The following is a 243793-nucleotide window of genomic DNA, read 5'->3' on the forward strand; positions in this document are numbered from 1 at the left end:
AAACTCTTCATCAACCAAAATAGATGTTTGCACCTGGCAACATGGGAAGAGCTCTGATCAAATTAGTACATGCCAAATTTGGAACAGTTGTGCATAGTAACCAATTTATTTAGTCCTGGGTTCATATTGCCTTATGTGCTCATGCTGAGATTTAATTTCCTTATATCACTGCTCCTATACAACTGGAATCTACAAAGATTTTTATTGTCTAAAAGCCATAATGCAATATAAAACATGTTTAAAGGGCTTCCCCGGGCTTTTTACAAAACCCATCCTTGTCTTCCTGTTCAGCAGCATTTCGTATTTTACATCCGGTTAGGACCCAAGTGGAAGAGCCCACAGCCTGTGTGAGTACTGCAGACACGGTGGTATTTGTGGCGCAACAGACGATTAACTATTAACCAAACTATTTTAAACAAGGCAGAAGAAAGGACAGGGTTTGTGTAAAAAAAAAAAAAAGCCCAGAGAACCCCAAATATCTCCACAAAGAGCCCAAATAAATCAGAGTTTACATCATCAGAGTTCATCGCAACATCTCACAGCCCTCAAATAATAGCGCTACACACTGGTCAAATAATGTAACAACAAAATACACTCCTCTTGACAAAATAATTCTGCAATAAAGTACTCAAATACTATTATACTACGCCCTTATAATACTAGCTACATTGCTCTAATGATACCTTCATACTATGCCCAACTAATACCCCTCTACATTGCTCAAATACTAGGAGCCTTAGGTCGCTTAGGACATTTTCAGCAATGCAGAGCAAGTGGCTGGCCTACTGTCACATTGTCACCTAATGGTATTCACATTTCTCAGATGATATATGGCGGAATGTTTAGTAAATCTGTCATGCTACATGCAGATGTAAGGTCAAAAACTGCTTTTCCTCACACAAATTTGAAAAAGTGGTTTGTGACAGGAAAGGTGGCCAGAAATCCACATGTTGCTACTAAACACATTTTGCACCAATATACTTGTTTATATGCACTAATACATGACTTGCATTATACATGCATCTGTACAGTCACCACATACACACATATGGGCAGAACTAGTACATGCACACAAATATTCTGGTCATTATACACTCCCACACCATCACAGACACTCACATCCAAAAATCTCTGCATACAAGCACTCACATGCTCAGTACATACATAGTAACATAGTACATACGGCCGAAAAAAGACATTTGTCCATCCAGTTCGGCCTGTCATCCTGCAAGTTGATCCAGAGGAAGGCAAAAAAAAAAACTGTGAGGTAGAAGCCAATTTTCCTCACTTTAGGGGACTAAAAAAATTCCTTCCAGACTCCAATCAGGCAATCAGACTAACTCCCTGGATCAACAACACCTCTCTAGTAGCTATAGCCTGTAATATTATTACCCTCCAGAAATACATCCAGGCCCCTCTTGAATTCCTTTATTGTACTCACCATCACCCCCTCCTCAGGCAGAGAGTTCCATAGTCTCACTGCTCTTACCGTAAAGATCCTCTTCTATGTTTGTGTACAAACCTTCTTTCCTCCAGACGCAGAGGATGTCCCCTCGTCACAGTCACCGTCCTGGGAATGAATAGATGATGGGATAGATCTCTGTACTGACCCCTGATATATTTATACATAGTAATTAGATCTCCTCTCAGTCGTCTTTTTTCTAAAGTGAATAACCCTAATTTTGATAATCTTTCAGGGTACTGTAGTTGCCCCATTCCAGTTATTACTTTAGTTGCCCTCCTCTGGACCTTCTCCAGCTCTGCTATGTCTGCTTTGTTCACTGGAGCCCAGAACTGTACACAGTACTCCATGTGTGGTCTGACTAGCGATTTGTAAAGTGGTAGGACTATGTTCTCATCACGGGCATCTATGCCCCTTTTGATGCAACCCATTATCTTATTGGCCTTGGCAGCAGCTGCCTGACACTGGTTTTTGCAGCTTAGCTTGCTGTTTATTAAAATTCCTAGATCCTTTTCCATGTCAGTGTTACAGAGTGTTTTACCATTTAATAAGTACGGGTGACTTGCATTATTCCGTCCCATGTGCATAACCTTACATTTGTCAGTGTAAACCTCATCTGCCACTTATCTGCCCAAGCCTCCAATCTGTCCAGATCGCTCTGTAGTAGTATACTGTCCTCTTCAGTGTTAATTACTTTACACAGTTTAGTGTCATCTGCGAAAATTGATATTTTACTATGCAAGCCTTCTACAAGATCATTAATGAATATATTAAAGAGAATAGGGCCCAATACTGACCCCTGAGGTACCCCACTAGTGACAGTGACCCAATCTGAGTGTGTACCGTTAATAACCCCCCTCTGTTTTCTATCATTGAGCCAGTTACTTACCCACATACAGATGTTTTCTCCCAGTCTGAGCATTCTCATTTTATATACTAACCTTTTATGTGGTACAGTGTCAAATGCTTTGGAGAAGTCCAGATATACGACATCCATTGATTCGCCGCTGTCAAGTCTAGAACTTGCCTCCTCATAGAAACTGATTAAATTAGTTTGACATGATCGATCCCTCACGAAGCCATGCTGATATGGCGTTATTTGCTTATTTCCGTTAAGATGCTCTAACATAGCATCTCTCAGAAAACCTTCAAACAGTTTACCCACAACAGATGTTAAACTTACCGGCCTATAGTTTCCAGGCTCTGTTTTTGGACCCTTTTTGAATATTGGCACCACATTTGCCATTCGCCAATCCTGTGGGACATTCCCTGTCAGTATAGAATCTGCAAATATCAGAAATAAGGGTCTGGCTATGACATTACTTAATTCCCTTAGGATACGGGGGTGTATGCCATCAGGTCCTGGCGATTTGTCTATTTTGATCTTTTTAAGTCGCTGTTGTACTTCTTCCTGGGTCAGACAGGACACTTTTAATGGGGAATTTATTTCAACATTCGGCATGTCATCTGACAGTTTATTTTTCTCAGTGAATACATTGGAGAAAAAAATATTTAACAGCTTTGCTTTCTCCTCATCGCTCTCTGCGACTCCCCCCTCATTACTCTTTAACGGGCCGACACCTTCAGATTTATACTTTTTAACATTTATATAATTGAAGAACATTTTAGGGTTAGTTTTACTCTCTTTGGCAATTAATCTCTCGGTCTCTAGTTTGGCCGCTTTTATTTGTTTTTTTACATGTTCTATTTTTTTCCTTATAGTTTTTCAGTGCTTCCGTGCTACCTTCCTGTTTTAGTGTTTTATATGCTTTCTTTTTGTGATTTATTGCTTTCTTTACAGTTTTGTTTATCCACATTGGTTTCTTTTTGTTCCTTAACCTTTTATTCCCATACGGTATGTACCTCTCACAATGAGATTTTAGGATGCTTTTAAAGATATCCCATTTTGTGGCTGTATTTTTATTTGTGAGGACTTTATCCCATTTAGTTAGGCCTATGGCCTCTTTTAGTTGGCTAAATTTAGCTTTTTTGAAGTTTGGTATTTTTGTTCCTCCCTGTAGAAACGCTCTCTTGAATGATAATTGGAAGGTTATTACTTTGTGGTCACTATTTCCCAGGTGTCCCCTAACCTGCACATCTGTTGTTCTGTCAGGCCTATTGGTTAATACTAAGTCCAGTATGGCCGTCCCTCTAGTCGGGTCCTGAACCAGTTGGGAGAGGTAATTGTCTTTGGTTATTGCCAAGAAGCTATTTCCCTTATGAGATATACAAGTTTCAGTTTCCCAGTCTATATCGGGTAGTTGAAGTCCCCCATAATAACCACCTCATTATGATTTGCCGCCTCGTCTATCTCGTTTAGTAATAGATTTTCTGTGGACTCTGGTATATTAGATAGTTTACAGTAAACTCCTATTAGTAATTTATCATTGTTTTTAGCGCCATGTATCTCTACCCACAGTGACTCCACATGTTCATGTCCCTCACTTATATCTTCACGGAGTGTGGGCTTTAGACAGGACTTTACATAAAGGCAGACCCTCCCCCTCTCCGGTTTTGACGATCCTTTCTAAACAGGTTGTAACCCTGTACATTAACTGCCCAGTCATAGCTATCATCCAGCCATGTCTCAGTTATTCCCACTATGTCATAGTCCTCCTTACACATCACTAATTCCAGTTCACCAGTTTTATTAGTCAGGCTTCTGGCATTAGTATACATACATTTGAGAGGCTTCTGTATATTTTTTACCCTACATGCAGACTAAATTCATATACGCACAAAGACATAGGAGCTCACATATATTCATGACTGAACATACATGCACACACACAACCTCCACATCAGCTGCTGTCTGATTTGTAATCCATTGTCCTGCTTAGTCAGTATTAAAAAAATGTGTTTGCTTTTTTATATTTTTGTGTAAAGCCTCATTCACATGTTCGTGCTCAAATCCGTAAGTAGGTGGTCAGTGATGCATCCGTGAAGGATCCGTGTTGGGTCCGTGTGTCCGTTTTTTGCTGTCCATGTTTCACTGACACTGAACAGCTGAAAAATAATTTTCAAAGAATCTCTTCTTAGTGATCCGTGAAACACGGATGCAATGCGTGGTTTTTACGGACCCATAGACTATAATGGGCGTGATGGATCCATGAACACAGACAAAATAGAGCATACATCTGTGCTAAAAAAAAAACGGACCCACGAACCATGCTAAAACACTGATGTGTGAATACACACATTAAAATGAATAGGGACGTGTGCTGTCCGTCGAGAACATGTACAGCACACGTACGTGAATGAGGCTTAATTCTTGAAAAATAAAAAAAGTAATAAAATTTAAGACAAAAATTTTAAATGAATAAAAAAAATTGGATGCCCACTGACATAAATGAGGCCCTGTCCACATGGTATCTTTTTACAGTGCAGAATAATATTGCCATACTGTGCCCCAATAAAATCACCATAAAATAATATTGCCAAATAATGCATTAAAAACATTGCCATAAAGTACATTAAGGCCACCACTGTGCAGTGTCTGCATGTTTCCTCCTTTGAGTTCACAAATTAGAAAACAACAATTGCATTTACTTCACCTGTCACAGCACTGGAGTTGTTTGATCAAGCATGCATGTGTAGCTGCAATTACCGTACAAGCAATTTTACTGTTAAGGCGACGATCACGGTATTGCATAATGGTACTACAGGGACAGTTTTTTTACACACAGGAAAAAATCTAAGATTAGTATTGTATATGCGAATCTTAATAAGAGGTACGCTAAGATGCACCAAATTTATGTCACATCTTCTAATAGTCCATGCACCAGAAAATTAAAACTCTGCCCTCTATGAGCTGGCATAGATTTATACTATAATTTACAACAGTTTATTTTGTATATTATAATAAATAAGCCACCAAGCTATGCCCAGTTTTTCCAAAAGTGTCACGATAGTGTAAAGTAGAAAAGAGGCCAACATTTTTGTGCATCCTTGTGACTGTTGTACATCAGAAAAGTGGTGTGATGCCACCATGGATCAGAAGCAATTATTTTTCATTTTTATTATGTTGCCCATCTCTGTAACGCACCTTTGTTTTTATGCTGCCAGGGCCTGCTGCTCCCCTTTCACAGACACTGGCCTTTTTACAGCTGCCTGTGTGCCCTTCTATTTTGAGTAAAGTACTACTGTAATTACTCACTGTCTTTACACACAACACAGATCTGCTACTGACAAACTGTTCTCCTGTTCTGTTACTCACTGGAATCAGCATGCTGCCCAGCATGTGAAACACCATCCCTCCTGAGACAAGGAGGAAGAGAGGAGAGCCAGGAAGCAGTGGAGATATCAAGGAGGAAAGAAGACAGGATGTGTGATGTCCCGTGTTTCAGGCAGGGGGTGATAACCACATGTTCGGAGTACAGAATGCCACACAAGCAGGAGATAAACACCAGGTCATGTGACTGCATGTGAAACTGACTTACATAGGCTTCTCAGCTACAGACAGTACATTAGTAAGTGACAGATCTCACTGCATGTAAACCATTTGCACATAGTTGTTAATGGAGTGTCCTAGATAAAGAAGAACCCAAAGCCAGGATTTATGTTAAAATAAGAAATAAAGCTATATTAACCAATTTAATCCCCAGGCACATCCAGCACTGACACTCCTTATCTTCTGATGTTCATATAACCCACATCACCGCTGCGGCCAATCACAGTCATCAGCAGTATATGACACACAACTGTTCAAGCCGGTGATTGGTTGCAACAGTCAGGTGGGGTATGGTATGTGGCCATGTCACTGCTGCAGCCATGCCTGGCGGGAGGACTGAAGCTTTGACTTTAGATGAGGCTGGGGATTAAATAAACGAATATAATTTCTTACTTCAACATAAATCCTGTTTTGCATAATCTCAGGCAACCCATTTTAAGATTGGTAAACCCCTTTGAATGTTTATTTTACATTGTTTTCCATTTTTACTATCCACCTCTAGTTTTGGCTTAAAACAATGAATGAAAAATACATACAGACGTGGACAAAATTGTTGGTACCCTTTGGTCAATGAAAGAAAAAGTCACAATGGTCACAGAAATAACTTTAATCTGACAAAAGTAATAATAAATTAAAATTCTATAAATGTTAACCAATTAAAGTCAGACATTGTTTTTCAACCATGCTTCAACAGAATTATGTAAAAAAATAAACTCATGAAACAGGCATGGACAAAAATGATGGTACCCCTAACTTAATATTTTGTTGCGCAACCTTTTGAGGCAATCACTGCAATCAAACGCTTCCTGTAACTGTCAATGAGACATCTGCACCTCTCAGCAGGTATTTTGGCCCACTCCTCATGAGCAAACTGCTCCAGTTGTGTCCGGTTTGAAGGGTGCCTTTTCCAGACTGCATGTTTCAGCTCCTTCCAAAGATGCTCAATAGGATTGAGGTCAGGGCTCATAGAAGGCCACTTTAGAATAGTCCAATTTTTTCCTCTTAGCCATTCTTGGGTGTTTTTAGCGGTGTGTTTTGGGTCATTGTCCTGTTGCAAGACCCATGACCTGCGACTGAGACCAAGCTTTCTGACACTGGCTAGTACATTTCTCTCTAGAATTCCTTGATAGTCTTGAGATTTCATTGTACCCTGCACAGATTCAAGACACCCTGTGCCAGACGCAGCAAAGCAGCCCCAGAACATAACAGAGCCTCCTCCATGTTTCACAGTAGGGACAGTGTTCTTTTCTTGATATGCTTCATTTTTTCGTCTGTGAACATACAGCTGATGTGCCTTGGCAAAAACTTCGATTTTTGTCTCATCTGTCCACAGGACATTCTCCCAGAAGCTTTGTGGCTTGTCAACATGTAGTTTGGCATATTCCAGTCTTGCTTTTTTATGATTCGTTTTCAACAATGGTGTCCTCCTTGGTCGTCTCCCATGTAGTCCACTTTGGCTCAAACAACGACGGATGGTGCGATCTGACACTGATGTTCCTTGAGCATGAAGTTCACCTTGAATCTCTTTAGAAGTCTTTCTAGGCTCTTTTGTTACCATTCGGATTATCCGTCTCTTAGATTTGTCATCAATTTTCCTCCTGCGGCCACGTCCAGGGAGGTTGGCTACAGTCCCATGGATCTTAAACTTATGAATAATATGTGCAACTGTACTCACAGGAACATCTAGTTGCTTGGAGATGGTCTTATAGCCTTTACCTTTAACATGCTTGTCTATAATTTTCTTTCTGATCTCTTGAGACAGCTCTTTCCTTTGCTTCCTCTGGTCCATGTCGAGTGTGGTACACACCATATCACCAAACAACACAGTGATTACCTGGAGCCATATATATAGGCCCAATGGCTGATTACAAGGTTGTAGACACCTGTGATGCTAATTAGTGGACACACCTTGAATTAACATGTCCCTTTGGTCACATTATGTTCTGTGTTTTCTAGGGGTACCATCATTTTTGTCCATGCCTGTTTCATGAGTTTATTTTTTTACATAATTCTGTTGAAGCATGGTTGAAAAACAATGTCTGACTTTCATTGGTTAACATTTATAGAATTTTAATTTATTATTACTTTTGTCAGATTAAAGTTATTTCTGTGACCATTGTGACTTTTTCTTTCATTGACCAAAGGGTACCAACAATTTTGTCCACGTCTGTAGTAAAGTGTATATGAAACCTTAAAGGGGTATTCCCATCACAGACAATTGGGACATATCTCTAGGATATGTCCCTATTGTCTGATACATACGGGTCCCAAAGGACCGAGAACAGAGCAGGGAAGGTGGCGAAGGGCACACTGCGCATGCACGGCCACCCTCCATCCATTTCTATTTCATTTCTATAAGGGCCACCGAAAATAGCCCAGCACTGGCTCGGCTATTTCCATCGGCCCCATAGAAATGAATGAGAGTGGTGGCCGCGCAAGTGCGGTGCGCTCCTATTCACTTGAATGGGGAGAGCGTTTAGCGGTGGCCGGACCCCGGGAAACCCCCAGGGGTGCTCCAGCCACCCCTCTCCGTTGTCAGACCCGCACCTATCAGACACTGTCTGTGATGGGAATGCCCCTTTAAGGCTACTTTCACACAGCATTATTTGGTCAGTATTTTCAGTCAGTATTTGCAAGAGAAAGTCCAAGACACAGGAGACCTGCAAATCTTTCCAGTATACTTTTTCCCTGGTTAGTTTCCAATCCTGGTTTTGGCTTGCCAAAATACTGCCAAGTGAAAGTTACCTTAAAGGGGTATTCCACTTTCAGCATATGTTATTTCCTGCATAAGCAAAAGTTATACAATTTTTTTATATATTTCCTATATGAATTCCTCATGGTTTTAAGATCTCTGCTTGCTGTTATTCTATAGGAAACGTTATTCTTTACTCCCAGTGGCTAAAAATATGTCCTGGTTATGCGATGGTCGCAGAGGAATGAGGCTCATTACAAGACACATCTCTGGTAACTGCACTGCAATGAGCGATGCATCCGTGTGTCCTCATCATATCGCCAGGACGGATTTTAGCCACTGAAAGTGAAGAAACGTTCACATTGGATGAGAGCTTGCAGGGATACTGAAAACCGTGAGGAGTTGATGCAGAATGTATATTGGAAATTGTATAACTTTTCATTACAGAAAGAAGAACGTTTGTTTACTGCAGCTGGAATACCCCTTTAAGTCAATCACTTTGAGTATCACAAATTATACACATACATTTCAAATAGTTGTACAACATGAAATGAACATAGAACACTGTGCAGGATCTATATGATGGGTCTAATAGAAAGAAACACCTCCTGTGACCTCTGATGTACAAATGCAAAATATGCAGCAAGTTGGATTTATTTAAGAACAAAATTCAATTATACAGATGTTTTTTCCTTTAGAACAAATCGAGTTCTCTGTTTTGTACACAAGTTGGCGGATTTCTCCTTTAAAGTGCTGTTATTACATCATCCAAAATACAAAAGATGGTGAAATCAAAGAAATATAGAAAATAATTTAAATAACTTAAAAAAATACTGCTTTAATAAGAATCACAGTACATAGATATCCATTGCACATGGCCACTCTACCACCAATAACCCCTAGTGTAACACTTCTGGTGCCAGGAGGTTCTACGGAGGTTTAGTGGAACCATACGGAATATGAAATCAATCGTAAAACAATTAATACATTGAACTTTTTTGAAAGAGCTGTTCATATATATATATATATATTTATATATATTTATATTATATATAGGTGTTGGTTATTCACAAAAACCTTATAATACACGGTCGATCTGTGGATCATTCCTGGCTCAGATTCCTCAGTTGCTCATATTACAATATGTACAAGTCCGCCTATTGTCTCGAGGGAAAACTCCAAAATGGAGGGTCCTCCTTGTCCTTCTTTTCCACTGGAAACAGGGACTGGCTTGATTTCTTCAGAAACTATTCCCTGTGTTTCTCTCAGGGGGCTGGAGGGTACATCAGTTTCCTTGGAGCCCAGATATAGCTAAGGGGTGCGGGATTTGAAGTCTGAAGGAACAGTTCTCTGTGCAAAGTCTTGGTGTCAGCATCTTATAAAAAAAAAATATATATATATATATTACATATAAAATGTCAACATGTACTATATAACATGAACAGAGGTCACGTATGTTCAAAAAAGTAACAAATTAACCCTTTTGTGTACAAACTTTCATAAGAAAAAACTACTAATATACTAAATAACTTTCAGAACTTTCAGACACATTGCTAAGGCAGGCTACAACATTAATGAGGTAATCTACCTCTCACTTTGGCATGTTTTTTGATCCACTGCCTATGTGAACAAAGTCTTAAACGAACGGCAACAGTGAACCTCAATAGACCTTAATTGGGGCTGCTCATCAGTATTTTATGGGTTGCATATTCTTGCTATCAGTAATACCAGAAGGGCGATAGGGGTTCTGAACACTAATGTAAAATGAGCTTTATCTGTACAAAAGCATGACTGTAAAAGTCTGTCAACAGAATACAGACTGCTTCTTACAAGTGTTCATTCTGCCTAGGATCCAGGCTTCCATAAAATAGCATTTGCATGATGATAGGCTACAGAACTTTGCTCCTCTACCAGAAGGGGATACGTATATTTGGGTATTCTATTTGTAATATATACTAGGAGCAGAATGATCCATCATTCTCATTCCTCATCATCCCAGGACAGAAGAGCCTTGTTCTCCCACCATTGCCTTTCTAATTCTTGTAGGACAGCATGACCCCATGGACACCCCCCCCCCCCCCCCCCCGCCCCAAATTATTTGATAACATTGCTATGATAGAAAAGATGGGGGCCATTTGCAAGTCCTCTTACAACCTGGGACCATTCTTCTATGCTATATACAAGTTTTTATACTTTCGAAACTGCTCTTTTTTGTGGTCTCTAGTTCCTCCCATTGCACAACATGTACGCTCAGTACCACTCTTGTTCTGTCTATATGCACAGTTTTTATGCAGTTGAAATTGCTCCGTGACACACTTTTCTCTGGTCTCCTTTGCTAATACCTTTTAATTTCTGCTGGATGGCATAGCGTGCTTTCCTCTCTTGATCCAGTTCATTACACAAGGTGTCTGGGGAAAGAAAGGAGACTTTAGCTTCTCATGCTCAATGACAGGCTCTTCTCCAAATGCTCAACCCATTCCTTGCCAGTGAGGATGTTCTCTACATCTGCCAGTCCGATTAAAGCTAATACAGCAACATCTTTAATGGGTGCACTGAGCACCTTCACGGCTGACCCATCACAATGGGATCACAGCTGAATGGGAGTTTATATTTCCATATATGTTACACTATAATAATACCATATTTATGGTCATGTAATTATTCTCTACATGATCAATAAGACTACTCTCCATGCTCACTGTATATATATATATATATATATATAATACTATATTTTGACTATAATGCAGCACAAAATGCACATGTTCAGCACTGCATAAGTGGTGGAAGCCACCAGTAAAGACAAGACTGGGTTAAAAGCAGAGCAGTTTGTTAGAAGTGAGTTACAGTAAGGACACTGCCTGTGATTTTGCGCTGGGAGGCAGATGGATACGAGTAGAATTAAACACAATCGCAGGCATTAACACGCAGGTAATTTTACGCCTCGATTTTTAATTTAGAAACCCATGCAAATTAGTGTGCAGAGGAGTTCAATCACTGTTTGGTAATGGTGCCTGCAAGGCCCGAGCGAGGCTTGTTTGCTATGTTCAGGCTAATCAGAGGATATTAAATAAGAAAAAATAATTGTTAAATTACCTTGCATTTAAACCTAGGCGACTGAGCCGATTGTACACGGCGTCAGATTGTACACAGAGTCAGACGACGGCAGAACTGCAGGAGTGCTTACCTCTTACAATCTGCAGCTGCTGGACCATCTCTTCTCGGTATGCCAACTCCCTCTTCATCTGGTCCTGGAAATTGTCTGGAAAATAAATAGAGGGAAATTAAACAAACACATATTTCCCACTAAAAACAAGCACAGGTATATTAGTGGAATGAATACAACATCCCCATGCCAGTACAGAGCAGTAAGCCACCTGACGCTCCTAAGCTGTTCCAGGCCATCAAGCCTCTACCTTCTAGGAGGCATAAAACCATAAGGTCACATTGTAAAGGCGCTAATCACGGCTTTCGGCTCATCTTGTCTATATTATTACCCGAGGAGGTGTACATGCTCAGATGTCTCAATTAAACTCTCCCAAGTTGACTTCTTAAGTCGGGTTTTGCATTTTAGATGGCTCAGTGGCAGTACAAGGCGCATGGCCATGATGTCAGAGAAGATAACTGTTAAAGGAGCCTCCATTAGAACGTTCTCCCACTATGATGCCAATAGGACTGGCTACCTAACAGTTTCTAAACCATTAAGAGTACTAAAGTGCCCACAACAAGAAATAATTGCTAAATGTAATGGTTTTGTACACCTTAACAGCCATTTAAAAAAAAAATATTATTCTGATGCACTTTAAGTGAAAAAGTAAAGTAAGGATGTGTTAATCTTTATTAAAAATGTCTTGCAATTTTGTTGCTGCAGCTCTGGTGAAGGGCTCCATGGTGACAGACTACAAACACACTCTGTGTAGTCTGACCCTGCAGTCATACAGCCTATTTGTCTTCTGCTTCTTGCTGACATACATATAGAAGGTTACCACCTTAAAGGTGATGTCTCACTTCAGCAAGTGGCATTTATCATGTAGAGAAATTTAATACAAGGCACTTACTAAAGTATTGTTATTATCCATATTGCTTACTTTGCTGGTTAGACCAATTTTTCCATCACATTATATACTTCTCGTTTCCATGGTTACGACCACCCTGCAATCCAGCACCGGTGGCTGTGCGTACACACTACAGAAAAAAGCGCCAGTCTCTCAGGTGGCCGGGACCATAGGAGCGTACACAGGCCAGTGCTTTTTCCCACCAATGCTGGATTGAAGGGTGGTCGTAACCATGGAAACGAGCAGTGTACAATGTGATGGAAAAATGAGTCCAGCCAGCAAAGGAAGCAATATGGATAATCACAATACATTAGTAAGTGGCTTGTATTAACTTTGTCTAGATGATAAATGCCACTTGCTGAAGAGAGACAACCCCTTTAACAGCCATTTTTTATATTGTTCCAATGCACTTTAAGTGAAAAAGGAACGCAAAGTTGCAATAATCTTGTTTAAAAATTTCCTGCAATTTTGTTTCTGCAGTTGCAGTGAGGGCTCCATGGTGACAGGCTACAAGCAAACTGTAGTCTGATCCTGCAGTCATACTTCCTATTTGTCTTCTAAGGCTACTTTCACACTCGCGTTTGGTGCGGATCCGTCATGGATCTGCACAAATGCATCCGTTCAGATAATACAACCACATGCATCCGTTCAGAACGGATCCGTTTGTATTATCTTTAACATAGCCAAGACGGATCAGTCTTGAACACCATTGAAAGTCAAAGGAGGACGGATCAGTTTTCTATTGTGCCAGATTGTGTCATAGAAAACGGATCCGTACCCATTGACTTACATTGTGAGCCGTTTGGCTCAGTTTCGTCAGACGGTCACCAAAATGCTGCAAGCAGCGTTTTGGTGTCCGCCTCCACAGCGGCATGGAACCAAACGTCTGCATTCTGAGCGGATCCTTATCCATTCAGAATGCATTAAGGGCAAAACTGATCCGTTTTTGACGCTTGCGAGATCCCTGAACGAATCTCACATACAGGAAACCAAAACGCCAGAAATTTACCAAGACAAAAGAAGGCAGACAGAAGAGAGTACGAATGTAGGATCAGACTACACAGAGTCTACAGTTTACAGTGAGGGACCATGGATTATGTGACGTTGACAAATCCTGTCTTACAGCCGCATGCTGTACTGTATACTTTACAATCTAATCACTATTACCGCCACTATTTGCCTGTTTCTAAGTGATCGTAATGATAATTGACCAGGATATATGCAAAAAAAGAGCAATGCTAAAACTCATTTATTGTTGTGCCACCATAAAAATCATTGTTATTGGCAGCACATTCTGTGCATTACTGGTAAGCCCATGGCTCTCATAAGAACCATTACTTGCTAACAATGGCTCTCCTCACTTGGCTGAAGGGACTCTGCTGCCAAAAAAAGCCGAGATATTGGTGCTAGCCACTTCTGCATCCCAGTTATAATGGAAAGATTGCATCTTCTGTTATAGTAAAAGATTACTTAGAATAAATGGGAGTAATGAGCATTCACTGTGCGACCTGAATAGAGCCCACATAGCGTATACCTAGATTTACAGGTCTCAGTGGACACATTGACTGCTTGAATTTTACACTGCGGCATAGGCATTAAAGGAAGAGCCCTGTAGTTTAATAAAAATATGCCATAAAATGGCGAGTTCTGCGTGCCAGAAATACGGTAATGTCATTCAAGAGGAGGGACATCTCAAGCAAGGGATCCCTGATTTATGAAGAACATACTTGGGGTGAAACTTGCAGTTTGGAAACCTGTGTAAGAACAGTAATTGTTATTATGTTGCAAGGATGGGGTACTTTCCTGTTTGAGAAATATTGTCTTGCACATGAATTTTCCCATTGAAGGTGATGATGGGAGGTTTTCTCATATTGCCATAACAGCTTAAAAAATTTTCAATATAAATGGTGAAAATAGGAGTTATTTGGGTGGTATCATACCCTGCGTTTTTTGAAAACACATAACAGTTTTTGTAGCAGTTTGTCTTTTTTAGCCAAAGCCAGAAGTGGTCCAGAAGGAATGGGGAATATAAATGGAGGATTGCCAACGGAGGTGTAAAACCACTGTAAGAACAGAACAGGAATACAAATCACAATGGTGGTTAACTTACCTTTCAGGCTTTGAAATTCCCTTTCCAGCTTTTTTCTCAAATCCATCTGTTCCACTAACAATTTCTGCAGCTCATCTGTAGGAAAACAGTTAGAGAAAAGTGTTGGTCCTACAACAAACGAGCAATGGACTGAAGTCCTAGAATTAACACCAACTCCCTACTTTATACATAGATTGTACAAACTCCCTCTCTCCTGCATGGCATATGGGTGAGAGAGGACGCTACTTTCTGAGATGGGGCATTGATGGGGCCCACTTATTACACTGAACAAAAATATAAACGCAACACTTTCGGTTTTGCTCCCATTTTGCATGAGTTGAACTCAAAGATCTGAAACATTTTCTACATACACAAAAGACCCATTACTCTCAAACGTTGTTCACAAATCTGTGTTAGTGAGCACTTCTCCTTTGCCGAGATAATCCATCCCACCTCACAGGTGTGGCATATCAAGGTGCTGATTAGACAGCATGAATATTGCACAGGTGTGCCTTAGACTGCCCACAATAAAAGACCACTCTGAAATGTGCACAGTTTTACCTTACTGGGGTGGGATGGGTCAGTATCTGGTGTGGCCACCATTTGCCTCACGCAGTGCAACACATCTCCGTCGCATAGAGTTGATCAGGTGGTTGATTGTGGCCTGTGGAATGTTGGTCCACGCCTCTTCAATAGCTGTGCGAAGTTGCAGAATATTGTCAGGAACTGGAACACACATCGCATACGCCGATCCAGAGCATCCCAAACATGCTCAATGGGTGACATGTCCGGTGAGTATGCTGGTCATGCAAGAAATGTTTTCAGCTTCCAGGAATTGTATACAGATCCTTGTAATATGGGGCCGTGCATTATGGTTGTCGTGGATGAATGGCACAACAATTTGCCTCAGGATCTCGTCACGGTATCTCTGTGCATTCAAAATGCCATCAATAAAATGCACCTCTGTTTGTTGTCCATAACATACCTACCATAACCCCACCGCCACCATGGGCCGCTCGATCCACAACGTTAACGTCACCAAACCGCTCACCCACACTTTCGTGTATGTAGAAAATGTTTCAGATCTTTGAGTTCAGCTCATGCAAAATGGAAGCAAATCCGAAAGTGTTGCGTTTATATTTTTGTTCAGTGTATACAGGTGTAGGAATGCAGGGAGTTGGGTGCATACTTGAAAGGGGTCCTGGAAACTTAAAGGAATGTGTCATCAGAAAATGACCTATTGTTTAAATCAACTTGTTGGTTATTTCCAATTTCCATGTCACTATTTAAAAAAAAAAATCCTAAAATCTTGCCGTTTTCGTACTGGCCACTAATTCTAAGCTTAGTAAAAGGTGCCAATTCTTGGTCTGTACAGATCAATTTTCAGCAGTCATCTCATTATCATCACAGGCAGGATTGCAGTGACAGATATCACCTTTATATACCGTATATAAATAACACAGCAGCCATCATTCATAGCAGGTTATATCAATGCTCATCTACTCCCTGCTAACATCTGCAGAGGTCACAGAGCATACCTATAAAAATCTCTAATAGAAGTCAATGAGTCCCCTCCAATCTACTCTATTTATGGTGCATGGTGGCTGCTGTAAAGCATATCTCTAAGTGCTGTTAACAACGGCTCAGGAAAGATGGCCGTCCCCATAAACATGTACAGAAAATACAATTTTTAAAATCTATAAATCAGGAAATAAAGAAAAATTAGCTCAAAGGATGTCACTATCTGGTTTTAACTGGCAGAAAAAAAGAATGATAGGTGACACATTCCCTTTAAGAATGTGTTTGCAGTACACCTTACAGCTGATCCCAAAATATGTCTGTTAGGTATCCTGGGTGATAGGGATCTGGAAAATGTCTGTTCCATCAGGGTTTTAGAGAATGTGATACCAAGTGTGACACAGTAAAGGGAGTTGTATAGGGAGGCAGGTATTTTCCTCCCAGTGTGTGCTGCTGGATTGATTAGCGGCCAGGTGGGGTCAAACACCGGACTGGATTCATGTGCCGGTCCGGATTTTGACGACACCTAGCTGCCTTTAAAAGACAGCTGGGTTCAGCAGAAAGGATCTCTGTATTGGGATCTGAGGCTTGTGCTGGGCTTGGAGGTCTGAGACCTGTGTGAGGGGAAACAGGCCGCCTAAAGTCTGCTCATGGACTCTTTGAGGCAGAACTGCCAGCTGGGTGTAAACTAACACCAAAACCAAAAGGTGACTTTTTGTGTTGAATGTGACTTTTTGCTTTTGAACCTGAATAAACACTGAACTGTTTGATTTAAGAACTGGTTGGTGCCTCAATACTGCGTCCGCTTATCCCGTCTATCAGAGCGAATCCGCACACAAGCAATGAAAGGAATAGCAGCTCCCCCTCCGACTCTGCAGGACTACATCTCCAGGATGAATAGTATCTTAGACTACAAAGGGGTGGCTACTTGAAGCAAAACTGTATTTTGAAGTTTGAAGCTATCTGGGGAAGATGGCTCAATTGTCCTGGTCTGCTGACCCAAGGTTTGGTCAACTCTAGCCTCCCTGAACATTATGGGTGGACGACTAATGGAATGTGTTTTCTTTGTAAAACTGCGTCTGTCTCCCAAGAGGTCTCATATTTACATGAATACAGTCTCTGTACAGTGTCTCTGTCATACACATCACACCTGAAGTTATATAACTTGGTTGCAAAGTAGAGGGTTAATAAGATGAGCGGCAGCAAGAACTGCACTAACCTTTTGCCATGTTCTCAATGTCTTTTTCTACAAACTGGGTCCCAGTGACATCGATTGGACTGTCTTCCCCTGTTTGTGATAAGCAAGAACAGTAAGACTAATGCATACTATAAAAATCACCTTTATGATCCACATAATATTACATGGAAGGGAAGAACAAATGTAATTGCATCCTGCAGCATACAATAAAACACCATATTCCCTCTTCACTTCTTCCAGTGCATATTAAGTGGAAACTATGGCAACTTAAAATAACTGCCTGAACTGATTAACAGTGATATGAATAGGGATTTGTCCCAGACCCCGGATATGATATACATAATAAACAGCAATACTTAATAATACGCGTTATCGTTTGTATTTACATAGAAATATAATAATGCTGAATAGAGAAGTAGTGGCAACATGTCTCACATAAGTTCCTGTCCTCAGTGGGGCTTGCAGTCTACTTCCACCATGTTGGGGTCAATTAATTGGAAGCTGTTTATGGCAGTGGGTTAACCAACCGTGTTAACCAACAGATTTGACTTGGAGCCAATCCTTAGGGCGTTATACTGGCACTCTGCTTTCACACCTATACAAGGATCTGGACATTGCTGCAAGAGAACCGAACCACCAGACCTCTAACTCCGGAAGTAGTATCTGTGTGGTTAACATCTGACCTATAGGGGTCAGAGACACCAATGCAGGGCTCCAAGGGATCATATAAAATTGGGACAGACCAAGATCACGGCTGGCAGAGTACATGCTATGCAGTTAACAGTCAGAAGTAAGAGCAGGCAGCAAAGGGTCAATACGGAGGTCAGGCACAGGTCAGGTTAGGCAGCAGAAAAGGGCAGAATACAGTAAATGGGCAAAGCTGAATTCATATGCAGATAACAGAATAGAGAATACCTTTGCAGGAATTTAGCAAGCTTAAGGAACCTATTGCTCTTGCACCCTCTCATTAGGGAAGGTGCCTTAAGTATCTACAAGTAACTAACTATTGGCTAGTGTGAACTAGGGCCCTTTAAGAGTCGGGGAGCACGTGCATGCACCCTACAGGCTGCGAAAGACAGGCAGTGGGATGCACTGGGAAGAATAGAGCGGGAGGTGGGTCTGCACTGCCGGGGAGCAGAGCAGCTTGACGGGAGACCGCTGTAACACTGGGTTTAGGAAGAATCCAGGGAAACCCATGCAAACACAGGAATTACATCAAATTTATTGTCCACTCCCAAAAATATCAAACTATATTGTTACCATATTGCCCTACCATTAGTAGGAACCACTTTATTGGGGACCTGGCACCTGAGCACAGCAAATAGTGTTCGGTGAAGTAGATATTCTAAGCCAAAGACACAACATATCTTCAGCATATTCATATCTTATGCTAGGATATCTAAATCTGGCCACACACTTTAAATGATTGTTTGCTGAACCCACCGACAGGACAGCCCGAGAATCTTATGTGTATGGCATTGTCCTAATTTTTCCCTGATGGTAGGTGTCTGGGGAAAGAAGGATCAAGCTGTTGGATTTCAACACACCAGATCCTTTTGTTCTCAGGATGACAAGTCACTTTCAGAGGTGTCTGGCAGCAGTTTACTCCATTCTTTCTATTCAGATCAAATGCAAGCTTGGCTGAGCCGAGTGTACATGTGCATTGAGAAGTTACGAGGAATAACAAGCATTCAACCTACAGCTGTCTGAAGTGTATGCCCAATTTAAGCAGTAAAGCAGAGGAGTCAGTACAGTAGCAGAAAAACATTAGCATGCTTGTCAGGAAGGTGGCTTACAGAAAAATATATTTCCCAAAGGAAATTAATTTGATAAATATATAATTGTTCAGATCGTTTTGGAGAATTGCTAGGTCTATGGCCAGATTATGACTAGGTCACTGGTTTCCTACCGATGATGTCATGATTACTTCCTGATATCGACATGAAATCCTTATTCCACAGTCTGATATCATGATGTGTTTTTTTCCACAAAAAGTCACGACTTTTCTTAAAGCAGAAGTAAAACAGTAAAAATCCCATACAAATTACATCGATGAAATACACAACCATGGACTGCTACATACAAGTCTAGTGAAAATACTCCTTTGCACCCTTTAAATTAAAAACATTCCTTCAATCCAGTTGCTAAAATAAAATTAACTAAACTGAAACACCCCTAAATGTCATAAATTAGCTTTAAGATGCATAATTAACAGCAATATTATTCTAAAATCTAAAAAGATCAAGAAATCTGCTACTTTCTTTGCCTTATTAAAGTGGGCACCAATAAGGCGATGTGATAGCCAAGATTTGGTTAGGTTGCAAATTCCAAAATTCCTGGCTCATGAAAACTTCCAAATATCTTCTAATATAGCCCAAAAACTATTTACAAACTGCAAATGATCTCACTGTAAAGACTGATAAAAAAAATAGACATGGAAGATAATATTAGTATTTGTTTTCATTTTATTACATGAATACATTACAGTGGATGAGGGATTAGACAGTCGGTGCTGCTGTTCCATCTGCTTTGCTCAGAATAAACGTGCTATAGACGGAGCCAATAGAGAACACAGTGAAATGAGACTGTACGTGTTTTCATCAGTCTTTTCTGCTTCTTTACTTAAAATTTTTAATACCGAATCGAAGAGAACTGGCTCGGGTAGACTCCCCGGTCTAGACCGAGTATATTACTATAAGCAAAGTCCAACAGTTTGGGTGCAGAAATGTCTCGGAGAAAGCTGCATGCTTGAGTACGATCCATATTCCCAGGAAAGGTTATTCTTTAAACAATTGAGTCAGTTATTTAAATATTTATCGGGTGAAAGCTGGAGGGGACAGGCTGTTTTACTGCTGATTTAAATCTCCTTCTATCGATTGCGAATAAGAAGTGCCAAAGATGTATTATTAATGTGGGCATTAACCAGGAAGATGGGGTAATGCGCAGGTTTTATGGGATTGGTAGGTACCGCACAAACTGCTCATTTATTCGACAAGTGGGAAAGGAACATTCGCAATGTGTGAGGACGTTACATTAGCAAGATATACTGCACGGGGCCAGAGATAGCACCTACCTCTGTCAGTGTGTACGGGACTCGTGTGAGATATATGACTCCTTTGGTCTTGGAATGACTTCCTGCTTTCCAGGTCCTCAGCCGTGGATCGACTGTCTTCTGAATCTTGCTCTTAAAAAGCAATAAACAAGGTTTCAACTGTAGACGAGCAGACAATATGTAGCACTGTAACAAAGTTTTAGGCAGATGTGGAAAAAATGCTGCAAAGTAAAAATGCTTTTAGAAATAGAAGCGTTAATAGTTTAAATGTTTATTTATTCTGAAGCATGAAAACAAAGCCAAACATACAACCAATGGCTATCCTTAGTGTGAGGAAGAACAAGGAGTCCTGGAAGTGATGATGAGGCCCCCCACAGAGCCCTGATCTCAACATCATCCAGTCTGTTCCGGGATTACATGAAGAGATAGAAGGATATGAGCAAGCCTACATCCACAGAAGATCTGTGATTGGTTCTTCAAGATGTCTGGAATAACCTCCCTTCTGAGTTCCTTCAAAAACTAGAAGATCTCTCTTGTGTTCATTCACTCTGGATTTTGTTAATTGATCAAAAATAAACTATTAACACTTCTCTCTCTGAAAGCATTCTTACTTTGCAGCATTTTTCCCACACCTGCCTAAAACATTTGCACGGCAATGTACATCTGACCTATGTTAAATACTGCAGTGCCTATCCCTGGAATATATAGTGTTAAACCAAAGACATATTCAAAAATGACCTAAATCTCTATTATAAGGCAATGGGATCCATCAGGATTTGTTTGAAATGGATCCTTCATCGCGGGTATAGCGCCGGCAGCCATGACGCTAGTATGAACAGAGCCTTAACGACAGAAATGATGAGGCCTCATGGAGATTAAACTATGAAAGATTGTTATCGGATTCTAAAGAAATGCGAGGACTGTTTCGCAATATTACACTTTAAAGACAAGAAACTATTCACTGTGACAAATATAATGATAGACGATATTTGATGGCGGGGGGGTTACTTGGCACAGCACTATATATCGTATCTCAGGGCTACTTTAAAATTCTCCACCTTATTATTATTAGGGAACCGTTTAGATAGAACAATGTTATTTGCTCTGATGTGAACAATTCTGTATGGAGAAAATGATTTGCATAGTGGAAGATACTTCTAGCATTCTGACAATAGCGAAAAAACATCAGATGGTGGGGGAGTCTTCAAAACTGACTTTAATAAAACTTTCCCTGGGGTTGATTCTACTGGAAATCTGAGAAAAAAATTGATCCCTGCAACTCAAGCAGATATGGCTACCCACAGTTATAAATATGATTATACTAATGTGTGACCTGCCATAATTTGATGTTAAGCCTCCATTATAAATAGAAGCCATGACGCTAGTGTGAACACAGCCTTAACGACAGACACCATGAGGTTACATTACTGGAAATGTTTTAGATAGTTGTGTGGACCATCTATTCATCGGTGTGTAAGGTAAAATGTAGTGTTAGGTCAAGATTGGAAGATAACGAAGCTGTGCCCCACCACCACCACCCACCCTCCAAAGCAATTCACTAGGCAACGAAAAAAAAACTTCAATTAATTTAGTAAATTAAACTATTACTCTTACCATTTGGGTCTAGGCTGCAGAGATAAGATGATGGGAGGGCTTGATGTGGAGCATTTGCCTTCAGCGTCTGAGGAACCTCTGCCATCTGCTTTGTGTAAACCTGAAGAATAGAAGACAATAGAAATTTTTGATTATTGACCATATGATACTCTAAGGGCTGAATCGCAAGATCGCCCTTGGACCAGGAAACATGGTCTGTTTGTCAATCGCATCTACTCCGACCACGGCTCCCCTGACCTGAACTGACTGCATCATAGTGATTTCTGATACAGTCAGCTCCTATCTGATCTTGGGTCTATTGTACTGTACTCACATCACGTGATGATAGACCCGCAATCAGACAGGAACTGACTGTACCATAAATCACTGGAAGATGCGGTCAGATGTTTCCCGGATCAAGCGCACTTGTGTTAATCAGCAATCTAACAAGATCCTATAACCTCTTCCCACTAGCATTTATCAAGGAAGGAAGGTAAGGGACCTTAAAAGGGGTTCTCTGGAAATTAGGAAAATGAAAATACTTAAAATATTACTTTATTATAAATATATTCCAAAATACCTTACATTAGTTATAATGGCCAGTTTTGTCTGTGGAGTAATCATCAGGAGAAATAAAATGTCCGCTGTCCTATTAGTGCACACAAAACCTGTCCTAATCACACAGGAGGACAAGTTACTTCACAACACTGACCTATAGAGCTGCCTCATCCTCATCTATGATCCTGAGCACAGTGTAATATGATCTTCAGTTAAATCTCTGTGGAAATTGAGTTTATGAGGAGGCATAAGGTACAGAAAGGAGGTGGGGATGTGACTAATGAGCAGCAGCTCTTGTATGCAGTCTCCATTACCACAGGCTGTCCTGTCCGTCCTCTCTGTACTTCATGTCTCCTCATGAACTCCCTTCCCACAGAGATTCATCATATTAAACTGTATCCAGGATCATAATCTCTGACAAGTAGGAGAGGAGGATGAGGCAGCTCATTACCTCAGGGCTCAGAAGTAACTTGTCCTCCTGTATGATTAGGACAGGTTTTGTGTGTATTAATAGGATGGCTGCCATTTTGTTTCTCCTAATGATTGCTCCCTAAACAAAATGAGCCATTATAAATAAAGAAAGGTATTTGGGAATATATGGTATTTACAATGAAGTAATATTTAAGTATTTTCATTTTCAAAATTTCCCGGAGAACCCCGTTAATAGCCTTTGTAGCTTGCCACTAGAGCTGCCACCTATGTGCATTTCTCATATTGATTATGACAGGTGACACATTTTAAGTTGCAGTGTTATCTGTGAGCAAAGAAAATTCATGATAAGATTAGCAAAGTGATTCTTTTTTATAAAAAAACCTGCACTGCTGAAATTAAAATTACATCTATGATTTGTGTCTCCATAGGATGTAGGGCATGTGCTCGCTGGGGATCCTGTATCAGAACTTGTCTGGAGCAGCGGCAGATCTAGGATGCTAAATATTGCAATTACTTAGCCATGCCGACTATGAAACAGAAGACCTTGTGAGCTGCTCGCAACTGACTGGAGATGGGCATACCAGCAGTAATGACATGGGCAGTTCATTCTCCGCGTTCCTTATGCTCCATTATACCAGAAGTAATGATATGGACAGTTCCTTATGCTCTATTTTCCCGGAGCAGGAATACTCATACACTCTTTATTGTATGGCTGTGGTAGCAACCAGGAGTCGGCCTTGAGATACTGTGAAGGGGAAGTTTCACACATTTTTTTGTAGGAAGAAGCCATTTTTGAGTCAAATCCAGAAGTGCCTTTACAATGAATAGCACATGTAAAAGAAGGACTTCTACATCTCCCTTGTTCTGGATCCACTTCTGGCTTCGGTTCCAAAAACTGCATCAAAACCTGCAGTGGCATTTTTAAAAAATATGTGTGAAGCCATAAGGCTACCTTTTTTTAGGGTTTTTTTTGCAGTAAAAACACTAGCTCCAGATGTTAGCAGACGGTCTTGGGAAATATGAAATGCAGGACACCCAAGTGTTTTTTTGCTCCTGGCGTTTTTGTTCATTAGGTAGTATTTTTGTCTTTCTTGCTTCTTTAAAAAAAAAAAAAACAGCATGCTGGAGCTCTGGGTATTTTTTCAGGCATTTCCACGTAACACCATGAAAAGAATGCTAGTGGTAAGACATACTACCAAAAAAAGTGACAAAAAAAGCAGGTGGCAAAAAAAAAAAAACGGAAGCTCCAAGATATTTTGCCCCAGCAGATCCCTAAAGGGTGCATCCAGTTTCCTTTAGTCATATTAAGTGGGTATTAAGGGCCGGGTTACACTTTAGGATACATCATAACCTTCTTGGATCGAGAAAGTTTTGCCCATTGCCGACAAGCCCCACAACTGCAGCCAGCACATAAAAGGCTGGCTGCGGCGCCCTCCGGTGCTCTGGCATATCAGGCAGCTTTGTTAGATGATCACGTAGATGTAAATAATACAAGATCTTAAAGGACAAGCATTTTATTATATATAATTATAGTGCTTCCGAGAAAATTGCCCGCATTAGAAGAGGGCCAATATGCACCGACTCTTCAAAGGGCTGCCCTAGTACGCCGCATCCTCCGAGCATGAAAGGACTTTCTCTAATCAGGATAATTAACTCTATGTTAATGTGCTTACATGGAACCTTACAGGTGTTCTCAGTCTACGGGGGGAGCGGGCAACACAAAGCAGGATTAAACTCCAGGGGTCTTGCTGTGTATTTCCAAGGTAAATGTTATGGTCTGTAATTATCCCCTCTTCAGGACTGAACAGACACAAAGACACAATATCTCCGTGATGAAAAAGCAATAACGATGAATGCAGAGTATATGATGGTAGTATTAGGTAAATGACATGCACAATGTGGTCTCTGCAGCATCAATTGTACGGGGGGGGGGGGGGGGGGGCTGCACAGAACACCATCATACATGATACTTCCTAATTGCCCAATCACTGCTACCATTTACTGTAATACAGCGATACAAAAAGCGCCATCTGCACACTACTGGAGCCTACTGGATACCCGCACTAATCACAACATGTTCTCATATACCACTGACCACTGTACACACCGCATATACCGGAGAGAAACCGCTGCCCCCTGCTGATGGGGTACATACCAATCACAGCATATAGAATTGAAGCTACGTTCACATTCTGCCACTCCCAAATCTTTGTGCCTGCCGCCAAAACAACGCCGTTCAGATAATTGGGAGTGATCTGAAGCCACAGACATCAGCAACAAAACCTGCTGCGTGTGAAAGGCAAATGCTCTAATCGCAGAAAATAAAATACTGCCCCCTACTGGCGTGTTATATACTAGTCATCGCATCCTCAATACTGGGAAAAGAAAACAAAAGGAAATGGAAAAAAAAAAAAGAATGACGTTAGAATCAGTGGGTGACATGGCGCTATGACCGAATATTTTTACAGTCCAGTTCTCTGATACATATTATATATATATATATATATATATATATATACACACACATACACACATCTTTACCCACAGAGTCCTTTGCCAGTTGTTGAACACTATGGCGGGGAATTTATCATGAGGGAAAATGCAGTCTGTTTTGCTTTCAGTCTGTATTACCAGAATTTGCACAAACCTTATCGAATGTCTCGCGTTGCATGATACATTTGACATCTCTGTAAACTTAATACTTTGGTCTAAAGATGTTACTGTGGTGGTTTTATTTACAAAATTCACTATTACACCTGACTTGCCCTTAATAAATATAGCTGTCTGTGCCCACTTTTCCACAGTGCCGAGAGCAGCGCAAAATCATGGGAAGTTGCAAAATGTTTACGCAACACTAGCATGCCCCAAAATTTGGGACTTTTTCTGCCAGAGTTCTGGCACCAAGGGTATGATCATTTCCCCCATGATTCTGGATTTAATGGCTAAAAACCAGGTCTGATAAGTTTATTCTCAGCATTGAAACCCCAATCATCACTCCACTATCTATACAGCCATGGCACTGGCAGGGCTCTAGTCTGTGGACACGTCAAGCATCACCAGCCGGTAAGTACTGGACACCGGGAAATCAATCCGGGATAGCTATAGCAGGTACATAAGTGGCAGCAGAATGGGAGGTGCACTTCTCACACCGCTTCTCTGTGCCCCGTATACAGTACTAAACTAACGTGTTAGGCAGAAAAATACTGCAAAGTAAGAATGCTTTCAGAAATAGAAGAGTTAATAGTCTACATGCAGGACAACAGCAGCAGGACAACAACTCCAAACATCCAACCAATGTCAATAAGAACTATCTTCAGCGCAAAGAAGAACAAGGAGTCCTGGAAGTGATGATGAGGCCCCCACATAGTTCTGATCTTAACATCATCCAGTCTGTCCAGGATTACATAAAAAGACAGAATGATGGGACCAAGCCTACATCTACAGAAGATCTGTGGTTAGCTCTCCAAGATGTTTGGAACAACCTACTTGACAAGTTCCTTTAAAAACTGTAAGTATTCCTAGAAGAACTGCCACACAGTGCTATAAAGGGCCCGATTTGGGACTCACAGCTTCAAGTTGCACCCCTGTGACCGATCTGCTAAACACCAAGATAGATCCTGACAAGACTCCCTATGTGCAGGGGAAAAGATGGCGGCATACAGTTCATCCGTCACATCCCAATATGAGAGATCAGGTAGAGAATTGTGTCAGTGTAGAAGCAACCACCATAAACTGCTGACTTCCAGGTGGCACAAATGTGCCCTGCCATCTGCCAGCAGTGAGAAGATCCAAGAGGATAAGGATGCACTGCTGGTCAGCTGTCCCATATGTAGTGACCATGGAAATAACAACACATTCCATACATGTATGAGCAGCCATGAGCGGCTGCAGCGGATGTAGTACTGCCTGCGCTACGGACGGCTGCTGATGCTTTCCCTATCAAGACAGTATGGGAGTGATCAGTTTACTATATATAAGGGATCATGCACACGACCGTATGTATTTTGCAGTCCGCAAAAAACGGATCTGTAAAATATACGGATGATGTCCGTGTGCATTCCGTATTTTGCGGAACGGAACAGCTGGCCCCTAATAGAATACTATTATCCTTGTCCGTGATGTGGACAATAGTAGGACGTTCTATTTTTTTGCGGAACAGAAATATAGACATACGGAAACGGAATCCACACGGAGTACCTAGTGTGCACGAGCCCTAATACACGTCAAACTGCCCTGTGTGCACACGTGTATGACAAGGGTTTGTAGTATGTGCTCTACATGTATGGTACGTGAACTGTATATGCATACCTCTCCAGGATTGCTGAGTGTTGATGATATGTTGGTTAAAGGTGTATTTGTGCCTTACATGTATGTTTATTACATCTGGAAGTTGCATGTGGATTATATGTACACATTACCTGTGTGTGCAGGGTTTATTTGTATGTTAAGTGTGCACATCTTTTCCATGTTTATTACATGTAAATGTATGTTTATGTTGTTTACTTTATATGCATGTCCGATGTGGTCTGCACATGTGTGATCTGCATGAATCCTGTGTGCACTACACGTTTTATAGGTGAATGTCCTATGTGCTCTGTATGTATAATCTATGCTCGCTACATGTATGTTATATACCTAGGGTATGTGTTCTTAACATGTATATTGTATTTGTAAGTTCTATGAGTTTGATTCTATGTGTATATTCTACTTGTATCTTCTATGTGTGCATTATATAAACTCTAAATGCATGTTGTGTGTGTATTTTACATTTGTTTCCCAACATGTATGCTTGCATGTGTACATGTGATGTGCCCAAGATGTATGTTCTGTCAGGTTTCCTGGTGCAGTTTTGGAAGTCAAAGCCAGGAGTGAATTCAAAAAGAGAAGTCCTATCTGTCCTTTACTTTCTCTCCTTTTACTCCTGATTTTGGCTTCCAAAACTGCATCAGGAAACCTGGGCGTGAGGACGTCCCCTTATATTCTATCTGCTCTACAGCATGTTCACTGTGCATATTCTGTGCTCTACTTGTATGTTTATATATAACGTACACGTGTGTTTATGTGTACAGTACACGTGTGTTTTTATATGTACAGTACATGTATGTTTATATATAAAGTACACGTGTGTTTATATATACAGTACACATGCATTTATATGTACACGTGTGTTTTTTAGGTACAGTACATGTCAGTGAATGTACAGCGCATGTGTTTATATACAGTACATGTTTATATGTACAATTTGCGTGTTTATATACAGTACACGTGTGTTTATATAGAGTACACCTGTATTTATATATACAGTACATGTGTATTTATATGTACAGTACACTTGTTTATATATGCACAGCACATGTCAGTGTATATCTCGATGCTGTACACTTGTGTATATACAGTACATGTCAGTGTATATCTGTGTACAGTACATGTCAGTGTATATCTGGGTGCTGCACACCTGTATTTATATATACAGCACATGTCAATGTATATCTGGGTGCTGCACACCTGTTATATACATACATGTCAGTGTATATCTGTAGTACATGTCAGTGTATATCTGTAGTACATGTCAGTGTATATCTGGGTGGTGCACACCTGTTTACATATACTGTACACGTCAGTGTATACCTGTAGTACACGTCAGTGTATACCTGTAGTACACGGCAGTGTATACCTGTAGTACACGTCAGTGTATACCTGTAGTACACGGCAGTGTATACCTGTAGTACATGGCAGTGTATATCTGTGTACAGTACATGGCAGTGTATATCTGTAGTACATGGCAGTGTATATCTGTGTACAGTACATGGCAGTGTATACCTGTAGTACACGGCAGTGTATACCTGTAGTACACGGCAGTGTATACCTGTAGTACACGGCAGTGTATACCTGTAGTACACGGCAGTGTATACCTGTAGTACATGGCAGTGTATATCTGTGTACAGTACATGGCAGTGTATACCTGTAGTATATGGCAGTGTATACCTGTAGTACATGGCAGTGTATATCTGTGTACAGTACATGGCAGTGTATACCTGTAGTACATGTCAGTGTATACCTGTAGTACATATCAGTGTATACCTGTGTACAGTACATGGCAGTGTATATCTGTGTACAGTACATGGCAGTGTATATCTGTAGTACATGGCAGTGTATATCTGTGTACAGTACATGGCAGTGTATACCTGTAGTACACGGCAGTGTATACCTGTAGTACACGGCAGTGTATACCTGTAGTACACGGCAGTGTATACCTGTAGTACACGGCAGTGTATACCTGTAGTACACGGCAGTGTATACCTGTAGTACACGGCAGTGTATATCTGTGTACAGTACATGGCAGTGTATATCTGTGTACAGTACATGGCAGTGTATATCTGTGTACAGTACATGGCAGTGTATATCTGTGTACAGTACATGGCAGTGTATATCTGTGTACAGTACATGGCAGTGTATACCTGTAGTACATGGCAGTGTATATCTGTGTACAGTACATGGCAGTGTATACCTGTAGTACATGGCAGTGTATATCTGTGTACAGTACATGGCAGTGTATACCTGTAGTACATGTCAGTGTATACCTGTAGTACATGTCAGTGTATACCTGTGTACAGTACATGGCAGTGTATATCTGTGTACAGTACATGGCAGTGTATACCTGTAGTACATGTCAGTGTATACCTGTGTACAGTACATGGCAGTGTATATCTGTGTACAGTACATGGCAGTGTATACCTGTAGTACATGTCAGTGTATACCTGTAGTACATGTCTCACCTCATAGCCGCCTGTGCTCCGCGGGCTGTCCCCCGGGCTGTGCTCTCTCCTGTCCTCGGTGTCCCGGGCAGATGCGGGGGAGGAGGCGCTGGAGCAGGGCCCCGGTACTACGCTGGGCCCCCGGTCCTCCTCTGGGAAGCGGCTGGACTCCACGTCCACGTCCGGCTCGTCTGCAGTGTCGGGCCCCGGAGATACGGAGCGGTAGCTGGAGGTGTCGCTCAGGAGGTCCGGGGAGCTGTAGCCCGGCGGCCGGCTGGGCCCGTACACCTCCCGGCTCCCGTATAGCTTGGCCAGACTCTCCGCGGCCTTCACCACCGGCCGGAAGGCGGAGATGTAGCGGAGCTTTCTGGGCGTCAGCGGCTCCCCGGGCCTCCCCTCATCCCCGGACCTCTCTTCCTCCCGACTCGGCGGCTGCTCCTCCTGGGCGTCTCCGCTGCTCTCCGGCTCGTCCGCCTCCCCCGCGGTCTTGGCTCCTGCCTGCTGCTGGGACAAGCCTGGGTACGGGGGCACGGGGAGCGCCCCGGCTGCAGGCCAGAAGACCGGGAAGGGCGGGTACACCGAGTCCTTTGGAGGTGGGGGCCGCGGGCCAGAAGACGCCGGGCAGGGCACCCTTCTCCCCCAGGCCGCCATCGTCCTTTTTGGCGCACAGCCCGAAGGCCGGGAAGCCGTATGGGGGTGGCGGGAAGAGCGGAGGCGTCATCTTGTGCAGCACCCCGGAGAAGCTCTTGCTGGGCACCGGGATGAGCGGGAAGCTGCGGGCCGCCTGCTCCTCGTCCCCCCGCAGGCTCTTGGCCGGGGGCGGCGGAGGCGGCGGCGGGAGCTCCAGGTGCTGGCGGGCCGAGCTGCTGCCGGAGGCGGCCGGGGAGCTGAAGGCTCTCTTGCGGGTGCCGCCGTTGAACATGGCCTTGACGTCCTCCCAGGAGTGCGCCAGCTCGTCGGAGGCGGTGGCGTCGCTGAGCCGCAGGTGCCGCCTCCAGCTGTTGAAGTTGGCGGCGTCGGGCTGCGTGTACTTGGAGTCGGGGGCGCGGTGCGAGTGGAAGATGAACTTGTTGGGGGAGAAGTAGAGGCCGCAGTAGCCGCACTTGATGCACTTGGCCCGGGAGCTGTTGTAGCGGGCGGGGATGAAGCTGCCCCGGCAGCCCCAGGCGCACTCGTGCACCACGTCGAAGGCGAAGTTCTCGGGCAGCTTCGGCGGGCGGTGCTCGCCCAGGAACGACTTGCACAGGCGCTCGGCCTCCCTCTTGGTGATCATTCCGCAGCGGCGGGACGAGATGGGCATGGCCCCGGCCCTGCGCAGGATCTCCAGCTGTACCGGGGTGCACTGCACGCAGGTGATGCCCAGCGCCACCCGCCGGTTGTGGATCTCGTTGTAGCTGTAGCTCTTCAGCAGGGTGTTGGAGATCTGCGCCAGGCACAGGCGCTCCTGGCCGTCTATCACCAGGGACACGATGGGCACCCCGTACAGAGACGTCTCCCCCACCTGGTTGGGCTTCAGGTGCCCGGACGAGAAGGGCTGGTTGTCCTGGCCAGGGGGCTTAGTGCTGGGCGAGGAGCCGGGCTCTCTCTGGGCGCTCATCCCCTCCATAGTGTCTCCCCTGCAAGAAGACAATAGTATCAGCCACCAACATACATACTTGGATACACACACCTGTAATATACATTATAATATCCAGACACATTATATACCTGTGTATTATAACAACCAGACACATTATATAAGTATAATAACCAGACACATTATATACCTGTAATATACATTATCATATCCAGACACATTATATAAGTATAATAAACAGACACATTATATACCTGTGATATACATTATTATATCCAGACACATTATATACCTGTGTATTATAATAACCAGACACATTATTTACCTGTGTATTATAATAGACACATTATATACCTGTAATATACATTATTATATCCATACACATTATATACCTGTGTATTATAATAGAACAGACACATTTTATACCTGTATTATACATTGTGATAACTAGACATGTAATAAATAGATAGGTATAGTTTGACACATAGATGGAAATTATACGTATTTAAAATACAGTAATATGGAAGAGTGCGGTCTTGAGCAAGGCAGGATTCATCTAATGTCCTTATCTAAATACATGAATACATTATATTATATCACCAGGACTGATCACTATATATATAAATATATATACATATATATATATATATATATATATATAATCAGTCCCGGGAATAGGCCACTGTTGTGGGTCACTATATAGATCATAGCTGTTCCCATCCTGTAATAGAATAGAATTCCTTGTATATAAAAGATGTAGAAGACTGAGGGGAAACATTGTGGCTAATTGACAGGAGAACAAAGATTGTATTAATATTAGTAGTAGTAGTATGGTGAGGATTAATACTGTCTTTATGACTATTATTATAGTGTTGATGTTTTACAGAGCAGAGGATTTCGTTTAATGACAGTTTTCAGTGGGATGTAATATTTCCGCATATTGTATTGTAAGAATTTACCCTTCTGTACTGTTATCCTCCTGGATCTCCATGACCTGTATGCACTAGTTTAGGGTTTATATCTATCTATAGATTATACCTCAAATGCACCAAATGTATCATAACAATGGGTGGATAGACAGGTATATAAATATGTAGATGGTATATAATAGATCGATAGATATAGATTTGAATAGATAGCTATTAGAAAACAGATACATAGATATGAGATAGGTAGAGATTAGAAAGAGATTACATTATTTAGAAGCAATCACATCGGTGTCCAAAAGAAACAGTTAATGACAGTCAGCTCCACTACATAAGTTTCGTCGACTATACATATGATACTGTTGTTGAGACTGTGCACTTCTTTATAATTGGAGTCGTAATCATCACCTGTGACCTACTGTAGAGTGTAAGCTCATAGGGCCAGCTCCTCTCACCAATCCTAATATTAACCGGAGGATTTATAGTGGTATTTCCTATACTAATAATAAAGGACTGGAGGAGCTAGCACAGACATGTGATCGGTCTTATAATGTATGGAGGAGATAGCACAGACATGTGTAATCACTGCTTTATAATGTATGGGGGGCTGAGGGACATCCATAGTGTAATCAACACACAAAGGGTCCAACAGTTCCAGAAGGCTGGAGAACCCAGACACATGGACCTGATCTAGTCACCACTGATGGTTTGTGCAGTGGATCTCCTCCACAGTGGTCAGAAAGACCCCCAGAGACAGCTATGGGAGCAGATATGTCATCATTTCACTCTACCATTTTTGTAGGAGAAACGATAAGCGGGAACAGCCCAAAAAATCCAGTGTCAAAAGTTCCTGTTTGTTGTCTTCAGAAAAAGAATGCACCTATCTCTGTAATCTGTGTCCTAGAAATCCGTGTATGTAAATGTATGTGACCTGTATGTTGAACAGCTTCATGTTTGTTGTGTGTCCTGGTAGTTTCGTAAATTAAGTTTATATTGCATGTAAGATAAGCTCCTTTATGTAATGCTGTGTCATATATGTTAAGGCTAATAATTGCATGTATGTTGGATATGCATATAGAATACAGTGGATTTAAAAACTCTTGTGCTTGTAAAAAGTAAATAGCGTGTGTATATAAAGTCATGTATGTTGTGTGTATGAAAAATGAGCTCACATACCTTGTGTGTATACAAAAAAGTCCTATATGTTGTTTTCTATAAGTATTTCATATAACACATGTATCAGGTAATTTATGCTGTGTATAAATAATTATTTCGTATGCTATCAGATCATGTATGTTCTGCATATATCATTAATTCATCTATTATCAGGTCATATATGTTGTGTATATAATTTCATCTATTATTAGGTCATGTATATTTTGTGTGTGTGTGTATAATTATTTCTTCTATTATCAGGTCATATATGTTGTGACAATATAATTATTTTATATGTTATCAGGTCATGTATGTTGTGTAAATAAATATTTCATCTATTATCAGGTCATGTATGTTGTGTGTATAATTGTTTCTTCTAGTATCAGGTCATGTATGTTGTGTGTATATAAATATTTCATCTATTATCAGGTCATGTATGTTGTGTATATAATTGTTTCTTCTAGTATCAGGTCATGTATGTTGTGTGTATATAAATATTTCAACTAGTATCAGGTCATGTATGTTGTGTATATAATTGTTTAATCTAGTATTCTGTATGTTGTGTGTGTATATAACACTTTCATGATTAGAGGGCCATGAAGTTGTGTGCCTTTTTTTGGTATGTGTAGGTTCTATCAAAGCAGACAGCGGCTCTTCTAGTTCTCGGAGTTCTGATGTTAAGGCTCCATCCACACCTTGATTTTTTTTTTTACAATATTTTCATCAAGACTGTAAACATTCTTTGAACGCTCCTTTTTATTTCTATGGTATGCGAACTGCAATGTAACATTATATTAACTTTGTATCAGTTCAGACAGAATCCCCCCAAAATACAAGAGGACCATTGTAAGGTCCTGTAAACACAACCTATCTATCCATAGCATGCCTTGTCCAATTAGTGTGGATCAACCGCACAAGAGAAAATGAAAACTAGTGTGAACCTGATCTGCTATGAATCAGGTAGGACCACAGTAAAGTCCTGACCTGTCCCTGCACTAGAGCCTCCTGCTCCATTGTGTCCCAGCGCTGAATGATGGAAGCCCTGCTCTCTGTCCTCCTGGGCAGCACACAAGTCCAGCTTCCCCCAGGACAGAGGCCAATCACACAACCTACGACCGACTGATCCCTGCTCCAGAACTACACCCTATATCTGCTCTAAAATAAATATCTATCTCATCTTTCTATCTATCTACATATATAATCTCTCTATCCATTTTATATCTATCTATTATCAATCTAATATATATATCTGTCTATTATCTATGTAATCTAGATCTGTCTATCTATCCAATATTTATATTCTATCTCTCTGTGTCGCACAATATTAGTCCATATAAATTCCCTTATTTCTGTATAGTTCTGCATATGCTATATCCATTTTGTGTGTTGTCAGCTTTGTGATTTCTCATTCAAAAGTTTTATTGTTTTTCTTACAATGTAACAATACAAAAGTAACAGAATAATAAAAATAAATAAACAATGCATGAATCAAACCAGTGCAATAAAATCACCTTAGATTCTGATATGCATTGTCAGCTTTTTAATTGAACAGTTGACTATTATTTGTTGCATTGTGTTGTATTATATGTAAGAAAATAACCAATTTTCGACAAAGGTAAATAACTATAATATTAACGGCAGTGGGGCATTTGGTGTGGATCCTCATTCCCCCTCCATGTATTTATTCTCTATCTCCTAATAATCCTTTTTTGTGATTTTCCTAATCCAGCTCTTGGTCTTTGGGTAAAGTCCTGACATGGGATAATCCTGGAGCAGATTAGTTTATTTAACTGTACCAATTGTACAAGTCGTGTACAGGGAGCCTCGGAAAGCGGCTTATCCTAAAGAGATCACCTAATGAAGGGGATTGCATGGTAATTACACAAAATAAGAAGGTGGGGGGCAGAAAATAGGGGTGTCCTCTGCCTACCCTGCCAGGAGTGTGTGAATAGCGGGCAAAATCACCAAGGCATGGAAACATACATTCAAGAGAAACTAGATGATGTCTAGACCTAGACTAGGCTATAGATAGATATTCTAAAATGGATTAGATAGATAATAGATACATCCGTAGATAGAAATTAGATAGATAATAAATAGATAGTTATTAGATAGATGTGAGAAATAGATAGATATAGTGTATATAGAAAAAGAACGAGATTATATTATAGATAGATGATAGAGTGTAGATAAGGAGAGATATTATACTGTAGATAGATAATACTGTGGGGATCACTTACCCTTGTGGACGGTGGGTTGCTGCTATCTCCTCCAGTTTAGGAGTATGCTCTTCTACTGCTTATGGGCTCAGAGGGTGGCAGGACATGGAGGCTGAGGCTGGCACCATGGGCTTGGGGTCCACACAAGTACTGAGGATGTGGCTGATCTGAGTGCTCCCAGTGATCCAGTGACAGCTACAATAATAGGGAGGCGACTCCACTTAGCACTGACATGTTCCTATTAACCCCTTGTGTGCAGCACAGCTCTGGCTGGTGTGCTCCTTCCTCGCAGAGGGTGAGTTGCGCAGAAGATAGGAGAGGTAAGTGGGGGGACTACTCTTCACCTGTGAGTGTTTATTGTTATTACTACTAGCAGATACCACCCTCATCCTCCTCCCCTCTCCTCCCACCTCCTCCTCTCTGTTCTGTGGTGGTGGTGGTGGGGGGGGGGGGGGGGGGCCTTTAAATCTGATGTGTGAGAAAAGTGTAATCATGAAGATGATAATTATTACTAATTAATTGCTGGATAAACATAAGAGGATTCGATCCATTTCCCAGGATCTCTCCCAGAGTTTAGCAGAGAGGGAAATGAGTTTCATATTTAAGAGTGGCAGCTTGAAAGTGGAGCCTGGTGGCACATTGTAACAGTGCTGCAGCTATAAAGCATCGTGTACTGGCTGCAAGTGCTGCGGTGTTAAGGGGCTGCTGTTAGGAGTTGTAATCCACATACACTCACAGCATATTATGTGTATGCGTGTCCCCAGCAGGATCATACATGTGTAGTGCAGGCAAGAATCATACATGAGTAGTGCAGGCAGGATCATACATGTGTAGTGGAGGCAGGATCATACATACAGGATCATACATGCGTAGTGGAGGCAGTATCATACATACAGGATCATACATGTGTAGTGCAGACAGGATCATGCATGTGTAGTGCTGCAGATTCATACATACAGGATCATACATGTGTAATGGAGGCAGGATCATACATACAGGATCATACATGAGTAGTGGAGGCAGGATCATACATGAGTAGTGGAGGCAGGATTATACATACATGATCATACATGTGTAGTGGAGGATCATACATGAGTAGTGGAGGCAGGATCATACATACAGGATCATACATGTGTAGTGGAGGATCATACATGAGTAGTGGAGGCAGGATCATACATGTGTAGTGGAGGCAGGATCCTAAATACATGATCATACATGTGTAGTGCTGCATATTCATACATACAGGCTCATACATGTGTAGTGGAGGTAAGATCATACATACAGGATCATAAATACATGATCATACATGTGTAGTGCAGGCATAATCATACATACATGATCATACATGTGTAGTGGAGGCAGGATCATACATGTGTAGTGCAGGCATAATCATACATACATGATCATACATGTGTAGTGGAGGCAGGATCATAAATACAGGATCATACATGTGTAGTGGAGGATCATACATACAGGATCATACATGTGTAGTGGAGGATCATACATGCACAATATCCTCTCATTTCCTTTCCTAGTCCCGTCTACAATTATACAAGTAACCTCATGTGCTGTGCTACATACAATACTCCAGAGAGAAGGGCGTGCTCCATACTGAATGTATGTACAGTATATATTACATGGTCACATTCATCCATATATTACCTAATATGTAGATCCGTCATGGCCCTCTAATTGTTATTTATCCGTTATCCATCTATCTAATCTTTCCTTCCATCTAATATTTATCTGTCTGTCACATATCTATGCAATCTATTATTTATCTGTATATCATCTATCTATATATCTAACTATTGTCATCTTATTTCTATTATCTAATTTTTATGTAGCTGTTTCTCTATCTCACATCTATTTAGCTGCCAATGTCCTTACAGGGTTGTGATCTGTATGATACACATATCATTTCCCTCTATACCCGGCAGATATTTGCTCTCCTAGCCTCGTGTTATGTACGATTTCCCCCAGTCATCATGTCTGTCCAGCTTGAGGTTTCACACAGTTGCCCCCAGGCGTTTTATACAACACTGTGGCATTAACAGCTCTTAATGGACACCTTAATTAAACTGTAATTAATCATACTGTCCGGAGTAAATGCGAACAATTACACTAATCAAACACAAGTTAATATCGGTCACAGCATCGCCCGGGGCAGCACTTCTGTTACCTCCAGCCCCAGCAGAGGAAGAGCGGAGCCCCAAACCAGTATACAGCATAGTACATGTATGTATGTATGTATGCTATAGTGTGTATGTATGTATGTATGCTATAGTGTGTATGTATGTATGTATGCTATAGTGTGTATGTATGTATGTATGTATGCTATAGTGTGTATGTATGTATGCTATAGTATGTATGTATGATATAGTGTCTATGTATGCTATAGTGTGTGTATGTATGCTATAGTGTGTGTATGTATGTATGCTATAGTGTGTATGTATGATATAGTGTGTATGTATGATATAGTGTGTATGTATGTATGCTATAGTGTGTATGTATGATATAGTGTGTATGTATGATATAGTGTGTGTATGTATGCTATAGTATATATGTATGATATAGTGTGTATGCTATAGTGTGTGTGTGTATGTATGCTATAGTATGTATGTATGATATAGTGTCTATGTATGCTATAGTGTGTGTATGTATGCTATAGTATGTATGTATGATATAGTGTGTATGCTATAGTGTGTGTGTGTGTGTATGTATGCTATAGTATCTATGTATGATATAGTGTCTATGTATGCTATAGTGTGTATATGTATGCTATAGTGTGTGTGTATGTATGATACAGTATGTATGTATGATATAGTGTGTATGTATGATATATTATGTATGTATGATATAGTGTGTATGTATGTTATAGCGTGTGTATGTATGCTATAGTGTGTGTGTATGTATGATATATGTATGATATAGTATGTATGTATGATATGTTGCGTATGTATGATATAGTATGTATGATATAGTATGTATGTATGTTATAGTGTGTATGTATGATATAGTGTGTGTGTATGTATGATATAGTGTGTATGTATGTATGATATAGTGTGTATGTATGTATGATATAGTGTGTATGTATGGAACATTATTTTTTTATATATATATTCTATCTTACATCTAATTATCTATCTATCTATCTATCTATCTATCTATCTATCTATCTATCTATCTATCGTCTAGTATAAGAGGACAGTACTTCTGGCTGATATTCCCTTACTCTCCATGTGATGACAGGCATTATGCACTGTAGTTATTATTGTAGTGTGTAGGTTTACAGTATAGCATTATGATAGCTCAGCCAATATGGGGAGGAAGGGAGGAAGGGGTCACAGGAGGGGCCATGTCCTCTGCAGACTGTCACCTACACCCAACGCCGAATGCAACATTTATAGGGAGGATAATGGTGAACCTGATAGTGATCCAGTGATCGGGTTCCAGCAGCCGACCGGCACCCTCCATCCTTATTACAATGTTATTCTGTAATTATGCCGGAGCCCTGAATTATTCAGGACTGTGAGGGCTTGTGTCAGGCTGGTGACAGGAGGCTGGAGCCTCAGCCCTGCTCCTCACACCTCACATGTCTGTAATTAGACTTCAGTCTCCTCTCTCTCCACTTTCCCCTGTGTCACCTGTCTGTGCCCTGTTACTCCACCATACAGCTCAGTGTACTCATCCAGACCTCCACCATACAGCTCAGTGTACTCACACAGACCTCCATCATACAGCTCAGTGTACTCATCCAGACCTCCACCATACAGCTCAGTGTACTCACCCAGACCTCCATCATACAGCTCAGTGTACTCATCCAGACCTCCACCAAACAGCTCAGTGTACTCACCCAGACCTCCATCATACAGCTCAGTGTACTCACCCAGACCTCCACCATACAGCTCAGTGTACTCACCCAGACCTCCACCATACAGCTCAGTGTACTCACCCAGACCTCCACCATACAGCTCAGTGTACTCATCCAGACCTCCACCATACAGCTCAGTGTACTCACCCAGACCTCCATCATACAGCTCAGTGTACTCATCCAGACCTCCACCATACAGCTCCGTGTACTGATCCAGACCTCCATCATACAGCTCAGTGTACTCATCCAGTCCTTCACCATACAGCTCAGTGTGCTCACCCAGACCTCCACCATCCAGAGGCCTGGATGAGTACACTGAGCTGTATAATGGAGGTCTGGATGAGTACACTGAACTGTATGATGGAGGTGTGGATGAGTACACTAAGCTGTATGATGGAGGTCTGGATGAGTACACTGAGCTGTAGGGCAGAGGCCTGTAAGAGTACTTTGAGCTGTATGGTAGAGGTCTGAAAGAGTACACTGAGCTGTATGGTGGAGATCTGGATGAGTACACTGAGTTGTATAATGGAGGTCTGGCTCTGGATGAGTACACTGAGCTCAGTATACTCTTCCAGGCATCCACCATACAGCTCAGTGTACTAATCCAGACCTCCACTACACAGCTTAGTGTACTCTTCCAGGCCTCCACCATGCAGCTCAATGTACTCATCCAGGCCTCTGATACCATGCAGCTCAGTGTACTTATCCAGACCTCCACCACATAGCTCAGTGTACTCATCTAGGCCTCTACCATACTGATTAGTGTACTCATCCAGACCTCCACCGTGACACCATGCAGCTCAGTGTACTCATCCAGGCCTCTACCATGACACCATGCAGCTTAGTGTACTCATCCAGACCTCCATCATACAGCTCAGTGTACTCATCCAGACCTCCACCCTGACACCACACAGCACAGTGTACTCTTCCAGGCCTCTACCATACAGCTCAATGTACTCTTTCAGGCTCTCACCATACAGCTCAGTGTACTCATCCAGACCTCCATCATATACCTAAGCGTACTCTTCCAGGCCTCCACCATACATCTCAGTGTACTCTTCCAGGCTCCCACCATACAGCTCAGTGTACTCATCCAGACCTCCACAAAAAAGCTCAGTGTACTTATCCAGACCTCCATCATACAGCTCAGCATACTCTCCCAGGCCTCCACCATACATCTCAGTGTACTCTCCCAGGCTTTCACCATACAGCTCAGTGTACTCTTCCAGGCCTCCACCATATAGATCAGTCAGGGGCGGACTGGGAACTTAAAGTGGCCCTGGAAAAAATACTAAAAGTGGCCCCGTTTTGTAGTCGGGTCCAAATTGATGGAAGGCAGGGCTAGAAATACCATATTGTGGCACATTATACTGCCCCAAAAGAGCCAAATACCACAGTCCATCACAAAATACTGCCAGCAGCACAAAATACATCCCCAAAAACTTTCACTGACTGGCCTGAGCTCAGTGTACTCCAACTTGCAGCTCAGTCTACTCATCCAGGCTCAGTGTTCTCATCCATTATGCAACACTAATGGTGAAAACTGCACAACGCATCATAGGGACTCCACTACCTGCTATTGAGGATGTTCACAAGAAGAGATGTCTACGTTGGGCACTCATCATTCTTAGGGACTCCTCTCATCCTGCCAATAAACTCTTTCAGCTCCTTCCTTACAGGACCCTTCAGACTAAAACCAGCAAGTTTAGGAAGAGTTTCTTCCCCACAGCTGTCACCCTACTGAACTCAGTCCCTCGCTGAACCCTTTCATCCACACTCACTTAACCCTTTACACTCCTCCTCCCCTCCATTATTGCCAATGATCATGATCATGACTGTCATTCATTCTTAACATTCACAGTATGTTCACATTGGTTACTGCTATAGTTGGGACACTGTCATAGCATAGTCTCTGCTATAGTACGTACTTATACTTACTCTGTTCACTATTATAGTCTGTTCATAGCGCTACTCTTCCACTTCTGGAGCTACAGTTGCAAGAAAAAGTATGTGAACCCTTTGGAATGATATGGATTTCTGCACAAATTGGTCATAAAATGTGATCTGATCTTCAGTCACAACAATAGACAATCACAGTCTGCTTAAACTAATAACACACAAAGAATTAAATGTTACCATGTTTTTATTAAACACACCATATAAACATTCACAGTGCAGGTGGAAAAAGTATGTGAACCCCTAGACTAATGACATCTCCAAGAGCTAATTGGAGTGAGGTGTCAGCTAACTGGAGTCCAATCAATGAGATGAGATTGGAGGTGTTGGTTACAGCTGCCTTGCCCTATAAAAAACACACACCAGTTCTGGGTTTTCTTTTCACAAGAAGCATTGCCTGATGTGAATGATGCCTCGCACAAAAGACCTCTCAGAAGACCTACGATTAAGAATTGTTGACTTGCATAAAGCTGGAAAGGGTTATAAAAGTATCTCCAAAAGCCTTGTTGTTCATCAGTCCACGGTAAGACAAATTGTCTATAAATGGAGAAAGTTCAGCCCTGCTGATACTCTCCCTAGGAGTGGTGTCCTGTAAAGATGACTGCAAGAGCACAGCGCAGACTGCTCAATGAGGTGAAGAAGAAGAATCCTAGAGCGTCAGCTAAAGACTTACAAAAGTCTCTGGTATATGCTAACATCCCTGTTAGCGAATCTACGATACATAAAACACTAAACAAAAATGGATTTCATGGGAGGATACCACAGAGGAAGCCACTGGTGTCCAAAAAAAACATTGCTGCACGTTTACAGTTTGTACAAGAGCACCTGGATATTCCACAGCAGTACTGGCAAAATATTCTGTGGACAGATGAAACCAAAGTTGAGTTGCTTGGAAGAAACACACAACACTATGAGTGGAGAAAAAGAGGCACAGCACACCAACATCAAAATCTCATCCCAACTGTGAAGTATGGTGGTGGGGGCATCATGGTTTGGGGCTGCTTTGCTGCATCAGGGCCTGGACGGATTGCTATCATCGAAGGAAAAATGAATTCCCAAGTTTATCAAGACATTTTGCAGGAGAACTTAAGGCCATCTGTCCACCAGCTGAAGCTCAACAGAAGATGGGTGTTGCAACAGGACAACGACCCAAAGCATAGAAGTAAATCAACAACAGAATGGCTTAAACAGAAGAAAATACACCTTCTGGAGTGGCCCAGTCAGAGTCCTGACCTCAACCTGATTGAGATGCTGTGGCATGACCTCAAGAAAGCGATTTGCACCAGACATCCCAAGAATATTGCTGAACTGAAACAGTTCTGTAAAGAGGAATGGTCAAGAATTACTCCTGACCGTTGTGCACGTCTGATCTGCAACTACAGGAAACATTTGGTTGAAGTTAATGCTGCCAAAGAAGGTTCAACCAGTTATTAAATCCAAGGGTTCACATACTTTTCCCACCTACACTGTGAATGTTTACATGGTGTGGTCAATAAAAACATGGTAACATTTAATTATTTGTGTGTTATTAGATTAAGCAGACTGTGATTGTCTATTGTTGTGACTTAGATGAAGATCAGATCACATTTTATGACCAATTTGTGCAGAAATCCATATCATTCCAAAGGGTTCACATACTTTTTCTTGCAACTGTATATTCATAGCATTCTGCAGATCTGTTTACTATACATCTTCAAACTTGTATATACGTCACACACCTGTATACTTGTTCATAGTACATCTGTATATTTGCCATCTGTATAGCAATATAGAAACAGTTCATCTGTACATCTGCATATCTGTATATATGTATACATCAGCACATCTGCATATCTGTATATATGTATACATCAGTACATCTGTGTATTTGCTCTCTATATAGCAATATAAACACCTGTATACTTAATTCATCTGTACATAACTATTCCTACTTTGTACACTATCCTTATCTGTATATAACTTGTTTTTATTGCACTTCTGATTGGATGCAAACTGTATTTCGTTACCCTGTATTATACATGTGTAATGACAATAAAGTTGAATAAAATAAATAAATAAAAACATCCTGACATAATATAATTTAGGCCACATGGTCTGTATTCTACATCAGTATATGTGAGGCTACTTTCACACTGAGGTTTTGGCTTTCCGTTTGGGAGATCCGTTCAGGGCTCTTACAAGCGGTCCAAAACGGATCAGTTTTGCCCTAATGCATTCTGAATGGAAAAGGATCCGCTCAGAAAGCATCAGTTTGCCTCCGATTCAGTCTCCATTCTGATCTGGAGACGAAACTGAGCCAAACGGATCCGTCCTGGCACACAATGTAAGTCAATGGGGAAGGATACGTTTTCTCTGAGACAATCTGGCACAATAGAAAACGGATCCGTCTCCTATTAACTTTCAGTGGAGTTCATGACGGATCCGTCTTGGCTATGTACAGATAATACAAACGGATCCGTTCCTGATGAAAGCATGCGGTTCTATTATTGTAATGGATCTGTTTTTGCAGATCCATGACAGATCCGCCTAAAACGCAAGTGTGAAAGTAGCCGAAGTCTAAACCAGTGGTGGAACCTATAGAGAAATATAAAAAGGGAAGATTTGTACTTCTTCTGTGTTTTAAGCCTACCGCTGGTTTTGGCTAGGCTCTGTATATTAGAGATCATGAGCACAAACGTATTTTTTTCTCACATTTTGTGCGGGATGGATGCAAACCCATTCACTTCAATCAGGCGGCAAAAGATGTTGATAGCACACTGTATGCTTTCTTAATTCGTATGTCCATTCTGTGGTCCTGCAAAAAAAAAAAAAAAAAAAAAAAAGAACATGTCCTATTCTTGTTCTTTTTATAGTTCTATAGAGGCCAGGATGTTCCGTTCCACAAAATGTGTAACACACATGGCCGGTATGCGTATTTTTCAAATTCTCAATTTGTGGACTGCAAAGCAGGCTATGCTCGTGTGCATGAGCCCTAAGGAGGTTCTCAAAACTGGGAGTATGAGAGTCACTCCACACCTGAAATGGCTGATAACAGTGATGAGTAGACAGCTTTCAAGATGTCAGCATAGGTAGTATGCAAATACGCACATTAGGGGTCATTTACAAAGACTGGCGTTTGTTGCCCCTTTTGCACTGGCTTTGCTGGCGGAAGATGAACCTAGTTAATGGTGAGACCTGGCATACCCATGACACTCCTGTGTCAAATGCACCACAAAGACCCCATGTGACAAAATATTGTTGCATGGACATTAAAAAAAACTTGCGAAATGGGTCGTGCTACATTTTTTACTAAAAAAACTGGCGTAAAAATGTTCTTAAATGACCACCATTGTTTAAACCATCATGTGTACAATCTCATATGTCCTCAGATTTCAATGTGAGAGCTGGGGGGGGGAGGACATCTATTGCAGAACTTTAGTTCCCTCATTTCCCCCTGGAGACTTATCACTCACACAGCCCTGAAGTCCTCAGCCCTGTCCCCAGACCTCACACATATGGCTTCAGGGTCTGAGCAGCACCTGGTGTGGTCATGGCTGCTGCAATGCTGGATAATGACTGCAGGTTCTGTATGAGGAGCTGATCCTCATATTGGTGATCATTACTCTAGGAGTCAAGTTGTACCCATCCAACTGGAGACAGGACCTTCATACAGAAACAATTAAACTGCACAGCAGAATATATTAGAAATATTCAAATATGCTGCATATAGCAGCCACCTACATTCTACTTTATGTAATGTATTTACTTTGATGATGATGATGCCACTAGTGTAATTCACTGATTGTCCTTGGTTTTCATCCTGGTCCCAGTACCACTAATATCAATGAAGGAGAAAACTTCTCCCCAGCACCTATGGTTTTATTCTCCACATGTATTGGTGTAGTCTGCCCCCCAGGAGAATACATCACCGCCTGCAAGTCCAGTTGTATCTGATATCCAGGAACTCCTGATGACAGGATCAACTAATGGCAGTCAGAGCCAAAACACGTTAACAGGACAAAATCAACATAAATTATCTATTGTTTGTCTTTTTTATTTTTAGAATATGTATGTTTAGAATTGTGTCTTATCTTTACTGTATATTTATTATGGTGATGGTTATTTTATTGTGGCTTTTATTCTTATATAATTATCATTATTTTTATTTGACATGTTCGTCTTTTTTATATTATATTTTTTGTATTTATTGCATTCTGTTATTATTGCTGTTTGCACTCTCTAGCTATTTAGCGCATGTAAAAAAAAATCAGAATACCAAAAGGATGATGGGGTATTTCTTCTTATTTTGATGGCGAGGCCAGTGTCAGGTCTAGCTGGTGCTGACAGAGCCCTGGTGCTGGGCATCACCCCCTGGCACACACCTGTATGAGGAGAGGGCTGTATCTGTGGCTGGCAGTAGTCTCCTTCTCCTAGCAGTGGAATGAAGTGGAGTGTGCTCCTCGTCTGATAATTAGCTTTCATTTACATAATTAGTACAGTATAAAGAGTAGTGGGGATAATCACAAGGTAAAGACGGATTTTGCTTACTGTGTAAACACGAAGTCTGAATGAAAAAGCAGATGTAATTACAACATTGCCTTGTGTTAAGACAGGGCCGTAATTGTAATGAATTTCTAATTAACATTCAATGATTAGTACAGGCATCAGGCTGTAAATGTGTGGATGTATATGTCTGCACCACAGACTGGAGAATACAGACTGCTGCCACCCAGGAGCCTCTCTTCTCTGTGCGACAATACAGGCTGTACTCATTGTAGTCATCTGTCTGTTCTGGTCTAGGCATTTCTATCTATCCGTGAATGTCTATCTATCTAATATCTATCTATCTATCTATCTATCTATCTATCTACTATCTATCTTTCTAATCTACATAACTATCTTTCTATCTATCTATCTATCTATCTATCTATCTATCTATCTATCTAATCTACATATCTATCTATCTATCTATCTATCTATCTATCTAATATCTATCTTTTTAATCTACATAACTATCTTTCTATCTATCTATCTATCTATCTATCTATCTAATACATATCTATCTATCTATCTATCTATCTATCTATCTATCTATCTAATCTACATATCTATCTATCTATCTAATATCTATCTAATCTACATATCTAATTATCTAATTATCTATCTAATATCTATCTATCTAATCTGTATATCTAATTATCTCTCTCTCTCTCTCTCTCTCTCTCTCTCTCTCTATATATATATTCTACATATCTAATTATATATCATTATCTATATCGATCTATCTATTTATATCTATCTATCTAAACTACCTGGATGGACACATGTGCAGTATGTGTACGGTTTGGTGGCAGAAGGCAGCTGTGTGTGCCCAATAGACTTCGCTTTGTGTAGGTGTCAAGGTAGATGTGTGTATTATTTATATTGTAGGCAGTAGATGTTATTTTAATTCCTGACTTTTATTTGTTACAAACACTTCTGTTTAATTACATTTCTAGTTCAACGGAAATAAACTATTTTAACTTTGTATTTCCTTAACCCCCAACCCACTAGGCGGGTATGTGTGCCCTGCAGATGGCACCGTGTGTATACCAAGCGGCTGTATTCCTGAATATACAATATCAAATCACATCCCTGGTTGGTGTTTTCAAGCTGCATTTTTTTATAGATAAAATGGGAAATAAAAATGAAAAAAATAATAATAATTATAATGAAATAGTGAGAACACTACAAAATGATCCAGTATAAACACATACAAAACATGTATCTATCGAGGGTAAATTAAGTGCAGATCAATATCTATCTATCTAAAAACAAACAAAAAAATATATAAAAATAAATAAATATGGGAGAACAGTATAACAATTACAAAGCGTTGTGCCAGTGGCTGGGCTGTGAGCAAAATGTAGACAAACAATTCTGCTGCACTTCTAAAAGTGTTCAATAGTGATGATCTAAAAGAACATTCTATCGATATCTATCTATCTATCTATCTATCTCACATATTACAGGAAGGGCCATGGATTTCTCCTTTCTGACACCCAGACATTTAGGTGGTCTGGGTGTAGAGGGGTTAATTCTGCAGTCTCCCGTTGATATTGCTCCTGAACTACAAACTATCCATCTCTGCCAGAGCTTATCCCGGGGACATACTGGGAGATGCTGGGATACACTGGGAGCTCTGGGAGCCGCCTTTGACCTTCCTTTTGTCACAGAATGGGAGATTAGCGGCAGAAATCGCCATTTAATAATTCAGGAGAAGGAATTATTTATCTGCCCGGTGTCAGGGGTCAAGCACATAGGCAGCACCCTCCTTCCAGTAGTGCCACCTCTGATTTACTGCACTCAATATAATGAAGAGGAAGGAGCCTGGACATAGAGGAGCGGCGGGGAACTCACCACACAGCCTGCCTTCCCGGTATTATTCCTCCAATTCCCAGGGTCTTTTAAAATCAATAAAAATCACCCACAATTTTCAAACCATCAGATTCCATATCTGTTAAGTTGGTTACAAACGATGTAATTAGTTATACTGTATATCTATCACTGGGAAAGCTGAGTGACGCCCAGTATAGCTGTGGTTACATTCCTCACATTTATCCTCACACTGCTTTCCCAGATTCCCCAATAACACATATCAGGCTCTCCTATGGCCTCATACATCCCAGGCTCTCCTATGACCTCATACATCCCAAGCTCTCCTATAATTTCATATATCCCAGGCTCTCTGACCTCCCACATTCTGGACTCTCCTATGACCTCACACAACAGGCTCTCCTATGACCTCACACATCCCAGGCTCTCCTATGACCTCATACATCTCAGGCTCTCCTATGACCTCACACAACAGGCTCTCCTATGACCTCATACATCCCAGGCTCTCCTATGACCTCACACAACAGGCTCTCCTATGACCTCATACATCCCAGGCTCTCCTATGACCTCACACAACAGGCTCTCCTATGACCTCACACAACAGGCTCTCCTATGACCTCACACATCCCAGGCTCTCCTATGACCTCATACATCTCAGGCTCTCCTATGACCTCACACAACAGGCTCTCCTATGACCTCATACATCCCAGGCTCTCCTATGACCTCACACAACAGGCTCTCCTATGACCTCACACAACAGGCTCTCCTATGACCTCACACAACAGGCTCTCCTATGACCTCATACATCCCAGGATCTCCTATGACCTCACACATACCAGGCTCTCCTATGACCTCATACATCTCAGGCTCTCTGACCTCACACATTCTGGACTCTCCTATGACCTCACACATCCCAGGATCTCCTATGACCTCATACACCCCAAGCTCTCCTATATGGCAGACCTTTTCAGGGTCCAATCAGCAGAATGATTTTAATTAATTATCACTGGGTCTGAGAGGGTGGGAAGGAATAACTGCTTGTCCTTTTATTATATTCCACTCCCTGCCTTTGTAAAGAGACTGTCACTCAGTAGACATCTTTATATGATGGCGGTTGTATAACATCTATCGGGATAGTAGTTGGTACCATTTTCTTATGGCATCCATTAAATGAGGTCTGAAAGTGGTGAATATACAAAATGCTGAAGAGTATAAACAAAATTGTGCCCACCTCCTCAGTTATCAGGAAGCAGACCCCACATGGAGTGACTTCTGTAACTCCAAAGAAACTTCTTTCTTTGCAGTGTCACCACAGGTTGCTCATATAAGTCCACACATAAGGCATGTTATGTTAATAAAGCTTGTAAATTGAAATGTTCTGCATCTGCATAGTTCTTTCAATTTCTCTGATTTGAAGATCTCTGTTTGATGTCAGTGAACGGGAAAAAGAAAAAAAAATGATTAATGTCCAAAGTTGGAGAAGGTATAGACTCTAGACCTGCTCTCCTCTGAAGATGGACACAATTGTATCCAGTGCAGACAATTCTTTTTGTCCAATAAACATTTTGTTTGCACAGATGGATACATTTTATCTACAGTGATACCAATAGAAAAATAGGTTGGAACTGGGTGATTTGTGCCTTTGATTTATTTATCACACTTGTGAAGAGATACATCAATCAGACACATTGACACATATATTCCGATCTATCCCCCAGGGGGGGGGGGGGGGGGGGGGGGGGGCACAGTCACTATGCCAAACATTTATATCCAGCATTAAAAACACAATCTACAGTTCTCCTTTCTGAGTCTCAATGGATGACATTATGTATGGGTACTTTCACACTAGCGTTTTTCTTTTCCAGCATTGAGTTCCGTCCTAGGGGCTCAATACCGGAAAACAGCTGATCAGTTTTATCCCCATGCATTCTGAATGGAGAGCAATCTGTTCAGGATGCATCAGGATGTCTTCAGTTCAGTCTTTTTGCCTTTACCGGACGGAGATAATACCATAGCATGCTGCGGTTTTAGCTCCGTCCAAAATTCCGGAACACCTGCCGGAATGCCGGTATCAGCATTTTTTCCCGGCAAAACGGATCAATTTTTGCGGTCTGCACATGCTCAGACCGCAAAAAATGTGAAAAAAATAAATGCTGCATCCGTTTTTCCGGATGACACCGAGAGAGACGGATCCGGCATTTCAATGCATTTGTCATACGGATCATGATTCTGACCCGTCTGACAAATGCCATCAGTTTGCATACGTTTTGACAGAGACGGTAGGTAGTTCCGGCGATGGAACTGCCTTCTGGAATCCTCTTCCGCGAGTGTGAAAGTACCCTTAGGCGGGGTGCACATTCATCAGTTTTGTTCGGCCATTTTTTTATTTTCTTTTTGCAGAGTTGTACACAACTGATACTTTATATATGTGGCACAGAACCGGCTTCCATACACATAGCGCTGGACTAAAAAGCTCAGCATGCAGCGTTTTTCTGTGTGATGTGGCATCCAGTATCTGACATTTTCTGCACAATGCCAGTGCAGAGGAGGGGACATACAGCATGACGCTGCTGCCACCATGCTTCACTGTAGGGATGGTATTTGGCAGGTGATTAGCAATGTCTGGTTTTCTCCAGACATGACACTTACATTTGAGATCTAAAAGTTTAGTCTTGATTTATCAGACCAGAGAATCTTGCATCTGACACTCTGAGAGTCCTCTAGGTGCTTTCTTGCAAACTTCAGACCGACTTTTATGGTCTTTTACAGAGTAGGTGCTTCTTTCTGGCCACTCTGCCATGAAGCCCAGATTGGTGGAGCGCTGCTGTGATTGTCGACCTTGTGGAAGTTTCTCCCATCTGCACACAGGATCCTTGGAGATCGGCCAGAGTGACGATTGGGTTCTTGGTCACCTCTCTTACCAAGGCCCATTTCTCCTGATTACCCCATTTGATGAGGCGGCCAGTTGTAGAAGCATTTCTTTCAGAAAGCATTGTAGTCAGTCTAGACTTAGGGGATAATGTATGAAATGCACTGCGACAGAAAAGTGATTTTACTTATTTTGTCAATGGAGTACGCAAGTGTTTGCACCCTTTGGGTTGAGCTACATTTTTAGCCTAATTTACCATTGCAACTTTTAGTTAAAAAAAAGTTGCACAAAAAGTCACAAGTTACTCCAAACTGATAGAACCTTTGTAATACATAAAGATTCATTGGTATTCTATGTGACAATTGTAATAAATGCCGTGTGACAATTTGTTGAAAAAAAATTACTTCAAACAAAGCAGATGCTCAAAAAAGTGCAAAAAGGTACATTTTAATACTTTTCCCCCTTAGAATAGACAGAATAAAGATGTGCCAGATTTTTCACAGTGGCTGGTGCTAGTTCAAGCTGCATATAAAGGGCTTCTGTCATCAGGAACATGGTTATTACACTGGCTGACCGTAGACATGTGCTAATCTTCTTTCCATGTGCCTCTGTTTTTGTGAAATATGAACTGCTATTTTATGCAAATGAGCCTCTAGGAGCAATGGGGGTGTTGCCCCTAGCCCCCTACTCCTAGAGCAGGGATGGCCAACCTGAGGCTCTCCAGCTGTTGCAAAACTACAACTCCCAGCATGCCCAGACTGCCTACAGCAGGGCATGGTGGCAGTTGTAGTTTTACAACAGCTGGGGAACCGCAGGTTGGCCATGCCTGTCCTAGAGAGGATCAGTTCTCCCTCCTCTGGCCACACCCTCATCATGTTGATTGACAGGGCTGGCCACAGGCAGGATGATGTGAACACTCAATCAGCATAATGAGGGCGTGGCCAGGGGAGGGAGAACAGAGTCTATAGGAGTAGGGGTAACACCCCCATTGATCCTAGCAGCTCATTTGCATAATATCAAAGTTCATTTTTCACAAAAACAGAGGCACATAAAAAGAACGGACAAAGACTGTTAGCTTCAGCTGATATTAGCACATGGCTGAAGTCAGCTAGTTTAATAACCATGTTGCTGGTGACAGAAGTCCTTTAAGACACACATATCAAGCCACACCCCTTTCCCATAAAGCCACACCCACTACTTTCAAATTCAGGCAGAAAAAGCGTCAAGACAATAAATGTGGGAGGATTCTGGTTCATTTTTCAGTAATAAATCGGTCCCATTGTATCCTGTAGTTAGAACCTTGCTGTCTGATTGCTTCCTTATCTTGCATTGATGATGGCTAACAGGCCTGGAACAAGTTGGAGTAAATGGCCTTATAGATTCAGCCAGTATCTGTGCACCAATAATTGTAGATGAACGGCAGTGATATTGGAGAAAAGAATTCTTTGCATGGCTCTACCTTCTTCCTTAGGCACATATCATTTATTTGCTTTAAGACAGTAACACTGTACCTTGTACTTTTTAAAGTAGTGATAAATCTATACACAAGCTGTCAATTTAGCATATAATCAATTCTAGGTATTATATTACAATGGCAGGTAATTTACACATCTTGTTAAACATTTGACTTGATTGATTGACTTATTGATAAGGAGAAAAATAATATGATAGTTATTTCCTTCTGCCAAACCCAAGGATACAGCATACTTTCTTGGTGCCCCAGACAGGGGTAGCAGGGCGCACCTAACAATTCACTCATGATTGCTGTCCTATAATCATTAGTTTAATCGCAACTGTTGAACTCCAGGTATTTACGTCATTCTGTATCCTTAACACAAGCTGATATTTGTCTTTATCGCCTGATCTTTATGGGCAATGATGTGACTAAAATCTGTGGTTTTCCAGATAGCACTAAATATTTATGCTCAGTGGTGGATTACAATAGGGACATTCGGGTCAGCAGCCCCGGGCCCAGCACCACTGCAGCGGGGAACGGGAGCGCATAGTGTGGTAGTGAAATCCCGGCGCTGGCGGGCGTGATGACGTCATTGCGCACCTGTGCCAGGATGCAGCACTGTGATGCGTGCGCGCCTGCCTCATTCTGCCTTCCTCTGCGAGAAAGCGCCTGGCCCTGGACATAGGTGAGTATTTAGCTTTTAATTTTCTTTTCATTTTTTTTATTATTTTTATTTCATGTGCCTACTTTGGGGGACATGTGGGGTAGGGACACACAGGAGGACATATTAAGAGACATCTAGTACATCGGGGGTAAATTACTATGTGGGGGAAGATTATTATGGAAGGATTACTATGTGGGGGAAAATTACTACATGGGGGTAGTGTGGGGGAAATTACTGTGTGTGGGAAATTACTGTGTGGGGTACTGTGGGGGAAATTACTGTGTAGGGGCAGTGTGGGGGCAAATTACTATGTGGGGGCAGTGTGGGGGAAAGTGCAGTGTGGGGTAAATTACTGTGTGTGGGCAGTGTGGGGGATATTACTGTGTAGGGGCAGTGTAGGGGAAATTACTATGTGGGGGAATTACTGTGTGAGGCAGTTTGGGGGCAATTACTATGTGGTGGCAGTGTGGGCGAAATTACTACGTAGGGGCAGTGTGGGGCAAATTACTATGTGGGGGAAATTACTGTGTGGGGACAGTGTGGGGGAAATTGCTATGTGTGGGCAAATTACTATATGGGGCAGTGTGGGGGAAATTACTGTGTGCGGGAAGTTTGGGGGAAATTACTGTGTGGGGGAAATTACTGTGTGGGGGAAATTACTATGGGGTGATTACTATGTGGGGACAGTATGGGGGAAATTACTATATGGGGGTGTTGCTATTGGGGAAGCACTGTAGGGGCAATTGTATTATTTCTGGGGACACTATACAGGGATTATTGCCCGCAGCACACTATAGGGTGTTATTATTACTGGGGGCACTCTAGGGGACATTATAGCTGCTGTGGACACTATAGGGACATTTGGGGTAATTTATCAAACTGGTGTAAACTAGAACTGGCTTAGTTGCCCATAGCAGCCAATCAGGTTCCACCTTTCATATTTGACAGCCCTTTTGGAAATCCAGTTCTACTTTACACCAGTTTGATAAATGACCCCAATTATGTCTATTAGGGTCACTATTTTGTCAGCAGTATAGTACCTAGTACATTGGGGAGCACAACGGGCACAGTATTGGCAGTGGCAGCAGGATGACACTGTGGGGACACCAGGATGGGGAGGTTGATGGAAAAATTTAGAAATCTAACGTGTCTGTATTACTAAAACTGAGTAGAGACGAGATGTGGCTGAAAGAATCTGCAATGTCGGTCTAGGTCAAATGGAGGAGAAGATGAAAGAGAAGGTCTACATGACAGGAGATGTCACTGGATGTAAGAGGTATGTGGTCAAGTATTCTCCTCTATGTCTTTTTTATTATAATTATATGTATTTTAAATTTGGCGACCACATTTTTTAGTTTAGGACCCAATTTGGGGTAATTTGGGGTATTTTTTTAGTCTGAAGATGTCATATGGCCTAGGAAGAGAGTGTGGAGCTGACGAAGCACCGTGGCCTCTTCATACAAAAAAAACAAAACTAAAATGGAGGGGCCCAAGTTGAGTAGACAGCCCCGGGCTTATCATGCACTTAATCTGCCCCTGTTTATGCGTATATGCGATTGTGTTCCTTGGTGTTGTACAACCATATATGTGTATGTCTAATTATGTCCACATAGGACTGTATTAATTTTTGTCCTTGTATTAATATATGTCTATGTTTTACTCTTTTTTTTTCTTTTTAAATATACTCTTTTGTATTTATACATTTTCAATTACAATACCCTTATGTTACAATGGGTACATATGGTTTTTACAATCGTCGAAGAGTATTAACATTGACCATTTTATAAGAATTCCCATGAACTTTCCTTTCCTACCCTTCCCTATATACTCTCAATGTCTGACCAAGTGTTCTATCATTTACTAGTCTATCAGAAGTCTTCCTAAATCCTTTGCTATGTTTTACTCTTTATATGACTGTCTTAGTATGACTATGTCTGGTTCTTTATAAATGCATCTCATTATGATCATACAGTTGTAAGAAAAAGTATGTGAACCCTTTGGAATGATATGGATTTCTGCACAAATTGGTCATAAAATGTGATCTGATCTTCATCTAAGTCACAACAATAGACAATCACAGTCTGCTTAAACTAATAACACACAAATAATTGAATGTTACCATGTTTTTATTGAACACACCATGTAAACATTCACAGTACAGGTGGAAAAAGTATGTGAACCCTTGGATTTAATAACTGGCAATAACTTCAACCAAACATTTCCTGTAGTTGCAGATCAGACGTGCACAACGGTCAGAAGTAATTCTTGACCATTCCTCTTTACAGAACTGTTTCAGTTCAGCAATATTCTTGGGATGTCTTGAGGTCATGCCACAGCATCTCAATCGGGTTGAGGTCAGGACTCTGGGCCACTCCAGAAGGTGTATTTTCTTCTGTTTAAGCCATTCTGTTGTTGATTTACTTCTATGCTTTGGGTCGTTGTCCTGTTGCAACACGCATCTTCTGTTGAGCTTCAGCTGGTGGACAGATGGCCTTAATTTATCCTGCAAAATGTCTTGATAAACTTAGTAATTAATTTTTCCTTCGATGATAGCAATCCGTCCATGCCCTGACGCAGCAAAGCAGCCCCAAACAATGATGCCCCCCACCACCATACAATATAAAAACTCCAGCAAATAGCGTTGCAAAAAGGAATCTTTTAATAGACATATGCGGCTGTGTAAAATTCATGACGTTTCGGCCATACATTAGCCTTCATCAGACTACAGCAAAAAAAGGAAAAGAAAAAGAAAATAATATAAACACATCATATATATACATATTTATATAGTGTGCCATGGCAAGTGACATAGAATGTGGCACATAGGTATAAAGCAGTGATTCAAGTTTAAAGCAATAATTAAAGTCCAGAGAATTCTGTAATTTTGTCCAACAATCGATCAGTGATCAGACATATCCTTGGTGCAGGTAATGTATTCCGGTCCCATCTCCAATGAGAACATGTTAAGGAATATAGTGTGAACAGAAGTCCATAGAATGCTTACAAGTCCTTCTCCTTTCCCTCCCATCTATTCATGGATCCACTGCCAATTCACTTTATCCAGGTTAGATCTTTATACTGGTATTCCATTTCAGCATAGGGATATTCTATTCTAGTCCTGTTGAAATCATTTTTTATCATGACAACATCTATTCTCCATTCCTATAACGCTGCTGATGCCCAGGGACTTGTAAGCATTCTATGGACTTCTGTTCACACTATATTCCTTAACATGTTCTCATTGGAGATGGGACCGGAATACATTACCTGCACCAAGGATATGTCTGATCACTGATCGATTGTTGGACAAAATTACAGAATTCTCTGGACTTTAATTATTGCTTTAAACTTGAATCACTGCTTTATACCTATGTGCCACATTCTATGTCACTTGCCATGGCACACTATATAAATATGTATATATAAGATGTGTTTATATTATTTTCTTTTTCTTTTCCTTTTTTTGCTGTAGTCTGATGAAGGCTAATGTATGGCCGAAACGTCATGAATTTTACACAGCCGCATATGTCTATTAAAAGATTCCTTTTTACAACGCTATTTGCTGGAGTTTTTATATTGTTATTGAAACGGGGTGGGAACCCGACTTCCAGCGGCAAACGGACGGCAGAGTGCCACGAAGTTTTGCTTATACATATACCCCACCACCATACTTCACATTTGGAATGAGGTTTTGATGGTTTCATCTTAATCCATTTGTGTCCTTCTGACTGATCTTCTTGGTCAGCCTGTGTCTATGTGAATAATCTTTCTGGTCTTCCTGTGTCCACGTGACTGATCTTCTTAATCTACCTATGTCCATGTGACTTAATCTTCTTGGGCTACCTATGCCCATGTGACTTATTTTCTTGGTCAGCCTGTGTCTATGTAACTGATCTTCTTGGTCTTCCTGTGTCCATGTGACTGATCTTCTTGGCCTACTTGTGTCCATGTCACTGATCTTTTTGGCCTACTTTGTCCATGTGACCGATTGTCTTGGCCTACCTGTCTCTATGTGACTGATCTTCTTAATCCATTTGTGTTCTTGTGACTGATCTTCTTGGTCTACCTGTGTCCATATGACTAATCTACTTGGGCAACCTATGTCCATGTGACTAATCTTATTGGTCAGCCTGTGTCTATGTAACTGATCTTCTTGGTCTGCCTGTGTCCATGTGACTGATCCTCTTGGCCTACCTGTGTCCATGTCACTGATCTTCTTGGCCTACCTCTCTCTATGTGACTGATCTTCTTAATCCAGTTGTGCCCTTGTGACTGATCTTCTTGGTCTACCTGTGTCCATGTGACTAATCTTCTTGGTCTACCTGTGTCCATGTGACTAATCTTCTTGGTCTGACTGTGTCCATGTGACTAATCTTCTTGGTCTGACTGTGTCCATATAAATAATCTTTTTGGTCTGCCTGTGTCCATGTGACTGATCTTCCTGGTCTACCTATGTCCATGTGACTAATCTTCTTGGCCTACCTGTGTCCATGTGACTGATCTTCTTGGCCTACCTGTGTCCATGTCACTGTTCTTCTTGGCCTACCTGTGTCCATGTCACTGATCTTCTTGGACTACCTGTCTCTATGTGACTGATCTTCTTAATCCATTTGTGTCCTTGTGACTGATCTTCTTGGTCTACCTGTGTCCATGTGACTAATCTTCTTGGTCTGACTGTGTCCATGTGACTAATCTTCTTGTTCTGCCTGTGTCCATATGAATAATCTTTCTGGTCTGCCTGTGTCCATGTGACTGATCTTCCTGGTCTACCTATGTCCATGTGACTAATCTTCTTGGTCTGCCTGTGTCTATGTAACTGATCTTCTTGGTTTGCCTGTGTCCATGTGACTGATCTTCTTGGCCTTCCTGTGTCTATGTCACTGATCTTCTTGGCCAACCTGTGTCCATGTGACTGATTGTCTTGACCTACCTGTCTCTATGTGACTGATCTTTTTAATCCATTTGTGTCCTTATGACTGATCTTCTTAGTCTACCTGTGTCCATGCATCTGATCTTCTTGGTCTACCTATGTCCATGTGACTAATCTTCTTGGGCTACCTATTCCGATGTGACTAATCTTCTTAGTAAGCCTGTGTCTATGTAACTGATCTTCTTGGTCTGCCTGTGTCCAGGTGACTGATCTTCTTGGCCTACCTGTGTTCATGTCACTGATCTTCTTGGCCTACCTGTGTCCATGTGACTGATTGTCTTTGTCTACCTGTCTCTATGTGACTGATCTTCTTAAACCATTTGTGTCCTTGTGGCTGATCTACTTGGTCTACTTGTGTCTATGTGACTAATCTTCTTGGTCTGACTGTGTCCATGTGAATGATCTTCCTTGTCTGCCTGTGCCCATGTGTCATGTAGTGATGTGGGAGGTAACACCACACTGACAACACGAGGGAAGGGTAAAGGAACTAGGCCTCAAAGCTAGGGAAAGGACACCCCCATCAGGGTAGGAATGTTCATACACTGGAACCTGAGACCCTGGAAACCCTGAATTTCCCCGGGCTTGAGAAGACCTGTTCCTTCCAACATGAAAGCATAAGTGTCTCCCTGAGGCCTATTAACAAAAGACAGAGGGAAAACAACAAAATATTAAAGGGAAGTAACACTTAACTTCTGAAGTAAATGGACGAGCAGGAACTCAGGGGAGGACCACACTCCAGCACTTCCAATACCAAACTGAAGCTATCAACCACATAGCATGATGGGTGAAGCCAGACTAAATAGGGGAGTTGGAATGAGCACTAAGCTACACCTGAGACAAGAGGTGTGGTCATTACCAGCAACCACACTGAAACCAGTGAAACCAAAGAAGCAGTCAGATTACGTCATGTGCAGCCAGTTTCTTAAATCTTCTGACACCTGTCACGTCAGAGACCGTGACACCATGTGACTGATCTTCTTGGCCTACCTATGTCCATGTTACTGATCTTCTTGATCTACCTGTATTCATATGTCTGTTTTAGGGCATTTCTATAAGGTCCTTAGGGTCTTCAGTATTATGAGTGATTGCATCTCTTTATATGTCATGTAGGGTTGGATTCCTAATTGTTTATATCTTTATACCTCTGTGGTACCATTACTAGAGGTCTCCGTGTGTGGTTATCTTTACATACGGTATTCCTTTGTGATTAATATTTCTGGGTGTTCTTCTGCGGCTGTACTTCCCAGTTTGTATGTAAGGTACTGTGCTATGGAACTGAATGTGTAGACCTTCATGTAATGTGTTGGATCACCATGTGTGTAGGTGTATGTGTAAGGCTGTATATCTTGGTCTCCATGTGTGATTGCATCTTATCATATTTCTAACTGGCTGATTCTTAGTGTGCCTGTAGGTCTACATGTCTGGGTCCCCATGTCTCCATGCAGTCATGTTTCAGAGTATCCCTTTGTAAATGTGTGTTTAGAAGAGACTGATTTAACAGCATCATCTTTCTGATGTGCACCTCTGCTTCTCCAGCAGAGACATAAAGTATGTGTAAGTGGCTTTATTTCTGTAGGGGACGGATAAAACCGCAGTGTGTGGAAAAAAAAAGATTGAATTTCCAGCGTCTATTTTCCAAACATTTGGGCCCCCAGAAAAAAAAAAAAATCTGCAGTTTTCTCTTGAACCAGACTATAGAGTCATTTTTCGGTTAAAACCTACAGATCCGTGTCCTATAAAATGAGAACCTTCTCCTCCCGGGGAGATTGCCCTATAAATCACCACAGACTAATTCAGTGCAAGTTTAATAAACGCTCCTATTGAAAATGAATGTTCTCCATTTAACAGTTGTATCAGCACCATATAAAAGCATGACCCCAATAAATCCCTCTTTACAGGCAGATCAATCCCTCCTCCCTATTGATCTGCAGTCACAGCCTCTGTCTGCAACATTTTCTGGATAGAAATAGCATTTCGATTAGATCCTTTATTAGGAAAAGATTGTTCCAAGAGGATCAGTGCGGAAGACAATTAAACGGTGACATTTTAATTACTGGATACTGATAAAGGAATGGAAAGCAGATAGTTTGATGCCGTGTGATGGGAGGATAGGCACTGGGGGGAATGAGGCGTCTCACCTAATCTGCTGACCCAGTGATGGCACTATAGCGTCTATACTACATAGGGTTATATACAGCTAGGATATCCACTGATGACACAATGCACACAATTGGCCCCATGCGCTCAAGCAGTTGAGTTTACTGCAGGATGGACATCATAATCTCCCAGGTTAAACACACTAGTAATACATTTAAAAGTGTCAATACATAACGGGGCAGAAAGTGGTGTGAGTTAAAGCTTGAATCTATGCAAGTCCCAATTGAATTTGATTAAGACTAGAGTTTGAAATGCCAGTCTTAGTGAATCTGGCCCTATGTGTATACTTTGCTTGACTTATGTTGCATCAGAATTCTGCTAAAAAGTTTTGCACAATGTTGGCAAATCTTAAACAGCACCCCTTATCAAGAAGCCACGTCCATCTTCGGCAAAGTCATGTCCCCTTGTCGTACTAGCTAAAAAAAAAATGTGTCTAAAACACAAAATAAATGTAGTGCAAAGCATGTTCAACTTTTTTGTGGTGCATATATCACCAGAATTAGGACGCATTTTTATTACTAAATCTCAGCCAATATCTTTGTTTTAATATTCCAGTTGCAAGTTTCTATTTATGTCATATGAAACATCAATAGTTTTATTCAATGGTGAGATCAGGATGTACTTCAGCACTATAGCCTGCTCAAACGCAAAATTAAGACATTATCTCCACAGCCAGCACTCTCTGGTGAGCTCAAGGTACACACATCAGCATCATGTACAGCTCTATCTCTGATGGGATCAAGCAATAAACCTCAGCACCAAGAACTACTCTGTCACTAATGGGATGAAGGCTTTAGACCTCAGCACCATGGACAGCTCTATCTCTGATGAGATCAAAGTATAGACCTCAGTAGCACCATGAGCAGGTCCTTCTCTAATGGGGTCAACCTACACACCTCAGCACCTTGGACAGCTCTAGCTCTGATTAGCTCAAGATATAGGACTCAGCACCATGGACAGCTCTATGTCTGATAAACTCAAGGTACAGACCTCAGCGCCATGAACAGCTCTATCTCTGATGGGATCAAGCAATAAACCTCAGCACCAAGAACTTCTCTGTCACTAATGGGATGAAGGCTTTAGACCTCAGCACCATGGACATCTCTAAAAGGATCAAAGTACTGAATAGACCTCAGCGACTTGGACGGCAAGGAGGGATCATCACCAGGGACAGCTGTTGAGATCATGGTGTAGATACCAAGCATTATGTAAAGCTTGGTCTTGAGATAGAAGTGTAGACTACACCAGACAGCAATATCTCTTTAGAGATCAATGGCTGAAATTTACTAATGTGAGTGCCCCGCAGGGTGTTGTAAACTATGCCAATATGTGATGCAGTGTTGTGCAATTTTCGCATCTAGTTTTAGATGAATCCTCTGCATCTAGTTCATCAAGGGTTGATTAGTATGTCCTACCTGGAAAGGCGTACAACCTAGATTGCAAAATTTTAGCACCAAAACTACTTCACAACTCATGCCTAAAATGTAATTTTCAAACTAAGCCAAACAATAGTATAAAGTTAGATAAGTGTCTAGCCATGCACAATTAAATAATACTTCTAATGAAATTAAAGGGGTTGCCTGCTTTTTACTATTGATGACCTATCCTCAGTGTAGGTCATCAATATAAGATCAGCAGGGGGTCCGACACCCAGCACTCCTACCGATCAGCTGTTTGAAGAGAAGGCAGTGCACATACAGTATGTTGGCGTCCCATTCACTTCTATGGGACAGATCCGTCCTATTTACTTGAACAGATGGGAGCTGTCCCCATAGAAGTGAATGGGGATGCCATACTTGTAATTACACTGCTTGCTGCTGCTATCGCAACAGTGAGCAGGTAAACAGAGCAGAGAAGGCAGAGCTTGCGTGGTGTCGGCCCCCTGCCAATCTGATATTGATGAGTTTATCAATAGTAAAAAGTGGATAACCCCATTAAAGTATTGACCTTAGTACCAGGGACAGTTCTAAATCTGTTGAGATTATGTCCCCATGCACACTGCAGATCCTCAAAACGGACATCGGCATGCCACCATAATTTTTTTTTAATCTCCTGTGGAAATGTCCTATTCTTGTCTGCAAAACGGACAAGAATAGGACATGTTCTATTTTTTGCACCACCACATATGGATGCAGGCAGCAGACAGTGCACTGCATTTTTGAGGACCCATTGAAATAAATGGATCTGCATCCAAACCATAAAAAATGTGGTGTAGGCTTCAATAACAAAGAAAGCTTTATTTCTGCTTGGATCTGGGAATGGAGTTCATCTGCAATCTCTTCTGACATTCTGTATAATAACTTGTCATCAAATATTTGTTAAAATACAATAACACAAATCTGTAGTTTAAGTGGAAACTTTTAAAGCTTGTTTTCAATCTTGATTGATCAATTGACTAACTAGGAATTAATATTGTTGTATTCAACTGATGGAATGACTATTTTTTGCACCCACCACTCAAATATAGCCCATACGTTTAGCAATTGAACTTTAATATAACCAAGCAAATCAATCTTCAAGAGGAATTATGTCAATTGCCACCTAACACAAAGAATCCATTCACAAGCTAGTATAATGCTTCTCTGGGGATTCTGTCCTCTTCCTTCTATTAGAAGATATAAGAGGTTTTCCCAGAGAGATTTTTCTTTAAGTTCTCCAACTAATGCAAGTGGTTTGGGGGTGCTTTGGGGTTCAGACACAACCACTATCATATATAAATGAAGAGAAGGCTACAAATCTAGACCATTAAATTAAAATATGGCAAGTGAAAGTTAAAGCTGTATTCTAGTTTAGTGTAAATAATGTTTATGATGAAAAGTTCTTCAACGTTCTAATATATTACAGAAACAGAAGAATGACAGCAGAAGAAGACCTCATGGCCCACCAGTCTCCCCTTATATTATATCCTTTTCGTCTTTCTCTTAGGAGAAACATGTCTATTTCTGGTATGGATAAATTCACTTACTGCAGATTTCCCTACCACATCTGCTGGAAGTTTGTTCCAAGAATCTACAACTCTTTCAATGTAATAATTTCTGACATAATTTCTGATCTTCCCTTTAAACTAATTTCAGATTGTGCCCCATTTCTTGTGTTCAGCATAGACCTGCTCCACTTTTTTCATCAGGGGAACATAGGGTAGATGAGTATTCAAATTAGAGGCAATATGGAGGATCGCTCTGTGTGAGGGACATCATATTGTATGGGGGGCACTTAAGGGGGCAACATCCTGTTGTGAAGGGAACTTAAGGAACACCCTAAGTCGGGGGGGGGGGCACTTAGGGACAAGAAAGTCTTTGGGGGGGCACTTAGGAGGCATCATAAGGAGTGGAGGGCCTTAAGGGGTCATCATATTGTCTCAGAAGGCATTAAGGGGGAATAATACTGTGTGTGGGGGCACTATGCAGTTTCATTTCTGTCTAAGGGGCACTAAAGAGACATTCTTACATGCTTTGGGGCACTAAAGGATCATCCTTACTGTGTGAAGAGGCACTAACAACATTACTATGTGGGGCCAAAAAAGGGATTTGGTAACATTAGAGTTGTGGCTTATCGTAAAAAAATGCTGCATTGCACTACATGCTACTGTTGTTTTACCTCTCATTTTTTTCATCTCGGATGTTCACCCAACGAAAGACCCAGCTATGTGGACCTTTACAAAAAGTACTCGAGTATGCCTGATCTAGACCATAGAAATCTAAGGGTTTGTCTTGCCTAGGAGCTAACAACCCCAATGTTAATAACCTGTGGGCAAGTAAAAAAAACAAAACAATGAACAAACAAAAAATAACTCACCTGTCTGCGGTTCTGCCATTTTTGGTTCTGTTGCCTTGTTCTGGTTTGCCCTGGACTGGAAGTGGCTTATTCTTGTGACCACTGCAGCCAATAATGGCCTCAGTGGTCATAGGTACATAAGTCACGTCATGCAGATGTGCCAGCGACTAGCTGGGTCATGGGTCCAAACCACTTTGTTTGTCGGGGACTGGAATTGGCTGGGAGTGGGTTAGTGGTGCAAGAGTTTTCTTTTTACTTTACTACAGGTTACTACTGTTAGGTCTTGTCCCCATTGATTTAAGATATTAAAAAATTGTGAAATGGGGATTGTCCTTATCATCCGAGTCAAACAGGTTTTGTTAAGTCTATGAATTTTTATTTTATTTTACACGTATTTTAGAATATTTAAATTCTGTAAAAATGTATGTTGTTTTCTTTAACATAGTTGTTATATACCCATAACATCCAAAATATTTGGACTAATTCTCATATAAAATGAGGAATGTAAAAAATGTGAATTTAAGGCAATTGCTTGATGCCTAGCATGACACAAATGACAAAGTTTAGTACTCTGTGCACCACAACTTGTTCTCCCTGCGGCAGGGAGACCTCCAGGGTCACAGCTGATGCCAAGGGACACAAGACTATTCCCATAGGAAACTATGGGTGCCAGTTGTCATCATTTACCCTCCAACGATTCGGTATTATGATGAAGGGAATCATAACAAGGGAGCTGGACATATGTAAAGAGGGCCAAGGAATGATAATGTGGTAGGACCCTAAAATGTGGTTAAGATTTAATCAACTGGATCTCAATTGTATAATCTGAATATGGTAAATGGGAGTAAATATCATGCAAAGTCTGGCTAGAAGAATTAAGAGTCTGCAACAATCTTAAAAAAAAAAGTTTTTAAAGAATTCACCCACAGGAAAGGGAACCATCTTCCTCTGGTCACATTGATTGCGCTGCTTATGTATGTTGCTACATAATTTGTAGTTATAAAATATTTTTTATTTTTTTGCACTTAAACGAATGTGTAATTAACAGAAAATAAAACATCTAAAAGAACGTATTGGACATGTACAGAAAAAGACATCCATGGGTTGTGCTTGAGGCCACAAAGTCATGGTTTGGTGTTTATACTACAGATGGTGCTAACATGTATCTTACACATATTGAATGTAAGAATTGTCTCTAAGGATTGGGATCCTTAATGGATCTGGGTTTCAATGACCCCTTATAGATGGCACGCGCCCTTTCTTTACCTTAATAAAGAAAACCTATTCTACTCTTCAATGCTCTTCTGAATCTGCCTAATTTCTATCAATTGTGAAGCTGTTTGCTGGTAAGTGATGTTGCAAAATGAAATTTACACAATCAATAGACAAGACTTTATTGATTAGGTTAAAACGCCTCTTAGAAAGACAGAGAAAATGAGTCAAGAGGAGCAATTAAGTCGCCCAGTTAGCTGGGACATTAAAGAGACTAAATGTGGGTTAGATGACAGTAGGGGATAGACGAAGTGAAGAACTGGGGGGTGGGGGATCAGATAGAGAGATCAAGAGAAATATATGGTCAGCTGGGCCCGGAATGTGTGACTGGTGAAAGGTTATGCTCAATTACATTTCCTCACCCTGTGCATTGGAATAAAGGGGCTTAGTGACATCCAGTTGGACCAAGATGTGACACTTGTCACATTGTTTCATTCCTTCTCATGTCCCCAGACACAGATTTCTATTAAAAAACATCTTAGGTTAGACAGGATTATAAACCTTGAACTTAGAGGCGGCTGTGTGGACGGCCTGTGAATGGCAGAGGGGGAAGCATCATGTATCCAGTAAAGTGACCCCCATAAATCGCTGCTTTAGTGCTCTCTCAATCATCTCTCAGTAAATGGACTGTGAGCTTGGAGCTCAGGGACAGGCCAGCCTCAGGTCTGCAGGTTTATGGCCCATTTGACTCCAGCTCTGATATTTCATATAATTACCATTTATAAGACAAGCATCATTGTCTCCCAAGTTTAATGCAAGTCTCAGGGCTGTGCAGACTGCTGAATCATGGTCTGTATACCCAGGTACAGCTGGGAGTTATGTGCAGACTGCATAAGGCCCCTCAAGTCTTCCTTCCTTACTAGGGGAAGAATGTGCCTGGAAAGAAGATAATTGTGGCACTACTATAGGTCATGATGTCTGCTCAGTCATGTTGTCTCTGGTCAGCTGAACTAGTTAAAGTAAGACTGGCCATTCACTTCAGTGGGAGTTCTGCTACGTTAAAGGGGTGTTCCAAGTTTCTGATATTGATGACCTAACCTATATCAGATTGAAAGAGGTCCGACACCCGGGACCCCTGAACTCCTGCTATTTGAAGAGGCCCTGGCACTACCGGGAGCACTGCTTCCTCTTCCTATGCCAGGATAGGTCATCAATATCAGAATCTTGGAGAACCCCTTTAGGATGTGGCTACATGGCGACACTGATCATGTGATAGCTGTGGCAGCCAGGATCACGTTTCACCCCCCAAAATGAATGGCGTCACAGTGCAAGTTACACGTGTGCCGCTTCTGCGACCCATGTATCGCAAGAAAATCCATCTCATTTCTATGGGACCACCGCAACATTGCATTTCCGCTGGCTGCCCCGGCTGTCGTGTGACCAGTGTTGCCCTACCCTTATTCCTGCACGGCCATTACACAGTGGATGGAGATTTCTGCTTCCAGCTATGGTCTGTGCTAGTTGTGGTGCTGGCGGGTGCTGAAAACAGAAGATTTTTTAGGGTGTCAGAACCCCACTGATCTGATATCAATATCTATAACCTGAGAAGCTGAAAACCTGCTAGCAGCTATTGGATTATGATCATTTCTGGTTACTGCCAAATGCTAAAACTAACAGAGATCTAGTCCTTCTCAGAGGTGAGCGTTTGCTACACATTTCACAGTCTAGCCAATTCTCAATAAAAGTTTTCTACAATGCATCACTACAACTAAGAACTCTGAAAAGGGAGGTGTACTGCTGCCGGAGCTAAATCACGGACAATTACCTGCACCGCTGTATCAAACCTACGGTTATAAGATGTATTGGGCCGGATTCCATTTACTCAGAACAAGTGGAGATCTCAAAACTGTACATTGAGGAAAGTGAAAACGTAAAAGGGCAGATTTACTACTGAAAATGTGCCATGTTTTGCACTGTATTTATAAAGTGTTTTAGACACTTTTCTAACCTTTTTACACCTTGTTCGATGGACGTGGTTTACCGGAAATGGTGTATGACTTCTTGTGAAAGGGTGTGACTTACATGTGCATCTTTGCACCAAAACTGAGCCAACTTATAGGTGGAGTATAGAAACTACACTGACAGATTTATCATTCAGAATCAGCCACTATGATGAATCTGGTGCAGTTTGAGGGGACCTGCACATGAGCGCAAATGAACATGCAGAAGAGTCGCACAAATTTCCATTTAGATTTCTCTTTCAGAACCCAATTCCTAATTGTGATTTCTGGTGTGGATTTGCAGCAGATCGAATCCTTCATTAAAAAAAATGTGAAATCTGCAACTAAAACTGCAAACATAATTCACATGTTGTGGATGTGAAAATCCGCACGGCAGGTCAGATTCCATGCAGAAAAAGCGTACATGAGATTTGTTTAATCTCATTCACTTTGCGGGTACTGTACTTTGCTGTATTTTTTAACACTGAATCAGTTTGGAAAAACAGATGGACTGCACTGATTCAGATTTTTTTTTTTTCAGAAAAGGATTGAGAATATACTGTAATCACTTGCCTTACTGTAAATCATAGTGGTCATAGTGCTTTTAAACAAAAAAAAAAAAGTGTACAAAAATGTCATAAAAATGCTACAGAAAAATGCTGTGTATGAAACTGGACTAAGTGTAATTAGAGGTTTTCCTTTTCCCACTTGTCGGAATCTGTTTCCATCTTTGATATGAAACATAGTGAAGTTGACAAATAAAATCAATCTACTGAGAAACATTAGTAACATTGTAAATACATTGCTTTATTTATCTTGTACTGGTCATCAGTTACAACCTGTCTTATACTCCAGAGCTGCGCTCTCAATTCAGCTGACCTCAGAGCCCAAATCTCCCATTTTTGTTAGCTGTCTCAGTGTCTATAATTTGTGGCACTGCACTATAATGTGAGCCAAGTAAAATGAACTGCCCTATGGCATTATAGAAGGATTAGACAGTGAGCCTTCCTTTAGAACAGCGACTAATAATTTGTGCACAGCGCTGCAAAATATATTATATACACTGCAAGGGAGGACTACTTTTAAAATTTTTGATTTATACAGCTATGAGCCTAGTTAACCCTATAGAATGGCTTCCAGCAAAGAATACAGTATTGTATGTCCATGTTTCACATAGGCAGGTTTATTTTTTGGACTAATTTGTCATTTTATCCGCTATATCATTGTCATTAAGTTAGGGAGAACGCCTTTATAAAATCTCTTCCTCAATGGCACAATTTTCTCAACAAACTCTAGATATCAGTCTGTATTAAAGATATTCTGTAATTAAACTGTGTCGATCTAACCCACAGTAATCAAAATATTGGTGCTGAGTACATTACCCTAAAACTCCACGCTGACAGCTTTAAGACACAAGTAATATTAGTCCTATAAATTAAATGGCTTTTCCCCTGAAGGATTGAATGAGGTTATCGATTTATCAATTGTTCTTTAGTATCCCGGTGTCCTCATGTATTTGCCATGCACAATTTACACTTTTTTACAGTTTAACCTTTGTTATATTTCATGTTGAGCTTCAAAGCCTTTGTTCATAAACATTTTATTTCCACTGGAATATATAGATTATTAAAGTGTACTTACCTACACAGGAGACATTGAATTTTGGAGTAGTAAATGGGAGCACAGATGTAGATATGCACACACTGTCAGACTGGAAACCCAGGCCCACGATAGGAAAATATTCTAAGAGCTCAACCTCCATCTATACATATGATATGTACGTTTAATGTAATTTCTTCATAATCATACGTCAGGTAATACATGTCATCAATAAGGTCCAATAGCTTATTTGTGAATGAGCCTGTAAGAAATAGTCTCTTGTGATAAGTGATTGGCTCCAAAATAATTTCCAAACTCAGTTGTCTTCTGCTGGACCTTTGCGGCCATATTGCATTACGAGTACATTTTTGTGCCATAACCTGGGCCCATCAGAGAATCCCTTGGTAAACTGGTCAAACCCCAAGTACACTGTAGTTTAACACTTTGTTGAAGACTTGCAGGGCTGTGATGTTGGATTGAAATGTACAGACTCAAACTTAAAGAAGACCTACAAATGCAATGCAATCCAAAAACACCATGTTATAGAGCAGGAGAAGCAGAGCAGATTGAGATATTGTTTTGTGTAATTTATACATTTATTTATTTGCTTTTTCGAACTCATGTGAACGGCATTGGTACAGAAGGGAGGAGTTATCCATGATTGATAGCATTGTGTGTATACAGAGATAGCTGTCATCACTGATAACCAGGGGTGTAGCGAGTGGGGCAGGCAGGGCAGGTGCTCCCCCCTCAGGCCACACATCGCGCTGCTGGCTGTGGGAGGAGTGCTGAAAGCCCGGGAATCGGCCTCCTGCACAGCCAGCAGCGCGATATGTGTGTGGGAGCATGTCGTACATATGATTTTTTTGATTGCTTGATATTATCCTTTTTGTGAGGCAAGGTAATAAACATTTTTTTTACGGTGTTCACTTGACAGGATATATCATGTAATATATTTATAAAGCAGGATGTTACGGAACGCAGCAATACCAAGTATGTCTATTTGGTTTTGTGTCGCCATTTTCTGAAAGCCATATTTTTTTTCTGTCAATAGTCTTGTATGGTGGCTTGCTTTTTTGAGGGAAGAGTTGATGTTTTTATTGGTACCATTTTGGAATACATATGATTTTTTGATTGCTCGATATTACACTTTAAGGTGACAAAAAAATTCCTGATTTAGCACAGTTATTTTTTTTTACAGCGTTCACCTGATGGGATAGATCATGTGATATTTTTATAGAGCTGGTCATTACAGATGTGGCGATGCCAAATATTTTTAAATAAAAAATGGCTTGATGAAGGGAAAGGGGCACTTTTTTTTGTCCCTGTATGGGACTTCAATTTTTGAGTCTCTGATTGCTGTATTGTAATACATTGAAACAGTCAGTTTCACATTGACAGTGTGACTATGAGACCTAGCCTGGGGGCTTGGCCTCATAGGCTTCCGTATACGTCAGACCCCAAGATCTTTGTGAAGCCTGGGGTTGCCATGCAGCCACCTGCTCCCTATCACTGCAGCGCTGGGGGCTGATGGAGAAACAGTGGGGGCCCCTTCCCTCTCTGAACCTCATATTGCCACAGTCAACATTGATTGTGTTATTTAAGGGATTAATACAGCAGGGCCTCAGCAGTCAGTCACTGCAAGGCCCCTTCACTGATCGGATGCGCACAGCTCCTGTGACACTCACTAGTACGTTGATTTATTGGAAGTCATTTACTGCTATGAAGTACTACTACATCAAATGTTGGGAAGGGGTTAATAACCTGTGGAATCCCCTTTAGAAAAAAATCACCTCCACTAAATGTGTATTGCAGCTTGAAATATGATTTGCACAATGTAGAGGAGGAATTTTCGACCATTCCTTCCTGCAAATGTTTTTCACTTCAACAAATATGTCTGGGATGCCATGAATGCAGAGCCCTCTTCAGGACATGCCATAGCATTTCGATAGGGTCAAGACTGTGACTCGGTCATTTCAAAACACAATTTCTTTTTCAGCCATTATCTGATTTACTTGTATGCTTTGGGACCCTTGAGATCGTAGATTGCTGCCATTACATTCTCCTGTAAAATGCTTTCATACATACTAGATTTCATTGTTCCCTCACAGATTGCAAAACGTCCAGGCCATGAGATTGCAAAGCAGCCCCAAACCAGAATACCCCTTTTACCATGCTTAATAGTTGGGTTGAGGATTAGGTTGGGGGGGGGTGGGGGGGGGGGGTCATGGGCCCCAGCACATTTATCATTATTTTATATGCCCCTGGCATAAATTATGACTGAAATCTATGCGAGGTACGAGACTGAATAAAGTTAAGCCGGGTGCACAGACTGCCACAAGAGTGTTATGACCAGGCCTGCTCCTTTTTTCATTATGATAAATCAGTGCCATAGTGTTGTGCATCTCTGCTTAAAAGTTCCACTTTTGTCTCATTTGTCTATAGAACATTCTGGACAAAATCATTGTGGAGCACTGAGGTGGTCTCAGGCAATCTTGAGACGGACTACAATATTTTATTTGGACAGCAACACCTTCCTTCATGATGTCATCCCACCAACACCATTCTCATTCAGTGGTTTGCAATAATGGACATATGAACAGAGGTTTTTTTGCAGTTTATAGAGTCTTCTGTAGAATTTTTGCTGTGAACCCTGGGTTCTTTCTCACCTCATTTAGAATTGTATGTTGTATTTGTGGAGTCATCGTAACAGGACACCCATTGCCAAGGGAGAGTCCTGAATTTTATTTATTTGTAGACAATTTGTGAATTGATGCACGACAGGAATGTTCTGTAGGATTTATGAAATCTTTTTGCCTTGAGGAGCGGTTCACAATAATCAGTATTACTTCAGAAGAACAGATTTGTCAGTAACCAGGCTTTGTGTGCCTTTATTTAATGGTCAAAAAAATACTTCCAATCTCATCTCTGTAAGGTTTGCTTACTTGTTCCCCCTGCTCTGTGGATGTTATATGTTACAACTGTGTTTGTCTAGAATTCTGACTTGGATAGCAAATGACACCATATTTTATTAGTAGTCAATGCAGAAATCCAGGTAATATAAAAAGTTTCACTTTTTCTTGCACCTGCATTACGTAGGGGAAGTAACACAGCTTTTTTTTTAGCATATGAAAGCAACTTATTATACAATTTTGAAAAAATAAATGGGGATCCCCTGAAATATCTCATTACTCACAGTGGAAGGCAGCTACAAAGCCATTTCTTGGTGGGGAGGGCTCAGCTTGTCTGTGCATTACACTTTGAATTAGAGCCATTTAATGCTTAAAGGGAGCCTGTCACCGGGATTTTGGGTATAGAGCTGAGGACATGGGTTGCTAGATCGCCACTAGCACGTCTGCAATACCCAGTCCCCATATCTCTGTGTGCTTTTATTGTGTAAAAAAAACCAACTATTTGATACATATGCAAATTAACATAAAAGAGTCATATCTTACTTGTGTGACCAGAGAAGAGTCATATTTTTAAGCTCTGACTCATCTCCAGTTAATTTGCATATGTATCAAATCGGTTTTTATACACAATAAAAGCACACAGAGCTATGGGGACTGGGTATTGCGGATGTGCTAGTGGCCATCTAGCAGCCCATGTCCTCAGCTCTATACACAAAATCCCGGTGACAGGTTCCCTTTAAAGGGGTTATCCAACTATTTAAAACTAATGACATATCCACTGGATAGTTCATCAGTAGTGTTGAGCGAATGGAGCTTCAGATCAGAGATCCGAAGTCGATTCGTTCAAATATTTCGGTCGTGCAAGACTTCGGTGAATGAATTCGGTAATTACTTCTGCGTCTTTAAAAACATTTTAAAATAGAATCCAAAGTCGGGTTTGGTACCGAGGTACCAGCTGGTTCCAAACCAGTCTTAGGATTGCCATTTTAAAATATTTTTTAAGACGCAGAAGTGATTACCGTATTAATTCACTCACAACTTCAGATTAAACGAATTTTGCCTTCACGGAGGCAATACATTTTAATGCTGTACAGCATTAAAACTGAAATGTTTGAACGAATCAACTCTGATCCGAAGCTTGATTCGCTCATTACTAGTCATCAGCATCTGATCGGTGATCGCCGCAGCTTTCTCACTGCTTATCTTAGGCCAGTGATGTCACAACCATTAGGCACGTGGCCTGGGCGCAGCTCAGCCCCATTTACAGGACACCCTGTGATCAGCCCACTGCATTACATCCTGGTGGTCCATTTCATAGAACAATATTTTCTTTGAATTCGATCTCACAGCGGGCAGGTCTACTGTGAACAGCAGCAGTGCAAGTGAACTGTAATAGGGTTTAAAAGTCATTGAAATCAACAACAAAACATGATGACAATTTTATAGGGCCCGACGCATGAAACGTAAGAAAGAAAGCATAAACATCTGTAAAAAAGTTTATTAGACAGAAAAAAAAAAAATCAGGTATGTGCAAGACAATAATATATTACTGAGGAGTGCATGGTGGCACCAGAGTCACTGCAATAAGATTACACTTGTCACCTACAACCTGTCATTGTCATATGTTCAAGCAAAGAAGATACTCCTGAGGCCTGTATTCATATGGCACTTTTTGTAGTAAGTCCTGGAAGACGCAGTAATAAACAACAAGTGAAGCTGCTTTTCATCTATAGATAAGTCCCAATCTTCTTACCCGCCCTGCTTACAATGCATTGGATATTTCAAGAGCTACCTAGCTGCAATGATTAACACTGTTGGTCTGTATTTCCACGGTCCTGAGCCGTCTTCTTCAGGCACTCGATGCATGTGGAATATATTACTAGCCGGCCACACTGAACCCACCCTGTATACTGCATGACGGGTTGTTCAGCAAAGAACAGGTTCCTGCTCACAGTGTATATGACACTAGCTCTGCTGAGCTAGTCCACGTGTATGGTCTGACTTGCTCCATCCTGGTGAGGCCTTCTCACTCCTGGTTGTTCTGTGCCCGTCTCTCTTCTAACGCCCTACAAACCCACATCGACACCACCTCCGTGTTGCCATCATCAAACTGAACGATGAACGGATGACCCTGCCAGAGAGAGATAAGACCATTATATCCTGAATCTCCACGCTGCATTACTCCCAACAGCTGTATTGCTCAGCGCTCATTGCTCTAGTCATCTTTAATATGTAAGAACTATAATAGGACTGCTTGTCACTCATGAATAGAAGTGTAATTTCCAACCACAACATTCCTGAGCTTTTGTTTATAGGATGCAAGCAATTTACACTCGAAATATAGATTTTACATGTTTGCAGTTCCTTTTTTGATACATTGTATGAAAAGCTTTATCCAGGGTTGTTCCATATTTTAAGAAAGATGCCTTAGAGCAGGAAACTGTATAAAACAGGAAAAAAAACATTAGTCAACCATTAAATCCCCTGCTACTTTAGTGCCACCAGTCCAGTGGTCCCCACCAATCCAGCAGTGGTCCAATCACTGGCTACAGAGGTCATGTGACATGGAAGCATCAACGCTGAGACCAGTGGCTGGCTGCAGAGGTCACGTAAATGATGTATGTGACGTCATCAATGCACTGCCGCCAAAAATATGACATAACGTCTGCCAATCCTGACATTTTCAGCAGAAGTGGCCCACCATCTAATGTGTATGGGGACCCAATGCTTTAGTTCCTGGGAAGAAAAGCAAGTGCCAAAAGGTGTCCGACAGTGGCTTTCTCCACTCTACCCTTCCAGGAGACATGGATGCTCAGTTGAGCATGCAAGTGTATGGAAGTATCACAAGAGATAGTGGTTTAATTTGTAGAGCCAGTTATCTAGTGTGTCAGGCAACATACCCAAAATCCTGGACAACCATTTAAGAATCTTTTAAACAAGTTTCTTTATATAAAGATATGATAAGACAAATGCTACTGGAATAATACATATGGAAGCTACTAAAGGCAATAGCAAATAAGCAGTGTGCAATTCAAGCTAACCATTGTAGATTTTACAGATTTTTTATTCCCCTTGAACAACTTTTCCACATATTTTCACATTACACCCACAAACATAAGTGTATTTTATTGTTATTTTATGTGATAGACCAACATGTGTGAAGTGAAAAGTAAATGATACCTAGCACTTACTATCACCGAAGTACGACTACCTAAAAATTAACCTTTATTATGGTCATCTAAAAATGAAAATTCCCTAAGGAAGGGAACACAAATGGTGCAAAAAACAAACAACAAAAACACAAAACAATTTACACGCAAAAGAGCAGGATCGGACAGGCGGATCAATTTGAGGAGGATGAAGGGGAGGAACGCATCAAGGCAACCTGTGCCATATCCGTATCTGTCCCTATGATATCCCTTTTTAACTCCTCAGCCCGGAGATGTGTCTTAATGGTAGGCACACTCCGTCCACGTACCTATGCTGTCTATCCTTATAGTGCCCTTTATACACTAGCCCATATGGATATCTGGGTACTAGTATATATATTAGATATCGGTTGTACAATCACGTGTCCCGACGCGTTTCCCCCCTTGCTCTCATTGAAGGGGTTCATCAGGGGACAGAAAGCAAATGTCAATCAAACACACCAAGTGTTCAACAGATATCCGTAAAGATGGATTATTGAACTGAAGGCCACAACCAAGACGTATTCACTAGATACAAAAAGAATCCGCGCACGGTTATTTTATAATAAACCACCTCCCCAATAGTCCGAGATGTACTTAGCTGGTAGTCTAGAGGGGGATCCAGATCAACTGTCCAGGGTGAATGTCTTGGAAAGGGCCTCCAGGGGGCAAAATATGATGTAGCTCCAACTTGTTTGAAGTTCCCACCTTCCCTAAATAGCCAGATGGGGCCGTCCCAACTACATGGGACCAATCAGGGATGCTGATACATGTCATGTGATTCTGCTGCAAAATTGGCTGGCTAGGGTAACAATTATATTTTACCCCTTAATATAGTAAGGGGACAACACCAGATTATAAAAAACCCTGTAAGGGGACAGCATCCGATTATATATAAACCCTGTCCGATGTCTTCCTCTTATAAATTATGGCAAACCTCAGGCTTGGTTGTCCTACTATCAGTGGAACGCACGCCGACAGGCAAGATGGCTGTGCGTTCCACCTCCAGCCAATAGGGGCAGGCCGTACGTGTCATCCGTCTTGCTAAACCGGAAGTAAGCAGCTGGAACGCACGTCACCCAAAGATGGCCGTGCGCTCCATCTACAACCAATGAGGACACACCACTACATCGTCAGAAGGAGGCTGGGGATCACCGATATGCTCCCTCGTTCCGTAGGCTGTCCCAACATAGAAACAGTCCACGCCTCCACTCGAGAATGTATGTGCCCATTCCCCTCGCTGGTAAACAACAATTAAGAAATAAGTGGTGGTGGACATCATAAGTGTAGTGGGAGAAGTCCGGTTGCCGAAAATCATGTCCACCCATAAGAATGGGCATGCGCTCAGTTAACCCTTTATTGCATAGATATGGGGGACGAGCAAAGAAGCATAGGATGGTTATAACCTGGGTTTACTCATAAGTACATTCGATGACTGATCACCATAATGACATAGTGGTGCCAGATTAATTTATCCTACACCAGCCATTTAACAGTTTAGCAGGACATCTTTATTGGTGGAATACAACACCTTCTTGGATAGAGGTGTATTGTCGGTCAGTGCCGTGTTAGTAATGCAGAACAGATATTCAATTAGATATATAAGATGATACCTAGTTCTCAAAACGTTTAATAGATACAAATCTGGAAAGTGTGACGTGTATTTGCATTCATTCCCTTCCCTGTACTCGGATACTCCTAAATAAAATCCAGTGTGACCAATTGCCTTCAGAAGTCGCCCAATTAGTAAATATAGTCCACCTGTGTGTCATTTATTCTAAGTATAACTACAATGATTCTGTGAAGACCTCAGAGGTTTGTTAGTGAAGATTAGTGATGAAACAGCTTCAAGAAAACTAAGGAACACACCAAACAGGTCAGGGATAAAGTTGTAGAGAATGTAAAGCAGGTTTAGGTTCAAAAAAATATCCCAAGCTCTCAACATCTCACGGAGCACTGTTTAATCTATCACCCGAAAATGGAAGGAGTATGGCACAAATGAAAACCTACCAAGACATGGCTGTCCACCTAAAATGACAGCCCAGGCAAGGAGAGCACTAATGAGAGAAGCAGCCAAAATGTCACTCTGAAGGAGCTGCAGAGATCTACAGCTCAGGTGGGAGAATCTGTCCACAGGACAACTATTAGTCGTGTACACCAGAAATCTGGTCTTTATGGAAGAGTGGCAAGAAGAAACATGAAAAATGGTGGTCAGAGCTGATAAGAAGATGGAGGTTCACCTTCCAGCAGGACAACAACCCTAAACATACAGCCAGAGCTACAATGGAAAGGTTTAGATCAAAGCATATTCATTTGTGACAAGACTTGAAAACTGCTCTTCACAGACGCCCCTACGTCCAATCTGATTGAGCTTGAGCTAATTTGCAAAAAAAATATAATGGGCAAAGATTTCAGCCTCTACATGTGCAGAGTTGGTAGAGACATATCCTAAAAGCAGTAATTGCAGTGAATGGTGGTCCTACAAAAAGTATTGCCTCAGGGGGGCTGAATACAAATGCATGCCACACTTTCCAGATTTTGAAAACCATGTATCATTTTCTTTTCTCTTCACACATACTTGCTACTTTGTGTTGGTCCTTCACATAAAATCCAAATAAAATACATTTAAGTTTGTGGGTGTAATGTGGAAAATTGTCCAAGGGGTATGAATACTTTTGCAAGGCAATGTACATGAGCCATTAACCTCTTGAGGAGATAAAGTGATTTTTTTTCACCCCCACTTTTTATTTACCTATGGACTGACTGAGTCATGTCAGGAGGCTTCAAAGCCCATAAGCCGTCTTGGCAAGGATCAGTAGATGCTTCTCACCTCTGGCAAGTGGTACAATTCTAGGGTCAGCAAGTGGCATTTCTGAAGCTCTTACTGAAATGCTGTGCGCATTAATCATTCTGCCGCCCGCTCAGCCAGGCCCACCTGACTGCTACAAATCAGCCACCACACTGCCCCTGGGACTCCCTGCACAATCTTAATTGTTTCTAGGCCTTGATGGTCTTTTAATCCAAGATTAATTTATGCATTTTTAAATAACTCTTCTTATGATTAATAAGCTTGAAAATTAAAAGGAGTTGGAAGCAATTATAATAAGCGGTTGGTCATAACCTCATTAAGAGGAGGAGAGTGGTTACTTAAAATACACAGCGCAAGTTTCCACAATTCTGCAGATTGAGACAATACTTTGACTGAAAGGTCAGAAAATCTTTTGGCGACATGATGACAGGGTTATGTGATGGGCTGCCAGGCACTGTTCTCCAACTCGTCCTGATCATTCATGCATTAAAGGGGCAGCGCCAGAACATTTCCTGTCATCCACTGCTAATAGAAATGGTAGAACACAATGTAAAGGGTTTAATTACAGACGTCATATGTTACTGCTCTGATACCATGGCACTCCTCTTCAGTAGGCTGTGATGGCTCTTCTCGTAGTCTCATAAGGCAATGTATTAGCAGTGGGTGAAGGTTACATCCACTACTCTTGGTTACGTTAAATTGTCCAGCATTAGGTTCTTCATGCATCTGACCCCAGGGAGTATCAGTGAGCGGAGACGGACTGGGAACTTAACAGGTCCTGGAAAAAAACCTAAAAGTGGCCCCATTTTGTAGGCAGGTCCAAATTGACAAAAGACAGGCCAACACAAGTAGACATGGCCAAAAGAAGTAGGTGGGGTCTACAATAAGTACCTGATGCTCCTAAATTAATTAGTGTTGAGAGTATCAGATTATTATGTACGGCAGCAATGAGGAAGGCTCAGGTGACCCCCTGTGCATCGGCCCACAGGGAAATTTCACTGTTGGGTCTATGGCCAATCCGCACCTCTCAGTGAGCAATGTAGAAAAAATTGCTTTTTTAGTCATTTTCCTAGGATATTTCCAGAAATGTTCTCTTTTGAACAAAATCAATTTCGGGTAAGAAAAAGGAAGAACAGGCCGGCTGTCATAGAATTATCAGAGGAAATATAGTGTGAATCTTCTAAAAGTACTAGCGGATGTGAGCTTCCCTGACTTATGAAGCAGGAGATATCAAGGTACTGTCCATCAAGGGCCTTCCTCCTCATTAACATCACAAGAGAACCACATTGTTGAAAATGGGGATATAGGTCCCTGCAGACGGCTTAATTCAGCAGGGGGTTGTGAGGAAGGAAGCGTTCCTTTTTGACAATCATCTGCTCGTCAGTGGAGGCGACAGCAGCATTTACATGCAGTGATCTCCTCCACAGTATGGGGAGGAACGATCACTAATGCCATTGCTCGTCCCCATACAGGCTCGTTGTTTGCCAGCAGCAGAGCATGACAGCACGATCTGCTGCCGGCAAGCGATTATTTAGATACCTACACAAACGACAAAGAGTTTCACTTGTTCATGGGGTAATTGGTGGCACCTTTACACCGCCAGATAATGGCTAACGAGCGTTCCTATGAATGCTGTGCGATTATATGTTTCCCTATCCACCTCAGGAAGACATCCAGTGGCTAAAGTGATATCACTGAACACTATGGGATCAGTTTTCTCTCTGGCGTTTTTATACTAGGTTGGATGGTGAGAAGATTGTTGGCCTGGATCTATGTGACGATCTTTTGTTTAATGTAAATTCACTTCTGTTTTGTGATATGGACAATATGGAGCTTATTTCCTAGTTTTACAATGGGGACGCTCCTCGTACAATGGGGACGCTCTGTGGTCACACCAACGCCCCATGCAATGCAAAGTACCGGGTGACGTGGCCGGTGGAGGAAGTTGATCTCTGCTCCAGAGTCAAACTCTCTTACTTATTGTAATGGACTGAACTGAATGGAAAGTGGAACCATATATAAAAATATATAATTAATAAATACAACAGCAATTGACATCTTGTAGCTTTACTAGACCATCCGTCTCACTATGTACAAGGCAGTCTGAAGATGAACAGTAAAATGTACTGTATGAAGGCGCATGGCAGTGTTATGTACAGTTGTGTTAAAAATAATAGCAGTCAGACATCACTAACCTGATCAATCACTGTTTTTGGTAGAAATTATATTTCTACATGGCAAATAATTTACTAGCAGGTGTAGTAGAGTAATAGAAACCCAACAGTCATGACATGCATGCTGCTGATTCTGTGTAATTCAATCACCTTTTGAAAGGGGTATGTTCAAAATAATAGCAGTGTGGAGTTCAATGAGTGACGTCATTCATTCTTTAAAAAACAGGTGGCAATTATTGCCCTTATTTAAGAAAGGAAGGCAGCAAATGTACATGCTGGTTACAGTGCATTTTTCTCTGAAATTCTGAGGAATATGGGTCGTTCCAGACATTGTTCAGAAGAACAGCGTACCTTGATTAAAAAATTGATTGGAGAGGTGAAAACATATAAAGAAGTACAGAAGATGATAGGCTGCTCAGCTAAAATAATCGCAAATGCTTTAAAATGGCAACCAAAACCTGAAAAATGTGGAAGAAAGTGAAAAACTACCATTCAAATGGATAGAAGAATAGCCAAAATGGCAAGGACTCAGCCAACAATCAGCTCCAGGAAGATCAAAGTAGGTCTAAAGTTACCTGTGAGAACTGTTACAATTAGAAGACGCCTATGTGAAGCCAAGCTATCTGCAAGAAGCCCCCGCAAAGTCCCACTGTTGAAAAAAAGACATGTGCTGAAGAGGTTACAATTTGCCAAAGAGCACATTGACGGCCTAAAGAGACATTTTGTGGACTGATGAAAGTAAGATTCTTCTTTTTGGGTCTAGTGACCGCAGACAGTTTGTCAGACGAACCCCAAACACTGAATTCAAGCCACAGTGCACTGTGAAGACGGTGAAGCATGGTGGCACAAGCATCATGATATGGGGATGTTTCTCATACCACGGTGTTGGGCCTATTTATCGGTTTGAATACATCAGAATACATGAAGAGGTCATGCTGCCTTATACTGAAGAGGAAATGCCCTTGAAATAGGTGTTCCAACAAGACAACGACCCCAAACACACCAGTAAACGTGCAACATCTTGGTTCCAGACCAACAAGATTGACGTTATGGAGTGGCCAGCCCAGTCCCCGGATCTTAATCCAATAGAAAACTTTTTGGCTGACATCAAAAATGCAGTGTCTTAGGCAAAACCAAGAAATAGAGAAGAGCTGTAGAATGTAGTCCAATCATCCTGGGCTGGAAACCTGTTGTTGTTGACTCCATGCAACACAGATGTCCAGCAGTTCTCAGAAACAGTGGTCATACAACTAAATATTAGTTAAGCGATTCAAAGGAAAGCAAAATCATCAAACATTTTTCAGTTTATATAGTGAATGTTTGAGTTTGTAAAGAAGAATACAAACACTGCTATTTTTTTGAACAGTCTAATCACTTTTCTTAAATTTTGTTAGAGGAACAACACAAATTTGATATATTTTTCTTCATGTGTTGATTTGGAATAGAATGTGTAGTGTTCCCAATGCATCTATGTGTATGGAAATAAAAGCTATTAGAAGGAATTTGAGCTTTATTCACTTTTTCAAACACACTGCTATTATTTTGAACACAACTGTACATACTAATGGAATGATACAAAGATAAACCTCATGAGTGGCTGCTTCTCATCTATTGCCAGCGCCCTCCCTTTCCATCACATAGTAATAATATCAATACACAATTCATCACTTTAGAGAGCAGACAAATGTTTTCCTAGACTTCTTGTGAAATGAGTGAATTAGGCCCCTGGAGGGCTCAGTGTTAAGCGCTATAGATAAGTTCAATACAAGAATTTGCAATTACCGCCCCTCTCTCTTCTCTCATACAGAACCCTCGGCAGGACTGCAGACAGACCTGCTGTCACAGCGGAGCCCGCCTGTCACAAAGGAGTCACAGAGAAGGTGCTAAAAGGGTCTTTATCATTTTCTCTTTCCAGCAATGGACAAAACATATTGAGAGGAGGAGTACGGTATGTGGAAGCGGCTCAGAGTCAAGGCAGTGCTACAAAATGTATGCAAAGGGGATTATTTTTTTTATAGGATTTATTTTCATCCTACATACTGCACTTTATCAAAAGGTCACAAGACTTTCATGTATTTGTCACATAAAGCAAAGGTCATATGGCGGCATTGTTTGTATTAAAAGGATCCAAAATATATTAGGAAATACAGAGATCCTTGAGTGGTGTGGAATCTTTTTAGATTATATTCAGACATTTAACAGCATTATCTTGGTTTCGCAGGTTGTGAAAAGCAGCCATTACAGTGCCCATAGGGGTTGTCACACACTTGTCACCATTGTCCTGACAGTTCCAGATACAGTACATGGGAAACATGGGAGAACACCGTACAAATGGGGTCAATCATACGTAGTGGGTGGTTGCAATGTATGGACTGCCTCTTGCTTCACACTAAGGCATCATGTACGCGACCATGTGCCAGCCGGGCCTGTGCTGCGGACCGCACATTGTGGTCTGCAATGCACGGGCACCGACCGCGGGGCTGCCGCATTCGGATCACGGACCCATTCACTTGAATGGGGTCCACGATCTGAATCCGACCGTCCGCACCGCAAAAAAGTAGTGCATGCACTACTTTTTCGCGGTGTGGAGGAACGGACAGAAAACCCACGTAAGAACTCAGTAGTGCTTCCGTGGGCCTCCGCTCCGTGCCTCCGTTAAAGTGAATGGGTCCGCATCTGTCATGCGGGGTGCACACGGACGGTGCCCGTGTACGGGCACGGCCGTGTGCATGAGCCCTAAGGCATTTACACAACCGTATTTTAGTTCGTTTCAATAAATAAAAATAATAGAATATGTCCTAAGAGTAGTCATTTCTAACTCGCGCATAGCCGGTATCCGCAATTTGCAGACCGCAAAACTGATATCGCTGTGTCAATCCCCCTAAAACTGATAGTGGGCAAACAACATTTTCCATCCTACATACTTCACATACATGAACTGGATAATTATTTTGGGGCGCACACACACAAATGTCGGACATGTCTTATCACACGTGCATGGTCTTACCATTAACTCTTCTGGAGCGGGTCTCTCTTTTGGTAGTTTCCGCATACTATGAAACAGAGAACATGTTGGAGATTAGAACAGCCCCAATGGATGAACACAGAGAACAACATGGGAAAACACTAGTAGTGCGTGTGCATGTGTGTGCCCCTCAGGATATCCTTATGTCCTAGTCTAATATAAAGTCAGCAGGAATAGGTATAGCCAAATGTGTAACTTCCAGCTCCTGGGACTCATAGGTCCTTTATATTTATGTAGCAGATGAACCCTTTAGCCCTCCTAAGGCCGCCTACACGGGAAAACCCTCCGATCATACCGTACCAGATTAGATACATCTCTTGTACATTTAGCTTTTTCATGCAGAAACTGACCTGCGGTGCGGATCTACCAATTGTTTGTGTGGATTTCACACTTTGCAATGCAAAAGGAGGAATTGGGGCAAGACCGCATCAAATCCACAACAAAAATCACATGTAACACATGCGGATATTGGGTCCGTATTTGTGCGGAAATACAGAGAAATCTGCGTGAAAATCCATGCAGAATTTCTGTTCTGGAACCTGCACCCTTAGGCTCCAGGGTCCGATTCCCCATTCACCTGCTGGATACATACACATTATAGCGAGCGGAACTACGGCTGGCGTGTGTCAATATTTCCCGGACAAATGTTATTGTGCAATGAATCCGGGGAATGCCCTTACACTGCATATCATCTACATGGATGAGGTCTACAGATGAACGTGAGGAAAAAAATAAAATAAATAAAAAGATGAGAAGGAAGTACAAGTCATCCTACATCACAATAGGAACACACATGTAATATTCTTACCACTGAGTTATGAAATGGATAAATGGCTCAGAAAATTCTCCCACAGGAAGAACTGGAGAATCCTGAAAGAATCCAAATACACTGCTAGTCATTTAAAGGGGTTGTCCCACAAATAATACAGTTTTCAAACCAGCCCTTGGCTCTGAATACTTTGGTAATTGCATTTAATAAAAAATGTATTATAGTTACTGAGTTATTCAATGAAATCTATCTGTATAGCGCCACCTGCTGTTTGCTCTTTTTCTAATTTCTCCGTCCTGCTCACTAAGATGGAAGCACACGCTCAGTTCTATTCTTTAACTGCCACCATCTGCACCAGAAAGGACACCCTCCCCCGAGAAAAGACACACCCCTGAGTTGCCCGCTTGAAATAAATCTAGCAGAACTATTGGAACAATGAATGGGGAGATCTTTGGATCCATGTGAGGTACAGGGCAGGTTCTAGATTTGTTAGAAAAAGGTTGTCATGTACTGGACTATGCATGATTTTACACTAACCATTGGATAGCCATTTTAAGAGCATACACGGGATATAGAAGACCAGGATTTTCTACAAAATAAAAATACAGAGGCCTCTTTGTGCTGCTGGTGAGCCCAAAGGCAATTCATGTGCCATATGGATACAGCAATGTGACCAGAGCAGAATCATACTTGGAAACATGTAATAATATTTTTAGAAGAAGAACAGAATGGAGATTTATCAAAATGGGTGCAAAGTAAAGGGGCAGCAGTCGCCTATAGCATTCATTTTCTAAAAGGCCTCTGAAAAATAAGATCTGGAATATAACCGGTTGCTATTCCTTTACTCCTGAAGAACCTCTTTCAGTGTATGGCCCATTGCTAAAAAATATTATTCATGTGCTGTTCATTTTCACTTTCACTTTTTGGTCTATAAATTTAGAACAAAAATAAAGGCGATTTTGGCGTCTTTTAAAAGTCTGTGTCAAGAAGGTTAGTGTTTCATCTGTGAAGGGCTGAAAAAAGGCTTTCCAGAGCATCTCCTACCAATGGTCAGTGAGAATCACTGACAGAACATGGATGGCACGGTCAGTGATTTTCACGGACACGCAGACTTCAATGGATGTGTTTGGTCCACATCATTCATGTCTCCTTTGTTTTTCCACTGACCCACGATCAGTGGAAAAACAAAGATGTGTGAATAAGGCTTCATGCACATGGCTGTTGGGCGGCCGTGGCCGTATTGCGGTCCGCAAACAGCGGGTGGGCAATCCACGGCCGCTGGCCGTGTGCACCCCGCATCACGGACCCATTCACTTGAATGGGTCTGCAATTCTGGAGATGCGTAACGGAGTCACGGAACGGAACACCGGATGCACTACGGAGTGCTTCTGTGGTGTTTCTTTGCGTTGTTTCGCAAAGCTAATTAATATGACATGTCATATTTTTTAGCGGTGGGGACAGACCACGGACCCATTCAAGTTGAATGGGTCCGGCCCGCTGCACAGATGTTGCCCGTGCATTGGGGGACCGCAATTGCAGTCCCCAATGCACCGAACGGCCGCACAACGGCCGTGTGCATGAGGCCTAAACATATTAAAGTCAATGGCTATGTGGGGACACCACGGCCAGCTCACATCTGCGATATACTGGTGCAAGAAATAAGCCTTACAGTTATGGCTGACAATATCTTCTCCCAGCATACCAGGTCAGCTGACTATATGTATCACAATTTACTCCAGATCTATTCAGGGTTCTGAGTTGCAATACCAGTCACAGTCCAACAAAAAGAGTGGCGCTGTGTTTGGAAATACAGTGCCTTGAACTTTTTCATGTTACACCCACAAAACCTAAATGTATTTTATTGGGATTTTATGCGACAGACAAACACAAAGTAACAAGTATGGTATGTGTGAAGTGAAAAGAAAATGATACCTGGTTTTCAAAATCTTTCATAAATAAAAATCTGGAAAGTATAGCATGCATTTGTATTCAGCCCCGAGGCAATACTTTGTAGGACCACATTTAGCTGCAATTACTGCTGCAAGTCTTTTGGGGTTTGTCTTTACCAGCTTTGCACATCTAGAGGCTGACATTTTTGCCCATTTCTCTTTGCAGAATAGCTCAAGCTAAGTCAGATTGGATGGAGAGCGTCTGTGAACAGCAATTTTCAAGTCTTGCCACAGATTCTCAATAGAATTTAGAATGGCCCAGTCAAAGTCCAGACCTATCACCTGAATATGCTTTCATCTAAACCATTCTATTGTAGCTCTGGCTGTATGTTTAGGGTCGTTGTCCTGCTGGAAGGTGAACCTCCGCCCCGGTCTCAAGTTTTTTGCAGCATCTACCAGGTTTTCCTCCAGGATTACCCTGTATCCATCCATCTTCCCATCAACTCTGACCAGCTTCCCTGTCCCAGCTGAAGAAAAGCATCCACACAGCATGATGCCGCTACCATCAAATTTCATGTTTACTCTCTTCACTCTTCAAAAAAGATCAGATTTGTGTAGGGTACGACTAATAGTTGTCCTGTGGACAGATTCTCCCATCTGAGCTGTGGATCTCTGCAGCTCCTCCAGAGTGACCGTGAGCCTCTAGGCTGCTTCTCTAATTAGTGCTCTCCTTGCCTGGACTGTCAGTTTAGGTGGATGGCCATGTCTTGGTAGGTTTGCAGTTGTGCCATACTCCTTCAATTTTCGGATGATGGATTGAACAGTGCTCCATGAGATGTTGAGAGCTTGGGATATTTTTTTAAAACCTAACCCTGCTTTATACTTCTCCACAAGTTCATCCCTGACCTGTCTGGTGTGTTCCTTGGTTTTCATGATAATGCTTGATTACTAGAGTTCACTAACAAACCTCTGAGGCCTTCACAAAACAGCTGCAGTTATACTGAGAATAAATGACACACAGGTGGACTCTACTTACTTTAAAGGGGTTCTCCGGGAATTAGGAAAATGAAAATACTTAAATATTACTTTATTAGAAATATATTTCTAAATACCTTTCATTAGTTATAATGGCTCGTTTTGTCTGGTGAGCAATCATTAGGAAAAATAAAATGGCCGCCATCCTATTAGTGCACACAAACCCTGTCCTAATCACACAGGAGTACTTCAGAGCAGTGAGACAAAGAGCTGCATCATCTTCTTCTATGATCCTGAATACAGTGTAATATGATCTTCAGCTAAATCACTGTCGAAATGGAGTTCATGTGGATAATGAGCAGCAGCTCTGGTATGCAGTCTCCATTACCACAGTCTGTCCTGTCAGTCCTCTCTGTACTTCATGTCTCCTCATGAACTCCATTCCCACAAAGATTCAGTTAAAAGTTCTTATAATCTGTATTCAGGATCATAATCCCTGAAAAGTAGGAGAGGAGGATGAGGCAGCTCATTACCTCAGGACTCGGACGTTACTTGTCCTCTTGTGTGATTAGGACAAGTTTTGTGAGTAGTAATAGGACGTCGGCCATTTTGTTTCTCCTAATGATTGCTCCCTAAACAAAATAAGCCATTATAAATAATGAAAGGTATTGGGGAATATACAGTACAGACCAAAAGTTTGGACACACCTTCTCATTCTAAGAGTTTTCTTTATTTTCATGATTATGAAAATTGTAGATTCACACTGAAGGCATCAAAACTATGAATTAACACATGTGGAATTATATGCATAACAAAAAAGTGTGAAACAACTGAAAATATGTCATATTCTAGGTTCTTCAAAGTAGCCACCTTTTGCTTTGATTACTGCTTTGCACACTCTTGGCATTCTCTTGATGAGCTTCAAGAGGTAGTCACCTGAAATGGTCTTCCAACAGTCTTGAAGGAGTTCCCAGAGATGCTTAGCCCTTTTGCCTTATCTCTGCTGTCCAGCTGACCCCAAACCATCTCGATTGGGTTCAGGTCCGGTGACTGTGAAGGCCAGGTCATCTGGCGCAGCACCCCATCACTCTCCTTCATGGTCAAATAGCCCTTACACAGCCTGGAGGTGTGTTTGGGGTCATTGTCCTGTTGAAAAATAAATGAAAACGCAAACCGTATGGAATAGCATGCCGCTGCAAGATGCTGTGGTAGCCATGCTGGTTCAGTATGCCTTCCATTTTGAATAAATCCCCAACAGTGTCACCAGCAAAAGAACCCCCACACCATCACACCTCCTCCTCCATGCTTCACGGTGGGAACCAGGCATGTAGAGTCCATCCGTTCACCTTTTCTGTGTCGCACAAAGACACAGTGGTTGGAACCAAAGATCTCAAATTTGGACTCATCAGACCAAAGCACAGATTTCCACTGGTCTAATGTCCATTCCTTGTGTTCTTTAGCCCAAACAAGTCTCTTCTGCTTGTTGCCTGTCCTTAGCAGTGGTTTCCTAGCAGATATTCTACCATGAAGGCCTAATTCACACAGTCTCCTCTTAACAGTTATTCTAGAGATGTGTCTGCTGCTAGAACTCTGTGTGGCATTGACCTGGTCTCTAATCACAGCTGCTGTTAACCTGCGATTTCTGAGGCTGGTGACTCGGATAAACCTTCATTTCTTAAAGTAATGATGGCCATTAGTTTTTCTTTACTTAGCTGCTTTTTTCTTGCCATAATACAAATTCTAACAGTCTACTCAGTAGGACTATCAGCTGTGTATCCACCTCACTTCTCCACAACGCAACTGATGTTCCCAACCCCATTTATAAGGCAAGAAATCCCACTTATTAAACCTGACAGGGCACACCTGTGAAGTGAAAACCATTTCAGGTGACTACCTCTTGAAGCTCATCAAGAGAATGCCAAGAGTGTGCAAAGCAGTAATCAAAGCAAAAGGTGGCTACTTTGAAGAACCTAGAATATGACATGTTTTCAGTTGCTTCACACTTTTTTGTTATGTATATAATTCCACATGTGTTAATTCATAGTTTTGATGCCTTCAGTGTGAATCTACAATTTTCATAGTCATAAAAATAAAGAAAACTCTTTGAATGAGAAGGTGTGTCCAAACTTTTGGTCTGTACTGTATTTACAATAAAGTAATATTTAAGTATTTCCATTTTCTAAATTCCTGGAGAACCCCTTTAAGTTTGTGGGTCTAACATGAAAAAATGTGGAAAAGTTCAAGGGGTATGAATACATTTTCAAGGCACTGTAAGAGGCCCTTGCTGCAAGAAAATGGTCATAATGATGTTAAAATCAACCCAGCTACATTTTATGTCCCAGCATAAGAGAATAATCTTGGCCGCAGTCACAGCATTGTCTTATATTCAAATGGCTTGTGCTTTGCTTCCTAAGTAAAAGGAATGGTCTCTACAATGGTGCTTTCAGCGACGTGGGACATCTGTGAGCAACAAAATAGCAGATCAGATATACACCAGTGGAAGCAAGACCTTTCACAAATGGAAACTGTGGGTATTTTTTGTCATATTGTAGGGGAAAAAACTGCTAAGTGTCCAGTGGCACTAAATGCACCATATATGAGATGTCTCTGGATGCATATAATACCCTGCAAAGAAAGAGACCACTGCACTTGATACAGACACCCCCAGGGTGCCTATGTTTTAGAAGTGACCATACACTCCTTTGTAAAACAAGACAGCACCAAGCATATGCCAATCACTAGGGCGGCATCACACTGCCATCTGATTGCTAACCATACAGATAATTACTGTGGCCCAATTATCAGTGAAACAAGTGCTGTAATTACAAGAGGGACAATTAGTGGGAGCCCTGATTAAGGGTTTCGATTCCCATATTAACAGAACATGGTTCATCCAGCACAGTCAGGAAACAATACAACCCACAATCTGCTCCTGCACAAATTAAATGCGGAACACACCAGATATGTGCGCCAATTCCAGCCCACAATAAATGTAACATATGGGCTAGAAAATCTGAGCAATGTTTAGTCGACAAGGGCCAATATGGCCAGTACATTGTGCAGGATGCTAATCACCCTGAGCTACGCTATGCTACCCCATTTACATTGCTTAGAGAGCAATAGGGTTTGTGTAACCGGGTCCAACAGCGATGAATCGAGGTGACTGGACACCAATTTACATTGGGCACGCAGATCTACTAAATCTATATCTTTATCTAGATAAATATACATATCTATGCACTCCTGCGCCAATACCTAATCTATGCCTCATTCAATTACTCTACCTCCACATGGAGATCCTCTTCTCTATATAACTCCAGCAGTCCGGGCTGAGCCCCGATTAATATTCTCCAGCCCTGTCCAGGGGGCCTGGTATAACAGATAGGATCAGTCTGCGGGGGGCTCTCAAAGAGATAGAAATAGGGAAGGTTGGGGGGAAGGGGGGGGGGGGGAGAACATAGGCCAAGCCATGTTAAACAGCTCCGAGCCTTGCCAATGAACTCTCTCAGAGGGTGTCGTCCATTGTGCTTCATTAGGAAACAAAATATAAGCTTTCCACTCCATTAGGAATGACTTTAGGAGCGAAAGCACATAAGTCGGAGACTCACCTCATCAACAATGCATTGCAATATCTGGAACGGCTGCGGAGAGAGAGAGAGACAAGTATTAACCTATATGCAATATCTCTACAGTATAGTCATAAGAGACACAAAAAAAACACCATTAATGCAATAAAAATAGCAAGATTAATCAACAGCAGAGAGCTCTTATAAAAACATTGATGCCGGAGCATTGCTATTATTTCTAATGGTACCTAATCTAATACAGGCAGTTAAATGTTTGCTTTTTCTTCAAAATGCAATTTGCAAAGTTTAAAACAAGGCAGTGGAGCATGCAGGAAGAATCAGCCATCAGGAAAAAAAAAAAAAAAAGAGAGAAAAGTGAATTTTTTTTCTTACACCCCCCTCCCCTGCTTTCAGATTTCCCTACCGCCAACCCCCACGCCTGGGCTCATAACACTCACCATTAAAGAGCCATGGTTTTTCTGAATCTGGGGAGGTAAAGAGATGAAAAATATTACATAAAAATATAATAAATAAGAACGCACACAAAAGAGTGAAAGGATAGAAAAGCGAGAGCAGAGGGGAAAAAGGCAATATGTAATTAGCATGTCATAATCAAAACATCTCACTAGGACACATTATGATCACTGGGAGAAAATGATTGTCTTGCTGGTGGCAATTTGTGGGCATGTGTTAACACAATTTACATAATGAAAATACACAAGTGTTAATAGCTCTTCTCTCATTTATGGGTGAAAGTCGGCAGAATGCTAATTTACCACAAACACTTTTTAGTATCCTCCAGGTTATATTAGAAGAGGGAGGGAAAAAAAAAAAAAAAACATAATCCATTTCAGAGGCAGAGCCGTTTCCGCTCCGTGTATAAATAATGTTTTATGCGGCTCCATCGTGAGCGCAGAGCTTAATGTGGCAATCATCGCTAATGTGAGGAAACTCGCTCTTTTTAAATTAAAAAACGATTTATTTAAAATTGAAATTAAATCATCGTCAGAAATTAGAATTCCTGGCCGCCTGCCAGGGCTGGCCTGGCGTGTCACCCCTGCCTAATTTCTGGCTGGGAGACACAAACTTTAATTATATCTCTGTAATGGGACAGGGAGCCTGTGTGCGTGGAGAGAACGTCCGGAGCTGCCAGAGAGGGCCGCTCTGTGCATAGGACAAATCTGAAGTAGGGGAATGAGGGGGCCAGTGGGCGATGAGGGATTTTAGAAGCATAAAGTGAGTCGCCCCAAAAATCACTTACCCCAACTAATCTGAACAGGAAAAACAAAGGCTCGAATCCCATTGGTAGCAACACTAACGCATTTATGGTGGACATACACATTAGATCAACAACAACTGAACCTGCCAATTTTGGCCGGACCAACTGGTCACTGTGTATGGAGCTGTCCCCGGTACCACCCCCTGCAGCTCCCTGGGGAAAGAAGGAGAGGGCTGGTTGGAGTTCCCTGATCCGATTAGATTGTTGTCTGGGGGAGGTAAGCCAGAGATGTATGGGAATGGCTTATTCCCCTTTCAGAACACATGCATGCTCAGCCGTACACAGTTTGCATCTATATAGGGGGTCGATAGAAATCGTTTTTGGCCAAATGAATGTTCGTCAATGGCTATACAGTGCTATATGACCGTCACAACAGGAAAGTGGACTATCAATGTAAAACAGGCATGATAATCTTGTTAAATGGCAAATTCCTCTAAATTAAATGGTCTTCTAAGGTGGGATATGGGTGTGCAGAATTCTTTCTACATCTACTAATCACTATAATGCAGCATGGCTGCCTCTAAGATTGGTGCAGGATTGCACTCTACATGGCCAAATGTTGTTAGACATCCAACAAGGGCAGATATCATTGCACGGACTAAACTACCAACAAGAATAACGCATTAGATGTTCTCTAGCAAAATGAAGACCTTAATTAGGATAATATGTTTATATGGAATTAATCATTTAATCCTAGTCCAACACTTTTTACTGTTAGAACTGGCCATAATCACACCACTTTTGGGGGATTCGTCTATCCAATTACAACAGTTTCTGCTGAAAATCTTATCTTTATGGAAACACTCCTCTTTCTCTTGATGTCTCCGACTGAGGAAAACAGGTATTGGTCTGGTTCTTTCGGTCCTACTGTGTTCCCTGAGATATGTGATGCTAGAGGCAAGGGGGTATAACTATAGCTAGCTTAAACGATGACTCTAATCATGGGAGTGGTGACACCACCAAAGAACACCAAAGAGAATCCAGAGCAAGGAGTGCATTCAAAAGGAATGGAAAACATAAAGGAAAGACAACTTCTCCTTCCTGTTGGATCCACTTCTGGCTTTGGCGCAAAAAACTCCAGTTCCCCTTTTTTTTTTTTAAACAAACACCACCTTACCCAGTGTATCAGTTGTGAACTACAAGACAGTGTATTGGGATTCACATCTTTGCGAAAAATTCCCATTCTGCAACTGGAGAGACTTTCCCAGTTTCCCTACAGAGTTGGGATCATCCAAATCCACCCATGTTCAAAGTCAAAGACCTCAGATAAAGTGGATAAATCATTCTGAATCTACATAGGTTATCTTTTTTCTAGCATTTTTTATGGCTGAATGTTATACAAGATGTAGACATATCTCTACCCCCATTTCCATGTCACTGTCTCTTTTCATCTTGTGATCTTTCTTCTTCCCACTGAGCTCTCTTATCTGTCTCTTCTATCTTGTTCATCAGATAATCTTCCATTCTCCCCCCTGACACAATGCACGCCAGCATTTTATTCAAATAATTCTTAAAAACAGCTTAAAAAGCCGTTTGGAATAACAGAGAGCATCTCCATCAATCAGTGCGGGGGAGGGCGAGGATTTCCGCTGGTAAGTGTATAAACAGCAGATCAGCTCTTCAGAAGCAGTCATAAAAAACTCCATTAACTTCTGACAAAGAATGCAAATTAATCACAACATGGGGCAGGGTTGGAATTAGTGCGTCTTCTGATCAGAGGCTATGCCTACAGAAACCTCCCCCAAGCCTCCACCAGAGTGAAAGAGTACCCTTGAGGAACCCTGGAGAATTAGAAGTGGTGGAAACTAAACCCAGAAGTAGGCTGACCATTTATGGTTCAATGCTTCATGGGGGTTGAGGAAGATTCAGACATCAATAGCCGCTAACTCAAAATTAAAGAGGACCTATCATCAGTTCAGAAAAGTGAGATATTTGTATATCCTAGTTGGCCACGCTTCCCATGATTATGCACGCCTCCGTTCTTGTTAACAAGTCCTCTTTAACACTGATGGCTTCCAACCCATTGAAACATGAAATAAACTGAATCTGTAATATAATATAACTTTTTTCATTTTACATCTAAATTAACTTCTCTGAATGCTGGCTATTCTTATGTTATAAAGCAGGGATGCTCAACCTGCGGCCCTCTAGCTGTTGCAAAACTACAACTCCCAGCAATCCCTAAAAGCTGTAGGCTGCCCAAACATGCTGGGAGTTGTAGTTTTGCAACAGCTGGAGGGCCGCAGGTTGTGCATCCCTGTTATAGAGAATATCTGTATGTTTTTTTTTGCCTTCCTCTGGATCACAGGCCGAACTGGATGGACAAATGTATTTTTTCGGCCTTATGTACTATGTTACTATAAGCACCACTGGGTCCAATGTCAGGACAATCTATGGTTTCACACAATATACAATCTATGTACAGTGGTATTGTGGCGCTCAGGCTTTGCTGGAAAAATGCACAATCTGCTCCGTCCGGTGCACCATCTTCAGATGCTCATGGCTGTAGTATGGTTCCATATTGTATGTTTCTGTAATACGGCAACAATAGAGGCGCATGAGCCCTCTACTGCATATGGAGGATATAGCATTCTTTATTCAGATAAATTCTATATTAATCTGATAGAACAACACTGTAACATGCTCTATTGCTGTGTCCCTAACTGTCTTATCAGTGCACCCTACTGACAAGGGGAATAGTACAGACCAGTCATACAGACCAATGGTTCAATGCAGAATTGTTACTACATGGGTAATACAAGTATTTACTAAAACAGCTGACAGATCCTCTAAAAGGAGCTTTGCAATCTTTAACAATTATGAGTAAAGGGTTCACATGCAGTAAAATGTATAATTTAGCCATGTACTCTCTGTTGCCAAGATGCCAGGCTCACATGAAATTACACGGCTATGGGGTTTATTTCTTGCTTGTGTGACGCCTTGTACTCTGACTGTGTGATTGTCCACCCCTCTGTAGCATGGAACATCACACATTACATGCCTCTTATGTCTACTGTCTCAGAAAAGATGGTGTCTCTTATGGTGGGCAGCAGTGCAGTGTCCAGGGAGTACTACTAGAAGAGCAGAGCTGTGTCTCACTAGCAGATTTATGTTGTGTGTGAAGACCGTGAGTAATCACAATGCTACGTTACACTTCATAATAGAAGGGCATACAGGTAGCTGTAAAAAGAGGCAATGTCTGTAAGAGAAGGGATGAATCATAGGAACTGTAGTTTTGTTTATTAGTTATTATCATGCCCACAGAAAGCCCTGGCAGCATCAAAACAAAAGTGTAGCACAGAACTGGGCAAGGTAATGAAAATTAACAACTTCTGATCACTTGTGTTATCACCTGGTGAATATTCAACACAAGTAAGTACTATTCCATATTTTTATAAGATTGGAAAACCCGTTCCTAAAAGTTAGGATGCTGTGCAAGTTGTAAAAAACAGAATGCAATGATTTGGCAAATATCACAGACCCATATTTTATTCACAATAGAACATAAATGTTGAAAGCGAGACATTTTATCATTTCATGAACAAAAATGTACTCATTTAGAATTTGATGGCAGCAACGCACCTCAAAAAAGTTGGGACAGGTCCATATCTACCAATGTGTAGCATCCCCTCTTTTACCAACAGTCTGTAAATGTCTGGGAAGTGAGAAGACCAATTGCTGGTCCCAAGTTTTGGGAATGTTGTCCCATTATTGTCTGATATTGGATTCTAGATGCTCAACAGTTTTGGTGAAAGGTCTGGATGCAGTTCAGAATCTGGTCTATTCCTCTGCGAAGCGATGCTGTTGTGATGGATGCAGTATGTGGTTTAGCATTGTTTACTGAAAGGGATTCTGTCAGCCAGATTTTCGATACAGAGCTGTTCATATCATATCAGTCTCCTTTATCTAAATAAAAATATACCAATCTTAACCCCACCTGTCCTTTCATTTTTGATAAAAATCGCTTTTATTTATATGCTAATTACCTTCATAAGGTGCCCAAGGGGCTGTCCGTCTGGCTGTTGGAGCGCAGTGCTGCCCCACTGTTAATTATTCACTCCTCTCCTCGGCCTAATTCCCCCCCCCCCCCAGTGTACTGTAATCTCGTGCATGCGCCCTTGAGGGCCCGTGCGGTGTCTTGGCAGCAGCCTCATCCAGGGGAATCGCGCATGCGCCAGCTGTCTGTGCACTCCGCTCTTCCTTTCAGCCGAAGTACTGTGCTCGGACAATAAACTGGATGGTCCCTCTTCTCTTGAATCCATAGAAAACGGATTCTGAATTTTGATTCATCTGACCACAGAACAGTTTTCCACTTTGCCTCTGTCTATTTTAAATGACATTTGGCCCAGAGAAAACAGAGGTGTTTCTGGATTGTGTTGACATATGGCTTCTTCTTTGCACAATACAGTTTTAACTTGCATTTGTGGATTGTATGGCGAAATGTGTTTACAATGTTTCTGAGCCCATGCAGTGACTTCCAGTATAGAATCATGTCTGTTTTTAATACATTGCCACCTAAGGGTGCGTAGATCACGGGCATCCAATATTGACGGCCTTGTCCTTTGTGCACATGGATATCTCCAGATCCTCTTTAGATGATATCATATTCAAAGTCTTCACAATTTTTCTGAAATTGTTCCACAGTTTTTAGATGCAATTTTTCACTGATTGGTGAATCTCTGCCAGTCTTTGCTTCTGAGAGATTCTGCCTCTTTCTATACCCAGTCTTGAGACTTGGGACTTTCCAGCATTTTGTTGCCCCGTCCCAACTTTTTTGAGATGCGCTGCTGCTATCAAGTTCTAAATGAGTTAATTTTATTCATGAAATGGGAACATCTCTCACTTTCACCATCTGACATGTATTCTATGATATATTGTGAATAAAATATGGGTCTATGAAATTTGCAAATCATTGCATTCTGGTTTTATTTACCATTTTACAAGCACCCCAACATTTTTGGAATTGGGGTTGTATAATATTTAGGAGGGCATTATACCTCTGTGTTGAGAATAGAAATAGGAATAGTTGGGACTATGAAATTTCTACTTTTTTAAATATTGATGATTGATGAATATCAGATCGTCGGGGAACGGATTCTCGGCAGCCCTGCCGATCAGCTGTTTAAAAAGAAAGTAGCGCTCGTACAAGCAGGTGTAATTACAACTAAGACGTCCCATTCACTTCAATGGGATGGTTTTATAGTATTCACTTACATAGGAAGGAGCCGTCCCATTGAAGTGAATGGGACGGCTTAGTTGTAATTACACCTGCTGACTGCTGCAATTGCGACAACGAGCTGCTCCCCCGCCGAGCAGATATTGATGACCTAGCCTGAGGATAGGTCATCAATATAAAAAAAAAAAAGAAGACAACCCCTTTAAGTGTTCATCTTCGCTCCCCATTCCTGGGAAGGGATCCTCTTTATTTTCCGGCTGTCCCACAGATCTGTGCTTGCTGCTGGCCGAGCAGTCCCATCATTCCCCTTAAGCTTGATAAGTAAAGAAGACTAACTATGCAAAAAGTGTACATGCTATGTGTTTAAAACACAAGTCTCACATCTTCCTTGGGGTATATGTATGCCAGCAATGAGGTGGCAAAGGAAGAGAAAATGGTCTGGTGAGTTCAGAAGAATTTATCATGTGCCATTTCTGCACACCCTACAACACTAGTGATAAATCTCCCCTGCAGTCTTTGGAAAGAACTTGATTGCTGTAGAAGTTCATATCACTTTTTGGCTTCCACTTTATCACCTCCTGTCCTCAAGCCTGGTAAGAGTTCATCAATGACTACCTCCAGCCTATACACTGATATAGCAGTCTGAGCATGGCTCTTCCCGATGCCTTAACGACCTTACAATCAGTGTTTGGAAATCAAGAGGCGCACAATAAATACACTTTACGGGAGGCTTGTAGATGCATCCAATTTGTTATTTGTACTCTGCCACTGAGGGCGCCTGGCACACACGGGCATCGGAAACCTGATCTCACAGCTCTGGCCTGAGGCCGTGCAGCAGAATCTCATTCAGCCTGCAGGTGAAAGCTCTGTTACTCCATATGGAGTCAGGAAAATTAACAGCGCAGAGAAGACTGAGGCAGCAGCAGGGGGCAGGTAGGAAAGAGGAGGGGGCACCATTCTTTTTTGAAAAGGGGATAGGAGAAAAAAAAAATGAAAAAAGAAAAATGAAATTTGGAGATGAAAGGATGGAAGTAATGAATTAATGGGGTGTGAAAACACAGGCAGCTCGGCTGTAACAGACAATATCCGCTCACATATCTGATCAGCTCCTCTCTGGGGTATATTCATTCCATTTACTGGACTATTTCTACAACTGGAGCCAAAATGCAGCTCTTGTTCTTAGAAAAACATTTCCTTGATGTTCTTTAAATAACAATAGGTTCCTAATATATGACCTGCGTTCACTGTGCTCTATGTCTGGGCTTTAAACGTTCACATTTTATGTCCATGCTATGAAACCAAAGAATAAAACGACTCAGAGGAGTTTACAGCGCAGTCATGTCGACGTCCATTTACAAAACCGGATAAAACAACATCCAAGCCTCAACATGTGCAATAAGAAATGTGAAGATTTGTAGGGACCAGTAATACACTCAAAGTTGCTAGGGGGTAAAGGAGAAGGATAGAACGGGCATATTTCTGTACAATGTTATTACGGGGACTTCATTGGGGATTGGATCCTTTACTAAACTGCATAAGCTCAACTGGTTACTCCAGGAACCATTTTTTTACATGGGTCTGATCAAAAACTGGATAGATCACTGTCTATTTTTTATCATTTATGCCAATGGACAACTGATGCAATAAAAGATACCCATCCACAAGGCAAAAACATTAATATAATAAAAGTATTATCAATGGCCACACTGACGCTCTCTTCTATCTCCTGAACTCTCTGCCTACATGATGTCCCTATTGATAACATGCCAAGTATCTGTGATGGTCAACTGACATTTCACTGTGGAAACATTCAGCATTTTAGGTCCTAGAAAACCTCTGAGTATGACCAAATAAAACCCAAACAAAAAGTTGGTTAAATCCATTTTAAAAATCAGTGATCAATTTGGACTTATTATTTTATAGTTTTGTTCTTGTTGACCCTCATACAGTCCTGATCAAAAGTTTAAGACCACTTGAAAAATGGCAAACAATCATATTTAGCATAGCTGGATCTTAACAAGGTTCCAAGTAGAGCTTCAACATGCAACAAGAAGAAATGGGAGTGAGACAAAACATTTTTTGAGCAAAAGTTTAGGACCACATGCCTTTAAAAAGGCCAAATCTGTGCAAAGATGTGGATTCATTGTCAGTTTCTGCCAGGTAGTCACACGTTGTGATGGCAAAGGCAAAAAAACTCTCCCTTTTTGAACGTGGTCGGGTTGATGAAATGCATAAGCAGGGTCTCTCACAGCGCGCCATCGCTGCTGAGGTGGGACGCAGTAAGACAGTCATTTGGAATTTCTTAAATGATCCTGAGGGTTATGGAACAAAAAAGTCAAGTGGAAGACCCAAAAAAATTTCACCAGCACTGAGCCTAAGGATCCAATTAGCTGTTCGTCAAGACACTGGACGATCCTCGACCCAAATTAAGGCCCTTACTGGTGCTGACTGCAGCCCCATAACCATCAGATGGCATCTGAGACTGAAGGGCTTCAAAAACAAAAAAAGTCTTCAAAGACCTCGTCTCCTTGAACGCCACAGAACTGCTCGTTTGGACTTTGCAAGAGAGCACCAAACATGGGACATTCAAAAGGTGGAAGAAAGTTTTATTCTCTGATGAGAAAATATTTAAACTTGATAGTCCTGATGGTTTCCAACGTTACTGGCATGACAAGCAGATCCCACCTGAGATGTTTTCTACGCGCCACAGTGGAGGGGGCGCCATAATGGTCTGGGGTGCTTTTTCCTTCAGTGGAACAATGGAGCTTCAGGAAGTGCAGGGGCGTCAAACGGCCGCTGGCTATGTCCAGATGTTGCAGAGAGCATTCCTCATGACTGAGGGCCCTCGTGGTAACGGCTGGGTTTTTCAACAGGACAACGCTACAGTACACAATGCCCGCAGGACAAGGGACTTCTTCCAGGAGAATACCATCACTCTTTTGGCCCATCCTGCGTGTTCCCCTGATCTAAATCCAATTGAGAACCTTTGGGGATGGATGGCAAGTGAAGTTTACAAAAATGGACAACAGTTCCAGACAGTAGATGTCCTTTGTGCGGCCATCTTCACCACTTGGAGAAATGTTCCCACTCACCTCATGGAAACGCTTGCATCAAGCATGCCGAAACTTCATTTTTGAAGTAATCAACAATAACGGCGGAGCTACTCATTACTGAGTTCATGTTTGGAAGTTGGATTTCTGTTTTGGGGGGTTTCGTTTTTTTTTGGGAGGTGTGGTCCTAAACTTTTGATCAGCTGAAAAACAGCCTGTTTCAGTTTATTCATTGTTTTCATAAAATTGAATGCTCAAAAAATGTTTTGTCTCACTCCCATTTCTTCTTGTTGCATGTTGACGCTCTACTTGGAACCTTGTTAGGAACCAGCTATGCTAAATATGATTTTTTGCAATTTTTCAAGTGGTCTTAAACTTTTGATCAGGACTGTACATTGGAAATCATGAAGGAAATCAGATCTTATTCAGCAAAGTCAACCAAGTTTGTGATAATAAATAACACTTAATAGCGGAAATTTAGACTTTTATGAAGATATAACAACTTTTTCATCTAATAAACTAATCCTACAAAATGAAATAGAAAAGACATTCCAAGCATTTACTTTCACTAATGTGTGATGTGGATCACAGGCTCATATGTGGAAGAGTTAAAGGGAGTATGTCATCAGAAAATTCACAGTCCTAGTACTTGCTGGAATTTCTTGGGCGTCCTGAAGCCTTCTTCACAGCAACTGAAGCAATAATTTGATAAATGGTTTGTCTTACAAGCTGCAATGATTTTGCCTGTGAAGCTCTTTTGGTACTGATAACTACACATGCTTCCTTAATAGGTGACCATAGTTCACAGAAGAAGACAATGATTTCAAGCGCCACCACCTCTCTTTTAAAGCAACCAGTTTTCTCTTCCAATTACATCAGCATGACAAAGTGATATCAGCTGCCTTGTCCTTGTTAACACTTTCTCCTGAGCCAACAAGAAGATCACTGAAATGTTGTTAGCAGGTCATTTTGTGGCAGGCTGAAATGCACTAGAAGTTACGTTTTGGGAATGGTACTTTCACACTAGCGTTATTCTTTTCAGGAATTGAAATCCGGTAATGGGTCTCAATACCAGAAAAAAAAAAACATCCGTTTTGTCCCAATGCATTCTGAATGGAAAGGAATCCGTTCAGTATGCATCAGGATGTCTTCCGTTCCGTCCCTTGTACGGTATTTGACCGGACAAAATACCGCAGCATGCAACAGTTTTTTTTTCCGGCCAAAATCCCAGAACACTACCGCACTTGCCGGATCTGGCATTCATTTCCATTGAAATGGTACCGGATTTGGCATTAATATAAGTGTTCCAGAAATTACTGCATCACTGGATCCGGTTTTCCGGTGTGCGCATGCGCAGTACTTTCTAGTTGTGAAAATAAATAAATACCGGATCCGGTTTTCCGGATGATACCGGAAAGACGGAACGGGTATTTCAATGACTAAGTACACCGGATCCATATCCGGAAAAAAAAAGATGTCCGTTTGCATACGGATTTCCGGATTCTTCTAACGATAGTGTAAAAGTACCCCAAGTTACTTTTTCTGACAAGTAATGACTTAGGAACTGATTGCAATTCATCTGATCACTCTTCATAACAATCTACAGTTAATACAAATTTCCACCATAAAAATTGTAGTAGCAAACTTAGTGAAAAATCAAAATTTGTGTCAGTCTCAAAACTTTTGGCCACAACTGTATATGCTTTGATCAAAGTTCATGGTCTCAATCACCACGTCACAGTGGCCTCTTTCAAGTAGGTCCCTACACTAATTTGATATAGCAACACATGGAGACGACTGCCACAACACAGCACCAGCAGGCAGCGAGATCCAGCAGCCCAACAGCACTCCTAAGAGCTCGGATGACGTTTGGCTAAGCTAGCTCGATAAGGCCTTGTATACTGGTTTATGATGAAATTCCTGGTGACAGACTCCTTATATACTGGATGAAGGATGGAGTAAATACAATGACTATGTAGGAGGAGAAAGTGTGTCCTTGGATATGGAGATGATGGAGAGGTGAACTTGCTTCTACTCCTGACATGATATAAGCACCTTTGTAATATACAATAGTACTGCACTTTACACAGTTACTGTATTAAATGAATGGATACCAAGGATTGAGCTTGGCTCGTAATAGGAAACATTGCAGGAAGAAATCATGGACAATGGTCGGGTCTGTAGATCCGATGACGTTACAATATTTAGCAAGACAAGTGACTATATTCTTCAGTGGACACTCACGGCACTATAACAGCAGCAATAAAAAAATGCATGAATACATCTCATCACAATGCTTATAGGCCAATACACAGGCCAAGATGTTATTCTAATAATGTTCCAGGGTGAGATCCCTCGATTAGCATTATAATAGTCTGTTAATAGCTGCCTGAAGAGATCCGTCAGTCCCCTCCTATAAATAACCAAGCAGAGCCCGAGGCGTGGACCAGACGCTGGTGTCTTCACTCACCAACAGCATGTGATTTTCCCAGGGTGTGGGATCCTCAGCCAGCCAAGTGTCCAGCCTTTCGTATGGTGCTTCATGAAGGCCAGTGTCAGAAGACAACCAGATGCAAGTTCACAGGCCCCGGTGCAAACACCATTAACTCATTCCTTATCACAAATATCACATACATTGCATCATGTAGAGTTACTAACCTGCTGACTGCTCTAAAGGCTCAATGAAGTCATATAGTGATGGAGCTCATTCTAGGCTATGTCTTGAATTTACGAGGATGGTAACATATCAAGGAATTATGGAAATTGCAAAATAATAAGGTTTCCTCTCTGAATATGCAACACATAATGGCATTTTCATGAAGTTTAGTTCAAGGTATTTTGAACAAAGTCAGTGAGAAGGCTTACTACTCACTCACAGGCCTACAAAGATCCAGACTCTGAATTATTTTGTAGTCCTAAAGGTTTTTGGGAAAATAACATTATGGGAACAAACAATATTCATACTATTGTACTAATTATGTTCCCTTGTATTGTACAACTAAATTTACCATGCAGACATATTTAAGTTAAACTGATTTTCTATTCTATCATAGGAGCAGAAGACACAAAGGAAAGCCACATCCACCACATGATGAACACAAGTGGTGCTTGACAAACCCCAGTGACTTTTTATGGGGTCTGTTGGATTCTGTCATGGTGTAAGTAATGGCTGCTTCACAGAACAAGATTTGTGAAAAAAGGGGTTCTCTGGATTACAGATATTGATGGTCTATCGTCCAGATAGGTCAGCAATATCAGACTGGATACCAATATCAGATCAGTAGTGGTCTGACACCCGGAACACCCACCGATCAGCTGTTTTGTGCTGCCAGAGTGCTAGAGACCATACAGCCTTCTTCAGTTCACCCTGGCATGCTGTATATCTGGGCCAAATCTTGACTGATGGCAACTCATTCTTGCTTAAAATCAAAGCTTAGAGTTTATAACCATTTCTATGTTTTTGTTTGTCCACCTGCTTTTTGAGAACTGACCATGTCGCTACACAAGCATCTTAGTACGCTATGTAGTGACCAGGCAGAGGTTCTCCAGCTCAGTTCTCCGTCAAGAAATTGGGAACTGAGCTTTAGAATGCCAGCGGCAGCCAAAACTACATCATCAGCGCAGGTGTGGGGTGTTCGATCCCCACCTGAGGATAGTAAATCAATGTTTGTATCCTGCAGGCATACCTAGAAAATGTGACACCTATCGCAGACAATCAATATATTCCATATTTAATTGCCCACTGCAGGATAATTAGAGAATGACGGTCTATTGTACTGCTGGAGACGAGATAGGCAGGATAACACAACAGATTATGGGAAAGGACGGTGCGCGCACACACTCTGGTTCATTTTGCTTTGACGCCAAGAAACATGGCTTTGTGCATCTCCCCCTGACATTTCCTGAAGATACAGGGTTGTGGGGTATTCCATTCAACACCTCCATTCACTGCTGCTAATGCAAAACATAATTATCACTGAAGGTGCTCCACCTTTAGGCAGGGGTAGTGTCAAGGATTACATCAGGATCCCCCCCCCCCCCCCCTTGTCCTGACTTCACCTCTTTTATATATAGACTTTTCAAGCCCTCGGTCTCCAAACTAAGTTTTTGCATCCTTTTTCCTTTTGGATTATACTATCTTGGATATGACCAAAATAAGGCTTTGCCTATTTATCTGGCACAGTGTGTTATTATATGTTTTATACAGACGTGGACAAAATTGTTGGTACCCTTTGGTCAATGAAAGAAAAAGTCACAATGGTCACAGAAATAACTTTAATCTGACAAAAGTAATAATAAATTAAAATTCTATAAATGTTAACCAATGAAAGTCAGACATTGTTTTTCAACCATGCTTCAACAGAATTATGTAAAAAAATAAACTCATGAAACAGGCATGGACAAAAATGATGGTACCCCTAACTTAATATTTTGTTGCGCAACCTTTTGAGGCAATCACTGCAATCAAACGCTTCCTGTAACTGTCAATGAGACATCTGCACCTCTCAGCAGGTATTTTGGCCCACTCCTCATGAGCAAACTGCTCCAGTTGTGTCCGGTTTGAAGGGTGCCTTTTCCAGACTGCATGTTTCAGCTCCTTCCAAAGATGCTCAATAGGATTGAGGTCAGGGCTCATAGAAGGCCACTTTAGAATAGTCCAATTTTTTCCTCTTAGCCATTCTTGGGTGTTTTTAGCGGTGTGTTTTGGGTCATTGTCCTGTTGCAAGACCCATGACCTGCGACTGAGACCAAGCTTTCTGACACTGGCTAGTACATTTCTCTCTAGAATTCCTTGATAGTCTTGAGATTTCATTGTACCCTGCACAGATTCAAGACACCCTGTGCCAGACGCAGCAAAGCAGCCCCAGAACATAACAGAGCCTCCTCCATGTTTCACAGTAGGGACAGTGTTCTTTTCTTGATATGCTTCATTTTTTCGTCTGTGAACATACAGCTGATGTGCCTTGGCAAAAACTTCGATTTTTGTCTCATCTGTCCACAGGACATTCTCCCAGAAGCTTTGTGGCTTGTCAACATGTAGTTTGGCATATTCCAGTCTTGCTTTTTTATGATTCGTTTTCAACAATGGTGTCCTCCTTGGTCGTCTCCCATGTAGTCCACTTTGGCTCAAACAACGACGGATGGTGCGATCTGACACTGATGTTCCTTGAGCATGAAGTTCACCTTGAATCTCTTTAGAAGTCTTTCTAGGCTCTTTTGTTACCATTCGGATTATCCGTCTCTTAGATTTGTCATCAATTTTCCTCCTGCGGCCACGTCCAGGGAGGTTGGCTACAGTCCCATGGATCTTAAACTTATGAATAATATGTGCAACTGTACTCACAGGAACATCTAGTTGCTTGGAGATGGTCTTATAGCCTTTACCTTTAACATGCTTGTCTATAATTTTCTTTCTGATCTCTTGAGACAGCTCTTTCCTTTGCTTCCTCTGGTCCATGTCGAGTGTGGTACACACCATATCACCAAACAACACAGTGATTACCTGGAGCCATATATATAGGCCCAATGGCTGATTACAAGGTTGTAGACACCTGTGATGCTAATTAGTGGACACACCTTGAATTAACATGTCCCTTTGGTCACATTATGTTCTGTGTTTTCTAGGGGTACCATCATTTTTGTCCATGCCTGTTTCATGAGTTTATTTTTTTACATAATTCTGTTGAAGCATGGTTGAAAAACAATGTCTGACTTTCATTGGTTAACATTTATAGAATTTTAATTTATTATTACTTTTGTCAGATTAAAGTTATTTCTGTGACCATTGTGACTTTTTCTTTCATTGACCAAAGGGTACCAACAATTTTGTCCACGTCTGTATATATGGGGTAGTATTTTAATATCAATAAGTAAAAGTTAAGTTTTATATGGAAAGTCATTTGATATGTAACACAAAACATATACATTTTATAAACGGTGTAAACAGGACGCAGCATAAGGCTTCATTCTCGCGTCCGTGTGTGTTTTGCGGATCCACGGATCCGCAAAACACGGACATCGCCAGCACTTAATAGAAAATGCCTAATCTTGTCTGCAATTGTGGACAAGAATAGGACATGTTCTATTTTTTTCGGGAACGGAATTGCGGACCGGAAGACCGATAGAAATTGCGGACGTAAGAATAATTACTGAAGACTGCTTACAGGACAAAAAACCAAAACATGTAACGCCAACACTGGTGGATATGTAATTTTTATTTTCAGGTGACACAAATGCAACTTACCTGAGGATACGGGAATCTCCCAAGTGCGAGCTGCAGAAAGATAAGAAAAGATATATAAAATTTACTTCCGAGAGATGTTAGTATGGAGCATTATTAGAGATGGGCAAATCAATTTGTACATCAAGCTGAGTTCTACACCTGTATCGAGGTGTCCCTGACCCATAGGATGTTCCCCCTGACACAGTCGGACATCTCGGCCAGCCCTGATGTTCTCAAGCTTGCGCTGCTGTACTGAGTAGTGGCGCAAGCGCAGAGGTTCTGCTTCTGCTGCTGGAGCAAGGACTGTGCATGGTCCGCTACAATGATCATCATTATTAATCAACTGGAATTTGCTTTCCTTCACACATGAATCTACTGTGGATAGGTTGTTTACCATAAAAATCTATACGTTCACACGTAGCAGGTACACTGCAAAATGGTTGAGATTTTAAGAAATCTCATCCACCCCCTGCAAAAAGAAAAAAAATCTGTAAAGTTATCTGCGGTACGGAATTTGCATCCGCAGCATGTGAATTTATTTTGCAAGGCATAAGGTGAAAGCCGTGGCAAATCTGCAGTTAAATTTCCTCTGCGGAAATGCATTTTATTGCACTGAACATAATAGATGCGGCCTAAGCAAAAAAAAAAAAATTTGAAAAAGAAAAGTTGTTAATAACCTCCCATTTCCCATCTACATCTAGATTCTTCTTAATTATTAGTTCTCCCAAGTGTTAATGGCTGAAGTATTGGGAAGGAGGGTCTGCGGAGAGCATGGCACAAGGTTCAGACACAGCCTGCAGACATTGCAGTGTATAAAATGTGCTTCAGATTTAATGAAGCCTTTATGGCCTTCTTAATTCTGCCTGTGTGTTTCAGGGAGGGTCACCCAGACAGGAGGGGTATTTTATTGCTGGGCAGAGAGAGCAGGGGAAGAAAGTGATGTGCTCATGAACTGCAAAGGATTTTCTTAATTAAGTACGGACTTAAAGGCTGGAGGCCGAGCACAATGGTAGACTGAGCGGGTTCACCGCATAACACATGGGCTCTTACATACTGTATATAGCGCTGGTGGCGTCAGGAAGTCACCACGTTTGTACGCATAGCCTGCTCCTTGTGAGGAAAGGGGTTAATCATGCTACTTGCCGGGCAGGTAACTCATGTGGGTGCCTCCCATGGAGCTGCAACAGTTCACCGAGTGAGCGATTACAGGGGCAGCGGTACGGCGACTGTGAATGAGGCCGAGAGAGCAAGTGAAGGAATTACAAATGAATGTAATCTGATGTGTACAGGCTGCAAATGCACAGTGTGTCTGGGGGTTTAGAACAAAGCTTGAACAGCGAGGGGGCAAGGAAGCGCCATGTTTAATGTATAACACTATTAGCTGGCAGCGAGCAGAGGCTCTGACCCCTGTGGAGGGGCACCAGAGCCCGGAACACAGACGGATGGAGGGGACAACGGCCTGACCTGTAGCAGGGCACCGCGTGTGACTAGTGACCGAACATGGGAGCCTGGCGGGTCAGGACAGGATGGAGGACATACAGCAGCTGAAGGGAGGAGGCTGGAAGAAAAGTGGAAGTAAAAGGGAAGGAGGCTGACAGAACGGAGTGTGATGAGGCTTAGGGGTAGGGAAGGACTGGAGAAAAGGATATACCCTCCTTCTGTCTTACTTACAACCATTTACAACCAGTGAATAGCACTGGTTATCTCATGACAATGGCGCCGCTCAAGAAGTGGAATATATTGGGGTGGACTCACAGGAGAAATCATTTTACACCATGAACACATTCGACAAAAAAATTGTCATGTCTTAAATATGCATTTTGATATGTATTTGCCGTGGAACATATGCTGATTTTGCAGTTTGCATGAAATGAGGAAATCCCCAACAATTAGATGAAAAGCGGAATCAAAATTCTCAAGGATTTTATTGTACACTTGTCCATGGTGTAAAACTGATGCCATGTGTGAATCCACCCTTAGGGCTCATGCACACGAACGTGTGCGGCCCGTGTTGCAGACCTTAAATAGCGCCAATAATGCAGACTGCACCGGCCATTTGTGGATACGGACCTATTCACTTGAATGGGTCCGCGAACTGCAATATTCAGTCCCCACTGCTGATTTCTGTGGTGCAGATTTATGGATCGAAATTCTATGTAAAGCGCTCCGTAGTGCTTTTGTGTGCTTCCGCTCCGTGCCACTCCGTATCTTGTGGATTGCAGACCCATTCATGTAAATGGGTCTGCATCAGTGATACGGAGCGCACACGGGCTGGTGTCAATATATTACGGACCGGCTGTTTGAGAGCTGCAATGCGGGCACGGGCCGTATGTGTTCGTGTGCCTAAGCCCTAGGGCAGCAAGAAAACAGTAAACATGGTCAAGCGTAAGGAACTGAGGAACTCTGACAAGGGGAAATTGTATTCGCTAGATGACTGGATTATAGCATTACAGCTGCTTTTGTGTGGTGTTTCTGGTATGCTGTGGTCAATACCCACTAAACGTGGTCCGTGGAAGGACAATCAGTGAACAGGTGACAGGACCATGAGCTGAGCCTGAACCCTGCATTACACTGCCCGGTTTTTCACCAGATAAATCACTAACGAGCACTCGCATGAATGCTGGTTAGCGATCATCTGGCAGTGTAATACTGTTGCTGTTAGTGCGATGAACAAGATCGATCGTCGGGCAATCCAAATCTTTTGACATGTTTAAAAATTATCGTTTGCAGGCGGAAGATTGTGGTGTCTAACAACAATCTGCCGCAGGCAAACCACTAGACAGCGCGGGGACAAGGGATGGCATAGTGATCGCTCCTCCTCATGCTGCGGAGGAGATCGCTGCATGTAACAGCAGCGGGCTCCTCCGCTAGCGAGCAAGTGATGGGCAGGAGGGAACACTTCCCTCCTGATAATCGTCTGTCACATCGGGCAGAGTAATACAGCCTTAAGACTCATTGATGCATGTGGGTGAAGGCTAACCTAATAATTGGATGAGAAAGTTACTGCTGAATGTGACAGAAAGTGGTCAGTACACACAGGGCATCACAGCTTTCTGACCATGGAAGTTAGTGGCCAGGTGTGCTGTCCTCATTTTTTTGCAGCCCCGTTGAAATAAATAGATCCTCAAAAATGTGGATCGGGTGCGGAACAAAAATAGGGCCGAATGAATGGGGCCTAAGTAGTATAGCCTGCTATTCTATTCAGTAAAAAATTGAAAATCGACCAATCCATTAGAAGTCCATTAGTCAAGCCAATATAAAAATAAATAAAAAAAAAGTTTCATTTCGTAATGTCGCCACCTGGATTTAACTAAGCAAATAGTTATGAGCCTCCTATTGGATAATTGCTGCATGGGCGATTATCTTTCAGCTGGCAACAAGTTATTTAACCCCAACTGGTCCAATGAGTTGCTTCTCATTTCTTAAACAACCATGTCGAAAGACACATCTCGTGGTCGTGGAAAAGATGTTAGTCTGTTTGAGAAGGGTCAAATCATTGGCATGCATCAAGCAGAGAAAACATCTAAGGAGATTGCAGAAACGACTAAAACTGGGTTAAGAACTGTCCAACGCATTATTAAAACCTGGAAGGATAATGGGGACCCATCGTATTCGAGGAAGAAATGTGGCAGGGGAAAAATTATGAATGATCAATTTGCTAGGGAGCATAAAGATTGGACTCTGGAGCAATGGAAGAAGGTCATGTGGTCTGATGAGTCCAGATTTACCCTGTTGCAGAGTGATGGACGCATCAGGGTAAGAAGAGAGGCAGATGACGTGATGCCCCATCATGCCTAGTGCCTACTGTACCAGCCTGAGGGGGCAGTGCTATGATCTGGGGTTGCTGCAGTTGGTCAGGTCTAGGTTCAGCCACAGTATGTGCTCCAAGAATGAGGTCAGCTGACTACCTGAACCTACTGAATGACCAGGTTATTCCATCAATGGATTTTTTCTTCCCTGATGGCACGGGCATATTCCAAGATGACAATGCCAGGATTCAAATTGTGAAAGAATGGTTCAGGGAGCATGAGACATAATTTTCACACATGGATTGGCCACCACAAGAGTCCAGACCTTAACCCCATTGAGAATCTTTGGGATGTGCTGGAGAAGGCTTTGCGCAGCGGTCAGACTCCACCATCATCAACGCAAGACCTTGGTGAAGAATGAATGCAACACTGGATGGAAATAAATCTTGTGACATTGCAGAAGCTTATCGAAACACAGCGAATGCGTGCCGTAATCAAATCTAAAGGCGGTCTAACAAAATATTTGAGTGTGTGACCGTTTTTTTTTAGTGGCGACTTTTTTTGGGACAGGCAGTGTATAATAAATCCATCACCTACATTACAGATCTTGTAATAAAAAAGAAGCCATGTCATGAATGCTGCCATCAGTCCCAAAAAGGTCTCACATTTGCTAAATATGGCGAATGTTATCTGCATATGCTTTCAGGAGCCCTAGTTTTACACAATCTGCACCTCTTTGTATAGCGAGAATCCAATTCTGAAAACTGCACAATAAAAAACAAATAAACCCGACATCTAAAAAAAAGGAAATGTAACATCTAATATCAGTTCGGCTGTCTGACGCAGCTTCTGAATAACCTATTAAAATTGGGAAATCCTTTGCACACAGCATATCATTCTCTGTGCATCCAAAGTGTACAGTTCTTGTTTAAAAGCCTTGCTCCGCTCTGCCCACCCCGCTGGACGGAGACCAGCTCCCATTCACACTGTAACCTAACGGAGCCGCTATAATTGCCTTATTTATCTTATGGCTCACACACAAGCTGCATTGGCTGCCTGAGTTTGATGCATGGAAGTCCCAGTCGGGCCTGAGTGAACCTTCGCTTACACTTCACAGACGTCCTGCAGCCCCCCGCTCCATGTCCCTGCGCAGCCGCTGGATAAATCATCTCAGAGTTTTACTCCAGCAAAGTTTGTCCGCGGCTCGAGCGCCAGCTTCTGAGTCGCTGGAGCACAGGGCCATAACATTCGCTAATTATGGAAGTTCTGGTCAGTGAGTGATGGATAGCCCTCCTCAAGGCAGCCACAGCGTTCTCAGCATTGGTGACAGAAGAGGAGGGGGGATATTCTGCAAGCAACTATTAATTCACAGCCAGAGGTGCTGCCAGTTAATTGTGCACCTAAATTGCCCCCAAAATCAACACCTAGTGAGGTCAGCGAGTGTCACCGAGCCCCCTGGCCCCTGAGTGGCTGGCTGCACTGTGCTTAGTATTGTACATCACAAGGATAACGTGCAATAGTCTTAGTCACTGCCTTACCATACTTTAATTAAGATGTAAATGTCCTAATTTAACACTTGGCTGATTAAATACAACTTAGAGAAACCAGCGACTCTTTACTGGGCGAATATTTACTGGGTAAGAAACAAGTAGAACCATTCAGAGCAAATGGCGATTTAGTAACCATTAAAGGTACCTGCCCGGGATGTAGATTTTTTTCTGCACAGATTGCCATACCGTGTAATATATTTTACCAGCAAAGTGAATGGGATTTGACAAAACTCATGTACGCGGTGCGTATTTTGTATGCACGGAAAAAGACCTACCAGGCGAATTTTAACATTTCCAGCATGCCAATTGTTTGTGCGGCTCCGCAGCTGATATACTGCACTTTCCCCATAGACTTCAATGGGGTTTTCAAAATACAAGGGATATGATAAATATATACAAAGTATTACTCACCTATTACTCTGGTGCTACCTCCGCTCTAGCTGTCAAGCAGGGATGACATTGCGACCACCTGCACATGACCACTGCAACCATGTCCAGTGATTGACTGCAGTGGTCAGAAAGTCATCAATTCAGGCCATGTAAAAAGATCAGTGGGAGCCCCAGAGTGGAAGGTTTTTCCAGGCAAGTATCATTTATTTTGTTATTTTTATCACCTTCCCTCTCTTTTCCAGGATTTTTAAATGCCTGGAAAGCTCCTTTCAAGGGGTTGTCAGTCTTTTTTATTTTTTAAATTTGCACCTCACCCAGCTGTGCCGGTGGAAAAATCCATGCCCGCCTACTTCGCACCATTTCAGCTCTCTTTACTGGTTTTCTGATCCCCATCTGTCACACTCTGCATGGGCGGGGTGACATGCAGCGCTGTAGCCAATGACATGCCTCATGACCTGGCAAAGATGTGAAACTTGAGAAAAAGTCACTGCTGAGGCTAACCATTGGCTGCAGTGGTACGCGTGACCTTGTCCATGTAGAAACAGACAGGGACTGAAAAACCAGTGAGGGGAGCCAGGAAACAAATGGAATGGCGGGGAGTATGGATTTGCCAACAGGAGTTGGCTAAGAATGAAAAAAAATTTTTTAAAAATGGACGACCCCTTTAAGGACAACTCATTTTGGTTTATTTTTTTTACCCTTGAACAATTAGAGCTTTTTGAGAAACAATGTAAAAATCTTCATGGGATACATTAAATGTATGTAATATATTGTAACGTGTTGCTGCTATGGGGTTAACAAATATGTATACGTGTAACCTTCACACAGATTGATGAAATTCATTCTTTTGTTTTTGTTTAAATACGAGCCAGAAACGGTGTAAAAAGCTATGGGTTATTCCTGTCCACTCATTGCCAGGTCTCTCTCTACATACAAGTAAAGTGAGACCTGTCAATGAAGCACAGTCTATCGGTATTTTATGCTGCCTAGGATTCAAATCTCATTCATTAGAAAATCCTTCAAAGGGGTTGTCCAAGTATACTGGTGACCTATCCCCAGAATAGGTCATCAGTATTTGATCACTGGGGTCTGACACCCCTGCAATCAGCTGTTTGAAGAGGGTGCGGTGCTCCAATGAGTTGGACCCGCACCAATAACAAGGATAGGTCATTAGTTTTAAACACTCGGACAACCCCTTTAAATGTGAAAGTTTATAATGGAGGGTGTGGGGGACAGAAGACCCAAGATACATCAGCCCATTTTGGAATGTGAACTGCCACTTTTTCCATGTTTATGGACAAATAAAAACAGGGTACTTTATTTGCTCAGAAGATATGAAAAAATAAAATAAAAACACTCTATGCCAACTGATAGCATTTGTAAGACTGATCAGGATCCTGATCAGTCTGAAAAATACCTGATCAGTCTTACAAATGCATTGCAAATGCATTGAAATGCGGGATCCGTCTTTCTGGTGTCATCCGGAAAAATGGATCCGGCATCTATTATTTTTTACCTTCTTTTCGGTCTGTGCATGCGAAGGACGGATCCGGCATTCTGGTATTTTGAATGTCGGATCCGGCACTAATACATTCCTATGGAAAAAAATGCAAGTGTTCAGTTTTTTGGGCCGGAGATAAAACCGTAGCATGCTGCGGTTTTATCTTTTGCCTGATCAGTCAAAAAGACTGAACTGAAGACATCCTGATGCATCCTGAACAGATTACTCTCCATTCAGAATGCATTAGGATATAACTTATCAGTTCTTTTCCGGTATAGAGCCCCTAGGACGGAACTCTATGCCGGAAAAGAAAAACGCTAGTGTGAAAGTACCCTTACATGTTTCGGGCATATGCCCTTACTCATAGCATAACAAGTATAAAATAATAAAAGTATATATACCATGTTTCCCTATAATTTTACTCCAGTGCTAACAAAGTACATTTCCAGACGTGGATTAGTTTCTCTACACTGAAGATATATGTTAAAGGATATGTACACCTACGGAGGCCATTTTTTTTTTAGCATTGCATTTTACACATTTTTGGCTAAATATTTTTTTTCAATTCCTCTTTATTAAAAATATTGAGCCATTCTGTCACAGAGGGTTAATTGTTTGTCTAAAACTGTGTGAATGCACTTTTTACTCTCACTTTGTGCTGTCATCTAATAACCCTTACTAAGAGGTTATAAACAATTATTTAAGCCACATTCTTATCAGTAAGATAAGAACTGAGATATAATGAGCATTTATAAGGTCAGAGAACAGATATAAGGAGCCCATCAGATTAAACAGCTGGCTGACGGAGCAGAGAGAAAATTCAGATCCCTTTATTAGAGCATCTCAACCCTGTACAGAAATCGGGGCTCCATATTTGCAATAAAGACCCATTTAAAAAAAAAAATGTTTAGCTCAAAATGAGTATAATGCAATAATAAAAAAATTGCCCTCAAAAGGTGTATATAGCCTTTAAGAACAGACCGGAGGAAGGATTATAGGCAGCACTAGGAGCAGGATTACTGAGACTAACTTGCATTTAATATAATCGTTAAAAAAACAAAAAACAAAAAAAAACACATAAAGTTAATTAAGTATTCTACGTCAAAACTAGGATCCATTCACACGTCCGCAGTATATTGCGGATCGGCAATACACCCGGCCGGCACCCCCATAGAACTGCCTATTCTTGTCCGCAATTGTGGACAAGAATAGGACATGCTCTAGATTCTGCGGAACGGATGCGGGCCCATTCCACAGACCTGTGAATGGACCCCAAGTCTGAGAAGCTTTACTAGCCAGCCATAATGGTCGTCATCCAGCTTTCCTAGAAACAGAACCGAGAAGCAGCTTAAAAATAGTCCTCAATGGACTTTGACAGATTTAGAGCTCTTCTCAGATTAATGCTACTTCTACTGGTGAATAAAACACAGAAAATTTAAAAGATCATCGCCAACAAGCGTTCATGGTAACACTCTTTAGCCATGATTGGGCGGTGTAAATGCACCGCCGATTACCCGATAAACGAGTGAAACACTCTTTCATCAGGTAATTGGATCATTATTGCAGCACAAAAACGCTCATTTCCTGGTGGCAGATTGTGCTGTGTGAGTTTACTTTCACACGCGCGTTTTGGCTTTCCATTTGTGAGATCCGTTCAGGGCTCTCACAAGCGGTCTAAAACGGATCAGTTTGCATTCTAATGCATTCTGAATGGAAAAGGATCCGCTCAGAATGCATCAGTTCGCATCAGATCAGTCTCCATTCCGCTTTGGAGGCGGGCACTAAAACGCTGCTTGCAGTGTGTTGGTGTCCGTCTGATGAAACCGAGCCAAACGGATCCGTCCTGGCACACATTGTTAGTCAATGGGGATGGATCAATTTTCACTGACACAATCGAAAACGGATCTGTCCTCCATTGACTTTCAATGGTGTTCAAGACGGATCCGTCTTGGCTATGTTAAAGATAATACAAATGGATCCGTTCTGAACAGATGCAGACGGTTGTATTATCTGAACAGATCCGTCCATGACGGATCCACACAAAACGCGAGTGTGAAAGTAGCCTAAACCTGATATCTTGCCAGGTAACAACAAGTCTGTATGGGGAAGAGTGATGGAATTAGCACCGGTCCCCATCGCTAGCGACCAGCAGATTGTCAGGAAGGAAAGCTTCCTTCCTGACCATATGCTTGCACATTGTCCAGTGTAAAGGGACCTTTAATGTTTTTTTCAGGCTAGGTTCACATCTGCTTTCAGAAATTCAACAAGCTTTTCCGGCAGAGCAGCACCCTGCTGGCATTCACTGTATCCGGCATAACCAGATAATGCAGTGACCACCAGATCCCCATCGCTTCCAAATCACTACAGCCAAGGGAGAATTGCTGGAATCATTCAATCGCTGGAGATAAAATTGCTGCAGACAAGGGAGCAGCTAGCTATTATTTTTAACTGCTACAGGCAGGGCCGTCTATAATATAGATGGGACCCTGGACAAGAATTTACTTGGGCCCCCTGGATCCCGCCTTGCCGCACCCTTGCATGCAATCACGCCCTCCACCACAACACACACACAAAAAAATCCACATCATTCCTCATCTTCTCCTTTCAGACCAGACCACCATTTTTTAGCCATTTCTCGTGTCTGCAGTTTGACAAACAAAATCTTAGTTTACTACTTTTCCATCATCCTCCCCTCTTCTGGACAAATCATCCTACCACCCCCAATACTGTGCGCTGTGCTCCCCAATACTATACTGCAGAAACAGATAAAGCCCCTGATAGTAGTACCATGCAGATAGTGCCCTTCAATAATTATTGGCACACAGTGCCCTAAAATATTTGCGCCCAGCAAATAGTGCCTCTGACACTAATAGTGTAAACATAACATCCCCCAAAATTAATTGTGGTAAGCTGATACTGTGCCAAGGTTCCCCCCACAGCTCCCAAAAGTCCCACCAATAGGAATAATTCTCTGCTAGAGCACACATGGTAGTAATAGTTCTCCTACAGTGCCCCCAACCTGTCCCCACTGTGCCCCAGAAGTAATAATGCTCCCATAGTGCCCATGCTAGTAATCATGTTCCCTATAGACTCCCAGTAGTAATAAAGCCCATCATAATGCTCCTTAGTAGTAATAATTATCCTTATAATGTGCCAGTGCAAAAAATACCCCCTTTTAATGCCCCCAGTTTAGCTAATGTCCCCATAGTGCCCCCATAATATGGCGGTATAAAATACCCCTATATAGTGTCCCCAGTAAATGCCCCCATAGTGCCCCTCTCCCCTTCTTCCTAGTGCCCCCATAATGTACCAGTATAAAATGCCCCATATATAGTGCCCCAATAGATGCCCTCAGTGTCCCCCATAATTTGCAAGTATAAAATACCCCTTCTTAGTGCCCCCCCATAGATGAGCACATAGTACTCCTCTCTCCCCTTCCCCATGGTACCCACCATAATGTGCCCCAGTATAAAATGCCCCTATACAGAGCCCCCCATATAAAATACCCCTTCTTTGTGGCCTCAGTAGAAGCCCCCATAGTGTTCCTCTCCCCCCTTCTCCCATAAAATACCCCTTCTTTGTGGCCTCAGTAGATGCCCCCATAGTTCCTCCAATAATGTGCCAGTAAGAAGTGCCCCCATACTGCCACCCAATAATGTGCCAGTAAAAAGTGCCACCAATAATGTGCCAGTAAGAAGTGCCCCCATAGATGCCCCCGCAGTGCCCCCCAATAATGTGCCAGTAAGATTTTCCCCCATAGATGCCCCCCTAATAATGTGCTAAGTGCCTGCATAGTTGCCCCCCAATCATGTGCCAGTAACAAGCACTCCCATAGATGCCCCCAATCATGTGCCAGTAACAAGTACCCCCATAGATGCCCCAATCATGTGCCAGTAACAAGTGCCCCATAGATGCCCCCCAATCATGTGCCAGTAACAAGTATCCTCATAGATGCCCCCAATCATGTGCCAGTAACAAGCACTCCCATAGATGCCCCCCAATCATGTGCCAGTAACAAGTACCCCCATAGATGCCCCAATCATGTGCCAGTAACAAGTGCCCCCATAGATGCCCCCCAATCATGTGCCAGTAACAAGTATCCTCATAGATGCCCCCAATCATGTGCCAGTAACAAGCACTCCCATAGATGCCCCCAATCATGTACCAGTAACAAGTACCCCCATAGATGCCCCCCAATCATGTGCCAGTAACAAGTACCCCCATAGATGCCCCCCCAATCATGTGCTAGTAACAAGTGCCCCATAGATGCCCCCCAATCATGTGCCAGTAAGTAGTACCATATAATAACATAAACACTTATACTTACCACCATCAGGCTGGCAGCAATACGATGCAGGCCTCTTCCGGCCAGTGTCACGCGCTGTACGGCTCAGGTGGCGCAATGATGTCATCGCGCCGGCTGCATCGGCTTCTGATCGGCAATGGAAGCACTCATCTCCCTGTGCCCTGCTGCCGCTCCCCACTTGTCACCAGGGCTACGCCGCCTGGGGGCATCCACCTCACTTTGCCTAATTGGCGGTGCGACACTGCTACCGCCCCCTGGAATTTTGCTCCCGGGCAACAGCCCCCCCGGCCCTCCCACGCTACGCCACTGGCCAGTGGGGCTCAAGAGGCATCTGCCTTGGGCCCCCTAGAAGCAACTGGGCCCAGGCATCTGCCCATTTTGCCCCGCATTAAAGACGCCCCTGATTCAGAAAGATTTCCAAGCTACTCATGGTCTACAGTCAGCAATTTCACAGTGATTTTTTCTGATGTGAAAAAGTCTAGGACTAGGTGAAGCACACTCTTAGGCTGGATTCAATTTCTTTGTGGCATTTTCATACTTTTAGGGGGAAAAAAACTAAAGCTCCAGATGTTAGCGTCACAGACGTTCCCGTGGCAGGTACCAGGAGATCGGAGAGACTGGCAACTCGTGGGTTAAATTGACACATTCACTGTGGATCTTATTGTGTCTGTGTTTTGGTGAATGCCACACCCCTTGCTTTAGGTGTTGCTACTCTGTGGTGCTTCTGGAGTTGCCAGTTTTCTACTTTCAGATAGGTCTTGTCTTTTCTTATTGTTTTGTGTTTATTCCCTGTTGTTTGTATCTGGGCCTGAGACAGACTTTCATTCGTCTATTTGGAGAGGAATGGGTTGTCTCTGGTCCTAACCTCATTCCACTGCCTTATAGGGATATAAGGGCCTAAGTATCCAGCATATGAATATTCCTACCTTCAAGGTCTATTCATATTGATAGGTAGTTAGGGCGCGGATTAGGGTTGTTTAGGAGGTGACCTGTTCCTTCCCTAGTTTCCAGGGCCAGTTACTGTTCCCCTTCCCTCCTGCGTTTAGTGTGGAATTTTTTCCCACACACTGATCGTGACAGCTAAAAGTCAGATGAAATGCAGAGTGTAAAAGTAAATTTCCCATTAAAAGGGGCCTGCCTGACCCAGGAAGAAGTGCAGCAGTGTTTTAAAAAAATTAAAATAGGCAAATCACCGGAACCAGATGGCATACACCCCTGTATCCTAAGAGAATTAAGTAATGTTATAGACAAACCCTTATTTCTGATATTTAAGGACTATTTTGACAGGGAGTGTTCAACAGGATTTGCGCTTAGCAAATATGGTGCCAATATTAAAAAAGGGGTCAAGAACAAAGCCTGAAACCTATTCTCTGGTAAGTCTAACATCTTCTAACAGTTTGAAGGTTTTCTAAGAGATGCCACTTGAAGCACCTCAATGATAATATAACACTGTATCAGCATAGCTTCATGAGGGATCGGTCATGTCAAACTAATTTAATTAGTTTCTATGAGGAGGTAAGTTTTAGACTTGGCCGGGGTAAGTCAATGGATGTCATATATCTTGACTTCTCCAAAACATTTGATACTGTGCCACATACAAGGTTAGTATATAAAATGAAAATGCTTGGACTGAGAGAAAATGTCTGTATGTGGGTAAATAACTGGCTCAGTGATAGAAAACAGAGGGTGGTTACTAACTGTACATTAGATTGGGTCACCAATGGGGTACCTCAGGGGTCAGTATTGGCCCCTTTTTCTCTTCAATATATTTAGTCATGATCTTGTAGAAGGCTTTTGCCGTAAAATATAAATTTTTGCAGATGACACTAAACTGTGTAAAGGAATTAACATGAAAGATGACAGTATACTACTACAGATGGATCTGGATAGATTAGAGGCTTGGGCAGAGAAGTGGCAGATGAGGTTTAACACTGACAAATGTGAGGCTATGCACATAGGAAGGAATAATGCAAGTCACCAGTACATACTAAAGGGTAAAACACTGGGTAACACTGACATGGAAAAGGACCTAGGAATTTTTGTGAACAGCAAACTAAGGCTACTTTCACACTGGCGTTTCTGGGTCCGCTTGTGAGATCCGTATAAGGGCTCTTACAAGGGTCCCAAAACGGATCAGTTAAGCCCCAATGCATTCTGAATGGATAAGGATCCGTTTAGAATGCATCAATTTGGCTCTGTTGCGTTTTTTAGACTGTCACTAAAACGCAGCTTGCAGTGTTTTGGTGACCGTCTGACTATGTGGAGCCAAACAGATCCGTCTTGACTTACAATGTAAGTCAATAAGAAGGGATCCGTTTTTCACGGACACAATTTAGTGCAATTGAAAACGGATCCGTCCCGTTTTTTTGAATGAATAATGCAAACGGATCCATTATGAACGGATATAAGCGTTTGCATTATTGGTGCGGATCCGTCTGTGCAGATACAAGACAGATCCGCACCAAACGCAAGTGTGAGAGTAGCCTAAGCTGTAAAAACCAGTGTCAGGCAGCTGCTGCAAAGGCCAATAAGATAATGGGTTGCACCAAAAAGGGGAATAGATGCCCGTGATGAGAACATAGTCCTACCACTTTACAAATCGCTAGTCAGACCACACATGGAGTACTGTGTACAGTTCTGGGCTCCTGTAAACAAGGCCGACATAGCAGAGCTGGAGAGTGTCCAGAGGAGGGCAACTAAAGTAATAACTGGAATGGGTGGACTACAGCACCCAAAAAGATTAACAAAATTTGTTTTTTTTAGTTTATAAAAAAGACTGAGGAGGGATCTAATAACTATGTATAAATATCAGGAGTCAGTACAGGGATCTCTCCCATAATCTATTTATACCTAGGACTGTGACGAGGGGACATCCTCTGCGTCTGGAGGAAAGAAGGTTTGTACACAAACATAGAAGAGGATTCTTTACTGTAAGAGCAGTGAGACTATGGAACTCTCTGCCTGAGGAGGAGGTGATGGTGAATTCACAAAAAGAGTTCAAGAGGGGCCTGGATGTATTTCTTAAAAGTAATAATATTACAGGTTATAGCAATTATATTTCTGGAGAAGGGTATTTAAAGCAGAAGCATGCAATGCAAATCAGTAGATGCAGGTGGTAGGATATAACTGCAATATCCTAACCACACATTTCTGAATTGCTACTTAGAGGTTGTCCCACGAAAAATAGTCTACAGTTTTCAGACCAGCACCTGAATCAGAATATTCATGTAATTAAAAATGTAGCATAGACGCTGCATTATTAAATAAAAATGTATCTATATAGCGCCACCTGCTGTTTTTTTTTTTCTTATTTCTCTGTCCAGCTCTCTGAGATGGCCGCACATGCTCAGTTTTATCCTTCAACTGCCTCCTGAGCTGTGATAGGGAGAGCTGATATTTTCCCCAACACCGCATAGGGGTAGGAGTTTAATAACTGTACCCTATATACTAGACACGTCATTCAAAGGGTTCCCTGCTGTGAGTAGAACAAATTGCACTCCAATATCGTCAGTATCATGGCATGCAGCAGCCCCAAGTTCTTATGTGCAGCTCGCTGTCCTGTAATCACTTGTACCTGTACATAGCCAGAAAACCTGTCCCAGACTCATCAGTGCTCCGAGCATGCGGTGATTGCGGAGGGCTGAGGCTTGGATACAGGGACACACTGCGCGACCGTGCGCCAATCCACAGAAATTGTATTCCTGTGCTTGACTTCTGATTATTTAAAATGTCACCTTTATACTGTGTTAATGATGCGCCTGGCTCCCATAGGGAACCAAGCTGTATATAAATGGACTTATTATTATAACCATCACTGTCAGTGCTCGGGGGATCGGCTTCAAAATACGTGAAATTATTAAATCTATAACAAACTGGAACACTGTCCATTCCCTCCACAGGACGTGCCTTCCATTTATAAAATCTGTACTACACTCATACTGGGAAGAGCTATAAAACAGCAATGAAAATACAATACCCTGCACATTAAACTGTGTCCACTGTGTCCAAACACATATATATCTATATGCACATGGCGTTCTCACCTCCATAAAGGAGATTCCCAAGCTCCAAACATCAGAGTGAATTCCATATTGTTCTCCAGCAATCCGCTCCGGCTAGAGGGAGGAGGAAAAAACGAAAAACAAACTAATGAACTTATTCTGTAGAGTAAAAGAACAATCCAGATAGGCAATGTTATAATGGACATCATTAATACAGCCACATATCACATAACTGTAAGGCTACACTCACACGACCGTATCCGTTTTGCGGTCTGCAAACCGTGGATCCAGAAAATACAGATACCTTCCATGTGCAAGCCGCATTTTCCTCAGTCCCAGTCATAGAAATGGCTATTCTTGATGGCCTATTATCAGTATAGGCCGGGGGTAGGCAACCTCTGGCCCTCCAGGTGTTGTGAAACTACAACTCCCAGCATGCATAAATGCTCTGCTCTTCTCAGAGAAATGAATGAAGCACGCAGGGAATTGTAGTTTCACAACAGCTGGAGTGTCGAAGGTTGCTGACCCCTGGTATAGGCTATCAACATCATATAGGTAGGGGACGACGCCCCCAGCAGCCCGGCCGATCAGTTCTCCGAGTGCTCTGTCCATAGTGTAGCGGAGGGAGCTGGTTCTTCAGCGCTGCTTCGGCACCAGGCTAGTTCCAAACAACTGATCAGCGGGATGCAGGGTGTCAGAACCCCGCTGATAGGATAATGATGAGCAATTTTGGATAGGTGACAACACCAAGTGCTGCCATATTGGTTGTCCACTTGGTAACTTTGTTATTGCCTTAAAGGAAATGTGTCACTATCTGATTTTATCTACCAGTTTAAATCAAATATCACATCTCCTTTTTATCTAATCTCTTTTTATTTTCTGACACAATTGTCAGGAGGGGACCTCATTGACTTCTAGACATGTTCTGTGACCTGTGAAGAAGTCATTGTACAAGGAAAGAATAGATAAGATGTGACAATCACCTATTGTGAATGGTGGATCCTGTCTTATCTATACACAGAGGTGATATCAGTACAGGCAGGATTAGAATGAGGTAACTGCAGTAAAGTGATCAGTACAGACCAAGAAGTGGGGCCAATTATTAGGGTACTTTCACACTAGCGTTTTTCTGATCAGTTTCATCCCCATGCATTCTGAATGGAGAGAAATCCGTTCAGGATGCATCAGAATGTCTCCAGTTCAGTCACTGAACGGCGTTTTGGACGGAGGAAATACAGCAGCATGCTGCGGTATTATCTCCGTCCAAAATTCCGGATCAGTTGCCAGAATGCTGGATCCGGCATTAATTTACATTGAAATGCATTAGTGCCGATACCGCAATGCCGGATCCGTCCTATGTGCAGACCGGTAAAAATGTGAAGAAAATATATAACTGATCCTTTTCTCCGGATGACATTCAGAGAGACGGATTCTTTCTTGCAATGCATTTGTAAGACTGATCCGCATCTGAATCCGTCTACAAATGCTGTCTGTTTGCATGCAGATTGCCGACGGAACTGCTTGCCGGATCACTCTGCCGCAAGTGTGAAAGTAGCCTTAGACATAGTGATAATCAAATAACTTGGGTCGCTCTCCTGGAATTGTTTGTACTGGAGCACTGCCTGCCTTTACCAGTAGCGTTAATAGTAATAAATATACCCAAACATATGGCTAGCTCACAGTGCAATCAGCTGTGTTTATTCCACATTTATATAAATAAAACATTCCTATATGTCCATATACATACAAAGAATAAAAATCAGTGTCCTTATAATTGAGTAGGTGTTGCAATCTCGGTCCTATTGTTTTGCATGTGGAGCTCACATGCAATCAGTGTTTGTGGCGGCTGCTGTATTGGATCTCTTTATATTAGAATTACTATTGGTAGAGGTTTGTCTGCACTTTCAAGCCTCTTGCTGATAGTCTAACCAGACTTATTTGCATTGGAAATATACCTCGGATCAGGGAATAAATCAAGTATTTTCTGCCATTTTCAAAACGCAAATAAGTTTGGTTAGTGTGATTTTTATTCTTTGTATGTATATGGACATATAGGAATGTTTTATTTATATAAATGTGGAATAAACACTGCGGATTGTACTGTGAGCTAGCCATATGTTTGGGTATATTTATTAGACACCAGTGCAAAAACTGCAGGATCTTTGGTTTTAGTTTAAATATAAAAAGTGATGTGGAAAATGAAAAATAACCATTAAAAATATGTTAAACACAAAAGTGATTTAAACAGCAGGTCATTTTCTGATGACTCAAACAGCTCAGGCAAGATGGCCGCCCCCATAATCATGTTCAGAAAATAGAATAAATAAATAAAAAATCTATAATCGGAAAATAAAAACAGATTAGAAAAAAAGGATATGTGCTGCTATCGGACTTTAACTTGCAGATAAAAATTTTGGCGACACATTTCCTGTAATGTGCAGTATACCACAACGTCTTCTGCTGCCCATGTAATAATACTGTACATACACAATTAAAACGGTTCTCCTATAAATGGTGGTCAAGGTCTGGGTTCATTTTGAGTCCCTTTCTGTGTGTCAAGGTCAGAGGAGTGGAGGAGTGAAGAGAGGCGCACTCCCAAGACACTGATTCGTGCTGCGCTCCTAATGCACCTGGCTGCCTGACACCTTCTCTCACAGCCTCATAACCCCGGGGCCTCCATACAAGGAGACAAACTCAGAAATTAGTGCCAGCCGAGTGTGTTCTGTGTGGTTATCCAGGTCAGTGCTTGTGAGAGCGAGGAACAGTAAATAAGAGTCACAACCTGGGCCCCTAATGTGCTGAATCTCCCAGCCTTCCCTTTTGCTGGCTCTGGCCTGGGATTTGTGGAGGGTTCTTACTCACAACCTTGGTTCGGTAGCTGGAAAAATCTAAGCTTTTTACTCAGTCAGTAATAAAGGGACACTAAACGGAGAAATGGCGAAATCAAGAAGGCGAACATGCCTATTTATAAGAATTTTCTGAAAGCTCTGGAAACGAATAGTCTTGCAGAAATCTGATGTGGGTTCATCTGCATTCAGCCACCCCCAACTGCCATCTTTAGCTGGGGACTGAGGACTCTTTCACACGGGCGTCGCGTGTGAGGGACGGATAGGATGCGGGTGCGTCGCGGGAAAATGTGTGATTTTTTTTCCACACGAGTGCAAAGCATTTTAATGCGTTTTGCACGCACGTGAGAAAAATCGGCATGTTTAGTACCCAAACTTCTTTTCAGAAGTTCGGGTTAGGGGTTCCTTATAACATGGTTATAACAGAAAATAGTAGGATTCTCAATACAGAATGCTTAGTAAAATAGGGATGGAGGGGTTAAAAAAAATAATGGATCATGTGATGGACCATGTGATGAGCGCAGTGACATCACCAAAGGTCCTTTTCCTCCCAGGTCATCAAAGACGACAGAACAGAAGCCGGGCAGCGCGAACAAGTGGATTAGGTGAGTTTAATTACGGTAATATATTTTTTATTTTATTTTTTAACCCCTCCATCCCTATTTTACTAAGCATTCTGTATTCAGAATGCTATTATTTTCCCTTATAACCATGTTATAAGGGAAAAAAATAATGATCGGGTCCCCATCCCGATAGTCTCCTAGCAACCATGTGTGAAAATCGCACCGCATCCGCACTTGCTTGCGATTTTCACGCAGCCCCATTCACTTCTATGGGGCCTGCGTTGTGTTAAAAAACGCACAATATAGAACATGCTGCGATTTTTTACGTAACGCACAAGTGATGCGTGAAAATCACCGCTCATGTGCACAGCCCCATAGAAATGAATGGTTCCGGATTCAGTGAGGGCACACATCTTAAATTAGAAAAAGCAGAGACAAATTTTACTGCATTTTGCGGCCACAGGTCCTCTATAAATGTAGGCGACTGACAAAACCTCTACAGAACATGGATGGCTATGTCCTGTCTGTTAATCCCCTTTCCAATCAGCAGATGGATGTCCCCTTCATTTGCCAATCAGTACAATACCCACCTGGGATCTCCTTTCATGTCATCAAAAGGACCCTCAATTTAATTACTGTCCCACTAAGTACGTGGCTTAGATCTGGTACATTTAACCTCTTATGGGACACAGGTGCGCTACGTGCTGGGCAGATTAACCGCCCTATACAAGCTACACGATCGATCTAGGAAATCCAGGACAATCCCGCATTTCTAACTGACTTTACAATCCGAGTCACAGAGATATTGAACCAGCGATGCCAAGGGCACACGTGCGGGCTGCAAGGAAAGAAGTGACCCCCAATAAAAGTACGTCCAACTTACCGCCATATAAGCGTTTGTGCCCACATAGGTCTTGGCGATAGAATTCACCAACTAGAACAGAAAGGGAATGATGGTGTTAAACTGACAACAGCATAAAACGGACAATTATTTCTCATTTAATCCACCCATCAAACAAAAGGAGAAGGAAATAGAGTGATGACATAAAAGACAGAATAAAAAATATATAGAGTGCTTTTATCTGCAGGCATTAAACAGAACGTGATTACACTTATTGCTTCCACTCCCACATGTAAACCAAGCGATTGGCAGTGGCGCTGAAGCTCCCATTTAGACAAAGCCCTGGCCCGCGGTACGCATCAGCATTCTGGGAGCCATAATGGACAAAGCATCATTTACAAGAACATACACAAGTGCTTACGACGCCAAGATGAGATCTACAACCGTTATTTACAAATGTGGCATTTACTTTACCTGCTACCATTTCGGTACAGAAACTTGGGTAAAGGAGAAGTCGGAGGAATGGAATATTATAATGTCTAATCATAGCCTGGAGTGATCATAAGGGAAACGGAGATGTGTGAGCAGAATGACGCACCAGACAATGCCATATGCAAAATGACTTGAAAAGCACTGTCTGCCTTAATAAGGTATAAAGAGGTAAAAGAAAGGGTGCTCTAAATAGTCAGCAAATAGAGGGGCGATCTCCGTCTGGAGGACCATGCCCACCTGTAGCCTGTGTCGCCCATCACTGAGGGCAGCAGGAAGTAGTGGCAGATACCCCGATATCAGCAGTCACTTCTCTGCTACTGTAAAGTGGTGTCCGAAAACCTACTGTAAAATGTGGCAGCGCGTATCGGAGAAGTCAGACTTGTTCATAAGCTTCTGCTCTTCCTGCCGCTGATTGACAGGTTTCTTCTATGGAAAGGCTGCACACTAAAGGGGTTTTCCAAGTTTTAACTGATGACCTATGATCCTCTGGATAGGTCGTCAGTATCTGATCGGTGGAGGTCTGACACCCGGGACTCCTGCCGATCAGCTGTTTGAGAAGGCAGTGGCGCTCGCAGTAGTGCCGCGGCCTTCTCTCAGCTCATCAAGCACAGTGCTGTACACTGTATAGTGGCCGTCCTCGGTATTGCAGCTCAGCCCCATTCACTTGTGCCTAGGCCATGTGACTGATGGACGCGACTTTCCTAGGGAAAGCTGTGACAAGGACACGCTGCTACTTTAAGTACCGATTGTTTCTCAAACAGCTGATCAGTCCCAGGTGTTGGACTCCCACTGATCAGATACTAATGACCTATCCAGAGGATAGGTCATTGTTTAAAATATCTTGTAAAACCCCTTTAACCACTTCAGCCCCGCTAGCTGAAACCCCCTTCATGACCAGAGCACTTTTTACACTTCGGCACTACACTACTTTCACCGTTTATCGCTCGGTCATGCAACTTACCACCCAAATGAATTTTACCTCCTTTTCTTCTCACTAATAGAGCTTTCATTGGGTGGTATTTTATTGCTGCTGACATTTTTACTTTTTTTGTTATTAATCAAAATGTAACGATTTTTTTGAAAAAATAAGACATTTTTCGCTTTCAGCTGTAAAATTTTGCAAAAAAAACGACATCCATATATAAATTTTTCGCTAACTTTATAGTTCTACATGTCTTTGATAAAAAAAAAAATGTTTGGGCAAAAAAAAAAATGGTTTGGGTAAAAGTTATAGCGTTTACAAACTATGGTACAAAAATGTGAATTTCCGCTTTTTGAAGCAGCTCTGACTTTCTGAGCACCTGTCATGTTTCCTGAGGTTCTACAATGCCCAGACAGTAGAAAAACCCCACAAATGACCCAATTTCGGAAAGTAGACACCCTAAGGTATTCGCTGATGGGCATAGTGAGTTCATAGAACTTTTTATTTTTTGTCACAAGTTAGCGGAAAATGATGATGATTTTTTATTTTTATTTTTTTCTTACAAAGTCTCATATTCCACTAACTTGCGACAAAAAATAAAAAATTCTAGGAACTCGCCATGCCCCTCACGGAATACTTTGGGGTGTCTTCTTTCCAAAATGGGGTCACTTGTGGGGTAGTTATACTGCCCTGACAATTTAGGAGCCCAAATGTGTGAGAAGAACTTTGCAATCAAAATGTGTAAAAAATGACCGGTGAAATCCGAAAGGTGCACTTTGGAATATGCGCCCTTTGCCCACCTTGGCAGCAAAAAAGTGTTACACATCTGGTATCGCCGTACTCAGGAGAAGTTGGGGAATGTGTTTTGGGGTGTCATTTTACATATACCCATGCTGGGTGAGAAAAATATCTTGGTCAAATGCCAACTTTGTATAAAAAAATTGGAAAAGTTGTCTTTTGCCAAGATATTTCTCTCACCCAGCATGGGTATATGTAAAATGACACCCCAAAACACATTCCCCAACTTCTCCTGAGTACGGCCATACCAGATGTGTGACACTTTTTTGCTGCCAAGGTGGGCAAAGGAGCGCATATTCCAAAGTGCACCTTTCGGATTTCACCGGTCATTTTTTACACATTTCGATTGCAAAGTTCTTCTCACACATTTGGGCCCCTAAATTGCCAGGGCAGTATAACTACCCCACAAGTGACCCCATTTTGGAAAGAAGACACCCCAAGGTATTCCGTGAGGGGCACGGCGAGTTCCTAGAATTTTTTATTTTTTGTCGCAAGTTAGTGGAAAATGAGACTTTGTAAGGAAAAAAAGAAAAAAAAAGAAAAATCATCATTTTCCGCTAACTTGTGACAAAAAATAAAAAATTCTAGGAACTCGCCGTGCCCCTCACGGAATACCTTGGGGTGTCTTCTTTCCAAAATGGGGTCACTTGTGGCGTAGTTATACTGCCCTGGCAATTTAGGGGCCCAAATGTGTAAGAAGTACCTTGCAATCAAAATCTGTAAAAAATGGCCTGTGAAATCCGAAAGGTGCACTTTGGAATATGTGCCCCTTTGCCCACCTTGGCTGCAAAAAAGTGTCACACATCTGGTATCGCCGTACTCAGGAGAAGTTGGGGAATGTGTTTTGGAGTGCCATTTTACATATAACCATGCTGGGTGAGAGAAATATCTTGGCAAAAGATAACTTTTCCCATTTTTTTATACAAAGTTGGCATTTGACCAAGATATTTTTCTCACCCAGCATGGGTATATGTAAAATGAGACACCAAAACACATTCCCCAACTTCTCCTGAGTACGGCGATACCAGATGTGTGACACTTTTTTGCAGCCTAGATGCGCAAAGGGGCCCAAATTCCTTTTAGGAGGGCATTTTTAGACATTTGGATCCCAGACTTCTTCTCACACTTTCGGGCCCCTAAAAAGCCAGGGCAGTATAAATACCCTACATGTGACCCCACTTTGGAAATAAGACACCCCAAGGTATTCAATGAGGGGCCTGGCGAGTTCCTAGAATTTTTTTTTTTTTGCATAAGTTAGCGGATATTGATTTTTTTTGTTTTTTTCTCACAAAGTCTCACTTTCCGCTAACTTAGGACAAAAATTTCAATCTTTCATGGACTCAATATGCCCCTCACGGAATACCTTGGGGTGTCTTCTTTCCGAAATGGGGTCACATGTGGGGTATTTATACTGCCCTGACTTTTTAGGGGCCCTAAAGCGTGAGAAGAAGTCTGGAATATAAATGTCTAAAAATGTTTACGCATTTGGATTCCGTGAGGGGTATGGTGAGTTCATGTGAGATTTTATTTTTTGACACAAGTTAGTGGAATATGAGACTTAGTAAGAAAAAACAAAAACAAACAAAAAATTTCCGCTAACTTGGGCCAAAAAAATGTCTGAATGGAGCCTTACAGGGGGGGTGATCAATGACAGGGGGGTGATCAATGACAGGGGGGTGATCACCCATATAGACTCCCTGATCACCCCCCTGTCATGGCTCCATTCAGACGTCCGTATAATTTTTACGGATCCATGGATCGGATCCGCAAAACACATGCGGACGTCTGAATGGAGCCTTACAGGGGGGTGATCAATGACAGGGGGGTGATCAATGACAGGGGGGTGATCACCCATATAGACTCCCTGATCACCCCCTGTCACTGATCACCCCCCCTGTAAGGCTCCATTCAGACGTCCGCATGATTTTTACGGATCCATGGATACATGGATCGGATCCACAAAACACATGCGGACGTCTGAATGGAGCCTTACAGGGGGGTGATCAATGGCAGGGGGTGATCAGGGTGATCACCCCCCTATCACTGATCACCCCCCCTGTAAGGCTCCATTCAGATGTCCGCATGATTTTTACGGATCCATGGATACATGGATCGGATCCACAAAACACATGCGGACGTCTGAATGGAGCCTTACAGGGGGGTTATCAATGACAGGGGGTGATCAGGGTGATCACCCCCCTGTCACTGATCACCCCCCCCTGTAAGGCTCCATTCAGATGTCCGCATGATTTTTACGGATCCATGGATCCATGGATCGGATCCACAAAACACATGCGGACGTCTGAATGGAGCCTTACAGGGGGGTGATCAATGACAGGGGGGTGATCAGGGAGTGTATATGGGTGATCACCCGCCTGTCATTGATCACCCCCCTGTAAGGCTCCATTCAGATGTCCGTATGCGTTTTGCGGATCCGATCCATGTATCCGTGGATCCGTAAAAATCATACGGACGTCTGAACGGAGCCTGACAGTGGGGTGATCAATGACAGGGGGGTGATCAAGGAGTTTATATGGGGTGATCATGGGTGATCAGGGGTTCATAAAGGGTTAATAAGTGACGGGGGGGGGGGGGTGTAGTGTAGTGTAGTGTTTGGTGCGACTTTACTGACCTACCTGTGTCCTCTGGTGGTCGATCCTAACAAAAGGGACCACCAGAGGACCAGGTAGGAGGTATATTAGACGCTGTTATGAAAACAGCGTCTAATATACCTGTTAGGGGTTAAAAAATTCGGATCTCCAGCCTGCCAGCGAGCGATCGCCGCTGGCAGGCTGGAGATCCACTCGCTTACCTTCCGTTCCTGTGAGCGCGCACGCCTGTGTGCGCGCGTTCACAGGAAATCTCGCGTCTCGCGAGATGACGCGTATATGCGTCCAGGAGGAGTAAAGCAACCACCTCCCGGACGCATATCTGCGTTAGGCGGTCGGGAGGTGGTTAAGGGCAGCATAAAGTGGATGACCGGTGACCTTTAACTTTTCAAAATGCACTGTGTGATGCTGATTTTTGGTGCTGGCAAACCGGGCAATGGCCTAGGCCCCCGAGGAGCAAACTAAAACCATCCAGTGTTATTTAGCGAGGTATGGTAGTAGTATTGAGAATTGAAACGCGATGTTATGTGGGAACTATGTGACAGTATTTTATGGGCGCTGCATGGCTGTATTCCTTATCCTGAAATTATTAGAAAAAATTACTAAAATGTTAAGCAGTGGGGCTACTATCCTTCTGTCCCAAGGCTTCATTTTCTCCTGTGCAAGGGCACAACAGCGTCACTAAAGGGTGTATTACACCTGCCGATTTTTCGGCAGATGATTGCTAACAAGTGTTCGTGGTAACGCTCGTTAGCGGTCATCTGCAGTCTAATACTGCAGTCGATTGCCCGATGAACGGGCAATCCAAATCTTTAAAATAAATCATCGTTGCAGGCGGCAGATCATGGTGACTAATAGCGATCTGCTGCCGGCAAAAAATGATTCAGTATAGGGAAAAGCAATGGTATAACGATCGCTCCTCCCTATACTGTGGAGGAGATCGCTGCATGTAATGGCAGCGGTCTCCTCCGCTAGCGAGCAGGCGACTGCTGGAAAGGAACGCTTCTTTCCCGACAACTGCCTGTTAAATTGGGCTGTCTGATAAACCCTTGACACTCTACATAAAAGTGAACGATACATGTTTTTTGCAGAAGTGTTGCTGTAACTTTCAGTTTTCCAGGAAATATTCTCAGACTACCTGCTATCATTGCGTTTCAATTCACCTGCATTTATTTTATTTTTTTCTAACAAGTCAGAGGAGGAAAATAGGGAAAATAATCCCTAACTGCCTTGTGAATGGTACATTTTATTCATTACTGGGTGAAAACGTGTAGAAACACATGGACCTACTCTAAGCTTAGACTACAACCACTTTCATACATGTGTGGAAAGTCGTCGTCCATCACTGACTCCCCTAGAACAGTTACAATAACCATGATTTGATAGCGGCCGGTGCTCTTGGTCACTATCCCCTATGGACACTATTGATCTCCGACCACTCTTTGTGCCGTCACAGCTGATGACTATATTTTTCCCCCAATGTTAAAAGGGATGGAATAGATAATGGGGTTGTTTAAAATTATGGTCTACATTCTGTGAGGAATCCAGGGTTCTGATCTTGTGAATTCCTACAGGTGTTATCTTTCATAGGACCCGTGAGGCTACATATTTAGGCAGATTTGCCCTTTAAGGCTACATGCACACGACCGTATGTGTTTTACCGTCCGCAAATTGTGGATCCGCCCAAAAATAAAAATAAAAAAATGACATCCGTATGCCATCCGTTTTTTTTATTGCGGATCCATTGTAACAATGCCTAAAACGTACAAGAAAAGGACATGTTCTATATTTTTTTTTTTTATAGGGGCCACGGAACGGACATACTGATACGGATAGCACACAGTGAAATTAATGGGTCCGCATCCTATCCGCAATGAAAAAAATATAAAACGGAACACACACGGAAACAAACAAGGTTCGTGTGCATGTAGCCTAACTCTGTGATTCCTAAATGTCAGCCAGTAGCGATGCACAAAGAGGAGTCAGAATGCTCCGAATACACAATGCGCAGAAGACAAGACAGAGACTGCTAGAAGCACACAATACCACAGCCTGTATGAGTGAGGCTGGCAGTGCAGCAGGTGGGGCCAAACAGAATAGCTACCGGCCCCCTGAGTCCTGTGGTCTCTAGCCGAGTAAGGGGGGAGTGAAGGGGCCTATTCAAAGTGACATGACAGCAAGGTCAGGGGTCAACCTGATGGGTGCTCTCTGGGGAGGTTGAGAGATGGAAATTAATTACAATTTGGGAGGAGGGTCTTGCCCAGACCTCACCGTCTTTGTTTTGCTCAACATTCATTTTTATTAATTATTATTATTTTTGATAACAGTCTCCCCTGGAAGCCTCCCCCCCACCTCATTCTTTTGTGCGGACAGAACCGATCTTCTCCTAACTCCCCAGAACGCATATTAATGAGGCCGCAATCCCATTAGTAATTACCACATCATCTGTTACCAACTTTAACCCCTCACCCGCTGGAGAGACCCGCAATGTCCAGTGGCATATGAAACCACGTGGGCACTAAGTGACGAGATGTCATCACCTTGTGGAGTGAAGCAGGGCGGATGTCTCGGGTCACTTACCTGTATACTAACTCCAAAGTCACATAGCTTCACTTGGCCACGGGTGTTTACCAGCATATTGGATGGTTTCACATCTAAAATGCAGAATGTATGTTTTATGAGTAACTACATTAAATAAAACAGACTTCTGTTCTTAAGAGTAATCCTATCTAAACTAGTGACCCGTACACCTATGTAGACAATATAAAGCTGGCCGTACACATTACTTTACTTTCAGATCAGCGCAGCAATTTCAGGGCTAGTCTAGACCATCAAAGTCTGATAGGTGCTCATCCCACCTGTAGGACCTGCTCCTATCCCCGGAATAAGTGAACTGAGAGCACACCGTGCATGCGTGGCCACCCTCCGCTGTGGGACTTAGAGAAATAGCCAAACTGTGAAAAAAGAGCAAGCCATGTGTGCACCCCCTGTTCACTTCAGGGCCCTGTTGTGGGACCAGCACCTGACATTGGTGGCATAGCCTAACAATATGCTAGAAATGTCTGACATGGGAATACCCCTTTAAAGCAGTTGTATTTGTGCTCTATACGGTATTACAAGGGCTGTATGTATGTGGCAGTACCATTGTGCGACAATGTATAGAAAATACTTCGTAAAGTGAGTCTGTCACCAACCTGGCCGGTTTTAAACCAATCACATAGTTCAGTGGGACACATAGACATGACACAGACGTCACCTTTAGACGAACCAATATTTGTCCAGATTATCGGGAACGACTCGTTCCAGATAATCTGGCCATCTAAATGTGCCGCCAATCACCCAAAGAATGAGCAAAACTTTAAAATTTATCGGGTGATCCTGCTGTTCATGCAGGCATCCCCAATCATAGTTCCTGGGCAGCAGATCGTGTGGTCTAAACAGCAATCTGCTGCTCAGGAACCATGAATCTGTATGAGGAAGAGTGATCGCAATAGTCCATCCCTCGTCCTCCTACAGTGAAGGAGATCGCTGCATGTAAATGTGCAGTCTCCTTCACTGAACAAGCAGCCGACTGTCAGGAAGGAACAATTCATTCCCGACAATCGGTGCCTCCATCAGCCCGTCTGAACCTGCCTTTTGTTTCGTTTTTCAGATCCTCCAAATCGCCAGAAAAGTAGTTTTTATCATATGCTAATGAGCCATGGCCTGATTTGCGCCTAACTCTGCCCCTTAGTGTTCTCTGACCAGCGCTGTGTCTGTGTGACATCATATTTCCCTGTAGCTCCTTCGCACATCACCACCAGGTCTGGGCTTGCGTGGTGCTCTGCCCACAGTGGGCAGAGGGACTGAGATATGCAGTGCGCATGCTCCTTCGTGGCTACCTTTATGTAAAAGAGTGAGCAAGCATTATCACCTATTCTTTTAGTCTTGCCACCAGAACCCTTGGCTTGTAGGACGGTGGTCAGGGGACCCCCATTCTCCAGATAAGTGGTTACCAGATAGGCAAAGATTTGACACGTGTGTAAAGTTTTAAACATGACTCTGCCACCTGCTTGCTAATTGTTGGGACATGGTGGCCATCCACCAACCATCCACTACTCCATCCACGGTTGCACGGCACTCATGAGTACTGGTTAGGTGTCGCCGAATAAAAGGTCTATGCACAACTGCAAGCCTCTGGAGGATCCTACACCTTGAGGTTCGGGGGACTTCAGAGGAACCAGCAGCTTCAAATACCTGTTAGCAGCTTTGTAATGGCATTTTAGCAGCTGCTCTCTTAAACCGATAAATTTGTCTGGCAGAAACCTTCCTCATTATCCCTTTATCTGCATAAACACGTCTGTGCTCTGAATCAGCCACAAATCTCCTCACAGTACGATGATCACGCTTAAGTTTTCAAGAAATATCTAATGTTTTTATACCATGTCCAAGGCATTGCACTATTTGTTGCTTTTAGTCAGCAGAGACCCTTTTTCTTTCCCATATTGCTTGAAACCTGTGGCCTGTTTAAAGGGGTTCTCCGGGAAATAAGAAAATAAAAATACTTAAAAGGGGTTGTCCGGGTTCAGAGCTGAACCCGGACATACCCATATTTTCCCCCAGGCAGCACCCCCTGATGTTAGCATCGGAGCATGAACTGCTCCGATGCTCAAGTCAGGGGGGCTGCCTGGGTGAAAATGGAGGTATGTCCCAGTTCAGCTCTGAACCTGGACAACCCCTTTATTAATTTATTATAAATATATTCCCAAATACCTTTAATTAGTTATAATGGCTAGTTTTGTCAGGGGAGCAGTCTTTAGGAAAAATGGCCACCATCCTACTAGTCCACACAAAACCTGTCCGAATCACACAGGAGGACAAGTTAAAGAGCTGCGCCATCTTCCTCTCTTATTATTCAGGGATTAAAATCCTGAATACAGTTTAATGTGATCTTCCAATGAATCTCTGTAGGAATGGAGATCATTAGGAGACATGAAGTACAGAGAGGATAGTGGGGGGTGTAGATACTGAGCAGCAGCACTTGTATGCAGTCTCCATTATCACAGACCCACATTACCAGAGTCTGTCCTATCCGTCCTCTCTGTACTTCAGCTGAATCTCTGTATGGAATGGAGTTCCTGAGGAGAAAGGAAGATCTTATCTGTATTTAGGATCATAATCCTAGACAAGCAGAGAGGAGGATGAAGCAGCTCTTTAGCTCAGTGCTGTGAAGTAACTTCTCCTCCTGTGTGATTAGGACAGGTTTGTTTGTGCTAATAGGACGGCGGCCATTTTATTTCTCCTAATTTCTCCCTAGACAAAATGAATCATAACTAATGAAAGGTATTTGGGAATATATTTATACTAAAGTAATATTTTAAGTATTTTCATTTTCTTAATTCCCGGAGAACCCCTTCAAGGGTCCATTCGCACGTCCGCAAAATGGGTCCGCATCAGTTCCGAAATTTTGCGGAACGGGTGCGGACCCATTAATTTTTAATGGGGCCGCAAAAGATGCGGACAGCACACAGTGTGCTGTCCGCCTCTGCACTTCTGATCCACGGCCCCGCAAAAAATAGAACAAGTCCTATTCTTGTCCGCAGCCACGGACAACAAAAGGCATTTCTATCATAATGCCGGCCATGTGCGGTCCACAAAATGCGGAACACACATGTCCACAAAACAGTTGTGGACATGTGAATGGACCCTAATAATGTGGAACGTCCTATTTAAGTACTTTTCCTTTCGTTGGGCTCAACTGACAATCTAATTATCACAGGTGATTATCACAGGTGTTTGAGATTGATTTAAGTGATCCAAAGAGCCCTGAGACTCAATACCATCCATGGGTTTAATTGAAAAAACAAAAAAATTACATCTTTATTACACTTAAATCCAGTTTGCATAATAATTTGGCACGCGGTGTAAGAAAATTGCTTTACGGCAGCCACACGGTCCATAGAAACAATGGACTGGAGGGGACCTTATTGACTTCTATGGGAGAATTTTCTAGGCATGATCAGTGACCTGTGCAGGGTGGGAATATATAATTTTGAAATTCACAGATTGTGAATGGAGGATCATGTGTTATCTATACACAAAGGTGATATCATTATAGGCAGGATTAGAATGACAGATAAGCAGATAACTGCAGTAAAGTGATCTGTACAGACCAAGAAGTGGCGCCTATTATTAGGCTTAGTGACCAGAGCGAAAACTGCAGGATTTTATGGTTCTTGTTTAAATATAGATATTGACATGGAAAATTAAAAACAACATCACCAAAAAATTCTTTGAAAATATATTAAACATAAAACCGTGATTTCTTATGACACATTTCCTTTAATGAGAACGGTTTTCAAACGTGCATGAGACCATTTTAATTATTATAAATGAACAGTAAGATATTTCATTGTTCTTCATTACTAGTTTTGATGCTATTTGAGGAGCAATTATCATCATGAATGTTCATAATTGTTCAGAACTTAAGGATAATTGCTTCCTTAACCTGGAACCTAGAGAATGATTACTTAAATATAACAGCACGTTATTCTATGGCTACACCCCATGTAATAGTACAACTGCTATATGGTATGACACATTACAGTAATTAAATCTCATTACAGAGAAGCCACTACTTATAGGTATGTAGCACTGCTATAAAGACTTCATGCAAACGTCTGGTTGGAACACGATTCCAGCAAAGCGGTGATCTATGTCAGTAATGTCATGCGGAGACCTGTTCCCCTTATGACTATGGTAAACTGACACCAGAGATTGACCTACATATGCCAATGCTGCATGGTCCCACTACATACCCTATACGTTTGTCTACATATCCATATCATCTCAGGATGCCATTATTGACGTATTTGTATAAAGGTAACACCCGGGAAGCCTTCCCTTTTCCAGGAGTAGCCGTGACCACCCAGTCAACCACGGCCATAAATAATAGATTCTATACAGTGAAATGAAAGGGGAGAGGATGCTCACCTCTGTGTAAAATCTTTAAGCTCCAGAGGTAGGTCAGTCCTTTCAACACCTGGAGAAAGTGCAAGCTATTAATATTATAAAGCATTTGATAAAAGTGTAATTACAGAACGGCAGGATAAAGAGAAGACACATCATCCAGTGGCTAGCGTAATAATCTGGCGGCCCATCATTATTAACACGCTAACGTTTCCAGAAATGATCACTGAATCGTTCACGTAAATATCATTTCTGATGTTGTGAACAATGGGGGGAACTTGTCATCCTCTGTACATCAGAAACCTGGGGTCAAAAAGTTGCAAAAAGTGGTGAAAAACCTTGTGAGTTTAGTTTTTTTAAGACTTGTTTGCCACTTTTGTAAAAAGAGGATGGAGCAGGGTGGGGAGTGGGCGCTATGGGGCGGTGTATAATATTCAATATATTCTATGCTAGGAATCCAATGCTTGACATATACACCAGCTCACTTCCTGTCGTAGATTTCAGTTCTGGAACACGGACCTTCAGAAATGTGGGAAAATTATGAATCGCCATTTTCCTGTGAACCTCAGCGGCAGTGTTGGCTTTCATAGAATTACTGGTGGGCCATACCGGCCAGTGGCAAAGGCAGAGGCAACATTTTTTTTAAACCCTGTATCGCAAACAGTGGGCACAAAAAAACTACATTCCCTAATAAACCAATGTTTTCCTCCGATAGGGTTTATTCACACTTTGCAGTATTATTGTGTTTATTCTTACGGCAATTTTACAAAAATTGCAGCAAAATCCAAGTTATGGGCACAACGTGTGAATAAAACCTTGGCCTCTGTTCACATCACATTTGTATCTTCCCTCATAGAGACATAGGTTGGGAGTATTCCCCGGTGTTACCACCAACGTATACCACAGAGTCCACTGCACATTACTATACAGTAAAAAAAAATAATGGTATGCAGACAAATACCCCCATGATGGAGGCCATAAGGACAGGGTAAATGAGGTCCTACGAAAACTAGAATGCGTGAATAACCTCATCCTTAAAGGGATTGTGCAGGAATTTGATATTGAGGGCCTTTACCCAGGGTAGGTCCTCCATATCTGATCAGTGGGGGTCGGACTACCAGCGCCCCCCACTGGTTAGCTGTGGCTGCAGCTCTCTGGTGGGCACTGACGCCTCCTCTCAGCTCACCAAGCACAGGGCAGTATATTGTTCAATGACTGTGCTTGGAATCACTTGAATAGTACTGAGCTCTGCCTAGGCCATGTGACCGATGAAAGTGACGTCACAAGGCCTAGGAAGAGGCCGAAGCATCAGTTAATCAGTGGGGGTGACCCTGTGCGTAGGTCATTAATATCAAAATCTCAGACAACCCCTGTTAATAAGTGGATGGTGCACAATCACGCAATCTGTGCATTCAAGTATGTAGAGAGTCTGCCACCATGTTTCTGGACTATTATCTAGAACAACCAAATGCCTAGTACTGTGGATAATGAGTCCAGATGAGTCTGGACTGCTGAGCTCACACTCATGAGTCCTCTCCTATCTATGCACGACTTCAGCAGTCCGGACAACGTAACAGGGGCAGTAAGAAAAGAAAAAAAAAATGATCTGTACTCATTATCTGCAGTACTAATTACGTAATACTGCAGAGAATAGTCCAGAACAATGGTGACAGACTCTCTATAAACTTGAATGCACAGATAGCGTGATCCTGCACCATCTACATATTTAAATGGGTTGTCTGAGATTGTGATATTAATGACCTACCCACGGGGAACATCTTTTGGAAGAAGTGGCACCATAGCACTATCATGAAGCAAAGCAGCTCCTTGTCACGGCTGAGGATGGGGAAAACCCTCAGCCGTGCGATGCCAGAAGATGGATGGTCGATGCAAGGCCAGGACAGGAATCGGGGAGGAGGTCACCTCCTATCAACCCCTAATTCTGACCCTGTCTGCTAGCCGTATGAGCCGACCCTGATGGTAGGAGGGCTCATACTCCGGAACCTAATATTCCTACTAGCCCTCAGGGTGGCCCTGGACTAGGAGCAGAGTAAGACGACCTGTTCCTCCTAGGCACGGAGGAACAGGAGTCTCACTGGCCAAGCAGCAAGGAGAAGGGGTACATATACAGACATATGGATATGGCAGGTGAACTACTCTAGTTCCAAACCTACCTGACACAGCCTTGCTGACTGGATCCCATGCTCACAAGCTGATGTCCACACCATACATAAATGGACACAGCCTACACACACACACACACACACACACACACACACACACACACACACAGGAACCCAGATACATAGCTGCATTAAACATGAAAAGGAAAACAACATCAACTTAACATCACATATAAACATCTATGACCACAAGGGTGGCCCTCACTGGCAGATGGTAAAAGACCCGGAGGGTGACTCCAGCTTACAAACAAGGCTGGAGTACCCCTCAGACTTCTGATCTAAACTGAGGCTAAATAGCCCATGTAGTCACACCCACACACAGACACACCCAGTGTTCACACAAAGAAGGGAGTTAACCCTTCCTGCACCAGGCAAGGGAAGACAGCCACTTAAAGGGGAAGTGTACAAATACATAAATCCTGTGCATACCAAAACGACAAAGTGCACACCTACAAAGACAGGTTGCCAGGTGCAACAGCATGCACTTTACAGCAAGCTGCCTAGCACCAGCTCAGGCTGCTATGCTGCCACATACATTATGTTGCCAGTGGCAACCACAGGTGAGGCAACATACTACAGCCCTCACCTGTGATTGACAACAAGACAAGACCGCAGGCAACTGCCTGCGGTTCCAGGAGTCACTGCCATGACCATGGTTGTGACACTCCTATGTCATGCTCTCCCTAGAAGTTGCACTTAATTTTTTCGCTTTTAAAAAGAAAAGGACATTTGGCTTTAGTACTTGGGGTACTTTCACACTAGCGTTATTCTTTTCCGGCATAGAGTTCCGTCACAGGGGCTCCATACCGGAAAAGAACTGATCAGGTTTATCCCCATGCATTCTGAATGGAGAGTAATCCGTTCAGGATGCATCAAGATGTCTTCAGTTCAGTCGTTTTGACTGATCAGGCAAAAGATAAAACCGCAGCATGCTACGGTTTTCTCTCCGGCGAAAAAAAACTGAACACTTGCCCGATCCGGCATTTTCCCCCATAGGAATGTATTAGTGGCCGGATCCAGCATTCAAAATACCGGAATGCCGGTTCCGTCCTTCCGGCCTGCGCTTGAGCAGACCGGTAAAACTGTGAAAAAAGATACAAGACGGATCAGTCTGTCCGCATGAAAAGTAGAGAGACTGATCCGTTCTTGCAATACATTTGCGAGACAGATCCGCATCCGGATACGTCTCACAAATGCTTTCGGTCACATCCAGATTGGCGGATCCGGCGGGCAGTTCCGACGACTTAACTGCCCACCGAATCACGCTGCCGCAAGTGTGAAAATAGCCTTAGAAGAGGATATGTAGCTTTACATAAATGAGAACTCACAGCAACAGAAATCCTTCCTAGAACTTGTTCTGGAATCTTTCTGTATACATCTAGGGATCCACCTGTGTAACGAGGAAGGAAAACACATCTTTAGACACATAGGACATTGTTTTTTGCTACTATTCACAGGTAGCTGAGAGATAATGGTGTAATATGTTCCATGGCTATTTCATACTAATACATCCAAGTCATATCATACAGTACAAAACTACACCGGGTCCACAGTAATGGAAACGGTTTTTGCTGAACCCTGCCGGATCCAGCAAAAACGCTAGTGTGAAAGTAGCCTTAGCCGCCTGCTATACCCTGTCTAGCGGCCACAGCATTTTAAATGGGGTCTGTGGCAGCGTGCCCCTGGCAACCAGTCGGCACAGGAGCAGCAGAGGTAAAGGTTGTAGGCGGCTTTGCTCTGCCACGTTTTGTCATTTTTATTGTATTACTAGTTCTGCTCCTCAGAATGCCCACAGAACAGCAGAAAGTTCTAGGATGCTCAAATATTGTCAAATTATTACTGATCCTTACTCACCATCCATAAATTCCGTACAGATAGAAATTCGATTCTCTGCAAAAAATGTCCCATAAAAGCCGATTATGTATGGAGAGTCGCACTGTAAAGAAAGATAGCGATGTCAGCCGGCTCCACGTTGTTTGTGACAACAATTCCCCAAACATAGACGCCACGCTCACGCACCTTGTACAGAATCTCCAGCTCTGACATAATCTGTCTCTGCAGCTCCACAGTAATGTCTAATGGGATGACCTACGGAGAAAAGACACAAAACACTTGTCACTGATTGATACTGCGCGTTCGGCCTGCCACAGATAGCAGCGGCAGGCTCCGTCTCCAGACCATGTCTGGTGCTCCCACACTGGCACGAGGGCACAGTTCCCCATGTGCTGATGACTGCAGTTGTCAAATATATTATACTTGTGTCAGCTTTAGCCCGCTGACACAAAACGCGCAAGCTTTAGACACATTCGGACACGGAGGTGACAGCTATTGTAGTGATATGTATGAGGCTTATTAGACGTGTGTACTGTAATGTACCCAGGAGCATACGTGTGCGGCAGCCGCGCTGGCATCAGAAGCGATGCGGGTGCAGTGGAGCAAGGTAAGTACAACCTCTATGGCGGAGCATTATAGATCTTGGATAACCCCATTACACCACTCTTGTGGTATAAAAGTCGTACATTATAGCGCATGCCATATGTGCACCATAATTTGCGACTTTTTAGGCTTCTCGCCACTTTTCTGAAATGGCATGAAAAAAAGAGCGGGGCGTAGCGAAAGGGACATAGACTTCGGTTTGTGTTGCAGGGCAGAGATGCGCCTGCTTTGTTAAGAGGCATCGGCCTCTTAATAAATTAGGCGCATCTCAAGCCTGTGCAGGGAGAACAAGACTGGTGTATGGATGCGTCAGTCTTGATAAATGTCCCCCGATGTCTTGTAGGGCTAGCTCATCAGAATGTAATGATACCTTTCACATAGTGATCCGTTGCTTCGTTCTAGAGAAAATGTACTTTCCATCCATAGGCAAATGAGTAGTTAAGTGCACTGAGGGCGGGCCCAAGCCTTCTGGTCCTCCTGCTTTCTCTGCCAGCCCCTCCATCTTTTTCATGATTGACGGGGTCCGGTTCCTGCCTAGTGTCACTTAAACCTTACTCATGGCCGCCGGCTGGGAACATAATCATCTGCTGCTCTTAGCATTAGGCTTCTTGCACACAAAGTTTTTTTTTTTTTTTTCCTGTTTCCGTTCCATTTTTAAGGATTCCGTTTGCGGAACCATTCATTTCAATGGTTCCGCAAAAACAACGGAATGTACTCCGCGTGCATTACGTTTTCGTATTTTCATGCCGTTCAAAGATAGTACATATCCTATAATTGCCCGCAAATCACATTCCGTGGCTTCATTCAAGTCAATGGTTCCGCAAGAAAAACTGAATGCATCCGCATGTCTTCCGTATCCGTTCCGTTTTTGCAGAACCATCTATTAAAAATGTTATGCCCAGCCCAATTTTTTTATGTACTTACTGTTTAAACATTATTGTATGCTTCTGTTTCCGATCCGCAATAAACGGATCACAAACTGAAACCGAACGGAAGCGGAACTGAAACAAAAAAACTGATCAGTTTAAAACGGACCACAAAACCATACGGTCGTGGGCAAGAGGCCTTAATTAATGCTAGGAGCTTCAAGTACTTGGCTGGCGGTCGCAGATGCCCTCCTGTATAAAACTTTTTGTGCTGCACTGTGGTATTTAGCTCTGCTGGGGCGGTATTTTGCTGGCCCTGCCTACTTGTGTTGCCTGGCCTTCTGTCGAGTTGGACCCGCCTACAACATGCGCCCACTTTTAGTTTTATTTTTTCCAGGTCCACTTTAAGTTCCCCGTCCGCCCCTCATCTGCGGATCGCTAAGTGAAAGGTATCATTAGCTAGCCCTAATTTCTGTGACTGATGTGACATCATCCATATAGTTTTTTCACCCTACTTGCCAAGAAACTGATATAAATGGGGAAAAAAAGGGTAAAACTCAAAGATTTGCTTTACCCAATACCTTTTCTTTCATTCTAAAGGGGTAATGTTCCGTAATTATTCCCTTTCTTAATCTATTGATGGCCATGTATGAGTTACCACCTTTAGCTCACTGCATCATCCGACACTCCTAATAGAAGTTAATGGATTATGTAGAAATTATTGTGCCCGTCATCAAATACAAAGTCCCTGTAATATACAAAAAAAAAAGCGTACACGACCTGGCGGGGAGTAATCTAGCCTCTGAGTGTGAACCCTTCATTCCTTAGCGTGGGCTAGAGTTCCCTCTGGCACTGACAGAGAGAATCTACACATTGTGCCTTGACGAGCATCTTATACAATGCACTCGTATATCTGTGCAGCCGTCAAAACAGACATATAAATTAAGATTTATATGTAGAAGGGGGAGGAATATAGATACGCGATATGTGAAGGCATAAATTAAATTTCAGAGCGCTGGCATCGAAAGGAATAGAATAAGACGCAACCTGTTTCAATCACAAGCTTGCTTTAGGGTTATTTATAAAGGCTCTGACTAATCCAGCTTGTAACTGTAATATAGAACTGCCAAGAGAAATTTAAAACACACTTCCCCAAATCAATAGTCATTTGCCAACTCCACTCACTTACATTTTTTTAGAGCAGGAAAAAACTTGGAAAAAAAAATAATTTGCTGCTACATCATAGCAATTTTACTCAATTAAAGTGTGAGAGGCATTTAACCTGTGTCAGGTGCTGCCAAGGGAGGAAGATGCCCCAGGGACAGGTCAAAATGCTGTGTAAGTACAGGAGGGGGGCTCAGTGGAAATAGTCTGGCTCGATTATTTTGAGGAGCAGGAAAAGAACACAATAGATGCCCTGAGTGTGGCTATAGTTCTTGTGATGGATCAGAACCAAAGTTGGGTCACGTACAAATAGCTGAGATCCCCACATACTGATAGAACACGTGTCCAAAGTTCCCCTGCTGCACCTCACCTGCATGGCTGCGGTAATGGAGTCAGGTGAGGACTGGCAATAGACTCTACAGGGAAGATTGCTGGTGAGCCTATGCCCAGGAGGCTGCCTAAGCCCTGCTCCTGAGCCGCTTGGAGACGTCGCTGGATGTAAGAAGCATGTAGAGCTGTATTCTCCTATATGGCGCTCACCAGCACAGAGGGGCAGCCTCTGGCAGTATTTTTCACTGTGGTATTTCCTTCTGTTGGGGCGATATTTTGTGCAGCACTATGGTATTGCTGGTCAGCCTACTTATGCTTCTGCCCCCTCCACAAGCCGGGGCTACTTTAAGTTCCCAGTCCGTCCCTGGAGGGAGTAGTGGTCAAACATGTGCACTAGTACTTTATTTTACTCAGAAGATCCGAGCTAAACCCAAGGGTTGTCTGCAGGCATGGGATTCAGCCGGTTCCCTACGGTTCTCCAGATCCAGTTGTTAAAATTACAGCCGGATCGGAGAAACGTGTTGGTGGTGGAATCGCGATCCGGTGTGGCGGGATATGAGCTCTTACATTGTGGAAGCGCTCATCTCCCTACATTCATCTGTATCACCGTCCTCAGGACGGCGATGCAGATGAACACTGCAGCAGGGGAGGGAGAGGCGTCTCCCTTCCCTGTTCCTCTGATAGGCTGCAGAAACTAGGCCGGAAGATGCCTGCGTCGCATATTTTTTTTCTTTTCTGAGGAGCGCTGGAGGCACTGTTGGCACAAGGGGAACAATATGGGGTTATCTACAAGGCCATGGCTGGTACATGGGGGACACTAGGGGGTATCTACTGGGGCGGGCATTGTTGGCATATGGAGGACACTATGTGAGCATCTACTGGGGTATTGCTGGCACATAGGGGACACTATGGGGGCATCTACTGGCACATCCTTGGGGACACTATGATGGGCATCTACTGGGGACATTACTCACACATGGGGGACACTATAGGGCATTGCTGGCACATCATGGGGGACACTATAGGGGCATCGTCTACTGGCACATTATGGGGACACTATGATGTTGGGGGGGGAACACTATGGGAGCATATTATGGGGCACTAAAAAGGGGCATTTATACTGGCACATTCTGGGGACACTATGGGGAAGAGGAGAGGAGCACTATGTGGGCATTTACTAGGGGCATTATATAGGGGTATTTTATACGTGCACACATTATGGGGGCACTATGGGGACATTAGCTCATCTGGGGGCACTGAGGGATTTTTTTTTAACTGGCACACAGAACAGGAGCATTTTTGATCTAGTGCACATTATTATTATTATTGAAGATGGCAGGTGAGTTGTTAAGAAGGTAGGAGGATGATGGAAAAGTAGGAACCTAAAATGTCTTTTGTCAAACTGCAGAGACGAGAGATGGGTGAAAAATCATCATGGCGGTCTGGTCTCAAAGGAGAAGATGAAGAAAGAGAAGGTCTGCATCAGAGGAGAAGTCACTTGATGTAAGAGGTATGTGGTGCTGTATTCTGGATAGCGCAGATTATATTATGTATGCAAATATGTATTTAGTGCTAGGTACAAATGTGTATAACATGTATATGGTGTAGGTAAATCTACTGTAAGTGTAGCCTAGGTGTCATTTATATACTGTATGGTGTATATTGTATATGTGATTATGTGAGTGTAGTGTCTATATAGTCTGTTTATGTATGTATACCTCCCAACCATCCCAGATCTGGCATAACTACTGTGTGGGGGGCACAATGGAGACTAAGCAGGGTTGGGACATGTACAAGAAAACATTGGGAGGAGTTAGAGGCGTGGGCCAGCGCTGGAAAAAAAAAAAAAACTGTGGCGACACTGATAGTTTAGCTCCTTAGACTTTTTAAAAATGTTGTGATATGTGAGTGTAGTGTATACATGGTGTATTTATGTATGTGTACCATGTATATGGTGTATTTATGTTTGTTGCATATTTATGGTGTATGTATATGTAAACATGTGTCGTGATGCTGAGTATCTGCCGTTGAGTAGGGAACCTGTTAAAAATTTGAATCCCTCCCCTGGTTGTCTGAGATCACAATACTGGTGGCCTACCCATAGGATGGGCCATCAGTATTAGATTGGAGGAAGGCCAACTTTTGGCATCTCACCAATAAGCTGTTTTTAAGCGAATGGAACAACACTTCCATACACAAATATACGGCATTCTCACATACGAAGCGTTGAGAACAGTCAATAGGTCACAGTTCTTATCTTGCACCACAGTCTCTTCAAACAGCTGATCCGCTGAGAGCTGGACCACCGCTGATCTGATATTGATGGCTTATCTTAAGAATGGGCCATCACTATTTTTGATTCTGGGTAACCTCTTTAACTTACGTGTCTCATTACAAATGAAGGCTACAAAGATGTTCAATATTATTTTAACATTTCTCTTGAAATTAATCTAACATGCAGTGGTAAAATGCTAAACATAAGAATGAACCAGTTGATGGATCCCTCATCTTGGAAATGCTAAAGGGGTATTAAAAATGGTTGGTTGGGTATTGGAGGACCCTCCAATTACCATATTTGGATTGACTGAAATAGTTATGTGGTATGCTTGGGATATGCTGTTAAGTGCTTTCTATGAATGGTGCATGGCCATCAATATAGTCACCACCCACAGGGGTTTTTAGATGAAAAGAGATAATGTTTCCCTAAAACAATAAAAAAACATCACCTGTAAGGGTGCTGTCACACATTCAGGTTTTTTTGAGGCAGTGATTGAAGCCAAAACCAAGAGTGGTGTAAAAAAGTGGAGGCGTTGTATCTGCTCTTAATACTTTCTTTCCTGTTATAATTCACACCTGATTTTGGCTTCAAAAACTGCATCAAAAAGCCTGAACATGTGGCAGCACCCTAACTAGAAGTTGCTGAATTGTCTTTTCATGAGACGCCTTTTGTAACTGCTTCTGAGAGGTGACAACCACTAAAGTTTAGAATAAACCCATATAACTTTTAAAGAAAACCTGTCACCTCCAAAAGTGATATAAAACGGCCAGCCTTACCTTATAGTAGCCCCCAGTCTGTAATACCAGAAATTCGTCAATCCCTACTTGTGAAAAACTCTTTTTTAATCTCCCTGAGCGCTCTGTTTGCAGTGAGCTTGAAGTCAAGGGGCAGCGGCCTCCTTGCTTCAAGTCAAGCAATGGCCGTCTCTTACCTGTCCCCTCCTCACTATGATTTACATATTTACCATTCCTTGGGATCGTGCCAGTCTGGCGCCTGTGCCGCTTGTGACTGCACGATCCCGTTATCAGGCTCCTGCAGTCAGCCGGGCATAATTTTGTAACTGCGCATGCGCCGGCAATAATCAGCATGCACGCTCGTGCCGGCGAGTTTTATTCACAGTGCGAGCCAGCCGGCGCTTGTGCAGTTACAAAATGATGCCCGGCTGACTGCAGGAGCCCGAGACGGGATCGTGCAGTCCCAAGCAGCGCACCGCACAGGCGCCAGACTGGCACGATCCCATGAAATGGTAAATATGTAAATCATAGTCAGGAGGGGACGGGTAAGAGACGGCCATTGCTTGACTTGAAGCAAGGAGGCCGCTGCCCCTTGACTTCAAGCTCACTGCAAAAAGAGCGTTCAGGGAGATTAAAGTGTTTTTCACAAGTGGGGATTGACGAATTTCTGGCTCACACACAATCAATTACAGACTGGGGGATGCTATAAGGTAATGCTGGAGTTTTAGATCACTTTTGGAGGTGACCGGTTCCCTTTAAGGACCCATAATAGGGCCTTACGCATGAAGCCTTAGTTGACAGATGTTCCATTCATAGAAAAGCTAGGAGGCGAGGCTTTCCATCACATGTACTATGTAATGCAGCCTAAAAATTGATGTGTTAAAAGGGTGTTGCCACATTAGACACTTATGGAAAGTCCACTGGATGTCTGATAGTGGGACCTGTACCTAAGGGGGTCACCGGACCAACTTGCAGAGGCAGCCACCTGCTTCCAAATCCAGGAGGAGAATGGATGGAGAAGAAGCTCCATACGTGCTTGGCTCCATCCATTTCTATATCTATGGTAATTCTGCTTGGGGCACCTCTGTTCTGCACATAGGACCAGGTCCCAAAGGTGGGATACACACCTATCGGACACTTGCGGTATGTCCAAAGAGGGGATACACCTTTAAGTTACATTAATTAGCTGTGGTGATCGGCTGCTTTTTCCGTCCACCACTCCAAGAGGTCAGGCTATGAACCCGTCACATACTATGCGGACTCTTAGGCACGGGTGATTAATTTTCTGCTGCTCTGTTTAAATTAGCTGGAAACTCTTCAAATATACAATTCTAAATAAAGCAATCTATCAACGTCTGTCAGAGGAGACCTTGTACACAAACTGCGCCAGAGAAAAACCGAGCAAACATCCCAGGTCAAATTAGGCTGATGTTCAGTTTTAATTCACTTAATCACCGGCGACATAATTGTCTTCTTCAGTAAGTAAACCACTGCAGGGCATAAGATAGCATTACATGTCCACGTCAAAAGGGTTATCTGCCGCCTCGTTGTTTATACGCCGGAGGGGCGAGGAGTAGAGCTAGATGTTACATCTATGCACAGTTGAGCCAGCAAATGTGCAAGCAATTATTAAAAACGAAGGAATTAGGTGTTCACGAGATCAGATGACTTTCCCAGTTTAGCACTGAAACCTGCTGTACCACAGAAGAATATACCACCCATCTATCAGAAATGGCCACCATATAATGACCTTTCCACCCTGTTCATATTTAAAGGGGTTTTCCAGGCTCCCGATATTGATGACCTATCCTCAGTATAGGCAAAAAACAAGGGGATCCGCTCACTTCTGTTTCCCTCAGGACAGGTGCTCCAATCCAAAAATGAGTCACCCCTCAAAATGGTAAGTAAATATGTAAAAAGGAAGGATTGGTCACTCTTATATGGAAATATAGGGTATTTGTTTTATTAATATTACTAATATAAGTTAAAATGCAAAAACAATAATATAAAATACATAAGATAGAACAATCTCCTATATCTATTCTCTATTTGTAATGTATATAACAAAGACGATAATAATTTCAATGCTGGACAGAAAACAGTGTCACAGTGTCTCCACCTGGATTTGATAGTCTGTTGTGTGGAAGACAAATTGATACAAATATTCGCCCAGTGATTTGGATACAGTTTCAGTTGAATAAATGAATCAGCTGTATAATGGTAGAGAATGAGTCTCTAATATTTGTGTCAAAGTCCATATATATGAATGTAATCCCACTCGTTTCTGCTCCTTTTCTTGATGTTATAGTATATGGCACTAATAGTCCATGCAAAATGCTTTGAAACACAGTGAGTATAGACGAATTGGCCGCTATAGGCCGATGTTGCACCGTATGCGTCTGCTGACTGATGTACTATATTTATAAGAATTATCGCTGTATGTACAATTTCAGTCTTCACAGACAATGTATTTGATCGGTGTTAACTGGATGTTATACCCACTGGGATAGTGGGCTTACCTTAGTTGAAGCCGTCGGATAGAGGTAAGGGCTTGAATGCGAGACCCTGCTTAGCTGGATCAGCCGGCGTCCCGGCTGTAGGGCTGCTCGCGTCCCACGTGTTCTCCGCGGGAAATTTGAACCGGATATGCAAAGTCCTTCTCTCTCAGCGCTGGTAAATGACGTATTGCGATGATTTCAACAATGGATCCAAGAGTTTCTTTTTCTTTATAGTGCACTTGGTAGAAGATGGGGTATTCGTCCAAAGGTGTGACGCTAGACGCGTTTCGGGGAAACACTGTCCCCTTCCTCAGTAGCATACTCCCATCTTGTAAAACCTCGTAATTTATACTGATGTTGGTTATCACCAAGGTCCGGACTGGACTCTGGAGTGTTTCATTCAGGGTCAATGTAGCATTTTTAAATATTTTAATGCATTGTTTTCATATCTCGATCTGAGTCATTGTCATATTTGTACCTAACATTTTGGTCTACAGATATAGGGTATCATATCAGATATTGATATTTCATTTCTTAATTTTAAACATATGATAAAAATACACTTTAAAAGTATGTAAAAATATAAATAGATAATACCAAACATACTCAAGTCTGTTATTCCAAAGCTTTTTTAGAGGGTTTGTTCATCCTTCATTTAGATCTTCTTTTCATTAAAAAACACACTTCACTTCCAAAAAACGCACCTTATTACAAAAAACGCAGATGCGGTTTTGCTGCGTTTTCTACAAATTTGATGCGCCCTTTCTCCTCTTTCACTTCCCAAGTGTCCAATATTATTCAAAGATGTTATAGATATGCTATCTCCTATTGTGCGGTGTATATAGTAATAGATGTAGTAGAGGATTTCAGACGGGTACTTTCAGAATATTGTAAAAAAGGTTTAGAACAGAAGATTCTAACACAATCGGAATATAATTTTATTTTAGACATGCCGGGTAGGTTACCAATTTTCTATTGCCTACCAAAGGTCCACAAAAGCGTTGTGGACCCACCGGGCCGCCCGATTATTTCGGGAATTGGATCCCTCACAGTGAACCTATCTCAGTATATAGATACCCTACTCCAGCCTGAGGTGAGGAAGATCAGATCTTATATACGTGACACCACTGAGATTGTAGGGCTCTTGGAGGGCCTGGACGCCCAGGACCATTGGATAATGGGTACCCTGGACGTCCAGTCCCTCTATACCATCATTGATCATAATCAGGGTATCTCAGCTTTGAGGGAACAATTATCTAAGGGTACGACGTGGGAAGAGAACCAAATAGAATACATGTTGGAGGGTGTTAACCACATCCTACATCATAATTATTTCCTCTTCTCTGATCAATTTTACCTGCAGAGGAGGGGAACCGCCATGGGGACCAGGTTTGCCCCCAGCTATGCCAATTTATTTTTGGCTCAGTGGGAGATAAATAACATCGACCCGATCCTGGGGGCAGACCTGGTCCTGTGGCGGCGATATATAGACGATGTCATCTTTATTTGGGGTGGAACACAAGAAAATTTGAACAAATTCGTTGAGGAGATCAATGATAATGAAAACAACTTAAAGTTCACCTCCAACATTGGGAGTGAGAGAGTGGAATTTTTGGATATCGAGATCATACGAAAAAACAACAAATATGTATGTAACACTTTCCATAAACCCACGGCCAGGAATGGCTATATTCCTTTCTCAAGCTGCCACCTACCAAGGTGGCTAATCAACGTCCCATTCGGGCAGTTCCGCCGTCTTAAGCGCAACTGCACGGAAGAGGACAAGTTTGAGGAGGAAGCCATAAGTATGAGCAAACAGTTCAAGGAAAAGAACTACCCAGATACAATTATTAATGAGGCCCTTGTCAAAGTAAAAGAGTTGGACAGAAAAACCTTCTTTGAACCAACACAAAAATGTAAAAAAGAAAATAATTCTGAGTTTAGAATCATTTTACCATACAACACTCAGGCCAAACAAATAGAATCCATTATAAAATCCCATTGGCATCATCTACATAGGGACAAAACTATAGGGATGCTCCTACCACCAATCCCCAAAATCATATATTCAAGAGCCCCCAATTTGGGAATCCAAATAGCTCCTTCAGTAAAAGAAAGAAAGAAAAAAGGCCAAGTAACCAACTGGCTCCAACAGAAGGGCTTTTACAGATGTGGTAGTTGTTTGGGATGTAGGAAGACCAAATTCCCAAGGAAAACAACCACAGCCACCTCCACACAAAACTCACACACTATGACCATCAAGCACTTTCTCACATGTTACTCCACCAATGTTATCTACCTAATCCAGTGTCCATGTCAGAGACAATATATTGGGCGGACCAAACGTACCTTGAAGGTTAGGATAGCGGAACACCTTAATAATATCTCTAAAGGGTATGAAAAACACTCGCTGTCCAAGCACTTCAAGGACGTACATCAACAAAACCCTAAGGGTCTGTCTTTCATGGCACTGGAAAGGGTGGAGAAACATTGGCGAGGAGGCAACCAAATTGAGAGACTATCAAGAGCGGAATCTAGAAAAATCTATGAATTTGGTAGTCTCTTACCTAGAGGCCTAAATGCGGAGTTAGAAATTTTTGGGTTTATATAGAATATGGGTGGTCCGTGTGGGTGTCGATGTAGAGTCGTTGTCAGGCTGTTTTTCCCAGCACCACGACTCTCCCTCTACCCCACACGTGCCACCCCTTTATCATCTTATCACTTCTTCTACTACTACTACATCTATTACTATATACACCGCACAATAGGAGATAGCATATATATAACATCTTTGAATAATATTGGACACTTGGGAAGTGAAAGAGGAGAAAGGGCGCATCAAATTTGTAGAAAACGCAGCAAAACCGCATCTGCGTTTTTTGTAATAAGGTGCGTTTTTTGGAAGTGAAGTGTGTTTTTTAATGAAAAGAAGATCTAAATGAAGGATGAACAAACCCTCTAAAAAAAGCTTTGGAATAACAGACTTGAGTATGTTTGGTATTATCTATTTATATTTTTACATACTTTTAAAGTGTATTTTTATCATATGTTTAAAATTAAGAAATGAAATATCAATATCTGATATGATACCCTATATCTGTAGACCAAAATGTTAGGTACAAATATGACAATGACTCAGATCGAGATATGAAAACAATGCATTAAAATATTTAAAAATGCTACATTGACCCTGAATGAAACACTCCAGAGTCCAGTCCGGACCTTGGTGATAACCAACATCAGTATAAATTACGAGGTTTTACAAGATGGGAGTATGCTACTGAGGAAGGGGACAGTGTTTCCCCGAAACGCGTCTAGCGTCACACCTTTGGACGAATACCCCATCTTCTACCAAGTGCACTATAAAGAAAAAGAAACTCTTGGATCCATTGTTGAAATCATCGCAATACGTCATTTACCAGCGCTGAGAGAGAAGGACTTTGCATATCCGGTTCAAATTTCCCGCGGAGAACACGTGGGACGCGAGCAGCCCTACAGCCGGGACGCCGGCTGATCCAGCTAAGCAGGGTCTCGCATTCAAGCCCTTACCTCTATCCGACGGCTTCAACTAAGGTAAGCCCACTATCCCAGTGGGTATAACATCCAGTTAACACCGATCAAATACATTGTCTGTGAAGACTGAAATTGTACATACAGCGATAATTCTTATAAATATAGTACATCAGTCAGCAGACGCATACGGTGCAACATCGGCCTATAGCGGCCAATTCGTCTATACTCACTGTGTTTCAAAGCATTTTGCATGGACTATTAGTGCCATATACTATAACATCAAGAAAAGGAGCAGAAACAACGAGTGGGATTACGTTCATATATATGGACTTTGACACAAATATTAGAGACTCATTCTCTACCATTATACAGCTGATTCATTTATTCAACTGAAACTGTATCCAAATCACTGGGCGAATATTTGTATCAATTTGTCTTCCACACAACAGACTATCAAATCCAGGTGGAGACACTGTGACACTGTTTTCTGTCCAGCATTGAAATTATTATCGTCTTTGTTATATACATTACAAATAGAGAATAGATATAGGAGATTGTTCTATCTTATGTATTTTATATTATTGTTTTTGCATTTTAACTTATATTAGTAATATTAATAAAACAAATACCCTATATTTCCATATAAGAGTGACCAATCCTTCCTTTTTACATATCCTCAGTATAGGTCATTAAAGGGGTTGTCCTGCCATTTATATTGATGACCTATCATCAGGATAGGTCATCAATATCTGATCAGTGGGGGTCCAACACCCAGCACCCCCAACGACCAGCTGTTTGAAGAGGAGGTGGTGCCCGTCATCTCCTGTGGAGCAGTGTAATTACAAGTACTCACTCCATTCAAGTGACAGGCAGTGTAATGTACAGGAAGCAGCGCTCGCATGCGCTGTAAAGAACAGAAGGCAGCGCCGCCTCCTCTTCAATCAGTGTCAAACCCCCGCCGATCAGATATTGATGACCTATGCTGACAATGGGTCATCACTATAAATGGCAGGACAACCCCTTTAATATCTGATCAGTGAGAGCCTAACACCTCCACCGATTCTTGTTTCCTGAAGCCTTTGGCAATGGAACTAGCACTGTGAATGGAGCAGGAAGCACAACTCTGTTAGTGGTCAGGCTGGGTACCGCAGCCCACTGCCACTGAAGTGACTGTCACTACACTTCCATTCACAGTGATGGTTCCAGCGCTGGAGACTGCAGGGAACAGCGGATGGTGGGGGGGGGTATTAATGACCTATCCTGAGAATGGGTCATCAATGGTCAGGAGCCTGGAAAACCCCCTTTAAAGGGGTTGGCCAGTTTCCTATATTGATGACCTGTTCTCAAGATAAGTCATCAATATAGGAAACCAGCTAACCACTTTAAGTATGAATATAATCCCATGTAATAAAAAAAATAAAAAAAAAAAAATATCCCCACTAGGCAAACGGAGCAAATGCCATAATATAGCATCTGGGTGCCTTTGATACATTCACTTGTGAAGCATTATCAACGATCTAATGGCTGAGACACTAATTTATTTTTCCATTTTTTTTTTCTATCAACCTTATTAAATTACCCCTTAGGCTTTTTTCATATTATGCTTTGACTATACATATTTAGACATGTTTTTGTACCAAAAAAGTTTCCTAATCGATTAAAGGGGGAGAGAGCCTCCCTATTAGCGGCATATTGCTAAGATGTTTAATCAATGGGGGTCAATCATCACCCATTTGGCCACCTGGAAAAAGTCTAGTAGAGCCAAAAGGAGTAGCACAACACTTCCCTAGCACCGCTGTCACTTCATTCCAGCGATCAGTGGGTATCACAGCACGCGAGCCTTTTTGGCTTATCTCACTACGCCTCTAATGTGACAACCCCTTCCGAAGCATCTGTTTGAATCCTGCAAAAGAGCATCTTTCAGTGGAAGCATGGTGTGATCGGAGCTTATAAACTATTACATTTTTCTATGGCTTACTTCTTAGAAAATAATGCAATACAATAAATATATAAGAATAACCCACCCAAGTTTGGAATGTGGTGATTTTTGAGACCCACCCTGGACCCTCTATAAACTGACAATATCTCATTTAGCCCTCTTGTGTCGGGCAACCTAAGCACCGATATGGTGGCCAGAGGAGTGAAAACTCAAGGGGCACTCTTGATTCATGGGGTATTTTTGATGAATGACACAAATTGTTGTTATGAGCTTCCACCTGTATGCCCATTGTTTTCTAAAACCAAATAAGCTATATGAAAAAATAAAATAAAAATCACTCGAAAAAAATGGGAATCTCCCAAGAAAAAAAATGTACATCGTTAACATTTACCCATATACATTTGCGGACGTGCTGGTAATATCCATACTAGACAGACATCCTGATTTAGAGGTACCCACCCTTGCCTATTCTGAGAGGTACATTCAGCACTCAGAGATGGTTGTGACACGCATTAAATGTACCCATCATGCCCATGTCCTATTCCTGGCAATGTGCATGGTGCTTGCCTCGCCTCAGACAACTGCCTCGACAACTGTCCGCCCAGTTTGGGCAGAAGCGAGAGGCGCTGGACATCCCCTGTAACGAGAGCAGTGCACACAAAGCCACCTCTCCATTCCCGGTGCACCTGTCAGACTTTTATAGCATATCCTGTGGATCTGTCATAAGCTCCCCCGATAGAAGTACCCCTGGATCTCTGTTCTCTGTGAGGCGAGACGCCAGGTTTCTGCTTATGCTTTTTAAACATACGGTAAGTGCGGCTCTTCACCTCCTCACCAAACCTGCCCTTTTCTATATGCTCGTGACCTGCTTCAAGCTAGCATTTACTCAGCCTTACTAGACCACCACAAATTTTTTTGGTCTAGGAGACATCCCACGAGCCAAACGGTCACGAGTTAGAGACCCAAGCTATGGATAGTATTGTATTAATTTTCACATTATTAAGAAATGGCACTTATTGCTTTATGCAATATGTAACTCTCCCAGTCTTGGTTATGGGTTAGCGGCCCAGGGACTGCATGCAGCCCTCATTTGCCTTATGAGGGGCCCTAGGCGCAGCTACCTTTCCAGGATGATCCAGCAAAATAGAAGAGCTACTCTACTTTCGCCCAATAGGTGTTATGTATGTTTTTTCACAAACCATAAGGTGAAATTCACACGGGATGGAAAGGCTGCAGATTTTATCCGTGGATTTGCACAGGTAAAATCTGCTGATCTTATCCACATGCTGCAGTCATTTTCTGCATGGAAACGGTTTCCCCGATCTGTTGTGTCGTTTTTTGTGTTTTTCTCCATCGACTTTACTGGGGCAAATAAAAATCTGGAATATGTAATGTGGATCTCTTACAATCAGTTTTGGAAAGCTTTCCAAACCTGTTTTAGCAAAATGAACCCCTGCTAAATTCAAGGGCACAGGGTAAACATTGGCATTGGATTTTCTTACCTTCACTGCCAGGATCTTCCCACTGTGTACATGGTATGCCCTGTAACAGAAAAAAACATTTTTGTTTTGGTTGCAGATAGAGAAGGGGTTGTTTTTGGTAGCTTACACAGTACAACTGGAAATACGTTTTTTTTCTCTAATGTGCATGCCTTTTTATAGTATTCTTATTATGGCTGGCATTCTGGGGTTAGATATAGTAAGTGCTCAGTGGTAGGGAAAAAGTCCATGGAAGTAGAATGAGGAAACCATGCCACCGTGTTTCAATGCAATCCGATAGTCACAGTATGAACACATCAATTCTAACTACCTAGCTTTTGATCCTCCTAGACCTTGGTCTGAATATCATTAGGGTGGAGAGTCCCGTTTCTGTAGATAGCCTATCTGTCCATCCTTTTCAACCCCCCCAATATTATCCAAGCATGGATCTCTGCCAAGACCAAGGTCTGGGAGGACTGAAACCTAGGCAGATAGAACTGATGCGGTATATAGTATTACCTGCTTCAAGGCATTCATGCTGTGATTATCAGATAGTGCAGTGGTTACTTTTACGGCATCCGCTGGTACTAGACATGCAAGACCAGAAGACGCGATCATCAGATTCCCACATTAAGACACGGAGGTTTGTTGGAGGAAACTTTTGAGGCAGATTTTTTTTCAGCCTCAAAACCTCCTCTGAAGTTCTCTGTGTGAACATACTCTAAGACAACCACATGCCATATGCCTTATTACAGCAGCTGGATTTCAGGACTCCTCTCTATAAGGCCCGCATTTTGCGGAACGGAATTGCGGACCCATTCATTTCTATTCCGGGTCCGCAATTCCGTTCCCGAAAAAACTAGAACACGTCCTATTCTTGTCCGCACTTGCATATTCGCATATTCTATTAGTAACGGCAATGTGCGGTCCGCAAAATGCGGAATGCACATTGCCGCTGTCCGTGTTTTGCGGATCCGCAAAACACGTTATGGACGTCTGAATGGAGCCTAAACCAGAAAGGAGAGCTGTTCTCTATGAGTTTCTATTGTTCTAGCAATAGAACTACTATAGTTCATAAGATGCTCACATAATACTGCCATTATGCAGCACCCACACTGTCCACATCAAATGCCCAAATAAGACAAATACAAATAATACTGCCAGACAATCCTAAAATAGTGAAGGGAGTAATAGAGTTCGTTTGGTTTAGGGCTGTGATGGCTAACCTCCGGCACTCCAGCTGTGGTAAGACTACAACTCCCAAGATGCACACTTGCTTGGCTGTTCTCAGAACTCCACAGAAATGAATGGAGCATGCTGGGAGTGGTAGTTTCACCCCAGCAGGAGTGCCGGACGTTAGCCATCACTGCTCTAGGGCAATGATGTGGTGAATGCTAAATGTCCTCGTGGTTCATGTTAGTGAAGGTTTACATGCTTCAATCTCAGTCTATGCCTCACCATTTAAGGCTACTTTCACACTGGCGTTTGGTGCAGATCCATCATGGTTTTGCACAGACGCATCCGTTCAGATAATACAACCATCTGCATCCGTTCAGAACGGATCCGTTTGTATTATCTGTAACATAGCCAAGACGGATCCGTCTTGAAGACAATTGAAAGTCAATGGGGGACGGATCCGTTTTCTATTGTGCCATATTGTGTCAGTGAAAACGGATCCGTCCATATTGACTTACATTGTGAGTCAGGACGGATCCGTTTGGCTCAGTTTCATCAGACAGACACCAAAATGCTGCAGGCAGTGTTTTGGTGTCCGCCTCCAAAGCGAAATGGAGACTGAACGGAGATGAAACTGATTCATTCTGAGCGGATCCTTTTCCTTTCAGAATGCATTAGGGAAAAACTGATTCCGTTTTGGACCGCTTGTGAGAGCCCTGAACGGATCTCGCAAACTGAAACCAAAACGCCAGTGTGAAAGTAGCCTAAGAAGAGTGACCTTGAAATTTGCTATGCTGTAAAGCTTGCCCTGTGAGCTACAGTTATCTCAAAGCAGACAACTTCTTTGAAGGGGTTGCTCAACAATAAGATTGTGAGGGAGGGTACCACTGCAGGACCCCCTACCAATGATGCGATAATCAAACATGTCCCTTGCCACTTGACTCAATGTCTATAGGGATAACAGGAAAAGCAGGAGACGGCACTCAGCTGTTTCCGATGGCCTCGAGATGTATTAGTGCAGTGAGGAGGAATGGGACCCCAGTTTAAGTGATTGGTGGGTGGGCCAGTGGTGGGGCACCCAGCAATTAGATATTTATCACTTATCCTGTAGATAGGTGATGAATGTCCTTTAAGGATGCATGGGATAGGCATAAGGCCATCCTTCATATAAGATAGGGCCAGGGGCTATTCATAGTACTTAGTATATTGGGCAGACTAGATGGGCCAAATGGTTCTTATCTGCCGACACATTCTATGTTTCTATAAGGAAACAGACTGATAGTAACATCAACTAATGTGCTGCTTGTGTTTCTCCAGTGCCATGAAGGTATGTTCATGATGAGACGAAATGAAATGACTCTAGGGTTATTGGGTTTAGATATCCTATAGTCTTCTGCAAATCACTCCATACAAGAAATCTGCTTAATGAAGACATACTATTGCTCAAACTATACCATGCGTCCTTCATCGTGCAGTAGAATATGGTAAGTCTATCATATGAGCATCCTAAAATACCTTTGTGTCTCAGCCCCCCCACCAAGCCCACTATCTCGCTGTCTTATTAAGACTTTCAAAAAACAACAACCCTGAAGCTGTACATTACAGTACCAAATAGTATATCTAAATGAGACCATAAAATCTCAGTTCCTCTCTCATAAAAAGCTGTGTAATGAAGGTTTCAATTTCTTTAAAATATGAGCCACTTTTCCTCACTTCCACTTAGCGTCTAACTCTTCAAAGAGAAGGGTCTGGTCAATAATTCCAGTAAGATCTCCGAGAAATATAAAGCTGGGGGTTCAACGCACAAATGAACTTCAAATGCTGGTTGTCAAAGTCAGAAAAGAACACACAGGGGAAAGTTCCAGTTACAAAAAAAAGCCATGTCTCCTGATAGAAGTTTGAAGGGGTTCCTTGCTTTGGACACCCCCTTTTTTCTTTCTGCCTTCCAAGAGCCATAACTTTTTTAATCTTCTGTTCACACAGCCATATGCAGGTTCTTTTTTGAATGACAACTTGTATATGTTAATAGCACAATTTAATTGATCATAGTTTATATAGGAAAACAAAAAAAAAATAGTATGATGGGCGAAATAGAAAAAATTGCAATTCCACCATGTTTTTGGGGGGTTTTGTTTTATGAAATAACATCGCAACCTTATTCTGTAGGTCAGTATAATTGTGCCGATACCAAATTTATATACGGCCCCGATGCCCAAAACGTTGGGATGCTGTGTTAGCACGCACATGACTAGGCTTGATCGAATAGAGTTTCAGATCATAAATCTGAAATCTATTTGTTAAAAAACTTGAAATGCTGTTTCTGTACAGAATTAAAATGTATTGGCTCTGTGCAGGAAGAAAGTCTTGGCGAAGTTGCCTGAGACTTCGGTAAATGACTTTGGCATTCCTATCTGCCTATTTAAAAACATTTTAAGATAGGAATCGGAAGTAGGCTTTGGTAACGAGGTACCTGCCAGTACCAAACCCAACCTCAGATTTCTATTTTAAAATGTCTTTAAATAAGCAAATAGGAGTGCTGAAGTAATTCACCGAAGTCTCGCTTTCCTCCTTGGAGCCAATTACATTTTAATGCTGTACGGAAACAGCATTTCAAACAAGTTTTTTAATGAATTGACTTAGGATCTATGATCCGAAGCTCCAATCGCTGAAGCCTACACATGACCATATGTATTTTGCAAAACAGACAAGAATAGGACAAGTTCTTTTTTGATGGGACAGACATGCAGATATACAAATAAGGGCGGTATACGTGTGCTCTCTGCATTTTTGTGGCCCATTGAAATGCATGGGTCCAAATCCAAACCGCCAAAAATGTGGATCGGATAAGAAAAAATGATATGGTATATACACAAAGGGAAATATGTAGGTTTATAAAATCACATTTAAATGAAACCGTTGAAAACGGCAGCAAAAATCTATCAATTAAGTTAGAAAATTGCGGATCTGCAAAATACCCATGCGTCCGTGTACCGTCTGCATTTTATTTGCGCACCCATAGTCTTCAATGGTTCCGTTGTCCACATTTTGCGGAACGGACAAACGAATATGGAAAGCACACAGACAACCTGTTTACTTTCCGCATCCGTATGTACGTATCGCAAAAAGTTAGAACATGTCCTATACTTGGCCGCAAAATACAGACCACGGACTCATTGAAGTCACTGGGTCGTATTTTGTGAATCTGTGGAGCACAAAACAGATACGGTCGTGTGCATCGGTCCTTACAGAGCATACTTGCAGCAAACTTTAAAGGGAACCTGTCACCAGGATTTTATGTATAGAGCAAGCACATCCGCAATACCCAGTCCCCATTGCTCTGTGTGCTTTTAGTGTGTAAAAATCGATTTGATCCATATGCAAATTAACGTGAGATGAGTCCTGTACGCGAGATGAGTCAGGGACAGGACTCCTCTCAGGTTAATTTAATTATATTTTTTTTTTTACACAATAAAAGCACACAGAGCTATGGGGACTGGGTATTGCGGATGTGCTAGCGGCCATCTAGCAACCCATGTCCTCAGCTCTATACACAAAATCCCGGTGACAGGTTCCCTTTAAAAGACCTGCAGACATTTTCAGCAGTGTGTAAATGGTATTTAAAAAAGCAACTCATTTGTATCATACTTCTTTTTTTTTTACATTTTCAAATGTTGTGCCATTGTATGACCTAGCCCAGGGATGCTCAACCTGTGGCCCTCCAGCTGTTGACAAAGGACAACTCCCAGCCTGCCCTAATGGCTGTAGGCTGTCCAGGCATGCTGGGAGTTGTAGTTTTGCAACAGCTGGAGGGCTGCAGGTTGGGCATCCCTGACCTAACCTAACACTGTAGAGTATCACGGATTCTCCACTTGTTTTAAATTAACATTTCCATATCGTTGAGGCTCACTCAATCTTGAAAAAAAAAAATTAATAAGATCTATAAGACTAGGACCTAAAGAGACGACGAACTGGGGGCATCTGAAATAAATCATTAACACTTCTTGCACCCAACTCTGTGCCAACTTAATTAGCTCATCATGAAACCGGACTCTGGCTTTTAGAGATGCCTCTACAGTTTCCCAAGCAATTAAAAAAGGGAGGCTTAATGATTTAATTATGGTGTGCGCCAATTCACCCGTGGAGGTCCGGGTTACATTTCTTGTGCACGATACACGCCTGGTTTGGTTTACAGATCACTGACAGTACCAATTTAACATTTAATTATGGGGATGATTTGGGTCACAATGGGAGAGCGCAGGTGGGTGGTGGGCACATGTCACAGGGAATGAAAGGGAATGTGCAGCCTTTAGTTGGAGGTCTCAATTGCCTCAACTTACCCCAAACACACAAACTGTAAAGTGATTAAAGCAGCCTGAATAGGGGATCTGGTTACACTGTAACACACACCTTCCACGCACCTCTGTCTTACTTAACAGCCAGTCCTTTAAATGAGTCTGTAACAGATGCAGTAATTACTTGTCCGTCTGCAACATTTGCATACTTCTAACTGGGCAGAGGGACTGCTAACCCTTTGCCGGGTGCTTCCTACCATCCTAGAAAGAGTATGGGTTCAGCTAGACGGCAATTTTAGGAGCAACATGTGTTGAGCGCCCAAGTATTGCAGGGCAGCCATAGAAATGAATGGGGTTGCAGCCTGACTCGCACTTTTGCCAAGACCCCAGAATCGCAAAAAATCCAGCAGTGTTAGATTTTTATTTTTAATACTCTAAGGTCATGGTAAAACGTGCGAGTTGCGCTGTGACCCCATTTAATTTTAATAGCTGCCCTGCTAAGCTGCAATATTTAGGCGCTCGACAGGTAATGTGCCCAAAATCGCTGTGTAGCTGAACCATTGCTCAAGATGTCAAAAGTATTGGGACCCTAAATTAATGGGGTTCGTCATGATCTCTGGAGAACCATAAAAACATGAACGGGTCCATTCTAAACAGGAGACATCACCCTTGTGTGAACAGAACCTAAAGACCTCAAAATCTTAAAAGCACATTTGTTCTATTCGTTCACCTTTTCAACAACGCCAACAAGAACACTAGCCTGCGAATTGTTGTGTAGTTCCAATGTAATGCCAAAGCCCAATTCTAGCCATACAAGGCACTGCTGAAAGTCCCATACAGAAGAGACGTGCCCCAATCACGTCTTTCAGGATTACAATTTGTAGAACCCTTCTAATTTGGCTCATAAGAGGTTCCTGTTCGACAGAGTACTGGTTTGCCGGTGTTGCCACTAATAAGTGTGTGATCCAGCATAATCCCCTCAACGTCAGTCTCCCTTCACGAAGACTACACTCACTCCAAGTGTTCCATCAAAGAAGAATTAGACACAGAAAATACACACAGAACCATTGATTGCTGGCTAGAGAGGAGCGAATTTCAGGTTATGAAATTTGTTCACGCCTCGTTTGGTTGCAAAAGTAGAATTGCGTTATGGATTCCGTTACCCCGGACCATAACGCAATTCTATGACGGAGGGCCTTTAGAGGCATTCTGTTATTCATTCCATCATAATAGAAGTCTACGGGCTGCAAAACGGATCTGTCTGGTTTCTGTTATGCAAGAGAGGACTCCCCTGCATAACGGAAACGGGACGGATCAGTTTTGCAGCCCATAGACTTCTATTATGACGGAATGAATAACGAAATGCCTCTAAAAGGCATTCCGTCATAGAATTGCGTTATGGTCCGTGGTAACGGAATCCATAACTCAATTCTGCTTTTACAACCAAATGAAGCGTGACCGAAATTCAAAATAAGAAATTCGCTCCTCTCTATTGCTGGCAGCAGAGGCTGTTCAGACACCATGATCTGCTGCCGACAAACGATGATTTAGGTGTCCGCACCCACAATCCTATTACCACTCAACAAGGGGACTATCCTATATAGATAGATCTCCAGCCAACATCTCAAGACATCTCCAATTATATCAAGTCCACACTTCTAGACCAGTGCTTCCCAACCAGTGTGCCTCCAGCTGTTGCAAAACTACAACTCCCAGCATGCCCGCACAGCCAAAGGCTGTCCAGGCATGCTGGGAGTTGTAGTTTTGCAACAGCTGGAGGCACACTGGTTGGGAAACACTGTTCTAGACTAACACTACTGTAGGTAGAAGGTTATTATTTAATTCGGACCTTTCCACCACTAACTACATTAAAAGAGTTAGAGCTCGGCAGAGCTTTCCATCGTTAGATGTGCCTCCATAGCCCCTGGGACTTTACTTGTGCAAACCTTTTAAATGGGACTTTTTATTTTGCGTGACGCTTAAGTATGCAAAAAAAAAACAAAAAAAAAAACACAACAGCTCAGAATGCCTTTTCATTTAAGAATCAGCCCGTTTCTAATTAAACTGGTGCCGGTAACTGGTTGCCTAAGTTTTAATCAGTTTCAATCACCTATTGATCTGCATACAAAAGCTAAGCAAAAATCATCTGAGTAAGAGATGGTTTGGGAATAGCTTGAGCGGAGAACAGACCTAGCAGCCTTGGGAAATAAGTCCTGTTTTAAGCATCCGATAAAGAAGCTGTTCAGCACTGCAGACCAAGACCTGGCGCAGAATGACTTTAACTAACCAGCAGAAATTTATCATCTTCAGCCAAAATCAATGTTCTGATCAATCCCCCCCCCCCCCCCAAACGCTGCTGTCTGCAGGGACTAGCTGGCAATTTAGGGAAATTACACCATGTAAATGCTTGTGCTTTTAATTGAACCGTTTCATCAAGACGCCTTCCTCGGGCCGGCCCTCCATCTATCTGCCCCGTACCAGGCCGTTTGTCTTGTGTTATGCAGCCAGCGTGGGGCAGCAGGCGCCGACATAGATGAAGCTCAGACCTGCAGCAAGCCAACGCAGACAAACTAACAGCAGGACGAGAGGGTTAGACAAGCATTAAAACTGAAGTCTACAAATGATAAAAGTGCACTCATTCTCTGGAGAGACGGGGGGGATATTATAGCAGACGCTTTCACACCTCCCTTTCAAAAATTATAATAAGGAATACAGCGGTCAGCATTTCCCCGCACTGAAATGGCTGATAACAGGGAACAATAGACTGTATTCAACAATACATAGGAATAATACAGAATTTAAAGGGGTTATCCGACACTAACAAATGTCGCCGCCTGCCATTGGCTAAACCCCCCTCCCCCCGACACGTTTTCATCCGGGCACTGGGAGAAGCAGCTGCAGCGGTGCGGGGACTATGGGGGGCATTTGTTAGTGTCGGATAACCCCTTTAAAGGGGTATTCCAAGTAGAGCTCATGCACACAACTGTAGCCTGTTTTGGGGTCCACATTTTGCGGAATGGAACGTCAAGCCCATAATAGAACAGTCCTATCCTTGTCCTTAATGCGGACAATAATAGAACATGATCTATATTTTTGTAGGTGCCACGGAACGGACTGTGTGCTGTCCACAATTTTTGTGGCCCCACTGAAGTGAATTGGACCGCATCCGACCCAAAATGAGGATCGGATGTGGACCAAAAATACGGTTTGTGTACATGAGCCCTTAGAATAAGTTATCTCCTAGGCATAGAATAAGAGAGAACTATTAGATGGGTGGGGGTTTAATGCCAGGCCAGGCAGTGAAAACATATTCACGCCTGGCCCTGTAGTCTCACGGGAGCGCCATCACGTCTAGTATGGCAGGTACCAGACGTGCGGCGCATCGGGAAGGGAAACCGGGTGCCCTAACACAAGGGAAAAGGAGTGGTGGTGGCCCCTAACACACCTAGCACTGGCACCTAGCTACCCTGACGTCCCTAGACGGGTTGCTCACCCGTACGCCGATCAAGTGCCTCGTCCCTGACTTACCCTGGAAGAAGCCCTAGGCAGTGAGTAGGGCGGTGGGAGCACTAATCCTCACCACTGACAAGGGTAACAACAGGGAGTGGACAAACAACACAAACAGCAAACAACACAACAACAAACAGTATACAAACGTTAGAGAACCGGAGAGCCAACCGCACTGGTTGCAACTGCTCCAGCATCTCCACACCAACACCACCTGAGGTCAGAATAGATAACCTGAAAGGAAGGTCTATATCTGGCAACAAGGGAAGTAGGAAGAGAGACTAAATAGTGGCTGGGCGTGGCAGACCCAGAACAGCTGAAAGGAAAACTACCGATACCTAGATAGGACAAAAAGAATATTAAACCAAAACAGGAAAACCTGGACCGGAATCCATCCCCATAACTAGGTCATGGAGCGATCCCTTGAAATTGGGCGAGTAGCCACCCACTGCAACCTTCTGACCCCAGGCACCACAGGGTCAGCGATAGGTTGTGACACCCTTGTGACAAGCGCGTTCTGCATATGCGCAGTTAAGGGATGGAGAATGTCCATCTGCGCATGTGCCAAACATGCTCCTGCGAGTCTTCAGGGCCTGTCTGTCATAGTGGTGGGGGTGGTGTAGCATAACAGACAGGGAGCTGAGCTGCTGGGTGCAATGAGGTTCAATGGCACCGCCCTCTTTGCACCTAGGGAGTAATTTGCATATTATAAAAAATACTTTTTTCTACAGATTGCCGGCATTTCGCCTACTGGTATGTGATGACAGATGCCCTTTAAAGATCTATGTGAATGCAGATTAACACTTTGTATGCTGCTCCGTATTAGTGAAGTGATATACCTACCACCGTGTTGGGTATAAAGCATCTATAACTGCTCAAAGGAAACAAAAGCGGACAGAAAGGAGGATGCGTTTCATAAGTGCATCGCGGCACAAGCGCTTAATTAGGCCGTGAAATGGCGGCACAGAACCAGAGCTGTCTGTTCCTGAAGCGAGAACAGGATGGATGAGGCACACTGACAGTTGTTTGAGGCTTAATTGGTTTTGTAAGAAAGTTAAATTCAAATAAACGTGCGAGCTCCTCATTTACTGCCAGGAATAAAGACATACAGACTTGTTAAAGGTGATGGGAAAAGTTTTTATGACTTTAAACGAGCTCTTCCTCTGGAGGTTTTCCGCTCTGTGATTTCTAATATATATCAGCCTTTTTCCTCTTCAAACATTTTTTTTTTTTTTTTGCTAAATCAATTAGCTATAGTTTATTGCTTTGTCGCCTACATTGTGTATCCTTCACGTTACAAAGCGGAGGGAAATATTATAAAATGTACATGCCAGTGAGCCAGAGGATGGCATAAGGCAGTCCCTGGCTGCCGCAAATTTAAAGGGGATTTACTATATTAAAAAACTAGGATTTCTGCAGTAGTTACTCAAGACTTTACATCATTTTCTTGATTTAGGTTCTGTTCATATGTTCTAAAGTGGACCTGTCACCTCTCCTGACGTGTGTTTTAGCAATTACTTATATCTCTCTTGTAATAATTCTGGATCTTGGATCCTCTATTGAATGAATTACTAGCAGTCTTCAAAGAAGCTCCAGATGGGTGTTACCAGTTCGGGGGGAGCAGTGCTCCAGACTAAAAAAATTACCTAGTAGCCATTGGCTCCTGAACTGAAAAATTTTGTCGCCAAATTGAAACCGAATCAAAAATTTGGTATCGTGACAACGCTACACTGATCAGATCGGCGTAGGGTTGTTTCGATACCAAAATTTTGATTCGCTTTCGTCACCATAAAAAAGTATTGCGATACTCAATACCATGAAAAAATAAAAAATAAAATAAAAAACACCAAAAAAGCCGCGTGAATTTCGCATTTTATGAAACGTTCCGTCCACAATAGAACAGTCCTATCCTATTTTTTGGGGTGACAAGGTGACAAAAAAATGGCGAATCGTATGCTTTTTATTTATTTATTTCTGTTACGGCGCTCACCGCATAGGAGATATTTTTTTATAATTTAATAGTTTGGACTTTTCGGACGCAGCGCTATGTAATATGTTTATTTATTTATTGTTTATATATTTTATATGTAAAATTGGGAAAGGGGGGATTTAAACTTAATATTTTAGGGTACTTTCACACTTGCGTTTTTCATTTCTGGCATAGAGTTCTGTCCTAGGGGCTCTATACCGGAAAAGAACTGATCAGTTATATCCCCATGCATTCTGAATGGAGAGTAATCCGTTCAGGATGCATCAGGATGTCTTCAGTTCAGTAATTTTGACTGATCAGGCAAAAGATAAAACCGTAACATGCTACGGTTTTATCTCCAGCGAAAAAAAACTGAAGACTTACCTGAATGCCAGTACTTTTCCCCATAGGAATGTATTAGTGCCAGATCCAGCATTCAAAAGATACAAGACGGATCAGTCTGTCCGCATGACAAGCGACGACGGAACTGCTTGCTGGATCACACTGCCGCAAGTGTGAAAGTAGCCTTAGTGGTTTTTTTTGTTTTGTTTTTACTTACTATTCACCCTTAGGCCCCTTTCACACGGGAGAGATTTCTGTGTGGGTGCAATGTGTGAGGTGAACGCATTGCACCCGCACTGAATCCGGACCCATTCATTTCTATAGGGCTGTGCAAAGGAGCGGTGATTTTCACGCATCACTTGTGCGTTGAGTGAAAATCGCAGCATGCTCTGTTTTTCACGCAACGCAGGCCCCATAGAAGTTGGTGCGGATGTGGTGCGATTTTCACGCATGGTTGCTAGGATGAAAGTCTATTCACTGTGTTATGTTATAAGGGAAAAATAATAGCATTCTTTAATACAGAATGCTTAGTAGAAGCTCAATCTAGGGTTAAAAATTTTTTTTTTTATCCAATTGATCGCGTAGCTGCCGGTCTCCTGTTCTTTATTCAGGACCTGTCAAAGGACCTGTGGTGACATCACTGTACTCATCACATGGTACATCACATGATCTATCACCATGGTAATGTTTATTATACTGGGGTGTTTGGGGGGGGGGGGGGTGCACTGTGCCACCAATGAAGATAACTGACCTGTTAATACAAATACAGGAGGTGGGTGCCGGAATCAAATAGCCGGCACCCGACCTCTATGACAGGGAGCTGCGAACCGCTGCAGTTAACCCTTCAGGTGCGGTACCTGAGGGGTTAACTGCCGCTGATCACTGCTCCCTGTCATAGAGGTCAGGTGCCGGCTATTTGATTCCGGCACCCGCCTCCTGTATTTGTATTAACGGGTCAGTTATCTTCATTGGTGGCGCAGTGGCCACAGCCCCTCCCCTCCTCCTTCTGTCTCTTCTTATTGGCAGCAGCAGCACAGGGGGAAGGGAGAGACCAGGGCCGTCTTTACCAAGGGGCAAAAGGGGCAGCTGCCCTGGGCCCAGTTGCTCCTGGGGGGCCCAAGGCAGCTGCCTCTTGAGCCCTGCTAGCTACTGCCCCGGGTGTCAGGCTGTCGGCTACACAGGCATCATGATCGTACTGTGTTAATGATCTTAATTCTAGGACCTTAATGAGTTTTGCTCTAGGACCTTAATGACATCATTACCATGTGACCAGTAACCTAGCAATTACTGGTCACATGGCTATGAGGTCATCACAGGTCCTGTGGAGTGTTGCAGAAGTTAACTGTGGAGCTTTTTTGTGTAAAGATTACATCAGAAAAAGGTGACAGGGGCTGTTATGTTAATATACTGTAAACTACTGTATAGTGGGGTGCTGTATACTGTGTGGTGGGCTGTATATTGTGTGGTGGGCTGTATATTGTGTGGTGGGCTGTATATTGTGTAATGGGCTGTATATTGTGTGGTGGGCTGTATACTGTGTGTGGGGGGGGTGGCCTGTATACTGTGTGGGGGCCTGTATACTGTGTGGTGGGCTGTATACTGTGGGGGGGGCCTGTATAGTGGGGAAGAGTGCTATACTGCTGTACTGTATAGTGTGGGGGGCTGTATACTGTGGGTGCGGTATAGTGTGGAGTGCTATACTGCTGTACTGTATAGTGTGGGGGGCTGTATCGTTTGGGGTGCTGTATACAGTGAGGTGTTGTATACCGTGAGGTGCTGTATACTGTGGGCTGCTATACTGCTCTACTATATACTGTGGGGTACTGTATAGTGTGGGGTGCTAAACTGCATATTGTGTGGTGCTGTATACTATAGGGTGCTATACTGCATACTGTGGGTTGCTGTATACTATAGGGTGCTATACTGCATACTGTGTGGTGCTGTATACTATAGGGTGCTATACTGCATACTGTGGGGTGCTGGGGTGCACTGTAACACTAGGGTGAGCCGAGCCCTGGTCTCCTTCCTGCAGAGCGGTGCCCACTTCCAGCCTGAGCCCAGCTGCCCAGAGCACTGATCCTGAGCCGCTGGAGTCTTCAGAACTGGAAGTATTTACAATCATTCACTGGACTCTACCAGATGTGTGGATTTTGTGTGTGTGTGTGTTGTGGTGGAGAGCGTGATTGCATGCTAGGGTGTGGGAAGGCGGGATCCAGGGGGCCCAAGTAAATTTTTGCCCAGGGTCCAATCAATATTAAAGACAGCCCTGGGAGAGACTCCTCCTCCACTGCGCTGCCGAGAAGAACATTGGCGGCGGGGCAGAGAACTATTATCTTATGTGACCCGCCGCTGTATTCAACTGCAGAGCTGCGGCGGCGGGTCTAGTCGCAAATGGCGACAAGACTAAAAAGTCTTGTCGCCATTTGTAAATTCTAAGTCGCATTGGTGCCATCTCCCGTCTGTCTTCCTGCTGCTGCTGAGAGAGGGGAGACAGCAAGTGCACAAATTATATTTTCTAAACCAACAGACCACAATTTACCCATTAGTTGTCCGTGTGGGACAGTATCGAACGCCTTTGCAAAGTCCAGCCGCCTCTCTGTCCAGGCTACTACTCACCTCCTCATAAAAACAAATCAGGCTAGTCTGACAACTTCTGTTCTTAGTAAAACCATGTTGGCTATCACTTATTATATTAATGACAGTTACATAATCCTCTACGTAGTCCTGTAGAAGGCCCTTAAACATTTTTCCCCACTATGGACGTTAAGCTTACTGGTCTATAATTTCCTGGTGAAGACCTAGTACCCTTTTTGAAAATGGGCACCACATTCGCCTTGTGCCAGTCCCTTGGTACAATGCCTGTCATTAAAGAATCTGTATATATTATGAATAGAGGCAAAGTACTCTGAACTGAGCAAAAAGAAAAGGATAATCTTCATAAAATGGAGAAACTTTATTGTAGAAACATCAGAAAATCCAAGGTCCAGCTGACCTACGCGTTTCGCTTAAATAACTGAACTGAACTCTAGGGTGTAATCCATCTGACCTGGGGTCACTTTTTTTTAGCATAATATGGACCATATCTACAGTCAGCCAGGTGAGTATGTTATTGGAGGTACTTACACCAGTGGCACCACCCTCATGAGATGCCCGCTCTTCTTTTGTATATACAGAGCTAAATAACCCATTTAGGAGCCCTGCCTTCTCTTGATCCCCAGTGACCAACACCCCATTACCATCATTTATATTTTAAGATTGCTGAACAAGTAATTACAGTGCAGTCTCCTAGTTTCTACTAAGAGCTATGTGAGACAGGCCATTTAAAGGGGTGCTCTGATTTTAATATATTCTTCATTTAAGGTGGTTTCAAAAACACATTTTTTGTTGTTGTTGTTTTTTTTTTTATTTAGACGCCCCCCCCCCCCCCCCCCTCAGCCAGATGTTACATGTTGGACAATAAAAAATTATAATGAACTTTTTCTAGTGGTGCTCTAAGGGTACTTTCACACTTGCGGCAGAACGTATGCCAACTGATGACATCCTGATCTGTCTGGCAAATTCATTTAAATGCCGGATCCGTCATCCGGAAAAACTGATCCGGCATTTATTTATTTTTTAAATTTTTTGCGGTCTGAGCATGCGCAGACTGCAAAAACTGATCCATTTTGCTGGAACACTCGGGACCGGATCCGCCATTAATGCATGTCAATGGGAAAAAATGCCGGCAAGTGTTCCGGAATTTTGGACAGAGATAAAACCGCAGCATGCTGCGATACTATCGCCGTCCTGTAAAAGGCAAAAAGACTGAACTGAAGACATCCTGATGCATCCTGAATGGATTTCTCTCCATTCAGAATGCATAGGGATAACACTGATCCGTTCTTTTCCGGTATTGAGCCCCTAGGACGGAACTCAATGCCCGGAAAAGAACAACGCTAGTGTGAAAGTATCCCAAGATAGTTTAATGGCCTTTGTTTTTTTTTTATCGCAGTTTGTTCTGGCTGTGACGTTCTTTTCAGGCGGTTTTCCATAGGCTTCTTTAGAGGAAGAAAAAATTTATTAAAAAAATTATAGAAAGTTGTATGACTAGCAAGTGACACATGAATTTCATGACATTTTTAGAAGCCAAAAAAGGCCCAAAGTGTGGAAAAATTTCTGATGTTTTTTTTAACTGATAAAAATGTTGTAAAAACAATATTTGCAGTATATATTATTATTGATTTTATTGTTTTACTAGTTAAACACGTCCACGGAATTTGTGTCTTTTTTATAGAGCTTTTCACTACGGAGCATACAGAATCCGTAGACTGTAGCCATGCATGTGGTGTACGGATTCTGCGCTGTACTGGCTGGCGCACACACTGGTGTTCCTGCCTGTGCTTGCTCCGCTGAAAGCTCTGCACAGCACATCGGTGCAGGATACTCTGCTGTGCCAGGCTTTTAGAGGAGCGAGGACAGGCAGAAGCAGCGATGTGCTATGCAAACCTCATGTGTGTGAATGTAATGATGATATATGGAAGTGATTGCAATATTAGAGAGAGAGGATGAGTTTATTGGGGAAAACTGTACAAACTGAAAGGAGGCTCTAGTACCTGTTGGGCCACATCTAGCCTGGATACAGGATGAGATACGTTTAGGCATGGAGGTATACAGATTCCGTATGGTATCCTGTAGGACATTTGCCCACAGATGTTGCAGCTAGGTCTATAGATCCTGCCCAGTCGGAGGTTGCGGAAGCTGCCATCCCTCAACTGGTGATAAATCTGGTGACCTGTCAGGCCAAGGAAGTGTTACAATCTGGTGCAGATATTTCTGGGAAACCCGTGGCGTGTGTTGGAAGCCCTGCCATAAAATTTCCATATAAGTAAGTTATTTTTTTTGTCAATGGGTGTATTTCAAAATGTATTATTAGGGCATTTGTAACAGTTAACCACCTCCCGTCCGCACGTTGACTTTAAACGTCCGGGAGGTGGTTCTCAGTCTATGAATGGACATTCTGGAACGTCCAGAGATGGCAGCTGCACGCTAATCGTGCAGCTGCAGATCGGGTTGCCCGCTGTCAGTGACAGCAGGGCAACCCTTAGAGAAGGCAGAGACAGTTCCTAGGTGTCCCTGCCTTCTAGATCGCTGTATACACAGCGCTCACCTTACATAACAAAAAGTGCCGCACCAAGTGATCAAAAAGGCATATGTCCCACAAAATGGTACCAATAAAAGTCACCTCATTCCACCAAAAAATTTGCCCCTACATAAGAAAATCGCTCAGAACACGGAGACACTAAAACATCATTTTTTTGGGTTTATAAAATGCAATTATTTTGGTAAAGTGAAATAAATAAATATATTTTAGGTAACGCCGCGTCCGTAAAAACAACCAGCTCTATAAAAATATCACATGACTTAACCCCTTGGGTGAACACCGTAAAAAAAAAAAAAAAAATGCCATTTTGGGCACCTTACATCACAAAAAGTGCAACACCAAGTGATCAAAAGGGTGTATGTCCCATAAAATGGTACCAATAAAACAGTCACCTCATCCCGCAAAAAATGAGCCCCTACATAAGAAATTCATTTAAAAAATAAAAAAACTCTAGCTCTCAGAACATGGACACATTAAAACATATTTTTCTTTGTTTCAAAAATGCCATTATTGTGTAAAACTTAAATGAATAAGAAAAAGTATACATATTAGGTATCGCCACGACCGTAACGATCTGCTCTATAAAAATGTCACTTGACCGAACCCCTCAGGTAAACGCTGTAAAAATAAATAAATAAAAACTGTGCTAAAACAACCAATTTTTTGGTCACCTTGCCCCATAAAGTGTTATAATGAATGATCAAAAAATCATATGTACCCAAAAATAGTACCAATAAAACTGGCACCTTATCCCCTAGTTTCCAAAATGGGGTCACTTTTTGGGAGTTTCTACTGTAAGGGTGCATCAGGGGGGCTTCAAATGGGACATGGCATCTAAAAACCATGTGGCGCTCCTTTTCTTCTGTGCCCTGCCATGTGCCCATACAGCAGTTTATGACCACATGTGGAGTGTTTCTGTAAACCGCAGAATCTGGGTAATAAATATTGAGTTTTGTTTGGCCGTTAACCCTCGATGTGTTAAAGAAAAAATTGGATTAAAATGGAAAATCTGCCCAAAAAGTGAAATGTAAAAATTTGATCTCCATTTTCCTTTAATTCTTGTGGAACGCCTAAAGAGTTAACAAAGTTTGTAAAATCAGTTTTAAGTAACTTGAGCGGGTGTTGTTTCTACAATGGGGTCATTTATGGGGGTATCCACTATGTAGCCCCACAAAGTGACTTCAGACCTGAACTAGTCCTTAAAAAGTGGGTTTTGGCAATTTTCTTAAAAAATTTTAAGAATTGCTTCTAAGCCTTCTAACAAAAAAAAATCCAAAATGATGCCAACATAAAGTAGACATATGGGGAATGTTAAGTAATAAATATTTTATGAGGCATCACTTTCTGTTTTAAAAGCAGAGAAATTTAAATTTAGAATTTTTCTAAATTTTTGGTAAATGTGGGATTTTTTCATAAATAAAGGTGAAATATATTGACTCAAATTTATGACTAGCATAAAGTACAATGTGTCACGAGAGAACAATCTCTGAATGGCTTGGATAAGTAAAAGCGTTCCAAAGTTATTACCACATAAGGTCAGATGTGTCAGATTTGCCAAATTAGTCCTGGTCAGGAAGGGGGCAAATGGCCCAGATGTGAAGTGGTTAAAAAAAAAAAAAAAAAAAAAAAAAACTTTCTCCACACACTGGCACAGTTAGTACGACAGGCTAACACACCCGTCTCTAACACAGCCTTTACAATTCCACATTGGTTCTGTGCAATATCGTGCTGCACATCTAGGCTCTTGTAAACCTATCAGAGAAATATGAGCCGATAAAGAAAAGTCCACAAGATTCATGAATAACTTAATGGTAAATTCTATAACTACTCACAGTGAAAGAACTTTAAAGGGGTTGTCCGACATTTTGATACTGATGGCCTAAAGATGGGTTAACAATATGTGATCAGCAGGGGTCCTGTCAATCATCTGTTTGAAGACGCCATGCTGCTCCAGTGAGTGCTCACCAAGCACCTAGTGGCAGTGCTTGGTATTGCAGCTCGATGCTCCTAGACCTAGACCATGTGACCGATGAATGTGACCTCACTGGTCTAGGAAGAGGCTGTGAAGCTAACCACGGCACCCTGGCCAAACAGCTGATCAGCAGGGATACTGGGAGTTGGACCCTCACTAATGAGATACTGATGACCTAGCCTGAGGATAGACCATCAAAATCTAAATCTGGGACAACTCTGTTAACATAGATTGTGTGTAATGATTAAACCAGAACTTATAAGCCTCTTCAGATTGTCCTTGACCCCCCTTTCCCATGTGACATAGGCCTCTGACAGTGCTTCACCACATCCACAGTATACTATCCAGCAGTGAAATTGTTAACAGTTTAGAGGTTTGAAGGGGGGTGTTGGGAATGGCTCCTGGTGATTCATGTGAGGAAGGGGCTTTGTATAGCTATTTCTTTCCAGAAATGTTATTATCCCTGGGAAGCAGGCGGGTGATTACAGTGCGTGGATAGTATTGTTTCAGGGTTCTGGACAGACCAATATTGCTACACAAACAAGTTTTCATCCAATTGTGCAGAGGAAAAAATAAAATAAAATCAATATGTGGCTGCCATATTTAAAAAAATAAAATAAAAATGCTGAGTCTGGATTAACACTTCTGTGTGACTGAGTGTGACTGCGCAGAGTCCAATAATAAATCATTCTGACCGCGCCATTATAGACTGGAGACACACAGAATACATGCATCTGCACATAGACAGCAGGGTTGGGAAAGTATGTATTCAAATAAATTGGGGGAATTTGTTAACGGGAATTTTATAAAGTCAATTCCGCCTGAATCTGCGTTCACGTAATTTGTGCCAAATGCACTCAGTTTGATCAATTTGGCGCAACTTATAACCTAACAATTTTGTCCAGAAAGGTTACTCCAGTTTTTGTACGCCACCCCAGATTTGCATCTTTTATTGGGCAGAATTCTGGCACAAATAAAAGGGTAAATCCCTCCCAATAATTTTAGTGCTGGGGGACTAGCAGCCATCTTCTTGGATGCCAGACAAGGCCAGCGGCATCTAAAGGAGTAGTTTGGACAGCACTCCATGGCAAAATAAAGGATGGGTGGTGCACACCTGAGGAGGCCAAATCCAAGCACACGCCTGCCATATAATCCACGTGCCTGTGCTGCCTTCCCTCCTCTTTGGAGGCCTATGGCACCCAGCTCAGCAGGGACAACACTGGATCTTCAGGCCTCTGCTCCGTGGACAAAGCGGAATACTTTGGGGAGTATACTTACAATTAAATGCATGCCGCATTTTTGCAACAGATGGAAATTGATTTGTCACAAGATTTGATTAACAAACTAACATGAGCTGACAATCGCTTTCTCAATTTGTCATCATTCATTTTAATAGAGTTGGGGCGAATACGCCAAGATTTATTTTGCCCTCTAACTTTAGGTGGGTACTGACCACCTGTATATGGAGACCTACTGGCAATGCACCTGTGGCACCTCTTGGAAGTGGCTCCCTAGCAGTGATGGCCAGTTTCCCGTGTTCTTCCGCGAACAAATGCAAGCTGCCATCTTAACGCACTCCGGTGATGCACAGGTAAGTCCGGTGATGCACAGGTAAGCCCTTGCCTGTGCGCGAGCCGGTCTGAAACAAATGCGGTCACCGGGAGCAGGCAGTTCAGAGAACAGCTGCCGGGGGCCTTCATCGGGCTGTTCTCGGAACTGCCTGCTCCCGGTGACCGCATTTCATTTCAGACCGGCTCGCGCACAGGCAAGGGCTTACCTGTGCATCGCCGGACTTGTGAGTTAAGATGGCAGCTCGCATGTGTTCACGGCGAACACGGCGAACTAGCCATCACTGCTCCCTAGGTGTAAAAATTTTTGTTTTTAACAAACCCTGGAACATGACAAGGGAAAATCTCTATGATGCCCACTAACCTGAGCGCCGCTGCAGGACTAGCGTCTGTACACGGCCCCCTCCTCCCTCCAGTCTGTGCAATGCACATATGGGAGCGAGCGTCATATTGACTACGGTAGTTTGATATAACTGTTACCAGTGAATAATTTTATGATTTTCCTTTATATGATTTCCCAATACATTGTATAATTTCTCATATACTGCATACAAATCTTCTTGTAATCATATACTTACTTATACACAGTGCCTCCATTTCCATGACCAAGAATGTCACGGTTCTGGATGTCAAGTTCATTGATCTATAAAGAAGAAAATAACAGTAAATTAAAGACTGTATCTCTTTTTTTTATTTATTTTTTTCAAGCACTAAACATTATGGTACTTATGGTAAAAAAAAAATAATAAAATAAAAATTGTGAGCCAACCAGAATGGATTAAAAACTAGGTCAAAGTGGAATTCCCCAGCACTCAGTTACTACCAGAATCAATCTTTTTGCCGCTGGTCTTTCCTGAGAATACACATGCATGGCTTAGGCTACTTTCACACTTGTGTTTACATTTTCCGGTATTGAGATCTGTCATAGGAACTCAATACCGGAGAAAAACGCTTGCGTTTTGTCCCCATTCATTGTCAATGGGGACAAAAAGTAACTGAACAGAACGGAGTGCTCCAAAATACATTCCGTTCCGTTTTCATACTGGAGAGCAAACTGCAGCATGCTGCGGTTTTCTTTCCGTCATGGGATGCAGAGCAAAACGGATCCATCATGAACCACAATGCAAGTCAATGGGGACAGATCCGTTTAACTCTGACACTATCTGAAACAATAGAAAACGGATCTGTCCCCCATTGACTTTCAATCAAGTCCATGATGTAATCGTCATTGCTAAATATAATACAAACTGATCCATTCATAACAGATGCAGATTGTTGTATTGTCAGTAACGGAAGGGTTTTTGCTGAACCCTGCCAGATCCAGCAAAAACGCTAGTGTGAAAGTAGCCTTAAACAGTCACCGTACTTTCACACAATTTAATTTTATTTAATAGAGAATGGTATAAATAGCTAATTTCTAAATCACTTCATTTAAAAAAATCTGCCTGCATCCACCTGAAAGAAAGTTGGAAAGTCATGGCCACTAGGGGTCTTACTGCCACCTAAAAGTTGCAGTCCGCTGCCTATTGTCAGGCAAGATCCGTTCCTTGTAACAGAGACATAGAAGACAGCTCACAGGAAATGGGGGAGTGGCAGAGCTAGCTGAGATCCTGAGCCTCATAAAAGAACTGCTTCTGCACATTGTAAGAGCCTCCTGCGTGTCTGTAAGTGCAATTTCCCCTCCTTAGGGAACTTTCACACTTGCGGAAGAGGATTCCGGCAGGCAAACTGATGCATTTGTGAGACGGATCCGGATGTGGATCCGTCTCACAAATGCGTTGTAATACGGGATCCGTCATTCCGGTTGTCATCCGGAAAAACAGATCCGGTATTTATTTTACCCTCATTTTTAAAGGTCTGAGCATGCGCAGACCACAAAACCGGATCCGGCATTCCGGCAAGTGTTCAGGATTTTTGGCTGGAGAGAAAACTGCAGCATGCCAAAAAACTTAATAGGGACTGAACTGATGCATCCTGAACGGAATGCTCTCCATTCAGAATGCATGGGGATAAAACTGATCAGTTTTTTTCCGCTATTGAGCCCCTGTGACGGAACTCAATACCGGAAAACAAAAACGTGTGAAAGTACCCTTATTTGTTCTGTAAGCTCCATAGCTGAAAACACTGCTGGCAGATTCCACAGAAGGGAGACAACCTCTCTGTTTGTGAGAGAAATGCATGTAGCTGTGCAGGTGAAAAAGGAAATAATTTGGATGAAAGAGACATTAGGGAAGCCCAGAAAAGACCTATTCCTTCACAGGTACGGTTTTGCAAAGAAGCGCAGTCATTATACAAACTTGAAAACGAAGTTACACTTTAAGAGTGGGTGCACATACATCACTTGTGTCCGGTCAGTTGTTTTATGCCAGAGCTGAAGACGACTGAAAAATTCCTTCAGTGTTTTTCCTAGGAGACATCTGGGGTCAAAACAAATGCGGCAGATGCAATGAATGATCCTATAGAAAACTATGGGACCAGTTCTCTGATGAGCTAACATCTGGTGTTTCTGTATTACCCTTAACTACAAGGAATGGCCGGATATATGTTTTCTTCGGTTTCCAAACTCCAGGATGCTGTAAAACAGCTCATGGTATATTCATAGGACAACTGTGGCAAATATGAGATTGTCCCTTAGCCCTGCGGTATTAGTATTGGGTGAGTGTTATATATGGAATTAAGAAGTGGGAAACTACTCCTACAAAAAATAATCGAAGACCAACTACATAAAGATATTAACAGAAAAAGAGGGAGCGAAAAATGACGAAGACAGTCGGAGGTAGCAGAGACAAATGTGTACAGGAGAGGCTGCAACCAGGAGACATTAGTGGTGGGGGGGGGGGAGAAGTGAAAACAGAGAGACACAGAACATGGAAAATGAGTGACAGAGGAAGAACGTGTCAAGCTTGGGATGTAAAGGGTCAGGCAAAAGCAACTTGGGGCAATAAACAACACAGGGCCCAGGTCATTTCAAGTTCAGCTGCAAGAACAGCAAGATCAATACAACATTTGCCGTCCAATTTATAAAAGGTGATACCAAGGGACGGAGTGATGGAAAGTTTAATGACAATTTGTTTGCCTGGGTCATTTCATTAAAGTTTGATAAAAGGTGTCAGCCCTGGATGATATATCAGAGGTGCGGAGGGTCACACCAAGGGAGGGCTGATGAAGGGATCTTCAGCTACTGGGACGGACACTAAGTGAACGGGTTACCCTGGTTAACACAGTGTCTGAAGGTTAGGAATGTGATTTCACATGTACAAAACTCTGTAACCGGAGATCCTGAAAGTGCTGTAAAAAGGAATTAGCCTCTAACCTAATTTCACACACTGAATGGTTTCTGGTCCTTCAGCAATATGTAATATTGGACAAATGGAACTTGGATAAAGTATCCAACACCCATATCTCTCGTGCAAAACTAAGTCTGAGCCTGACACACACCTTACATAGCTGCCGGTCAAATACTTCCTCCCGATCCCCTCCATACCATATCCGTGGACGGTTAGCTCAACCGAGCATGCATGGTGTCAGGAAGGAACAAATCCAACTCCCCGATCCTTATCTTCCACAACTTCTGCCATTGGGAGAGAATCGTGATGCTCCGACAGATATTAGATGGTCAGCCAGTCACCCCAAAATCAGTCGATATACATCTAATGTGCAGGGCCAGCTTTACTACCCCCTTAAGCCAAATGACCTATTGCATTACTTTAAAATGCAAAAATTTCTTCCAAAATCTGTTCTCGCCATTAAGGAATTTTGGCCTACTCTACTTTGCAGTGTAGCTCTAATTCGGACAGGTGGTGCCTAGGAAAAAATACAACACAACGAAGTAAAAAAAAACTGGTCCAAACAACTCTGAAACAAGAATACTGAAAAGGATGTACCAGAAAAAGTAAGAAATACTGACTATCCTTTATAGTACAGCAATGCCCCAATAACTTGACTAGGACATGCTGAAGTGGACACGGTGCTCAATCAGCACTGTAGCTTCTCGATTCTAAAGATTGTGGGATCCCAGTGGTCCTAGCAATATGCCATCACTTTATAAGATGGGAAGAACCAAATCACTTAAAAATGGAAAACTATGGCACAGCTGCCTAGAACCATCCTTACCTGTGACTGTGCAAGGAGAGCATCAGTGAGGGAGCCAACCCACCTAAAGCCCAAAGGCCATACACATTGGGGGAGATGCATCATCTCTCTTGCACCTAAAAAGTGGCGTTAAAAAGTTGCATTCTGTTTGTGACTTAAAAAAAAAAATTTGCATCTCTCTGAATTTCCCTAAAGGGGCCGTGGCAAGTGTAGGAGGGGGCGTGGCAAGTGTAGGAGGGGGCATGGCAAGTGTAGGAGGGGGCGTGGCAAGTGTAGGAGGGGGCGTGGCAAGCAACTCTGACAAATGTATCTTCATTTACGCAATAAAGTGAGAAATCTATGGCAGCTCTGAGCGGTCGTAAATTTCGGTTTAGGTACATGGACTGCTGGAGGATGCGCCTAATTTATAATGTGGGGATATCATGACCACCAAAGAAAGAGTCAGAAAATGTCCCCCATTTATGTCTTTATAGACAAGACCAGGCAAGAAGGCAATGCACAAGCCTGGTCTTGTCAATCAAGAAGGGGAAGGAGGAGCAAGGGTACACAAAGTGGCTTGGGCCTGCCCTTGGTGCACTTAATAGCATATGGATTAACAGGGATGCCCAACCTGCGACCCTCCAGCTGTTGCAAAACTACAACTCCCAGCATGCCTGGACAGCCTGCAGCTATTAGGGCATGCTGGGAGTTGTAGTTTTGCAACAGCTGGAGGGCCGCAGGATTAAAAGTACAGATCAGTAAGTGAAAGGTATCATTACATTCAGTTGAGCTAGTCCTACAAGACATTGTGCCTGGTGTAACAGTGAATTTCCTGGTGACAGACCTTTAAGCAACTATCATTAATACACTCATTCATCCTCATACAGTTCTCATTTGTCGGCAGAACATCCCCTCTTTACATGGGCTGATGTGAAGCTGACAAACAATGATTTCTAATGCCGCATAAGAGATCCAATTACTCAAGTGTTTTGCTTGTTTGGTGGGTGATCGGTGGTATTTTCGCACCCGATCATCGGTTATGTTCCGATAAATCATTGTAATGAGTGAATATCACATTACAGAGATTTATTTTTACTTTCACATATAAGAGCCTTTTTCTATCCATCAGTATCAAAAAGAATAATTAAATCGAATATGTCTTAAAATTGTTACAAATACCAAAGCCTAAGGGGGGCTGTCAGTGTACAATGATATAACCATGTATTATTTATATAGCCTCAATGTATAATACAGTACTTTACAGAGGATATGAAGAAGAGAGGTCTACACTGCCACTAAATAGTAGCTGGGAACCATGATAAACCCCTGCATCAAGAGGTTCCGTCGGGTTACTTGAGTGTGTATGTGCTCACATCGGAATCAATGTTGTACTTACACATGCACATCCGTATGCTGCAAAAAAATTTCTTCAATGTATTATTATTATATATTTAAAAAGTGGCATTAATTCCATAGCGCTGTACATCAAGAGGGGGTTACACATAATACTATAATGTACTTTATGGGTCCAAAAAAATTGTACATGCACACACCGAGGAAAATGTAATTAGATTGGAATTTCATACCCAATGTTAATCCAAAGTATGTTGGAGTAACATACGCAAAATTTATTAAGGCTGCATACCTGTTAATAAAGTTGGTGCAACCATGGACCAGAAATTGAAATCTACGCCTGCTATGAAAAGGTTTGCACAATAATTTAAAGGGCATCTGTCAGCAGGTTTGTACCTATGACACTGGCTGACCTGTTACATGTGTCCTGGCAGCTGAAGACATCTGTGTTGGTCCCATGTTCATATGTGCACGTTCTGATGTCGGGGTCACTTTCACAGACTATTCTCAGCAATGTAAAGCGGAGTGTGTTGGCTGTAACTAAATACATCCACTAGTGTTGAAGAGCGAATCAGGAAGAATCCAGACCGGTCTTCTGCTCCCCACAGAAGTTGTCCCGGTATAAAAAAAAAAAAAAAAGAAAAAGCTCTGTCCTCCTGGGATGGGGCAGCAAGGTAATGGCCCCTTCACCTAACCAAGCAATACAATGGTCTGTTCTGACCCATCGTAATTAGACTCAACATACAATGCCTCAGACTCAGACGCAACCAATTAAGGCCCCTTCTCTGGTAAGATAGCTGGATTAGTTGCTAGTTACCAACTATTCCTGACTCTTATATGTAAGGACTTGTTTTATCAGTCTTAGTTATCTGCTTATTTTTCTTAAATCTTCATTTTCTCTTATCTTGGGTGACATTTTGGGGCTTTGGAACAGATTAATCAACATACAATGGTTTCAACATACAATGGTTGTCCTGGAACCAATTAATATTGTATTTTGAGGGTGTATATTTTGTGTGCCCTCAAAATAACTCCACACACAGCCATTAATGTCTAAACTGCTGGCAACAAAAGTGAGTACACCCATAAGTGAAAATGGCCAAATTGTGCCCAATTAGCCATTTTCCCTCCTTGGTGTCATGTGACTCGTTAGTGTTACAAGGTCTCAGGTGTGAATGGCGAGCAGGTGGGTCAAATTTGGTGTTATCGCTCTCACATTCTCTCATACTGGTCACTGGAAGTTCAACATGGCACCTCATGGTATAGAGATGCATAACGTATTTGGTTCAGATGGTTTCAAGCGTGTGTGGCGGCAACCGGGTGAGGATTACAAAGACAAGTGTGTCTTGCCTACAGTCAAGCATGGTGGCGGGAGAGTCATGGTTTGGGGCTGCATAAGTGCTGCCGGCTGCGGGGAGCTGCAGTCCATTGACTGAACCATGAATGCCAACATGTACTGTGACAGACTGAAGCAGAGCATGATCTCCCTTTGAAAACTGGACCGCAGGGCAGTATAACAACATGATACCGACCCCAAACACCTCCAAGACGACCACTGCCTTGCTAAAGAAACTGAGGGTAAAGGTGTTGGACTGGCCAAGCATGTCTCCAGACCTAAACCCTATTGAGCATCTGTAGGACATTCTCAAACGAAAGGTGGAGGAGCGCAAGGTCTCTAACATCCACCAGCTCCGTGATGTCGTCATGGAGGAGAGGAAGAGGATTCCAGTGGAGACCTGTGAGGCTCTAGTGAACTCCATAACCAAGAGAGTTAAGGCAGTGCTGGAAAATAATGGTGGCCACACAAAATATTGTCACTTAGGGGTGTACTCACATTTGTTGCCAGAGGTTTAGACATTAATAGCTGTGTGTTGAGTTATTTTGAGGGCACACCAAATATACACTGTTATACAAGCTGTACACGGACTACTGTACATTGTATCAAAGCGTCAGATCTTCAGTGTTGTCCCAGGGAAAGATATAATAAAATATTTACAAAAATGTGAGGGGTGTACTCACTTTTGTGAGATACTGTATTGGTGTAGGGAATATACTGTATATTACACAGCATGGTGCAGGGATTATACTGTATTGTACGGGATGGTGCAGGGGTTACACTGTATGCTCTTTAAGGTGACAATTATCTTAGGTTTTCCTATCGCCCACCTTTGATGGCGCTGTGCCCAGCTCTGAGCCGAACCCGCTCAGCAGCTGCCAAGGCTTAGAGGGAACACTGATGGTGGCCACGCTCCTTTCTGCCGTATCTAATACATCTTTCAAAAGTGGCAGGAGAAGTAAAAAAAGGCGCAAATCTTAGAGGAAATATGGCCTACTAGTCCAACAAGCAGGCAGCCAGAAGGGTTTTCTACGAGGTTACAATATTCCCTTCTCTTTCAGCATCTTCAGTTTTGAAGACTCACTCCACTGACTTTGTGCATTCACCGACAATGGGAACATCGATTAAACCTAAACTACAGGTCTGCTTATATTGAAGAAAATCTGCCAATAACGCTAAGAAACAAATATATCTACAGTATTACGTCTCAGACCCTGTAGAATACACAACCTACAAAACTGATATAAAAACATGGAGATTTTATATTTCCCCAACCAAACAAAACTCATTTGTACAATCGGAGCTCAACCACCGCTTTTCATTTACCCCATGATACCTTTATATAAAGTGTTCTGTCTACAGTATATGAACAGAATTTACTGCACCGCCGCTCGTGTTGAATATTTTATCACTGGAATTAATAGACCGTGAAACCTAAAATTGAAGTTGAAGTAGGTAAAAAGAGTTGCTGACAAGGGTTTCTGTAAGGCTCTGTTCACATTGTGTTAATGGGCTCCACATGACATATACAGAGAAAAGCTCCAATAGAAGCCTTAGATAGATACCATACAGTTGCTTCCATCATCCATTCAAGTAAAAAAACTGAAAAAAAAAACTATACAGTGCAGCGTAGGTTTTTGTTGCATAACCTGTTGCATTACATATTTGCCATATCTTAGGTCTACACTAATACCCTGTTATATGTCAGAGTGTGGCTTATTGTATAGCTCCTGTTATCCATTCCCTTTTCTAGACAATTTACACGAGAAATAGTGCAGATATTTTCATATAATACAGTTTTCTATGTCCTTCATAGCAAAATAAATGTACAATAAAAAGTAGCGTTTTCGATTCCACTATTGAAATCCGTCATAGGATCTCAATAGTGGATGAAAACGCTTCAGTTTAGTCCCTATTCATTGTGAATAGGGACACAACTGAACTGAATGAAGTGGCGTACACCAGAATGCATTCCATTCCGTTTGGTTGCGCTCCCATTGCGGACAGAATAACGCTGCAAGCAGCGTTTTCTGTCCGCAATGTGGTGCGGAGCAAGACGGATCAGTCATGACTCACAATGTAAGTCAATGGGGACCGATCCGTTTTCTCCGACACAATCAAAAAATGGATCCGTCCCCCATTGACTTTTGATGGTTTCCGTCAAGGATATATAAGACATAATACAACCGGATCAGTTTGTGACGTGATGCATGCGCTTGTATTATTGTAACGTATCAGCAAAAAACGTTAGGGTGAAAGTAGCCTAATATGTATGGGCAGAGGCGCTAACTATAGGGGATGTAGTGTTAGGCAAACTGCGGCTCTCCAGCTGTTGCAAAACTACAACTTCCACCATGCCCTGCTGTAGGCTGAAAGCTGTATGCAGTCTTTGCATGCTGGGAGTTGTAGTTCTGCAACAGCTGGAGAGCCGCAGTTTGCCTATCACTGTTTAGGCTAATTGCACACCAGTGGTAAGGTATCCGGCAGAGAAACAGCCTGCCAGAGTTCACTGTATAGGTCATAGCTGGATAGGGACATGCACCGCTGGACGCCATTGACTATAGTGGGATCCGGCAGGAGCATAGGACACCGGTCTTTGTCTGGTTAAAACTCGGCAGTCATGCCAGAAATCGTCTGGATCCCATTTTAGTCAAAGGGCTCAGACGGTGAATTCCGGCAGGCTGTTTCCCTCCCTAAACTGCCTGTCAAACACCTTACCAGTCTTAGTAGTCACACTTCGGCCCTGGCACCTAAAAGGGCAGCTAAGAAGATAACAGTATTGTAAATGGCATCTGGCAGGTAGGGAGGCCTATAACAGAGCTAGCATTGGGGCCTACATCTACAAGTTACACCCCCGGGGTTACGGCCCCCTTTACTTCAGCTCTCCTAGTAAGTGACCAGGACAGGATATGCCAATAAAAATTTCCTTGCGACCCTAAGAATCCCAGAACACTGCAAAAATAATCGCCCTCCCTGCCGCTGCGACAATGCTTCCTATCATGTGCTGACATTACCAATAAGGGATCAATAGCTACGTTCACCCGGAGTGACAGGAAAGAAATAAATATTTATGCCATATAACCTGTATCAATGCCGCACTATTTCCAGCCTGTCAATATCTGATTAACTTGAGGAATGGCTTCTCGTTTTCTATTAATGATTAATAATGGGTCATAGTAACCCCACAAGTGCCGGAAGCGCGCGCACCACAAGCCTGCACGCCGGGCACAAATCCAGGTCAGATGATGCTTTTTCTGACCATGCTTTGAGGTTTAGCGCTCCCAGGATACCTTTTTTTTAGATCGGTAGTAAGATAAGTGAGCGCAGCCTGGTGCTATGCAATGAAGTTAACTGGTTTCTGCATGGTGGGGCTGGTGTCCAGTGCGAGGAAATGAAGAGCGGGTGATAGATGCGAGTGTGTCTACTAGGTGGGGGGTGAAGGGAGGACACCCAGAGAGGAGGGGCGGCTTAATTGTCTTCTTGACACGTTCAACTATGACGACTTGATTCATGAAATGCCGATGAGTCTTGGAGAGGGTCACGCAGGGAAGACGCTGAGATAATTAAGATTTCAAGCGTCTGAACAAGAAAGGAAAGTGAGCAGCAGTTAGGAAATCAATAAGACCCTTTTATTTGCTGTGACACAGATGTCTTGGCCAATTGATCCTAATAGGTAGGCTTGATAGCATCGGGCAGCTGCCTCCCCAGAGCAGCAAGGGGGAGCCTGCTGCTTATCAAATCCACAAATCCCACGCGCCTACTCGGCAGGCAGCAGAGTTGGACCAGTTCTTGCTACACGACGCATCACATGTGCCAAGTCCTGACTTCAGCAGATGATTAGAAGTAGCACTCAACAGGACCGTACAAAATAATTCTGATAAATGAGGCATCAAACTGGTGGGTGATATCTCTACATTAAGGGCAGGTACACATGGGACCTGTTTAGGTGCTTAAAATCCGCCAGGGAATTTGCCGAGGATGAAACTGACAAGCTGTGGGTTAAAAATACGCACTGCAGGTCAATTGATGCTGCAGATTTTTCAAGCAGAGTGTGGGCGAGAGTTGCTAAGATTTCATTCAATCTGCTGGTGCCGTAATACACTGCAGATTTACCGCATGCAACTCTTCAATGGAAAAATCAACAGCATACCATAAGGATGAGGCTGAGCCTTCCTCTATGAGGGAATAAAGGTGGATTTAGATGGGCCGACTGAGGGGCCGATTGCCAGGAAGAAAGCGTACCTTCCCGACAGTCGGCTGCTTGTTCGATGAAGGAGACTGTGCATTTACATGCAGCGATCTCCTTCACTGTATGAGGAAAGGTGAAGGCTATAGCGATCCCTCATCATCATCATCAGATTCATGGTTTCTGAGCAGCAGATCGCTGTTTAGCCCGCACAGTCTGTTGCTCAGAAGCGATGATTGGTGGTCCCTGCGCAAGCGACAGGATATTTCATTTAATGTTTGTGTGCGTCATTAAAAGATATCAACAGTATCCCCCATAACAGTGAACTCCACAGTTCCCCACCCCTTAACACTGACCCCCCCCCCAGTGACCTCCACTGTACCCTGCTGCCTAAAACAGTGACCGCCACAGCAGTTGCCCCTTTAATAGTGGCCCCTGCCCCCTTAACAGTGACCTCCACAGCGACCTGTCCCCTTTACAGTAACATCCACAGTGAACGCCTCTATAACCGTCACCTCCACAGCGCCCTGTCCCTTTATTGCTAGGGCTACACGACGACATGTGTTGCGCGACATTTTGTCTCATCAATTTTTTATAATGATAGGCTATGGTGTCGCAGTGCGACATATGACATGCTGCGGCTGCGACACGACAGTTCGTCCAAGATGGATTTTTCTGCGACTATTGCATCGCAGTCGCAGCATGTCACATGTCGCCGTGCAACACCATAGCCTATCATTATAAAAATTGTCGTGCAACATCAGTGCCCTATGTATCGTGTGACTTATTGTCGCGCGACACATGTCGTTGTGTAGCCCTAGCCTAAAGCAGCAGTGAAGAAAAGTGACTGGGTTGTTATGGAAACCTGGAGTAAAACTGTGTGTATGTGGAGACTAAGGGCGTGCGATCTTCTATTGGCTGATAAGGGTCATGTGACCGTGTGTATGGCAGTTGGGATATGAAGAGAAAGACTTGCAGGCTTGTATTGGCTAATGCAGGTCATTTTCTGGGAATATCTCAGGAACGGTACGTCCTAGAAAGCAGAGACCCGGTCTAAAACCTTCCCGGATACCTGATGTACCTGGGTTCTAAATTTGGTAAAGATCGGTCGAGTCGTTTGGTCGTGCATAAAGAACAGACAGACGTCGGGACAGACAGAAACTCATTGTGTACCAGCATGTTACCTTCACAGTATTCTTTCCCAGATAGTAAGTGATAGGTGTACCAAGTTTAGTAGAAATTGGTTGATGAGCATACAAATTCCATGCAGCTGCTGTGTAGGGGCGTATGACCCCCACAAGATTTTTTTCCAGGTAGCAAGGGATGTGTATACCAAGTTTCATTGAAATCGATGGTTGCGTTTTTGAGTGATCGCAGAACATACATACAAACATAGATAGATAGAGATAGATAGATATATATATATCTCTATCTATCTAAAGGACTTATATATGTGTATTTTTTTTTTACTTTTACTGTTTTAATATACTGTGCCACGTAATATGCAGTGCTAGATAAACCTAATAACAAATGGAGTGAGGTTACTTTCATCCAGCAGTTGATAATTCAGACTTTCTTCATGTGATGGTCTCTGTAAAACAATCGTTTTCCGAGTATCAGTGGTTCCTGCTCTGGTGGACCCAGTCCACCTCAGAATACAAAGGACTGCCTTCCATTTGAATGTCAGCTATGTAATACTATCTTTCCACTGCAGGTGAAATGTACAACTAGCAGCCACTAGAGAAGCTAAAGTTATGACGATCAGTTGCTGGTCAGGCTATCTTTATTCCAATTAAGATGACAGCTTACCTGTCCATTGGCCAAAATCTTCTTAAGTTCTGCCGAAGATGTCTTAAGACTGTAAGAAAAAACATTCCGCCAGGTTAACAAGAGATCATACATTTCAACAGTTCAAACTCTATCCAAAGTACTTATAATTAAAAAAATGACACTAGAATCAGTCAATATTAAAACAGCGCTCAATTATTTACAGACTAGATAAGTCGTAGTTTTATTCTGGCCGCCTCTCGCCATGTTTGCTGTGCTGCGGCCGGACCTCCGGCCCACCCCCATTATAGTGAATGGGGCCAGAGCGGACTTCCGGGCGGCACCGTGCACTAGCGGCAGGACGGATCCGGCAGGCTGTTCACCTGCCGGGACAGCCTGCCGCTAGTGTGAAAGTAGCCTAACATACAAATGGCAACTACTTGCAAAACCTTTGTATGGTTCTTTGGTCCTTTTATGTTGATAGCCTAATCTCAGGATAGGACATGAAAATCTGATCGGACGGGATCTGATACCCTGCACCCCTGACGATCAGCTGTTCTGCAGTAGCTCTGGTGCCAGAAGTCAGCATTGAAATTACAAGGCCCATTAGGGGAATTTATCACAAGGAGAATATTTGAAGTCAGTTGTGCTTGAGTCTGTGTTGGCGTACTTTATGCCACATGTATTAAATATCACATGTTGTTTGTCTTATTCTTAAACCTAACATTTTTGTCTAGAAAAGCGATGACTGATTCACGCGGCATGGGACCGGAACCAGATAGCTCTGGCAGGCTGTTCTCTGCTAGAACAGCATGCAGGAACTATGCCAACAGTGTGAAATAGGCCTTACTATTACATTGATATCTGCCTGCATTTATTTCAGGCTGACATCGTAAATATACCTGAATTGGCTGCACAAAACTGACTAGGGTCTAGTGGTCACGGGGCTCTGCTGCAAGGGGCTCTGTGATATTTTCAAGGTGCACATGACAGGTGGTGACGTGATGACGTAGTGGACGTCGCGCTCCCGGCTCTCCCCGCTGCTCTGCTACCTCGCTGCCGCTTCGAGTATGCTGGCGTCTGTGTGCCGAATCCTCCATCTACCCTCTCTGTGACCGGGACCGTGTGATCAGCGCTGCTGCCTTTTGCCCAAAGCCTGCCACGCTGCTGATATCGGCTGTTAGGTTCAGGCTGCCTCCGGCTCTTTCTTGATTGTGCCGTGCTTGATGCTGCCGCTCCTGCCTCCTTTCCTGCTCTCCATTTTACTGTGAACAGTTTTGCCGTCTGGAGGTTTTCTCTCCTTTACCTCCGTGGAGTGTGCCTCCGGTTCCTGCCTGATCCGCTACCCCCCCTTGCTCTGATGTCAGTGAGTAACCTTGTGTTCCCTCATATCTGATGGTTTTTTGAAGAAGCTATAAGCTTCTCTCCTCTAGTGACTAACCTCCCTATAACTGCTGACTCCAACTAACCTTGAACGGACTTTGAATAAGTTGTGTATGATTGCATATGATTATAAGCTGCATTTGATCATAAGATCACAAGAAAGCCAACTTTAAAGTCTAAAATATAAGCTGGAGAAGGGGGGAAAAAAAAAAAAAAAAGGAAATAAGAGGAGAAAGAGTATAAAGAAGAGTGGACATAAAAAAATAAAAAAAAAAAGGGAAGAGTGAAAAAAAAAAAAGGGAAAAAAAACAAGAACTAAGAAGAAGGCACTGAAAAAAAAAAGGAAAAAAAAAAAAAGGGAAAAGGGGGATAAGGAAAAAAAAAGGAAAAAAAAAAAGGAAAAAAAAGAAAAAGAAAAGGAACAAAAAAAAAAAAAAAAGAAAAAGAAGGAGAGCAAAAAAAAAAAAAAAAAAAGGTATATATTTAAAAGAGAGAAAGGAGGCGGAATAAGGGGAAAAAAAAAATCAAATAAATATCTAAAAAAAATATATTTAAAAAAAAAAATAAAAAAAAAAATAAAGAGGAATAAGATATGGGCCCAAAAGCCCCAAGGCGTTCGACCGATCTATCAGGTCAGAAACATGGGTCTAGAACGGCTGAACCAACAAAACTTGACCAGTTTCTGAAATCCCCAAGGGTCAATACGAGGGGCGGACAAAAAGAATTCTCTGAAAAAAAAAATTATGAATTAGAGGTAACTGAGCGAGAAATACAAAAAGGCGCTAGATACCCTGAGGAGGAGGATGGAATAATGGGGGAAGTTATCCCTGATGACAATTCGTCCCCGCTGGAAGAAATACTCCTAGCGGTTAAACAGAACGGAGATTTAATACAGGTGGTTACAACCCAACTTGGATCTATTCAAGTTGATGTGGGACTAATAAAAGATGAATTGACCAAAATGCGAGACAGACTCAACACCCTTGAAAGTTCTGTCACCCTTATACAGAAGGAATCCAAAAAAATAAATACGGAAGTTTCTATACTTAAAGTGGAAAATAATCTCCTGAAGAAAAAGGTAGTGGACCTTGAAGATAGGTCACGAAGATATAACGTGAGAATAATAGGGATTCCAGAGGGTGAGGAAGGAAAAAATCCAACCGAATCTGTACAGAAACTAATTCTTGAGAACTTTGGTAAAGAGTCATTTTCTCCTCTTTTCATGATTGAAAGAGCTCATCGGGTCCCAGGAGGAAAACCAATTCCAGGGAGACAACCTCGGACAATCCTTGCTAAGTCACTGACTTCAGGGGACAGAGATGTCCTCCTGAGAAGGGCGAGGGAATCCTCACCGGTTGTGTATAACGGGATTAGACTGGCCTTTTTTCCTGACTTTTCGAAAGAAATACAAGAAAAGAGACGCACATTCATGATTGTTAAAAAGAAGCTAAGAGAGAGGGATATTAAATATTCTCTTATATTCCCGGCCAAACTGCGGATTATTTTTGAAGATAAAACTTTTTTTTTTGATACCTCAGAAGAAGCCGCGGACTGGATTGAGCGAAACAATCGATGACTCAATTGGGTTATGAATTGACGGGAATAATTAGTAATATAAGGGGCTCATACCCCTAAATGTAGTCTTCTTTGCTTCAAAATGGCGGTGTGGGGGTGGTTGACTGGGGGGAGGGTCGAGGGTTGGTCATAGGAAAGAAATCTACTACAATATGTGGTGGGTTGCCTGTGGGAGGGGGGTGAGGGGGGGGGGTTGGGTTGTGGTGCGTCAAAGTAGGTGTGGTTCCCTTTTTTTTCAGTTTATTATTCTCTTTTTCCATCTTGTTTTCTCCTTTTTCCCTCTCTCCTAATCTTCCATTTAACCATTGTTGATGACGATGATTAGAATTTTTTCTTGGAATGTACGTGGTTTGGGGGAAAGAGGTAAGAGACAAGCGGTTTTTGACTTGACTCAGGCCCATCTACCAGCAATAGTATGTTTGCTCGAGACCCATCTTACTGAGGAGACCACTAGAGTGGTCGACAGGGGATGGGCTGTGCATACGTATCATTCTACCCTCTCCAATTACTCGAGAGGTGTTACGGTGTTGATACATAGACTTATTGACTTCGTTTGTGAGGCATCCTCTGTTGACCAACAGGGAAGATTTATTTTTCTATATTGCAGGTTAGGGGGAGAGTTATGTATTTTGGCCTTTGTCTATATCCCTCCGCCATTTTCTCTTCTGGTTCTTAACTCTCTTCTATTATTCATGGATAAATGGCCAGAATGTCCAACATTGATTATTGGTGATTTTAATTGTGTCATCGATCCTTTACGTGATAGGGTCTCTATGAGTGCTAGGGGTGACAGTACGGTCCAGGGGTCCCCCCTCGCACGGTTCTGCCTGGAGGCTGGATTTGAGGACGCTTGGGAATATCTGGGACAGGGGAAAAGGGTTTTTTCATGTTTTAGTAAAGCAGGTAAATCATTGTCTAGAATTGACCTAGTACTGATAAATAGCAAATATATGAAATTGATAAAACGAATGAAATATGAAACAAGGTCAATATCTGATCACTCCCCGTTAGTACTTGAATTATGCTTCTCTCAGGATAGATATATATCAAAACCTCCCTTTAGACTAAACCCTTACTGGCTATCAGTCATAAAGACACATGAAATAATTCGAAATGAAATAGGCCGATTCTGGGATATCAACGACGGCTCAGCAAAAATTCAAGTGGTATGGGATACCTTTAAGGCGTACATGAGGGGATTGATGGTTAGTAATATCACGAATCTTAGAAGAGAATATGGAAAAAAACAGAAAAATCTAGAGAAACATGTGATCTTAGCGACAGAATCCTTCCATATAAATAAGACGGAGAAAAATAGGGAAAATATGCAAAAAGCCACACAAATATATGCTAATTTTTTACTGGATAAAGCTCAACAGAATCTTTTCTTTAAAGGGCAAAAATATTTTACTGATTCTGGGCGACCCGGTAGGCTACTCTCCAGAGTAATCTCCAATCAACAACCTAAAAAACATATAGAGAAGGTTCGAGTGAGGGATGGTAGAACAGTTACTGGTCAGGGTCCGGTGGAGAAGGCCTTTTTTGATTATTTTCTTGATATGTATAAGGCTGATTCTAATATTACAGACGATAAGATAGATCTCTACCTAGATAGGATTAACTTTTCAACTATTACTGAGAACCAAAAGAAAGCATTAGAACTGGAGGTCTCAATTAAGGAACTTGAGGGAGCTATTAAATTATGTTCACCTAATTCTACTCCTGGTTCAGACGGGCTTCCATATGAATTTTATAGCAAATATGGGGACTGTATTTTTCCTAGATTACTGGAGGTCTTTACTGAATCAATGGAGGATGGGAGGTTGCCAGATTCAATGATGGAGGCTACAGTGATACTAATTCCAAAAAAAGGCAAGGACCCTCTAGATTTAGAATCTTACAGACCAATTTCACTGCTTAATGCAGATGTAAAGCTTTTGGCGAGGGTCCTTGCTACAAGGCTCTCTGGGGTCATCTCCTCCATAGTCCATCCGGATCAGAGCGGTTTCATTAAAAATAAGGGTACACATTATAATCTACACCGGCTCTTTTCTAATATCCAGGCCCCTGGGGGGACCGCCCGCTCCATCCTGTCATTAGATGCCTCTAAGGCCTTTGACAGGGTGGAGTGGCGTTTCCTCTGGAAGGTTCTTGCTAGGATGGGCTTTGGAGAGAGGTTTATACGTACTCTTAGGCTATTGTATGGATCTCCAAGGGCTAAATTGAGTCTTAATGGAATTTTGAGTAGCAGTATCGAGTTAAACAGAGGCACCCGTCAGGGTTGCCCACTATCTCCCTTATTATTTGATATATATATCGAACCCCTTGCGATGGCCATTAGGCAGGACGATCAGATCAAAGGATTTGGTACGCTAGGAACACAAGATCGTATCTCACTATATGCAGACGATGTTCTGTTTTTTATAGATCATACGGAAACCACTCTCCCTAGGATTATTCAAATGGTTAAATTATTTGGTGAGGTTTCTGGTCTTCTTATAAACTGGACCAAGACTAGTCTGCTTCCAATAGACCCCCTACCACAGAAAGAGATTCCTGTTACACAGTTGGATATTGTTGATACTTTTCAATATTTGGGTTTGACGATATCGCCTCGGGTCGAAAATTTTGTAGAACTTAATTTGATCCCCATAATAGTAAAGATCAGAGCTAAAATAGGGATCTGGCTGAAACTTCCCCTTTCTAGAGCTGATCGAGTTTCACTAGTCAAAATGGTGATATTACCACAATTGCTCTATGTGCTCAGGAATACACCTATTTGGATACAAGACAAACATTTTAAACTTATAGAGAGACTAATTAATGATTTAATATGGGGAAGAAAGCGAGTTCGAATTAAGTTGGAGTATTTGTATAGATCAGTGGAGTGCGGGGGTTTAAATCTCCCCTACTTTAAGGGATACTTTATTGCAGCCCAGCTATTGAGGTGCTATGAATCAGAGCATAGCGCACTACTGGGGAAGTTGGTAAATAGTCATGCCCACAATAATATTTTTTCCTTGTTGGAATCTGGCCTATTGAAGAGCTATGAGCAAGGCTACAGAGAGACTATAAAACTACTCCTTAAGGTGTGGGCTACAACTAGGACATGGTTGAAAGTTAAGGGTTCACTTACATTTACGCCTCTTTGGCATAATTTGTATTTACAAAGGCTGGATGAAATTGCAGCTGACACATTTTGGCAGAAGAATAAAATTTTATATATCTCACAGGTAGTTAAAGATAGAGAAATTAAATCCTATATAGAAATGATACAAAATTTAAAAAATCTTTCATGGTTTAGGTATTTCCAATTGCGTTCTGTGTTATCCAGCTTGGATGATAAGCGGCTGTTGGATATAGATAATGTATCCTTTCTGAATGATTGGGTAGGAGGTACACATTCCAGAATAAAAATTTCAAATATATATAAGTTATTACTTAAAGCACGGTTTAGTGACATACACTCTCCAGGACAAAAAGCGTGGGAGGTGGACTGTCCGAATGTACAAATAGAAGGGTGGGATAATATTTTTGGGAATCTATCTTCACTATCCCAGAACTTTAACCATGTCCTGATACAATTTTATATCTGCCACAGATTATATATTACTCCATTGTGGATGAACAAATGTGGGTTAAGAGACACGTCCAACTGTCCCAAATGTGACACTGTAGGAGCAGACTTTCTCCATATGATATGGACCTGTCCAGAACTTATAAACTACTGGAACGGTATCAATAACTACATTATGTGTAAACTAAAAATTCGAATTCCTTTTGAACCACAAGTATTTATTCTCAATGATCTCTCCAAATTAAAAAATCATAAGTATCAAAAGATTCTTTTGAGTAGAGTATTGATGTTGGCTAGAGTTTTGATCAGCCGCACCTGGTTTGCCCGATCTACTCCAAACAAAAACACATGGATAAATTTAATTGATAAGGTAATGAACTACGAAAAAAATTTATACAGACGGAGGGAAAATGAATATCAATGGACCAGGATATGGGGTGGTTGGAGGTCTGGTTAGCTGAGATCAAGTTGTTTTATATATAAGGGTCCTACTTTGACGCACCACAAACTGGGAGGGAGGGGAGGGTTTTCTAAATATTTTGAAAAGATGAGTGGAATATACGCACATATAATCACTTGGGTTACTAAGAATTGAGAGACTGTAATAAATTTTTTATTGTAAATGTTTTGTAGTTTTCCCAATAAAATTTAAAAAAAAAAAAAAAAAAAAAAAAAAAAAAAAAAGGTGCACATGACAGGAAGAGAAACTGCGCTCCAAGGTCATTCTCCCGCTCGCTCCCTCCCTCCGATACTAGCTGAAACAACTCCATCTGTGGGACAGTGACATCCTAACCAATCCCTCCCTCACAACCCCTTTGTCAGGCTTTTCATTGGTGGCAGTGGCTGGCCAGCATCACACAGTTGGAAGGAAGGAGCGCTCTCCTTCCTTCCTGCTCTGCCACCTAAAGTTGAGTGTGCATGTCCCGCGCGCATGTGCCTAGCATCTCTCCTCGCTGCTCTTATTCATCTCAATGGGAGCAGCACTGCAGTAAGCAGTCTCTGTCTACACAATGGACAGAGATGTGTAGTCAAAGCTAGTCCCAAAAACCTGATCGGCAAAGATACCGAGTGTTGGACTGATACCAACCTGATATTGTTGGCCTATCCTGAGGATAGTCCATCAACATAAAAAGGACCAGAAAACCTCTCCATATCAGGTTACCTGCCACACATACAACTTTACCACATCTTTACATGAATTGATAAAGACTACAGAATTTAGGAACTACAGTCAGTCATTACTTAACTGTAAGGCCCCTTTCACACGGGCAAGTATTCCGCGCGGATGCGATGCGCTAGTTGAACGCATTGCACCCGCACTGAATCCGACCAATTCATTTCTATGGGGCTGTTCACATGAGCAGTGATTTTCACGCATTACTTATGCATTGCGTGAAAATCGCAGCATGCTCTATTTTGTGCGTTTTTCATGTAACGCTGGCCCCATAGAAATGAATAGGGTTGCGTGAAAATCGCAAGCATCCGCAAACAAGTGCGGATGCGGTGCGATTTTCACATGCGGTTGCTAGGAGACTGGATCATTATTATTTTCCCTTATAACATGGTTATAAGGGAAAATATTAGCATTCTGAATACAGAATGCATAGTAAATCAGCGCTGGAGGGGTTAAAAAAAAATAAAAAAAAATTTAACTCACCTTAAAGGGCTTCTGTCACCCCACTAAAGTGTTTTTTTTTTTTTTTGCTAGTTACATTCGTTATAGTGCGATATATGAGAATATAATGGTGTTACTTTCATGCGGCCGTTTCTTAAGAAAACAAAGTTTTATTATATGCAAATCCGGTCTCTACCAGCAAGTAGGGAGTCCACTTGCTGGTAGCCGCCGCAAAAAACCGCCCCCTCGCCGTGTTGATTGACAGGGCCAGCCGTGATCTCCTCCTCCGGCCGGCCCTGTCAGTATTTCAAAAATCGCGCGCCTCTGTTCATTCGGCGCAGGCGCTCTGAGATGAGGAGGCTCGTCTCTTTAGAACTCCCTCAGTGTGCCTCCGCCGATGACATCACCGAAAGAGAAGACGTCATCGGCGCAGGCGCACTGAGGGAGTTCTGAGGAGACGAGTCTCCTCATCTCAGAGCGCCTGCGCCGAATGAATAGAGGCGCGCGATTTTTGAAATACTGACAGGGCCGGCCGGAGGAGGAGATCACGGCTGGCCCTGTCAATCAACACGACGAGGGGGCGGTTTTCTGCGGCAGCTACCAGCAAGTAGACGCCCTACTTGCTGGTAGAGACCGGATTTGCATATTATAAAACTTCGTTTTCTCAAGAAACGGCCGCATGAAAGTAAGTAACAACATTATATTCTCATATATCGCGCTATAAGGAATGTAACTAGCCCAACAAAAAAAAAATCACTTTAGTGGGGTGACAGAAGCCCTTTAATCCACTTGCTCACACAGCCCGGCATCTCTTCTGTCTGTCTTCTGTGCAGGAACAGGACCTGTGGTGACGTCACTCCGGTCATCACATGATCTTTTACCATGGTGATGGATCATGTGATGACCGGAGTGACGTCACCACAGGTCCTGTTGCTGCACAGAGCTAAGATGAAGTCTGAAGGAGATGCCGACTGAGCAATCAAGTGGATTAAGGAGAGTAAAAAATATTTTTAACCCCTCCAGCGCTATTGTACTATGCATTCTGTATTCAGAATGCATTATTTTCCCTTATAACATGGTTATAAGGGAAAATAATAGCAATCTATAGAACACCGATCCCATTACAATGTTTTGCACTCGCGCTGAAAAATCGTGCGTGTTCCCGCAATGCACCTGCACATTTTCCCGCAACGCCGGCGTGAAAGAGGCCTTAAGAGTTCTAAAACTTAAAGGGATTGTCCAGATAGAAAACAAAAATGTTTGCAAAAAAAAAAAAAAAAGCAATATTCACTGATCCCCTGTCACCTCCATTTTAATGGTTACTGATTCACCACTGTTCCCTATTTTCCTGGTGCTATCTCAGGCAGGAAACGGCTGCTCTCTCAATCACTGGCTGGAGGTCGGTCACCGCCGTGGCCATTGATTGGCTGAGCAGGAATTCCGTTTGTTGATATGAGACTGGGAACTAGAGATCATCGGGGACATGGTCAGCGTCAAAATGGTAGGGGGGAAATCAGTGAATAGGGTATTGCTTCTTTTAAATCTTTGCCAACAATTTGTCCACACTGTAACAATCCCTTTAGCCTCCTAACAGTCACATTAAAATAAAAACTCCCAAAAATTTCACTTTTTTATTGTTGATTTTAAAAGTGTGTCTGCAGTAAATCTTGTTGGCGCACAATTCATGGGACACTATTGCATTTTTAACCCCTTAGTGACAATTCATTTTAGCCTTAAGGACCAATAATATTTTCCCCCTTTGTGTTCCGGCAGTCATGACTTTTTAATTTTTTCTTCTAAATTCTTTTTTTTATTTTGCTGAATTAGTCGTAGGTTTTTTAGGAACCATTTTGGGGTCTATATAGTGTATCAAATAACTTTTATTATTTTATTTATACGGGGAAAGATAAAAAAAAAAAACAGCAATTTTAACATTATTTTGTGGAATTTATTTACGGCGTTCATGGTGTGCTAAAAAGAACATAATTTTATTATGTGGATCACCACAATGATGATAATGTCACATTTCTATATGTTTTTACTATTTTCCTTTCCTCCTGCAGCCTGTCAGCTCTGCAGCTGCTCTGTCATTTTCCTCTAGACCAGGCATCCTCAAACTGCGGCCCTCCAGCTGTTGTAAAACTACAACTCCCACAATGCCCTGCTGTAGGCTGATACCTGTAGGCTGTTTGGGCATGCTGGGAGTTGTAGTTTTGCAACAGCTGGAGGGCCGCAGTTTGAGGATGCCTGCTCTAGGCTGCTTTATCTGCTCATATCTCTGGTTTGGTACCAGCTAGAGATATGGGCTTTGTATTGTTTGAAAGCTGCTGGGATATCTTCAGTACATGGGAAAATATCACTGTTCGAAATCTGGATGTAGTGAATGCAGCTGAAAGTGAAAGTAAAAGCAGGTTTTACTTGCGATTATTCCCGGCTCAATTTCTAACAGTGATATCTCCTGCTTATCTTGGGCTAATGCTGTCCTTTTGGTCTGGTATGGAATGCCAGCTTTCAAACAAGACCAGGCCCATGCTTCTGCTACCAATCAGGAGATATTAGCAGCTAAAGCAGACTTCTCCCTTCCACTTCCAGCTCTGGCAGAACAGTTAGGTGGTTAATAAAATAAAAAAAAAGCCTGAATGTGTTTACAGTTAAACTGTCCTTGAAATAATAAATAATTGCGCCTAGACGACCTGTGGGATATACCAAACAGAAACAAAGGGGGTCATTTACTAAGCTGAAATACGCCTATATTAGGCGTATTTCAGGTGCAGATTGCGGCACCACAATATGCGACTTTTCCCTAATCACGCCATGGCTAAAAAAGTGGTTGTGGCGTAGGCGGGGAAGGGCTGGCAGGCCTGTCTCATTTACAATTTTCTACGCTGGTTTCGGCACCTCTTCATACGCCAGTTTTAACAAATGTGCCTCATAATAAATATTCCTAACCTTGTCTTTATGCACAAATGCACAGAACCTGCCGGCTTACAGGAATCAAGAGTTTCTAAAACCTGTAGAAATTCCAGTGCTTGTAATAACATCTAGAAAAGCATAGTCCTGTGCAGTTAGACATTTCAAAGCATAGGGTTCTTACGATAAACCATTATCACATGTATGAGTATGCGCAATTTAAAATTCAGAGGACCTATCTGCCTTCATTATAATAAAACAAAGAATCAGATGATATTCAGTCTCGAAAGAGCATTAATAAGATACGAGGCACCCCGTAGGGACACTATCAACATACGCCGTAATAAAATGGAGTGTCTTCAAACATTCCAGGTATCTGATGCCCAGCTGCAAAATCCAAAAGGATTCTCTATTTAACACGTGATTCACATTGTTGCCTCAGCTTTTTCTGTAGCAAAGATACAAAAACTGCTATAATCTCATCCACGATTTACAACAAAATACTTTATGGCACCAGACGGTTTTAAGTGTTTTTTTCCCCTTAATTCCAGAGACATAATCAGTTATTCCAATTTTTTATTTGCAAACAGGACATCCTAAATATGATAAGTACCATACAGTGGCAAGTTACCATTCATAAAACAGATCAGTCCCAGAACATACTACTTTTACTGGGCTCTTTTACAGTGACTTGCATATGCATGTAACAGTGGTTTATGCTTTGTTTAATACCCTCACGGTTTGAAAAGCGTAAATCTAAATTCACAGTTGTGCTCGTATTTCCTTTTTCATGTTCTATTATAAAAACAGAAGAACACAGCAGTGTTGGAGCCACCACATGAACACCAACAGAGCCTGACAGATCCCATTGACTATAATGGGGTCCATTGGGTTTCTGTTAAGATGTCCCTCATTTTACTAAGAAATATAACAGTATGTTTCGGCTTTTATTATGGAATCTGTGACAAGCTAATTGTTGCGAAGAGGATGCGGCCCCACTGTGTCACTTGAACAAATTTGGTTTGGGACATTATCTAAGTGCTTCCTCTGGTGTTCACTGTTGTACCTGGATCTGGACTTTGCTGCAGGGAAACCATCAGGCCACTACTTCCTAGAGTAGTTTGTATACAAGTGACAGCTGACCCGCAGGGATCAAGAGACACAGATGCAGAGGACTGAGGGATCAAGCAAAACCATAGCCAGGGACAGGTTGAGGTTAGAGCAGGCACAGTTCGTTTGATCCGATAAACAGTCCAAGGTCAGGGCGGACAGCTCAGGGTCAGAATGGAGATCTGGCAAAGGTCAGGTCAGACAGCAAAGGGTCACATCCGGGAAACAGAAACAAGTCAGTACACAGACACATAAACGTAGAACAGCACACCTTTGCAGGACACAGCGGGCTAGAGCCTATTGCTTAGACACTTTCCCACAAGGTAAGGTGTCATAGGTAGTACAAGATGATTGGCTGGAAAAGAATAGGGTGGGTGCGCCAGCCAAAATATTGCAAACTACCTCACTGGGATATCTACCTCACGGCTCTCGGCGGAGAGTGTGGCCTACTATTAAAGTGAATGGGTCCGCGATCCGCTGTGGCTGCCCCACGGTCAGTGTTCGTGCATTGTGGCCCGCAATTTTGGGGCCGCAGCACGGCCAGGAAAGCCTTAGATGGTTATTTCTTAACATTCAGAGGCGGTCAGGACGTCAGGCCATATTATTCCTTGATATGCTGCCAAAGCCTTCGATAGTGCTGAGTGGCACTACCTATGGGATGTATTAAAGGGAACCTGTCACCGGGATTTTGTGTATAGAGCTGAGGACATGGGTTGCTAGATGGCCGCTAGCACATCCGCAATATACAGTCCCCATAGCTCTGTGTGCTTTTATTGTGTAAAAAAACTGATTTGATCCATATGCAAACTAACCTGAGATGAGTCCTGTATGTGAGATGAGTCAGGGACAGGACTCATCTCATGTAAATTTGCATATGTATCAAATCGTTTTTTTTTACACAATAAAAGCACACAGAGCTATGGGGACTGGGTATTGCGGATGTGCTAGCAGTGATCTAGCAACCCATGTCCTCAGCTCTATACACAAAATCCCGGTGACAGGTTCCCTTTAAGCGTTATGGGATTTGGGAATACCTTGATCTCTTTGGTTCAACTGTTACATTGCGGCCCCAAGTCTAGGATCAGAGCTAATGGTGGTACATCCGAGGTCTTTGAGTTGGGTAGGGGTATGCGTCAGGGATGCCCGCTATCACCTCTTCTATTCGCCACTGCAATTTAGCCACTTGCATGCCGACTTTGTTCATCCAATAGAATTGTTGGGTTCCCTATGAGAGCCAGAGAGGAATGTGTTTCCCTATATGCGGACGACATGCTCATATACGTGGGAGATGTGGAAGGGTCGTTGGTCCTCATAATGTCTCTTTTACAAGACTTTGGAGACCGCTCTGGGCTTCGTATAAACTGTTCCCACTGGACCCGGTCCCCGTTGTTGTCTCCCTCCTGTCCACTCAGCTGCAGGTTGCTCACAACTTCAAGTATTTGGGAATCGTGGCTTCATCAAATATTGGGCACTATGTGAAAAAAAAAAGATCCACTCCTGAACAGTAGGTTTGAAAAAATCAATGCGTGGTGCAAACTACGAATGTCTGAAATAGGTAGAAGTAATCTCCTTAAAATTATACTTATGCCGGAAAGTATGTATGTCCTACATAACTCCCGTTTGGATCCCACAACAGATTTTGATTAGAATACAAAGGTTGTTTAGAATCTTAATCTGGTGCAAAAAACGGGCCAGGATCCAGTTGGATACTTTACAAAGAGGGAAAGATGCAGGGGGGTCTCTATTCCTAATCCATGGGGTTGGGGGAGGACTCCTGGGGACAACGCATCTGCGTGGCTGATGGCCCACATTATAGAAAATGAATCCCCTATAGCCCTACTAGAGCATAGTGGTCTCTCTGACCAGTTGGCGGGATATCCTACACTTAATTTGATGTATATGGTTTGGCATAAGTGTCGTGACTCGCTGTCTATACAGGGCTTCACTCGGGTCACCCCTCTATGGAGGAATCCTCAGTTGCCCGAAATGTTTCGTCTAGAGGGGTTCTCCCCTTGGGAATGGAAGGGTGTGGTGTTCTTGTATCAGCTGCAAAGGGTGTGTTGAAATCATTTGAACAATTCAGGAACTGAGTTCGCTCTTCCTCATACGGCCTTTAATCATCTTTTGCTATTGAGAAATGCATTCCAAGCTCAGGCAAGGTCTGTGTCGCTTACATGTACAGTAGTCTCATTGTTACAACAGATTCTCACATGCGGCTCCACAAGTGGATTAATATCATCCATATACAGGAACCTGTTCGTGAAATCTGTGAAGCATGACCCCTTGGTGGTCAAACAAAAATGGGAGGGGGAGGTTGGTTCTATGGAAAGCAGTACTGGCACTAACACCTCAGTTATCAGTCCGCGAGGGCCAGCGCATGTCCCAAATACTTCTCGTTCATTGTGTATACCGGACTCATCTTTTCCATTTAAGATCGGGGTTAGGAACGATGCATCCTGCCCCAGATTTGGGGAGAGTCCTGCATCCCTGATGCACATGTTCTGGGAGCGTATGGAGCGTCGGAATTTCTGGACAGACGTGTTAACTTGTATTAAAGAGGCATCACATTGTGGTCCGAGGACATGTGTATTGGGAATGTTGGACATTACAAACTGTAGCTCGCGCCTGTGGGGGCAGCGTCTGCTCTTACAGGCCAGGAAGTTAATTGCTAAATACTGGCTTAGACCCCAGCCCCCCTCCAGGGTGGAATTCTTGAACGGAATGGACGAGATCCTTCGCCTGGAAAAAGGAGTATATATTAAAAGGCAGTGTTTGGTCAAGATTACCAAAATCTGGGACAAGTGGGTATCTTATAGGACCACTGCGACACAACATGGCGTATGACTATCTGGGCTGTGTTAGGAGGAGTGGTTTCAGAGATACGTACGGTTTTGGAGTATGCATATACGAGACCGGGACTGGGAAGGATAATTATGGTGGGTGGCCTGGAGTGGGGGAGTTGAGAGAATAGGTCATCATTGAAAGGGCAGGGGTTAAGCTCATACTTAGGGTGTTGGCTATATCTTCCTCAGTGCCCTGATACATTATACCTATGTAAGTGGTATGGTACCCGTCTCATCGCTGGGTGGGGGGGTGGGTTTTTTCAATAACATTCTGTGTTACATTTGAAAGGGTATATTTCTGTATTGTGTGCTTTCATTATTGAAAATTGGATGTCAATTGGAAAAATGTCTTGATATCTTTCTGATTGTCCAATGGGATTGCATGTACTCATCCCCTTATCTTCTTTATGTTTTTTTTCTGTATATTGAAAACTTGTTAATAAAAAAAGAGCCAGAGGGAGCATGCTTGTAGACCCTATGGGCAGAGAGAAGAGCCTAACCAGGAAGACGCAGGCTGCAGCGTGCATGGATGGACAGAACTACTCTGGGGGCAGAGGAGCAGAGACATAGCGGCCACCACAAGTTGTTGTAACATGGGCCCTCCGATGCACAGGACCATGCTTTCCTACATTTTATTGGAAAATGTTCTTATAATGACTATCGTGACAAACATATATTTTTGTGTTTCTTATATTCATGCTCAGTGTTTCAAAGAGTTAGTGGCCAAATTACAGAGTGTTGGCCAAGAAGAGTGGAGGATTATGGGATTGTTGGGCTCCATCTTGCCTTTATTTGAAAAGACTGCTACTCTGGTCACCAAATGGACTGGCTAGAGAGCAAAACTCATCCGATAACATTATCGTTTAACCATCTGATTGGGCAAAGGAAATATAGGGTGTGTTTGCCCTGGAAAAGTTTTGTTTTTTTATTCACCTGTAAATGTGTGGGGGGTAACTTGTGTATGTGGAGCCATGCTGTAACATCGAACCACAACTCACTGGATAAAGGACTACAAGACCTGACTGCCAAGCTCCACTGGCAGAAATACCTGGGTGGGGTCCCACAGAATAGAGTACTGTATCTGATTTTGTATAGTCTGAGGATAGCCCTCTGTATCAACCAACAGCGAAGAGCGTATAGGCCTAGTCAAGGAGTCTGTGAAAGGTGGCGTCCGGTATAATATACCTTGACAACTAGAAATAAATGAACACTTTTATTAGAAGCACAGGATTTTTCTAAAAGTTTTTGGACCTAAATGACAAGCCTTTCCCCAGCTTTGTTGCTTTAAATAATACCTACAGACAATATGGACATCCCCTTTAAATGTTTTAGTTAGTCTGTTGACCTAATAGTTGTATGACAAATCTCCTGAGCCGTGAGTAATATAGGGTTAGGACCCTGATAAATGTACACATGTAATAGGTCGTGCTTCAGTCCCCTTATTAGCCATCCGTGGATTACTTCCATTATTTTCCATTCACTGCCTCAGCCGTTAAGTTGCTCCTAGACAGTTTAGAGAAACACACCGCGCTTACTGCATTTTCCTGAACACAGCCCTGGGGTAATGCTTTTATAGGTGGGCCTGACTGACACCGAACAGCTATGTGCAAGAAGGCACTCACCTATTGCTGGGTAAACTGTCCGACACTGAGGGGCTGCAGTTGCTGGATGATCCCGTCCGGGTGTTCACCTGCAATTAGGGATAATAATGGGTTCCTTTCGTCTTCATGTTCGACAATAGCTTATTGTATGAAGAAAATTGGTTCATCAGAGCTACTGGCATGATGAAAACACACCATGTGCTTCAAGGGCTGCACCACCTCAATTTAATATATTTGCCCATATGACGGCTAGAGAAACCCTCGAAATTTACACAACACAATAACATAATTTGCAAATTAATGTTATTACTGTTAATGCTTGCTTACATTAATAAAACAGCATTTAATATATTGTTCTCCCCGCAACAATAAGCCTTGGTGATTTCAAAAATGAATCAAACTGTGATTAAAAATTTGCAATGCTTGCCGGGCTCTGCAGGATACCTGAAAATGTCTGCTTCAGAACACAGGGACGTGAAATCCCACATAGGGATCGTTTTCTAGGGATTGTCTGGATCCTTCTGCCACTGGGGATGGGGAAAATCTCGCTGATCTCCCAGGAAAAGGTAAAATAAAACAAAAATATAACATTTCACATTTTAGGCGTTTTTGAAGGCTTATTTTTGTGGCCAGATGTAACTTTCAAGTGCAGTAGAAAACACACGTTTTGGTGGCTCTTTTTACCAGTGGTGTGTTTTATCTTTTATTTTGCAAAATGCAGCATGCTCAAAGTATCGCTTTTTATCCTGACATTTGTCACACTGGCTTATCTAAAGGAAAAACACAAACTGACCTAGGTGAGGTGGGTTCACACATAGGTTTTTAATAGTGTTTTTGTGCACCTTTGTGGTTGTAGTAGTAAAAAAAAAAAAAAAAAAAAAACAGTTCACCTAGCTGAAAGTTTATGGGAAATCTAAAATGCAGAATACACAAGCCTATATTTTATTTTTTTTGCTACTGGGGTTTTTGTTAATTAGTATATATTTTTTTTCTAATGTATCATGTTGAAGCTTTTGGTGTTTTTTCTGGCATTTTGACATCTCACACAGTTTAGAAAAACACTGCTGAGATATGCCATACAAACCACACGTTAAGACAAAATTGCAAGTTTTTATGGCTTTTTTTTTTTTTTGGTGTCCAAAAAAAGGTCAGAGCTAAATTGTGTGTGAAGGGGCCATAAAGGTAGAACATTGACTTATAGGATAGCTGCCTTACATCTGGTGGCATTAGAGGCAGATATGGTTAAGAGCTCATTTGCATCTCTTTCCTCCCATATAACTCTTAAGAAACACATAGCAGTTTTTTGCAGTATGTTTTTTTTGGGTGTTTTTACACTTTTTTTTTTTGGGAAATAAATGCTGTGACCACTGCAGAGATGTTCGTTTAAACTCATCAGGAAATCCTCTTCACTGTTTGCTTACAGTTTTGGATTCTGCGTGATCCTGCGTTTCAGGTTTTCATGTTTGTTTCTATACCAAATTACCATATAAAAAACTGATGAAACATAAACTCAACAGGGAAATATAAAAAGCTCTGCAAACACTAACTTTTTGGTGCATGTTTTTTTTTTTTTTTTTTTTTAAGCAAATCATGTTTTTTTTGTCTCCCATAAAAAAAAGCACATAAAAATATGTGTATAAACAATGCTTGTAAAAACAAAAACAACCTTAATGGTGGTTTTTAGAAACAAAAATGCATTAAAAAAAAAACCTGTCTGAAGGAAGCCAACATTAAAAATGAGACTAAAAACTGCTCTAAAAAAGTGCTTCCTACATATTAAAAAAAATTGCTTTTTTTTTCATGCATTTTAAAGTGCCAGAAGAGAACACTGTGTGAACGAAGCCTACAGATGTGAATGCTAACATGTCCAGGCGAATTGTTTATTAAGCCTTTTGAGAATATTAATCAGATCTACTGTACTGGTAAAAGAGAAATGACACTATAGGGGAAAAAAACACAGCATATAACATATAAAGCTCATATAGACATTGTAAATCTTTTTTATTTTTAATACATTATCTTTATAAAATAGCGCCACCATGAGTTTGATTTATCATGAAAACCTGCAGAATATTTGTGCTTCGATTTCCACAACCTCTTCTTGTAGTGCTTTTACATATGCAAGGAATTTGAGCAGACAGCCAAGGGGTTAATGCTACGTGAAACCACGCGGCGCAAGGTTCCGATCCGTCCTGTACTGTCAGCCACAGTTCCTGCTAGTCGATGTAAGTCCTGCTTGTCAGCAATGTTGAAGGTACAGATCTTTTTTTTTTTTTTTTGACGTTTCAATAAGTGGAACACAGCATTTCAAATCCATCCAACTTTACTGAAACAATTATTGAAATTCCTACCTTGAGGCCATGTATGTTCCGCTTCCCGGGAGGCTTGCAGGCTGCAACAGTAATAGACTAAATTGTAGATCACATCGGGGCCATTTACAATCCCCCCCCTCCCCCCCTTCTTCCTTTGAAATGAATCGTTTAAAAAGAAATGAGAGTGACACCAAAATTAGCAGCGAGGAATGATTGAAGAGAGGCTCTCAGAGCAGAGAGAGAAGTCCCAGAAGACTGGATCCTTTCTGTGAAACCACACACCCTCCTGGCACCGTCTCATCTAAATTCTAATTTCTGCTTAAAACACATAATAAAAAAAACACACACACACACACACACACGGAGTAAGCTAAAACCGATTGTACGCTGCCCTTAATTCCACATTCTGGAGCAGGTGCTGTGATACTGGGAATTCCTTGCAATAGGACTATTCATATTAATATCCAGGATGCTCTCCACGTGCTGCCTGTCAGCACAGGTCGTCTTATTAAATGCTCCTAAGATCTATCTTGGAAAGGGCCAGCCTGGGCGCGTTTCAGGCCGCGGACAGGAGCCCGGCATATTGCAGACATATTGGAATTGTGACACGCGGGTCTCATGCAGTTATAAATAATAGTGACCCCCCCCCCCCCTTCCCTAGACAGAAACTGCTCGGTGAATATCTCCACCTCGATACGAAATCTTGGATTAAACCTAAATAGGTAGGCTCAAGCCAACAAAGCATTTCCAGGTCAAACAATAATCCCCAGTAAATATGAGCCTTCTGATGTCCGTCCGAAAGAGGCTGGAAAAGCTGGGCCACTAAGGGAGCTAATGGCAGTCATGCTGGTGATCACCCAACTTTCCTGGAAACAGATTTAACTTAGAAATAGCTAAATGGAATTTGTAACACTTGTGTGCTCCCTTTATTCTTAAAGGGGTTGTCCGACTTATTTCAAAAGTTCCCTAAAGCTTTGGGGGGGAGGTTCTTCATTCTAGTATGTTCAAGATTGTTTATTAATGCACCCAAATTGGATTTGTACTTGTTTACATAAATGTACACATGCTGGATCTATAAATGTACTTATCCGAAAAACTTTACAATGCAATATGGTGCTATATATACCCCATGTGACTGATGCAGCGGTATACAGCGTGAGAAAGACCAGCAATTGGCTGCAGCAGTCACACGGATATATGTCACTGCTGCAGCTATGTAAACACAGTTGGCGAGAGATTAGGTGGCGAGTATACAATCTTTTTATTTTAACATATTTGATATAAGTTGGACAACCCCTTTAAGACTGGCCATGGTTCCCAGAAGAAAAGGACCTTTAAAATGGACTTTCTCCATCAACGTTTCTACCTAAACCCTGATCTGTAAGGGTTAATTCCCCCCCCTTTAATTCCTAAAATAACACACCATAGCACAGAATTTCCTGCACTGCTGGCCGGCTTAGCTCAGATGTTTGCTGGAAGCCGACCAGCTCCAGTCTATGAGCCTCTTGGTAATAACACAAAGAAAGAATACCGTATATACTATTGATTTTTATGCCCTTTGGGACAGATCATAAAGTCTAGATACTACATCTTTTCTATAAAGATACCGAGGCTTTAACAAAACCTTTACATATTTCCATTTTTCACACACTGTAAAAGGCACAACCAATTTGGAGAACATTTAGCTGCAATACGATGTTGGTTTCAGAGTCTTAAAGGGATATTTTGGTTCTAGAAAGTTATTCTATCCACAGGATAGGGGATAACCCTCATCAACTGCCCGGACCCCCATCAAATCATGAGAACGGGGACCCTGTACCTCGAGGAGCCCTCCCCCCAAATGAACTGAGCGGCTGGTTGGGCGTGTGCGCAGCAGCTCCATTCATTTCTAAGGGAGTTTCAGAGTTTGTCGAGCAACGTACTCGGGGAAGCCCATAGAAATGGAGAGGCTGCGCACATGCCCGGACAGAAACTATATTCATTTCGGAGAGCTCCACGGGTATGGGGTCTCTGTTCGCGTGGTTACCGGTGGTAGGACCCCCACTGATCTAATAGTTTCCCACTATTCTGTGGATAGAGGATAATGTTACACTAACAGAATACGCCTTTAAATGAGTTATCCAGTTTCAACCATCAATTTTGCTAGGTGAACCGCCAAGGATAAGCAGATCACAGACTAACACCCCCACCCGCCCCCATGGTCAGTTGTGATCTGTAAGAGAAGCTGCGAGATAGCATTCAATTCTCTCACAGCGCCACCTCAGGGGAAACAAAGTATTACAGAATGCACACAGACATACAGTGCACAGGGCTCTCTAGAGTTAGGCGCACGTTGCCCTCCACCTGATAGATGAGGGGCCATTAACGAGGCACATCCTCCATTAACAGAGGACTCTCTAACACGGTATCTTAAATGGAATTTCAAGATCAGATAACCCTTTAAGACATTTTCTTCCTAAAGAAAAAAAATTACCCAACAAGGGGAAAACTGGAAAACCCTTGCAGGAACCCTACGGCTGCCGTGATACTAAATCAGAGTATCTGTCTATAACTAGGTATATATCCTACTTAGGAGACCAGAAAAGCTGGACAACAACCCCTTTCACGACCTCCTTCGTGGCAACCACCAAGGTATTATAACTGAGCAACAACTCAACAGAACATTAAAGGGAACCTGTCACATTGCACATGATGTCTGAGCTGCATGTTATATATAGTGTTTTGGTAAAAGATTCAGTAAAACTTGTAATTTATTCATTTATATTCCTGCTCATTCTGGGCTTTAAGTCCAGGAGGCGGAGCCATCAGTGATTGACAGCTATCTCTGTATACACAGTCATAGAGGACAGGCTGTCAATCACTTATAGCTCCGCCCCCTGGACTTCAAAGCCCAGAATGGGCAGGAATTTAAGTTTATAAATGACAAGTTTTACAGAATCTTTTCCCACAAAACTATATATCAATCTGCTCAGCTTCTCCTGCTCTATAACATGCTGCCTGTAGCTACTTTTGCATTTTTATGGTGACCGGTTCTCTTTAAGCAACCCGACAGAAGAGGACAACTTAGGGTATGTTTGCACATAGTGCATATGCTTCAGATTTCCATGCAAAAAAATCTGCATCATACAATATTAGCAACAAAGTCAATGAGATTTTACCAAATTTCATCCATGTGCAACAGAAATACATCCATGGTGTGGATTTTAAATCCTTACCATATAAATTAAAGAGGCTGGCTGACTTAGGAGCTAACAATCCCAGTGGTCGTAACCTGTGGCCAATGAAGGAAAAAATAAAATAAAAAAACACAACATCTGTCCACAGTCCTGTCATTCCAGCCGACCGGAAGTAGCTTGGTCCAGTGACCACTCCGGCCAATCACCGACTTAAGTCATCACATGCTAGAATGGCCAGCGATTGGCCACAGCGGTCAGGGGACAAAGTCACTTTTGGTCCGGTGGGACCGAAGACAAGTTTATTTTTTTTGGACTGCGAGTTATAACCACTGGGGTAGTCGGCCCCTAGGCTGCATAACCCCTTTAAAGGGCTTGTTCACCTTCAATGGCCTTTCAGCCTGATCCCCACCCACGTCTGGTGGAGAGAAGCTGACCTACCTGCTCTCTTCCACTAGGTTATTGCTCTTTAGGTTCACTGCTGCCATTGACGTGCTCCGTTCCCCTAGTGAGAGCAGTGACATGTCCCCCATGTATCAGGGATGTGACCCACTGATGTGGCGTAAGGAGGACACGCCATTGCTGTCACTGGCTGCAGCGGCACACATCATCCCCATCAAACTGAATGCTGACACGGGGAACTGAAGGATGAGAAACCCAGCGGCGGGGAGCGGGTAAGCGGCTTCCCTCCGTAGGTTCAGCGAACCCCTTTAATGCTGCCATTTTCATTGCAGTTTTCACCCTTTTCGATTCATAGAGTAAAATCTGCGCTAGATCCGCAGCTTCGCTCCGACTTCGCCACAGATTTTTTTCTGGTGGATTTATAGCCCGTGTGAACATACTCTTATACTTGGGGAGGAAAACGTTCTGTAATTTGGGACGTATGATCCAGAGGCTGAGGATCGGGCTGCAGTTCTGCGTTTCCGCCACACGCTCTGCCTGTCAATACTACATGACAAATAAAGATGATCATTATGAATAGAAACACGCTCACAGGTCTAGGCTCACACAGCGCAGGCTGCTCCCTTTCCACGTCCCCTGCACGCCACAAATTGTTGTTAAAGTCACTGTCAATTTTGATTGATTGTCTTGAAGTAAAGAATTACATTTTTTGCCCCCTGCTCTGTCTCGGTGGAATGCATATTTAACCCCTGCTGTGTCAGCGGAGAGTGTGCTGTGCCCCAGCTATTAACAATCGTCACGCACTCTATAATTACTGCACACATCAATAAGCCTTTGTGCAACGCAGCAAGATGTGAAGAAATGTGGGAGCGCGGGCGGCCTGCAGCAGGGAACAGGTGCACCGCTTCCCACTTTTGTGCAGCAGAATGCGCGTGTGAACGTTTGTCAGGCGTGATGCTGGTGTAAATGCAAATGCACTTTGTGAATAAGCAAGAAGAGTGATCTGAAAAGGCATGAGGAGGGGCACGCCCTGCCAACTACGAAAATTAAAAGCACTGGCCAATTCCACCATCTTTGTCAAGAATTTGTATTAGTCGCCTGTTCCAAATGCATGGAAGGAATAGGAAAATGATACAAAGTACATCAGCAAAATTTCCCATTGCTTTTATAGAGGTGCCCCTATCCATAGAGGGCTTCACCAACGTACACAACATGATGGCACAGCAGAGGGCATCAGAGACAGCACCCTTAACGTTCCTTAAGTACCGTATGTGTTAGATACAGCCTTTAATGACACAGGTACACTTAAATTGGCATCTACATAAGGTATTCTGCAGTCTACAGATGATCTTAGGGGTGTTGAGTGTCGGACCCCCACCGATCTGATACTGATGACCCATCCTAAAGGAATGGTCATCAACATCTGTAGTATACACTTACAGAACCCCTTTAAACCTGTTGACAGCGCCAAATGGACAGTCCGGAAAAACAGGATTCAGACCCCAACTGAGTGTTTGTCGGGAAAACCTCCAGTATAAGAATCGATGTTTACACAGCATATATGCCCCCATTTACCCAGCGGAGGCCAAAATAGTGACCTTTTGGACCCTGCCAAACGAATATAAGTCAGTACTCTTTTTGGTGTATTACAGCAGCAGACAATGCCATTTCATACAGAGATGCAAACATTTTTTATTTTAAAGTACCCGTGCAGTATAGGTTTACTTTACAATTGGAGCACATTGGCAATGTATGCCACTATATGCCTATTCAGTGGCATTTGTTGGCGGTACACTTTGGGAAATCCTGACAACTCATACCTCCAGTGGATCAGTATGATAAGAGCCATAGGGGTGCATTATGTGTCTTTTGTGCTCCAACTAACCCCAATTTCTAGAGAGCTGCTGATAGACAGGGCTCCCCTGCAGCAGAACGGTTCAGCTGTCCAGATCGGGACGGTGGAAGCCATATACAGCTCCCCAAAACCTCTGGGAACAGCAGTCATATTTCTATCAGAGGTTCACTGGTGGACACTGTTGCACTGCGTTCCAATCTAACCATGACCAAAACCTGCAAGGAGTTTGTATGTTCTCCATGGGTTTGATTGGATTTCTTACAACACTCCAAAAAGATACTAATAGGTTACGGTAAATGGCTTTCTATGAATGTGGACCTGGTGTGTGAGCCCCATTGGTCTGATGTTAATGATGACAATCTCTCTCCCGTGCTGTGGAATATGTTGGCGCTATATAAGAAACACAAATAAATATAACCATTATTGAGGGATAAACCTGCATAATGGGATTTCACCAGATACCCCTGACATGATCCCTATTTTCCTGGATCACAGTGCAAGTAGAAAAGCCCTCTGATCAGAAGCTGTCAATGATGGCCACAGATAATGGGAAGAGGCCAATGTATTCACCACCACAGAGAATTGTCACCCAGCTCTCCCAGGCTCCACAATGGCATCCCCACCAAATTATGATGCGATATGTCGCTTTTAAAAAACGGAAAACGAAGAGACCTCCCCTGAGCTGAAACCATGACCAGACCAGAGATCAACCTAAAGGCATCACCTGCCTCAGTCCTGGAAGATGAGAATATGAAGTCTTTTGAAGACTAGTTTCCTTCCTTCCGTCACCAAGTCTCCTACGAGAAATGATCTGGAAAAAATGATCTAGATGTTGTTTCAAGGCTGAGTGCATCAGTTTCATTGATGATCTGTCACACTTTGTGATGGCTGAGGACGACTGAACGGCCCTTAAGGCTCCCTATATGCAGCGAATCAGTTAGTCACTATCCATCATGTGTGATCAGCCAGTAACGTCCAATCATAAAGAGGGCATCAAGAGGTTAAACCTCATCTTGAATCTGAATTCCTAACACAAAGGATGCATAAATAACCTCTCCACCACCATAGACGCCCGGAATAAAGGGTAGCATGTGCGATGCGTTTAGGTTCGATACGCGGTAATGTATTCTGCAATTTATTTAACGACTGAATATTGCAACTCTGACAACATATTCAAAAGAGACTGACAATGAGAAGAGGTAACTTTCCAAACCAGAGGCGTAGTATGTAACATTACATGCACAAAGGCTGCACAAAATGGAAACGGATTCCAGGAAGGGAAGAATTAAAGGGGTTTTCCTTGCACCACCCCCCAAAAAAGAAAAAAAAAACACATTGGGGATGGCTGGGTATAGTGTGTGAGTACAAAAGAAATCTGGGGGAAAAACTTGTGCGTCTCTGTGCCCGCTAATTTTGGTTCCAGCCTGCTTGGATGTGTGACATGCTGATTCCAGGCAGTGGTGATGTGCGGGGACCCGAAGCAGCAAGGACAGAGAATGAGCGACTAGAGCAGGCGAGTTCCGTTTTTTTTTTTTTTTACTCACACACCACCATACCCAGCCATCCCCAATTTCTTTTAAAGGACGACCCTTTCAGCTTTCCTTCTCTTTAGGACCCGCATCATATGCATTTTTGCTAATTTTATTTTCAGCAATTGTATGATCTGGAGATCCATAAACGGGGCAGATTCAGACTAATCGGTCATTTTTTGCATTGGCTTTTTGAGAGTAATGTGATTTAAAAAGAACTTCATATCCTGTTTGTTTCTGCCCTTTACAAGGCAAGGTCCATACGTGGCACGTTGCTATGGGCAACTGCTCCACTTTTCAATTGCGCCTGTTTTCAAAAATGTCTCCAAAATGTGTCCATAGAGAAGTTCATGCAAATGACAAAAACTGCCAAGGAAAAAAAAGGTTCTAACTGTTTACACAAATGGGTCGGGTCATTATAGGGAGTCAGTCACTGGCAAAATTGGTTTCAAACTAAACATACCACCATGTGGGGGAGGTGCTCTAAGACACAACCATGACTTTCTTGTAGAAATCCAGTCCTCTAGTCCTAGGCTTTCAGTGCACAGTGGGCGGGACTGCCGTCAGGTGCACCTGGGGCCTAGCTCCTCCTCCTCTTATTTGAGTGAGGCAGTGGCTGAGGTTTCAGGGCTGGCATCGAAGGTGCAGGGGAACCAGTTGCACCGAACGAAGTGGCTCTGCCCATGGTGCATTGAAAAACTTACACGCATTAAAAAAATAAAAAAAAACATTTCTCAGAATTCTTTTTTTTTTTTTTTCACCATTCTGGCTAATAGGAGAGTGAAACCGTTCCATACTAGGCTACCCTTACATAGGACAGCATATTCATGTGACACACCCGCTTTAATAGTAGCACAGCACGCAAACCCGTTTGTATGCTCATAATTGTAGCATAAAGCCATACAACATCATAATCTACAAAGAGGCAAAAATGCTAGAAAAAAAGAACCTGGAATATCACACTGGAAAAGTAAATGAAAAAAAAAAAACCTGCAATAGCATTAGTTCAAGAAAAAGTGGCAAATCCCCACCCAAGGCGCACAGACAAGGCATGAATTTTAGTCTTCAACTGCATGGTGTAAGCAGTATGCTACTGAAATGCTGCGTGTGAACATAGCCTAAAATCCTTTACCTGTGCTTCATAAAAATAAAACAGGAATTATTATATCACCAGAAGAACTTAATGTAAGCATTGGTGTGCATGCGGAGTAAGTAGCAGAGGTTCTAGAGAAGGGCAGCTACATGCATGGCATAAGAGAATGCTTACCACGTGGGTAGATTTGCAGAGGCTCAATCAAAAGGCTGCCACCCTGCTGCTCCAGGACCATGTTGCAGTACTGCAGGGAAAAATGAATAACAATATAAACAACTAAGTCCTCAAAAACCAGGGTGTAAACTCAACCACAAGAGTCAGGCATATAAACGTGTGATGTGTCGCACAGCCACCAATCTCCATTTGACAAGTTGTCATCGGCGCCTGTACTCACCATTTCTGTCATACTTACCACCGCCCCAAGGCATCTTCATACTGTCTGCAATGTCAATCAACACAACCAGTCACTATGCAGGACAGACACCATAATAGTAATTTCGGTTCTCAAAATGTTGGATAAAAGAGTTTATCCCGTGAAAAACATGTCACTTTTCCACAGGATAGGTGACAAATGTATGATCACCATTCAGGAGAAGTTGAAAAGAGCGGTGGTCACACACATGTACCCTGCTACTCCATTCACTGTCAACGGGACTGACTGGGAAAGCCAATCGCTGTCTTGATCTGTCTTAGTGCCTTAGACTTGGATTAGAGCTGCACCACTCCATTCAAGGTGCTTCTAAATGGGACGCTTAGGACTGCTCTTGTAGTGATCATACATTTATCACCTTCCTTGTGGATAGGTGAAAAATGTTTTTCTTTGGATAACCCCTTCAAAGAAATGTTACTGTATTGATATTTATAGCACAAAACAAGGCTAGCAATCAGCTAGGCTGGTATATATCTGCATGATCACTCAACAAACTTGTGATCAATAAATGTAGACCTCAAGCTCAAGAACAGTCCACAATACCAGTGAACACGTCTATAGATATTATTAGTATTAGGCTATAATTTTCATTCCTTCATCCAGGTTCAGATCGCCTGATAATCAGTTTTTAACCTGCCTCTAGTTTGAGACTTTTCTCATGTGGACATGTACCGCCGAGTAATACATGCTGAATGTGATGTCCGTGTGTCCAGGATGCTGCTATCTTCACTAGCTGTAATGTATCAGCACAGCTTCATTCCAGGACTAAATTGCCTTTCTACATAAGGGATCTCTTCTCTCTTCTAACAGACACTGATGCTGAGGATTGTGTGATTTTCAATCCCTCTACAAAAGTCTACCATGGGTTCTCTCCTCTCTCTGTACAAAGCCTGCGTGATCCCTCTCTCCCTGCTGACTGCTGCATAAGTGCAGTCCTCCCTATCTATACTTTGCCCTTCCTTAAGAGATGAGCGTTTTTCTCCCTCTCCACACTCTGATCTTCCATGTACAATGTCCTTGATGCTATTTCGAATACTGAGAGGAGGAGCAGAAAAAGTTATCACAACCAGTAGCAGTGTGATGTCAGATTCCTGTCTGAAGCAGCAAAACAGCCAGCTATGTACAGAAGTGGAAAAGACTCTACAACAGAAAAAGGGTAGGATATTTTTTAAAGATGCTCATTCTCGCAATTAGGGTGCAAATGAACAATAAAATAAAGTTAAGGCAAAAGTCTACACTTTATGTCTTTATGCATTATACAAAAGAAGATGTGGGTACATTTCAGAATGGTTTATATACAGTGCCTACATACTGTACTTCACACACACATATATACCGTATTTATCGGCGTATAACACGCACTTTTTCCCCCTGAAAATAGGAGGCAAATGATGTATGCGTGTTATACGCCGATATAATGTTAAAAAGCCATGTTTTTACATACCGGAGGTATAACATTAAGACGGCGCAGCGCCTGCGGCAGCTCCCTCCTCATGCGCCGCCTGTCCCAGCTCCCTCTGTCATGCGGCGCCTGCCCCAGCTCACTCTGTCATGCGCCGCCTGCCTGTTCATTCATAAAGTGAGATAAGCAGGCAGGCGGCGCATGAGGAGGGAGCTGGGGCAGGCAGCGCATCAGGAGGGAGCTGAGACAGGCGGCGCATGACCGAGGGAGATGCCGGTCTGCGCCGTCTTAATGTTATACCTCCGGTACTACAGTAAGTACCGTACAATTAGATATAGAGTCAGATTGAATGTTTAACAGTTGCGGGGCCCGGTGTATTAGAGTAGAGTCACTGCACCGGGCCCCGCCATGAGTGTCCCCGCCTCCTCTCTCCACACTGATCCATCTGATGGGGGATCTGTAGATGACACTTATGGGGATCTGTGGATGACATAAGTGTCATCCACAGAGCCCCATAAGTGTCATCCTTTTACATTATTTACCTTATAAGTGGTATTAATATTAATAAAAAAAAGTTCTGAGCTACCCTTTTTTTCCTGAAATTTCCCTCTTAAAATGAAGGTGCGTGTTATACGCCTGTGCGTGTTATACGCCGATAAATACGGTATTTACAGGTATACACACACAGTGGAGTCACATTATTATGACCACCAGCTACTATCCAGAGTAACTGCCTTGTGCAGTATGGACAGCAGGTAGAGGAGCGGAGAGTGAGTCAGTAAGGTGCTGGTAGGTTGTCACCATTATCTGGATCCATGATGACTGCAGTGCATCCCACAGCTGCTGGGGGGTGCCTGGGGAAGGATCCATAGAGTGAACATGACAATCAAGGTGGTCCCACAGATGCTCAGTTGGGTTCACGTCTGGGGAATTAGGGGGCCAGGGTAGTACTTGGAAGTCTTGGTCATGCTCTTCCAACCAATGTCAGACATTTCTAGCCATGTGACATGTTGCATTGTCTTGATGGAAGATCCCATCCTCCCCAGGAAAGACAGTCAGCATGTATGAGTGTACATGATCCAAGGATGGTTTCACACTCAAATAGGTTCCATATGGATAGTGGGCCCAGAGAATACCATGAAAACATTCCCCAGACCATAACGCTGCCACCACCAGTATGTGTTCTTACAGCAATGGTTGCATGGAGTTTGTTCTCGGATGCTTCTTTCCTGACACGCCAACGTCCATCCGTTTGATGAAGCAGAAAATGTGACTCATCAGAGAAGGCAACCCTTTGCCAATTAGTTGGAGGTCCAATTCCAATACTGCTGATGCAACTTCATTAGCAGAGGTTCAGTTTGCAGCCCCATATGCAGTAAGGTTTACTGAACTGTTGTTTTAGACACATCTCTGGTAGTCCCCTGGTTCATTTGGGGGATGAGCTGCTCCACTGTAGCGTGTCAGTCCCCCTTGCACACCTTCCTAGCCGACGTTCACCTCTCACATCAATGGCGCGTGGTGCTCTGCAGGGTCCACCACGTCGCTTATTCACACTGGTGATAATAATGTGACTCAAATGTGTATACATACAGTACTGTATAAGAATAGGGTAGGTGTGGAAAAAGTTTGTAAGGGTATCTGTCAGCAGATTTGTAATGACAACGCCCCTATTGCTTCTAAAGACTCATCTGCATTTATAAAAAAAAAAAAATCTCAGCAGTGTGGACACATATGAACACGGGACCAACACAGATGCTTTCAGCTGCCAAGCACACATGTAACAGGTCAGCCAGTGTCATAGGTACAAACCTGCTGACAGATGCCCTATAAAAGTAAAAATGCTTTAAAAAATAGAAGAGTTAGAGTTACTGTAGAAGTTTCTTTTTTTTACCAATGAACAGATACATATCCATCATGCAATAACATAAGGTAGTAGGCTTTGGATTAGCTCCAAATTTATTCTGCAGCAGAGCAAAAACCTAAAAACATCCAGCCAATGTCATTAAGAACTATCTTGAGCGTAAAGAAGAACAAGAAGTCCTGGAGGTGATGATGAGGCCCCCACAGAGACCTGATCTCAACATCATCGTGTCTGTTTGGGATTACATGAAGAGACAGAAGGATCAAAGCAAGCCTACATCTACAGAAGATCTGTGGTTAGCTCTCCAAAATGTTTGGAACAACCTCCCTGACAAGTTTCTTCAAAAACTGTAAGTGTTCCTTGAAGAACTGATGCTGTTCTGAAAGCAAAGGATGCTCACAGCCAATATTGATATGATTTAGATTTCTCTTGTGATCATTTACTTGGCATTTTATTAATTGGTAGAAAGAAATTATTAACAGTTAAAATTTTGAAAGCATTCTTACTTTGCAGCATTTTTCCACATCGACACAATTCTAACATTTTTGGCTCTATACACCACCACAATAGATTTGAAGTTAAACTAACAAGATGTGCTTTACCTGCAGACTGTCAGCTTTAATTTAAGGGCATTTACATCCAAGTCAGGTGAACAGTGTAGGAATTACAACAGTTTGCATATGTGCAAATTAAGTAATAGGACAATTGGCTTCTCAACTGTTCCATGGCCAGGTGTTTGTTGTTCCCTTATTATCTCAATTACAATGAGCAGATAAAAGGTCCCGCGTTCATTTCAAGTGTGCTATTTGTATTTGGAATCTGTTGCTGTCAACTCTCAAGATGAGATCCAAAGAGCTGTCACTATTAGTGAAGCAAGCCATCATTAGGCTGAAAAAACAAAACAAACCCATCAGAGAGATAGAAAAAAACATTAGGCCTGGCCAAAACAACCGTTTGGAACATTCTTAAAAAGAAGGAACTCAACGGTGAGCTCAGCAACACCAAAAGACCTGGAAGACCACGGAAAACAACTGTGGTGGATGACCGAAGAATTCTTTCCCTGGTGAAGAAAACATCCTTCACAACAGTTGGCCAGATCAAGAACACTCTCCAGGAGGTAGGTGTATGTGTGTCAAAGACAGCAATCAAGAGAAGACTTCACCAGAGTGAATACAGAGGGTTCACCACAAGATGTAAACCATTAGTGAGCCTCAAAAACAGGAAGGCCAGATTAGAGTTTGCCAAACGACAGCTAAAAAAGCCTTCACAGTTCTAGAACAACATCCTATGGACAGATGAGACCAAGATCAACTTATACCGAAGTGATGGGAAGGGAAGAGTATGGAGAAGGAAAGGAATTGCTCATGATCCTAAGCATACCACCTCATCAGTGAAGCAAGGTGGTGGTAGTGTCATGGCGTGGGCATGTATGGCTGCCAATGGAACTGGTTCTCTTGTATTTATTGATGATGTGACTGCTGACAAAAGCAGCAGGATGAATTCTGAAGTGTTTCGGGCAATATTATCTGCTCATATTCAGCCAAATGCTTCAGAACTCATTGGACGGCGCTACACAGTGCAGATGGACAATGACCCAAAGCATACTGCAAAAGCAACCAAAGAGTTTTTTTAAGGGAAAGAAGTGGAATGTTATGCAATGGCCAAGTCAATCACCTGACCTGAATCCGATTGAGCATGCATTTCACTTGCTGAAGACAAAACTGAAGGAAAATGCCCCAAGAACAAGCAAGAACTGAAGACAGTTGCAGTAGAGGCCTGGCAGAGCATCACCAGGGATGAAACCCAGCGTCTGGTGATGTCTATGTGTTCCAGACTTCAGGCTGTAATTGGCTGCAAAGGATTTGCAACCAAGTATTAAAAAGTGAAAGTTTGATTTATGATTATTATTATGTCCCATTACTTTTGGTTCCTTAACAAGTGGGAGGCACATATGCAAACTGTTGTAATTCCTGCACCGTTCAGCTGATTCGGATGTAAATACCCTCAAATTAAAGATGACAGTCTGCAGGTAAAGCACATCTTGTTTATTTCATTTCAAATCCATCGCGGTGGTGTATAGAGCCAAAAATGTTAGAATTGTGTCGGTGTTCCAATATTTATGGACGTGACTGTATATGTAGATTATTATATATTTTTTTTTTTTTACAGAGCCCTCCTCCAATGCTGGTAGAATTTTATGCAAAAGAGAAAAATTTACAGCATCAATATTTCTATTAAACCTTATAAAGCTGCTAAGCGAGTCATTCATGCAGAATTTTATAAGACAAATTGCTCCTGTATCTTCAGAGCATGAATTGAGAAGGGTAAATGCAGGAGTGAATTTCTATATTAGCACAGCTAACTAGACCATTATTTAAGACCTTACATAAACTTGCCAATGAGGTTTAATTTCAAATGACACAGAGACTATATTACTCACTCCACCACTAGCTTCTCATTCTTATAGCAATTATGCTTGAATACACAACTAACCTACATTTATGTGAATAATGATATTTATCAGCGAACCAATGAAGCTATGGGAAATGTTCTATTGTGGATCCATAGAATATAATGGCGGCTGGACTACGGGTCAGCATTCCAGCACCTTCACCTCCATTGAATTATATGAAGTAACTCTAAAAAATGGATGCAGAATGACCTCCTCCAAGCCACTATACTCAACAGTAGGATGGCATATCTAGACAGGAAAGGACTAAACGCCAATCCTATTTGTCAGAAGTAGTCTGGCAACTAAAACTTTAGACGCCAGTTCAGTTCAAAATAACCCGAAAAGTTAGGCACCATTTTCAATTTCTGTCTCCAGAGTCCATATAGTATGAAATATATCCAATGAAAGTTTAGTGAAGCACTCAGTAACTCTCTTGGTAACGCTCTGTTCCCACCTGCATTATGGCTTTGGTTTATAATGGGATCCACAATGCTGTGATAGATCCGTCACACGCCAACAAGGCCTGACAGACCGTTCCGATTTATTATGGGGCCTGTCAGGTTCAATCATGGTCAAGTCTCTATTTCCGTCAAACGTGATGGAGCCTCCAACACAGATGTAAATTCATCCTTAAAGGGGTTTTCCAGTATGTTAATACTGATAAATTATCCTCTGGATAGGTCATCGGTAACTGATCGTGGGGGTCCGACACTCGGGACCCCTGCAGTTAAGCTGTTCGAGAAGGCAGTGCCGAGGCCTTCTCGCTGCTTTCCCTAGGCTGAGTGATGACACGTTCATCGGTCACGTAGCCTAGACATAGAAATGAATGGGGCTGAGCACAGCCGCTATACAACGTACAGCATTTTGCTTGGTAAGCACGGAGAAGGCCGCGGCACTCACAGGAGCCCCTGTGCCTTCTCATAACAGGTGATCGGCAGGGGCCCTGGGTGTCGGACCCCCACCAATCAGATACTGATGACCTATCCTGAGGATAGTTCATCATCAGTATTAACATCTCAGAAAACCCTTTTAAAAGGCATATTCCAATTAGGACATTTATGACATATCAATAGGATATGCAATAAATATGTGATAGTTGTGGACCTCAGAGGTGGGAACAGGACCTGTCTAAAGAACAGGGCAACATAGTGGACAGAGAGCAAGCATGGGACTTCTGAAAAGGCTCAGAAGTGAACAGAGAGGACTCTGCACATGCATATCATGGTCTCCATTCACAGCGATGCCCCTGCCTTGAGATGGAGACCCTAACCTATCAGACTTTATGGCATATCCTATATGTTGAGATGTGACAACCCCTTTAAACTGCCAACTTCCTTTCACCAGTTCATCAAGATATGCATTTATTTCTAGAACACAAAAGGTAAACCATGCGGCCCACAACCGACCGGGTGTCTTCATAATGTCTTATCTTAGTTTACAGAATCCGAGGATACACTTGACAAGTAGACTTAACTTAGTGCAATCCCACCGGAATGAGAAGACTAAGCAGCTGACAGCCTGGAGGGGGTTAACCACCAATGAGGCGTAACTTTAAGTACTGCATAAAAAAAGCTGAGAAATTGATAGTTCATTTATCCGCCACCATACCTAATGCACAAGTCATTAAGAGAGATTATTCCTAATGTGCTGTTCACATTAAAAAACATCAAGCGAGACCCTAACCCTCCAAGTCATAAGAGATCATTTGTGTCTCCAGGACCTGACAGGGAGCTGGGAGACAGGCGGCTGGGGATGACTACACAGACACGCAGGTAAAGGGTAGACTAAGAAATGAAGCAGCTGAAGAAGAGATCAGACTGCAGAGTAACACACTGTAGTCTGCAAAAGTCGGATGGAGTCAACCTACTGCAACTGGGGAGGTCCTAACAGGTGCACAGCAGGATCGAATACGCGTAGATGAAGCCAGCGGGATATCATCGGTGTGTAGAAAGGATCAATTATGCTGAAACTCCATCGTTCAAGAGGCCATCAGAGAAGATCGTGGTCAATCCAGCTGAAAAATTGCCGTTTCAGACAACAGTTGTCTTATTTGTATAACCAGCCGGCCCTATTCACTTGAGAGTGGACGAGCTTCAGGTGTCTACACTGCGGGTGGCCGGGGTGCCACGGTGTAGGGATAAGCAATGAATGAGACACAGAGCTACTCACCTCAATCTCAGGACTGGTAGGTGTCCTAGAGTTCAGACTGATCGTAGTGATATGCCATCACTTTCTAAGATGGGAATATTCCTTTAAATGGGCTCTCCAGGAAAACAGATTTTTTTTGCAAGTGCCAACAGCCTCATACTTACCCGCTCCTGGCCTGCTTCCGGCACTGCATGGGCATGGTCACATGCTCTGCTGAAGTCAATAACTGGCTTCAGTGGTGACATGCTGCTTTTGGCCCCATCAGCATGTGACAATGCCCAAGCAGCCCCGGAACAAAACAAGCCAGGGACCAGAACATGAATGCAGCGGAGGACCAGAGCAGCGGGGAGGAAGTAAGGTATATATCTTGTATTTATGGAGGCAAGCAATAAAAAAATAAAAAAAAATCTGTATTCCTGGAGAACCTTTTTAAGGCTGCTTTTAGATGGCATTGATATCGCTTGTTAAAGGATTCTTAGTTTTGTTCTAAGAACAGAACCCATCAGATCAAAATATGGAAAGCTGAGGAGACTTCAGAAAGGGGCTGTCTTAAAGGGGCACTGGAAACGCGAGTTTAATAAACTTGATCTTATCTTTGAATATGTTAAATTGGACTGGCACTCTGTATGTGTGGTAATATGGAATAAATACAATGAATGATATAGTAAAATATAAGTGATCACAATTTAATTCATAAACATAATATAATACAATAAAATACACAATACAATAAAAGCATATATACGCTAAAAATTAGTAGATGGCAGCACTGGCATGTATTGATACCTTTGTTAATTCATATAATGTGGTTAGTATCTTGTAATAAGCAAAAAGGTTGGATAAAGTAGTTATCCTTTCAATCACATTAGAAAGTCCAAAACAATCCCATGCAGGTGTAAAGTCCAATAGTTGTATGGCTTGTGCAAAGGATTCAGCACAAATGTATTGGCTCCTAGATAGCGATATATAGCAGTCACTGAGATATGATACTCCAGGCAAGAGAGTTATATCAAATCTTACCTTGAGCCGGCTGGAGTGAAAACAAACAGTCACTCACGTGTATAATGCAGATAATCCCACGTTTAGAGGTTTATTGTGTTAGGCGCCGGAGCAATGTGGTCTATGGCATGCTGCGGTGAACGCTGGGATGGTGCGGTCTATAGCGTGTTGCTGGCTTGGCCGTCTGTGTCACAATGTGTGCTGCGTCCCACGTGGTTCGTGACATACCTCCAGTCCGGGACTTCAACAGAGTATAGCGTGACCTGGTATGCGGCAGTCAGAGTACCAAAGACTATGCTCGGCGAAATCTGGATAGAGTTGTTCACTGGAGCGCTCCAGTAGTTGCAAAGAAGGCCTTGATTCTGATGGGAGTATATCAGCTGGTTACGCCAGACGCGTTTCGGGGACCTCTTCCCCTTCCTCAGTGGCAGCTGATCTCCCAAAGTTTGGAATGAGTTTATATAGACTGCATAGAGAGACATAAAAGGTGGTTTGGATTCTCAATTCCAGTTTTTTGCTCTTTGTTCCATTTATCATAGGTACTTGCAAAAAGCGGTATGGATTTTCAATTTCAATGTTCCATTTATCATAGGTGCTGTTCTGTGCAATATTGATGCGATAATTTAAAACAGTTATTTAGTTAAGACTTAATTGAATATTTGTTAATAGAATATATTAGATGAATATAATAAATAAATGCTGCAATGTTAGTTTAAAACAAATATAAAAATATGAACAGACAAATACTAAACAGGTCATTAAATTGTTATATATAATATATAAATATGTATATGCACATATATGTGAATAGTTAAAATATGTATATCTCTATATATATATATATATATATATATATATATATATATATATACACACACACACACAAGAGAAAAATAACAGCATGTATATGTAAAATAAAAATAAAATAAAAACATATATTCGTGATATATATTGCTTGATGTCATTGAATAATAGCAGGACTATTCGGATATATTTGAAAGAAGAACTATATTGTTCGGACGTATTAAAAAGAAGGACTATATATTTCGGACATATTAAAAAGAAAAACTATATTTTTCGGACATATTAAAAGGAAGAAGATGGTAGAAGGGATGTGTGTCCGACTCGGAGGGAGAGACTCAGTGCTGATAAACAGCCTGACATGAGGCTCACCATCAGAAAACGGGCACACAACCCGTATCTATAAAAAGCCAAAAATTTCTAGGTCGGCGTTCGGACCCAATGGAATGAGACTCCCAAAGTCAAATATCAGACGTGATTCGGCCCTAGACATTCTATCTATATGCTTCCCTCCCCGCCAGTGTGTATCAATCTTTTGTAGTGCCATAAAAAACATACCTGTTGGGTCCTTATTATGGACTTCTTTAAAATGTTTGGATAGTGAGTGTTTTATATATCCGTTTCTGATATTACGCAGATGTTCACTTATCCTTGTTTTTAGGCATCGTTTTGTCCTACCAATGTATTGTTTTCTACACGGACATTGGATAAGATAGATTACGCTGGAGGAATTACACGTGAGAAAGCTTTTTACCGTTAGAGAGAAGGTATTTTGTGATGAAATTATGTCAGTAGTTTTTCATGCAAATTTAGTAGTTTTGCATCCTTGGCATTTTCCGCATCTGTAGAATCCTTTAAGATTCATCCAATTTCCAGTTAGAGTGGTTTTCTTAGGATTATATTTAACTGAAGGTGCAATTTTTAAGCCTAAATTTTGTGCTCGAGTGTATGTAATTTTTGGTTTTAATGGTAAAAATGAACCAATTATTTTATCCTGTGTCAGTAGGTGCCAATATTAGCTAAGAAAGGCTCAATAGCAGAGCCGAAACGTTGCACCTGGGTGAATAAAGGTTCACTATTTCTTTATCATTGGAGTGCCTCTCGTCTTTCCGGATTTACTTAACGGGGTAAGAAGCCTATTCCCCTTGGGACGTGCACCCTACCTTTTGTAATTTTAAGCACCAGTGCCGCCATTTTTTCTTCAACTATATATATATATATATATATATATATATATATATATATGTATATAGAGATATACATATTTTAACTATTCACATATATGTGCATATACATATTTATATATTATATATAACAATTTAATGACCTGTTTAGTATTTGTCTGTTCATATTTTTATATTTGTTTTAAACTAACATTGCAGCATTTATTTATTATATTCATCTAATATATTCTATTAACAAATATTCAATTAAGTCTTAACTAAATAATGTTTTAAATTATCGCATCAATATTGCACAGAACAGCACTTATGATAAATGGAACATTGAAATTGAAAATCCATACCGCTTTTTGCAAGTACCTATGATAAATGGAACAAAGAGCAAAAAACTGGAATTGAGAATCCAAACCACCTTTTATGTCTCTCTATGCAGTCTATATAAACTCATTCCAAACTTTGGGAGATCAGCTGCCACTGAGGAAGGGGAAGAGGTCCCCGAAACGCGTCTGGCGTAACCAGCTGATATACTCCCATCAGAATCAAGGCCTTCTTTGCAACTACTGGAGCGCTCCAGTGAACAACTCTATCCAGATTTCGCCGAGCATAGTCTTTGGTACTCTGACTGCCGCATACCAGGTCACGCGATACTCTGTTGAAGTCCCGGACTGGAGGTATGTCACGAACCACGTGGGACGCAGCACACATTGTGACACAGACGGCCAAGCCAGCAACACGCTATAGACCGCACCATCCCAGCGTTCACCGCAGCATGCCATAGACCACATTGCTCCGGCGCCTAACACAATAAACCTCTAAACGTGGGATTATCTGCATTATACACGTGAGTGACTGTTTGTTTTCACTCCAGCCGGCTCAAGGTAAGATTTGATATAACTCTCTTGCCTGGAGTATCATATCTCAGTGACTGCTATATATCGCTATCTAGGAGCCAATACATTTGTGCTGAATCCTTTGCACAAGCCATACAACTATTGGACTTTACACCTGCATGGGATTGTTTTGGACTTTCTAATGTGATTGAAAGGATAACTACTTTATCCAACCTTTTTGCTTATTACAAGATACTAACCACATTATATGAATTAACAAAGGTATCAATACATGCCAGTGCTGCCATCTACTAATTTTTAGCGTATATATGCTTTTATTGTATTGTGTATTTTATTGTATTATATTATGTTTATGAATTAAATTGTGATCACTTATATTTTACTATATCATTCATTGTATTTATTCCATATTACCACACATACAGAGTGCCAGTCCAATTTAACATATTCATTTTTTAATCCTATCTGTAAGGGTGATACAGTTTTCCTGGCCTAGAGCACCTGGTCCTGTTTTACATAAGAGTGAGCTATTCCTTTAAACACTTTCTTGATCTTATCTTTGTCTTTATCAGAAGTTATGCGCTGGTTTCACTCATTGAGAAGCCGTCTTGTTATGACAGCCATATAGTCCGGCTGCACGCTACTACCGCCTATATAATGGACGCAGATGGAGACATATGTTACCAGACACGTCACGCTGCGACCTCTATTGTGTAAGGCCTGCTTCACACTTGCTTTGTTGTTTTCCAGTACTGAGATCCGGCAGAGGATCTTAATCCCGGGAAAAATTGTTTCCATTTGGTCCACATGCATTCTGAATGGAAAGAGATCCGTTCAGGATGCATCAGGACTTCTTCCGTTCTGTGACTGGACATAAAACCGCTGCAAGCTGCGGTTTTGTGTCCGGTCATAAAAACTGGGAAAAACGGAGCCTAAAAATAAAAAAAAAGGATCTTTCACCGATTAACTTTTAATGTATTTAGTGACGGATCCAGTTTTCTTTTTCCATTTTGATTTCACACAATTACATCCTAACGGAACGGATGCTTTATAATGAGCAAAATCAAAACAGATCCGTTCAATTCCGGGATTGAGGTCCTCTGCCGGATCTCAATACCGGAATTAACAACGCAAGTGTAAAGGTAGCGTAACACTGCAAAATGACATCATGTCTGGTCATATCCGCTGCAGATATGGGGGAGGATGTGGCTCTTCAAGGAGTGAAAATAGGAGAGATCTTCTGATAAACAGATATTAGTAAGTTTATTAACCCCTTAGGGACACAGCCTTTTTACACCTTAGGACCAGGCCATTTTTTGCAAATCTGACCAGTGTCACTTTAAGTGCTGATAACTTTAAAACGCTTTGACTTATCCAGGCCGTTCTGAGATTGTTTTTTCGTCACATATTGTACTTCATGACACTGGTAAAATGAAGTCAAAAAAATTATTTTTTTTGCACAAAATAATACCTAATTTACCCAAAAATCTCAAAAATTTGCAAATTTCAAAGTTTCAGTTTCTCTACTTCTGTAATACATAGTAATACCCCCAAAAATTGTGATGATTTTACATTCCCCATATGTCTACTTCATGTTTGTAGCATTTTGGGAATGATATTTTATTTTTTGGGGATGTTACAAGGCTTAGAAGTTTAGAAGCAAATTTTGAAAATTTTCAGAAATCGTCAAAATCCCACTTTTTATGGACCAGTTCAGGTTTGAAGTCATATTGTGAGGCTTAGATAATAGAAAACTCCCAAAAATGACCCCATCTAAGAAACTACACCCCTCAAGGTATTCAAAACTGATTTTACATACGTCGTTAACCCTTTAGGTGTTGCACAAGAGTTATTGGCAAATGGGGATGAAATTTGAGAATTTCATTTTTTTGTCTATTTTTCCATTTTCACCCATTTTTTCCACTAACAAAGCAAGGGTTAACAGCCAAACAAGACTGTATCTTTATTGCCCTGACTCTGCCGTTTACAGAAACACCCAATATGTGGCCGTAAACTACTGTACGGCCACACAGCGGGGCGTACAGTGAAAGGTGCGCCGTTTGGTTTTTGAAAGGCTGATTTTTATGGACTGGTTTATTTACACCATGTCCCATTTGAAGCCCCCTGATGCACCCCTAGAGTAGAAACTCCATAAAAGTGACCCCATCTAAGAAACTACACCCCTCAAGGTATTAAAAACTGATTTTACATACGTCGTTAACCCTTTAGGTGTTGCACAAGAGTTATTGGCAAATGGGGATGAAATATGAAAATTTCATTTTTTTGCCTTATTTTCCATTTTAACCCATTTTTTCCACTAACAAAACAAGGGTTAACAGCCAAACAAGACTGTATCTTTATTGCCCTGACTCTGCCGTTTACATAAACACCCCATATGTGGCCGTAAACTACTGTACGGCCACACAGCGGGGAGTAGAGTGAAAGGTGCGCCGTTTGGTTTTTGGAAGTCAGATTTTGCTGGACTGGTTTTTTGACACCATGTCCCATTTGAAGCCCCCTGATGCACCCCTAGAGTAGAAACTCCATAAAAGTGACCCCATCTAAGAAACTACACCCCTCAAGGTATTCAAAACTGATTTTACATACATTTTTAACCCTTTAGGTGTTGCACAAGATTTAATGGAAAATAGAGATACAATTTCCAAATTTCACTTTTTTGGCAGATTTTCCATTTTAATATTTTTTTTCCAGTTACAAAGAAAGGGTTAACAGCCAAACAAAACTCATTATTCATGGCCCTAATTCTGTAGTTTACAGAAACACCCCATATGTGGTCGTAAACCACTGTACGGGCACACGGCAGGGCGCAGAAGGAAAGGAATGCCATACGGTTTTTGGAAGGCAGATTTTGCTGGACTGGTTTTTTGACACCATGTCCCATTTGAAGCCCCCCTGATGCACCCCTAGAGTAGAAACTCCAAAAAAAGTGACCCCATTTTAGAAACTACGGGATAGGGTGGCAGTTTTGTTGGTACTAGTTTAGGGTACATATGATTTTTGGTTGCTCTATATTACACTTTTTGTGCGGCAAGGTAACAAGAAATACCTTTTTGGCACAGTTTTTTTTTTTAGTTATTTACAACATTCATCTGACAGGGTAGATCATGTGGTAATTTTATAGAGCAGGTTGTCACGGACGCGGCGATACATAATATGTATACAATTTTTTTTATTTATGTAAGTTTTACACAATGATTTCATTTTTAAAACAAAAAAAGTTTTAGTGTCTACATAGTCTAAGAGCCATAGTTGTTTCAGTTTTTGGGCGATTATCTTGAGTAGGGTCTCATTTTTTGCGGGATGAGATGACGGTTTGATTGGCACTATTTTGGGGGTGCATATGATTTTTTGATCGCTTGCTATTGCACTTTTTGTGATGTAAGATGACAAAAAATTGCTTTTTTTACACCGTTTTTATTTTTATTTTTTTACGGTGGTCACCTGAGGGGTTAGGTCATGTGATATTTTTATAGAGCCGGTCCATACGGACGCGGCAATACCCAATATGTATACTTTTTTTTATTTATGTAAGTTTTACACAATGATTTCATTTTTGAAACAAAAAAAATGATGTTTTAGTGTTTTCATAGTCTAAGAGCCATAGTTTTTTCAGTTTTTGGGCGATTATCTTAAGTAGGGTCTCATTTTTTGCGGGATGAGATGACGGTTTGATTGTTACAATTTTGGCGTACATGCGACTTTTTTGATCACTTTTATTACCTTTTTTTGGGAAGTAAGGTGGGCAAAATTTCTATTTTATCATAGTTTTTAATTTTTTATTTTTATGGCGTTCACCGTTCGGGTAAAGTAACATTACCGTTTTATAGATCAGGTCGTTACGGACGCGGCGATACCAAACATGTGTAGGGAATTTAATTTTTTTCATTTTTAATCAGTGATAAATGTGTTTTTTGATTTTTACTTTTTTTTCACTTTTTTAAACTTTTTTTTTTACCCAGACCCACTTGGTTCTTGAAGATCCAGTGGGTCTGATGTCTATATAATACAGTACTGTACTCTATATAGGGTACTGCACTGTATTTTACTTACACTGAACAGATCTATGCTTTCAGCATAGATCTGTTCAGCACCATGGACAGCAGGACGCCTGAGCAGGCGTCCTGTTGCCATGGGAACCTTCCCCGTCTGCCACAACTTCGCAGACGGGGAAGGGTAAGGACTGGGGTGTCGGGGGGCTGTCTGGGGGCTCTCTCCCTCTCCCATCGGGGGGCTGCAAAGGCACAGCAGCCCCCCGATCGGAGAGGGAGGGAGCTCCCTGTGCTGTTAACCTTTTCCATACAGCGGTCCGTACGGACCGCTGTATGGAAAGGGTTAAACGGCTGACATCGCATCAACGATGTCAGCCGTTTATACCAGGGTGCCAGCAATGTGCTGGCACCCTGGTATACCCACTAGAAACCAACGATTACGCAATGGGAGGCGGGCGGGGGATCGCGATCCCGCCTGCCGCACCGCCCGCCTCCCGCACCGCCCGCAACCCTCCCCCTGCACCACCCGCCCACATAATATCATTCAGGGGTGCAGGGGGAGGAATAACATATATATTCTGGGCATTGTAAAGTTTCTGATCCCCGCGGTCAGGGACCGCGGGGATCAGAAACGGCAAAAAGCGCATCAAACCGCAGGTCTGAATTGACCTGCGGTTTGTTGCGATCGCCGACATGGGGGGGTCACGGGACCCCCCCGCGCATTTAGCCTAGGTGCCTGCTCAATGATTTGTGCAGGCACCTTGTTCCGATCACTGCCAGCCGGGCGGCAGTGATCGAAACAACACATGACGTACCGGTACGTCATGTGTCCTTAAGTAGCAGGGCATCATGACGTACCGGTACGTCATGTGTCCTGAAGAGGTTAAAATGATAGTTACATAGTTAATATGGTTGGAAAAAAAGAGATAAGAAATGCATTGGAAAATGATGGACTTAAGACTTACCAAAGCAGTCAACCCCTTTAAATTAAATTCAGAATCTCTTCGCTCACACTGTGCACTGGGCTTGTGTTCAGGGGGCAATTCGGATGTTTTTTAGTTTTTTTTAGGGTTCCCGTATATTGAGAAGGCTAGTATACTACAAGAACTCAAGATGGAAAATTTCCACTGATGTACGTATATCATAATATTGCTTACCAGGCTTTCCATGGAAATACTTACATATGACAACATAGCCTTCATCTCTTCGTCGCTCCTGACAGTAATCCGGTCACCATCTTCGTCTTCATCTTCAAAATCAAAACATAAGGTAGAATAGGAATTAAAGACCCAAAATACATTTATAGCATAAGTAGGGGTCTACGTGCATACCCCACATCTATAAGAGGCGCTTGTAAATTAACCCAGTCCCTCCATCACTACCTCTCCAGCAGCTACAATCCCTGGAGTTGGGGGGACGACTCTTCATAGGGCACGACAAGGCAGGCAGTGCCACTATTAATGAAATATAACCAGTGGTGACCTGGGGGCCCCCAACACAGTTAAGGTTAGGCTTCAGACAGTTAGACCTCCACTTGTACCTAACACGACAGCATATATATGGAAATATAGGTCTTTCCCACCCAGGTTGCACAGTAGGTAAAGAAATAGTTCTCGGGAATTTTCCTAGAATGCAACTTTGTAAAACTGCAGTTTTACAAAGTCGCATTCTAGGAAAATTCCCGAGAACTATTTCTTTACCTACTGTGCAACCTGGGTGGGAAAGACCTATATTTCCATATATTCCAACTGCGATTTTCAATGCTGTCTTCTGGCATTGTGTAAATTAATTTTACAATACGGTTTATTACAATGTTAGGAGTCATGCACACGGCTATGTCCGTATTTAGGTCCGCAAACCACAGGTCCACAGAATATGGATACCTTCGGTGTGCATTCTGTATTTTTTCCCCCTACCATCAACAGAAATGACTCTTTTCACCCGTAACACGGACCAGGATAGGACATGTTGTGCCATACGGATGTGTGCATGGCCCCATAGAAATGAATGGGTCAGAGTGCTCTCCACGAAAAATGCACACGGATGACAAATACAACTGTGTACACGGAGCCTAACCGGTAAAAGAAGTATAACGCAAATAGAACAGACATCTTAAACTAACGTGAATTAGTCTAGCTGGGCAAAGCAACTTCAGTGAAGCGACTTAACTGCGGTTCCAGCTTGCGCTTCACAGCTTTTCTATACACATAGCTGCACAACCTATTTCTTTTTACGGTTTCAGCTTCCATCAGAAATTTCTAGGAGCTGCCCAGGAGGTCACCTAATAAAATCTAGTACATAGAAAACAAAGTGATGCAGTAAAAACTTAAATTAAGACTCTCACCATGCCACAGTAAATATTCACAATGTCTGAGGGACGGCCACTAATTGGGACCTGATGCCGCGGATAACTTTCCTTCTTGTACAGACACTGTGTACAATCCATACACCGTCAGTGTAATAAAAGACACCAGCCTGCTAAAGTGCTCAGAGTTACAGGCTTGTGACCTGCAGACAGGGAGCGTCATGTGTAAAGACTGGCGCAGACAGAAAATGGGGCAGATCCCTGCAGAAACCACATTTATGAAAGGGGTCGTCTCAAAGACACCAAGCGTATATGCCCCATTTGGACGTAAGGGCATAAGAAAATCTCCAGTGGATTGTAGCTGCGGATGGTAAAGTATTCAGCATACCATCTCACCCAATGTAACACACAGAAGGAGGCCAAACAAACACAATAACACAGTACATCCATAATAAACATACAAGTATACAATACATCCAATTATACTCTACATACTAACACAAAGCACAGCTATAGAAGTCATATAAACAGCCATACACATACTGAACATACAAGCCCGCAGAACATCTAGTTACACAGTGCATTTCTCTTCTTGGCGGATTTTTTTTGCACTTTTGGTAGAGCCCAATCATTTGTGTGTGGCCCCAGGCGAGGAATGAGGGAACTTGGCGCCACAAAATGCCGTGTAATCTGCAGGCAGCGTGTAATACCGCAGGAGGAGCTGAGCAAGTCGATATATCGTTTTGTGCACAATGATTCAGAAAAACTTGCAATGTTATACATTTTAAATCTCTGCTCTTTCAAGACGGCCCACACAGCTATTATCAGTGATTGACAGCATTTTTTGCGTATTTATTTTGTGGTCCCCAAAACGCAGATTCGCATAATCCATGTTGCATCCATTTCTTTGCAGACCCGCTGACTGCAATGGATCCACTGGTCTGCATTTTGTGACCAAGTATAGGACATGTTCTATCATTTGCGGAATGGACATACGCATGCGAAAAGCACATGGATGATCTGCGCGCTTTCCACATCCATATGTCTGTTATGCAAAAAGACGGATGATGTTCCATACTAGGCCGCAAAATGCAGACCATGCGCCCATTGAAAACAATGGATCAGCAAAAGAAATAGATGCAATACGGAGGTCACATTGTCGTCATCCATATCTTGAGGATATGTATGTTGCGCACCGCATCTGGTCGTGTGCATGAGGCCTTAAAGAGGTTGTCTGGGCTTTTTAATATCAGATTGGCGGGGGTTCAGCACCCCCGCCGATCAGCTGTACAGGGAGATTGCGCATGCAAAGCGCACATGCCGTCTCCCTTCTCTCTTCCTGTCTGCTGCTGCTCTCCCATAGACATACAGCAGCGAGCAGGAAGAGAGAAGAGAGACAGCATGTGCGCACTGCATGCGCCATCTTCCCGTACAGCTGATTGGAGGGGGTGCCGGGTGCTGGACCCCCGTCGATCTGATATTGATGACCTATCCTGAAGATAGGTCATCAATATTAAAAGCCCAGACAACCTCTTTAAGGTCCATTTACACAGTCCAAGGAGTCAGGCAATTATCAGAAACAAACCAGTCGTTCCTGATAATTGCCTGATCATCAGCAGAGATTACACAGGGGCGGCTTGTCCCCATAGGGACTTATTGTTCCTGGGTAGCTGATCACTGTTTAGACAGCACGATCTGCAGCACAGAAACACTGATTTTGACACCTTTTACACAGGAAAATATTTGAAAATGGACATTTCCACAAACACTTATCCCCCAATAATCAGCCTGATTATGGGTCAGTGTAATAGGACCTTAAAGGACATCTGTCTGTCTGACCTGTTGCATGTGCAGTTGAAGGCACCTGTGTTGGTCCCATGTTTAAATGTATCTGCATTGCTGAGAAAAATGATAATTGAATATATGCAAATGAGCCTTTAGGAGCAACGGGGGCGTTGCCGTTACACCTAGAGACTGCTCTTTGTGCAACTGCTGCGCCTGCTCCACTGGACCAGGCAGAGAAAAGGTGATCAAACCTGGCCCTGTCAATCAAAGTGCAGAAGGCACGGCAGTTGCAGAGAGAGCAGAGTCTCTAGGTGTAATGGTAACGCCCCCGTTGCTCCTAAAGGCTCATTTGCATATATTAAAACATCATTTTTCTCAGCAATGCGGGCACACATGAACATGGGACCAACACAGATGCCTTCGGCTGCCAAGCGCACATGTAACAGGTCAGCCAGTGTCATAGGTACAAATCTGCTGACAGATGCCCTTTAATTATCTGTCACTGATAACACCTCCCCTGTGTACAACTGAACTCAGAAAGAGCAGATATCTAAATGTGTACATTGCACGTTTTACTGGATCTCTTCCCACAAAGTTAAATACCAGTCTGCTCAGCTCCTCCTGCTCTATAACATGTTGCCTGCAGATTCATCTCCATTCCATGGTGACAGGTCCAATTCATGTACCAGTATCAGAGCTCCTAAAATAATTCCTGTAACGAGAATAATATTTTGCTCACATTCAAATGCTGTAGTTGTAGCGTCAGGGAGGACCTGGCCAATCACATCCTAGAGAAGAAGGAGACAAGAAGAAGACAATGTTTCAGCAAAAATTAACAAAGAACCTTTATTTCCACCTTAGGCTTCAGGCACACGTCCATGTCCGTATTTTGATTCCATAACAGGGGCTCCGCAAAATACAGAAACCTTCCATGTGCAATCTGCCTTTTTATCTCTTCACAATGCAGGCAAGAATAGGAAATGTTCCGTAATTTGTGGAACGGGCACAAGATCTGCAAAAAAATGCATGGCCCCATAGAAATGAATGGGTCAGTGTGGCAGATAGCACGTGGATAAAAAAGGCCTGGGGCCTTGAAGAGGACCTGTCAGCGCTCCTTACATGTCTGCTTAGTAAATAACTGTGCTCCCCATGAAATAACTATTCTGGAGCCGCTTAGAATTCAGCATCGTAACGTTCCTCTGATATTCTTCCTGGAAATAGGATGTGTCCCAACAGACCTTACTGGACAATGTGAACGTATACATTTGACCAAGGGAACACTAAAACCCAGTTGTCAGTTTCTTTATACATTTCCAGGAATAATAAGAGAGGAACAGCACAATGTAGCATTATTATTATTTTATGGGGAATACAAGTTTTTACTAAAATTGATATATTGTGAGATCGGGAGAGTTGATCCTATTTAATAGGAATAAAAAAATCCTCTGCGACTACAGTCCCCAAGTTCTACTTCCCAGTCAACTACTTTTACACTTGCGGACAAGAATAGGCAGTTATATCAATGCCGTTCCGCACACAGATGCCATCCGTGTTTTGCGGACCCCAAAACATACAACGGTCGTGTGCATGAAGCCTTATGCTCAGTTATAATCAGTTTGTGTCAATTCTATCAGCGATCAGTTATTTTTGACAGGAGAAAAAAATTGCTTTTTACAAGACTTTTTCTCCCGTGAAAAATAACTGGTCTTTGATGGAACGGACACAACTGATGCTCAAAAAAAAGACAGATCAGTTATTTTAAGTGCAAAAATACAGGAGCCGGTTTTTTTTTTCTTCTGACGGATCAGAAAGATAAATGGTAATGTGAACTCAGCCTAAGGGCTCATGCAGACGGCTGTGTTTTGTGGTTCGCAAATCGCAGATCCACAAAACACGGATACTGGCGTGTGCACACTGCCATTTTTTTTTACTCCTGCAGAAATGTCCTATTCTTGTACGCAAAACGGACAAGAATAGGACATGTTCTATTTTTTTTGAGGGAGCCGTGGAACAGACTTACGGATGCGGACAACACACCGGTTTTTTTTTTCCTATAGAGATGTCTATGGGGGAAAAAAATGAAACAAACAAACCACCAATCGCTGCGATTTGGAAAAATACCAGGGAACGCTCATAAAAAGTCAGCACAAAACCTGCAGTGTTTTTAGGGCGTTACATAATTTCCCACTGGCCAACATGTAACCTATGGTCGTATTTGCTAAAAAACAAACTAAAAACATGGTTTGGGGAAAACAAAGACCCTATATGCACAACCCCCCTCACGCCAGGTGACATGTTCAGTGACGCATTACTACTCCATCTACAATCGGTGGTGCTGGGTTTTTGTTTTTTCCATTTTTCAGCAACGCTCCGAGATGTTCCTAGGATATTTTATACATTAGACTTTCTACCAAGATAAAAGCATCTCGAAGCCTGTATGTGTGAACAAGGCCCCATTAGGGGAGGGACTGATGAGAACGCAGAGGATCTTTGTACAGAGCGGTGGACTATGTTGTCGCCACCTAAGCAACACAGTGATCACCGTAGAAGGTAAGGTCAGCAGAGGGTCTGGGCGTCAGTGATAAGGGTATGTTCACAAACCTGGATTAAAGGGGTTGTGTCATCAAAGACATTGGTGGCATATCGCTAGGATATGCCACCAATGTCAGATAGTTGCCGTGCCCGCACCCATCTCTAGAACGGGGCCCCGCAAATCAAAGGAAAACAATTGAGAGCACACCATGCATGCACGCCCACCTCTGCATTCCCCTCTATGGGAGTTCCAGAAAGAGCCGAGCCAAACTCCCATAGAAAGGAATGGAGGGTGGCCGCGCTTGCGCAGTGGTCCCTTGTTCTAGAAATACGTGCGGGTGACGGGTCCAACACACCTATCTTAGATTTATGCCACCAATGTCTCAGATGCGCAGATTCTACAACAGGACTGACAGCAGACCCCCTAGGCTGCGCTGCGGAGGTGCCACAGGTCCACACAACCAGCCCTTCTTTCTAGAACATCCCCAGAATCTTCACCAATTCCTGAATGTACAGTACCGATGATTGCTCCATGTAAATGGGCAACAAAAGCGCTGATCCACATGATGGATCGTCCATAGCTCTCAGTACCTGCAGTAAATCTGCCAGTGTAAAGGGGCACGCTGCTGACACTACTGATATAGAGGGGCACTCTGCAGCAGGGACTCAGAGTTGACCCTATATAGATGTCACCCACCCTGCACCTCAACTACATCTGCCACTGCCATGGGGGGTTCTAAGGTGAGAACAGGGGCATAACAGATTGCCTCAAAGCAGTGTGTGACGTCACTGTGACGTCAGCAGGATCACACTTTCTTACCAGGATATCCCGAAACAGCAGCTGTGTGGTCGGCTGCACGGTCCAGTCCACGGCGCCGCCATCAGGAATACGGATGCGGATGACCAAGGCCTGGCTATCCATGTCCTGGGGGTGCTCGTAGCCAAGTAACAGCATCCCGGCCCGGGCCGGGTTACATCGTACAGGGGCTCAGGGGACAAAGTGTGACTGGCGGAACCAAATAGCTGTGAGCCGGAAGATTGGGGAAGAATAGGGCAACGGACATGTCGCCATATTTAGGAAGGGAAAAACGTCACGTGAACGTATGTGCTCCATATTTGTGAATGGCAAGGTGTAGCATAGAACACCGGTGCTGGGTGTCACTTGTTTAGTTATTTAGAACGGGGATCAGCAACCTCCCGCACTCCAGCAGCTGTGAAATTACAACTCCCAGCAGGCTCACTTACTTGACAGTTCTTGTAACTCTATAGAAGTAAAAAGGAGGATTGTGGGAGTTGTAGTTTCAGAACAGCTGGAGTGCAGGAGGTTGCTGATCCCTGGAGAACACATTTGGAGTTAATTGTGAGTTACAGATGGAAATACAGATTTGAGAATGCAAATGCATGAGAAGCATAACTTTTTATTTTTCCGTTGACAGCGCTGTGTGAGGGCTTGTTTTCTGTCAGACAAGCTGGTGTTTGTATTGGTACTATTTTGGTGAATATGTAGCATTTTGATCACAATATTTGCATTATTTTCATCTCTTTTTTTTTTACCATGTCACCTTTTTTTGCCTTTTTTTTTTTGTCCAACTATGGGACTTGACCATGTGATCGCTGACATAATACACTGCAATACTTCTGTATTGTAGTGTATTATACCTGTCAGTTTCACACTGACAGGCAGCCTATTAGACACAGCCTAAAAGGCTTCCGTACATACTATTGTTATGGCCTCGGTTGACCCAGAAGCTATTGTTATGCCCTTGGATGCCATTCCAGCCCCTTAATACCCTGTGACTGCATTGTGGGGCAGGCAAGGGACTGACAGAGGACACTCCGTCCCTCTGTCTACCCACTTAGGTGCCATGGTCACTATTGACAGAGGCATCTAAGGAGTTAGGCCTCATGCACATAACCGTATGTATTCTGCAAAACACGGATCTGCAAAAATAAAACGAAGAACGTCCGTGTGCATTCCGTATTTTGCGGAACAGCTGCTCCCTAGTAGAATAGTCCTATCATTGTCCGTAATGCGGACAATAATAGGACATGTTCTATTTTTTGGCGGAACAGACTTACAGAAACAGAATCCACAAGGAGTAACTTCTGTTTCTGTTGCAGATCCATTCAAATTAATGGTTCCGTATACGGTCCGCAAAAAAAACCTAAACGGACACGGAAAGAAAATACGTTTGTGTGCATGTGGGCTTAGGCCTCATGCACACAAACGTATTTTGTTTCCGTGTCTGTTCCATTTTTTTTGCAGATAGGATACGGACACATTTATTTCAGTGTGCTATCCGCATCTGTATGTCCGTTCTGTTGCCCCGCAAAAAAACATAGAACATGCCCTCCTATTCTTGTCCGTTTTGTGGACAAGGATAGGCATTGTTACAATGGATCCACAAAAAAAACGGATGCCATACAGTAATTTGCGGACTGAAAAACACATACACATGTAGCCTTAAACTGTAGGGATCTGCGTTGTCTCTTAGCACTTGTGGCAGGAACCTAGCTATGTGTATCAGCCACATTCCTGCTGATGATCTTGTGGCTATAGCGCCTCCTAGATCACATTGATGGATATATCTATCTATCAAACAGTGTTAGGGCTCATGCACACAACCGTTGCCTGGCCATGGCCGTATTGCGGCCCGCAAACAGCAGGTCCGCAATACACGGGCACCGGCCGTGTGCACCCTGCCTCACGGATGCGGACCCATTCACTTGATGGGGTCGTCAATCCAGAGGGATGCTGGCTGGTGCGGAACGGAGGCACAGATCGGAAGCACTACGGAGTGCTTCCGTGGGTTTTTCTGTCCGTGCCTCCGCGCCGCAAAAAAGTAATGCATGCACTACTTTTTTGCGGTGCGGACAGTCGGATGCGGATCGCGGACCTCATTCAAGTAAATGGGTCCGCGATCCACATGTGGCGGCCCCACTGTCGGTGCCCGTGCATTGTGGACCGTAATTTGCGGTCCGCAGCATGGGCCTGGCCTGCACACGATCATGCCATAGAACATTAAGGGATTAATATTGTTATAGCAAACCCCCTTCATAGAAATACATTTCTAGTGTACCTCAGTTCATAAAAAAATAAAAATAAAATCTGTCCGACACAATAACCCCTGACTGTATCCGTTACCTTCCATCATTTTCCGCCTGTCCATGCTGCTGCCTGGCTGAGGGGACAGGATCACACTGCCGACGTGTACTAACGCCAGTGACTGCCTGGACTCTGCACCTCTGAATGAGATGTCATTGGAGAGATGAGGGCAGACAGAAATTGACAAAGTATTGGGGTTGTACATAATAACGATCAGTGCCTGACTTATTTACTGGTGTAATACTAGTTAGCAACTGGGAATAGAGAGGTAACTTTACTGTTAGCAGAGCCTAACTTTTGTCACATACCTCTTCATATAACCAGCTGACATGGGACATGCACGCCTAGCAGCTGGATTTAATGCTGTTGGTCCCATCTCAAAATGTGGCCGCAATGTGAAGTTAGCTTTTTATAATGACTTATGATGCTGTGAGTTCCTGCATGGCTGCAAGTCTACTGTACTGAATATGCATACATAATGCCATGAGTACAGTGCAATAGACCTACGGTCTAGCAGGAACTCACAGCATCATAAGTCAGTATTGAGGTATTAAACGTTAATATTAATCAAGTGGACAGGAACATAGTCATTTTACACCTCTACCTACACCAGATATTGGGGAAGATTTATCAAGACTGGCGCTTCCTGCGCCTGTCTCGATATCCCCTGCCCTGCCGGAGTATGAGCCTTATGTATGACGAGGCGCACGCTTCTAGGCACATCCTTCTGCAGTCCGTGCACCTAACCAGAAATCTACGGAAGCTTAGTGCTGCCGTAGATTTCTGTCTTCACGCCAAGTTAAATTTGTCGCTGCGCCTAAACACGCCCCCTTCACTGGCCTTGCCACACACCCTTTTAGAAAATGGCGAGGACGGCGATAAATAGGACATGCGATAATGTTTTTTTAAATTCGCACCAGCGACTTTTCAACGCCACTTTTCAGGCGTAAAGGGAATGATAAATCTCCCCCATTGTTTTAGATTTATCAAAACTGGTGTAAAGGAAAACTGGCTTGGTTGCCCATAGCAATAGTTTCCAACTTTCATTTTCTAAAGGAGCTCTAAAACATGAAAGGTGGATTCTAATTGGTTGCTATGGACAACTAAACCAGTTTTCCTATATACCAGTTTTAATAAATCCACTTGACATTAAAGGGAACCAGTCATGTTGAACATGGAGTCCAATAGCCAGCAGCAGGTCATAGAGCAGACATATAGGGGGAGATTTATCAACACTGCTGACCAATCAGATTCCACCTTTCATATTTCAAAGGAACTCTGAGTAATGAAAGGTCGACTTCGATTGGTTGCAATGGGCAACTAAGCCAGTTTTCCTTTACACAAGTTTTGATAAATTTACCCCATAGCTTTGTTGGAAATGATTCAGTAAAATTTGTAATTTATTGATTGAAATTCCTGCTCCTTCTATGCTTAGGAGTCCAGAGAGCAATACTACTTAGGGTACTTTCACACTAGCGTTATTCTTTTCCGGCATAGAGTTCCGTCACAGGGGCTCTATACCGGAAAAGGACTGATCAGGTATATCCCCATGCATTCTGAATGGAGAGTAATCCGTTCAGTTTGCATCAGGGCGTCTTCAGTTCAGTCGTTTTGACTGATCAGGCAAAAGATAAAACCGCAGCATGCTACGGTTTTATCTCCGGCGAAAAAAACTGAAGACTTCCCTGAATGCTGGATCTGGCATTTTTCCCCATAGAAATGTATAAG

The 243793-nt window shown here is 42.4% G+C and overlaps 2 protein-coding genes across 3 annotated transcripts; both read right to left on the reverse strand.

Annotated features, from left to right (window-relative positions):
* Positions 1 to 9869: 9869 nt before the first annotated feature.
* Positions 9870 to 31460, reverse strand: SKOR1 (SKI family transcriptional corepressor 1). Its single transcript, XM_044283147.1, is given in 9 exon segments — positions 9870 to 9979; positions 10947 to 11012; positions 11792 to 11866; positions 14770 to 14844; positions 17486 to 17554; positions 20538 to 20648; positions 22131 to 22230; positions 29876 to 30442; positions 30444 to 31460. Coding segments are annotated over 9 exon segments (2190 nt in total).
* Positions 31461 to 72969: 41509 nt separating this feature from the next.
* MAP2K5 (mitogen-activated protein kinase kinase 5) lies at positions 72970 to 239981 on the reverse strand. 2 transcript variants are annotated; one of them, XM_044279370.1, is made up of 22 exons: positions 239780 to 239981; positions 237167 to 237215; positions 233519 to 233586; positions 216377 to 216446; positions 208190 to 208230; positions 205860 to 205927; positions 189267 to 189315; positions 177090 to 177154; positions 156570 to 156609; positions 141329 to 141397; positions 141164 to 141245; positions 140638 to 140699; positions 137151 to 137199; positions 132759 to 132832; positions 125400 to 125450; positions 121150 to 121221; positions 105632 to 105661; positions 90341 to 90367; positions 89925 to 89957; positions 83492 to 83553; positions 82666 to 82711; positions 72970 to 73618 (listed from the first exon to the last, which is right to left on the reverse strand). In XM_044279370.1, exons 1-22 carry the CDS (start codon positions 239912 to 239914, stop codon positions 73514 to 73516), a joined length of 1347 nt encoding a protein of 448 aa, XP_044135305.1. In that variant the 5' UTR covers positions 239915 to 239981; the 3' UTR covers positions 72970 to 73513. The 2 variants fall into 2 exon arrangements, 1 of the variants encoding a protein (XP_044135305.1); XR_006387787.1 differs by having other exon boundaries at positions 73522 to 73618; positions 83492 to 83572.
* Positions 239982 to 243793: the final 3812 nt, after the last annotated feature.

The sequence above is a fragment of the Bufo gargarizans genome, chromosome 2 (genome assembly GCF_014858855.1).
Source record: "Bufo gargarizans isolate SCDJY-AF-19 chromosome 2, ASM1485885v1, whole genome shotgun sequence".
NCBI classification, from domain to species: Eukaryota; Metazoa; Chordata; class Amphibia; order Anura; family Bufonidae; genus Bufo; species Bufo gargarizans.

What these genes read in the sequence shown, in the direction of transcription:
- MAP2K5 (XM_044279370.1), bottom strand. Translation starts at nt 239,914, where the DNA reads ATGCTGTTACTTGGCTACGAGCACCCCCAGGACATGGATAGCCAGGCC. An exon ending in TGCTGTTTCGGGATATCCTG is followed by an intron (nt 237,216 to 239,779) that starts GTAAGAAAGTGT and finishes CTTCTTCTCTAG; the next exon opens with GATGTGATTGGCCAGGTCCT. An exon ending in CTTAAAGATTTTACACAGAG is followed by an intron (nt 132,833 to 137,150) that starts GTGAGCATCCTC and finishes TCTGCATTTTAG; the next exon opens with ATGTGAAACCATCCAATATG.